General features: G+C 42.5%; 5 protein-coding genes, 2 long non-coding RNA genes, 1 other non-coding gene and 1 pseudogene across 13 annotated transcripts; 4 read left to right on the top strand and 5 right to left on the bottom strand.

Annotated features, from left to right (window-relative positions):
* Window positions 1–24,787: 24,787 nt before the first annotated feature.
* On the bottom strand, window positions 24,788–49,489 carry DERL1 (derlin 1). Of its 2 annotated transcripts, XM_010991000.3 has the most exons (8): window positions 49,105–49,489; window positions 39,742–39,853; window positions 35,353–35,417; window positions 34,263–34,289; window positions 33,617–33,712; window positions 32,065–32,117; window positions 30,501–30,611; window positions 24,788–27,031 (listed from the first exon to the last, which is right to left on the bottom strand). In XM_010991000.3, exons 1-8 carry the CDS (start codon window positions 49,255–49,257, stop codon window positions 26,893–26,895), a joined length of 756 nt encoding a protein of 251 aa, XP_010989302.1. In that variant the 5' UTR covers window positions 49,258–49,489; the 3' UTR covers window positions 24,788–26,892. The 2 variants fall into 2 exon arrangements, with proteins under 2 accessions (XP_010989302.1, XP_031295427.1); XM_031439567.2 differs by lacking the exons at window positions 39,742–39,853; window positions 49,105–49,489 and adding an exon at window positions 36,181–38,232.
* Window positions 49,490–49,708: 219 nt separating this feature from the next.
* Window positions 49,709–55,596, top strand: LOC135318718 (uncharacterized). Its single transcript, XR_010377029.1, has 3 exons — window positions 49,709–49,884; window positions 50,453–50,541; window positions 50,901–55,596. It is a non-coding gene; the product is annotated as an uncharacterized LOC135318718 (long non-coding RNA).
* Window positions 55,597–55,860: 264 nt separating this feature from the next.
* Window positions 55,861–115,290, top strand: TBC1D31 (TBC1 domain family member 31). 3 transcript variants are annotated; one of them, XM_031439568.2, is made up of 22 exons: window positions 55,862–56,080; window positions 59,959–60,105; window positions 63,801–63,916; window positions 68,003–68,181; window positions 73,180–73,331; window positions 75,725–75,884; window positions 78,016–78,216; window positions 82,422–82,598; window positions 86,845–86,924; window positions 87,002–87,148; window positions 87,487–87,620; window positions 90,257–90,390; window positions 90,708–90,887; window positions 92,036–92,268; window positions 92,516–92,668; window positions 93,702–93,837; window positions 97,509–97,601; window positions 103,022–103,162; window positions 104,241–104,435; window positions 106,459–106,597; window positions 113,119–113,214; window positions 114,937–115,290. In XM_031439568.2, exons 1-22 carry the CDS (start codon window positions 56,004–56,006, stop codon window positions 115,068–115,070), a joined length of 3,204 nt encoding a protein of 1,067 aa, XP_031295428.2. In that variant the 5' UTR covers window positions 55,862–56,003; the 3' UTR covers window positions 115,071–115,290. The 3 variants fall into 3 exon arrangements, with proteins under 3 accessions (XP_031295430.2, XP_031295428.2, XP_031295429.2); XM_031439570.2 differs by lacking the exon at window positions 92,036–92,268 and having other exon boundaries at window positions 55,861–56,080; window positions 92,520–92,668; XM_031439569.2 differs by lacking the exon at window positions 113,119–113,214.
* LOC135318717 (dnaJ homolog subfamily C member 2-like) lies at window positions 106,673–111,579 on the top strand (annotated as a pseudogene).
* A 5,667-nt stretch (window positions 115,291–120,957) lies between the features above and the next one.
* Window positions 120,958–121,030, bottom strand: TRNAM-CAU (transfer RNA methionine (anticodon CAU)). The gene has a single exon. It is a non-coding gene; the product is annotated as a tRNA-Met (tRNA).
* Window positions 121,031–126,235: 5,205 nt separating this feature from the next.
* LOC135318685 (uncharacterized) lies at window positions 126,236–133,162 on the bottom strand. 2 transcript variants are annotated; one of them, XR_010376958.1, is made up of 3 exons: window positions 133,035–133,162; window positions 129,293–129,539; window positions 126,236–128,008 (listed from the first exon to the last, which is right to left on the bottom strand). It is a non-coding gene; the product is annotated as an uncharacterized LOC135318685 (long non-coding RNA). The 2 variants fall into 2 exon arrangements; XR_010376959.1 differs by lacking the exon at window positions 133,035–133,162 and having other exon boundaries at window positions 126,236–127,720; window positions 127,890–128,008; window positions 129,293–129,602.
* A 2,970-nt stretch (window positions 133,163–136,132) lies between these two features.
* On the top strand, window positions 136,133–149,140 carry FAM83A (family with sequence similarity 83 member A). Its single transcript, XM_010988760.3, has 4 exons — window positions 136,133–136,612; window positions 142,450–142,617; window positions 143,992–144,116; window positions 148,606–149,140. Exons 1-4 carry the CDS (start codon window positions 136,133–136,135, stop codon window positions 149,138–149,140), a joined length of 1,308 nt encoding a protein of 435 aa, XP_010987062.2.
* A 9,139-nt stretch (window positions 149,141–158,279) lies between these two features.
* Window positions 158,280–175,918, bottom strand: C20H8orf76 (chromosome 20 C8orf76 homolog). The gene is made up of 6 exons (XM_031439576.2): window positions 175,367–175,918; window positions 172,674–172,769; window positions 171,464–171,607; window positions 167,412–167,869; window positions 163,699–163,831; window positions 158,280–158,604 (listed from the first exon to the last, which is right to left on the bottom strand). The coding sequence occupies exons 1-6, from the start codon at window positions 175,745–175,747 to the stop codon at window positions 158,407–158,409; spliced, it is 1,410 nt and encodes a 469-aa protein (XP_031295436.2). The 5' UTR covers window positions 175,748–175,918; the 3' UTR covers window positions 158,280–158,406.
* Window positions 175,919–183,628: 7,710 nt separating this feature from the next.
* Window positions 183,629–205,856, bottom strand: ZHX1 (zinc fingers and homeoboxes 1). 2 transcript variants are annotated; one of them, XM_031439579.2, is made up of 4 exons: window positions 205,660–205,856; window positions 199,003–199,116; window positions 188,048–190,894; window positions 183,629–185,528 (listed from the first exon to the last, which is right to left on the bottom strand). In XM_031439579.2, exon 3 carries the CDS (start codon window positions 190,667–190,669, stop codon window positions 188,051–188,053), a length of 2,619 nt encoding a protein of 872 aa, XP_031295439.1. In that variant the 5' UTR covers window positions 190,670–190,894; window positions 199,003–199,116; window positions 205,660–205,856; the 3' UTR covers window positions 183,629–185,528; window positions 188,048–188,050. The 2 variants fall into 2 exon arrangements, with proteins under 2 accessions (XP_031295439.1, XP_031295438.1); XM_031439578.2 differs by lacking the exon at window positions 205,660–205,856 and adding an exon at window positions 205,531–205,651.
* Between the last annotated feature and the right edge of the window lie 8,664 nt (window positions 205,857–214,520).

Here is a 214,520-nt window from a genome sequence, read left to right as displayed (position 1 = left end):
ATGGGTTGATAAGATTATGAGATAAAAACCAAAGGAAAGACAATAAATGCAACTAGCCCCATGTGGCTAGGGGCTACCACACAGGATGCTCATTTCTAAGTCCTCGCTACTCAAGTGTGTTCCCTAGATCAGTAACAGCAGCATCCCCAGGGTGCTCACTAGGAATGCAGAATCTCTAGCCCCTACCCCAGACCCCTTGAATCAGAATCTGCACTTTAACACCATCCTCAGGTGACTCACCTGTTCCATTCAAGTTTACTAAACGCTGCTCTGAATGCTTTGAAGGGCTCTTCCCCAGCCTCCTCTGGCACACTGGGGGGCGGGGGGTGGGGAGTGGGATCTGACCCACCCCGAGCCTGTTTTCAGAGTGTAGACTCCAAGCGCTTGAGGAGCACGAAGACAGAGGCAGCAACAGGATGGTGGTCACATGGTCCCTGAGTTGTGGTGCACTGGTCCTTCCAGACCACCTGGTGCACAGCCACTTCTAACCAACGTCGCGCAGAAATGACAGCCCTCACTGGCCTGCCACAGTGCAATCTGGAGAGAGCCAGGAGAGGCGTCAGTTCCCTCCTACTGATTCCTGAAAGCTCTCGCCTGGAGCAGCTCACAGCTGGATGTACTTACAGTGTAGCGGCACCATCATTACCCCTGGGGGCTGATCAATTAAAAAAATGAATTAAGAAAAAAGACATCCAAGCACATCCCATGCAAGCTGATGTCCTGTGGAGTGTAGGCAGCACACTGCCTTGGACTTTGAGAAAGGGAGACAACAAAGATCTCCATCAGTAACTCTCCCCAAAACAACCCCCCAAAGCATTACAGACTGCCTCAGTCTGGATCCTTGAAAAAAGAGACAGAACACTTTAACTAGGTAATTTAAGGGCAATGTGTTAAAAGGATGTTTACAAAGGTGTGGGCAGGGCTTGGGAAGCCAACAAGGGAGCATGTAGGGAGCTTGGCCTGATGGGGTAAGGAATGGGGCAGTTACTGGAGTCTGTAAAGGACAGAGGTACAGAGTGGGCTGCCTGAAAGGAGATGTGGCAATCCAGCAGGGAGAGAATCAAGGGAACAAATGTCCCGACATCATTCTCCTCCCGTCCTCTTCCTCCTCCCACTGCCTCCCAATGGCCAGACCCGAGCAGAAGTCACAGGGCAAGGGGATTTGTTTGTCCAGTCCATTGGGGTCTGCCTTCTGGCACACAGAGCAGGTGAGGTGAGGATAGAGGGGGAAAACAGATGATCCAGCATGCAGATCAATCTATGGGCTGTACCAGAGACGGCAAATACATGTTAAGGAAGCTGTATGCTCCATGCCACACTCATGACTGCCCTTAATAATCAGTCGAAGTGCCTTTGCTGAGCTTGGACAGCCTTCACAATACCAAACAGAGCCTCACCTTGAACCTATTAACCTTGGAATATAAGATGACATATGTGGTGGGTGCCACTGGTTGCCTAGCTAGTAGCCATCCCCTCATTCTTCCTCTTTAACAGAACCATGAAATTGCCCAGGCACTAACCTGCCCCAGTCCCAGGTAAGAAACTCAATGCCCCTTGCAGCCAGGAGTGGCTGATGAGATGTATGCGTCTCGTTCCTGCTTCCTTTGTACCTGGTGTGCACAGCTGATCTTAAGACTACGTCCTCAACAGCTTCTTTAAACCCCTGAACCAGTGCCACAGCTGAAAGTTTTCAGACTTCTTGATATGTGAGAAAAGTAAATGTCTATTTGTTTAACTCACCACTCATTGGATATCTGTCTGATACTTGCATTCAAATGCACTCATAATTGATACTAAACCTCCGTGCCATCCTTAGGCTGGATAGACGTGAATCCTCTCACACCTGCATGAGTTCACTTATCCCTGTGCCGACTTCCAGGTGCGAGAGAAGTTAGGCATAGTCTGCTCCCTCCTCAAGGAAACTTGATCTATATTTTGCAGGATGAGCAGGAGTTTGCCAAGTAGGTAAATCAGAGGAAGGCCCGAGAAGCAGAAGTGAAAGGGTGTTTACAATGCCTGGGTGTGGATTAGTAGAAATCCAATGACCAGTCGACAATATGCACCAAAAGAAGAAACCATCAGCTTTGAACAACAGATTTTGAAAAACAAGCAAGTCACCCCAATTCAAACCCAGCCCTGAAAAAAACAGAAGTGATTTATCCACTTGGAAAGAGCCTGAAAAACAGCCAAAGAATTGTGCTATTTGTTTGTATGATGGGAAATCAAAAAGTGATTTGGGATCTACCAAAACAAGTGAAATACAAAACAGATGTAAAGTGAAACAATTGCTATTTGAAGTCTTTTACCTCAGGCTTGCTTTCCCATAGCTGAATTTGGGTCGCAAACCTTGGGATCAGGTCCGTCTCTCCAAATTACCCCCCAACTCCTCACTCGGTCTCTTCCTCTGGCCACACTGATCGGTGAGCACTTCCTAGGTCCACGCAGTTTCCCCTTAGAATGCGCCCCCTGCCCACTTCTGCCAGTCGCTCTTGAAGTTCCACCAGACCACATAAAGGTAAACCTTGGGTGACAGAGAGGCTGGATTTAAGGGAGACACATATCCCAGCTGGCTCTCAGGAAGCCCTGCTGCTCCGAACTCCAGCTCTTACCATCAGCGGGAGGTATCTCGTTCTAACCACGCGTGAGTCAGTTATTCCGTCTTCACTTTGTGCGATGCTCCTCCTGGTCAGGACGTGTGCTGAACATCTACCCAGCACTCCTTCCACCGCTCCTTCAGCAACTCTCACATCCCTTCCCGGTGGGAAAGTCTTCTACAGACCTGCTCTTCCCCTGTGCCAACTATAAGAAGTTGCGGTGGCATCAGCACAGAACAGGACCCTCTGGCCATGGGTAGTCATGTGACTCAGGCCTAGCCAATCATAGCACTCATCTCTGACCTCAGTGAGTGGTCCAAGATATACACACATAACCCAAGCTGGGCCAGTCAGAGTCTATCCTGAGGTTTATGGAAATTGAAGCAGAGAAAGGAGAGGAAGGAGAAAAGACATACAAAAAGAGACAAGTAGGGGGGAGGGTATAGCTCAAGTGGCAGAGCTCATGCTTAGCATGCACAAGGTCCTAGGTTTAATCCCCAGCACCTCCTCTAAAAATAAAGAAATAAGTAAACCAAACTACCTCCCCTCCCCCCAAAAAATAAAAATAAAAGAGACAGAAGCAAAGAGAGAGAGAAATGACATCATCTGAGCATTCAGATCTAGTCAGGCTTTAAGTTAGGTCCACCCCATCTTTCCCAGTTATGTGAGCCAATAAATCCCTTTTGCTTAAAAATTAGGTTGAGTTGCATTATTGTCATTTGGAAATGAGAGAGTTATGACTAAAACTCATACTCTTATCCCACTGCTCAGCACATGTCTGAAGAAATGGTAACAATGAAAAATGCAAGGGCAGATTAACTTAGACTTTAAAAATATATTGGCTATGATTCCATTTTTATGAAATGTCCAAAATAGGCAAATCTACAGAGACAGAAAGTGGTTGGGGGCGGAGGTGGTTGGAGTAGAGAAAGGATTTGGGGTGAGGGCTAAGAGATGTGAGATTTCTTTCTGGGGTAATGAAAATGTTACAAGATTGATATTGTGGTGAATAAAGTATTCACAGAGTGAATACAACTCTCTGAATATACTAAAAGCCATTGAATTGTACACTTCAAATGGGTGAATTGTAAGGTATGTAAATTATATCTCAATTTTACATATATATTAAAATATATTTATATTTTTATATATAATATATAATTATTATGATTATATATATTTTACTTTTGATATAATTTTATATATACGTATAGATAGTGTGATAATAGAAACTAGAAACTGAATAAAGTTAATTATTCTTAGGTTACAGGGCAAGCTGATTTAAGGAATGCACACATATCCCCAAATTAATGTTATCTTTTCCCCGAGAAACTGCCCTCACATTTCCTGTCTTGGTGGACAGTGGCGGCAGCATCCAGTTGCCCAAGCCAGAAATTGAGGAGGAGGAAGGTGCAGGGGGGCACTTTTTACGTCCCTGGGTTTTAACCAAACACCAAGTTCTCTCACTTCTATGTCCCAAATTTCTCTCCAAACCACCCCCATAGCTACTGTCATCAGTCAGAGCACCCGCCCTCTGTTTCCCTGCCCAGCCTCCTAACTTGTCTCCCGGCCCCAGTCTCTCCCCACCATCCCATCTGTGTTCCAGACTGCAGCTAGAATAATCTTTCCTACAACGTAAGTTCAACCATGCCTCTCATTGGACTGTCAGTGGCTCCCACTGCCTGTGCCTCCCAACCCCCAGTCCACTATATCCCCTATCCCACCTCTCTCGCTCTCCCCCGCTTCTCTCTCCTTTCCGCCACCTCCACACGTACATGCACACTATTCAGGCCCGTCCTCAACCACTGTGTCCTCCAGCTGCTCCAGGTTCTCTCTTGCCTGGACCCGATGAAATTGCTCCTCCTAGAATCCTCTCCCGACCCCTTCCAGCCAAGTCAGGTGCTTCTTCCTCTGTGCTCCTAAAACCCCTTCTGTATATCTCCATTAAAATTCTAAACACACGTATTATAATTGTCTCTGTGTTTCTCTGCCATATAAACCTGTGATCTCTGTGCAGAAAAAAATCTGGGTCTTCTTTTTAAGTTTTTTTTTCTTCCAGTTTTCTTGAGATATAATTGACATGCAGCACTGTATACATTTAAAGTGTATAACAACATAATGATTTGACTTGGGTCCTCTTAATCTTTATATGCTAACGCAGGCTCAGGACAAGGTCTGTGTGCATTCAGTTGTGTGTTGTATGACTAAATCTGCTCCAGCAATATCAGAAATTTCATTAGCATAGGGATGATAGTGTGATTTGGGGGGTAGGGTAATTAGGTATTTATTTATCTATTTATTTATTTATTTTTAGAGGAGGTACTGGGGATTGAACCCAGGACCTCATACACGCTAAGCATGTGCTCTACCACTGAGCTATACCTTCCCCTCAGTAGTAGGATACTTTTAAAAAACTCATTTGTGGGAAAATACTCATGATGGGATAAAATAATATTCACCAACTTCTTCCCTTCACCCAACCTGCCCAAGAGAACCTCTAAGGACAGCCTCATTCTCCTTCCTTCCCCATCTCCCAAGAGATCAACTCCTAGACATTCCTGGTGCAGAGTCTGGAGTCAACAAAGAAGGACAGCAGCAGAGGGGTTGAAAGAGACGTGGAAGGACTTAAGGAAAGAGGCCAAATCAATCTGCACACTAAAGAATGCAGAGAGAAAAAAAAGTAAGTTCAGTAAGTAGAAGCCACCGGGGCAGGTGGAAAAGGGAAAAAAATCTTCGAAGTTCTGGTTAGGGAGCAGCTTCAGAGTGTGGGCTACAAGAAAACTGGGCAAGAGTCCAGAGAACTGTGAGACACACTGCCACGGGGTGTACATGGAAATCTGCTGCACGTGCTTTCAGAAAGATGAGGAAAAAATTAAACTCCCTTTTCACCGTGTTTTGGTTTCTTTGGACAATGCTTCTGTAACTAATTCTAGGACTGGACCGTGTGGGTCACAGCTTCAGTAGGGTTACAAGAGAAGTTGTTTCAATAACTGCAAAATGAAACTGGAAAACCAACTGAAAATATATCCTGCTATGAATAGGCTGAGTCTCATTACCCATTTCCATGGACCACACTCACCTTCACATCTGTTCATTATAGTTCTCTGTCTGGTAGGAATTCTTGTGAGACCGAGAATAGAAACACAGTTAAGCAGCAGAAGACAACACCACCCCAGAATTCAGGGGCCCTGAATTCCAGCCCCTGCTTTACCATGACCCTGGGCAAGTCACTTCCCCTCTGTAAGCCTCAGTTTCCTCATTTGAAAAATGAGGGGGTTTAAATCAGACGGCCATCAACTATTCATTCCAACTCTGAGATTCTCCGATTACAGGAGGCTGGGCCAACCCCCTCTTAAAAGTCTCCAGGCTCCAGCTCACTTGGATAGCAGTGAGCTAAAGAAAGCTTTAGGGCAACAGCTCTAAAGCTTTTGAGCAAGATTTGTCGGCACCTCCCTGGGGGCACTCTGAAGCATGTGTGCCCACCAACAGTGTTTAATCAAAGAGCAGCATGGAAAACCAAAAAGTAGGCTATTCAGGAATATTTCTCCAAACCCAGAACATATCCCTCTACATTTCTCCTCACCAAACTACACTGACAATGGCATTTGTTAGAGAAACAGAGAACTTTTGTTTGGGGCACTTAACCAGCTGCCCTGGAGAGACAGCTGCCCTTGCTCTATGCCTGGACACCGTCTCCCGGGCAGTCTCCACCCTGCAGAAGTGAGTAACCCATCCAGGCGCCAACATGGGAAGCAGGATGGGAATGGGCTGGTCTTACTTAGCAGGATGAATTTCTCTATCAGGGATTTTTAAATCCATGGGTGTCCCAGAAGTTTTACATGGTGCTTCTGACCCCCTGGTGTGTCAGGGCACCAGCATATTGTGTAAGAAAGGCTCCAAGGAGGAAGGACTTCCATGGCACATGAAAATGTTGATCCCCTGCATCGAAAAATTGCATACTTTTCCACATCAGAGGAGTAAAGGCTAGACTTCAGAAAGCTTTCTTCAAGGTCAGATTCGGGACTCTGCCCAAAGCCACAGAAACTAGCAAGCGTCAGAGCTAGGATTGGAACCCAGATCTCTGAGGTGGAAGCCCATGCTTTTGACCACAAGGCTCCAGTCCCCCATCAAGTGCTTGTCTTGGCTCAGGACCCATTTCAGCACTGGAAACAGCATGTGGGCACATGCACATTCAAAATGGGCTGGTACGTGGGATATACGCACCAAGGGTCACAGCCCCTGAGGACTCCTCCATCCTCTCCCAGGCCACGGGAGGGGACAGTCGTTCTTGTCGGGGGCCTGGCTTTCATGTTTGTAGTCATGAAAGGTCGGCTGGAATGGGAGGTGTGGGTTGGGGGTGTCTTTCAAGGAGCTTTGTAGAGAAACAAAAACAGACTTTGAACAACTTGGGTATCAACTCTTGTTTACTCATAAGAATGAAGGACCAGGACACTAAGGGAATTTGACATCCATGTCATGACCTGTAAAATTCTATTTAGTTGTTTTCCCTGAACCATGTTTTCTTTCTTTTTCGTCTTCCGTCATTTGACGGAAGTTGCAGTGGTGGGATACCCAGCGTCGACCTCTGACAGAGCTCTCAGGTACTGCTTTATAATTACCTACTCCTGTGACTGCTCCTTCTTCATTAGGCTGTGAGACCCCTGAGGCAAAGACCTTGTCTTATTCAGTATATCCCCAGTGCCTAACATAACATAAGGCTCTCCATCAATGTGGCAGGAAAGAAGGAAGGAAGGAGAGACTAGAAGAAGGTAAAGAAAGCAAGGATCTAGGACATCATGTGCAGGCTCTTCTTATGTAACAACCAAGACTGACACACGGTCTTGATCAGATCCTGGTTTGAACAGACGAACTGTAAGAGATACTGAGAGGCAAATGGGAAACTGTGAATGTGGATGGATAGCAGAGGATATTAGGAAAAAATCATTCATCATTTGTATGTTAATGGTATTGGGATTATGTCCTGACTTTTTCAAGATGCATCGTGAAGAGGTGAAATGTCATGAGATATATATAATTTACTTCTAAATATTTAAAATATTTCAGAAAACAAAGGATGGCCAACTCATGGTTAAAACGAAGTAATGAGTATATAGACATTTCTCTTATACATGAATATAAGACTATTCTCTCCACTTTTCTGTACATTCAAAATTTTTCATAATCCAAAATTCCTACAAAGCAGGTTTCTAGCATAACCACGGTGCCATCACCAAATTCAGGAAGTTATCACTACTACAACCTTACATAGAACCCAGTCTAATTTTGGCAATTGTCCAATACTGACTTTTTGTACTTTTGTTTCCAGAATTCAGTCCTGAATCACATTTACTTGTCATGCCTCTTTGCTCTCTTTCAGTTTGGAACAGTTTCTCAGCCTTTCTTTGATGTCTTCTGCATTTAAAGACATTGACATCCTTAAAGAGTAAGATTCCTCAATATCACTCATTATTAGAGAAACTCAAATCACAATCGCAAGGAGGTATCGCCTCACACTGGTGAGAACGGCCATCATCAAAAAGTCTACAATTAATAAATGCTGGAGAGGGTGTGGAGAAGAGGGAACCCTCCTACACTGTTGGTGGGAATGTAAATTGGTGCAGCTGCTGTGGAGGACAGTATGGAAGTTCCTTAAAAAACTAAAAATAGACTTACCATATGATCTAGCAATCCCACTCCTGGGCATATATCCAGAAAAAATGAAAATTCTAATTCAAAAAGGTACATTCACCCCAATGTTCATAGCAGCACTGTTTATAATAGCCAAGACATGGAAGCAATCTAAATGCCCACTGAAAGATGAATGAATAAAGATGTGAGATACACACACACACACACACACATATATACACACACACATACAATGGAATACTAGAGTCATAAGAAAGAATGAAGTAATGCTATTTGCAGCAACATATATGAATGGACCTAGAGATAGATTATCACACTAAGTGAAGTAAATCAGACAGAGAAAGACAAATATTACATGATATCAATTGTATGTGAAATCTGAAAAATATGATACAAATGAACTTACTTATAAATCGGAAGTACACTCACAGACATAGCAAATAAACTTATGGTTAGCCAAGGGGGAAAGGGAGTGGGGGAAATTAGGAATTTGGGATTAACAGATACACACTACTATATATAAAATAGACAAACAAAAGGACCTACTGTATAGCACCAGGAATTACATTCAATATCTTGTAATAATCTATAATGGAAAATAATCTGAAAAAAAATATATATATATATGAATCACTTTACTATACACCTGAAACATTGTAAATCAACTATAAATCAATATAAAAATTTTTTTAAAGTAAGGCTCACTGTTTTGTTGCATGTGTCTGATTATGTCCTCATGATCTGATTCTCAAGTTCTACAGGACTCTGGCAGGAATACCACATAAGATGTTGTGGCCTCCTCAGTGTGATACGGGAGGTACCAGACGTCAGTTTGTCCTCTTGTTGGCGATGTTGATCATTTGGTGAAGGTGGTGTCTGCCAGGTTTCTCCACCGTAATGTTACCATTTTTCCCCTTATAAATAATTGGTAATCTGTGGTAGATACTTTGAGACCAGATAAATACCCTGTTCTCAAACATTTTACCCAATGGTTTTGGCATCTGCTGATTCTCGCTTGAATCAATGAATACTTTGATGGCTGCAAAATAGTGATTTTTGTAGCTCCATCTTTCCCTCTGTTTATTAGCTGGCATTCTACTGAGAAGAAGAGATTCCCCTTCTCCCCATAGTATTTGTTTATTTGCTAATATTAGTATAGACTCAAAAACATGTTTTTTTAAATATAAACATTTCCATGGGAGGATAGAAAGATGTGTTCTACATTTTAGCATTTTTAAGTCTTGGTGCCAAATTCTTCTGCCTCTAACATTCTGTGTAGCATCAGCAGGACCCAGGCCAAAGCATAAATGTGAAAAAAAAAAAACTGAACTAAATCATTTTACCCTTTCCTCCAGCATCCCATCTTGGTTCATTCACTCATTCATTTATTCCACAAAGACGTGAAGTGTGCACTAGGGGCTGAGCTCTGGAGCCCCCAGATTGAATCCGTGTCCTCACTAGTGAGGACAATAGGTGGCTAGGAGAGAAATTCACCCCAACCCAATGGGCGCTGTCACAGCGGTGAGCAAAGTGCTCCAGGAAAGAGTTCGGGAAGAAGGGATGGAGAGTTCCCTTGGAACTGTCTTGAAGGAAGAATAGAAGTTGCCCAATAGGGATGGGGAAATGGGCCTTGCAGGTGTGTTTGGAATCAGTGAGAAGCCTACGGGCCTAATGTTTGGAGGCTGTAGGACTGCCAATTTGGACATGGAGATACAGCAAAACAGATCAAGATTATTCTTTATAAAAATGGCATCCTACCACGTGCACTGTTTTATAACCCAACTCCTTTCATTTCACAACTTGCGCTGGGCATAGTTTCCATGTCAACACAGTGGATTTTGAAATGAGTCATTTCCCATGTCAGACCATGATTTATTTACCCAACTTCTTGCTGATAGGCAGGCAGGCTGTTTTCCAACTTTTTTGCTACTGCAAACTGTGTTCATCCTTCTTTGCCCATGTCTCTGACTATTTCCTTAGGATAAATGAAGGAGAGGCTTTCGGTTCCCAAGATCAAAGCCAAACCTGAAGGGTTCAAGGCTTGCATTGGAGAGAGCAGTGTGAGGCTGCCCATTGTCTCCCCTCACCCAGGCCCTATCCCCGCAAAGGAGAAAGCTCCCTAGGAGGCTGCCTGCCTGCCTGCCTGAGCTGACTGTGGACCGAGAGCAAAAGCTGGGTTTCAACTAACAGCTCACACCAGTTATTGCCAACGCAGATGAGTTAAGACTCCAGGTGGGCACATTGACATTTTCTAGACATAAAAGTTAGCACCTAGATAGATTAATATCCCACCCCAAGATGCCAGAAAGGAAAAATATGAAGAATGGAAAGGTTGAGAAGCCACTCTGCCTGGAAACAGGGGAGAAGAGGATTTGCACAACGTGGGAGGAAGAAGACAGACCTTGCAGGCAGGCCATCCAAATCCTGTCTTTTGGGGCAGGTCACTGGACTTCTCTGAGCCTTGGTTTTCTTGGATGGAAGATGGGAAGATAGTGGCTGCACTGAGGAGGTTTGTGAGGACTGATTAGATAACAAATGTGAAGCCCTGGGCAGGGCTGGACGGTCAGAAGCCCAAGAGGGAACGTTACCCAGCACAGATGGTTCAACCAAACAGACCTCATTGCAGGGACTGTTCAGACAGGTGTGGGCTGGGCTAAGGGAACAAGCAAGGCACCCAGAGACTAGCAACAGCAGAAAAGCACTCCCACCTGTAGAGCTGAAAGAACCACTAAGAGAAGAGTGTTACCAGAAACCAGTGATCGCTAGTGCCACGGAGAGGGGGCCGCTTAGCGGGAGTCCTGGTTGTAGCTACCGCTGGTGACACAACACCAAAGAGAGAGGAAAAGAAAAATGAAGCAGAAATGCCAGGTTCCCTCTCTCCAACATGCCACTCTCCTAACATTGCCTCCCAGGGCCAAGCTCAACCAGAGCCAGTGACAAGGGACTCCGGGTAATGTAGACCCAGAGGAGGTTCAACCTGAGGGAGACAAAATCTCATAGACTCCACTGGATTCTGGCCAGGAATCCAGGTAAACATGCCATCCATTCAGAGACGCCAAGATGTAAGGTGGTGGGATTCACCTAACCCAGCCCTCCTTATTTAGAGATGGGAAAAGAGCGGTCCAACATAAAGATTTAAAAAAAGAAGAAGAAAAAGAAGAAAAAGAGCAGTAATCTGCCTAAGGTCATCTCCTAGTTAGTTGCACATCCAGGACTAGAACTGAAATATGATACTCCAGAACCAGCTTTTGTCTTCTTTACTATAAACATTATTATTGCAACCATGCACCAAAGTTGTCTCCAGTAGAGCCATCAATGCACTTATTCCTAAACTGTCTGAGTCATAAAAGGTTCATTGTCTCTTGTAAACCTGGCCCAACACAAGCTCTGAGAAACCAGAGTAACCTCTTTTATAGGCTCGAGCAAGTAGGAAGTACAAACAGTCTTCAGATCTCAAGGAATCACGAAGGACAAAGCTTCCTCCAAATTCAAATTCAAAACAGTCCACATTCAAAGTGATGCTTGGTGAGGGAGAAATGAAGTGGAGCATCCTTGGAGGTGGGAGTGAGTGGCTATTGATGTCATTACTGGTCCACACATTTCATTTCCCTCACTGCAGACTATAGCAAGGTTTCTTCATGTTTACTGAATACCTACTATATATTCAGTCCTGTACTATACGCTGGGAATATCAAGATAAATTAGACAATATTCTTGTCCTTAGAGTATTTATCTGCCTATTTCTTTACTCTCCCTCTCCCAACACATGTACACACACCCACCCACCCACACACACATACACTCACACACACATCTTTCTATGGATGACAAAGGCATTCCTCAGTCCCAGAATATGGCCTCTGGCATGAGTTTACATCACATCAAGTACCTGTAGAATTATCTCCTGCAGAGATAAACCTGCGTTTCTTTGTCCTGCCATGGCAAGGAGATGACTACCCCTTCCTCTGATTTCCCATGGCCCTTTATATAGACCTCTGTTGTAGCATTTAGCACCCTGTCTCCACCATCAGAGTTCCTCAAGGGCAAGAGTCCAATCCCCTGTAGCTCAGTTTTCTAGTGCACTATGTCCTCTATGTACTCCTAGTACATAGTAGGTGCTCAATACGTGTTTACTGATTAATGGAATGGTGGATGGATAAATTTATGGTTGAATGAATTATGAATATATAGGTTGATGCGTGAGTAAATGGGTGGGTAAGTGGATAGACAGATGTTTGGGTGGATGGATGGTTGGATACAGTGGATGGATGGATGAAGAGGTCAATGGATGGGTAGATGATGGATGGTTGGTTAGATGGGTAGATGGATGAGTAGTTGGTGGATGAATGGGTGGATAAATAATTTAAAAGATAATTATCTTCCTTGTAGCTTTAGGACAATAATGCCTACCCTGATTATCTCCTAAGATAATACCATACTGAAAAAGAGATTATAATAATAGTTGCATAGTGTAATGTGGAAAAAAAACTTGGAGTCAACAGGCCCAGGTTCTACTCCTAATTATGCCACTTAGTAGCTGTGTATGACTGGAATAAACCCCTAACTTCTCTGGGCCACCTTCTATTCAGTCTAAAGGGACAGTGATACCCGCCATACAAATCTAGTGGTTATTATACGACATAATGTATGAATATAAATGATAGTGCTTTGTCACAGTCAGCGATGCTGGTTATGATGACTGATAATATAAGTAGCTGTCATCTGGCAATTGTCCATAAGGTGGAAATATAATGTTTCTCCCGTTAAGCTTTGCAATCCTGGCCCCCAATCCTCTGGTCTCAGCCTTCTTAGGTTCCCAGACTAGTGGTGTTCCAGTGGCTGCAAGCCACTCGCTCATCTTCCTCCCAGCCAGGTGCAGTTCCACGCCACATCCTACAGCACCTGTGCATACGGGCCACGTGCAGGCGAATGCCCCGGGAGCCTGAGCCCACTGTTAGGAGGGAAAGCAGGGAGGTGACTGGGGAAGGGCACCTAGGAGAAAGGCTGTAGGTGAAAGCTTCACTGATGAGTTACTTTCCAAAGGCTCTTGTATTCCTTTTCTTAGAAATTTGATAAATACATCCACAGCGCCAAAACCATTCGTTCAATATTTACTTATTGAGAGTTTACTGTGTGTGTTAAGCACTGTAATTGCTGGGGAAACAAAGCTGAATAAATGCTGGCCCCTACACTAAATCAACCCCACTAGTCTGTGCCTTCACTGGATCACAGGCCACTCCAGGACCTTGTCCAGTCCTGGAGTTCAAGTTCATCCTTCACCACCCAGGACCTAGCAGAGTCCGACACAGGAGGTGTCAATAGCACTTCTGTTGCACTAGAGGACTCAGTCTAATGAGGGGGGAAGACCAGTCAATGCCAACTACAACTGGGCACATCCAGAGAGAACTGGAAAAACAGAGGAGAGGCATCAATTCAAAACAGAGGCATGGTCGGCTTCCTGGAGGAGGTGCCACCTAAGCTGAGTTCTGAGACAAAGAAGAATAAACCACAAAAAGAAGACAGGGCTTGGCAGAAACACGCTGGTAACAAGCTTTTCTCTCCTTGCTTTCTCTCCTCCTTAACTACTAGCTGCCTCCCCTTGCACAGCTGACGGGGTTTTCGCCCTCCAACAGGAAAACAACCTTCTGTTGTTCCATAGAAACACCAGTGTGAGCCCGCTCTGGTCTTCTCATGAGAATCACCTGTCTGGAGGGAGGGTGGGGCATCACAGTGGTCATTCCTGCCTGGCTTGATGACCCGAGAGGACAGAGGGTCCCAGATCCTGACAAAGAGCAGGGACAAGAGGTGAGAAGAGGGGAGAGAAGTTCCTGGCAGGAGACGCTTCCATTCCTGGAACTTTCCTCCTGCTCAGAGCCAGGGCCAGAGTCCACAGGGCCCCAGAGGCAGCCTCTCTCTCGGCTCAGGTTAACACTGGACAAAGGCACAGAGAGCCTTCAAACCGGAGCCTTACGTGACTCAGATTTCAGAACAGGTGATGTGCCCACTCTTGGCACTTGCAGCATATAAATCAGCCTAGAGCTGGGCCCAGAGCCAGCTGTGTCTCTCCTGAGGCAGACAATGTGCCCAGTAACTCCAAACCCCTTAGCAGGACACCGCTGGCCTCACTCACCCTCAGCCCTGCGGCTCTGCAGGCCTAACCCTTTGCCTGCACTGAACTCTAGCTCCCTAGCCCTCCATCCCTCTTGCCTTCAGACCTTTGCACACACTGTCCCCTCTGCCTGAGACCCTCTCCCTAGCCCTGGGGCTCCTGTAGCTGATTGACCCCCTTCTCCTCTTGCAGGTCTCAGCTGAGAAACCCCTGCTTCTAGAAGTTTCCTGTGATCGAACCCCCAGGTTCAGGGAAGCTGCCTCTGCTTCGATTTACCAGTGTATCCTCTACTCACCCCTTCAACACAGCTCTCACACCGGATTGTAACTGCTAGATTGCATGCCCCTGTCTCCTTCCCCCTAGGGCTCCTTCAGGGCAGAGACCAAGCCTTTTCCATTGCAGTGTCCCCAGCACAGCCTGGCACCCCGGCCCACCCCAGGCTGGATGAGCACGGGAACATTCGCCCTCCTTTGGGAGCCACAAGGGGCTGACTCCCATCAGGAGGACAAGCGGGTCTAGGTAGCTCCTCAGCCGAAGGGCCCTTCTGTGGGGCCTCAGACTGCTCCTATGCATGAAAAACAACTCCCTTCTTTCTATTGGCCAAGGGCTTGCACGTGCACTTGTCTGCACAACGTCTCCACTGCCCTCAGGGGTAGGTATTAGTTTACCCACCTTGCAGATGGGGAACCTGAGGCCAAGCGCAGCTGAGGCACCCTGGGCAGTGGCAGCGAGCGGACACGCCCCGGGTCCGTCTGACTCGGGCTTAGCGCTGTCCACCAGCTCCTTCGCTCTCCTGGGCTCTGACATCACCTGGTGGAGTCTGCCAGCCTGAGATCCGGCTGAGCAGCCACTGCTGGGGCCCCTCCAGTGACATGTTAACCCTCCACGAGGGACCCTTAGGGTGGAAGGAAAGACTGGATTTCCCCCGGGCCTCACACTCCTGTCTAAACTCCAACCTCACAGCTCTGAGGATGCCGGTGGGTACAGGTCCATGTCCACCAGGAACACAGGGCTGGAGGTGTGACTCCAGAAATCGTGGCAAGCGCTGGGAGGGCTGAAGACACAAACAGAGGAAAGTGGGATTACCCGGAGCCCAGGCACCGCGACACTGCTGCGAAAGCAAGAATGACTGCTGGCTTCTGATCTCAGACACGTGCCTTTCATTGCAAAAATTAACTGGAACCCAGCTGGCAAGGGAGTCTAGAAAATGCAGTTCTTCAGCCTTGTTAGTACGGGAAAAAGGTATCAAAGGGCAAGTATTGAGCTGAACACCAAGAGACAGTGTTTATACACCAGGAGGGCCGCTAGGGACTAAGGTGCTGACCCCAAGAAGCCCCAGTTCGGGCCATGAGCACAACGGACACTTGCTTGCTGTGTCCGCACAGCACGGGTTGGGAGTCTTCTTGCATCTGCCGAGTTCCTGCCTTCTACCTCAGCAAAGGAGCTACGATCTCACTGCGCCCGTCTCCCTGCAGCTGGGCATGGGCATCCTCTCCACAAGTCAGGGACAGCCAGAGGGAGCCACTGCTAGCATGGGGACTGTAACATCCTCAGAGGGTGACAGGTTTACAGGAGCTCACGGCTGGGGAGGGAAGGGGAACCACCATTTCTGAGGCAAGTTAGGGATTTACACACAAGACCTGATTTGATTCTTACCACAGCCTTCCAAGGTGGGAGCCGGATTGTTTCCTTCTAGCTCGGGCACCCCGGGGTGGGGGGTGTCGGACTGTGTGGACTCAGGAGTCCCAGAGGGAGGCCAGCCCCCAGCTGCCCTCACCATTCCTGGAAGTTCCGGTCGTTACCCAGAGAAGGTGCCCCATCAGAACTGAACCTGTGGGCTGGACAGGGTCTCATCTCCTGCCCCAAAGGCCTGGCCCACAACTCCTTTGTTCCTCAGGCCAAAGCGAGGACGGACACACACACACACACACACACACACACACACACACACACACACACACACACACCCTGCCCTTCCATCTCCCCTCCCAACCCCCCACCGCTATTAAGAAAGCCATTGTCAAAGGCACACACTTGAAATGCTAAAAGACGGCGTTTTTTCTTCTTCAAGGGCCCATTCCTAATCACAAGAGGCCACTTAGTCTGAGTGGGGCCCGTAATGTTGATTAATGATTATGCATTTCTCAAGAGAGGGGGCACCGCTCAGCTCGGCTCATGCCTCAGTGCCCGCCCGCCCGAGGCGCACATTAATCAGGGCCGAGGAGAAGCCAGGGCCGGGACCTTTCGGCAAGCGCTCCCGCACCCAGCACACGGCCACTCAGGTTCCAGTGGCCTTTGCTCCCTGGCGTCTTCAGCGGGCCCTGCTGGCCTGTGTCCCCGGGCTCACCCTGCCACCCGCTTCCCTCAGGGGCTGGGGGCGTGGAGGGGAGTTCTCCCCCACTTCAGTGCCCGACTCTGCGCTCCCATCACACGCCATGCGGATGTGAATAGTAATAAGAGCCCGCACTCCTCCAGATAGTTCAGCTGAATGATTTTTAAGGGTTTTCTTTAATCCTCTTTCTCTGTGTGACAGATATAAAAATTATTAATGAGTGCGTGTTCCCAGGCCCGCCTCCACCTCCTCCATCTCGAAAGGAAACGTAATCCTTGCATAGTCAGCTCCTCCCCAGACGCGCTCCCACCATCGCCCTCGCTTCCTTTCCGCCAGGCCTCTTCCCACGCTTGGGGACAGAAAACTGGGAGAGTAGGCTGAGAGGCACCAAACGAGAAGCGAGGAGGTGAAGGGAGGGAGAGGAGAAAAGCTGAACTCAGAAATTCCGGTTTGGGCAACACTTTTCTCAGAGGTGTGGAGTTAGGGGTTCTGGTACAGCCTCAGGTGTGATGAGGGTCAAAAGGGAGCAGAGCAGAGGGAGGATGTTAAGAAACTCTGGGGAAGGAAAGACAACCAAACGTTGGCCCCCTCGGACGCCACACCACGGGGGCGTGGAGGGACGGAAATGGGTACAGTCCTTTCTGGAAACTGGTTGTTCCTCCTGCAGCTGAGCATGTACACACTGTGGTCCAGCAACTCTCACTTCTAGAAATGAGACAGAGAAGGCGCCTACCCGGCAGTGATGTCTATATGTTCACCAGATACGTGCCCTGGAATGCTCACAGCAGCATAGCTCGTTTTATCTTGAAATTACCCAAATGCCCATCAAGAGGAGCGTGAATAAATAAATCATGGTGTATTTATACAGAATACCCTACAGCAACAAGAATGAAGGTGTGACAATTATCCACAACAACGTGGATGACTCCCACAAGTGTAATGGTAAATAAAAGACAGCAGACACAAAAGAATACATACAGTATGATTCCATTTATAGAATATTCAAAACCAGGCAAAAATTAATCTATGTGGTTACAAGTCAAGACAGTGGCTCACCTGGGGGTCTTGGTGATGAGCAGAGGGTTCAAGAGGGCTTCTGCGCGGGTGGGGGGGTGTCATATTCTGATCTGGGAGCTGGTTAGACAGGTATGTTCACTATGTAAAAACTCATCAAGCCCTGTACTTAGGACGTGTGTGGTTTTCTAAATGTACCATATACAGTAAAAAAGCAGCAGCATTGGAGTGGGTCTGTTCTTTGGACTTCACCGAGATTTGAAGTACTGTGAAATTGCTTTGGTGGCTGGGTTGTGTTTATGTGAGTGTGATACTGTGCTGAGCCAATGCTTTGTGTTCTCTCGACTTCTTGGATGTTCCTTCTGTGCCATCAGGAAGATGGATGTTTCTGAGCTTCCCTTGTGGTTAGTTGGGACCACGTGACTGAGTGCCAGCCAACAGAACGTGGGCAGAAATGGTGAATCCAACTTCCCTTCCTGGCCCCTAAGATCTCCTGCACACACAAAAAGTCTAAAATCTCTGTCCTAAACAGGAGACCGAGACCCTGAACTGCCTAGAACAGAGCCCCCTCCTCATTCCCACCATCCTACTTCCCTACCCGCATTGGACTGTGATCTGAACAAGAAATATATCTCTGTTGTGACATGCAAGGGAGATTCGGGGACTGTTTGTTACAGTTGTTAGCCTAAACAGATACACAATTTGTCTTCCTAAAAGATAACATTTGGGTCCTGGGTTACCAAGTGGAACCTTCTCTTGTCTTGGCAATGGGAATGGAAGTGAACATTCTTCGGGGGAAATACTTATTCCTCCTCCTGGCATTTCCCTAGAGGAGAATTTCCCAGAAGGGAAAAGTAAACAAGAAACTCTTTTCATTTTTCTCCCAAGACGACGACTTATATAATTGGTGAGCATATGAAGGAACTGAGCTCAGCCCTTGTAAAGCCAATCAGGCCTTGGGAGGCCACCTTCTCTGCTCGTCCCCTTGGTCAGCTTGCAGCCCTGGGCTGTCCTGTCCCTGCCTAGCTCTGCCAGGGACCAGGGGACTCTCAAATTCTAGAGTTCTGTTTTAGGACATCCCTAAAGCCGTATCTTCCAGTCCAGCTTTTCTCAATAATGAAACTAACATTTTCATCTCTAGTAACTGTGACTATCTCTGTCATTCCAAACTGAGAAAGAAAATGGGGAGAGTGGTTTATTGGTTCCTAAAAAAATAATAACGAAGACTAGGAAAGGAGCTGTTCTCTGTAGCCATGGTCCAAAAATCAGACCAACTTAGAAAAACAATTTTTAACAAAAGAAGTCAGCAAAATTTCAAGGGATTTTGTTTTTTAATAAGAGCAAAAAGGGACTGAAATAGGGGGCAAACTTGAGACAGCACTAGCTGTGAACCCTTCTCTTCCTTCCCAGTTTAGATCAGCTTCACTTTTGTCTTTTACATATCAAGATTTGAGATTTCATTAAAGCAGAGTCCATGCTTAGACATCATTGGAAAAAAGATTTCTGATTTAGATCATCTTTTAGGGACCCCCTAGCCTAAAGGATCTTTGAGCTTATGTAAAAAAATCCAAAAATTGCATTTTTGTAATGTCTTGCCAATGATTGTGGCCTACAACAAAAATAGACACTGGGATGCAGAGAGAAGCCTTGTAGTCAGCTTCTAGACAAGTTAAAGCTCTCTCAGGAAGTAAAGAGATGCATCCAGGTGACCTTAGCTGGTGGGACATTGGTGGTCAACCTTTCTGTCTTGGGCAGAGTTTGACTGGCTCACTTGCAGGGGTGAAATATAATTTCCAAAACCCCTTGATAGGTCAGAGACTGTCAAGAGTGTCCCGGGTATGAAAGGCAAAAAGAGGCAAACTGCACTTAAGGGATGGAGAGGAGAGCGGGCAGGTGACTACAGCACTTGAAGGGGGTGCATTAGTTTCCTAGAGCTGCTGTAGCAAAGCACCACAAACTTGATAGTGTCAAACAACAGAAATTTGCTTTCTCACAGTTCAGGAGGCCAGAAGTCCAAAATCAAGGTGTCAGCAGGACTACTCTTACTCCAAAAGCTCTAGGAGATTCTGTTCCTTGCCTCTTCCAGCTTCTGGTAGCTTCAGGTGCTCCTTGGCTTGTGGCCGCATTACGCCAATTTCTGCCTCTGTCCTCACATCACCACCTCCTCTGTGTGTTTCTGTCATCTTCTCTTCTGTATGTTAAATATCCCCTGTGTGTCTCTTACGGGCTGCTTGGCATGGGATTCAGGGCCCATCCAGATAATCCAGGATGATTGCCTCATCTCAAGATCCTTAACTTAATTACGTTTGCAAAGACCCTTTTTCCAAATAAGGTCACATTCATAGAGCCTGGGAATTAGTCCATGGACATATCTTTTTAGGACCACCATTCAATGCACTACAGGGATCACATCAGAATCTTGGGGAGAACATAGATAATGAAACGATCTTCAATTTTTAGCAGCAGAACTCCCCTGCTTCACTGACCACGAGTCTTTGTATCTGTTGAACAGCTTTAATAAGCCTCTCTAAGGTGAGTAGGTCTGATTAACTGCAAGGCTTTTATTTTTGCTGGGGAAAGGGTTTGGGAGCCAGAGCTAAATTGACCAAGACATTAGAAGGGACTGGAAAAGCCACATGGGGAAAGATGAAGAGACAGGCAGGGAGCCAGGGGACAGCTGCAGGGAATTTAGGTTATGAAATGGAGTCAGTCCTTCAACAAATATTTACCTCAAGAAGCCTACGCATGCCAAGCTTTGCACAAGGTACTGGGGGTGTGACGGTGAACAGAGACACACAGTCCTGCTTTCAAGAAGTGTGGGGAGTCAGTTTGCTTAGATGTTCAGTGCCAACCCTCTCCCCCCAAAAATCTTCAGCGAAATCTACACTGCTTGCTGACGCTCTGTAGATGAGCTTGAGGGAGGAGATGGCAGGAGATACTGTCTGGTCCCTGGTTGGAATGAGGCAAAGCCAGAGGCCCCTCCAGCAGGTCCCATATGCGGTGCACATGCTCCAGGGGGCCAGCCGGGCCTTCCCAGGCATCCACATCTCCTTCCCCCTTCTTAGGAAGTGACAGCACTTTGATTTGCTTTCGGAAAATTACCTCTTCCCTGTTACAGGGAGTCTTAATTGGGCTGCCAGTCAAATGTTTTTCCCTGAATTCCTGGCAACAGGAGAGGCACAAGGTCCAAGCTAGGCCAATGAGACTCAGAAGTTCAATCATGAAGGGAGAGATGCTAGCACAGAAGAAATAGTGGCGCTGATTCAGCTCCACAGACGTGTGAAGATCAGTTCCTGCCCCCTGGATCCCTGATACCCTCTCCACATCCGGTTTCTCAGCAGACCCTTGGCATCTGTGAGATAGTCTACACCCTTCCAATAAATTCTTTTGCTTAAGTTAACCAGAGTCCTTTTTGGGTACCTGAAATCAAAGAACCCTAACTGCTGGAAAGGATCATGAAAAGTCCCAGTCCCTCCTCCCCAGCAAGAGGGCACCTCCCGGGGACGCAGGCCTGGCTGTGGGGACAGATGCATCTGACCTCCTAAGTGCCAGGCTTACTACTTCTACATCAGGACAGTTTCAATCAAAATCCAAAGCCCCCTTAAGCTAACAGTGACTGCCCTTAATTAACAAGGACACTCAGGGAATCAGCGCCAGCTCTCAGGAAAAGGCCTATCCACTGACAGAGGAGAGAGAGAGGGATCGAGTTCATCTGGGTCAGGTTAAGGCTTCAAACAACAAATCGTGCTTTGTAAACATTTCCAAAGTGATCCTTAAGCTTTGCGCCTAAATGCAATTCCTCACTCCCCGTGGGTCTCTCTGGCCCCGATGCCACAGCAGGGGTTTCTCCTTTTCCCTAAACGCAGATGCATTTGCACAGGCCACAGGGGGATTCCTCAAGGGACAGAAAGCTAAATTTATACCTTCAATTAATCTTCCCAAGTCTTCTTGCTTGCCTTCAATCTATACTGAGCCTCCTTTTGCCCGAATCACCCCAAATGCACATACCCATTAGCAGACAATCAGACAATTATAAATAGAAGCTATCAGCTGCCTTTAAAAAAAAAAAGTATCTCAATTTTCAATCCTTTTTCCCCAATATCTCCAACCTCCTCTAATACTCTTCCAAAGGGCTGATTCCCCTATGTGAACCACCCCCCCCCCAAAAAGAATCTTTTAAGGCTCCTAAGAGACCAGGCCATTAGCTCTCTCCCTAAATAGGCAAAATCCCTCCCCAGTGTAGTATTCAGTCCAAATTTCAGTTCAGTGCCTCCAACACACGAGCACCTGTATGTGGCAGGCACTGTGCTATGTACTGGGAATAGGGCCTTGAACAAGAATGCAGTCACGGTCCCCAGGATGCTGAGAGACCACAGGAGACAGATGCTTAGCAAGCGATTATAGGTGGATGAGCCTCTTCAGAGATCAGGGTACCAGCAGACCATACAGGGAGACCTTCTACCTCACCTACAAATCAAGATAGGCCTCTCCTTGATGAAATGATGCTGACGCTGGGGGACCTGGAGCAAGGTGACAGAGCAGGCAACTGGAATCAAGAGAACTGTTTCTCTTTCACTGGGGCCTTCTGCAAAGCTGTCCCCAATTCAGGAATAGATGATGTTCTAAAAGTTTGTGTTCAAGTTCATAGGTTTAGAGCTCATAATTTATTTTTCCACAGAAATACACTTACAAATGTGGCTAGGTTTCCAGGCCGGTCCACCAGCATCCAGTTACCTTGTCATGTGCTGCACCACATACAGCATTTTAACCAGGCTTGTTTCTATGGGAAACTTATGTCGAGTCGTGATGTCCAGTGGAAACCGTACTCAGAAGCCCTCCTCTCCCTCACTAAACCCCAGCAGTTTCCTCAAGGAGGTCTCTCCAATCCAGCCCCCAGGTCCCAATCCCACTGCCTTGGGTCAGGCCAATCTCATATCTACCCATAACCTGGTATTAGCACCACAGCAACCAACTCAAAACTCAGTTATCTGCTAAATAAAGAAGTTGTGCTATATTTATACAATGGAATACTACTCAGCCATAAAAAGAGTAAAATAATGCCATTTGCAGCAACATGGATAGACCTGGAGATCGTCATTCTGAGTAAGCCAGAAAGAGAAATACCAGATGATATCACTCATACATGGAATCTAAAAAAAGACAAGACATGAATGAATTTATCCACAAAACAGAAATAGACTCACATGGTAAACAAACTTATGGTTACTGGGGGTAAAGGGAGTGGGAAGGGATAAATTGAGAGTTCAAGATTTGCAAATACTAACTACTATATATAAAATAGATAAACAAGTTTCTCCTGTATAGCATAGGGAACTACGTTCTGTATCTTGTAGTAACCTATAATGAAAGAGTATGAAAACAAAATGTGTATGTACGTGTATAACTGAAACATTACGTTGTACACTAGAAATTGACACATTTTAGACTGACTATACTTCAGTTGAAGAAGCAAAAAACCCAGTCATCTTATCTTCAATTGCTCCTCTCTCCAGCTCTCCCCAACTCCTGAAGCTTCAGCCAGTTCCTTTTTAAGGAACAAATATGAAAATCTTTTAACGGTTTCCATTGTCCATTTGTTCTCCATCTTAGTCTGGAATTTCCCATCAATCTTTTAAGACCTAACCCTCTGCCCAATACAATTTTTTACTTATTTCTATTCTAGTAGCTTTTCAAGTTGATTACAATTTGTGTCCATCTACTCAACAAATATGTGAGTACCCACCATGTGCCAGGCTGTCTGCCTCAGTGGAGAGAACACACTGTGAAGACAGAAATCTGCTCCTACTTGCATCCGCCCTGTCACTACTCAATAGACATTATATTTAACTCAGAGTTGAGTTCATATCTTATCTTTGGTAACTTCCACCTGCTTGAAGTGACCTCATTTTCCTGAAGTTTCCTTACTTGGGAAACGGATAATACTTCACAAGTGGGCTTCAACGCTGATTCCCAAACCCAGCTGAATAGCAGAATCACTGGGAACTTTAAAAAGATGCAGAATGAGGACAAAGCAAGAAACACATTTTTCAAAAGTTCCAAGTGATTCTCATGTATAGCCAGACTGGAAACCAGAGATTGGAGACGTAAATTATTCATGAAGCACATCAATGCTCAACACCCAGTTGTGCTGTAGAAAATGGGGTTCTACCCTAAGGAACGGAGGTTAGAAGACGAGGGGAGCGTATGGCAAAGCATTCTGGGCGTAAACCATCCACGGAAGGGCTTACATGACGTGATGCTCCCCGCCCCATCTGCATCACCAGAGCAGCTCTGGACCACACACAAAACTGCCAGGAGGCGCATGTTCTCTCAGCCCAGCTTTTCAAGACACTAACAGGAATAAATTTTTCCAAAGGTTAAGCTTCAAACCTAAATAGTTTGAACCTAAAGGTTTGAATCTAATAGGACCTCAGAAAGAGTTGGCCACAAATGAAGCAGCTGGCAGCTGCCACATCACTTCTTACATCAGTGTTACTCAAAAGGTAGCTTTAGAACACAAGGCTATTGGCAACGTGCTGTCCTCCCAAAGCAGCAGGGTTGGTCCTACTTTTTCGGGATTTCCCTCAGTACCAGAGGAGGAGTGCACAGCCCTGCTCCTTCACATCGCCCATCTTGTGGTGAAGGATGAGGACCTGCCTCAGGCCTGGGGTAGACTTGGATGGTGGAGGAATGTCATGGCATCTGCCTTCCATGGTCGGTGGGTTCTTTTACAGAAAGGGGATGATTTCCTCCTAATTCTGGAGGGCGCCAGGACTCAGAGCCATGGATGGAGGCCACGGAAATGCTATAAAGCATATTACAATCAGATATAACCCTTAACCCAATGTGCTGAAGCATCTTGCTTCACTGTAATGAAAACCCAGAAACCCCGCTTCCACAAATGAATCCTACAGATATTTTCCAACACGTGAACAGAAGTAGGTACAAAAACGTTCGCTGCTGTCTCACTCTAATAGTAACACACACTGGACACTCCCTCAGTGCCCAAGAGACAACTGGCTACAGAAATGACATCATAGCTAAAAAAGGCAGCGGAGTAGGGATACGGACACTTAAGACAGACAACCATCAAGTTGTACATTTTAATTTACAATTTTTACCAATAAAAAGGATTAATTACAAAAAGGGGATTTCTCTATACAAAATAAGGAATTTTTTTGCATTCATAGAGAGAACTTGCTGTCACATCTCGCCTTGCCAAATCAAATCTCAAATAGCTTGCTTAGCTAAAATTATTCCCAAAAGGTAGGTAATCCAGACAAAATTAATAAAATTATCAGCTTCCTAAATGTGTTTAAGAATTTAATGAACATCTCGCCTGGAACTGAAGCATTCTACAGAACACTTGTAACCTTTAGAACGATGACTGCTCTCAGGCAGTTGAGTTGCTAAGAGGGCGTCTAAGAACGCCGAGCTCACTTACCATGAGAATCTTCTTACAGACATGCGCCTCCTCTCCAGCACGGTGCCTGCAACTGCGACGTAACAGGAAGAAGGGCTTCTAAAATTTTACAAGTGAATTTTATTGGGGCCACAGGTCAACAGCAGAACATGTGACAGTGAGCGTTCAGATTCTCCACACCTCCTATTTTATCATATAAATTAAATATGAACAAGCACGCACACACACACACACTTCAGATGTGAGGAGCTCTTTTCAAATCCCTACTTCCTAGTATCACACACAACCCTGCTTCGGCGTGGGGCAGAGTCACACTGTTAGCGCACAGTGCTTCCTGCACAGAACTCCTGGTCAAAATGTTCAAAGCCTTTTCTAGTTGACTAACATGGTGGCCACTCAACACTGCTCCTAGCAGTCTGCTGTCAGAATATAAACATAGAATCAGAAACCGTGGGAAGCATTGCAGCCTTCAAAAAACTATTTGGTGACAAGCCTAGCTCTGATGGAAGAAGTCCACCTATAAAAAAAGAGTTGCGCGTACTGAGGCTGGTCTGATGTACCTTGATGACTCAAAATAAAAAAGACCCTCAAACACAAGATGCTTCTAAAGCCATTGCAACCTCAAATTCACTTAGATGTGCTTATAATAGCTCCTAAAATTAAATCTACATACAGAGGAGCTGCACCTTCCCCACAACTAACTCAAGCACATAGACACTGCTGGGGGCACTCAGTTTGCAATAAAATGACAACTTAAATAGGGTTTAAGGTTCTCCCCTCCACTCCACGTAGTAAACATATATCCAGAATGAGCATGAAGTAGAATCAACGCCCAGGTGCCTCTCAAAGAGAGCTTCTCCCTGGGGCCAATGTGATTTGGAACTTACTAGCACAATACAAATCTACTACTCTGGGTACACACAGAGCCAGTATGCCTGACACGAGACACTAAGGGATCAGACCCACCATGGTTTAAGCCCAGCCCCTGTGTAAGATGCAGCTCCACTACATTTTTGATCACTAAGACAAAAACATGCCCAGCAACAATCCTCAGGCTTCATAATATCAATCTGGTCCTCACTGCCTCAGCAGTGCTTTTTTTTCCCTTCCTATCTAAACAGCTGAAGAGGTGGCAAATGGTGGCAAGTGCTATCAGGTCACAGCAACTCCAAAAGCTGAGAAGGCTCTTCCTCTGCGCTCCGCCTTCTCCCCTATGGTTACCGTTCTGCCGCTGGAAGATGGTGTGAGCGGGTTCTTCGTGGCCAAGCCTTGGCAAAAGTCAATAAATAAAAAGAGCTTGTCAAAGGCAGAATTGTTTTATGGGCAATCCCTCTGGCTGAGAATGTGGGGGTGGGGAAAAGTAGGAGGGAGGTGTGTGCACAAGAAAGAGGTCAGAGTCCCTTTGACAAGGGTTTGGTGACCCAACCCCAGATGCCCAGCTTGGTGCCAGCAGAGCGGCACCTGCCGAAGCCCATTACTCAGCTGGAAAAGGAAGAGAAGACACCAGAGAAGACGGTCAGTTCTGCAGTTTACACAGTTGATATTTGTTCTTCTTAGCAGTAAGGACTTGAATGAGAATCATGAAACTTGAGGAACACTTATATTTTTTTTTCTTCAGGTTTTAAAAAAATTGTTGTCTTGTACTGAAAGACTACATTCAGTGTGGGTCAGGTCCAACAGCGTTAGCTGAACTCGGTGATAGGGTCACCCAGCACTGGGAGAAAACTTCATCTGAGTGGAGAGGCTGGTGGGCAGGCCAGAGGCCACTCCTTCACTGGTCCCCAAGTCGAAAGCCCTGTCCCCAGTTGTGTCTCCCGCCTCCACCGTTCTGATCGGCGGCTCGCCTCATGCTAGCAGGGGGCACGCCGAACCCTGACACCCCTCCTCTCCTGCTGGGCAGCCAGCGGTACCTGGAGCAGAGACGGGAAGGAACAAAGGGAGAGAAGACCACAGAGTCACTTCCACGCAGTTATCCATCCCTTCTCCCTTTCCTGGTGCTAACCCGGCATGTCACCTCCCAATTATATTAGTCCGTGGCCATGGAAAGGCTGAGGACGATGTCTTATTTAACTCTGCCTTTTTTTTTCCTTTCTAATAATTTTGCACTGCAATTTATTTATTTTTAAGGGCGGTACTGGGGATTGAGCCCAGGACCGCGTGTGTGCTCAGCATGCGCTCCACCACTGAGCTCTACCCCCCCCCCCAATTCTGCCTTTCCAGCACTTAGCTCAGTGCTTGACCACAGAGGGGACTCACTTTTTATGTTTTTTTCCATTTATTAAGCTTTCAAGCTAACTTCACACTCTTTTTTTTTATTATAAAAGCAATTCATGCAGAACAGTTTGGAAAGAGAAATATTACACCCACAAGCCCAACAACAACAACAAAAAGCATCTATATAGCATTTTTGTTTATGTAAATATGGACTGAATTGGCTTAAAGGATGCAAAATAAATTCAGTTCCAAAGGACAAATACACAGCCAGAGTGTTTGAGCACCGCCCTCCGCGATGCAACTGGGTTCTTCAGTGCCCATCAAGGGACACTAGAAATGGTGACTTTATGTCTTGGAGTTTGGGCATGTTTTAAAGCTTATTCATAGTCTGCCCTCCAACTGCATTCGTTCCATCTCATAGACGGTGGGAAAGCTGAGGCCCCAAAAGGTGAGCTGACTTCTCATCTTACAAATGAATAAATTAAGAGTCACAGAACAGAGGAGAGGGTATATAGGTCAGTGGTACAGTGTGAGCCTAGCATGCACAAGGTCCTTCCTGGGTTCATTCCCTAGTACTGCCACTACAAATAAATTTTAAAAAAAACTAATTACCTCCCCTCCCCGAAAAAAACAAAAAAAATGATTAAAAAAAAAAGTCACAGAACAGCTAAGAATACCTAAACCCAGATCTCTAAGTTCTCAAGAGTTTCTCCAACTATTTCCCTTCCCTGACTATCAGTAAATTGAGAATGTATTTTAACCTATTCTATTTATCAGATCCTGATGTTTAAGATTTTGCTTGAATGCAGAGATCACAATCTGATACCCCTGTTTAAACCCCTCATACTAAGAGCAAACCACGACAGGCGACTGGCCTGCAGCAAAAAGCCTGCAGAGCTCAACTGTATCACAAAGGGTTTCCCTTACACCAGGCGCTGCATGTTTACAAATGCGTCTCGTCTGCACAACAGCCCGATGAGGGAGGCACGACCATTACCCCATTTTATAAACAGGAAAACTGAGGCAAAATTGAGTCAAGCTCTTCTAAAGAGACGGGCAGGATTCAAACCCAAGCAGCCGGGCTCTGGGGCCTGTACCCTGCACCACTTCCTGCACCTCATACTTCCGCAGGGACACAAAGAGCAAGACTCAGGTGACAGCAGTCAGTGACTGGAGTCCTCGTGTGTCTACGTCACCCCTGTGAGCTGCACACTCCCTCCCCAAAAAGACAATAAACACCTTTTAAACAGAAAAATCGCTGAGCACAGAAGAGAAGAGGATTTGTCTACTCTTCTAAACAGAATGCAGAATAGTGATAGAGCTTACAATTCTGTAACTCACATCTTCCCTTTCAAACAAATACAGTTTTATCATTAAACCAACATGTATTTCCAAGCGCTGATTTCTCAACATTCATGACGTTCTGGCACAATAACGTTCCTCCGAAGTATATAATAAATCAGAAGACTTAAAAAAGGCAACTCCAGGGCTGTCACGCTTTGCTTCTGACTATGAGACAATATGGAAGCCATCTCCACGGCTTAAACAGATAGTGAAATTAAATGCAAGTAATTAGTATAAAAAGATACCCAATTATACATAATCAACAAAGATTTATGGTAATTTCAGAGCAGTTACTGTTTTTGCAAGGAGCTACACTTTGTCATCTGATCTTTATGCAAAATTTCACAGAAGGGCTTCTACCAACAGAGAAAGCTTAAGTGGAAGGCGGGCTCCAGTGTGCTGTGGACTTTGCACTAGAACCTCACGCACTTTGTTTCCCACAATTGAGCAATCTCTCCAAGCCATTAAAGTCAGAATATGGCCATTTAAGGTAAAATAACTGTTGGCTGCCCCCCGAAGCAACAAGTATTTTTTTTAATTGATGCATCTGCCATTCAACTTGATAAACCTAGATCAAAAATCCAAACCTGCTGTTACTGTATCCTCTGATAATTAGAAAGCAGATTGGTCATTTGTTTTTTTCTAGCCTGAAGGCAATTCAAGGCTCAGAAGAGAAACAAGTTTCTTTTTATGCTCTTAATGGGAAAAAAAAAATGCTGTACTTCTGTTTGTACATTTCATAATAAAAGTCTTTCCAAAACCTTCCTCTAACCTATAAAAGTGGGGTGTAGGGGGAGAGGGGTGCCTACTCAGGTTGTACTTCCCTCACCGACCCCTTGGAAGAGTGATAAACTGCAAACCATTAAAATCGAGCAAGATGTGAAAATTGTTTTTTTGCTTTTTTTTTTTTTCCAAGCTTTGAAACACAAGCCATTATTGCATATGCTCCACTGGAGATTAGGCGTGATTGTCAGCCCGGCTGTGACACCCAGATGGTGATTTCACTGGTCCTCCTTCAACAGCCTTTTGCTTCTCTGACAGAATGGTCACACACTTACATGCTTCAGTGTGTCAGCATCTCTTCAGGCTCGGCAACCCCCCCCCCCCCCACACACACACACACACTGCAGGAGCAAGGCCAAGAGCATGTCTCTGCTGAGAGCCCAACACTGTGGTGCCGGCCTAGCCCCGCAGGCCAGTGAGTGAGACAGGGCCTCCTCCACATCACAGACATGCAGACTGAAGCCTAGACGTTTTATCAGGTCACTTTCCCAATATCAAAACTGGTAAATGCAGAGAATGGGGTTCCAAGTCAAGTCAACCTCAAAACCAGCCTCAAAACCTAAGCTGTGCCCTTGGCCCCCTCACTGTAGTAAATCCACCAAGCACACCCTCCTGGGGCAGGACTGTACAAACCCCAGTCTCCCATGTTAACACTGAGAAGCCCTTTAACTATTCTAGCCTATGATACTGAATATAAAAAAGTTTAAATTGCTAACCAATGAGCCTGCCTACCCCCTTATCCCCTTCCTCTGCCAAAATCTTGGGAAAACTGCTAATTCTGTTACCCTGGCCCCAGCTGCACACACAGGGGCCACACACAGGTGCCCCGCCCACTGAATCCAGGCTCAGGGGCCCCCAACTATGAGGGCCGCAGGAGACCTGGCTTCCTGTGACTGCGACCAGGGCAAGCCACTTGTTGAGTCACATTTCTCCATCAGACAGAGAGGGAAATCCCACCCCTCCAGGAGTTTTCACCAGGATGCAGAGGGACACGGGCAGTAAAATGATTATCAAATGAGATGGGGAAGAAACACTTACAAAAACTGAGGTGTGGATAGAAAATTCCTTCCTCCCAAGTCCATCGGGTATCTGAACATGAGGAAGAAATAAAGATGTCCAACAAGATTTCCAATTAGCTCATTGATGACCCTGCAAAAACAGAGAGCCAAATGAGTCTAAAAACATTCAAGCAGCAAAGTGAGGCTCAGTGAGTTTTCACTACCAGCACAGGGAAGAAGCCGTGGTGGCAGCCTGTTTCTGGTCCCTGGGCGTCTGTGACAGCTCGACAATGAGCCCCTGTATCGTCTGAGTGGCAAATGCATTCTGAGTGAGAAGGGAAATCGGTCCTGCTGGACCAGCGGGTCTGTGCTCTTCAAGGTCAGCTGCTCCGCTGACATCTCTTTCAAGCCCCCGCCCATCCTCGAAATACTGTTTCTGCTACTTCCTGTCTCAAGAGTTAGGGGAAGTCGCCGAGCAAGCTTCTGAATGCTTTCAGTCATGAATACCATAAAACGTGGCAAACTGGAAAGCAAGCAAGACAAGCAAGGGAGCAAGGAAAGCAGGGACGCTACATGTCTGCCCCTGTTCCCGGAGCCCTGATCACTTCTCCTTCGCCTCGTGTGCCCGACTATAAGACAGCCCCGCGATCACTTCGGAAAGCTGACCTTCACCTTGCAGTCCTAAAGGAAGCCCCGCCCTTCTTCAGTTTTCCCACGGCTGACATACAGGCCACCTGGAGGTTTTACAGACCCACCCTTACTGCGACCTAAACTTCTCTGTCTTTGCCTGCAGCCTGATTCCTGTTAGGACAATCCAACATCTCCAGTGACTCCCGCACACTGCCCTTCTGGGCGGTGGGCAGTTGCACCAAGCCCAGAAGCTGCTCTGCTCTAAGCAGAGTCTGTCTGCTCGAGTAACGTCCTTCCTCTACAGACGTGCAGGAGAAGTCAGGGCCACACAGAGCAAAGACGTCACAGGCATAGCAAGAACTAGGACTATTAAAATCTATTTAAAAACATTAAAAGTATTTTGCAGTGTAAGAAACAAGGAGTTCTGAGAACAGTTGCATCTTGAAAATCCTCCTTCTTGAACAGAGGCACTCAAGGTTTTCCAGAGTCTCGAGTCTAATTCCAGACTCGATATTTGATCCCATTTGGCCAAAACTTCTGTACTATCGAACCACTGACAAAACTACTTCCCAGTTGAGAATGTGTGCATTTCTGTGACTGGTGAGCAGTTTCCAAGGCATTCTAAAAAAGCCTTTAAGAATAAAATCGTAATTTTATGCACAGAGCAGTCGACTCAGACACAAATTAGGTTTCCTTGCTCAATCTGGATGGTGAATCCAGAAATCAGTATTCAAAAACACTTATATGGAAGCATACTATAACAGTAAACTAACAACAACATTCAGTGCTAATGTGCTTAAAGCCTTGCAATTTTAATCAATTACATCAAAATGAAATTAATTCAAAAGTATAAGGCTGCAAACATCAACACTGAGATTCTTCCACATTTTATAAAGATTAGACGAAGGAAGATGAATAATAATAGATGTCTTCCAAGGATTAGTTTGCAATTAAATAAATCTAATATGACTTACGAGCCTCCGATGATATAGTTGAATCCAAGAATAACCCAAGGTAAATAACAGGCCTAGAAAAGAATATACACACACACGTGAAAAACTACGCCTAAAGAGGATACAGCTGCTGGGGGCTAGGATGGGTAAGGACATACTGACAAGGGCTTTTATAAACCCTTCGGAAAGTCACTGCAAAAATTCCTTAGATCAATCTAGCGTCATTCCTGTTGCACTTGAAACTTCCCACCTAAAATTGTACTTATCCCTATATTAGTAACTGGAGACAAGAGGACCTTGCCCATAGGTTTCAGATGCAATACATGCCCTGCTGAATTAATATTAACAGCTTTAGAAAGTCAATGAGCATCCTATGAACACTAATAAAAACAGTCCATAATAGATTTACTAAGACTCCAGCCAGCAAATTGCTACCAATAAACTACAAAATGCCCCTTTCTGTTAGGTTCTCCTTTTACATATCTCACAAAATTACTGTGAATTTTGATCACATTACACATCGATATCTTGAACTAATACTCCCCAAATAAGACAGCTCTCCAGATGAATTCAACATTTGATCCCCTGTGAAAAATTAATCAACAGGGACCTCAGTTAAGGAGCACTAGGAGACCAGAAGGGGGAGCTCGTACGCCCCATTCCAACCGCAGAGCCCGACAGGAAGACAAACTTCTTTCCTTGCAAGGACTGAGCCAATGAAAAGCTTTGTTTACCATCGCCCTCCTAACTTCCTTTTCCTTTCTCTAGAAAAGCGCTCTCCTTCCCTGGGCATGTGGGGACCCGCATGTGGCTCACCAGGGTTGCAGACCCCAAAATGTAATATTCCACAGATCCCAAATAAACCTGTCTTTGCTGGAGAAATATCTGGCAGCCTATTTAGTTCAGGTCAACCCCCCTTATCAGATTCAAGATACCATACTAAGAACTAAGGGAGTTGCAAAAACATCACAAACCAGTAAAGAAAGGGTTATACGTCAGAGACTTGAAGGCAGAACATGGTAAGTACTATAAAGAGGAACACAAAGTATTGCAGAAGCTGGACTCATTCCAGGCAGGAGAGGCAGGAACTATGTTCAGTTCCAACTCAAATTAAGAACGAGTAGAATTTACGTAAGGAAGAAAATCAAAAGATGCTACAGGTGGGAAACTGTGAGAGAAGGCACAAAGGGAAGTGTATGGGGGCGAAAAACAACCTGCTGTTCGCTAAAGTGTAAAATACACAACAGGGAGAGATAAGAACAGATTTGAAGAGAGGGTTCTACATGAGTATCCTTCCCTCCCTCCCTCTACCACACACACATACATGAGATCACTCAGGGACACAAGCCTGAGGGGCCTGAGGTCCAGAGGGGGTGAGAAGTAATGGTCAGCAAAGGATTCTGGGTTGACTAAAGAAAGACAGGGTGACAGAGGACAGACAAGGGGCTGGCCTATGGTATACTGCTCTGCAGTGACCTCTTCTGGACATGTCAGAAAGTACATCTCTGGGCTGAAGGGAGGGACTCGTGCAAAGACAAATGAAAAGGAAATTTTGCCAACTAGGTTAAAGTACCTTAAATCGTGTTCCAAACCAAAATGATACAATCATGTCTCTGTTCAGCTGGGCCCAGACATAAAGTACTGACATGATCAAAGGGATCATCAGCAACTGCAAAAGAAGTCAACACGTAAAGATGAGGCTCAAGAGGCATTTGAAACAGAGGCTTAGCGTGAATTTACTTTTTTTTTTAACCTCTCTCCTCCAAATAAATTCTCACATAGTTACTCAAAAAGCAGAAAAAAATTCAACTCATCAGAATTAAAAATTGGTCCTTTTACTTAATTAATTCTGCCATGCACACTTTAAAATCCTCTAATAAAAGACAACACAGTATTTTGAGTGGATTCAGAAATACCAGGGTATTCTCCATTACTTAAAAAAAAGCAGGCAATAAAACTCAGTGTATACTCTCGATTTTAAAAAATACATATCCACATACCTGCATAGAAAATACTGGATAACCATCATTCTCAACATTCAAACATAATAAAGAAGCCAGAAATGAGCAAGAAAAGTAATGATTCACATAACTCACGTAAGATCGTCAAAATGCCGTACGAACTAGCCACGTAGTTACTGCAATTTTAACATCTGTCAAAGGCCATTAATAGTCAATATGAAACATATAATAGGGCAAATGGTTTCAAGGGACACTTACCTGCATATCCATCGCTAAGCCAGTTATCTTGGTTTGTAAAGTTAAAGATCAGATACGAATAAAGCATTCTGCCCCTAGTAAAAGTTTGTTTCATTCCAGTTTTTTGAAGGAAAACATTTTTCTACAGTTCAGGTTGCTTAAAACATCCCAGAACACAAGGGTGTCTAATATTCTTCATTATGAAGATGCCAGGAGACTACTTGATGACAAGGAAACGGTAGGAATTAACTGCTTTGGCATATGACCCATCCGGTCACCCGTGCCCTCGGTACCTTGCCACTGCATCTGAGCATTTCTCTTTCAATGGCAAGATGGAGGAGGTGCCTGTGCCCTCTGAAACAAATAATGCTTCTCCTCACATTCAGGGGTCCACAGTATGGGTGAAGTCCAAAACAATTTATTTTCTTTCCTAAAGGAGGGGAAAGGGCATTCGAACTGTCACATTTTTCTGGCTCTCGGCCAAGTTTGAATGGAAGCTAAGTCCCAAACAATTTTGAGCTCACCCACTGTGCACAGGGCGTGAGCCACCAAGCCCCTTCTGCTGCTCTGCAGAGGTCCACGGCCGGAAGCCTGCTGGCAACTGCGGTCGATGCACAGCAAGCAGAGAGACATGCTCTGCCCTTCCCCCTGAGCCGGGTACTTCCAGAGGGACTGAATTACAGTTTAGGACCTTGAGACAAAGACAGCAATAAAGTCAGAAAAGGCTGCTGGCTTTAAATTAATTTTCTGATAAGGACCGAGGCTTTCAAAAGCTGTCTCATGGCACGGAATCTCTCTGTGCTGTGCTTAACAAGCTGTCACACACGAGAACACAGAGAACTGGGAACAAGATGAGGAACAGTAATAAAATTCAACCAAATGTGGAAAAATCCCACAAAGGCAATGGGAAGAGAATGCGTTACGCAGGGGCCCTGTGATTTATTACCACTTTTGAAAAGAAGTTTTAACAATTCTTAATTATTAACTACAGTAAACAAAGATGCAAACACTATCATATGAAAATGTTACAGATTACTGTCTATTTCCCCAAATCTGGGGAAAAAAAAACCAACTGGTTATTTCTGACCCAAAATAACAGACTGAAGGATACCACGATGCAGATCCAGTTAAAGAGGAGCATGAATAAATAGTCTGCCGGCCTCCCATCGAAAGCTCCTGGAAACAAAAATAAGCCAAATGTCACAGTTCAGAATTTCAGAACAAAGGAACTGCTGTGTTGAGAAATACTTCAAAAAATTAGAGAGAAAGCAAAAATAAGAATATCTTAAAACCACTCCTCTGAGGTAAGAGAAAAGGGAAAAATATCTAAAACCATGTCCGCAATAAAGCCCTGAACTAAAGTCACCTGAGTCTCATGGCTAATCTGAATTCCAGTATGTAAAATGCTTGACCACCACGAGCTCAGAGACCCCAAAGGGAGGACAGTCAGGTCCACAGCTACTGAGACCCCAACCCCTGGAGCCCCTCACAGCCCACTGGCCTCTCCTTCACGGTGCTCACCACGAGAGGAGCTGGTGGCTCATCTGGGATTACCTGGGCATCCCTACTCCCTGCACTGGACCATGAACCCTGTCAGGGGACCAGTCACGTGTGTTTTGTCTACCTTTGTGTCTGCTCCACATGGCTCTGCTGGGAGATGCTTACTATTGTTATTATTGGAGACACGCACACACGCGAGCGCACGCACACACACACACAACCATTTGTCTGCCGCTGGACTTATAGAGAAGATTCCATCTCCATCTTCCTGAAGCTCACATTCTCACAAAGGAAAACAGTGATGGAGGGAACAGCCAAATCTTTCCATAGCCTTGACTCTGACTCCTACTACACCTGTGAGGGACAATGGAAAGACCTACACCCCCTTTTGACAGATGAGGAAACAAAGCTATAGGACCAAAGTCACATGGCTGCTTACAAGCAGAGGGAAGTCTCATTACTAGTTCAGTGTTCTTGTCGCTACACCATATGCTGGACTCCGTCTTATTCGAGGGCAGATAATTATCAACCCAGCTCTTCCTTCTAAGGATGACCCTCAAGCCTCCAGCAGGAAGACTAGAAGAGGGGCAGAGAAAAGATACAAATGATGTATGGTCCCCCTGTCTCAGTTACTTTCCCTCCCCTCCAAACCCCATCACAAACACAGGGCGTATAGTTCATTTTTTAAAAATAATCCTAGTAAGTATCAGAAAGGCAGAAAAGAAAATCTATCTAAAAGAAAACAGGTTTCCAGCAAAAGTCTCTCCTCCTTTCCTTATTCCTCCTCCCCTCTCTCTGCCCCAAGACCCTCAAAGGCACACTTTAGCCATAGTACTAAGGATACTGAATGGAAGGGGATCACTATGATGTATCAGAGCTGAGAGTCTAACAAAATATCTGAATTTCAATAATACTTGTGCTTCTTTTGATGTGGCTTTGGCTTTGTGATTTCTAAGGACTCTTTAGATTGAGTCCTTAAAATACTGTAATTATGTAAACTACAGTACTATATTATTTGGCAAGCTTGCAACCGGGAATTTACAAATTAACTGGTCTCAAATTGCAGTCTTCCAGTTCACATCAGAATCCTTATAAATAAGCCAACACTGCTACAGACTTAAAATAGCCAAGTGGGAAAATATGCAGGTGGTGAGTATTTGGTTGAAATGTTATCCTGAGGCTCTATGGTGGAGAGCAGACTGGGGCGTCAGTAAACTGGGCTCCAGTCCTAGCTGGGTTTCTCAAATGGCTTTGTGACCTCTGGGGCATGTCGCCACCCCTCCAGACCACTGTTGTCTGTGAAATAAGAGGGTTACATGGAAAGATCTCAAAAGTCCCTCTCTACATGAATGTTCATAGTAGCACTATTCATTCAGCAAAAAAAAGAAAACAGGTCAAACGTCCAACTGATGATCAACAAAATGTGGTAAATCCATACAATGGAATCTTATTTGGCAATAAAAAGGAACGAAGTTGTACTACATACACACCACATGGAAGAACTTTGAAAACAATATGCTAAGTGAAAGAAGCCACACACAAAAGACCACATAGTGTATGATTCCGTGTATAAGAAATGTCCAGAATAGGTAAATCTAATCTAAAGAGGCAGAACACAGATGGGGGTGGCAGGAGGTTGGGATTGAACAGAACTGGGGAATGGCTACAGTGATGAAATGTTCCAAATTGATTATAGTCATGATTGCACAACTCTGTGAATATCCATTGAACTGTAAACTTTAAATGGGTGGAACTGTACAGAATATAAATTACGTATCAATAAAGCTGTTTTAAAAATGTCTCTCAGCTCCAGCATTTCAAAATATTCTGTGACTATAAAATAGTAAATAGGGGGCAACTCCTAAGAATTAAAGAAAATGAGAGACAGAACAATCCCACAGATTCACCTTCATTGTTACTCAGGTAGAATAATGTTACCCATTAGCTGTAGTGCCTGACTAGGTCGTAGAGATGGGTAAATGGGTTCAAGGAACTTCAGTAACCAGAAGAAAACAATTTTACAAGTAAAAAGTAGTCATGAAATTATTGTGCTTTAGGCAGTAATATGATTTTTTTTTGTCCTTATATTTCAGAGGTAAATAATGAAGTATTTATGGATGATGAAATGTATCCTATCTGTCATGTGGCTTCAAATAATCAGGAGTAAGGGAGACAGCCATAGACACAGATCAAATAAGACTGGCTATAGGGGGAGGGTAGAGCTCAAGTGGAAGAGCACATGCTTAGTATGTACGAGGTCCTGGGTTCAATCCCCGGTACCTCCTCTAAAAATAAATAAATAGATAAATAAACAAAACAAAGTAACTTCCCTCCCCCCCAGAAAAGACTGGCTGTCAAATAGATAACTGTTAAAGGTGAATGATGATTAAAAGGAGTGCAGACTGTCACATGCTACAACACCAATGAACCTTGAAAACATTATGCTAAGTAAAAGAGGCCAGTCACAAAAGGACATATAAAATGTCCCAAACAGGCGAATCCATACACACAGAAAGTAGACGAGTGGTTGCCAGGGACTGGGAGGAGGGGGAGGCGGGATGGAGGCTGTTGCTTTGGGTTTTTGTGGATGATGAAAATGTCTGGAATTAAAGACAGCGGTGATGGTTGTATAACACTGTGAATATACTGAAGACCACTGAATTATACAACTTACACTGAATTAACAAGGATTAAAATGATAAATTTTATGTTAGGTGAGTTTTATCTCAATTAAAAAGGAAAAGGAAAAAAGAGGTTCATTAATATTTCTCTCTACTTTTGTATTTGTTTGAAAATTTCCCATAATAAAATGTTTACCTGGTCATGATCTCCCACACGTAATCTAGAGTTTGCTACTAATACATATAAAAAAAGTTTCTCCAACAACTTAACCCTCAATTCAATCACATCAGAGGGGGAGAATGTTAAGCAAGTCAGCAAAGGAGAATGAAAATCATATACTCTGGTAGATTTGAAGATCCAGCCCCTGACACAGAGGTCAGAGTCCTGGCTATCAGTTTTACCTCAGCCAAGTCACTCGACTTCCTTGAATCTCCTGTTCTTCCTCTAGAAAACAAAGGGCATGGGCTAGGTCCCTTCCAGAAGTAATAGTCTATCAACCAACACTCTGTATTAACACAGTGATCTCTGTTTTTTGAGAAGTATCTTAATAGCAAATGCCAATTTAAGGAAAAATGGTATTCGGCACCAAATGCCCACCCTTCTATAGCCCTGTAGTTGTGAGATGATTCACAATTCTCAAACGTATGAGCACTGACTTAAGATTTAAGGGTAGTTCAGAATTTTCTATCCTGAGCTACGAGCCATCAAGTTTACAGTCCCTGGAGTCAGCCAACCTTTTCAAAATCATTCAGGCTTAACCAAATTATATTCACACTTTGATATAGCAGTATATCGATTTCTTGCTTCTCAGTATAAGTAATTCAGAAGAGCATATAAGGTACTATAGGAAATAAGTAGCAATTCAATAAGAAAGTTTTAAGGGAAGAATTTTATAGCTTATCCATGACATCATATAGGTATTCATAGCTGATACACTGCCGCATTCTTAAATCCCAGCTATAAAGTTGAGTGTTTCCATTACAGAGACTAAATCTAGGCTTCTAATTGCATAAAGGAGTGGTTCTCAACCCTAATTTAGGAGCTATATACACTTCAGACTAATTGTGCTTTAAAAAACAGTGACTGTTGTGTGTCTGAAATAGAGAGAGGGAAAATTGAGAGGCACACAGCCCAGCCACACAGGATATGGGCAAGAGTCTCACCAATAAAATGGTGACCCTGCTCCTTAACCTCACAATGATATTATGAGGATTAAAAGCCAGGGAAGTGCCTAGCAGAGTTTTGGCACAGTTTTTAATTCCTGAGCATTTACATCCTTATGCCATTTATTTATATACACTAAGTGCCCTCTAAATTCCTCCAGTAAGTAAATATACAGATTAGTAGATACACAGAAACAATACTTAAAACAACGTACCTGTTTCGAGTCGTGTAGAGTACTGATATAAGAAATATAAATTGACCAAATAAAGAAATCCAGTTCCTGGACCCACAGGGAAATAAAAGGTGGCAGTGATTGGCCTCCAGATCTGTCCAGATCAAAATAAACACAGCTGTTAGTTTCTTTAAGCTCGGTTTTTCTTTCTTCTTTTAACTAAATGAAATTAACCCTTGCAAAACATTCTTCTCAGTGATAAGAGCTACCAAAGGGACACCACCAATATAATTCAAAAAAACAATGGAAGAAAAGTTCCTATCGGTTACAATCACATCAGTCTGCAAGGCAAAGAAATAAGATGGCATCATAAAATAAGCAATAAATATTTCAAAACAAGTGGAAAAAAAATCAATACTAAAGAAGTATATGGTTAATCTTTACTGGGATCAGGTTTACAGTTACACTTATCAAAAATGAATTATAGTACAACTGAACCACTTTGCTGTACACCGGAAACACTGTAAATCAACTATACTTCAATAAAAACAAGAAAATGAATTACAAAGTCAATTTCCAACAGTACAGTAATCTATGTAGGAAAAGAATACAGTGGGATGACAAACCTTGTCAAAAACTGTCATATTCAAAAGGCAGAAGTAAAATAGGAACTTTTTATTCAACTCAAACCAATTTAGGCAATGTGGATCCACAACTTAAAAGTAAGTAATATTCCCTTCCCTGCCCAAAAATTACAGAAAGGTCTACAATGAGAAGGAGGCCTCCGTCCTGACCCTTAGTCTCCCAGCTCCCTTTCTAGCAAGAATGGATCCACTTCCTGTATTTTCTGAGAAATAATAGTATGTGTTACTATCAAGTCTTCCCTTTTCATCCTGCCTTACATTGCACTGTTCTATACCTTGTTTCATTCCCCTGACATTTCTCATCGGCTTCGTAATATTCCTTTCACGTGGATGTCCAAAGTTCATTTAAATGGTTACAAAAGATGAATGAATATTCTTGAGTATCCTCTTTATGTACTTACACATAGGATAAATTCCTGTGACTCAATGTGTTAGATCAAATATTTGCATTTAATTTTGGCAAATATTACCCAATGCCTACAAAAATGTTTAACTAACTTACACTTCCTCCTAAAATGGAGATGAATGCCTGTCTTCTTTCCACACCCTCACAATTTAGTATATTTCACATTCACCAATCATGTTTTTAAAATTTTAGCATTTTCCTTCATTTTTCCGCTAGGCTTGCATTTCTTTACAGAATATGGAAACTGCCCTTTCTCATTGCTGCAATTATTTTCTGCTCTGTTATTAGACTTATGCTTTTGTGGTATTTTGGCCATACTCTGGCATATAGAAATTTAATTTTATATAGGCAAATATATCCATCACGTATCACATTGACAAGTACTTCTCCACTCCAAGAATATCAAAGTGCTCACAGTTGTACCATAACAGGCTCAGGGTTCATCTGAAGAGTGAGAAAGAGATTCAACTTATTTTTCTAGATGGCCACTAGTTTTCCCAATCCTATTTACAAAGTGACTCCTCTTTTCTCCATTGATCTGAAAAGCTACGTTTATTATATACTTATTCCCTTTTATATTAAAGTCTACTTTTAGACTATTCTGTTTGGAATTGAATTCTGATACCAATACCAAGCTATTCTAATCTGTAGTTTTACAATGTGTTTTCTTATCTGGTAAAGTCAAATAATCCCCTTCCTGTTTTTCTTCCACATTCGTCACAATTTTCTTGGCTAGTCTCAGTATCGTATTTCTAAATGAATTAGAACCAACATCTTCATCGTTTCAATGTGATAATGACATAATTTCCAGCTAGACAGGTCTTTCATAGCTTTTATATATAGTTCTCTATAGAGCTTTTGCTTTCTATCTCTTTTTTTACACCCAACCACCAAAGCTGAATTATCTAGTCGTTTGTAATATTTAAAAACTGAGCCTCTTGCACTTTTCAAGTATATAACTCTATCTGTAAATAAAATAGTGTAACTTAGTCTTGTCTAATTCACTGGCTAACAGCACCAGCAGCATGTTAAGTAACAGTGGTTGAAGGAGACGGGCTCCCCAGACTTCTGGAAATGCCAATGTAACACTAGCTTGTGGCTTGAGAGCTGTGTGTCTTACTGCACGAGGATGAAAGATGTGGTCCCTACCTCAAGGAGTTCTCAATAATGGGGAGTCTGTTCAAAGAAGCAAGCGTGGGCACAAGGAAGGGGATGTTTGGTCTTGGGAAAATGAGTACAAAGTCCCCCAAAACTCTAAAGCACAATAAACGAATGGGTATTGCTAACAACTTGGGTGTGGCTGGAACTGAGGGCCTGGATTGTGGGGTTTGGCCAGACACAGCTGGCAAGTCACATTCTCCAAGTACAGGACTGGAACCCTCAGAGCTTAAGTCCCTGTGGAGGAAAATGCATCCTTTACATACCCAAAAAGTTACTTTCCAACAACCCTGTATTAAACCAGTAAGACAAAATAGGTTAAAATTCATTTTGGTTTATTCACAATTTTATCACAGAAATAGTATAAGTCTGATTAGATCACTGGAAATAATTTGAGAAAACATAGATTTTAAGTCGGAGCTCATAAGTTATCACTCCTGAGCCTCAGTTTCCATCTGAAAAAGAGGAGTGATAGACAGTACCTGCTCTATTCCAATTGATGTTTAAAAGAATTAAATAGGGTGCTATTATGCTCACTGACATGCCCTAACTCAGGAGGTAGATTTTATAGATGAGGAAACAGGTTGAGAAAGGTTAAGTAATAGCCAGTAAGTGGTAGAGCTAGAGTTCTGTCCCAGACAGCCTGACTCCAGGGTTTATAATATCAAGCCCCTATTTTTACAATGCCTCTCACAGGTGATGTCATCATTATGAAATATAAAATTAGTACAAGTTTTCAGTACTACTGTATTCGGTATAATCCTAAAATGAACTGAGAGTACGCCCACAAATTCACTCTCCCTGCTTATGAAAGGTACTGGGGGTAAAGACCAGAAGCATGCAAGCCCTTCTTGGCTCTTAAGAAGCTTAGGGCCTTTGAAAAGTCTGGATCTTTCAGCTTGTGTCTTCATTCACGCAGTAACTCTTTGTCCTTTGACTCCCCTTTTCCTTCGCTCACAGACTGTGTAAAAGGTTGGAGTTAAGAATGTAGATATTAAAAAGGTGCTTTGTTAAAAAAAAAACTGTATGGGTGTACCATTATTACACTCTTTTAGGAGTCATATGCTGACCTGATTTTTATAAATTCACATTTTAAACTACTCCTATATTCCTCTAAGTTACTCCAGGCCTGATTTTGGAAAAGAAACCTCGGCTTTTTTCTGACTACATTTTTCACTAACACTGATGACACGAAACTATTTTTAGCCACTGTGTGCACCTGTGCTTTGGAAATCAGTGTCTGTCAAAATACCTCACTTCTTTTCCCAGTTCATTAAGCTTACCCTTGAATTACACTTGCTTTCACTGATCTAAGGGACTTCATATTATTTTCGTATTACTTTAAAACTATAATGTGAAAACACCAGAAGATAGCTCATCTCTTCAGAAGAATTCAGGGTAAGATATTTCTGAAATCCCCATTGAAGGTACCCAACTGAATTTCCTCCTCTCTAGCTGATACAGGAAGTCACAATAAGGAAATGGCTTTATTTGCAGGCTGGGAGTGATGAAGAAACATTTTTGACCCTAGAAAGCCTGTACTGATCCCTAACAGGCATTCAGGGGCAGGGCAGAGAGCCTAGGACTTGCAGGCAAAGCATCTCATTCTAACCCCACGGCATACTAAGGCTGGAACCATAATCACCCCAGCTTTTTCACGAGGAAAGCTAAGCCCTCATTAGTTTAAGTAACCCGCCTGGAGTTCCTCACTTAACAAGGGCAAGAAGCCCATGAGCTCCCTGGCACGGAAGCCTTCAAACAAGCATCAGACAGGGTTCGTGAGCTGCTAGTCCAACAACTTCTGTTGAGTGTTTAGTTCAACCACACCTGCACTAGAATCTCCCAAACAATGTGCTATTGAAATCATTGCAAATGGCACCCAGAGCCTAGAGCAGGGTTTTTCTGACTATCAAAAACAAAGATTTTTCTGAAACCATAAGCATTGGTTGATGTGGAGTTAAAGGAAGTCTGCATGGGTCATCAAGCTGGTGAGAAGGAAGGGCACCATGTGCTAAATGCTGGTGTGAGCAAACTCTGGCTGTTCTCCTGGGGGTCGGGGAGGGGACACACTAGAGAGTCCTCAGTCTCATTTGAGGACTTTAAACGAGCTATTAGGAGCCATCAGTTCCACACCTAGGTATACACACAACAGAAATGCACACCTATGTTCACCAAGACACGTTTCAGAACGTTCACAGCAGCACTATTCATAGCAGTCAAAGCCAGAACTACCCACAAGGCTCGTTGCCAGTAGAACAGGTAAGTGGTGGTCTGCTCACACAAGGGAACAACATATACGATGAGCCGTCTCTAACCACATGCAACAATGTGGGTGACTCTCAAACGTACTGTTGAAAAGAGGCTCGACACAAAAGAATATATACCGTTTAACTTCAACTACAGAAAGTTAAAAAAATTGGCAAAAATCTATGGTATTAAAAGTCAAGATAGCAGATACCTTTGCAGGGGACAGTGACCAGAAGGGAGCAGTAGGAAGGTTTTGAGGGTGCTGGCAATGTTCTGTGTCTTGATCTGGGTGCTTGTTACATACTGGCATTCAGCTTTGGAAAATTCAACAAGCTATAAATATATAATATATATACTTTCCTGCTTGTATACTGTAACTCAACAGAAAGTTAAAAATAAAGCTCTGAGCTCATGGGCAACCTTATCTACAGACCACGGCAGAACTATCTAGTGTGGACAGGACTGCATGGGAAGGATTCTAAAGCTGTACACACCAAAACTTGGCAAAGTTCTAAATCCAAACCCTGAAGCTACTTCTATGCTCAGCCCACAGACCAAGTTCATCCCCCTGACTGTTATGTGTCTACATGTCTCTCCTCCCCAACACACTCAAATCAATCTGCTACGGTTGCTGTCACCAGGCTAAATGTGATACCACGAGCTGAGGCTTGGCAAATACAAGCCCTGGGCCCAATCACAGTCCTGGTCAGTGCCAATTCTTATTATTCTTGGAAACAAATCAGAGAAATTGAGAGTTCTTATCTCCCCATTTCAAATCCGGATGCCTTTAACAGGACAAAAAGTAGGATAAAGCCATTACCTTTCAACTTCAATTACAAATTAAAATTAGAATATTACCATCCAAGGAGAGAAGACAGCAATGGCAGGAATTATTATCAGCTAATAAATAAAAATCGGCACTATTTTTAATAGATTATTTACTGGGCACTTTACAAACATTTTTCTATGTGTTTTATAAGGTAGAGGTGTGAAGTAGATAACATTCTTTCTCCATTTGAAGATACTTGTTTTTGTATTTCTGAAATTAGGATGTGTCTCAACGTATTCATTTAACATAATATATAACTTTCTTCCTCTTCCAAAAAACTGTATTAAATTGATGGAGCACCTTATAATCAATGGAGTTGGAATAAAGTTAACTCTCAGAACAGAGTTAATATGTTATTATATTACCAGTATTTTTAGGTGAAGAAACTGAGGCTCAGAAAGGAAAAATAGCTTGTCTGGGGGCTGAGCCAGGCCTGGAGACCATGACTCAACTACTTGAAATCCCATGGTCTTCCTACTCGAACAGAAAAGGAAAATTCGCTATGGCTGGTTTGAAAGCAATCAAAAATGTTTTGTTCAACATTTTATTAAAAGAGAAACAGACTCACAGACATAGAAAACAAACTTACGGCTACCGGGGGAAAAGGGGGTGGGGAGGGATAAAATGGGAGTTTGAGATTTGCAGATACTAATTACTATATATAAAATAGATTAACAACAAGGTTCTATTGTATAGTCAGTATCTTGTAATAACCTATAACGAAAAAGTATATGAAAAGGAATATATATATAAATATATATATAAAACTGAATCACTATGCTATATACCAGAAACTAACACAAGATTGTAAATCTCTATACTTTCATTCTTTAAAAACAAATTTTAAGTAAAAAAAAGTTTTGTTAAACACTAAACTATGTGTTTTGGTAGATATTATGCAAAAAGAGTTAAACAAGAGAGCTCAGAACAGTCTTGAACTCACCAAAACAGAAACTGAAACAGCAGTTGTCTATCAACTGAGGTAACATTTAATCTCCATATGATTGTGGGAGCTGAATGAGTTAACAGACAGAAAAGCCAACACAGGTGCAGAGGGTGCTGTTATTTTGCCCAGTGAAATGTACCCAGGCAAGCAGCTGTGGAAGACAAAAGCAGCTTCTCCCCAGTGTCAGAATAACAAGTCCAAGAAACAATGCAAGGAAGATGGGAAAATTATAGAAGGTGTGACATGAATGATGACCTTTCTAATCAGTTCATCACTTTTACCATTATACACCTGGAGTCTATTAGAAAGACTATTTTATTAAGCTAACTACAGAAGTGAGCAAGATTTGCAAGGAGGGCCAAAGAGCCAGTTTTGACCATCATTTACAACCATTGCTCCTTATGCATGCGCAATACCTAACATGCCACCAGGCACAAAGTGCACAACATTCACTCCCTCAACAAGTATGTCACCAAAGCAAACAGAAAAGTATACAATTCTGGCTGCATACCCAGATCATATTCTAATATTCAACTGCCTACTTAACTTCTCCACTTAGATGCCTAAAAAGCATCTCGAGACTTAACATGGCCAAAATACAACTCTTGATGGATACCCTCCCCCATCCCCAAACCTAAGCCTCCCTAAACATTCCCAGTCTCAGAAAAAGCCTCCACCAGCCACTCAGTTTTGCTCCTGTGAAAAGAGTGACATCTTTGAGTCCTGCATCTTTCACCCATTCACCCTTCATACCCATTCAGCTGCAACCCTGTCCACTCCGATCCCCAAATCTATCCACTTCTTCCTTCACAGCCACCCTGGTCCAAAGCACCATCTCTCTGATTGCATCACCAAGCCTTCCCTTTCCTCCATTCACATACAAGTCCATTCCAGAGTAGTGAAGGCAATCTTTCAGTCCTCTGTTCAAAAGGTTCTGAAGCCTTTCTAAGGCCTTCGAAATAAAGTTCAAACCACAAAGCCCTATACGATCTAGCCCCAGCCTACCATTCCATCTTCACTTTACTGCACTCACCCCGGCTCGTTCTCTGTCCTCATCTACCAATCCTCGTCCCTACAGCTGACTCTGTCCTAACCATGTAGTCCACCTTCTGTTCCTGATTCCTGCCTGTAAGCCTTTCACTTACTATTCTTTTGTCCTGGAAGACTGTCCCCACAGCCCGATCCTCCCATAGCTGGCTCCTCATCATTCAGATTTCAGTCCAAATATCTTCTCTGAGGCCTTTCTGGAACATTCTGGCAAAGTCACTCTCCATCACATGCCTCACTCTTGTTTTCCTCGTGGGAGCTGGGATTTTTTCTGTCCTTATTCACTACTGTACCCTGAATGCTCACCACTGGCAAGTACCAAATTACTTCCATGTACTCAATCAATACATAAGCACCTGCTGTGTGCCAGGCACTGCTCTAGGTAACAGAAACAGCAGTACACAAGACGAGGGTCTCTCATGGAGTCTTATTCTCTAAAGGGAAACTGACTAACAAACATCAAGGGGTGATATGTAGCAAGAAAAGTTAAGGGTAAGGGAGACAGAGTGAAGAAGGGGAACTACTTTATGTAGGGAAGTCAGATAAGGTCTTGCCAGCAGGGTGGCATTTGGGCCGACTTGAAGGAGATAAGGAGGTAAACCATGGTTATCTTCCTCAAGCAGAGAAACAACATGTGCAAAGGCCCTGAGGAGGGATGAAGTTAGATGCTAAAGAAACAGCAAGGATGCCAATGTGCAGCCTAATATACTGGAGAGTGGAGAACAGTAATTGAGAGGAGGTCAGAGAGGCAGTAGAGGGCCTTGCAGACCACTGAAAGGACTTGGGCTTTATTCACCGAGTTGAGAAGACATTAAAAGGTTCTGGACAGAGGACTGACAACAACATGATTTATGTTTTAAAAGAATCACTCTAGCTGTCTAGAGAAAAGATTGAAAGGAACAAGGCCAGTAAGATCATGGCTTGCAATGGAGAATGAAAAGAAACTGTATTCTAGATATATATCTAAATAAAGCAGAATCTGGTAACAGCCTGTAGAATGTGAGAAGTCAAAGATGACTCCATGACTCTTAGCTTGAGCTCCTGTAATAATGGAGTTGCTATTTACTTCTAGGGAAAAGGGTATTGTTTTGGACACATTAAGTCTGAGATGTCTATTAGTCATCTAAGTGGTAATTTCAAGTAGACAGTTGGATGTACAAGTCTGGAAGTGAAACAGGTCTGGACTGAAAATTTGTGTATTTGTATTTGTGAATCTTCAGTTTATACAAAGTGTTTAAAGCCATGAAGCTACAGCTGGGGAGAATATGAAGAAGAGGTCCTAGGGCACATCACAATATTTAAAGGTCAGGAATATGAGGAACCAGCAAAGGAGGCGAAGATATAGTCAGTAAAGAGAGGGAAGACAAGAATGTTAACCACAGTTCAAATAATGTGTTGAAATTAGTGTCAGATCTTAGTATCTGACCTGCCACTAATTAATGATTTGAATCACAGAATCCAGTGAATAAAGATAACTTCCAGGAAATAAATGTTCTCTTGCAAGGAACGTTACTCTGAACTGCTTTCTTCATGTTTAAAAAAATAACAAGGCCTTCCATTTCTGGAGCAATTTACTCTCTACTCACTTCATAAATTCAGATACTAGATCATGGCCTGGGGGCCACACAAATAAACTCACTCATTGCACCCTTGATTTCAAATCACTCCTGCTGGGAAGAAACCTTATTAACATAAACAGAACTCAGCTGGATGTTGAGCAAGTCGACGTCCACATGTCATCCACGTGGGTGGCAGAGGGAGGTCAGAGGGCAACTGCTCCAGACGGCCACAGGTTGCTAAATCACTGGCGTCCAACAGACTGACAACTGTTAGACTTACTTTCCCACTGCCGCCTTCTCTGAGTAAAGAGGGCGGGGAGCACAATCTTAATAGAGGGGCGAAATCACTCCCTTCCCACCGGGCCAAACCCTAGTGTCCCCCTCCACGTCTCCTGCTACCGAAGCCGGTGCCCATCCCCGAGACCACCAGGACCCCGCCCCGAACCGCTGGAGCCGCCGCACTACAAATCCCACCAAGCACCGCGCGTCCGTAACCTGCGGGTCAGCGTTCCGCCGCTGCGGGGCTACCTGGGGCCTGTAGTCCCCATTCCCCCGTCGGCGACTAGTACCTGGAAGCGATAGAGGAAGGCTTCGGGCCAGAGGAAGAAATAGGCCGGGCTGATAAGGCTGAGTTTGCCGACCAAGGGCACCGCGACGGTGGCGGCGAACCAATAGCGCGTGATGGCCGGGATGCTCCTGAACCAGTCCCCGATGTCCGACATCTTCCTCTCTTCGGTCGCCGGGATCTGCAAAGCCTCTCGACGCCCCGTCCCGGCTCCCTCTCGACGCGGCCCGCTCGGCGAGGGGAAGGTGTCGGGTTGGAAGCCGCCCCAGTCGGGGTGCAAAAGGCGGAGACCGACGGACGTGGCGCCACCGAATTCGGACGAGCGAGGGAGCGTTCGAAGGCGAAACTTCCCCTTCCGGCGGCGGCAGACGACGTTCACCAGAAGTCCCGCCGCTTAAAGGGTGAGCACCGTTTTTACCACTGGGCGGAAGCTGGTTGGTTCGGGGGCGGGGTGGTGGGGGGCGGGGCCTGGCGGGGCGAAGACACGACTGGTGGGCAACAGTGGTTGCCAGGAGCAACGATGAATACTCCAGCCAATGGCGAGGCTAAACGCCCTATACCTAGGTCCAGCCGGATTTATAATCCAGGTGGGTGCGCTAGGAGGGGATTTAAAGAGAAGGGAGAGAAATAAAGTAGGTGGTATTTACTCTTTTGTTCGTTTACGGCATAGATGTTTATTGAGGGCTTATCAAGTGCAAATCGGGTGACACCGCCGGTGCTGAGGCTGTAAAAACTGTTGTGGTACCTTTTCTCCTGGAGTTTATATACTAACAAAGATGGACAGGTAATGAACAAGTAATTGAATAAGATAATTTCAGAGAGTGATAAGAAAAGTAATGAAGAAATTAAGATGATGGGGGTAGAGTTTCGTGGGAGTGCGGAAGAGTTGGGAGAGATGGCTACGCTAAATGAGAATGGTCAGGGAGAACTCAGAGGAGGTGAACTTTGAGCTGAGCTTCCCATCATACACACACACACCACTCCACCCAGGGCAAAGATCTAGGGAGTTTTCCATGCAGAGAAAACGGCCACTCCGTGCACAAAAGAATAGTGCCTTCCATTCCAGTAAACAATGAATTGCCAGCCATCAGCCACGGTAGCCACCTGGATGGTGTGCCCTGAGAATTCAGGATGGAAAAAAAAAAAAAACAAAAAAACTGGATATTAGCCCTAGGTAGTTAAGATGCACATCTAAGGAATAATTTCAACGTGCCACATTCTTGCATCTTCCCATGCAAAGAAAAGCAGTAGAATCACTAAGGAGATGTCTGGCATTTGTGATTAGCAGTAATCTTTTGACATACGACTACATGGAGGTTTTTGTTTGTTTGTTTGTTTGTTTGTTGTTCCAGTAAACACTCCTATATGTCCTGGCTCCTCCCTTACCTCTTCGGAACAATTCATCAGAGCTGAGAGGCTGTCTCCACGGCTATAGTCCTCAGTAAGTTCCCCAAATAAAACATAGCTGGAAAGTTTTAGGTTGTGCATTTTCCCTCAGTCAACAACTCCAACTGGCTTGGAATTTTGGAGGAACTGGAAGCAGAAATGATCTTGACTATTAATCTAATTTATCAGGTCAGACTTAAATTACAAGTAGATGAAAATCCATTTTGTTTTTAAAAGAATCTATTAAAGCACCCCTCAGCAGGGCCTTCCCTGAACCCCTTAATCCAAGTATCACCCCGCCCCATTGTTCTCATCCCTTTACCTGCTTAAATTTTTCTTTACCTTTCATCACCTAACATGTTGTCATTTGTCTATTGCCTTGGCTATTGTCTCTCTCCCCAAATGGAATGTAAGCTCCACACAAAGGCAATGTTGTCTCGCTATCTGCTCCCTGCTGCACCCCTGCACCCAGGACACCCCTGGCCAACAGTAGGAGCTCCATTGACATTTGCTGAACTAATGTCAGGATTCCACTGCAGAGAGAGGGCAAATGGAACCTCAGCATAATGAGGAATGGGACAGAATTGCTGACCTGGAGAAGAGGGCAAAGTAAGATATCAAGAGCTTCTGAGAGCTGGAAGGCTTGGAGGAAAAGTCATTTGAGGGATTTTACTGGAAGTCGGATGTGTGACCTCTTTTAGTCACAGAATGTTACTGCCGACATTGCAGATGTGATGTGCAAACATGCATATGCTTGCCTGGCAAGACACTGGAGCCAAAAAGGGTACATCTGTCACCTCTGTTTGAAGCCACTCCAAGTAGTCCAAATATGCATTTGGAGGCGCTGAGAGAATTTTATGTCTTGTTCGCGCTGTCAGAGGCAGTAGGGGAAAATGTGTTGGGAATAGAGAGCACATACTAAACAGCCAAATTCGTGCTGTTAGGTTACACGCAGGGTTTCTCTAGCTCGGAACTGCTGACATTATGGGTTAGACAGTTATTTGTCAGCAAGGGGCTCCCCTGTGCAAAGGATGGTTAGCTGGAAATGACAGCCTCACCAGTTATGACAACCAAAACTGTCTGCTGACACAGCCAAATGTCCTCTGGGGTTCTGGGGGCAAACTCATCCCTGGTTGACAGCCACTGAGTTATCTGTGGTGCTAGTCCACTACCCCTCCTCCATTTGCCACTCCCCATACATCTCCAAGACACACACACACACATACTCTCTCTCTCACACACACACAAACATACACAGTAGGATAACCCTCTTAACCCCCCTCAAAGGAAGAATCTTTTTTAATACTGTATTTTTTTTAACAGAGGTACTGGAGATTAAACCCAGAACCTCGTGCATGCTAAGCATGCATTCTACTGCTGAGCTATACACCACCCCCAAGGGAAGATTTATTCCTTTGTGTACTCCCTCCGAATGGGCCCTGGGATTTCCTGATGTCATCAGTGATCAACCATTACATTAGTAGCCTCTAACAAAGCACATCTTTCCGGATTGCTGCAAGAGTGTTGTTTCTGCCTACACTGAGTCTAGACTTGACCATGTGACCTCCTTTAGCCAATGGGACATTAGCAGGCACAGTGATACAAGCAGAGGCTTGTTAAACACTAACACATTCGGGTTTGTCCTATTGGAACAGTACTTTCTTAGCAGCCAGTGTCGTGTAAAGCCCAGGCTAGACTACTGAATGCCCAGAGGCCAAGTGGAGAGAGGCACTGGTAGTTGAGAAGCCATCTTGGATGTTCAGGTGATCTTCAGCTCAACGCAACCATGAGTGACCTTGGCTATACCAGGTGGAGCAGAAGAACTGTTCAGCTGAGCCCAGTCAACTTACAGGATTGTGAAAAACAGGAAATCTTTTTTTTTTAAGCCAGTAAGTTTTGAAGTAGTGTGTTATGCAGCAATAGACAACTGAAACATTAACAAATGTCTAAGTTGACAGTAAGAAATTTTGCAGAGTTGGGGTGGACTCATTAGCTCACAAGAGCAAACTTAAATTTTCAGAAATTTTCTGAGTCAATTATTAAATAGTAACTTATATTAGCTTAGGTTTAAATAAATTATATTTTTAAAAGGTAATAAATACTCAAAATCATTTCTTAATTATTATGCTATATTTTAGCATTATCTACACTCTTGAGGCTATTTGTGTCTATTGTATCTATGTGGTAAACATACTATGTAATGGTATACTATTGCTCACCTCTCTCCAACTCTGCATTTGATGACATCACATTGGTAGCTTGAAATTGGTGGTAGCAGGAGTATTTACACCACAGAAATTGCCAAATGCTACAAACCAGGACTTTTTTGTCCAGAGAGCCAGTTGTTAAATGTATCCATATGTCACTGGTACTCTCCATAGAAGGACTTAAATAAAGGCACTTATAATAGCCAGGATTCATTAAGGATGTTTACATGTCAACTGCTGTTCTAAACTCTTCACAACTCCATGGGGTTGGTACAGAGGTGGTTCTAGGCTGTCTTCACTTCTTGGGACAGTTCTGGCCGTGATAGAGGCCAAGAGTCCTACACTCTCCTCCTCTCCCGGCCATGTGGAAAGGCCGTAAAGATGGCAAAATTGCAGCCACTGCTCATTCTGCCATGGAATCAGAGCTTCACCCTCTGGTCCCCTCCTTCCTGTAGTCTGGAGGAGGCCTTTCCGAACCCCTAGTCTATGTGAGCAGTTTCTCACTGTATGTGGGAATGATCTTGCTGCCTGTCAAGATCAACACCGCATTTCTCCCTCTGCTTTGATACCGTGCCTTTTCAGCTGTAGGTGCCAAATCCTTTTGATTCCACATGAAATGCTGCCCTTGGTTGCTTTCATGTATGTTTTATGAGAACCCCAGGCATGAATATTTATTGAGGCAACTTGGAGCACATCCCTTTGATTTTCCTTTTCTGTTCTGACTCATGTTAAAAGGAGAGGGGGAGGTTCACTATGTCATAGCTCACCTGTAACAGCCTTTCCTTCCTAACCCCCTTCCTTACGAGGCCAAAGAGTCATCTAGGAAATGGAAAACATTGCCTGGGTGTGTGTCAGTTAGCAGCATGACACACATTTCTGTTTTACTGATGAAATGGAACTCTTTCCTGCACAGCGTCAGCTCTCCCACACGATATATCAACCCATCCTTGTCATCTAACTGTTATCTGCTTGGATTCCTTCCACGGTGACTGACTTGGTCGACCCTTCATCCACATTAATATTTTCTACTCATTCAAAGACACTGTGAAGAGAATGAAAAACAAGACACAGACTGGGAGAAAATATTTGCAAAACATAAATACAAAAAAAGGCCTGGGGGAGGGTAGAGATCAGTGGTAGAGTGTGTGCTTAGCACGCATGAGGCCCTGGGTTCAATCCCCAGTACCTCCATTAGAAAAATAAATAAATAAACCTAATTACCTCCCCCCTCAAATAAAAAAAGGACAAATGGGGTCAGAGTTTGACTATGATGCTGTCAACAGAAAACCAGTGCCCCCCCCCCAAAAAAGACCTATATCCAGAACATATAAGAACTCTCAAAACTCAATAATAATAAAACAAACAGCCCAATTAAAAATTGGGCAAAAGATTTGGGCAGACATATGCAGATGACAATCTCATGAAGAGATGCTGAACATCATTTGTCATTCTAGAAATGGAAATTAAAATCACCATGAGGTACCACAATACTCCTGGAATGACTACAATGACAGAGACTTATCACAGATGTGGAGCACCTGAAAGTATCCTACACTACCCAGTATTGGTGGGGAGGTAAAATGACAACCATTTGGAAAACATTTAACACTTTCTTAAAAAGCTAAACCTATACCTACCATATGGCCCAGCCATTCCACATCTAGGAATTTACCCACCAGAAATGAAAACATATGTTCATACAAAGACTTGTACAGGAATGTTCTTAACAGCTTTCTTTGCAATAGCCTCAAATTGGAAACAATCCCAATGTTCATCAACAGGTGAATTATACCAGTAACTGTGGTATAGCAATACCATGGGATATTACTCAGCAGTATAAACATATGAACCGCTGATACACCCAGTAACACGGTTGACTCTCAGAATAATTATGCTGAATGAAAGAAGCCAAACCAAAAAAGAGAGAGTATCTAAGACCCATTTATATGATTTTCTAGAAAATATTAACTAATCTAAGAGACAGAAAACAGATCAGTGGTTGCCTGTGAACAAGGTGGGGTGGGGATAAAAAGAAATTGCAAAGAGGTAGGAGGAAACTTTTGGGAGTAATGTTCATTATTTTGATTACGGTGATGGTTTCCCAGGAGTATATTTATGTCAAAACTTACAAAATTATATACTTCAAATGTGGAGAGTTTACTGAATGTCAGTTATACCTCAATAAAGCTGAAAAAATATATATGAATGGGATACATCATTATTGACTAGGCAATGATTCAAGAAGGAACCAGCAAATGGTCCACCAACTTGGGGTATTAACATTGGGAAATTATAATGTGTGGGAGGTTAGTAGTCATGGCACATGTTGCCAGCCTGACCTTCAGACTCGGTCCAACTAAATCCAAAGATAAACGCAGTGTACGTGTTCAAAGACCTGTAATATGGAAACCTCTTGATCACACATCCGAAACTGAATACGATGGTCATGTGGACTGTGACAACCTATACAAGCTGAGCTGATGAAGGCTGCTTGCTACCTAGTTAAGAAGCAGAAGTAAGAAGACTGCTTGATACCTAGTAAGGACTGTAGACGTTCTAGGTGAATTTTTATAAAAAAGAATTTATCTGGCATCAAAGCAACTGGCTGCTGACGACGTTCCTTTACTGGTGTATAACTGGTAGATTGGACACCATAATACTGGAGCCTCTTGAAGTTAGACTACGAAACTGAAACAATTTTCACGACGATGGTGAAAAGGTCAAGAAGAGAGGACTCTATAAAAGTTCTTTTTGCACCCAAATGTTTTTTATAAAAGGAACCCTTTAATTCTCAATGCATTTGCGTCCTTGCTTCTCTATTAAGTTGAATGCATAACCCCTTAATCCCTAAATGCAGTGTTGATCGGAAGCAGAGACTACAGGGGGAACTCACTTTTATAGCTGCGCAGGGAGCCTAAAGCGCGCAGGGAGCCTAAAGCCCGCCGAGGCCCGCTGGAAGCCGAATTCCCAAGCAGATCCCTTGCGCCCACGTTCCACTCGCAAAAACTACGACTCCCAGAAGGCTTTGGGTCTTGGAGGAGGACCGGACCTCGAAAAGGGGCGGGGTCTCAGAGAGAGAGGGTTGGTCGATTCCATTGTCCAGAGCGAGAGGGGTCGCCTGGGCGGAGTTTGGGAGGGACACCACCTTCCGATTAGCAGTCGGCGTCCTGCGCGCGGTTGGTACGGTCGGCGGGGACCCGGGCCGCCGCTGCGGGCTCTCAAGTTTCCCGGGCCCGGAGCGCGGGGCCTGCCGGGAGGACGCCGGGACCGTTGTCCGCCAAGCCGGTGGCGGCGGCCCACGGGCTGCGATATGCAGAGCACAGACCTGGGCAACAAGGAGAGCGGCAAGATATGGCACCGCAAGCCCTCCCCGGCCGCTCGGGACGGGTAAAGGCCGCGGCGGGAGGAGAAGGGGTGGACGCCGGCGAGGGGCGGGTCCGCGTCTTTGGAGACGCGTTTGGGGGGCTATCGGGGAGGGTCCCGGGAAGGGGTGCGGGGGATTGGATGGAGATTCAGGCTCTGGCTCTGATCCTACCCCGGCTCCCTGGGTTGGGTGACCTCCGGAAACTTAGGGAACCTGAGTCTCCGTATGCCCGATGGCAGGATCCTGAGACCCCCTTCCCAGTTCTAGGGGCAGATCCTTGTTAGGATCAGCATGGAGCGGGAGATCTTGATTTATGCCAGGGAATTTGCGCTTTTGCTGAGTGCCAGGACTGCCTGCCTTAATTATCACGGTATCCCTGTAGTATTCCTGGCACGCAGGAGAAGCTTGTTGTTTGTTAATTATTCCAGCTGGGAAAGAACTCTAGCGGAGGAACCGATGCGGAGCGGGAGGGGGAGAACAGTGCACTTCCCCCCTTCCAGAAGCCGTAGTTTATCCATCCTTGAATCACTGCTTGTATTCAGGCAAGCATTCATTGGCTATTTGATGAGCACCTACTGTGTGCCATGCTTCTAAGCGCTGGCGGACAACTGTGGAACAAAATAAGCTTCTGGTTCTGATTCTGGTTCTGGAGTTTACGTATTAATGTATGTGATGGTGATAGTGGTGGGGGAAAGGGTTACATTTTACAACGTAGGGCGGCCTCCTAGTAAGGCCGGCAATGCTGCTGCTTTTTTTTTTTTAATAGACTTTATTTACTTAGGACACTTTTAGGTTCACTGAAGAATTGATAGAATGGTACAGAGATTTCCCGTATACCCCCTACCCCCACCCCCATTGTTGCAATTGATGAACCTACATTGACACATACTTATCACCCGAAGTCCACAGTTCACTTTAGGATTCACTCTTGGTGTTCTACCTTCTGTAGGTTTGGACAAACATATACTGACATATATACACTTTTAAGTCCCATACAAAGTATTTTCACTGCCCTAAAAATTGTTTGTGCTCTGCCTCTTCACCTCTCCCTCCCCAGCTCTTCTTTTCCTTCTGTTCCCATCTGTGCTGTTTGAGGCTCCTGTGTGACTTTAGTGGATGCCTTTGTCCCCTAGTGGTACCATCTTGGTGCCAGTTGCTGCACACAGATTAATCTTATTGCCTCTAATTCCTTAGGATTTCATGGACTTTGCTGCATCACTTGAGTTCATATTGCAATGTGCTGCTTGTTCTAGTAATTTTTCTGTTGATCCTTTGGTTGCTTCTCAATAAATCAATAGACTTTGGGTGCCAACTGCACGTGCCCAAAGCACGGTGCTGCACAATGTACTATCACCTCTTTTGTTTCTGATTGCCAGCAGTCCCTTAACTATTCTCTCCCATCAGCTCCAGTGAATAACAGTTTTATCTAGGGTAGAGATGTTCATTTCCAAATTTGGAGTTTGTGTAAATACCACCCCTACTTCTGATGTTCTCTAAATATTCTAAAAGTTATGCCAACCCACAGTAATTCTTTCTTGCTGTTATAAAATATCTAGATACACATGCAAGGTTCAAAAAATGAAAGAAAAGAGTTTGTCTGCAAATATCTTTGTTTCTTCCACTAAAGCATAGCTTTCTTTTTGTTCACTGAAATCCACCGTTATGGTGTTGAGAAAGGCAAGGAGCATTGCTTGTGGAGTCAAGTGGACGTCAGTTGAAGTAAATGTTCATTTACTAGCTCAGTGACCTTGGGCATGTCAAATCTCTTAGGCTGTAAATGAAGGTAATGATATACCTAACAGACAAGGTTATCTTAGGGAATTATGAAGACTTTAAAAGTCTCATGCATCTTGGTGTTCAGTAAATATTTGATGTTTTTACTATGTTTAAGGACTAAGGAACTCAGGCAAACTGAGCAATTACAGGCAGTTCTAAAATAAGTAATTGTACATGTGATTTATATGAGAAATCAGAAAGACAGATTTTTTATATCCAGATGGTAGAGTTATAATCAGATTGATTTGTTAGTGTTTTTCTATATTTCCCATATTTTGAACAATGATCATGTAATTTTGTAAACCACATACAATTAATGTTATTCAAAAAAGACTGGAGGGAAAAGTCGTATGCTTGGTCTGAGTTTAATTGCCAGGGAACATTTTGATATTATTATCAGATTCAATACATTTATTTTCCCTCTTTCCCCTTTGGGGATGTGAAAGAAAAACTAGAGCTGGACAGTGGTTAAAGTTGTGAAAACAGACTATTTAAAACTATTGCAATAGAGGAAAAGAGACAGTGTGGAACTGGGCTCAATTCAGAACACAGCCTGGGCAAGTGGGAAGTTATAGACAAGGAGCAGGTGGAGTGGGGGTCAGTGGATGGAAAATTGGTAAGAGAAAATATCTGGGACAAGGAAGTTCTGGCTAAATCAGCCTCACAGGATTCTTGCTGAAGACAGGCCAGGGTGATCGGACATCACTTGGGAGATGGTGGAGGACGAGGAACCTAATTAGAGGTCAGGGATGATGGTACTGAGGGTAGGGGGTTCTGATTAAACTGACTGAGCAGCATTCTTGTTAAAATTAGATTTTACATTTTACAAGGAAGTGCACAGTTGGGCCTAGGAGAAGGTTTGGGAGCCTGACTAAAGTTTGATGAAGCCAAGAATCTTTGTCAAGGACTAGATAAAAATAATTTTGCTCTTTGACCCAATGAGTCTGAAAAGCCTTATTTTTAGATTAAACTGGAAAAAAAATGTTTGATATACTTAATTCAGTTCAGTATTTTTTAAATGAAGTGATAACGAGGAAGATGTTTCTAATGTTAAAATTCAACTTCATAAAGTCAATTAAGATAAAAAATTTCATGATTTGAAAATTTGCTGCAGTAGAGAATGGGATTATTCTGGCCTTCATGACCCAAATATACATACATACATTATTTTAAAGAGTTAGTTAATTTGTGCTGCAAGTTTTGTAAGTTTCCTCTTCAGCAAATATATAGTACATGATCTTCCTCTCAAAAAATAATACCTTTAGACAAATATACCTGAAAATAAAACTCATGTATACTTGGAATACTCTACAATCACAAAAGCAGAATCTCTTTAGGATATCTTAAAATTGGATATTGAATTGAAGTTTTTCTAATGTAGGGTAGTTTGTGATGTATGTGAAACTCACTACTTTTCACTAATTCTTTATTTTTATCACGTGTCTGTTACATAGTGTAACAATTCAACTAAATCAGAAATACATTTCCTTTTCATATCCGGTTGTTGTCTATACTTAATCACAGTTTATAAATCTGTTCATGTGTGTGTTTATTTTTTTTAGTGTCTGTCTTTACTATTAAACTGAAAGCTTCGTGAGGGCAGGGCCCCTGTCTGTCAGCTGCTCTTGGTTCCTGGCTTGTTCAGTGTCTGATGCGTAGTGAGTTGTCAGGTTTTTGATGAATAAATGAACAGTAGCTACTTTGATAATAACTTCCTGGACTGTTTTCAGAAATCATTGTAGGGGTAATGTAAACTATGGACTGTGGTTGATAATAATGTGCCCATGTTGGTTCATCGATTGTACCAAATATGCCACACTGATGAGGGATATTGAGGGTAGGGGAGTATATATGTGTGGGTGGTGAGGGCTACATGCGAACTCTGTATTTTCTGCTCAATTATGTTGTTAACCTGAAACTGCTCTAAAAGAATAAAGTCTATTTTAAAAAAATCATTACAGGATTGCTTCTAGGAGAGAAGGAGCAGCAGCAGTAGGAGAGGGAGAAATGGGTAGGGAAAAACTTCAAAATTAGTGAGATGTACTATAAAATATAAAAGCCCTATTTTTCATAATAACAAGTAATGCTTGACATACAGTTGAATGTTTTTTGTTTTTCTTGACAGAATTATAGTGAATATCGTTCACAACACTTCTGATTACCTTCCCAAAGTTTTGCGATTTTTGAATGTGGCTTTTGATAGCACGGGTGACTGTTTAATCGCCGGGGACCATCAAGGAAATATCTATGTTTTTGACTTGTCTGGAAACAGGTGAGCAGATGCTTTTGATATTTACCAAGTGATTAACTCCCTGGCTATTTTAGTACTTGCTATTCATTCAGAAAGACTTATTAAGTTCTTACTATTTGTCATAAGTGCTGATGGAAGAAAGTGGGAAAGGACAGAAAGATAGTATGGTTGGGTTTTTTTAAGAGAATTAAAGTTCTGGCTTTAACAGCATCTCTAGTAATTTGTTTTTTCTTAAATGTAAAAATTCATTATTGCTAATTTATCAGTTAATGTCTGGTACTTGTTTGGAAAGAACACAGCTTTCTTGGTACACTACTGTCAGAGCGTACCAGATCGAGGAGTTTTAAAGAATTGACCTTCTTCTCCCTCTTCCTTTGCTGAACACTTTAGCGCAAAAGCAGTTAGGTGCGTTGATCAAGGTGGGCATCTGTGCGGAGGGGGTAGGTGGGAGGGAAAACTGTCGGTCCTACCAGAGTGTCAGAAGGTGTCTGTGTGGGGGTGGGGCCATCATGGGAAAAACAGGGGGCTTTGATCAAATGAGTAAATATATTGAGGAAAATGGGGGTCAGGTTCTTAACTATTGGAAAGGGGAGTTATAAATATGGAAAGAAAGAAAACTAGACCGAATCCCATGGTAATGGATTGGAATTGGAATTGGTTATATCAGTGTGAACTCCTGGTTTTGAACATGGGTAGACAGACACAGAAGTAAGCTTCCCATGAGGGAGTGCAGGAATTTTATGTACATGTATTTCCTAACTTTGTTGACTCATAGGACCCAGGAGCAGTAATACCCCAGTAACAATGAATATCCCCAGGGCCCAGTTCTTGTCTAAATATTACTCTGCTAAGAGGAATCAGGGATCCTTGCAGAAACAGCCAGTTTCAGGAGGGATTCAGAGAAAGTACGAGATGAACTTGGAACATTCTGTGGCCAGAAAGAAGGAATTGTTCAAAGAACGGTGGGGCTGTGTTACGAGGACATAAATGTCAGCTTGAAGGGGCTCTCTCTGGGCAGATTGGAGACAATCTGAGTTTCAAAATAAATAATGATAGCGATGGATCATAACCCACTGAATAAAATAGAAATTCATGAACTCATGCTACAATCAACAAACAGTTCAATGAGAATGGATATTTGCATAGTCACAAAGTACCTCTCCACAAAAGACTCAATCATTAGAGAGGAATAAAAGAGTAATTTTACAGTGACAAAGCCTGGCAGACACTACCGTGTGGAATGATTAAAGTTAAATTTACTAGTTGTGGGACAAATAAAAATGTGTGTGCCACCTGATGGGGGTGTGATGTTAAGAACGCAGCATCACTGCTGTGATATTCCTGCCCAAGACGTCCCCGGAGTCTAATGGGCAGAGTGAGCAGGCAAAGCTCAATTAAAGGTGTTGTATAACGAGACTGGCCTGTAACCGTCACGAGGGTCAAGGTCATGAAAGTTGTGAAAAGGCTGAAGAACTATTGCAGACGGAGGGAGCCTAGACACAGGACAAGTCCAGGCTTGGATCTGGACTGATCCCTTTGCTGTAAAGGACATTATTAGGACACTGGGCAAAACCGGGGTCTGAGGATTAGATGGTGGTAATATATAAATGTAATTTTCTGATTTTGATGGTTGTATTCTGATTATATAGGAAAAGTGACCTCGGTAACTTATTCTCAAATAGTTTAGGAAAAATCGAGGTCATACACAATTCGTTTATTAGGTAAAAATCTGTTCATTATTGTTTCTACTCTTTACCAAAAAAATAATATGGTCATAATTCTCCCACCCTTTGCTCTTGCCTAACCTACCCAGGCAGTTCCTAATCTTACATCAGTACGTCTGTCTCTTCTTTGCTCCCACTGCTAAACAAAATTAAAATTATTGTTGATTGTCTCTGTTACAGAGCAGTGGGCTTCAGTGTCAGTGGTGCTAGGACTTCATTCGCTCATCTGCTGTCATTTACTTTTGCCCTTCTCTGAGTAATCCCAACCTTTACCAGTTTCCTTGACTCCTTATTCTGACTGCCTGGCCTCCTAATTCATGAGAAAACAGACACCCTCAAGCTTCTCTTCCTTTTCCCCCACCACAGCCTCAGATACACCTGTAACTTCACCCAGCCGTGACTCTTCGCCACTTTATTCAGAAAAATAGGTGAGCCTAATTTCTGCCAGTGCTAATCCCTGTCTTCTGGAGCCGCCCTTGGGACTTTCCACTGTGAGTGTCCCTCTCTTTTATTCTGTCCACTGTCCCTTTTCTGTCTACAAATAGTCACATCAGAGCAGGGGAGTGAGTGTCAGAGCTGTGACTTGAAACAGGCCTGTCAGATTCTAAAGCCCCTACAGAGCGTTCTCGCAAAATCTCCCTAATTGCCTAATCCCGTGGTTTCTTTTCAGTTCTCATTTTACTAAAATACTCATGTCTTCCCTCCTTTCTGAGTTTTGTTTGTTTGTTTGTTTGTTTTGCTTTTGCTTTGAAGTACAACTCTTTCCTGATTTTCCATCTCTCTGATCATTTTTTCCTTCTTTGCTGACTCTTCTTGCATGTCTCCCCTTCATTGATGTATTCTTCAGGCATCTGTCCCCGGCCTGCTCCTCCAATGTGCCAGGTGTTCTCATGAGTAATCTCATCACCACCAAGCCCAAGGCTCCAGCTGCTGCGTAACACTGTTCACTCAGATCTGTTCCTGCCACCCATGGGTAGCTTCGAGTGTGGCTGTCTGATGCGGTACCACCAACCAGCTGCATGCAGCTCTTAGGCCCTTGAGGAGCCGGCGGTTAGTCCAAATTGAGATGTGTGGTTAGGGTACAATACACACTGGGTTTTGAAGACTTACTCTGAAAAAAAAAAAGAATAAAGTACCTTTAATATATTGATTAAATGTTGAAATGATAATATTTTAGATACACAATGAATTAAGTTAAATATGTTAAGATTAATTTTATCTATTTTTTCCTTTTTTAATGTGGCTTATAGAAAATTGTAAATTACACATGTGCCGTGCATGACACATCTTTTAGACAGCATGGCTCCAAATGCTTTTCAGGTGCCTTAAACTCTGCATGTTTAAAACCGGAATTATCTCCTACCCCTACACTGGTTCCTCGTTTGATTAAGCTTGAAAACTTAATTTTTTGTAAATTAAACTCTAACTATGTGCCAAGTACTCTGCTAAGCACTAAACACACAATATTTTATTTAATCATCATGTATTATTTTGCTTAAGCATCATGACAGCCTTATGGGACATCTTTCTTACCTTCATTTCGCAGGTGAGGAATTCTTGATTCCTCCCTCATCGCCCCATGTTCGATGCATCACCGAGCCTTTCTCCACTTGACGTCTGACACTGCTCCTGTTTGTTCTGTCCACTCATATCCATAACGCAGGTTGAGATTTTCTGTAGTACCTTTCTTCCTCATCTCTTCCTCCTTGTCCCTCTATCCATTTGCTGTTGCTGCCAGAATCATCTTCCTAAAAGACATACCTGATCATGATTCTGCTGTGCTCAAAAAATTCTTGATGGGTTCCCGATCTGTGTAAGTAAAATCCAAACTCCTTTAATGGCATGTAGCACTCTTTGTAATCTGCTTTTGTCCTGCCAGAATGAAATCTCATTTTTGTGGGTCTCATATTCGTCACGTCTAAGGACTCCTCCAACATGAAATTTATGATTATTGGGAGAATTTCTGATACTAATGCAGTCATCTCTTCCTAGGTTTAACCTTGTTCAGCGAACAGCGCAAGCTTGCACAGCTCTGGCCTTTAATCTCCGTAGGAAGTCTGAATTCCTTGTGGCATTAGCTGATTATTCTATTAAATGTTTCGATACAGGTAAGAAGTCCTGTTTGTTTTCTGAAGCAGAGTGAAATGTAGACTGGTGCCCTGCAGGGAGTTGGCTAATCTGTACAATCTGAGGGAGCAGACCCGACGAGGCAATCCTCACTTCAGACACCAACCACAAGTTTGGGGGTTCCAGGGCCATCGTGACGTCAGATCAGCTGGCTACAAATTCAGGGTTCCCCACAACTACCTTCAGGCTTGATAATTCACTAGAATGACTCACAGGATACAGGGATGCACTGTGGTTATGATTATAGTTTTTGTTTGTTTATTTTTAATGGAGATACTGGGAATTGAACCCAGGACCTCATGCATGCTAAGCACGTGCTCTAACACTGAGCTATATCCACCTCCCCATGACTGTAGTTTTAATGTAGTGAAAGGATACGAATTAAAACTAACTAAAGGAAGAGACGCAGAGGAAGGCTCCCAAAAGAGAAGCTTCTATTGTCCTCTGGGAGACACGCTACCCTCCCAGCATCAGTGTGTGCCCGACTGCACTGAGTATTGCCAAATAAGGAAATTCACCTAAACTTGGACATCCAGAGTTCTTATTGAGGCTCCATGACATTGGCGTGATTGGATTATTGCCCACTTGGTTGAACTCAGTTTCCAACCCTCCTCCTTTCTGGAGGTTGGGCTGATACCATATGGCCCAAAGCCCCAGTCTTTTAATCACTCACATAGTTAGTCTTTCTGGTGGGGCCAGTTTCCACTCTGAGGTTTTCTCCTTAGCATAAACCATCTGCTGTTGTCCAGGGACCCACCATGAGTAACAGAGACACTCCTATGCTGGGGAGGTTCCAAGGGTTTAGAGGTTGCCTCCTTGGAGCCTGGGAAAAGGCCATACCTCTCTTTGAAGGCCAAATACCTTACTCCACGGGTACAAGAACAAACCCATTTTAAATGTAACCCATGAATTTTATAGCACATCATATTTTTTAAAAGAGAACTTAAGAGTTCTGTAAACTGAACTTCTTATTCAGGAAAAAAACTCAACTGCATTGTTTTTTCTTGTTATTTATGTAACTAATACGTTGTACTTAGAAAGATAAGACTAGTAATATAGTGATAGTTAACACTTACATATTGTTTACTCCTTACCAGGTACTGTTCTATGACTTTATACATATTAATTAATTTTAATCATAATAACTCTCAGAGATGGATACTGTTATTATGCCCCTTTGCAGATGAGGAAACTGAGGCACAGAAGTAACTTGACCAAGGCCCCCCAGCTTGGTAAGCAGTGGAGCCAGGACCCCTAACCTGGTGGTCTAGCTGCAGGGTCCCCACTCTTAAATACCTCTACCCTCTCATGCAGGAACAAAATGCAGTCATCCTCCAGTAATGTGCAGGGACATGGTGTTTTTATAACAGGGACCAATCTTCCCAGTCTATTCTCTATGTGTATAAATTTTTATATCCTAAAAAAAATCTATGATTGTCCTATCTATATTGTTTAGTGGAATCATTTTCTTACCTCATTAACATTCATATATTTAAAATCAGTACCTAATAATTCTACTCTATAGGTTTTTTAGTACCATTATTATTATTATTTTTATTGAAGCACAGTTTACAATGTATCAATTTCTGGTGTACAGCATAATGTTTCAGTCATACTTAGACATACAGATATTCCTTTTCATATGCTTTTTCATTGTAGGCAGTTACAAGATACTGAATATAGTTCCCTGTGGTATATAGCAGAAATTTGTTGCTTATGTATTTTATACATAGTAGTTAGTATCTGCAAATCTCCAACTCCCAATTTATCCTTTCCCACCCCTTTCCCCTTTGGTAACCATATGTTTGTTTTCTAGGTCTGTGAGTCTGTTTCTGTTTTGTAAATAAGTTCATTTGTGTCATTTTTTTTAGATTCCACATATAAGTGATATCATATGGTGTTTTTCTTTCTCTTTCTGGCTTACTTCATTTAGAATGACAATTTCCAGGTCCATCCATGTTGTTGCAAATGTCATTATTGTATTCTTTTTTATGGCTGAGTAGCATTCCATTGTATAAATATCCCACAGCTTCTTTATCCAGTCATCTGTTGATGGCCATTTAAGTTGTTTGCATGTCTTGACTATTGCAAATTGTGCTGCTAAGTACCAAAATTATTTAACCTATTACCTATTGATGGACTTTATTATTTCTTAAAATTTTATAATTTATTATATAAATACTGGCAGTACTGGGAATTGAACCTAGGACCTTGTACATGCGAAGCATGTGCTCTACCACTGAGCTATATGCCTCCCCTGTATTGATGGCCTTTAAACTGTTTCTAATTTTTGGTATTACAAACACTGCTATCACAGAAATTCTGAAAAGCAAAGCCTTTAAACCTACCTCTGATTGCTCTCCTTGGATTCCAGCCATTCTCTTCTCTTGTCTTACTTCCCTCTTTTTTATAGTCTCCTCTGTCTTATGGAAACCCCTGTTAGTGAAGCCCCTTCCTTAGGTGTTGTCTCCACCTCCCCAGAGACCTCCCTCTTTCTTCACTGCCAAATCCTGCTTCTTCACGGCACCCTTCGATGGATTCTGATTCTTGCTCCCCTGACTCCGTGCTCCCAAGACTTCCAGCTCCAAGGTCTTTAGTAACTTCTGATTGTGTAAATCCTCTTTACGCTTTTCATTTTCTTTCTCTGTAGCTTTTAACGCTTTGGATTATTTCAGAGTCTTAGTTTTCTACTGTTCTCTCTGGGTTCTGCTGTTGTGACTGCTTCTTAGTTGTCTCTTTTCTGGCTTCTTTTGGTGGTCCCTAGACTTTTGAATATTTGACCCAACTAAAAAGAAAAAGTAGAGGAACCTACCTAGGATGTCAACTTTTAATTTTGTTAATTGACATCAGAAAAAAACAATATAACTTAATTTCATAAAATAAGGAATTTTTTAAAAACATAAACCAAGAGGTCTATAATACGTTAAAAGATAGTACTTTAAATTTAGCTTTATGAAAAACTCATTACATTATCCTTATTCTTCTCGTTTCACTGAAGGACAATGAAAAATTGATGATTAAGTAATGCCAGACTTCAGACTAATGTTTGGAAACCACTCCTCCCTTCCTAAGGGTTTATCTGTTCCTCTGTCTTCAGTTTTGACCTACTTTGTATCTTAACGTTTCCAGGTTTACATCTTGCTTTCTGACTGTTCTCAGTTCCACCTTCTGGAGGAAAAAAAATCTGATCATAAAAGTAAAATATGCCTATCGTAGAAAACCTGAAAACACAGAAAAGTATAAAGAGAAAATAAAAACAAATATAATTTTACTAGCCATTAGTAATTATCATGAAGAGTTTTTGATATTTTCTTTACCAGACTGTTTTCTCCGTTTGTATCACACACACACACACACACACACACACACACACACACACACACACACACACACACACACACACACACTCTCTCTCTCTCTCTCTCTCTCTCTCTCTCTCTCTCTCTCTCTCAGAGTCCATTTTAATAATCAAACTTGTCATCTCTTCTTCTTACGCTGCGAAGTCTGTAGCAGAACCAGCTCCTGCTCGTGTCCGTGGACTGGGGCCGCTGGGGTCTCAGCTCCTCCTTTGTCTCAGCACACCTATTTGATCTCTGAGTCCTTTGATTTCTCCCTTGCAGCTCTCGAATGTGTTCCTTTCTCCATTGCTACATTCTGAGGATAGACCCTCCTTACCTCCTGCCTGGATTATTATGGCACCAGATAAACTAGTCGTCTTGTAATCTCCTCCTCCTTTCTGGTATATCCACCATATCTTCAAAGTGCTCTTTCTGAAACAGACCACATATGTTACTCTTCCACATCAATCTGTTACAAGGGAAAGCCCAAGTTCCACAGCGTCACATTTAAGGTTGTTCTTAAACCGTCTTTCAGCCTCATCTCATACCTCCATGATACACATTAGTAGCACGTCCTATGATGTGTTTTATCAACTAGCCCCAGGCTTCCTATTTTTCAGATGTTACTGGAGATGGGGGTCCTTAATATGATACCAGGCCATCAATTGAATCAGTTCTCAGCTGAAATGTGGTGTTTTAGCTTTGTTACTATTTCACGTCTTTCCACAGTCACCAAGGAGCTGGTTAGCTGGATGAGGGGGCACGAATCGTCGGTATTTTCAATCTCCGTGCATGCATCTGGGAAATATGCCATCACTACTTCTTCTGACACAGCACAGCTGTGGGACTTGGACACCTTCCAGAGAAAAAGAAAGCTGAATATCCTCCAGTCTGTGGGGATACAGAAGGTCAGTGAAGGGGGGACATCTGAGTCTGTTGTGCTTCTCAGGCTAGTTTCTTGATCAGGATGTAGATGATATGAGCGATGATTCACTCTGTCCCACTTAGCTATGTTCTCATAACTCAGCAACAAGCAAAGCTGTTTGTTTTTAATTATTCTTATAGTGTATAGTGTAAAACAATCACCTAACTTCAACTTTAGTTAGGTGATTTTTTTTCTTAACCCAACATTTTGTTATGAAAAATTTCAAACATATAGCAGATTTGTAAGAATTTCACAGTGAACACATGTACACCCACAATCTCGATACTACTGCACTTACCTGTTAACCTGTTACTGTACTGTGTTATGGATCTGTCTGTCTTTTTGTCCCTCTGTTCATTCGTCTTTTTATTTTTTGTTAAAATAAATTGCAGATATCAGTATACTTATCCAATTTATTTGTTAAAATAAATTGCAGATATCAGTATACTTATCCATAAATACTTATGCCTGCATTTAATTAACTGCATTTAATTGGACTCAGCATTTACTGATGTAAAATTTGTATATAATGTAGAGATCTTAAGTATTCATTTGTTAAGTTCTGACAAATACATACACTTTTATAACATGTGCAGACCTGTCATCACCATTATCCCAGAAAGCTCCATTATATCCCTTCCCAGATAAGCACTGCTCTGATGTTTTTCCACCATAGATTTATCTGTTCTAAAATTTCACTTAAGTAGAGTTAGTCAGTAATGATACGTGTAAAAAAGCTTTTTCATTCAGCTTAATAATGTTTTTGAGATTCATCCTTGCTGTTGTATGTATCAGTAGTTTGTTCCTTTGTTGGTGACCAGTATTCCACTGTGCACATGTATCAGTCTAAAAAAATCTGCTTCTTTTGCTTTTAAGGTTTTTTTTTTCTATTTGATTAGCTAAATGCTATTTTCAGAATTATCTGAATCTCTTGTGTAATTAATTACTTTGCTTCAGGTTATATTATACACGCAGTATTGCTTTTAATTTTTTGGTTGTTAACTTGAACAGCTAGCAGTGCATGTCAGCCAAAAATGTATTTTGTAGTCTCCACAGAAATCCCAGAGTTCTTAATAATTTTAAAAAGATAAAAGTGATACCAGCTTGTTCAGCAGGTATTTAGGCCAAATGTCTTAGTAGGTCTTTTCTTCTTTCTTCTAAAGTATTAATTACTTTAATACTTAAATTGAATTTTAAATTCTAGGAGCAATGAGAGTTGAATCCACAGTGGGAACAGAGCTATGAAACAATGACACAAAAACCATCTGTTCTTTTTACCATGAAATTAGAATGAGTATACAGTGAATAGTTGCCAATTTTAACCTTGCGTGGTAATTTAGACATATTCGTTTAAAAACTAGGACTCCAAATATTAGTGACAGGAGAATAAAATTAGATGTAGTAAGTGTATATACAGTGTGTAGTAGGTTTATAACTGCATTGTTCTAAAATAATCGAACATCATAGTCTGTAAGATACCAGTTGTTGAGTACTTTCTGTGTACTGAACACTTTGTTTAGTTATTTTTAAGTTTAAGTAATTCTAAAAAGTAGATACCATTATCCTCATTTTACAATTGGGGAAACAACCTGGGAAACATTAAGTGACTGCCCACCGTCACATAGCTTATAAAAGAGTCGCAGTTTTGAATCTAAGCTTGCTTTGCTCTGAAGTCACTCCGTTACACCATTCTGCCTTTCAGGTAAACCAGATGCATCTTTTCAGATAAGTAAATTTTGGTTCTCTTGTTGATACCTGGAGGTCGGATATTTAGCCATTTAGTTAGAAATTTTGGAACAAATTCTGAGATTTCTGATTACTGTGGTTCAGGATGTATTAGAAAAGGTTTTGTGCTGAGTATCAGAAAACAGTAGTGTTACCAAACTTGCTTCAGCCTCTGTATACAGTGGGCATTCACTACAGTTTTGCTAAATTGTATGTTTGACCTTAACTTGCTCTTATTACTATCCTGAACTCTTGAAACTTTGAAAAGAGCTTACATGCCACTCAAAGTGAATTGGAAAGCCTAGGATTTTCATATTTTATAAGGAAAAACTGCAGCCAACCCTCCAAAAAGTATTATTTTGTTAGTGCTTTTGAAGTTTTTTCTAAACATTTTATGTTTGTCAGGAGATGACACTATCTAAATAATGACATGATTCATTAGGAACAATTTTATAATCGTTAAAATCTGGCAATTAAAATCGCAAATCCAGTAATGAATAATCATGTAGGCAATGATCTATCACAACTCTTCCCCCAAAATAGCAGTTGATGCTCATTAACTTTTAAGCTTTTGCTTCTCCCAGTAGGAATAAACTTTATTACTTTTCTAGAAAAATATTGCCAATTATAATAAAAATTGCAAGTCCCTTTTTTGGCATAAGATTTGAAATAGTGTTTTTATGTATTCATTATAGATTATAATGCATTCATTGCAAATTCTTTCTGTAAGACCATCATATTACAAACCTTTCTAACATAATGAAACTGTTGGCAAAAGATCTACCAGATTGTCCTTGACAAAGTGAGCCAAGGACACAAGGGAGGAGGAGCTGGTGAATCAGGCAGGGGGCATCAGCATCTGATGTAGTTGAGTTAGCATCTTATTATTGTGTCTTTTTAGCTTTAATCCTTAGTAAATTGTTTTAATTAACCAGTATGTTCCATACTGTATTATGTATCTGTGTATGTATGTTTTTTAAGCACCATTATAAAAAAAAGAGATACTGTTATATATGTGTATGAGAGAAAGTTTAGGAAAACAGTCTGCAACTATTGTTAGAAAATTATGACTTACAATCCCCTGAAATTTTTATAGTAATATCATTAACTGTCAGAACCATTTTCTAACTATATGTATATAATAGGCTGGGTGACAATAACACAAATTAGTCACAAGGCTGCCCTGTTACTTGTGTAACACTGGGGAAGGCCGTGGTGGGTGTGGTGATGGTCCTCCTTTTCCCCTGAACAGCTCTCTCTCATGACCGTAGTGATGGCTATATCCAGATTCTGAATACTCAAGAGGCACTTCAATCCAGTGTTAAAGACACTGAGCATTTTATCCCCAAAGAATGTAGCACTCCTGACACCAGCAAAGTTGTGAAGGTGTGTGACACATCACAGAATGGGAGGTCACAAATCCTTAAGGTGTTCTGCCTCCTCTGTGAGTCCCTGCCCCCTCTCTTTGCAGCACAGATTAGTCACATAATTTTATTATAATAAAATTTGTAAAGACACACCAGTAGAAACAGCGACAAGATATGTTCAAATATAAAGTGTTACAATAAGCTATAATGCGGTTAAGAAAGCTGTTCTAGATGGGAATCATAGAGTGAATACCTAGAATTTAGCATTACCTGTTGAAGATGAACATACAGATACTATAAAAACGCAGTAAGAAAAAGGTTCGTTCATTCATTCAGCGAGTACCTATTGAGCACCTTTACTAAGTTCTAGTCATCGTGCTCGGCACTGATTGTACAAGAACAAAGAAGGTAGACAAGACCTCTGCCCTCAGAAACCAACCAAGGGTGTTCGTCCCAGGGCACCTGAAGGATGGCACATCTCTGGCTCAGTTTTGCCCACAATATTTGGGGGTCCCATGCATGGAGTCTTCAGGTAGATTTCCTGTGGGCAGATGTGTGTATAAAGGAGTTATAATTATTCTGTGGTTCATAAGAGGAGTAAAATAAAAGACCAAAGCTATGTTGAGGGAGAGAAAAAAAGAATAGAGATGTAACTAATGGTCAAACCATGTGAAATGTCTCAAGCTATTTGTGGGGATTAATTCTAAGAGGATGAATAGGAATATTTTGTCCTGAGGGCATTGGTGTTTTTCATTTTCTTTCCTTGACTTTGCTTCCTTCCCTATCTCCCTTTCTGTGCTTTACACAGATGACACACAAAATTGTACCTGAGGCCATTGGAACTCATATGAGAAAATATTGGTCAATTAAAATTTTATCAAAAGTAAGCATTGTTTAGTGCTTATGTAATAGAAAAATAGAAATTAGGAGAATAGAATTACACTTTCAACTTTGTTATCAATTTAGTCTCAATTGTCCATTAAATAAATTGAATCTCTAGTAAAATATGATTATGTATTTGTTTTCAACTTTTTACTTTTACAAATAACGCTTAACAAATATCTATATACATTTATTTTTAGCATTTTGCTAATTTTTTTTCCAAGGGGTCAACTCTTAGAAACAGATTGACTAGTTCAGAAGAGATGTATTTTTAAAGCTGTTGAGATATACAATATCTTTAGTTTTTACTACCAGCAACAGTATACAACAGTGCCCTTTTCCTATACTTTCACCAACATTTAGTATTTTTAACATTTATCAGTATCATTTAATATTTTATCATTCAGTGATTTATAATTTATCATTTAATATTTTAAACAATATCAGTAGTTAATATTTATAGCATTTATATTAGTATATAGCTTATAAATATAATACATATGTTAGTATGTGTATATGTGTATGCATTATTTTCAAAATAAATTTGATACACATAAAATGGTATCTTATTTTCATTTGAATCTTCTATAACATTAAATACTTTACAATTGTTATGTAGTATTTTATGAATTGCTTAGTCATTGATAGTCACCCAGTTTTTATTTAAAGGGGTTTACCTTTTCTTTTTAATTTATAATAGTCTATAACATACCAGTTTTATCCCCTGTCATATACTGTAAATGTGTTCTTCTCCAGTTTGAGAAAGAATAATTGGGGGGGGGGGCAGTGGAGGTAATTCGTTTTTTATGTGATTTATTTATTTTAATGGTACTGGCGATTGAACCCAGGACCTCATGCGTGCTAAGCACGCGCTTTACCACTGAGCTATACCCTCCCCGACCGAGAAAAAATAATTTTAAAAAAGAAAAATTAGCTTTGTAAATTTTAAACTTAAAGAGAGCTGTATGATTCTTATATGAATAATCACTTTTTTTGCCCTTCTTTAGGTTTTTTTCCTACCGTTAAGTAACACCATCCTCAGCTGTTTTAAAGATAACTCCATCTTCGCCTGGGAATGCGATACTCTTATTTGCAAATACCAACTGCCAGCTCCACCTGAAAGCTCTAATATACTCTACAAAGTGTTCGCTGTGACCAGGTAACGTCCATTTTAAAACACTGATGATTTTTAAGAAATTTAACTTCCAGTGAAATTTTACAAATTCTCATTCAGTATTTTATTGTCATGAGAAAAAATTTTCTTTAAATTTAAATGTGGTCTAAGATATGATACGTTTTTTTACTTGTTGTGGAAAATATATGCAGAAATAGAAAAGTATTTGAAACCCTATCATAAGCGTCAATAGCCCCTCTGTTTTATCTATAACTCTACTTAATACTTCTCTACTGTGTTACAAAGCAAAGCCCAGTGTATCATTTCGCACACAAATATCTCAATGTGTATCTCTAAAGGATCAGGACCCTTTTTGAAACAGAACCCTGGTACTATCATCATCCTTTTGAAAATGCATAATTTAATTTTATCATATCTAGTTATTATTTGGATTTCCCTGATTTGTCTAATAATTGCTTTTTATGATTGGTTTGTCCAAATCAGGAACAAAATAAGGTTCCTACATTGCCTTGGTTGATATATCTCTCTTTTTATATTTTCCTTGCAGTTTATTTGTTAAAAAATTGGTCATTTGTCCTGTAGTTTTCTATATTCTGGATTTTGCAATTTGCATCCCTGTGGTGCTGTTTAGTATGACCCTCTCTGATCAGTATTTAGTATAAACTGGTTACACCTATATTTCCCGGAAGTTAGGGGCTTGATCTGATCTGGTTGGATTTGGGGGCAAGAAGACGTTATAGGTGGTTTGTGTGCTTCCATCAGGAGGAACACAGACCTCTCTTATGATGTTAGTGGCTATTGATGATCATTACCTAGATCCTGTGTTGCACTGGAGTTTAGCAAAATGGTGCAATTCTAATTCTGTCTTTCCTTCTCCCTTATAAACTGAAACTTCCTGTAGAAAGAAATTTCCTCTCATCAACTCTTTGATTACTTTGTTGTATGGTTTGTAAAGGAAAGGCAGGACAAATGCTTGATTTCTTCCTCTATTAAAAATTTTTTTTTTCAAAATAATAGATTAGTTTATTGGCATCTTCAATGGTGGCCAGTGAGTTTTTTGTCTTTAATCTTTGTAAACATAGTTGACATGATTTACTCCATTATAGTTACTATCCTTAGTGATGCTCCAGTTCTCTCATCTCTGACCAGTGGCATCCTCTTCAGGTCGGCTTTGAACCTGTTTGATACAACCCCAGGCTTATGTGATAGCTCTCATTCTTTCTAGTTTGGTGAGATGTTCCAGTCTTGTGTATTTCCTGTCCCAAACCTGGAATCAGCCATTTCTCTAAGGAGCATGGGTTCATTTTAGTGGGAAATGATATATTGACACCTGACCTGGGTGCTCAGTTCTCACTGTGACTAGCTTGGTCATTGTTTCCAGCCGTCTTCAATGGAAAGAGCTAGGCAATGGACCTTATTTCCTCTCTTTCTCTCACCTTCTTAGTTATCAGTAAATCCCATCAACTCTATCAGACTGTATCTTGAATTAGTCTGCTTTCTTTTGTCCATTGCTCCAGCTTTACCCTAGTCCAAGGTTCCCTAGTCTTTTTCAGGCTACTGTAATAGCCTCCTTAATTGGTCTCCCTGCTTTCAATCTTATTTCCTAAAGTCAGTCTCTACAAAGCAGATAGGGTAGTCTTCTTAAATCATTGAGTCAGGCCATGTCATTTCCCTATTGAAGTCCCTGAAAGGCTTTCCCACTGCTCTCAGAATACAGTCCAGTTCATTTACCTTCCTCTAGACTGAAAATCCCGTAAGAACAGGGGTCTTAACTGTTGTCTTGTTCACCACTGGGTCCCTGCCACCTGGAGTGAAACCTGGCTTATAGTGGGCGCTTTACAGGCCATGGTGAATGAATGAGCAGCAGCCTTGCAGATCAGTGCAGCTTATTCTTTCTGTACCTTCTAAACATAAAGTAGCTTTCTTCAAGGAAAGAAAGTCTGGGCTTTTTGGTTTCTCATATCGCAATGTTGTTATCAATTCAGTATAGTTATGTGTGAAATACAGAAAGTTGGATAGTGGTAAGTGACTTTGAGATTGTGCTATAAAACATAAATGTTATTCAGAAACCCCCAGTCAAGTCATCAAACAAGCAATTGTTAAGCCAATATCTTAGCACAAGAGGTAAAAATACATATATATATATATATATTTATATATATATACACACACTATAAACCTGAGTTTTCCTATGTGGTAGCCACTGGGTGCCTGGGACTTTTCAAATCAATAAAAATTAAACAAAGAATTAATGTCCTCGGAAGCACAAGCCACATTTTAGTTCTAAATGATCACATGTGGCTAGTAGTGACTGTGTTGGACGACGTAGACGTGGAACATTGCCATCATACTGGATCATATTGGACAGTGCTGCTGTAGGTAACTCATCTAGTCTTTTTCATCTTCTTGTCACGTAGAGATGGTCGAATCCTGGCTGCTGGGGGCAAATCAAATCATCTTCATCTGTGGTGCCTGGAAGCTAAACACCTATTTAGAATTATACAGATGCCCACTAAAGTTCGAGCCATTCGCCATCTAGAATTTCTTCCTGATAGTTTTGATGCTGGTTCCAATCAGGTTAGTAACAATAATTAGTAACGCTGTACTTTTTTAGGAAGCTCATATCAATTTCTGACCTTTATTAGTTCTCTTATTTAACTTGTACCCTGCCTGTTACAAGGATTTGAAATTGCTCATATCTTTGTAAAGAGTCTGTAGATTGAAAACAAAAGTAAAAATCTGGTTCTGTATATTACTGATAATTTACTTTTTCTCTAAAATCAGTATACTTTATATTGTGTCATGCTTTGTGGTTTAAAGGGTGATTGAACATGTTATTTTTTATTTGATCCTTAAAGAATTATTTGAACATAGGCAGGGAGGGCATTCTCACCATTGTGCAAGTTGTGACACTGAAGCTTAGAAACATTAAGTGACTTGTCAGCACTCCTGTTCATTTTAAGGATTAAAGGTAGGACTAGAACTGAAATTCTCTCACTTTGCTGCACTGTGTTTTATCTGCCATACCTGGTTGCCTCAATCCTAAGAAACCTGTTTGCTTTCTGTCCTGCCTTAGTTTACACAGTGCTCCCCCCGCCACGCACCTTTTTTCTTTTTAATAGTTGAGTAATTGAACCTTAACTTTCTTATTTTAAATTGACTATCTTGGGTCTTGCACATGAACAAATTATATAAACATATATATACACACACATGTATATATAAATTATACATATGTGTTTTATGTATATATGTATAATGTGTGTATATTTATCATGTCTGTGTTAAGTTTTTTGAGTTGATGATGCTTAAACATGGTTAAAAACATTAAAAAAAAGGCATAAAGTGAAATCTTACTCCTCTCTCCTGCTTGCCCAGTTACTCACTCTCCGTAACCACCGTTATTATATAATCTTGTTTTTCCCAGTTTTTTACACAGCTTTGCACCTTGTTTTTCCTTCACTTAATTTACCTTGAAGATTGTTCTATATCAGCACAGAACTTCATTCTTTTTTTTTTCACAGCTGCATATGTTTTTTTAACGCATCCTTTATTATTAGGCATTTAACCTATTTTTAGTCCTTTTCTATTACAAATGATGCTGCACTGAATACCTTTTGCACATGTTATTTCGTACATCCTGTCTGTAGGATAAAATCCCAGAGTTAAAATAGTGGTACAAGAGTTATGTGCATCTGTAGTTTTGATAGATCCTGCCAAACTACCTTCCAGAGAGATTGCTTCTACTGTGAAGGAGGGGGTTTCCTACCATCTGACCAACAGAAGGACGCTCTGTTTAGATTGTCACCTTCAAATTGCCTCTAACTACCTCCAAACCGTAGTCTTTCATATAACAAGGGACATTAGCATTTCACAAAATTACGAGGTGGCACTGCTTACCAGCCACTGGCACTGGGAAAGGAACCTGCATGTGGACAGGGCAGTAGAGGAGCTTATTTTTTGTATATGTTTAAGCTTTTTCAGTACATTTAAAATTTTTCAAATTGTATGAGTTAAAACTAACTTTTCCCTCCTTAAAAGACTAGCTTCTCTCTTACCCCTACACTGTCTTTGCAGCTCACAGACATCCTCTCTCCACCCGCCAGGGGCTCATTTCAGTCCCAGATTTGTGTGGCAGCAGCAGGACAGATGTTAGCTCTGCTCAGGCTGGGGATGGGGAAGGGGAACAGACACTGCACCCTCCTTGCTCCTGATGGCCAGTGTGGAGTCAAAGTGAAGGACTGTGATCACCTGTGTTCCCTCTGGAGGGAGCGTGGAGATAAGCCTGCCTGTGGGAAGGGAGGATTCTTAGGTGACCTTTCTGTAGTCGCCCAGGACGGGCTCCTTACTGGCTCTGGTTAGAGCCAGGCTTCTCTGGACCTGACCAGTGCGAATCTACATGAGCCAAAATTAGGGATTTTAAAATATATGATGGCTCTCTGTGAGTATAATCTCTGACTGTCCTCCCCTCAAAAAAATACACACACACACACACACATAAAAAAACACACGTGCGTGCCTGTGTAGTTTGACTTTCAGACATTTGACCCTTTTTTTCGTTGAGGTGTAATTGACATATAACATTGTATTAGTTTCAGGGGTGCAACATGGTGATTCAGTACTTGTCTACATAGTGAAATGATCGAAGTAAGTCTAGGCAACATCTGAGACTTTGAAATGTGTTTATGTTGTTTCTCTCTACTCTTAGGTTCTTGGAGTGCTAAGTCAGGATGGTATTATGAGGTTTGTTAATACACAGACTTGTAAACTTCTCTTTGAAATTGGGAGCCTTGATGAAGGAATTAGTTCTTCAGTAATTAGCCCACATGGACGGTACATTGCATCTATTATGGAAAATGGAAGTCTGAACATATACTCAGTTCAGGCTTTAACAAAAGAAATAAATAAGGTATGTTATCAAGTAAGCAATGTCTTTTTTTAAGAGTTAAATGTTGTTTCATCAAAAATAAAAACTTAATGCTACAGTATTCTAACTTCCTTGCACCCTATCCATTTTTCTGAATTTTGTTGTTGTTGTTCTTACTCCCAGAGCCACAGCTCCAGCTTTTCCCACCTGTGCTCCATTCTTAAATTCACATCTTTGTAGAAGGTATCTGTTTGGTGTCCCTGTCCCGTTCAAGGTGCGCCTCTGATCTGCTTCTCACAAGGGGTCTTCAATCCAGTCTCTTCATTTCTGTCTTTCTTCCCCTCTTATAGGCTAGACACCTTGGGCCTCTATGACTGTTTCTGTTCCCAGATCTCTATGACTGTTATTTCCCAGATCTGGTCGACGCCAAGTCATGTAGTCCTTAAATGTGAAGTGTCTAAAATGTGCTGCCTGTTCTCCGTGTCCCTGTTGGCCATCCACGTACTGGTGCTCATTAATAGCTCTCAAATTATAGTCATTTAAACAAATATACCAAAACTCAGAGCCCTCAGTGTCTGCCCTGCCCGTCAGTCCATCTTTTTAAAACATTTCTCAAAAATAGTACTTTCATCACCAATTCTAAAATAATGCTACTTTAGTGCCTTCCCTTTCCTATTGCATTAAGTCCAAACTCTTCTGCCTGGCTCTCCAGGTCCTCGCTCATCTTTGTCTTCTCTACGTAACGTATTTCCCCATACTTTCAACTTCCCTCATTGTCCCCCATAGATACCATTGTCATTTCTACATCTGTTACTACATTATTCATTGTGTCTAAAATATACTTCCCTCCTGTCTTACGGTTATCTGAAATTTCCCCAGCTGGTGTCAAGTCCAGTGGTTCTTTGGGAGCCTTTCCAAGTCTGGGCTTGTATCATTTGCATCACGGGACTCTGGTGACCACCAGTCTAACCATTTCATTTTACAGGAGGGGCAGTTCACTCCCCAGCCTGATAACACAGCCAGTCATTAGCAGGCCCAGGAGTTCTGGTCTTGATATGACAATCTCTTTGTTATGTCCCTGCTCCTTTTTATTTATTTATTTTTTCAGTTAGACAGGTAGTAAGTTCTTACTATATACAAAATAAAAAGATACAGATAAGCAAGCAGATAAATAAGTCTCACCGTTCTCAGATAATTTTGAAACGTATACCTTTTTTTCCATGTGTATAATTATATACAGCCAATCCTTATTCTTCATGGATTCTGTATTTATGAATTTGCCTACTGGTGAAAATTTATCTGTGACTCTTTTTTTGTTGTTGAGGTGGGAAGTAATTAGGTTGATTGATTTAAATGGAGGTCCTGGGGATTGAACCCCAGACCTCATGCCTACTAAGCATGCGGTCTACCACTTGAGCTATCCCCTTCCCCCTTACCTGTGACTCTAAAATCAGCCCTCACTGCATATTCACAGGCATGCGTGTGCCGTGCAGAGCAGGAGAAAGTCTGAGCTGCCTATCATCCGGTTCCCAGCTTAGGTCAAACAAGGCAGCCTCTGCCTTCCCATTCCAGCACTCATACTGGGGACAAGTGTCCTTTTCTTTCTCTACTGAGTGCCACATTCTTCACATTTTTTCTGCTTTTTGTTGGTGATTTTGCTCTTTAAAATGGCCCCCAAGCGCAGTGCAGGGGTGCGGTCTAGTGTCCTAATCACACAAGGCCTGTGAGGTGTCCTAGGGAGAACATAACGATGTTAGAGAAGCTTCCAGGCCCAGCTTCCAGGGCTTTTGGTGTGAGTTCAATGTTAATGAGTCAATACTCTGTAGTAAATTAGTGTCTTTAAACAGAAACACACAAAACAAAATTACATGTTGAATAGTTGACAAGAACGTGGCTAGAGGCTCAGAGGGACCTAACTCCGTGTTTCTCCTGGAGCAGTGATTCCATATTCACTACCTTGGTGTTTGTGGTGACTCTGTGGAACACAGCTGCCACGAACAATGAGACTCTGCTGTGTGTGTGCACGCGCGTATTTTCTTTAAATGTATGGAATTATACTCTACTGTTCTCATAAACTTAAAAATTTTTAATAACATGTTATTTGCTCTTAATGAGTTTTTAGCCTAGTGAATGTCTCAAGAGCTAGGTGAATGTTATTCATAGAGAGCGATCTGAGAAAAAGCAAGGTAAGTGTGAGTCATTGGCTTCCTTTCTGGTATTTGTTAAGCAGATTGAGATCAGAAAAGCTAGCTTATTGCAGAAGTAGGATGATTTTTTTTGGACACCTGACAAGCACCACCAGTGTCTTTTTGGCTGTTCCAGGACTATAAAAATGCCCAGGTGTATACAAAACTTACTACCCATGCCGCATTCCTTCAAGTCCCACTTTCTTGCCATTGGAGAATTTCTGGTATTGAGCTCACAGTAAGTAAGCACATCCTTACTTACACGTTGAGGTTTTAACACTGCTAAAGTATGGCAGTTGGGGTCGTATCTCAGGATCCAGCTTTGGGGAGATTCCTTCATGGAAGAGCCATGAAAAATGGCACTAGAACAGATCTTTTAATAAAGATTTAGAAAAACGGATTGAGGTTAGAGAGAAGATAGTTCAAGGATATAAAGATGGGCAATATTCAGAAGTCAGACTACTATTAATTACATTTCATAAAGAATTAAATCATAGAGTAAGTGGTCATTGTACTTCTTTTGGTCAGAGCTATTGTTATATTTCACATTACCCTTGTAATCTTTCTAGATGTGAATAACAGTGTATCCTAGAAAAACACTATTAAAAAAACTTTGTAGATGCAGTTAAAACGTTAAATACTTTTCATAATAATTTTAAAACAAAAGTATAGTATCAGTGCCATGTGTATTTATATTACCTATTCTATATATAATTTTACAGTGTTGTGTATCATATGTGCTAAAAGTTGACAATAAGGAATACTTTCTTGGTCTCCTATAATAGGCTGCAGGTTTCAAAAGCAGAAATCCTCAACTTTTGACGGCAACATGAGAAAAATCTTTGTTGGAAACCTCAAAGTAGTCTTTTAATAGTCTGCTATTTAAAGAGTCAAAATGTTTGCTTTGTTCTATTTATTTCTTTTGGGGGCAAGTTGAGGGGAGGAGGTCAAAAAAGTTTGATTTCTGCTTCAAAGAGCTTGCTCAGAGGTGGCGATTCATGTTCATTGTTCGTCATTGTGGAAGCACACTGTTCTGAGTTTCATGACAGTTTGAATTCAAGGTGATGTGTGTAATGTGTGTGTTTCTGAAATCCGATATGTTCATTTGGACATTTGGGGTATTCCTTGTGTTCTTGTTCTCATATGAAAGAAATTGGCACTTTGGTTTCAAGAAAATCTTAAAAAATCACAGATCCGCCCTGTCTTTGATCTGGGTCTGGGCTAATTACTGAGGAAACATTCAGCAATAATGGTCTCAAGCATTTAAATACCTTGTGAAAGTCATTGTACTTTAACCATGTTTAGAACTCAGGAAGCCTGAGTTACCTTATCTGCTCATTTCCTTTGAACAAGGAAGATCTTTTTATTTCAAAAAGAGTGTTATTCATAGAGAAAATGTCTCAGTGAATCATTTTACCTTAAGTAAATTGAAGTTGTTGGGGCTTATTTTCCTGTTGGATAGGCCCCCTAAAAGTGAGGGTTTGGTATCTAAGTCTTGCTATCTGAACTGCCTATTAGGTGGTTGATGTAGTGAGGACTAACGTCCATCTCCATGTAGATTAAAAACTGTGACCAAGGACAGAGAGACTGAGTCCCATGCTTTCAGAGAAGAGTCATCTGACTGTTTCCCTCTAAGGGACTTCACTTGAACCCAAAGACTATTTAGGGTGCTTCTCTCAGCATTCTGGAGCGAGCCACGTGTGTAACTGCCTTCTCTGCAAGTTATCACCTTACCACTCACTTTATCATGCAAGTGTAAAAAATAGATTGATACAAATAATTTAAGGCCAGCTTTCAAGGAATAATTAAATTCTGTTTATCGTTGTTAATCATGAATCTTTATGACATTCTTCAAAGGAATTTGACAGAAAATTGCTTTGATTCTCAATTGCTTCGAGTCGACAAGGAACATTCTTGGATATTTTATTTACACTTTTTGTCCAAAGGATAATTATATATATTAAGGCACATTACTAGATTGACCAAAACGAATTTTGTAAGTCATATGTTAACAGGTCTATTTTGCAAGGATAGCCACTGGATTTTTTCGCCCTCTTTTAGCCACCTCCTCCTTTAGTGAAAGTGATTGAAGATTTGCCTAAGAAGAAAGTGAATTCTGGTGATCTTAAGGTGAAGGTGAAGTCAGGAAGAATACAGCGGCCGGCAAAATCAAGAGAAAGCAAAGCACAAACCAGGATATTGAAACAAGACCTGGCTGGCAATTTTGAAAATAAAGAGGTAAGAATATCTGAAACCTGTGTCATAACTTTGCTGTAGACGAGTCTCCTGACTTCTAGGCTGTCATCACTCTTCCCTCTCTTGGGAATTGAAGGAAAGTTATATGAAGACAGTTGTAACTGAAATATAATATGCTTATAAAACTTTTTAGTATAAAATTAATGCATGTTTATGGTTTTTTAAAAAAGTCAAACAGTATAGAATTGCACTGTCCAGTAGGCTGGCCACGAGTCACATGTGGCTCGGTCTGAATTAAGATGTGGTCTATGTGTGAAATGCACATCAGATATTGAAATTATATTATGAACAAAAGAATGTAAAATATTTTTCTAATTGAAGTATAGTTGATTTATAGTATTACAGTAGTATAACATAGTGATTCAATATTTTTATAGATTATACTCCATTTAAAGTTATTTAAAAATATTGGTTATATTCCAATATATCCTTGTAGCTTACTTATATGTTGTAGTTGGTACCTCTTAATCCCTTACCCCTAAAGAATGTAAAATATCTTATTAAGTAATAATTTTATGCTGATTATATGTTGAAATGGTAATATTTTTATTACACTAGATTAAATAAATGCATTAAAGTTGATTTTACCTGCTTTTTATTTTTTTAACATGGTTTCTAGAAAACTTAAAATTTCCTTAAGAAATTTTCTGAAGAAAATTTAAATGTAATTTAAAAAATTACAGTTGTCTCTTTCATTACCTGTTAGACATTGCTGGTTTAGAAGGTTGTAAAGGGGAAAAATAAAGACATACTTTTCTTCCTCCCCGTTCCCTAGCCCACTTTTCATTGCACTCCCCAGAGGTGACCATTGTTAATAGTTGTTGACATCCTTTCAGAAATTTTCTCTGTATAAGCATATGTATATCTGTGTCTGTTACTTTTTTATTTTTATATTTTTATATAAATGGAATCATACTATAGTGCTGTTTATAACTTGCTCTTGCCACTTACCAGGTTGAATATCTATTTATATTACTGCATGCAGTGCTACAATGTTTTAAAAACACTTGCATGGCATTGCATTTGTGGGTATACCTTAATTTATCTCACCGGGACTCTGCTGACTGGCATCGGGTTCTATCATCAGTCCTCTGATAACACAGCCTGTGTTGCAGTGGATATTCTTGTACAGTTATCTTTGAACATTTGCACAAATGTATCTTTAGAAGTAGAATTTTTAAGTCAGAGTGTGTGCATAAAAATTCTGATAGTAGTAGCCAAACTGATCTTCAGAAAGAATGTTCTGATTTCCCTTTTTGCCTTGTTTGAGATGATCTGTTACTGTGTGTGTGAGAGAGAGGGATTTATTCAAGAAAAACTTAGAAACAGCCAAAATGTCTAACAGTAAGTAACTAATCATATAAATTATTGTAGAGCCATACGCTAGGACTATTTAAGAGGAAAGGGAAATAATTATATTATGTTAAATATAAAAAATTAGCTACAACTATATGCTTGGGCATCAGTTAATTTAAAAAAGATACGAGTACTTATGTATTATTTCTAAAACTCCATAAAAAAGATCAAAATACTAATAGAATTGCCTGTCTGTTTCAGTCGGTTTTATTTTCCTCCTTAGACATATTTTTTGTAGTTTCCTACTATTCTGTGAAAGGCATATATTGCTTTGGAATTGAAAGACAATAACAACATTAATAGAGAAGCTGCTAACATTTTCAGGGACTTTTACAACTTTTTGTTGATATTAAATCAATAAATGCGCAGCTCAGTACATTTTTAGATTGACTACATCTGTATTACCAGCACTCAGATCAAAAACTGGGCTATTCCCAGCACCCCAGAAGCCCCTGACTGCTCCTTCCAGGCACTTTTGTCCATCCCCAAGGATAACTGCTCTCTGCATTTTAACGTCATGGATTAGTTCTGCCTTTTTTGTACTTATGTACATTCAGTTGGTAGTCTTGTGTGTCTGGCTTCTTTCAGTTAACAATATGTTTGAGAAATCTGTGTAGCTGTAAACCGTTCACTCACAGGTTTACTCCATCGTGTGAATAAACCAAACTCTGTCCATTCTGCTGTTGATAGGCATTTGGGTAGTTGCCTGCTTTTCTTGCCATTAGAAACAGTGCTGCTGTGAACATTCTAGTTCATCTCTGGTGAACATAAGGACATGTTCTGTTGGGTATAAACCTAGGAATGGAATTACTGGCTTATGGGCTGTGCATATGCTCAGCTTTAGTGAATACTGTCAGATAGTTTCCCAGGTGGTTGATTAAAACAATCTATATTCCCACCAAGAGGTGTTTCAGAGTTCTAGCTGCTCCATATTCTCACTGACTCTTGGTAATTTTCACATTAATTTCAACAGCCTCTTTTCTTCTATAAGCATTTTTAAAATGTGAAACTTGCGTCAAAAGAAGAATGTGTAAAGTGTTGTCTATCAGGGAAATTCATTAGGAATTCAATACCCAGGATTTTTCCTGGAGGCTGGTTGTATAGGCACCTTCCAGGTAGTGCATTTCGAAATTCCAGACTCCACGAGGAAAGCAGGCGTTCAGCGGGAACCGCAGCGTGCAGTTTAGGCGCAGTGAGCCACTCTCACTGGTTCTGGGAACTTCCTCGAAAGCCAGGTGTCTAGACACTAGACAAGAGCCAGCTTTCAAGCAGGCCTTTCTAAGGATGGCAGTCTCAGACCTGCTGTGTTAACTCTTTTCTGGGCCTGCTCAGATCCACATGACAAAATAGAGTGTTGCCAGTAGCTGTGCAGTCAGTCCCCTGAGTGCTTATCCCCAGTCACATTTCTCTTCCCCGTCCCATAGAGGTTGCCATTGTCCTCACTTCTGTGTTAATCGTGTCCTTGGTTTTCTGTGTAATTATATCACCAATACAATGTAACCCTAAACAAAATATTGTTTAGTTTTAAAAAAGTAAGAAACAGGCACAAACCTAGCTGTGTGAAGACTGGGTGGAATTGGCCCTGTTGGTTGAATGCTCTAATGAGGAAATGAGCTGAGTGGTATTTCTGAGACATGGTCTGGCTTCAGATTTCCTGAGAGTGTACTGGAGCCTTTTCTGGGACAGCGAGTGGATGTGGTCATGATTGATTTCTGGGAAATAAAGGGACACTGTGGTCAGGGCATCTGGCAGCAGTCCAGTGTGGATCAAAGCGGGCTATATCAGGGAGTCCCTGGACAAAAATAACCAGGAATGGCTTAAAAAACAAAAAAACAAAAAACCTATATCCAGCTCTAAGCAGTAGGTCAAAGGAGAACACTTCTATGAACAATGCATATCCTCAGCTAATCGTGAAGTAGGAACTTCATCAGCTCAGGGTCTAGACAAGAAAACAGGTAAAACTCCGGCCAATTCACCTGAGCTCTCTGTCCTTTGTTAAAGAGGCTTCAGTGGCAGCAGGTGTCTTGGTGATGACCTCAGTGAACGTGTCTCTCTCTCACGGACTGTATTGCTCTGGTCTGGACTAGTTGCCTTCAATGTCCAGTGTGTGGCTCTCAAATGGGGAATCTTCATTCACTGTCATTTTGGGCTTTCCCCTCACCTCCTTCCTACATTTTTGGGTTCACTGTTTCTTATAGTAAAAAAGAGCACTGAACTAAGAAAATCTGGCTTTGGATCTTCAGCCAAGACTTAACAGGTGCGTGCCCTTGAGCAAGTCACCGAACTTCTCTGACCTTCTCATTTTCTCAAAGAAACGATAGAACATCTCATCTGCTTCACTTAGTTGTTAGGCTTCCATGAGATAATCTAGGAATATGGCTTTATGATCTTAAAATTTATAAAATATTTTTCCATTAAGATAAAAATTGACTTAAAAGAAAAAGAGGGAGCAGGAGAGGGAAGGAAACATCAGGATGCATCACTCTTGCTACAGGGGTTACAGAGGACAGCCCCGGGCCCACTCTGTCTACTCAAGCTAAGGATGATTTTTACATTTTTAAATGGTTACATTTTAAATGGTTATATTAAGTATCTGCATAATGTCGTTGATTTTGCCTGTTGGCCCACAAAGCCTAAAGCATTTACTCTCTGACCCTTTCCAGAAGAAGTTTACCAAACCCTATTATAGGGTAAATAATTTGTCACAAACTTTATCTGCTGTGTATATGCAGACTCAGGAGAGAGCAAGGGACGTGTGTGTGTGTGTGTAGAAGAGTCTCATGATATAAAATATTTTTTACCAAGGTCTAGATGACCTTTTCAGTTTTAAGATTATGTCACTGATTGATACAGTTTTTTTTTCTTTTTATAGAATGAATTGTCAGATGGATTAAATAAAAAGCGTTTACAAATCTTACTAAAAAGCTATGGTGAATATCCAACGAAATACAGGTAAAATTTAATTTCTTGCACGTTAAGTCAGTCTTACTCCCGAATTGTTCTTGGTTAAAATTATGTTTTAATTTCAGAATGTTCATTTGGCGTTCTCTGCTACAACTGCCTGAAAATCACACTGCGTTCAGCAACCTTATAGATAAAGGTATTCATGTGGCATTTCTCAACCTTCAGAAGAACTATCCTATCAAAAGCAGGAAACTACTCAGAGTATTACAGAGGTATGTTCAGTATATTGCAGTATTGTGTATCTCCCCCAAGATATTAATTACAAATGGGAAAGTAGTGATTTTATAGTAGAGAAATTCAGCAGACACCACCTTAGCCAAGTAATCAGATTTAAAATCACCAGTAATAAAACATATCAGTACGTTGCATGTCACTTTTGTGGTATTCTTGCCAAAAATTTATGACCTCAGTCTAATCATGGAAAATAGACAAACCCAAATTTCACCAAATTTACCTTTTGTATTGAATTTTTTTGTCATGTGAATGTATTGTTTATTCAAATAAATTTAAACCAACTTCTCTGGTCTTCATTTCCTTATTTTATTCACAGAACCCTGTCTGCATTAGCTCACTGGTCCACCATCTTTAGTGACACACCGTATCTTCCACTCTTGGCATTTCCATTTGTAAAATTATTCCAGAACAACCAGCTCGTCTGTTTTGAAGTTGTTGCTACTCTTATAAGTAAGTAAATAAGTATAAATAATGACACCAAGAGTAGATTCTTGTACATTTTCCTGATGTCTTTGCACCTTTGCAACGTTTAACAATTCTAGTGTGAGACAGTCAGACATAGAGCATAAAATGGACAGTTTGGACATTTATACATAAATAAACCTTTTTACTTACAATAACATTTGGATGATTGCATTTCAGAAGATACTGTTGTTACAGGTTGAGTTTTGTTAGTAAGGAGGAAGCAGATGCTCCACTTATTGAAAGTCAGTTGTTATTCATAGGTTGCAGGAAGTACATAGAGCATTTAGCACCCAGAACCTAATGTGGCAGGTGTTGGCTGTTATCCTCAGTCTCATCATCCAGAGCTAACATTTATCCAGAACTTTCTGTGTGCCAGGTACCATTCTCAATGTTTTGCCTTTATCAACTCATTTAATCCTTACAGCTGACCATGAGGTAGGTGTTATTTATTGTTATCCCCTTTTTATAGATGAGGAAACTGAGGCACAGAACGCTTAAGTTACCATTGTTAGGTTCATGGCAGAATAAAGATTTGAACTCAGGCAGTCAGAATCTGTAGCTTGTACTCCCAACCATTGTGTTTACTGCTTGATCATTACCACCTACACTAAAAAGTGAGTCATTTTTTTCATATTAGTAAAATCAGCTCAGGTAAATAGTTAATAAACTGGATCCACATTAAACCAAGACTGATTTAACAAAAATAACCAATTTTATATGTATCTTTCTCGTACAAAGTAGAGAAGCACTTAACTAACAATAAAATTCTGAAAAGTGGAAATAAAAAGACCCAAGCATGCATATTGTGAATATTTAAATATGTTTTTCTTTACATATTTTCATTCATTTTATTACATTGCATTTGCTTTAATAAATTTTTACTCATAACTGGAGAAAATATAGGCAAGTATACAAAATAAAAGAAAATTCACTTATATTCCTCTTTCTCAAAGATAATCTTGATAATATATTAGTGAATTTCTCAAAAGAGCATTTCCTCCAAATCATTAAATATCGTCCAAAACATAATTTATTGCCCACAGGATATTTCATTTTATAGGTGCACCATAATTTATCCTCCAGCTATTAGACTTTTAGGATTTTGTTTTGTTTTTTTCTAATTTTTCCACACTTCAGGCAGTTTTTTATTTTTATAATTAAACTACTTTTGTTTAATATGTTGTGTACTTTTATTTGTATAAACTTTGTGAACATTTTGTTTATTATAATATTTGATAAATATTCATGCTCTGATTTCATCTTTTATTGTTGGACATTTAGGTTTCTAATTTTTATGTATTAAAAGTAACAATATCATGACTGTCTTCACATTCATAAATTTTGGGTAGATTCCCAGAATTGGTTTTATTAGGTCATAAAATATGAACATTCTAATTGATTCTGCAAAGAGTTGTACTAGTTTACCCTGCCAATAACACTAAGAGTTGTAAGAGGAAAAAAAAACAAAACAAACAATCCAGTTTAAAAATGGGCAAAGGACTTGAATGGACATTACTCTGTAGAAAATGTACAAATAGCTAATGGCCTATGAAAAGATGCGCAGTATCATCAGTCATTAGGGAAATGCAAATCAAAACTACAGTGAGAACTACTTCTTACCTACTAGGATGGCTATAATTTAAAAAAGAAAGTAACAAGTGCTGGCAAGGATGTGAAAAAATTGAAACTTTCATACATTGCTGATAGAAATGTAGAATGGTACAGTCACTGTCGAAAACAGTTTGGCAGTTCCTCAGAAACTTAAAACATAGAATTACTGTATAATCCCACAGTTGTGCTAAGGATGTCCCCAAAAGAATTGAAAACAGACTCATACACAGATGTTTGTAGCAGCATTATTCCCAGTAGCCAAAAGGTGGAAGCAACCCAAGTATCAGTTAACAGATAAATGGACAAACAATATGTGTATATATACAATGAAATTTTTTTTACATTTTTTTATTGAGTTATAATCATTTTACAATGTTGTGTCAAATTCCAGTGTAGAGCACAATTTTTCAGTTATACATGAATATACATATATTCATTGCCACATTCTTTTTCGCTGTGAGCTACCGCAAGATCTTGTATATATTTCCCTGAGCCATACAGTATAATTTTGTTTATCTATTCTGTATATGCCTGTCAGTACCTACAAATTTTGAACTCCCAGTCTTATACAATGAAATATTCAGCCGTAAAAAACAGTGATGGTCTGACACATGCTACAACATGGATGAACCTTGAAAACATGGTTAGTGAAGCAAGCTAGGCACAAAAGGACAGATTTTTATGAAATTTCACAAATTCACAGGCACAGGAAATGGATTAGAGGTTCAAGGGCCGGGCAAGTGGAAATGGAGTTAATGCTGAATAAGGACAAAGTTTCTGTTTGGGAAAGGATTTTAGAAATAGTGATGGTTGCACAACATTGTGAGTATAATTAATGTCACTGAATTGTACATTAAAAATGGTTAAAATGACAAATTGTATTTTAGAACAAGAAAGGGGATCTTTATTAATGGGCATATTGAAGACAAAAAGTGGATACATTTAAGAACTGCAAAGCCCTTTAATAATACAGAGAGGTAAAGATAAATTTTCAATTTTTTTCTTCATAGTCAATTGGTGTCAACACTGGTTTGAATATTTTCCTAATCCTCCTATCAATATTCTTGGTATGATAGAAAATGTTTTGGCATTTCATGACAAGGAACTCCTGCAACACTTCATAGATCATGATGTAACTTCCCAGGTAAGAAGTGTAAGGTTTTTAGAATAACAACTTATTTTGGAAGCTAACATGGGTTCTAATAGAAATAAAACAGTAATTTCTTGAAAGTATAATAATCAACATACTACTGATGTATTTTTAACAGTATTCCATCCTTTTTCTTCATTAAACTTCTTACCTGACAGTCTGAAGAAGGGCCCAAATTAGGGTAGTTCTTTTCATAATTATGTTTTTAATATAATGATTTTTGTAGCTAAACCAAACATGAGAGCGTTAGCAGTAACTCTAGTAGGACTTTTCCCTGGGGAACTAATACACTTTTTTCTTGTCTATTTTAGCTGTATGCATGGCCTCTTCTTGAAACTGTGTTCTCAGAAGTACTGACAAGAGAGGAGTGGCTCAAATTATTTGATAATGTCTTTTCCAACCATCCTTCATTCCTCCTGATGACCATCGTGGCCTACAACATATGTTCTAGAGCTCCTTTGCTCCATTGTAATCTGAAAGATGATTTTGAGGTACATGTCCTTGTTCTTAAGTAGCAGTTCTCAAATTTCATTTATTTCAGTTGAAAAATCCATGTACTTATTGAGTACCTATTGTATGTCAGGTACTGGTGCTCGGTGGCAAGAATCTAGTGAACAAGTTACCCCACCACATCCTTGCCTTTTCTTGGTTGTAGACAGTTCAGCAGATGGTAGCGGCTGCCTACTAGTCCTAAAATCATAGCTGCAGGAAAGAATCATGATAGCACTGGAGCTTTGTGCTTTTTACCTATTTAAAGTAACAACTGAATAGTTGCTTATTCTGTGCATGAACTTTTCTCTGGCCAGCTGCTCTGTGATAATCTGCATGCTTATTGCACGTGCAGAACAGTAACTATGAGAACTTTGAGGCGTGGCGGATGGTGACTGAAAGAAAGCATTAGAGAAGTGGGGGGGATATAGCTCAGTGCTAGAGTGCCTGCTGAGCATGCACGAGGTCCTGGGTTCAATCCCCAGTACCTCCATTAAAATAAATAAATAAATAAACCTAGCTACCCCCCCCCAAAAAAAAACCCCAAAAGAAAGAATTAGAGCTGGTTTTTAAAAGGGGTGGTTCTTTTGGTAGACAGGATGGATTCAGTTGGTTTTGTTTGTTATTTGTTACTTATTTTGTGGTTCCTGTCAAACTTTATTTTTACTTCATGATCGCAAGATACATACATGTATGTATGTATGTATGTATGTATGTGTATATATATTAGAACTTGGATCTGTCAGCAGAACAAGATAATGTGGAAACATATCAGATATTTTTTAAAAATCAAGCAATTTTCAAAGGCTAATTTATTTTGGAACTTATTTTGGATTTTGAAGAAAAAAAATCCAAGTGGAAGAATTTTTTTTGTTGAAGCATTCTTCTGTTACCAAGAAAGCCTACATTTTGAGTTAAAATTTTAAATGTGTTATTTCACAATTTCATAACATGATTGTAAAATTTTACTACAGTTTGAGAATATGAAACTGGATCTTTAAAACTTGGGTTAAGAAAAGCTTCAGTGAATTTGCAAAACAACAAATCATCTTAAAGATGAATTCACGTTTACATTTTAAAATCTGTTTTAGTTCTACCTATAACTCCTTTGTTAGGTGAATCTCAATTTAAACACAAAGTTTCCTTGCAGTATTTTTTCCACCATCGGAATAACCTGGATATAAGTGCTGTAATTAGAGAAGTTTATCATCTCATGGACACCACACCCACTGACATTCATCCAGACAACATGCTTAACGCTTTTGTGGCGCTGACAAAGGGGCAATACCCAGTATTCAATCAATACCCAAAGTTCATTGTGGACTATCAGACACAGGAACGAGAGAGAATAAGGAATGACGAATTGGATTACTTAAGAGAGAGGTAATCATGGAACAGTTGTTCTTTGATAAAAACAAAATCTGTTACAAATGTAAAGAAAGTTTTTATGAAAAATATATGTAAATTATTAAGTAGTAATGTAAAATCAGTGTTTGAAGGATAGAAATATCTTTAAAGGTATCCTTGCATAGTCAGTCAAGTATACATTTGTGTTTTGGTTTTCTTGGGCTTCAATTACTCAGTTTTCTTGTTTGCATTTAGTTATAATAATAAATATTCTCTACTCAAGGCAGACAGTTGAAGACATGCAAGCTGAGGTAGACCAGCAAAGAGTTGAAGATGAAGCTTGGTACCACAAACAGGAACTGCTTCGTAAAGCTGAAGAAACAAGGAGAGAAATGCTCTTACAAGAAGAGGAGAAGATAATACAACAAAGACAGAGGTATATTTAGCACTTTGAAAAACATCTGGGTATCTGAATGATTTTTATTTCCTTTCATTTTTCATTATAGGAACAGCACTATTTATAGCATTACCCAGCTGTGGTATTCCATTAAGCAAATATTTAAGTTAATTAAAAAATCTGTAAATACCACTTTTCCCCCCAAAATGACAGTGGTAAAATAGAATTTCTAAGCTATACTGAATATGATATAACTTGCACTGATTATTCAGAGGTAGTACAAGATCCAGGGTGCCTTGGAGGATATTATTAGAAACATTATTCTGCAGTGGGCAGAAATGCCTTGGTGTGTGATGCCATGCTGGACCAGTCACCTTCAGTGGAGCACTATTTTTTAAACTGTATTTTAAACATATCTGTGTGACCTGAAAATTGAAACATAAAATGATTGTCTCGTTGTGCATGTCGTATTTTGGAGGACAGGGGAAGAAGTATTAAATGCTTACTCAAAAGTGTGTTAATAAGGCAAAATGTTTGAATTAGTTAAGATAATGAGATGAGCGCTGAGACTAAGCCTAATTGTTGGGAAAATGACTTCTATAAATGTTTATTGATTCTTATTCTTGGATGGGACTTTATGAAACAAATTTCTAGTGTGGGTTAAAAAGAATTGCTGAACTGAGTTATTAGCCTTCTAAAATTCTAAGAGAATAGCATACATAATCTTCGGTAACACTGGAGCATTTTTTTGGCATTCTTTCCTCAGAGAAAGGATATCGATTGTATTGAGATGATCTGAGAAGTACACCTGTTAGAGATCTTTTGAATATGGAAAGAACAGCCAATTGCATATGGACTTGTCATTTTCATGAATGCAGACTTGTTTTGTAATTGGGCATCTTTCATTTATCTGTTGTAAAAACAGCCATGTTATGAAGGCACCAATTAAACTGGGAAAGTGGACCAAGATAGGCAGCAGGCCTTTCATTGTTGTGAAACGTAGTATTTTTCCATTGCAGTCTATGTTCTGAAATGTTTTTATTTGTTCCTCTTGATGTTTTTTGTATGTAAGACTAGCTGCTGTCAAGAGAGAGCTGAAAGTAAAGGAAATGCACCTCCAAGATGCTGCCAGAAGGCGTCTTCTGAAGCTTCAGCAAGATCAACAGGAAATGGAGCTGAGAAGACTGGATGATGAGATGGAGAGAAAGGTTTGTTATTCTTGCCTTTGTACTCATGCACGGTCCTACTGACCCTCATTTAAATGTAGCAGACACCTTCAAGTTTAATATTATTCCTAGAGTCCACAGTGCATGCTAAACAGCCCCTCTAGTTTTATGTAACGTTTCCCCAGCTGTTCTTGTCTGCTGAATTTTACCAACACGTTGATCACCCACTGTGGATTGGGTGCCCCTGAGGAAACACAACTGTCACCCAGATTTGGGTGATGTAGCTATCAAGTGTTAATTGTTAAGTAGTTCAGAAATGCCAGGGAAATTAGGTAGGTTAACTAGTGTCCTTGGTGACTATTTAATATAGAAATATCAATTAACCATGAAGCTAATTGTAAAAGTAGGGGAACTATTCTTTTTTTTTAATTTTTTATTTGTATTTTTGAGGGGGGAGGTAATCAGGTTTGTTTGTTTATTTAACAAAGGTACTGGGGATTGAACCCAGGACCTTATGCATGCTAAGTGTGCATTCCACCACTGAGCCATACCCTCCCCCAAGAAGTACTCTCTTTTAATATAAAAATTAGCACATAGGCAGCATAAAAAATTTCTATTACAAAATATATGGAGTTAAAAATGGACTTTGTCCACTCTTTTCTCATTTCATCCCCAAATATAAATTGTTAAAAAACTGTTACATATCTTTCTCTTTTTATGGTTGCATAGTATTCCATCATATGAATATGTCATAGTTTATTTAACTAATCCTTTGCTGTTGGACATTTATGTTGTTTGCAGAATTTTGCTACACAAAACAGTGCTAGATTGTGCATTCTCAGCACAAATCTTTGAGTATTTGTACATGTGCTTTTTGTTGAGTAAATGCTAAGATATGCCATATTATCCTCCAAAAATGAACCCACTTAAGCTGTTTGAAATGTAAAAGTACATATACCCTGGTCAATTTGGAGTGCATCAGTCTTAATATTTTCCAATCTGATAGGTGATAGGTGAAAAATGGTTTTGTTTTGTTTTGTTTTTCTTGCTAGTGATGTTAACTATCTCTTCATTCACTTATCTTCCATTGTAGAACTGTAAATTGCATATCTAAATCATTCATCCAGTATTCTACCAAGTTACTCTTTTCTTACCAATTTACTTGGGCTCTTTTGTCATTTCGTGTCCAGTAGAAATAGGATGTGAGCCACATGGGCAATTACAAGTTTTCTGATGGGCACATTTAAAAAGTAAGAAGAAACAGGTGAAATTAATTTTAATAGCATTTTATTTAACTCAGTATATTTGAAATTATCATTTGTTTGTGCTAAATCTGAGAAGTCTAGTAGTCAGTTTATACTCCCGGCATATCTCAGTTGGGACGAGTCACAATTTAAATGCTCAGCATCCTCATCGGGCTGGGGGCTGCCGCAGAGCACAGAGTTGGGCTTAATCCCTTTGTCTGTCTTGAGTGTTTTCTTCTGGTCTATGTTACTTGTCTCTAAGAATGTTTATAGTGTCTTTTTTTTTTAATCACGTAAAATATTTAACTTTTGGATAACCAACTTCATTAGTTTTTTATGACTTTTAGGATGTGTGTCATGTTTAGAAAGACCTTCCCATTATAGGTTTTATTACCACTTATGCATATTTTCTTTTAGTTCAACATTTTTCTGTTGTTTTAATCTTTGATTATCTCAAGGGCAACAAACTATCGTGCACCAGCAAATCTGACCCACCTCCTGCTTTGTAATGTTCATGGGTTAGAATAGTTTTAACATTTTCAATGGCTAAAAAAAAGAAAACTCAAAGAATAATATTTCATGATATGAAAACTATATTAAATTTTTTTAAACATGAAATTCAGTTTCGACGACCATAAATATAGTTTTATTGGAACACGGTCACACTTACTCGTTTACAAATTTCTTTGGCTGCTTTTGCACTACCAACAGCGGTGGTGAACAGCTGTGACACAGAGTATGTCCCACAAAGCCTGAAATATTTACCCTCTGGCCCTTTATAGAATAAGTTTGCCAACCCCTGATGTGTCTGAAAATTGAATGTAAGGAGTGAGTTAGGGACCAAGCTTGCTTCTTTCCAAAGGCCAGTCAGTTTTCCCAATGCCATTTGTTGAATGTTAGTAAATTCATTTGCCAGGTGATGGTTATTAAATGTTTACTCTCTTAGATACTTGATCTCGTCCGTTGCTGTCTATTCCTAAGCCAGTACCACACTGTTTGAATAACACCTTTGGAGCGTCTTACTGACTAGTAGGCCCAATTCCCACTATTGGTCTGCCTTTTCAGTTGTCTTCAGTATTCTCAAATGTTTACCATTTTAAATAGATATTGAAAATTTTTTCTGTCTCTCTGTATCCCTGCCTTCTCCCATCTTATTGGAATTTTTATTAGGATTGCATGGAATTTATAAACTAATTCTGACCTCTGCCTCCCCTTCCCGCCTCCTGTCCTACCATCTCCCTCTTCTCATAGTGACCTCTGACCCTGCTGAACTGCAGAAACTTCTCTACTCATGACTCAGGCACCAGCAGGAAAAGACTGCTTGGGTCCAAAGTGACACTTACAACTGACACACACATCTGTTATCAGCCAGCAACATTGATCTGTTTTGCTCTGGTACATAGTTCTTTGCACCTCTGAAAATTCATAAGCAAAAGAGCTCCTGTAATTGAAATTCCTAAAAAGCATTCTTTGCTATGCCAAACGTCTCCTCTGCTTCTTAGCATTATAACTATCCTTGCTTCATAAACTCAGGTATCCCCACCTTTGAGCTACCTGCTTTCTCAATAACCTCTTTAAGTTGAACTGGTTTTCAGTCCATGGTTTTTTCACCCCTTGGATGCATGTCCTTGCACATCCCACGATGTTCTCATTTTTACTGTTTGTGTCTTCAATTACATGTATTTGATAGCGAGTCTACAGTATATAACGCTTTGCCTTATGCATGCAAGTAGTGCGGGCATTAAATGTTGACTGGTTAGGTGAAATGATTACGTTAGATGCCTAATGGGTTAGTTTGTTTTGTTTTGTACTGAAACACATATCATGTTATTCTCACTCCTAAAAAATGAGGACTATTTAGGCAGCCAAGTATTTAAGACAGTTCCTAAGATTCTCTACCTAAACAGTGCCTTATCCAAGCCCTCTAGTGTATGGGACTGAGAAGCTTCCAAGTCATCAACTTTTGGAGAAAGGTGAACTCTAAATTAGCTAAATCCAAGCAGGGCACATACAAGTTGGAATAGTCTACAGTAAATTTTAATTTGGAATTACTAGTTGCCAAACCAAATTTATAAAATATTAGAAATGTAATCAAAAAGAATGTTAAATAAATGTTACATGGAATAAGATCAAACATTTTACATTTTTATCCACTGCAAACTTCAATTGCTCAAGTTTTTCTAACTCATAATGTGGCTAAGGTAATGTGGAAAGAACGGCCATCTGTTCTCCCAGTCTGGGTAGATGAGCGTGTGGTAATTGTGCTTTCTTTTTTAGAAACTTGAGCTTAACTTTAACTCAGACATTATTCCTAGATTCCACAGTGAATGTTAATATATTGTCAATTACTCTGGTTTCAAAAACCCAATACCTATCATTTTAAGTGCTTTTAGTGGGTTGTTCAGATTATGAGATTACAAACTCTGTTAAAAATTATTTTTGTGAATTCAGTTTGTTATTTGGCCATAGGTACATATGAGAGATCGAGAAATTGCTGCCACAGCCAAAGACCTAGAAATGAGACATCTGGAACTTGAATCACAGAAGAGACTTTACGAGAAGGTATAAATCAACTATTTCCAATATAAGAAGAGCAGAGCTTATACAGACTCTTTCTAGACTGTATTTATTCAAGGTTTTTAAATGTTCATTGTATTTGTTTTTCCAGGTAGAGTCTAGTGTCACCCAGGACTGTAAGGTAGCCAGGATGTCTGGATGCACAGTTTGCTGTGATACTCAAATTCATGTTTCTCTTAGCAACTTAGTCTTGTGTCTGAAGAACCAGATGTTAAGTCCCAGATTTTGCCTCAGGATCTTTTACTAACTTACCAAGTTTCCTTATGTCTGTGTAATAGTAACTACAGAATTAACCCAGGACTTCAGAAGGTAAATCAGACAAGCGCTGTGAAGCACTTTAAAGTTGAATCTGCTGGAATCAAGTCAGCAAGGACCGACCTTAGTACATATAATTCAATTTCCAAGACGCTGAAGAAGGGAACTTTGTTACTATAAATATTATTAGTAGGGAAAAGCATGTTATTCATTTATTTTGAAACCATAAGTTTTTACTTCCTTCAGCCCTCTTAAAGTCAGACCATGGGTTTGAAATTAGTGATAACAACTACATAACAGGTAACGTGTATATGATTGATTGTTGCTCACATTAAATATGATTTAGAACAGAGAGTCCATTCGTAACTACAACACTCTTTAAGTTTCTACACTGAACTTTTGCTAACTCGGAGCCCCGGAGGTTTACACTTCCACTAAGCCTCCTATGATTTTGAATTAGAATTAATTCATTTGGACTAAGCTTAAGTTATTTTTACTGGCTAGGAAGGGTGATGGCACCAGGAGGCATGATTTCAGAATTAAGAGAAAATTTGCAAGAAACATACTAAGAATTTCCAAATATTTTTCTCTCATATTCTCAAATATTAACATTTTGCTAAATTTTCATTATCCTTCTCTTTCAATCTATAAACACACACACATTTTTTCCTTAGCTGTTTAAGTTGCAGATACAATGCTTTTTCACCCCTTCATTGCATATTTTATAACAGCAGGGAATCTTTATTACATAATCATACTACAATGGTCAAAATCAGGAAGTTAACACATTATTATCTGTTGTATAAACCTTATTCACATTTTATCACTTGTCCTAAAAATGTCCTTTAGAGTGAAAGGAAATCTAAGATAATCCATTTTTTCAGTTGTCATATCTCTTTATTCTCCTGTAAATTGGAACCATTCCTGAGTCTTGTCTTTGTATTTTATGACATTTATATTTTTGAAGCACATAGGCCAGATATATTGTAGAATGTTCCTCAATTAGCATTTGTTGTTTCCTCATGATAAGATTCAACTCAGGTACTTTTGGCAGGAATCAGGAATGCCAAGTGATGCTTTCCATGTATCATATCATTATTTTTTTTTTGCACACTAAATTTGTTTATTTCTAGCCCGACTGTTTTATATGTACCTTCATGGACTGTCCAAAACAGTAATTTTAGCACTCCTAGAAATTTTAAATAATCTAAGCAGCTCCTGAAGATGAAGTTTTCAGATTCCTCCCCAAGGACATCCTTAGGTCGTCTCTGTGCTCCCGGGTAGTTAAGTATTCCGCTAGCAGCGGTCTGCTTCAAGCATCCATTTTTCACTTGCAGAGTTGGTGATACTCATTCAGTTGCTGCCAGGTTCTGCACCTTGAGATAGTCATCAAGGTCTACACTTTCCTGCGTTGACCAGATGTCACACTGACATGTGCCGTTACGGGGAGAGAGCTTTCTCTTTCACAAGCAAGAAATCCCCGCTTCTTTCAAAAATTCCCTGACATACAGTCGATGACCAATAAACTCAAATGCCCTCAACCCCACTGCCCCATCTCCTGGCGTGGGAACACAGACTGGGGGCCACCTGAGGTCCCACGGACAGTGTGGTACAGGCCAGACCAGGCCATTGCCCTCCACGCATTCCGGGCCCAGGACCCTCGGACCCAGCGTTGCCACGGCCAGCACCTCTAGACTCTGGGCAGCCGCACACCCCTGCCCATCGCCCCAGCCATCGGAGGCCAGGTGGCCATGCGGCCTGAGCCACCCGTCATCCCAGAACCCACAGCTCATTTGTAAAGGAAGCATTTATGTAAGCAAACTAATGGAGAAGACTTCACCTTCTAACAAAACTAATTTGTAAAAATCATGAACTTCATCTGGTCAGTTAAATATAAACATGCTACTGCTGCCTTTTTCAAATTGTCTTTAGTGATTAACGCTATCTGCCAAACTTGCCTCTTACACTAGGTTGATGAAGTGTGTCTAATTCCAAACAAATTATGTTCCAGAAATAGTATTGTGATTACCTCTGTTGGAAGTGTGAGCCCAACATTCCATCTAATTTGAATAAAATCTTTTTTTAACAAAGAGCAAAACTAAGCACAGACAAGTAGACACTGACCTAGGATCCAGAGCCCATCTCCTTCATGTTCTAGAACCTTGTTTCATCGAGTCTGTTTCTCACACTGTCTCGTTGCTTGTGCACGTGGGTGGCCTTCCTCTCGGCATAGTACCAGCCTTGCCGAGATTGCTGTGAGCATTAAGTTAGTTAACACATACATGTCTTTGTCTGGAGTTCCCAGGACTACCCTCAGGTTAAACTCAGCAAAGGTGAAAGGCACGGGGGGTGGAGTCCAGGAGCGACCAGACACAAGCATCTAGTTGTCTGCCCCCGGTGGAGTCATACAGAGAGTATGGCATTTTGCCAGCAAAGATGGGTGACAACACACACGGAGTGGCCAGCCAGGCAGGTTCACCTGAGCTTTGGTGTCCAGGTTTTACTCGGGGGTCAGTCATGTAGGCATGGAGTGTGCACGTGGCTGGCCTTGGTTACTTACTGGGCAGAGGTCAGACGGCGATAGTGTGGCCCAGGGCTCCCACCGCAAATCACGGTGTTAGCATAAACTCTCTGGCGTGGCCCAACGCCTCAGGTATACAGACACTCCTACCAGGCAAGGTACTCCAAGGGCTTAGAACTGGTCACGGGCTAACCTTTTCTTTGGGACGTGCAGGATTACTCCTGCTGCTGGTACGGAGTCAGCCCTTTACTCACAGCGTCTGGCATCTGGCACAGGCTTCCCCCTTGGTCGAAAACGCTCGATCATTTTACAGAATGAATTGACGACTTCCTTCCCCCGTCTGCTTCTTTGAACCACCCCCCCATCTTCATTCCGTCCTCACTGTTTTTGGATTTCCTCTGTTTTCCTCCTGATCCTTAATCTCTGTACAGACATCATTTTATCTCTTTATGAAGTAGCTAGAATTCTGTATTCTGCTTTTCTTATCCCTTTTTTCTTCTTTTTTCTAAATGGCAACATATCTCCATAGTTGTCATCTGTAGCAGCTATTAATGAACCATAACTTACATAAACTTTTCTTCTATTGTTGGAGGTTTAAGTGAATTGTTGCCAATGGGCAATACTCTTTCACACATGTATCTTCTGTGCGTATAATTCAAAAATGTATTTATTTTTAATGAATTATAGAAGCAATTATGCTGCCAATAGATAATTAGAAAAGTAGAAAAAAATTCCTCAATCTCAAATTAGTAGGAACTAGCTGCTAGCATCATCAATAAGGAAAAGCGAAATTATTTGGTACATAGAATTAGTATTTTGCTTTTTTAACTGAAACCTTCATGGGATACTCTTTGCTGTCCTCCCACCAACCGCTGTTCCCAGTAGCACTCACTCCCCGTTCCCCCGCCCCTGGCAAACACTCATTTACTTTCTGTCTGTGGATTTGCTTATTCTGGACATTTCAGGTAAATGAAATTGTACAATATGTAGCCTTTTATGACTGGCTTCTTTCACGTAGCATATTTTCCAGGCTTATCCATGTTGTAGCATGAGTCAGTATTTCATTCCTTTTTGTGGCTGAATTATATTCCATTTTAGGGACAGACCACATTTTGTTCATCCATTTTTCAGTTGGTGGACCGTTCCCGTTTTGGGGCCATGATGTGTAGTGCCGCCATGAGCGTTCACACCCAGCTTTTTGTTTGGACATACTTTTTCAGTTCTCTTAGATACGTAACTAGGAGGGCTGAGTTCCAGTTTCTGTACATTCTTGTGGACAACTGTTACTGTCTGTCCTTTAGATTACAGCCATATTAGTGCGGGTGACGTGGTTCCTTACGTGGTTTTGACTTGCATTTCCCTGATGACTAGTGATATCAGGCATCTTTCCACATGTTCATTGTCCATTTTTATATCTTCTTTGGAGATCATGTGGTTAATGTCTATCCAAAGCATGCAGGGCCATACTTTCTTGGGTTTTAATATGTGTTGTAATTTTTTGCTGAATATTAAATACTTTAAGTAATATAAGATGGCAGTTCTGGAAATCAGATTCTGTTCTCTCCTCAGGGTTTCCTGTTTCTTTGCTTAGTGACTTTTCTGAGTTAATCCTATAAAGTGTCTATTCTTTGTTATGAGTAGCCACTGACGTCTACCCTGGTAGCTCAGTGACTGGACAGAGATTTCCTTGGATCCCTGAACCTGTGAGCCTCTAGTCTTTGCCAGGGAGCTCTGTGCGCATCACGCTGGGGCTCACCTTCATTCAGCACTCAGCTGCCTGGTTACAGCCCTCTTAGATTTCACTTCCTGGTTACGCAGAACCTCAGTTCCCCAGAGTTGAGAGCGTCAGGCCGTCTCAGGTCTGAGCAGTCACACAGCCATTGGCACGTGCACATTTTTACACATGCGTGTGGCCTTCTGAAGTCCCAGAAATCTTCACTGGAGCATTTCAAAGCCCCCTTTAGACATCTAATTCCCCAGCTTTTCTTACAAAGCTCTTTGATTAGCCTGTCATTGGCTCTGTGATCCACTACCTTAGGGGGTCAAGGTGTTCAGCAGTTTCCCCTGATTGTTTTCAGCAGACGTCCCCGGGCTGTAGGTGAGTTCTGAGTCAGACCAAATAAAGACAGCCTTGGGAGTGGGGTCTTCCAAGTCAAATGATGACAGTTCTCTGGGAATGGGAGTTTGAAGGCATTCCAACTCTATCTTGCCCCCTCCATTAGCTGCCAGGCTACTGGTTTTCCAGGCTAATTGCAGAGCTTAGGAGTGGTATAGAGTAGGAATAATTGAAATCATTTAAAATATCATAAAGTTTGTCTTTCTTACTAAGATTCAGCCATTTTTATGAGTAAATGCTCCCTAGGTTGCTACAAGCCTTCAGTTAATTTCCAGGTTCTGAAAAGTTTGTTTTGCCAGGGATCTCAGTGCTTTTATAGGTGAGACAGTTTTCAGAAGTCCTTACTCTTATTTTCGCTGATGTCACCACTGTTTTGTTTTTACTTTGAAAATTAGGTGATTATAGTTTTTATTTGGGTGCATATTGGTGTTATGAAAAAGAAAAATCATTTTTATGTTCTAGCATTATATAGATGGGTGATTTTTTTTTTTACAAAAAAAATTTTTTTAACAGAATCTCGCTAGAAATCAAGAAGCTGTTGCAAAAGAAATGCGAGAAGATGCAGATGCCTATAGACGAAAAGTGGATCTTGAAGAAAACATGTTTCATAGACTGATAGGAACAGACCAAACTCAGAATGAGAAAACTCAGAAGGTAAAAATAGGGTAAATTTAGTGTATCTATAGAGGGAACATTTCCATCTGCCATTCTTTTAAAAGAAGGAATTCAATATTGAACTCTGTAATATTGAGTTAATTCATTTCTTTGCTTTGTTATCACTGTTCCTAGAAACTCACATTTTTTACAGATTACTTCACTGACAGCCTTATACATGTCTTTTGTACTCTTTTGAGAATTGTAAGACTTAGAAGAAAATACAAATGAAATAATAACTTTATAAATTATAGTGTCCTACACTGTTAAGCATCAGAAGTTATTGCTGAGTAGATTAGTTGCAAAACATCAGGTCTCTGCCTGGTGTATGAAAGCCAGCATTTCCAAAGTGTGTTCTGTAGAATATCAGTAACTAATATTCAGTAAGATGGGGGTGACAAGTATGGGAAATGCTATCATGAAGTTAGGTTTTTTTCATGTCAAATTTGAGGATATGGTACATTGTGAATCCTTAAGTAAATTTCTCAAACTTACTTTATAGAATTTTTTGTGGAGTATCCTTTCAGAAATGCTGGCTTAAATGAACTGAAATACAATTTGAGACCCTCAAAAAAGAACTCTGTCTATTATCCCTTTAACAAAATGTTAAATGGGTTCATGGCAGAGTCTGGCCCTGTTCCAAAAGCTGGGAATAGTGTAAGATTTCCCTATTTCTGTTCTATAACAGTCCTTTGGCTGTTCCCCTCAGAATATCCTTTTGTTTCCCTATAGGCTTTTGTCCCGTCTGTAAGAACAGGCTTTTCTGACTTCCCTTCAAAGGACTGAAACATGGAAATTATTTAATTCTACCCGTCCCTTGGCCAAGAAGTTCTCAATCTTGGTTATACATAGAATCACCTGAATGTGCTTCCTAGAAGTACCAATATCCAGCCACTCCCAGGATTGATTTAGTTGGTTTGTGGTGGAGCCTGAATATCGTTTTGTTTTAAACACTGAGGTGATTCTGATATGCAGCCAGGATTATGAACATCTGTCCTGGACATCTGGATACACTGAGTGGACAGACCGTATTTTACATAGTCTGATCTTGTTTCTGAAATTTACAATTTTTTCTTAGTTGATTGAAGAAAATTTGGCAGAAGCTGAGCAAGTGTGTCTAAATACTGACTGGCGAATTCAAGCTTTACATAAACAAAGATGCAACGACCTACACCGAAATGAATGTTACCAGGAAATGGCCAAACTCCTTCGGAAAAACAGAAGGAAAGAAATAGAAGTATTAGATGCAATGATGGAGGCGGAAACTAAAAAAGTAAGACTATAAGGTTATAATGTAAGAATATAAGAATAAAAGGTTATAAACCTTTTGTTATTAATCATTCAAATCTTGAAATAATACATAATCAGATGGCAAAAGCATCAAACCAAATAGTTTTTGTTTGTGAAAAGATCTTAAAGATGATCTAACTTTAACAGGTATTGCTCAGAGAAGTCGTCCAATGTGGATGCCCCCTAAGAATGACCAAGTGTCTTTCTCATATACGTTAGTGTCTCAACTTCCCAGCTCCCTGGATTTGTTCTGGCTGACTGTGTAATATTACTACTTTAATTTACTTAATTCTTTATACTTACAACATGAAAGATTTTGAACAGTTGGGAATTACATGTAGCTACTGATAACAAAAACCAAAATAACGGTGACTATAAGCAGGATAGAAAAGTGTTTTTCTTTCTCACATGACGGAAGTCTGAAGGCAGGCAGTCCAGGGTTGGTATCCTGGCTCCAAGGTCATCAATAAACTCCTCCCTCAACCTGTCTGCACCACTCCTGGTATATGTCTTTCATTCTCAAGGATACCTTTCCATCCAAGATGACCGGAGTTCCAGCCATTGAAGTTAATTCCATTCAGCAGGAGGAAGGGGGATGGATGTGCAGAAGGCTCCACCTCCCAGCTGACACATTTTCTTTGAACCCCTCTCCCGAAGTCCCCCCATCACATTTCTAGCAACATTTGGCTGCAAAAGGTGTTGGGAAGGGTGATATTTTTAGCAGGGAGCATTACCATCCCAAATAAAATTCTAATTCTATTCCTAAAGCAGCAGCAGAGCAGGCAACTGAAGAGTGTGTGCCACATCTCTTGGTGGCCCCTCCGATTGCGGGCACGGTGGACATCCCTCAGCGCCCTGCCGAGCTGGGAGAGAGCAGGCACTACGTAACTGGCTTTCGTTCACTCCTCTTTCTGCTGCTCTATCATAATGCATTTTCTGAAAGCTTCTCATAATATTTTTCCTGCAAGTCACTTTTCCAGATTCATGTCCCTCCTACCCAACTTGTAACCCTTTCGTTCAAGGACAAGGAGGGGTGGGAGTGATGCCCAGATCACTGAGGCTGCTCTCCTCAGGGAAACGATGGTGGAAGCCCACATCTCTGCGGTAAGGGTTGCCAGCACTAGAGCGACCCTGTCACTAGGTGCTGGGTGAAGTGGTGTATTTGAGAGTAGACCAAGAATCACTGTGAGGCTGTTCACGTCACACAGAAAGCCCTCTTTGTGTCCAGTGTCCTGGTTTCTAACTCTTGCTTGACTACTGTGGCCTTGGAAGGTCAGTCTCCTCATCAAATAACATGAAAGGAATAGAACTTTCCTGTGTGGTCCCTCCTGGTCCTAATGGCTCTTTAAAGTTTTTGTTACTTAATACACATTTAATGCATTGGCGTTTCTGTAACATAAAAATTATATGTGTGTGTTTGCATATAAAAGCTGTAGCATCTCTAGAACAATGGCAAAGTTTAGAAGCTATCTAGTAATTTAAATCTATTACTTTAGTTACCCTTTAAGCCAGTTTTAAAATTACTGTTTTCTCTCTTTAGGAAGAAGAAGGGGCTAATACACATTACTTGATTTCCCTGTAGTCATCCTTTGTACCAGAACTGGGCAAAGAGTTTATTCTCTGAATTTTGTAGACTTTATTATAAAAGCATAGCTTTCAAATTAAAGCAAACAATTGCCATGAATGTAAAAAACTCAATCCCTTATGATTTGAGATCAGAAATGTATTGAAATGAATTGTTATTTCAGTGGCTATTGGGACCTGTATGGGTGCACGTGGCGCTCAGGGTCACTGAGCGGTACCTCAGAGGGGCCTCTGCTCTCAAGGTTCTTCAACAGCCTTGAGCCAAGACAGGCACCCAAATTAGCTGAATACCACATACATCCTCCGTGCCCTGGGAAGATAAGGGAAGTGGAGTGGAAGAAGCAGAGGGGGCTTATTCTGCTCTAGGAGCCTGCATTACCACAGCTCTTATGTGATTTTTTTTTTCATTTATTTGTACTTAGTGGGAGGAAGCTGAAGAAAAAGACTTTCATTTGAAATCAGAAAAGAAAGCTGCTGCTCTTTCAGATGCATCCAGAAAGTGGTTTCTAGAGAAGGAGATAAATGATGCTGCAGAACACGCCCAACACCTGTGTGGCAGAGGTGAGCGTCGTGAGTGCTGCCCCTGCTCTCTCCCTTCCTGCTCTCCCACACTCATTCACTTCATGTGGTCTCAGATCATGGTACATCCTTGAGGTGTACTTCAGTACTGACAGTCGAATTATTGCTCAACTAAAAGGTGATCACTAGTTACCATTTTTTTGGTCAGGAAGAATGGGCTGAGGAGATGGGGCCTGTTTTAGGGGAAAAAAAAAAGCTCCAATCTAGAAAAATTTCTCAGCCATCCTATAGAATTCTGTTTTCTTCCACGGTTCCATGGTCCTTGGCATCCCTTTAATGCACTAGATATGATTTGTTCCCAACCTGCTATTTCTAGTTAATTTTAGTAAAAATGTGTGCTTTGCCAATAGCTGGTCCTCAGAACAATAGTATATTAAAGAAGCACAAGGAAAAATATCATAGGATCTAATCAAACATTAGGTTTTGGTGCAAGGCTTACAGTGGCATCAAATGAAAAATCAAAATTATAATCTAAAATTTTAAGAGTACAGATATGGAGAACTTTTACTATACTACATTGTTTCAGTCTTTTATAGAATGTATATGTATTATTTTTTAAAATGACAGCCTTACTGATACATAATTCACACGCCATACCATTCACCCATTAGAAGTACACAGTTCATCCCGGAAGTAGTTATTGGTCATCTCTATGTGCTGGTTCCTGGGCATCCTAGAGCCAAGGCGCGAGGCTCGGACGGGGAGTTAGAGCTGGAAGGGACTCTGAGTGCCCTGCATCTGGGACGAGAACCACTGCACCCGCAGGGCTGGCCCCAGCGCCATCATGCTGCTCCTGCCAAGCGCTGCGGATGGCCAGGGCACTGCCATCACCCACGCTCTGCCCTCTGGAACTGGAGGATAGGAAGGAGTTATCACAGGAATCAGATGATGAAGAATTGCAGCTAGAAGAGTTTCCCGTGCTATAAGCACGTGATCCCAAAGACTGGAAGAACCGAGATCATTATGCAGTACTTGGTCTCGGCCATGGAAGATACAAAGCTACACAGAGACAGAGTAAAGCAGGCCATAAAGCAATGGTTTTCAACATCACCCAGACAAACAGAAAGCAGCTGGTGAACCAATAAAAGAAGGCGATAATGACTACTCCACTCGCATAACCAAAGCTTATGAAGTGTTATCTTATCCAGTGAAAAGACAAGCACTTAACAGTGTAGCTCCTACTTTTGATAACTCAGTTCCTTTAAAAGTGAAGCAAAGGACAATTTCTTCGAAGTGTTTTCCACAGTGTTTGAAAGGAATTCCAGCTGGTCAAATAAAAAAAAAGTTCTGCAAGCTTGGTGATATGAATTCATCATTTGAAGATGTAGATGCATTTTATTCTTTCTGGTATAATTTTGACTGTTAGAATTTTCTTAGATGAAGAAAAAGAAAAAGCAGAATGTCGTGACGAAAGGAGGTAGATTGAAAAGCAAAACAGGCCAACGAGGGCACAAAAGAAAAGAAGGACTGAACAGAATAAAGACATGAGTTGATAATGCATATAGCTGTGATCCTAGGATAAAGTTTAAGGAAGAAAAAAAAGCTAAGAAAGAAGCAGAAAAGAAAGCAAAGGCAGACGCAAAACAGAAGGAGGAAGAAGCTAAAGAAAAACAAAGACAAGCTGAATTAGAAGCTGCTCAGTTAGCAAAAGAGAAAGAAGAGGAGGAAGTGAGACAACAAGCTTTACTGGCAAAGAAGGAGAAAGATATCCAGAAAAAAAGCCATTAAGAAGGAAAGGAAAAATTTCAACACTCATGCAAGACCTGGAATCACTTTTCTGACCATGAGGCAGAGGCCATCATTCAGCAGCCCACAAACGATGTGCTGGAGAGGGTGTGGGGAAAAGGGAGCCCTCCTACACGGTTGGTAGGAATGCAGTTTGGTGCAGCTGTTATAGAAGACAGTATGGAGATTCCTCAAAAGACTGAAAATAGACTTACCATGTGATCCAGCAATCCCACTCCTGGGTATATATCCGAGGCACCTCAAATTCCAAAAGATACATGCACCCCAGTGTTCACAGCAGCAGTGTGTACGGTGGTCCAGACATGGAAACAACCTAAATGTCCATCAACAGATGACTGGATAAAAAAGCTATAATATATTTATACAATGGACTAATACTCAAGCCATAAAATAGAATAAAATAATGCCATTTGCAGCAACGTGGATGGACCTGGAGATCATCATTCTAAGTGAAGTAAACTAGAAAGAGAAAGAAAAATACCGTGTGCTATCACTCATATGTGGAATCTAAAAAAAAAGAAAAAGACACTAACAAACTCATCTACAGAACAGAAACAGACTCACAGACAGAAAACAAGCTTATGGTTACCAGAGGGAAAGGGATGGGTAGAGGGATAAATCAGGGGTTTGAGATTTGCAGAAACAAATTACTATATATAAAATAGATAAACAGTAGGGTACTACTGTACAGCACAGGGAACTATATTCAGTACCTTGTAATAACCTATAATAAAAAAGAATAAGAAAAGGAATATATATATGTATAATTGAATCACTATGCTGTACACCAGAAACTAACACAACATTGTAAATCGACCAAACTTAATTTTTTTTTTAAAGTAAAAAAATAAAATCTGCTCACAGAAGACACTAACCACTGGAGCTGCCACTTGTCCCTAACCCTGTCACACTTACCCTACGTTAGAAAGAAAAAATGAGGCTTTTGGAGAACCTGTAGATTTAGAAGTAGAAAAAGGAAAGAAACTGCAAAAAGCCTCCCACATTAGTCCTCTTACGTGCTGGCCCCTCCACCTCCAAGTCTTCCTGCCAACATTTTTTCAACATTCCTAAATTTCACCAGTGAGAGATAATTTGGTTAATAATCATCCATTTTTCAAAGGCAGATGTGTTAAGGATTTGATCATTGCCTTAATCAGGGTGTATAAATTATCAGTGTCATTTAATCCTGAAACTGGGGGATAATCAGCTATAATTAGGGCAACAGCATTTTGACTGGAGGTACTCAGCGCTGGTTTGTCTTAAAGGGAGGTCCCAGGAAGCAGGAAACATGAATGAGAGTGCACCAGCGACAGAGCGCTTATTTCAGTTTTTGCCTAGTTTCAAATCTTTACTAGCAATGGCGAGGAAATTCTTGTTTTCCAGAAAACAGAACCTTCTGGACAATGTGAATGGCCCCTGCTGCCCCTAAAATCCCAGGCCCATAAACTTAAATTGAAACAAAATAGCTATGTCTTATAAAATAATATTGGTCCAGATTTTTAATGGACAAAGGGATTTGAACAAACAGTTCTCCAAAGAAGATATATAAGTGGCTAATACACATACAAAAAGATCTTCAACCTAATTATTTATTAGGGAAATAGAAACCAAACTACATGGGAAAAAATTAAAATTAAAGAAAAATATATACAAGGAGATACAACTTTACATTCAGTCGCATGTATAATCCACTAACACGTGCGGGCCAGGATCAGAGGAACTGGAACGCTGCTGAGGGGAATGTAACATGGTGCAGCCACTTCGGGAAACAGCCTGGCAGTCCCTCAAAAGGCTAGATGTGGAGTGACTGTATGAGCCAGCAGCTCCACTCCTAGGCATATAGCCAAGAGAATCGAAAGCATATCCCTGCAAACACTTGTACACTCACTGTTCACAGCATCATTATTCATAACAGCCAAAAAGGAGAAACTGCCCAGGTACCCATCAAGTGAGGAATGGATAAACAAAATGTCGTATATCCATGCGGTGGAATCTTACTTAGCGATGAAAAGGAATTAACTACTGATTCACGCTACAAAGTGGCCGAAGCTTGAAAACCATATGCTGAGGTAAAGCAGCCAGACAAAAAGGCCGTGTATTGTATGACTCTATTCATGAAATGCCCACACAGGCAAATCTAGAGGCAGAAGGAGGCTAGTGGTTTGGGGAGAGGGTGGGAGGGTGGTTACTAGTGGGTATGGGGTTTTTTGGGGGGATGATGAAAATGTTCTAGAGGTGATGGTTACACAGCACTCAGTATCCTAAAATCACAGAATTGTACCCTTTAAAAGGGTGAATTTTATGGTGTGTGAATTATCTCAATGATATATTTTTCTTTTTTTTAATAATTTTTTTAATGTCATTAGTGAATGCGGGTTGCCAGGTAGGGCCATTGGACCAGATTTTAAAATTACCAAGCCATGAAGAAAGGGTAGGGCTTAGAGCACTGGGAGGACATTGCAGAGGGAGGATTATGGGGGGGGCACAGGAGCCCAGGGTGCGTGATGGGAGCACAGCCCTCGTCCCAGCTTCACAGTAAACAAGCAGACTGAACAAACTTAGCTGGAGCCACTCAGCCGTGCACCCCTGCTTAGTTTGACTACTCGCTTGCATTCATTCGTTTGCATTCAGAAGTGTTCACTGGTCTTCAGTTTCCTCAGTTGTAAAAGGAGATTATAGACTAGGTTATCCTTAATTTTGTAACCATTCTAACATTATATTATACCATTTTCTAACCACTTACGGTTTGTGAGCCTCTCTGAGAATCTCCCCCAGAAATAGGCGTGTACATGTACACACACACACACACACACACACACACACAGTTCTCCCTTATTGCTTTTGTGGATTCACCAACTAAAAGCCTCCATGAATTCCACTTGTACGTGATAGAACTTGTTAGTAATTAATCAGTGGCAGAGGATTACCTGTCCTGGTGATACAGGTTAGGCCAACTGGAGCAGAGAGATTGTGCACAGATGCTTAAAGGTATCACTGACGAAGGCGGGTGAGGGGACCTTCAGTGCCATGCTGGCCGCACAGCAGAGTGACCTGTAGAAAACACAAGAGCAGGACTTGGGTCAGGAGCATGGCTAGGGAAAGGAAGGAGATTTAGTTTGTAAAGTAGTACACCTACCAATTCAGCAAAGAAATATTAATTTTAAAACAACTTAGATTAGTAAAATTTGGTCTCATATGCTGATTAGAAAGAAGTTTAAAAATAAAAAAAAATACTAATTTTAAATAAGAATCACCTTTGGGGCTTTAAAATTTATACATTAAATGTTTTTAGAAAGCAAGTTGCAGCATAAAAAGTATAGAAAAAAAGAACTTTTCCCTTTTTACTTCATTATTTATATATTCAGACTTGTTACAATTTAGCCAGTGACTGGCTACTATTTGGGGTTTTTTTTTTTTTCCTTACAGATTGTTTTTAAAAATACACACATTCAGGACCAAGGGTTATTTAGCTGTGTAGATCTAGGATAGAAGCTAGAAAGCTAGATTTTTGTTTTAAAGCTTTACAGGTGAATTTGCTCAGCAGTGTTTGAAATGTTGCTGTAAGCAAAGTGGGGAACCATCAGTTGCTTGAACAGAGGTAATGTTTACAACACGGCCCTTTGGGAGGATGAATATAAAGCCGTGGGCAGGATGGATTTAGGAGACAACAGATGAGAGACAAGAACTGTGAGACTGCAGGGTTGGAAGGACCTGACCATGGGGTCAGCCCTGCATGCTCTGACAGGGGTTCTCCAGCCTGTTTCGGGACACTGAGCTGACAAGCTCACTCCCTTCTTCCACCTTCTGCCAGTATTTTATTTAGAAGTTGTTCCTTCCTTACACTTTTCTTTTCTCTTTGTAAATCCTCATTAAAAACTGTTCTCCAGAGCAATGCAGATGACATTTACTCCCTCTGCCACAGGATAGCCCTTCAGATATTTGCAGATGATTCTTAAATTCCATTCCCCCACGCCAGTTCAAATTAATCATTTGGCAATTAATTAGATTGTCTTAGTGACTCACTGAGCTATAACTATGAGTGAAAACCATCAGCTGATGCTCTGGAGCCCAGGTGAGAGGCAGGCGTGGTCTCCACGAGTCAGTGTGACCCGGGCATGCTGGGCCGACGCACCAAGGCTTGGACCCTAGTGATGGAGTAGAAAGGAAGGGACAGTTAGGTGTGACGTCAGGATGGAAAATCAAAAGACATTGGTGTCTTATTGGATATAAAGCTGTAGGACTTAGGAAACAGTCAAAACACAGCTGAAGAGTGAGGAGAGGAAAGTGATGATTAAAAAAAATAGGAGGAGGCACCAGCGAGGTGTGGAACCACCGCTGTGCTTTCAACGCTGAGAGCTTCAGGTACGACTCGTCCACCGCTGCTCCTGGTGAGCCGTGTGTTGTGATTGGCTCACCGAAGTTCTCAAGGAGGGACCTAATTCACATTTCATTGTTCCTCCCAGCAAATGTTGGGGATCTCTGTCCTAACATATGTATTTTTCAGTTGTTGGTTGCTATTTTGTTTTAGCTAAAGGTGTTTTTTTTTTTAAGTGCTTTACCAGAATTTCAGCTAGGCTCTTAATTCTCACTGACTGCACTTTCCATGACTTTTGAATGGTGACAGCATTCTTCCCAGAATAGAAAAGTAAGGGGCTTTTTATCCTTGGCAATGTTAATTTACGAGGGACCATGTGGAATTAAGAGCGGCTTTCTATCCACTCCCAAACATCCTCTTATTTTTTTCACTTTTGTAACAGTAATGCCCAAGGGCCAGAATGAACAGGTCACCTCAAGCTGTTTGCCTAGAACCTCACAATCAAATGACATTTCTTCAGTGGAGTCCCTGACACAGAGTAAGTTGATGAACAAGAAAGGTTTCTTCTTTCATGTTAGATTTAGCAGTATGCAAGCAAGACTGTGGCTGAAATTATGTTTACAGCACTTTGAGACCATTTTCCCAAGGCATTGATAATGGAAATCCAAAGTGGAGGCTGCAAGATCCTCAGGTTTCCAGCTGGGGAAAAACTGGGTCAGACGGAAACCCAAGTAAGGAACGTCTGCCAGATCTCGTCAGTGCAACTGTTTCTTCAGTGCCGGCACCACTGCTCAAAAACATAGTTGGAGGCTCCATCAGAAGTCTGGCACTGACTAAACTCATGATATTCATAACGAATCTCTACATCCTTGTGAGAAGAAAGTCTCAGCTTTAGTTTTCAGCACTGTGACATATTAGAATTTTCTTGACCCCTCCTCTGGGCTGGGCTCCGTCCGGCAACCACTGGAAGCGTGTCTGCTCTGGGCACGGAGGTGGGACCACTGCCGGGGACCCTCTCACAACCACGAAGGGCACAGAGGCTCCGTGCTGATTAGGTGACTTTTGATCCCTTGACTTGATTCACTGGAGGTTTTTGTTTTGGGAAGGGATGAGGTGGAAACATCTTACCAAAATGCCATCACAGCATCAGCCCATAAAGGAACTAACAGTTTCCCCAGTTACTAGTTTTTAAAAGGAGGGGAGAGGACAGGAAACTCTGTCAGGCTTTCTTTCAACTGACTTTTTCAATAAAACCGTCACATAAATGAAACAGAATTTAACAAGGTCTTTTGAATTTTTTTAGAAGAACAGATTTTGATATAATGTCCCCTAAAGACCAACTTGGTAAGAATTAGACCTAATAACAAGTCACAAGATTCCGGTGTGGATCAAGTGTCCTCGCCAACTCACACACATGCGCATCTCCTAAAGTCTGAGTCAGGATGTGAATTCAACCAGAAGTCACGTGAGTCGAATGAAAGTACAGGAGATTCTCAACTGTTCTCTGTTCCGACAAGTCAGAACTTTCTAACTAGATAATATTCTAAATTTGAAAATCAAGTTAAGGACATTTGGCAAGTTTGTTATTTGGCAGCAAAGCAAGAAAGCATAAAAGTTTTGTTCATTGGGGGAAAAATAGTTCTCAGAAATGGAAGCTGTTTGAATATGTGACTAAGTTTCAGAGAAGTGTATTTTTAAGATGCTTCTTTTTTGAGTTCCAGTGTTCAGTAGCCCCTCGGAATCAATGGGAAATGGCTGTTATACTTGGACATATTGTAATGTTTTAATCTTGATTCTGGACTCCCTCTGTTGGCTACTAAAAAGCATTTTGTTTGTTAATTTTTATTTAATCATTAGGAAGTAGTTATGGGGTACATTTCACTATATTAATTTTGGCAACTTGGAATTTTCTCATTATAATAAGCATCATAGTGAAGAAACTATTATAAAGAACTCAAATTCCCTCTTATACAGGCTTTCTTCCTAAGTTAAAATTCACCTGTATCCCCAAATCAAAAACATGCTAAATAACCAAAAAGCAGGTAAGTTCTCTGATAGCATTCATTCATTTCAAGAAATAAATATTTGGCTTGTAAATAGAACCACGTGGGGCCAGGTAATATATTAGACTTTTTGCTTAAGAAATTTGGTTTTTAAAATATTCATTTCATTATTGATTTTTGAAACATACTTGCCTTTAAAATAAGTGCTGTACCACTGCTAAAATTAACTGTTGTTAATTTAAAATTTTGTTTTCAAGTTTCATTAAACCAAAGAAGAACACATTGGGACACCATGGAACGGGATCTAATGGAGAGAGTGAGAAATCTTCGCCAGAGACTCACTGCCCAGGCTCGTAACAGATGCCAGACGCCTCCTGTTTTGGCCACATAGGACGCTGGTCACCTTGAGATAGTCAGAGAGCGAGATACCTATTTTGCAATCAGTGACACTGATTTTCAGATTATTTATTTTTAAATTCTTATAAAGATTAACCTTTTGTATGAAAAATGCGTGTATAAAAATGATGTGTTCTATTTAATTCTGTGCTTTGGGGCTTGTTAATGGCTTATTGTACTTTTCACAATAAAAACAAAAATTGAAGCTTTTTAAAGCTTTGCATTAGGCCCTTTCAGGTTGCAAGGACCAGCACTATCTTCAGGAACTTCAGTTGATGAGGTTTTATTTTAAAGCATCTCAACCAAGTACCATCAGGACTGAGGGAGAAGTCAGCGGCAGCTCCAGAGGCCACCTGCGCACCCCGCTGCCCCTACCCCCCGCAGCAGGACGCCCCTTTGCCCACGACCAGACCCCTCCGCACTCGCCACACCCAGGCCACTGTCTCTGCTCCTCCACTTCCTGCCCTCTGCCTGCTTCTCCTGACAGCACCGGCCCTTAGCTCCACAGCAGAGCAGCTCCTGGCTGCATCCTCTTGGGCAGATTACTCCCCCTGAACCCATTTCTAAAAGGAGAGCAGAAGTACCACATGCACTTGACATGAAGACTAAACATGATAGTGTATATAAAGTTCCTGGTACGGTGCTTAACATCTAGCTAGTGCACAGTGCAGAAAAGGTTTGTTTTGTTTTTCCCGGAGTCACAAAGCATAACCTTACGGTAAATCCGGTGCTTTCAGTCAGCAGAGTGCTTGCTTTTGTCCAAATTCCCAAAATACGACCCTGGTACTCCACCTGGCATCAGTTTCTCAAGGGCACTTTCATCAGCCTCATTTTCTTTCTGCCTGTTTTCAGGTAGTTACAAACACCTTCATGGACCAGGCTGGTGGGTGTTGGGCCACAGAAAGTCACAGGATATAAAATACTCGGGGTGTGATGGGAACTTTGGTGAGCTAGAAATTGCTCACCTGAAAGCATCCGAATTCTAAAATACGGTGATTCTGCCAGCCAGAGTCAGCTGTATGTTGCCAGCTTTTGACCTCTACTTCACGTCCTCCTTGACTAGAATTTACACCTATTCAGGTTGGTTTTGCAAACTACACACATTTATAGCATTACAGTATTTCATTTTTTTGAAGTTTCTATTCATCCAGTGAAAGTGAATTATGCACACTTTCAACCAAATGAAGTTCTTTTTACCACATTCTCCCTCCCAGTTTTCTCCAAACCCATGGTGCTCCCGATGATGATCTTGACAAAGTCACTGCCTTAGCAGATTCCAGGTACTTGGCTGGATCTCTTCAGTCACGTGGGCCTGGCTGGCATTTCAAGGGTTAGGAGGACATGTAATGAAATATAGGAAATAACATGTGTGATTAGCTCTTCATGCTTCTTGGTAGTATAGCCTCAACCTGACCCCGATTTCTTGGTCATGTAAATGTAAGTTCTCTGGGAACTGAGTGAAGATTGAGCTTGGCTAAAATTCTTCCCACACTGGCTACAGTCACAAAGCTTTTCTCCAGGACTCCCTTGAGTCAGCTGAAGAGCAGTTCCTGAAGGCTTTTTCATATTTATTACCTTCATAAGGTTTCTTTCTGGAGTGAATTATACAACATTGGATAAATTTGGGGCTTCGGCTAAATCCCTCTCCACATCGACTCCCACTTAAAAGAGTCTTCAGTATGAATTCAATGGTGCTGAGTAAGTTACTAACTCAGGTAGAGGCCTTTTCACATTTATACACTCATGTGGTTTCTCTCTGGTACAAAATCTCTATTGTTGAGTGAAATTTGATCATTTGCTAAAGGCCCTTCCACAGTGACTCCACGCTGGCCATTTCAGCAGTAAGCCCTGCCAGAGGCCTAATTTATTAACGTGGGTACATGGGAACACAGATCCTCAATGTTTAACCTCATGTCAGTCTATGTCCAGTCAGGAGATAAACCACATAATTTGAACAGGATAAGTTTAATATAAAGAATTATTTAACTATGACAGGGGAGTAACTATAAAGAGAATGCTAAAGGGTGCCTAGGAGGACTGAGAGTACCCAAGGGAGGACAAACTCAGAAGGAATTCCCTCCCTCCCCACGGCTCAGGCTCAGACCGCACTGGAGGTGTGGCTGTGGACCCCTGGACAGTGCAGGGGTTCCTGGGCTGCCCAGGCAGCAGGAAGGAAGTCTCTGGGGTGCAGCTAGTCCAGGGCTGCTGACTGCAAGGTCATAGGAAGTCAGGACCCCAAGTGTGTCACGGTGGTGTGTACACTGGCCATGCTGGGAGGGGGAAGTTCTCAAGGAACCACCCTCTGGGGCACAGGCAAACCAAGGCTGGAAGACAGGTGCTCAGAGCACATCAGGGCGCTGCGGCTGGCACCAGACCTGGAACAAACCTCAGCTGTGTTGGGAGGATGGCAGCAAAGTGGTCACCAGGCTGGGCTGTGACATCACTAAGAGACTGTGCACTCTGGGCACACAGCTGGGACAGAACACTGGGTGTCCCCACACACTAGCCACTGATGGACCATGAAGCAGGAACAAGAATAAAGAAAACACATCTGAGCTAGAAAGAGAAGCCCCATCCCTCCTGCAATCTCTCCCAGCGCCCTCTACTGACAGCCTCGCACCGCGCACGCGGTGAGGAGAAAGCACTTGAAGAGTCCCAGCCATTCTTGCAGAGCGGGCCCTGAAGAGAGAATTTGGAGCTCAGGGCAGTAAATTGATCATGGGCACTCTCATGCAACAGGAAGTTTACTTTGCTGGCTGACAGAAATGTAGAGTCAGTACTGGCCTCTTTTTAATCACACTGAGATGCCAGAATTTCCCTGGCATGATATAGACGAAGGTAACCGAAGGCTAAGGAAAGTAGGACTGTAGGAGTGGATTCATCACGTACGGACTTCTCACTCTCGTCCCAGCTACATGCTCAGCCCCAAAGATGCTCCCTTCTTAAGGCATTAAGTGCACACTTGAAAAACTCTGTGGTGAGAGATGCCCATTGATGTCCTTCCTGATTTCAGTGGGATGGTGGGATTTCACATAGCAGAGGCCAAGTGGTAGCGGTTTAACTACCAAAGACAGCCATTTACAGCTGCAGGCAGCAGAGAAGTATTATTAAGGGTTATTTGGCTATCGGTAATTGATTATGTTGTCCTTAACAATGAAATAGATAGGCAGCCTACTAAAATATTGCTTGACGTATGTAACAGAAAATCTTAAGATCTGTGGGCCCAAAACATGACTTGAGTTACTGTTACTGAACCAAACTTGGGTCCACTCACCTGTGCACAGTGAAGCCGATCTACTGCCCCCGGGTTGTGGTGAAGGGAAGTGCAGCGTTTACTGCAGGACACCAAGCAAGCAGTCCAGGCAGCTAGTGCTCTAAAGGTCTGAACTTCCCAATGGCTTTCAGGGAAAGGGTTTTTAAAGACAGCATGGGAGAGAGGGTTGCAGGACCATGCTCAGCTCGTGGACTTTCTTCTGATTGGTTGATGATGATGTAATCAGGAGTCAACATGCTCAACCTTCTAGTTCCCACACATCTGAGGTCTACGTGCTTGTGGGCAGCATACACTTAACTTCTTCCACCTGATAGGGGTTTCAGTATCTGAAAACAGCTCAAAGGACATGGTTCGGAATAGTTTCTAGAGCCCCTGAGGAGGAGCTAAAGGTCCTTGACTTTGTTTAATGGCTAAACTATTATTATTTGTCTTGCTTGACTGTTTTCCTTTGCTTCTGCATTTTCTCACTTCTCTGATTAAACATCCTCTGGAACTCAGGGAAGGCCTAGGAGGCTAAAATTTTTCGATAAACAAGAGGCAGGTGGAGGACACGGGAGGGAGGTGTCTGTCCCAGGAAGGCCCGGCGGTAGGGTCCTGCTCAGTTACATCACCACAATGGAGAGCCATGCCTGTCACCCATTTTCCAGACCTAAACTCATTCCCAGAGTCAAAGCCTCTTGATTGAAGGGAAGACAAGTTCCCCTTGGTGAAGTATCCTGCAGCTGTGAGTGCCACATATAAATGCTATAAATAATCCCCCAAGCCTTTCCAAAGGGGCCTGTTGGTACTTACTTGAAAGACTGGGGAGTAGGGGAAAAAAACACCCAGCCCTTTCAGTGGTTACTAGACATGTAATAGAACAAATCTGACTCCATATTAGATCAGTTCCTTTGGCTTTAACCCAGTGCTCTGTTTCCTAGGCTTAGTCTTGCTGGTTCTGCACCTTCTGTAAAAGAATGTTGCCTAGGGCCTGAAATAGACAGGAGAGCCTATTCTCAAGGCTCTAACCTTTAAGGAGATTAACACTTTACCATTCATATAAAGATAAGCTGCAGAATAGAAAACACCCGTTTGTTTTGTTGGAGGTTTACAGGAACACGGTGATCTGACCCACGTGGATGGCTACTACAACAAAGGATCCCAACAACAAAGAATTCCTGCACCAAGAAGTTTGCAACAGCCAAGCACACCCGTCCCCTTTTCAGTGTAACAGGAGCCTGAATTCTGACCCAGGTAAGATGGTTCTCCAGGACATTAGTCTGTCAGGCTTTCTGAATAAAGTCGTTATTCCTTGCCCCAACACCTCCTCTCTCAATTTATTGGCCTGTCATGCAGTGAGCAGAACGAGTTTGGACTTGGAAATAGATACTGGCTGTAAAATGACAGTAATTACTGTGGCTACCAAAGCCAGGGCTAACGAAGGTCAAGTGATAAAGGAGCCTGAACCAGTCTGAATTACAGAGGTAGCAGTAATGCCATGAAACCAACTGTGCTGATTCTCTGAGTACCTGAATGAATAATTGGAATAAACAAATTTGACAAAGGCAGAATATCTACACTGGCACGATGACCCACTGAGTAGGTGTCCTTATGTAGAAAGAGCCAAGCGAAAGCCTCAGAAACTCCCGCCTACCAGTACAGTAACCCAGAAGTATTATCACAGCACCAATGGGAGAACTGCAGAGGTTAGCGCGTCATCAAAAACTTGAAAAGTGAAGAGGTGGTTACAGCTATCACGTGTCAATTCAATTTGCTACTTGACATGTGCAGAATGACTGAATTACCAGAATTTTAATCGACGATGACTGCGACTGCAGCAACTGTTTCAGATGGAGCGTCACAAAGCCTCTGTCACGTAAAGCCCCGGCAGCTGCCTCCATGGCCTTCCTGATCGTGTCCAGCCAGCTTCCAAGCTCTGCAGCCCAAACTCGTCGCCACGGGGCTCAGAGCCCTGCACTGTCTGGCCTCTCATCACAGCGCCGCCCAGAGCCAGCCTACCCTGGGGTGGGGTGTCAATAATTGGGACTCTCCAGGAGGGGGGGGGTGCCTTGAGTCCCAGTCACTCCTCTGAGGCCTCCATTAGAGAGAGGGCTTTGCACCCAGCGGCGCTCCCAGTGCCCTCCTGGACCACAAGCGCCCGGCGGCTCCCTTCACCCAGCGCTGTGCACGTCCCCACCAGGAGCAGGGCTCAAGGGTTAGGGCAGTTCCCCTGGTGGAGGGTGGAATGGTAGGGTGAGTGCTCCTTCGGGACACCCCCGCCGCGGCGCTGCCGGTGAGAGGGGGGTTCTGCCCGAGGGGCTCATGCAGGTCCCAGCCCACCACGCACTAGTCTTCTGCACGGGCCCCCCTCTTATCATCACGCTCCGGCCTCCCTTCCACTCCTCCAACCTCGGCCCAGAATTCCGGGAGCCGGCAGGGAGGCGGGGCTGAGAAAGATTTTCAACCAGCGAAGTGCCCCACGTCGGTACTTCAGGTACTTCAGGTAGCCGCGGCTTATATGCTGATGACTCAAGGGCGGAAAAGCGCCATCACCCTCCCAATCAACAGACAAGCAAATAAAATCCATTTTTCTAGTTGGATTAAACGCTTAGATCGAACAAAAGTATTGTGCCCCGTGTGAGGATCGAACTCACGACCTTCAGATTATGAGACTGACGCGCTACCTACTGCGCTAACGAGGCACCTACACACAGCCTACGCGCATAGAATAATGAGGCTAGCTCAGCGGCCGAGTGCGCATGGCCACAAAGCTGTGGTTTCATTTCTTTCTCTGATAGGCCCCTAACCCGGAACACTGACGTTCCCAGCCCCAGCACCCACCGGGGCCGAACTGCCCACGAGGCTCCTGTAGTTCTCCGCCTGCCGGACTGTATATTAACCAACAAACACTGAGACTTGCTTCAACACACTGCGCTGAATAGGGGGGACTCGTGGCCTTGGGATTCTTCCTGCTGTTATAAACTCTTTTATTTTTGTAGAGTGCTTACAAAGCGTTTGCACACTGCTGATCTCGTGAAACACTTCTTGGGCACCTACCGTGGCCCCGGCCGTGTGTTGGCTGGGTGCTCATTTACAGAGACACTCCCAGCCTCCAAGAGTTGGAGGGGGGGCACACATGCATAATAATTTGAAAAAACACACGCACGCACCCATGCACACTATTCGGGCCCCACCTCAGACCCCGATCCAGCCCGGTGCCCAGCCCCTTCTGACGCCCCAAGTTTCCACCGCTCCCCGGAGCTCCCCTGCTGAGACTACTCTTCTTAGAAGTGTCCGCAGCTCTGGAAAGGACACCTACAGCAGCAGCACCCTCCGCATTTTAGAAGCCCTCTCCCCTCCCTTAACCCCAGCCCTTCACACCAGTTAATTTAAATACATTCGTTGTTAAAGGAAACTTGGTCACTATCACAAATGGATAATGGGTGTTTTTTTCCTCCGAACACACGTTAAAATAAATATTAAAATAAAAACCATTCTTCCACGTACCATCTAAAATCAACCAGAGTAAGGCACACTTACAATTAAAAGGCACACTTAATATTTGTATCTTTTGCTTATGTAAATTTTACCTTTAAAAACCCATAAACTAACAGACGTATGGATCAATGGAACAGAACAGAGAGCCCAGAAATAAATCCACAAACCTATGGGCAATTAATCCTCAACAAAGGAGGCAAGAATACACAATGGAAAAAAAAAAAAAGTCTCTGACGAAGTGGTACTGACGAAGCTGGATAGGTGTATGTAAATCAATGTAATTAGAACACTCCTTCACACCATACACAAAAATAAACTCAAAATGGCTTATAAAATAAGACACCATAAACCTCCTAGAAGAGAACATAGGCAAAACATTCTCTGATATATATATATCATAGCAATGTTCTCCTAGGTCAGTCTACCAAGGCAACAGAATAAAAGAAAAATAAACAAATGGGACCTAATTAAACTTAAAAGCTTTTGCATAGTAAAGCAAACTATAAACAAAAAGACAACCTATAGAATGGGAGAAATATTTTTAATTGACACAACTGACAAAGGCTTAATTTCCAGAATATACAAACAGCGTATACAACTCAATAACAAACAAAAACAAGCAACCCAATTAAAAAAATTGGCAAAAGACCGAAACAAACATTTCTCCAATTAAGACATACAGATGGCAAATAGGCACATGAAAAAATTCTCAAAATCACTAATAATCAGAGACATGCAAATCAAAACTACAGTGAGGTATCACTTCACACCATTCAGAGTGGCCATCATTAAAAAGTCCACAAATGATAAATGCTGTAGAGAGTGTGGATAAATGGAACCCTCCTACATTGCTGGTGGGAATGTAGCTTGGTACAGCCACTATGGAAAACAATATGGAGATTCCTCAAAAAAAACTAAAAATAGACTTACCATAGGATCCAGCAATCCCCCTCCTGGGAATATATCCGGAGGAAACTCTAATTCAAAAAGATACATGCACCCCAATGTTCATAGCAGCACTATTTATAACAACCAAGACATGGAAGCAACCTAAATGTCCACCAACAGGTGACTGATAAGGAAGCTGTGATATATAAACACAATGGAATACTACTCAGCCATAAATAAAAATGAAATAAGGCCATTTGCAGCAACATGGATGGATCTAGAGACTATATACTGCTAAGTAAACCAGAAAGAGAAAGAAAAATACCATACGGTATCACTTACATGTGGAATCTTTATTAAATGACACAAATGAACTTATTCACAAAACAGAAGCAGACTCACAGACAGAAAACAAACTTACGGTTACCAGTTGGGAAAGAGGGTGGGAAGGGATGAACTGGGAGTTTGAGATTTGCAGATACTAACTAATATATATAAAACAAGTAAACAACAAGGTCCTACTGTATATCACAGGGAACTATATTCAATATCTTATAATAACCTATAATGAAAAAGAACATGAAAAGGAATATATATGTATATAACTGAATCACTATGCTGTTCATCAGAAACTAACACTGTAAATCGATTATAACTCCAATTAAAAAAATTTTTAATTAAAAAAAAACAACCCATAAACCCATTAACTCCAGCCACCAACAAGCAAGTGGAAGGGCTTTGGAGGAGTGTACTGACGATTGCAAGCTTGAAGCGTTTCAAAAGATAAGCGGGTTTGATGGACCAACGAACAAACTAAGGACGAGAAGTGGAGAGTTTCTGGGAGACTGCGAGTACACTATGGCGTTAATGTGGATCTAGGTGATGGGGACACCAATATTCACTGTACAATTCTTTCAACGTTTCTAGTTTATCTGAAATGTTCTCATTATAAAGTGTTGGAGGAGAATTTTTTAAATCACCCAGAATTGGGGGATGTTAAGGGGGAAAGTGGCAACATGAGTGTAAGGAAGTGGGAAAAATACTATCTTAAGAGCAGGCACCAGAATTCCTGGGAGGAGGGGGAGAGAACCCTGGGGAGGGGGGACCCCGGGGGAAGGGGGCGCGGGGAGGAGGACAGCTTCGCCCAGCCGGGGAAGGACTGAGAGCTCCCGGGCAGGTGAGGCTACCTCCCGAGACGAGGGGTGGGCTCCCTAGAGACCCCTGTCTCCTTAGGAGGAGCTGCGGATTGGGAAGTTTCCCTGGACCCCAGACCTCGAAGGTTGCGTGGAACTTACCTACTTCAGGCCTTAGCACGCGCTGTTTCCTCCGCCTGAAGTGGCTTTCCCACCGCCAGACCCCTTCTCTGTGCCGGGATCTCCTCCGCGCCCTTCTTCAGCCAGGTCAAAGGTCACTTAATCGAAGAAACCTGATGCCCATTGCCTTCCAAGGATTGCTTCTCGCTTCCACACCTGCCCCACTCACTTCGGTAAATGGAGGCTCCTTCCTCCCGGCTACACGCTATCCCAGGGGCGGCTCATTTACTCCCAGAACAACCTGAAGGGGTCATTATTCCTATTGCCCTGCACGTACAGAAGCTCAAACTCGAATCCGAAGAGCTAAGGCCACCTGCCCAAGTTCCAACCGCTTGCAGCCCAGGGAGGCAGGATTCCATCCCGAGTGGAGCAACATCGCGGGGCCTCTCACCAGCACTTGCCCCGCCCCCAGAAGCAGTTTCCAGAACTGTTTCCTCACGTGCAACTCCTAAAGTAATTTTGAACCTCTTTGATTAACATTAAATGGATGTCTCAGCTTTCTCATTGTCAATTCAGTTACAAAGGGTGTAATTTCCAGTAAATTGTATATGCTGATTTTCTAAAAATAAAATTGCGTGTATGATTTTTTAAACAGGCATCCAATGAAATCGAAATATCTTACGGATTTCATACAAACCATAATCTACTTTAAATAGACATGAATAAACTCTTAGCATTTAAGTTTACATTTATTTTCGCCCCTGAAGTCATATTTCCACTCTACTCGCCACCCCCCACAGAGAATTGTATCTTCATATACTACAGAGTTTATGTTTTATGTCTGCTGTTGATCACCCTAGCATGCCTCTCAGCAGCAAGAATATGTGCACAAATTGAAAATATTTTGTTTCCTGTGACCATAAGGCTCTGTCATATTTTTCTTCTAAATTGACATATTATTTTTGTTAGTACACAGTGAATCAAAAATCATAAATATATTTATGGATTTGAAGAATAATTATTAAATGGAAAAGTGGAAAATCTGAAACAAATATGTATGAGATGGATACGACTTTTTAATCCCACTTAATTTATGTCTGCATAGGCTGGCTGTTCCCTTTTTGCTAGAATGAAGTGGGATTCAGCATTAATTCTGTTTCTGTTTTTCATATTTACAGATGTTAAGTGTTGAGAAACTGCTCACACGAAGAAGTAAAAAAGGGTGGAAAGAGTTTTGTTTCAGCACTAAAACTCAATTCCTTAAACAATTTCATGTTATATCCTCAACAGTCACCTCCCATCCATCCATCAGCTTGGTTTGGTCCTCTTTCAGTTTTGAATTTGAAGCCACAGTAATTAGTCATTAGAGTTTCTCATGCTCTCAACTTCTAAACCAATGTTTTGAATCAAACATTCCCTTTATTTGCAGCACTGGAGGTTTTCTCACCAAAAGGGGGAGAAAGAGCAGAGATAAAGGGGAGATGGGAAGGGGGCAGTGACTTGACTGCCCAGAGCAGCTCTTCCTCCAGCTGATCAATTTTAGGACATCATCACATTGTACCTCTGGGGTTCATGTCCAGATGACATTTGACGGGGCTTAGATTTGGTCTGACAGTCAGTAGCGGCCGTTGTAAGCCTATTTTACAGATGAAAAGTGTGTGTGTGTGTGTGTGTGTGTGAGAGAGAGAGAGGCGGGCTCAGGGCTGGATGAGCAGAGTAATTTACTGGAAGCATGTTGCAAATTATTCTTCCTCCATGGCTTGGAGAGACCCAGGCAGGGAGACCACCTGGGAAGCCAGGAAAGAATCCAGGCCCAGGGAGATGAAAACATGTTCCCAAAGATGCTGCAGAGACTACAGAGAAGGAGCCGAATGGAGCACTTTCTACAGGAACAGCCAGAACTTGAGCCTGATTTACTTCTAAGGATAAAGAGAGAAGTGAAGTATCACTCCAAATTCAGATGAGCAATGTCCAGAAATGTCCTGCTGCTGTGGGACCAGGCAGGAAAACAAGAAAAAGGGCCTGTTTAAGGGAAACCAAATAAATTCTGTTTTTGCACATTTTTATTACCCAAATAATATGTGCTCATTATAAAATACATGTATACATACTGTATCAGTCAGTCATTGCTGCTTAACAAATTACCCAAAACTTAATGGCTTAAACAACATGTGTTTTTTTTTTAATAGATTTATTGAAATGTACTTAACCCACCACACAATTTACCTGTTTAAAATGTACAATTCAATGGTTTTTGGTATATTACATTATTGTTTTTAAAAATTGTGGTAAGATATATATACATATGGCACAAAATTTATCATTTTAAGTGTCCAATTTAGTGATATTAAGTACATTCACTGATGTTGTGCATCTATCATAACTATCTGTTTTCAAAACCTTTTCATCCCCTTCAAGCAGAAATTCTATATTCATTAAGTAATAACCACTCATTCCCCTCTCTCCTTTCATTCTGCTCCCCTGGTAGCTCCTAATCTACTTTCTCTCCATGAATTTGCCTGTTCTAGGTATTTCATATATGTGGAATCATATAACATTTGTCCTTTTGGGTCTGGCTTACTTCACTCAACATAATGTTTTCCAGGTAAGCATATATTTTTCTTGCTCACAGGTATGAGGGTGAGCTGGGCTAGCTCCAGGCTATGGCTGGGTTCAGGTCTGCTTGTCACATCGTCATGGTCTCCTGGACCAGCCATTTTCCAGGGTGCCTTCTTCTCATTGAGGGTCACAGAAGCCTGAGAGACCAAGCTATGCCAAGCAAGCACATTTAAGTCCTCTGCTCTGGGTACATGCATCCAAATTCCATTGGCCAGACCAAGTCACCTGGCCAAAATCAATATCCATGGGCCAGGGATATATCCTCAGCCCACAGGGGAGAAGCTACAAAACCAGGGCAGGGGAGGGAATGAAGAAATGAGAACAATAGATGGGGAGGGTATAGTTCAGCGGTAGAGTGCATAGCTCAGTGGTAGAGTGCATATCTAGTATGCATGAGGTCCTGGGTTCAATCCCTAGTACCTCCATTAAAAAACAAATAAGTAACCCTAAATACCTGCCCCCACAAAATAGAAAAATATAAGTTAAAGAAAAGAATAATTAGAAGAATTGAGAATAATCTAATCTGCTGCACATAGAGACTTACATATGTAAGTCCTCTTCATCTTACCTTTGCCCCAATCCTATGATATCACAATACAACTAATATCAGTATCATACTGTCCTGTGACTTTCTTTTTTCCACTTAACAATAAACCAGGAACTCTTTCCCTGCCAGTACTTAGAGATCTTCCTTGTTCTCTGTAACTGCAGTGGACTATCTCTGAGAACAGCAGATTATTTTAAGGTGCAGGCATGCCCAGAGGGAAGACCATGTAAAGATGTGGAAGGAAGACAGCCAACTGCAAGCCAAGGAGAGGGGCACTGGAAGAAACCAACCCTTCCAACGCCTTAATCTCAGACTTCCCATCTCCAGAACCCTGAACAAATTTCTGTGGTTTAAGCCCCTCACTTGTGGTACTTTGTTCTGGCAGCCTGAGCTGAGACGAGGACTTCGAATTCTATAACATCTAATTCTTTTCAATTAGTAACAAATACTGTAGCGAACATTCTTGTACAGGCTTAACAACGGAAGTCTGAGGAGCTTATGGGCAGCCAAAAATCACGTTCTGTCCTGGATTCAGGTGGGTTTGCTGTTTCACCTCTTTGGAAGCACATGAGGAATTTTCCATGTACCTGAGGGTGAAGACCAGAAACTCCGGGGTTTGCCAGTGCTGGGGCAGTTCCAGCTGTTAATAGCTTTTCTTTTTACACCTGACCGCTCCCTGCCCTTCCATCCCACCCATAGGTCATGGTCTCCAACTGTCTGGCAGGGATCACAACCAGACTGAGGGCAGCATCTGACCTGACCACGGTCTTTGTACATTCCTCTGCCGTCACTGGTCCAGTGGAAGGGAAGTCGGGGTGAGTGGGTTCCAGAATCCATGCTCACTGTGACTCTCACCTCCTTTCCAGTTCTCTCTGCTTAAAAAAGTAAATAAATAAAAATGAAGAATATAGAGGGAATCATGAGGCTGGGTGAGGGTAAGTTTACTGGGGAAGGAAGGAGGCTGCAGAGAAGGGTTGCATTTGGGGTGCGGATTCTCCCATGATGCTTTGAGAGGAGGTGGAGGTTTCCCAGACCTGGACCTTTCCCAACCAGGACTTGGTAACACGGTAGGACTTGGCTGTGGCCCCATGTGTCTCATCTCATTATTCTGGCTGTGACAAGCCAGAAGCCAGGGCACAGCAGCTGGGCAAGTCCAGGGAGGCCAAGGGAGGCCAAGCGTAAGGTGGGAGGAGGAGGTTTTCCTCGGATGTGCCCTGTGGAGACCAGCCAGCACATCTGTGTCACGTGTCTGGGGCAGCGCAAGGCCATGGTCCTCCCAGCTCCACCTTTGACTGGACGAGCGGACAGCACTGTGTGAGTCAGCATGTTGCTGGAAGCGCCCAAGAGTCATAGCTCTGAGCCGTGCTGACAGAGCACCCAGGAGGGAGGCCTCGCCCCTGCCAGCCCGGATGTGCCTGGAGGGCTGTGCTCTTCTCCACACTGGGCCAGAGGCAGCCCTTACAAACACTTGTCTGGCCTCATCTGTGTCCTGCTCAACAGCTTCTGTAGCTCCCACCGTCCATGAGACAAAGGCCAAAGTGCTCCTGCGCCCTCCCACCCCCACCCTAACTCTCCCCACTCCTCACCACCACCCCTAGCACATAACTCAACCTCTACACTCCTGGGGACCCCCTTCCTCCTGCCGCCTGCCCCGGCTAATTCCTCCCACCTGTTGTGACCACAGAGCGGCCTGATGCCCGGGCCAGGTCAGCCTCCACGCTCTGTATTCCCATGGCTCTTGCTCCCCTGACCCGAACACTCATCCCAGTTCAACATCATGGCTCCTCATGTGCCATCTTTCCCACTGGACTCTGGGCCCCACCACAGCAGGGGTCATGCCACAGGCTGTGCAGAGCCCACGGTGGACCCATGAGCATTTAATGATGACAGAAGAGGCTTCTCACCTTCTCCTGTACATGCTAGTCTTTCCTTGAGGGCAGGCACTGCATTTGGTTCATTTCTAGATCCCCAAATCGCAGTCTGATTGGAGACCTAGTTCCTAGTTCCAAAGATGTGCAGGCTCTGATCTCAGTAACCAAGTGAGCCTTTCCACGAACTGGCCAGAAACACATTCAGGCTCCTGGCACTTGCTCCACTTATGGGGTGGGAGGACAGTGAGGTCCCCTCACCAGAGGAGAGGAAAGGGTTACCACACTCACCTCTCAAGACCCTCCCACTCCACCCCCTCCTGACAGGTGAGACAGGAGATGGTAGGTGTGGTCCTGGCAGCCCTGGGGCAGCCTGCCCAGGTTCAGACCTGGAACACGGCAGTGATTTTTGCCCGCAGTTCCAACAGGTGTAATGGCAATGGCAGAGGTCACAGTGTGTGTCCTGGTGTCCCGGGCAGTGCTGGGGCGTGGAGCCATGAGGTCCCCTTCATCACAGAGCTGATGGGCGTCATGGTTCCTACGAGAAGCAGCCAAGCATTCAGGGGCTAGGCGGCTTACACAGGAATCCTTTCAAATCATATCACTAAAATCTCTTCCCGCACCTGTATTTCAAACATAGTGTTTGTGTCTGAAATTGCACAACTACATTGTGGCAAAGTTGCATTATCTGGCCCATAATTTAAAGCTTAGAGATTTCAGCTAATTTAGTTGATGACAGTCTGATGGCCAAAGGGAGAAAGTCTGATTCCAAAGAGGCATTTACTGGTAGGTCCAGGCCACCTTCAGCACGTTGCACATGCTATAATATTTGCTCTCCTGAGTCTTTGGGTCTTATTCTATTCAGAAATCTGTCCCCAACTATCACACACAGACACACACCCCACAAAGCAAGTCTTTGCTCATTGAAGGGAAGCAGGGAGTTGGCCAGTGAGCTGATTAATCCTTACAATCTTTTTAAGTCACTAGAGCCAAAGAGGTGTGCAAGGGGGAATCTTCGAGAACAATGCGTTTCTCTGCAAAAAGAGGCAATCAGCCAGTGGGGGTGGGGGTGGAGGGTGCAGGTGTCCAGGTAGAGGCAATACAACCCGCCTGGGCCACAGAAGCAGCTGAGGCTGGTGTCTCTGCTCTCCCCTGGGGTAGGGGGTGCTGGAGGTGACCATTTATTTCACACAACAGGTATCTACCAAGTGCTACCGTGGGATAGCCACTGGGATCAAGGTAGTGAACAAGGCAGAATTGGTTCCTCCTCATTAAGAGACTCTAAGTAGGGAAACAGACACATGAACAAGGCAATTCCACACTGAGCTCAGTACTATGAAGGAGGCAATGAGAGTTAAGCTGAGACCCAGAGGTCGAGTTGTTCATTGCAGACGGCAGAATCCACTCTAGCTGTTTATGTGGAAAGGGATTTGATGCAGAGTATTCAGTTCAACTTGTTGCAGAGTATTCAATTACTACAATTTCCAGGAGGTTCAGGGAACCACACTTGGATGCCACAGAGGCACGAACAACCAGCCAGGAAGATGCCCGTGTGTTCCAGCGGAAGCCTTCCTGCTGCCGCGGCTCTCCACCACCGATTCCGTGGTTCAGCGTTCATGTTGGCCCGCACTGCTGCTGCAGAAGAACCAGCTCCCTGAGGGGGGCCTGCCCAGGGTGCTCACAGTGCCTTCCAAGTCTTGTGGGGATGCTCCTGCCTGTCAGAGCCTGGGTCCCATGCAGAGGCCTGGGAAAAGGAGTTCTGAGCTTCCCAGATGCCATGGGAAAGCATGCAAGAGGGAGGTTACAGAGGGTTCTGAGGGATCTAATCTGCGCAGCTGCCAATTAAAATTAAATGTTCTGCTGTCTAGTGGTGTGGCTGTGGAAGATGTTTGATTTTTTTTCTTTCATTTTAACTCCGTTTTTAAATTTTTGTTTGTTTTCCCCAAATTTTTATAATGAATGTTTAATATTACAAAACAAAGGGCAAACCCCAAAGAGTTATTTTCAAAAGAAAAAAGACAGAAGAGTTTCCCAGCCCAGCCTGGAGGGAGGGTCCTTCTGATTCCCCCCGCCAGCACAACGGCCCCCTTGGCCAGGTTTTGACCACTTGGCAACCTGAAGCTCTTCCACTTTCTGGTAAGAACAAAACACACACATGTGTACAAATGAAATAGAGACTGTGTAATTTCAATTATTTTGCACACAAATTAAATCTCTCCTATTTGCATTTAAAATGGCATTGTACAATAATAAAGATGAATGATAAAGGTCATGTTAATAATATTACATTTTGATTTTTTTAACTTAAAAACATTAAATAGCAAATTAAAAAAACACCATGAGAAGATGAGAGAAAGACTACAGAAGAAAGGAAAAAGTTTTCTGTTTTTGTACCATTCATCACACTTTTTCCTTTTGTTTTAAACAAGGGGCCTCAGTTTTTCATTTTGCATTGGGCCCCACAAATTCTGTGGCTGGCCCCGCTGCCACCAGCAGTGGATCTGTCATTTTGTGAAGTCTATGCACTGACTAAGATGCAGAGCTACCGGAAGTCGCCTACATGTCTGATGGGCACACAAGATGGTACCGGACTTTAGGAAATTGTTTGGCAGTTTCTTATAAAAGGACATGGCTCAGAATATTATCTGTAGCCCTTGAGGAGGAGCTAAAGGTCCTTGACTTTTTTTAATGGCTAAACAGTTACTCTTTTGTCTTGCTTGGTTGTTTTCCTTTGCTTCTGTGTTTTCTCACTTCCCTGATTAAATTTATTCTTTGGAACTCGAGGAAGGCCTAGGAAGCTTAGATTTTTTTACAAGTAAGAGGCAGGCAGAAGACATGGGGTGGGGGTCTGTCGTAGGAAGGCCCCATAGGGCCCTGCTTGGTTGCAGTTACACAATTTCATACATTCCTCAAAACTCATACAGCTGTACAGTAACAAGGGTAAATTACTACATCTAAGTTATACCTTAATTTTTTTAAACACTTCCACAAATTTACCAGCCAGAAAAAGGGAACTGCCATGTTTTTTATGCATATCCCAAATCTTGAGCAGAGGACTGGGAACTCAAAAGTAGGAAACTGGAGAGAGCAAAGGGACTTTGCAGCCTTGAGCCCCAGAGAATTCAGCTGTGGCTTTGCTGGGTGCTGAGGGTGGACTGACTGAGAACGGGCCCAGCGGGTCTTTTCCCCTGAAAAGCAGTTGTGGAAGGACCTGGGGTGGGTGGGTGGGGTTCAGGGTGCCTGGCTGGACACCTGGCCCATTTCTGCTCCCACCCTCCGCCCTCACTGACCAGCAGAGGCAGCAGCGGTGCCAGCCCCTTGCCTGCCTGCGCTGAGCTGATTACATGCAGAATGGATTGATTGGTGTTGACAGGGAGCTATTTACCCGTCTAATTAATTATGCCAACTAGTTTTCAACTTAATTGCACTTCTTGGGTCACTGGGTAATGAGACTGTACAATTTTCATGCTGCTGCAGGCCTTGATGGGGATGTGGCAGGGACGGGGTGACAGCTGCTCCTTGAGGTCAAACAGGTACCCCGTTTCTCCAGGGCCCACAGCCCAGGCTCTCAGCCCCTGGTCACCCCACAGACGAGCTCTGGAATCCTACCTGGGGACCTTCTGCCGGCACAAGCTGGCCTCTGCCCCAGGAGCTCTGAGCCATTTCTTCACCTAACAAACATCGACTGAATGGCTGCTATGTGGCAGCCCCAAGGTGGGATAGGTGCTGGGGGGGCCAGGAAGCTAGTCGGCCTTGCCTGTCCCCTAGCCCCCACCCCAAATTGCTCACAGTCTGAAGGAGGAGATTTTTCACTTAAACCAGCAAGTACAGAACATGGGTGCAGATAGGAGTAAGGTCTTTGGAGACAAACTCAATCCAGGCTCAGCCACTGGGCCCTTGAAGGATTTACGTAACCTCTCTGTGCCTTTACAGAAACGTGGCAGGGCTGTGACCTGCTGCAGGGCATTTATAATGGGATTGCCCCCTCCCTCCCGGGCCCCCTGGGGACATCCTCTCCCTCCGTCTCCCTTACCTGTCTCATGGAATGTCTCATAGTCTGGATTTGCCTGATGGCTTCCTCTGTGTGGGATCACCTAAAAAACAATTTTTAAAAAACAGTCAAAATTCAGGTTATATGTCTTTGATTAATTAGGTTTGTTAATTTATTTTATTTTTAGAGGAGGTACTGGGGATTGAACCTAGGATCTCGTGCATCACACATACCACCCTATTCTTCTGAGTTGTGACAATCAAAAATATCTCCAGAGTGGAGAACCATTGCCCTAGATAAATGGGATTCTCAGGAAACTCCGTCACCACTCATCTGCTAACAGGAGATGTGACGACACACATAGAGTGTATTTGCAGGCTGTTCTAAAGGATTGATAGAATCTCTGGGGTCTGTGTGAGGGCAGGGAGCTGGGGACAGGAGAAGAAGGGCTCTTTTTCCTACAGCACCTTTAGAGGGGAAAATTCCACTCAAAGATTTTTTGTTTAATTTTTGTCTTTTGGGGGGAGGTAATTTGGTATTTTAATTAATTATTTTTTTTTTAATGGAGGTACTGGGAATTGAACCCAGAACCTTGTGCATGCTAGGTACATACTCTGTCACTGATCTATAGCTAAAAAATGAGAGCTGCCTGTGCAATGGACAGGTGAACACGGTCCCCACAGGCCATGGAGGCCTGCCTCTGTCTCAGGGGGACCCACCATCATTTATTCACCTAACAAAGAGAATTAGGCCCAGGTGAAGGGAGAGCCCCAGAACACCCACCCACTTTCCTTCTCCCTTACACACATTCTGGAACCATCCCACCTGCTTGGATTGTTCAGAGAGTGGAAAGGCACAGGGGCAGGGGAGGGAGAGTGAAGCTCGGCTCAGTGGAAAGCTCATGGGCTTTGGGCTTTGGTGTGACCGTGCCGGGCTCTGCCACTTACTAGCTGTGTCATCTCGGGCAGGTTACTCAGCTTCTCTGAAGCTTGCTTTCCTCATCTGTGACACAAGGTCTAGTCATCCTTGTGTCCCTTAGCACAGCTAGCCAGCATGCAGGGAGCACGCAGTGCTGGCCAAGTGTAGGAGGGTCAGGCTGCAACGTTCACACCCATCACAAACGGGCAGGGGCTCAGGACTTGGTACTTAACGTGACAGGCAACTGAGAGCCACCGACAGCTTTTGAGCCCTGGAGTGAACCAGAACAAATCGCCTGGATTATTACCTCCTCCTCAGACAGGAGACTGTATTCGGCGACACAGATTGGAGAAGGCGTTGAGGAGGACACAGAGGAGATGGCGAGGAGGGAAGGTTGGAGAGTGTGGGAAAGAGGTTAAGTCAATCTGCATAAGAAGCAGCTGGCAGAAGGGAGAGGGCATGGAGCCAGGGGCACCAGGGAAGGAGAGTGTATTAGGTTTTTCCTCAACAAGGTTCCTGGGACTGTGAGGAGGTGATGAAATGGAATAAGGCGACAGCAGCGCAAGGTCATGAATCAGATTCCTTCAATATCCTACAAAAGAGAAGAAATTCCTTTTAAATCCCTTTTCTCTTCCTTGGACTGTGCTTTTAAAAACACAGCTCCACTCCTGGACAGAGCCTCCTGAGCCACATTTCAGTGCGGTTACTGATGCTTATAGTATTTTCCTCCAAAGAGTAGAAAGATATGGCCCAGAGAGACACTTGGCTCTTACCACGTGCCAGCTGTTCAAAGACCAAACAATCCTGGTGTCCTGGCATCGCTCTCATCGCAGATTGTCGGGGCCCTTCTTTTACCTTATGCACACCCACTGCTCCAACAGTCTCCTCCTGGGCGTGCCTGTGATGTTCAGCCGGAGGGCTTTCTGAGGTTTCAGGGCAGTGCTTGGTGAGCCCACAGGGCAGGCCGGCAGGGCTGGGGATTTAACGGGGCAGCCCTGCACCAAAGATCAATGAGGCTGGTAGATAAATTCCGCAGCTCTCTCATTCTTTGGGTAGGAAAACTGAGATGTATTCTGTACCAGCTCCTAGAGGTCCAGTAGGACTGGACCCCAGATGTCCCCACTGATGTCCATAAGCCCTGGATGTCCACAAAGGTGACCTGCTCCTTAACACACCCTACGAGGCTCCCTCCCTTCCTGTCTCACTCCTCTGCTCCCCTTCCAGTGCTTCTTGGGGTCACCTCCCAATTAGCCACGTGTACTCAAATCCTAGTCTCACAGTCTGTTTCTGGAAGAGCCCAAATAAAGACAGTCTGGACTCTAGATTGCATTTCATTGACATGGAACGGCCCCCTGCTCTGTTCTGGCAGTTTGCATACTTCAAACATGCCTGCGGCCACCTGCCCCTCCAACACCGAGACAGACTGATCCCATCCATCTATCCACGGGCCCTGACATATCGCAGATTCTTCTCAAGACAGTATTCCAAAGCAGCTGCTTCCAACAGATCAGTGCTGGCCCCTGCACTGGAACCTCCGTGGGGGCTCTGTTCAAGCATGACCGTGACAAGCACAAGACAGGAGAGAGGTGGGACAGAAGGCTTTTCCAGAGGACAGGGAAGGCTGGGAACTGGAGGTGTTACCAAGAGAAGAGGGAACACCTGATCAACAGTTCTGCCTGGCAGAAATCCAGCTCTCTCTCCTCACACAGGGACAGGATGGATGGCCTATCTCAGGGGCCCGACAGGGAAATGCTTGTCTTTGAACCAATCAGCCTCTGAACTGAGGAGCACACAGGGGATGGTGCTGGGAGAGCCCACCTGCCTTGTAAATAAGGCTGAGGGTCTCGGGAGAATTGCACCTCAGGCTGGAAAGCCAGCTCACCTGGGCTTCCCCGGCTGCTGGGAGGAGAGGAAATCTCTCAGGGCTGAGTGTGCCCAGGCGTGATTGAGCCAGCCCTCCTGGCCTGCGGGCAGGGCGGGTGTCGCTCAGAGATAAGCCAACCCCTGGCTGCGGATCCCTGTGAAGCATTGCTCGGGACAGTGGTAAGTCACTTCCTCTGAGCAGGCACTCCTGGCCGCTGGCTGCACACTGGTTCTAAGAGCGAGTGCTTTCCAGAAGTGCCAGGAGCCCTGCTCCTCCTGTGCGGTGTGGCCTGCTTGCCCCTGACATCGGGAAGAGCTCAGGTACCCGCCACTCCCCCACGACTCAGGGACGGCGCAGCATGAGCCAGGCAAGGCACCTGGGCAAGATCCGGAAACGCCTGGAAGATGTCAAGAGCCAGTGGGTCCAGCCGGCCAGGGCTGACTTCAACGACAATGAGAGTGCCCGGCTGGCCACAGATGCCCTCTTGGATGGGGGTCCCGAGGCCTACTGGCAGGCGCTCAGCCAGGAAGGGGAGGTGGACTTCTTGTCCTCGGTGGAGGCCCAGTACATCCAGGCCCAGACTAAGGAGCCCCCCTGTGCCCCGGAGCCCCTGGGAGGGGCCGAGGCAGGCTCCAAGGGACTAGACTCCTGCTCCCTGCAGTCAGGTACCTATTTCCCCGTGGCCTCGGAGGGCAGCGAGCAGACCCTGCTGCACACCTGGGCCTCAGCTGAGAAGCCCTACCTGAAGGAAAAGTCCAGCGCCACCGTGTACTTCCAGACAGACAAGCACAACAACATCAGAGACCTCATCCGCCGCTGCATCACCCGGACCAGCCAGGTAGCGAGGGTGGAGCCTGGGTCTCCCGGCCACAGGCAGGTGGGCAGGAACGGGGCTGGTGGAGGAGAGGAGAGAGGGCTGCGTCCTGCTCTAAGGGACGGAGTCCAGGGGACTGAGATTAGGATGGAACCAGGGGTGTTACCCTCTGTCTTGCCCTAGATCACTGACTTCCTGATCCCACTTGTCACAATCTGGGTCCAGGTCACCGCCACCCACCACTGGAACTCCTGCAATAGCTTCCCGTCTGACCCTCCTCTTCCATCTGGATCCCCAACCCCCTAGTCTCCAAGCTGCTATAGACGCCTTTTCTATACTTCAAATCTAACTTGGTTCCTTCCCTGCTTAGAGCCTTCTGTGGCTCCCACTTGCCTCCAGTGGGAAGAGAAGATTCTGTAGCAGGGCTCACAACCTCTCCAGCTCCTCTCCCACCTCCTGCCACTCAATCCTGGGGGACCTACATATTCTTAAACCCACCAGGCTCTGTCTTGAGGCCTTTGCACATGCTGTACCCTTTGCCTGGGACCCCATCACCCCCATTGCTTTTCCCCTATTACCTACTCCTTGTCAGAACCCAGCACCGATGTCCCATTCTCAGGAAGCCTTTCTTGGGTTCCCGAGGCTAGGCGAAGCACCTCACTTTGATGCTTCTAAATGTAGGGGCTACTCCTCCTGGACCTAAACTTGTCCCTTTTCCTCCCAGACTGGGCTTAGACCTATTGGCCTACAAATGACTGTTCTGCACCAGAATCCAGCCATGATCAGGCAGAAGCAGAGGAGCCCTCCCCAGAGTGTTTACATTGTAATAAGTGACTTTAGAAGAAGAACAATCCTTCAGGTCCAGAGCAGAGTTTCCAGCACAAGACTAGTACTTGGTCAGAAGTTTCCAGCACAAGACTGGTACTTGGTCAGGAGTTTCCAGCACAAGACTGGTACTTGGTCAGGAGTCCTCCAGATGCTCCTGGAATTGCAAGGTCGTAAGTGCTGCCTGCCATCACCTGGGGAGTGGAGCAGGGACCCCAGATCGCTCCACCCCAGATGCACAAAATGACTATTCGGCTCAGGGATATGGGTGTCCCAAAGCTGCAGCAGGGCGGGGGTTAGGAAAGAAATTTGCCATCTAAAGAGTCTCTCTCATCACTAAAATTATCTATTTTGTTACATTTAAAAGAGCTCAAAAAAGAACAAACCAATATTTAAGCTTATTTTCTGCTAAGATCCCACTCTCATGACGGAATCCCCTCTCAAGTCCAGTACTGTGTGAAATCTTATGGCTCCTGAAGAAGCCGCCACAGGTGGGGAGGCTGTGCTCGGAGCAGGTGGGAGGGAGCAGAGTTCTGGAAAATAAAATAGAAGGTAACAAGGGGTGGAGCATGGGCTTTTCATGTCGCTGGGCTGCTTCAGAGCAGTGTTTCACGTTTCCCTGACAGGGAGGGGTTAGGAGTTGACAGACGGGCCCAGGCAGGTGGCCAGGAGTTCCCACCCTACCTGGGGCACCTGGGGTGGGCTGCATGACCCAGGGCAAGTCCCTTGACCTCCCCGGGCCCCAGATTCCACGCAGGACTAAGGACCCTTCCAGTTCCAAGGGTCTGTTCCTAAACACGCTACCTCTGGTCTCTCTCTGCTGAGGTCCGTGCCCTCCTGCGGGGCGGGCACCAGTGGTGATGGGGAAATTCTCAACTGCAGCTGCAGCCCGAAGGGTGAGTGGGACTCCCTGGAGGGAAGCCAGGTTAGGGCTTGTGAACCACCGTCCCCTGGCTGAGTCCCTCTCCTGCCCCACTGCCACCAGCAAGGCTTGCTTCCCTCTCTTCCCCTCGGTGGCCCTGAGGCCTGCTCCTGTCTCTCTCTTATCAACACAATATGATTTTAGGATGACACTTGAAAATCAGAAGATTTTACCTACAAGTAAGAATTTCCAGCTCCTCTTAGCAGGTAGGAAGAGCTGGCTCTGTCGGCACTGAGCTGTTTCCACTTCTTTGGGTGGGTCCCTTTGCCGCAGTCCTCTTGTCCCAGGCCCAGATGAGTTTCACCCATTTTGTTACCCGTCAGTCCCCTGCAAGCAGTTTGTGATATCACGCCATACGAAACACACACACATACACACACACACAACACACACAACACACACAACACACACACAGAAGTGATCAGTGACCTGTTCTCATGGAGATGCCAGGGGGCTGGACCCCCAGCCACAGACTGTCCATGGAAGTAGGCTGTGTCCACAGAGAGGTGTTGAGAAGGGGAAAAGGGTTTGTGTCTCCCTCTCCAATGGCTTCAATGCCCGCCGCCCCTACCCGGAGAGAAGAGAGGGGAACAGACAGAGCCAGCCTGCTAAGTGTTTCCCAGAGCCGTTTCCACTCCCTAAGGAGCAGGAGTGCTCCCTCTTTCCCTTCCTGCTCATTCCTTTACTCCACAAAGCCTAATTCACTGGCCAGGCCCTGCACCCAGGATGGTGGAGCAAACAAGAGCCGTCCCTCCCTCCCTCGGGCTGCCTGCCCTGAGGGGAGAGGCGGGGAGAGGAGAGGACACTGGTGGGTGGCGGCCCTGGGCTTGAGCAACCCCTGGTGCCTGGAAGGTGACTAAAGCAGGCTTCACAGAAGAGGTGGCTTCTGAGTCTCAAAGGCTGAGTAAGAGTTTGCCGGGCAGAGAGGGGAGGGAAAGGAATTCCAGGCCTAGGGAGTATCAAATGCAAAGGTCAAGAGGTGTGAGAGGGCTGGATGCCCCAGAGGCAGGGAGACTAGGGAGACGTGCAGACAGATGTGGAGGTGACTTGTCTTGAAGGAAGGGGTTTTACTCCCAGTGCCCTAGAAGCAGGAGGCACTGCACACCATACAGGGCCACACAGGGAGCACCAGGGGCCATCAGGAGGCAGGAGGAGTCGGGGATACATGAGCAAAAGGCTTTATTGTGGTTTTGCAGGAAAAGTAAGGCAGGGCCAGGTTAACAGTTTAGGATGGGCTGGTTTGAACAATTCCAGCAGGCTCTGGGCCACAGGTGGTACCTGGCACTGGAGTGATTTAGGGCATGCAGGGGGAGTACTGTCTTGAGGCAGGAGCCTTAGATAAAGGAGGCAGTTAGGACACAGGCTCTGGGTTGCCTGCTTTGCGTTTGAGAGCTGCTCCTAGACCAGGAGTTAGTTACCTGTAGGAATCACCTGGCCCTGGGATGTCAGGGCATCATAAAATACAGAAAACGAAACGGGATTCATCTACCCTCCAAGTATGGTCGAGGGCCCCTGAGGGTCCCGAGACCTTCCAGTGGGGCTGTGATGTCCTGCCCTTTCTGATCACTTATCTGTGTGAAGCTAGATTACCTTCCTAGACTTCCTCCCAAACAGCGCATCACAACAGATTGCTGCGGGAGCAGGTGCGAGAACCAGCTGTCTCCTGTTAAGCCAGACACCACAGGGATTTGCAAAACTGTAAAACAATGGCATGCTGCTCACTACATTTTGTTGTTGTTTTGGAAAGTATCTTTTTTTTTTTGCTTTAAAATTGTTATTTATGTTAACATGTGATGGATTTAATATTTTTAAGTAACAAAAACTAGTTATACTTAAATAACTAATAGACATTTAAAATTTTTCTCAGTTTAAGTTTCTAATACGACGAGTACTAGTAGTTCTAATCCACACAAACCAAAGCCCTCTGGAAGCCTCAGTAACTTTTTAAGAGTGTAAAGGGGTCCTGAGACCAAGAAGTCGGAAAATTTTAGCAGGCAAGGCCCTTGTCCCTGCTCGGTCCCCGCACCGTCTCCCTTTCTTTCAACAAACAGCACACTGCAGATTCACTGCAGAGAAGAAAACTCTAATCCACTCCCTGGGAGGCTGGTGGGGAAGATGGGGGGGGGGGGGCATGCTGAGGAGGTGGTGGGGAGCTGTGAGAAGGGTCCAAAGAAGCTCCATACCCCCACCCCTAGGTGTCAGGGACAACCTTTTCAGGCTGAGCCCCTGCCCTGGCAGCAGCTGAACAAAGGACAAGCTCCATGCCCCCCACTATCCTCCTGGGATCTGTGACAGGCCTGCTTCCCCTCCCGAGGAGCTCCTTAGAGTAGGTCCCTCTCTGCCTCTGGATACCCAGGGCTCGGGTCTGGCAAATGTCACCACTCCAGATCGGGCCATTGGGAAGGGGAGCATCAGGTGAGGACAGAGGCGACACAAACAGGTGTGGGCATGTGGCTGGGAGGGGAGTGGTCCTCCCACAGCTGCCTCTTCAAGGGCGGTTGGCCCCATTGCCCTGTGGTCAGCAGACAGGTGATGGTGGAGGGTCCACCTGGGCCCCATTCTCTTTCTCTGTCCACATTCTCTTTGAGCTCTGCTCTGGGGTCTCCCAACCCCCCAGGGCTTGACTGTCCTTCCCTGGCCCATCCCTAACCCACCAGCAGAGGAGGGACAGGCTGTGTCCACTGTATACAGACAGCAGAGTCCCTCTCTTGGGCCTGCTGTAGACTGAGTGGGAGCGTGGCTCCAGGCTCGGGTCTGGAGCATCTCCCCTGCATTCTAGCCATGTAGTGTTAGGAAAGTTACTTAAGACCTCTGTCCCCTTTGCTCCTCACCTGGGAAGCCAGGGTAACAGTGTTGTGAAGGTTACAGGAGACAAAACATGGCTGAGATTAAACGTTCAGGAAATAGTTGCCACTGTTATTACTCATCCACCAAATGCAAGTTCAAGAAAAGGAGCAACAGCACAGAGGAGAGGAAGAGGGAGTAGCAGTGAAGCACAAAGTGGGGCAGGGGGTGCTAAGTGCCCCCCAAACTGGCCCAACAGGGTTGGCGGCCTCACCAGGGCCCGAGTCCCTTCTCCCCTCCCACCCACTGCCCTTCCTAAGGCAGGAGGATGTCCAGCCCATGAGGAGCTTACATCTGCCTGGCAGGTCATGAGGGAGTCTCAGCCGGGATCTGAGGTCCCCATAGGATGACCCCTGCCTGTGGGTTGGCGCCACAGGCCAGGAGCCCCTCGCTGGGCCCCTCTCTCACACTGAAGCCCCAGGTTCCCAGGGCCAGGCTGCCAGGCGGTGCCTCCAAGCCAACTTCCTTCTTCAGCTAAGTGTCACGGCAAGTGCCTCCTTCTTCTCAGCCAACCTCATTCTGCTGTGCTGGTCCGTCTGACTGGCCCTAACAAGGACCCTGCTGTTTCTTCTTTATGCCTAGAGTGGTGTGGGCACTAATTTTAATCCTCATCCATAACCTGGGTTAAAACAACATTTCTGCACAGTGTTGTTCTAACATTATTCACACTTGCTCATGGACATGCATATGGTCATAGTCGTATTTTAACTATGTACTTTACTTTCACACGTGTTTCATTTATATTGTCTGGGCTCACAGACCCACCTTGCATGACACCTAATGCCCTTTAATTGCGCAGTGTTATAGGGAAAGAAACTGAGACCAGAGAGCATAAGTGACGTGTCCGAAGGCACTCAGCTAGTCTCAGCAGCACCACAGCTGGAGCCAAACTTCACTATTCCCAGAAAACCACCTCTTCTCTGGATAATGTGCCACCAGAATCTGCCCGGCCACCTCCCCTTGGTCTCCTCTGCTCTTCTCTGCCTCCTCTTTCTGCTTTTCTCTCCTTTCTCCTCCGCACTCTCCACTCCAACAGTGGGCGGAGAGGCCAGAGGGTGTGTCGTGGGCTGGAGATGTGGGTTCAGGATGGAGGCAGGGGCCCTAGCAGCTCTTGGCCCTTTCCTGAGTCATGCCCTGCGAGACCGTCCCCCTCCCCAGCACGGCCACATGGGAACAGCCCTCCCAGGCCCACTGGGACTTAGGATCTTTGGCTGAAACCAGCTAACACCTGGCCCTGACTCTTCTGGTGTCTGACTCTGCTCTGGCCCAGGTCCTGGCCATCCTGATGGATGTGTTCACAGATGTGGAGATCTTCTGTGACATTCTAGAGGCAGCTAACAAGCGCGGGGTGTTCGTCTGTGTGCTCCTGGACCAGGGAGGTGTGACGCTCTTCCAGGAGATGTGTGACAAAGCCCAGATCTCTGACAGTCACCTCAAGGTAGGGGCCCTACGATAGTCCAAGAAGTCCTCTATGTTGGGAGAGAACAGGTTCTGCTGTGGTAACAGGTGCCCCATCCCAATGGCTTCACATCACAAATGATGATTTCTTGCTCAAACAATGTCCAGTGCAGGTCAGACGGCCCTCCCTCAACCTGTAGCTGCACCATTAGGAAGACACAGCCTCCAAGATGCAGTGACAGGGAGAGAGGGTGCGAGGATTCTGCAGGATGTTTTAGGATCGGACTTTCATGGCCCCCACTCCCAGCCCTCTGATCTCACATAGATTGATTGGGGGCTGGGAAGCATAAAGGGGCCCAACCTCTGCCTTTTCTCCTCTCAGCTGAGGAGACCCAGAGGACGCACTTCCAGGGCAGAGCAACACCCAGGACCTGTGTGGTACGTGTTTAGGGCCCCACGACCCCAACAGGAGGCTGATCCTCTCACTTCACCAAACTCCTCACTGCCTTCTGGCAAGGAGAAGAGATACCCAGAGATGAGGGTTCATTTAGTCACGGCAAATTTGGGGCAGCTAATTCAAGGGCAGCTTCCTGGAGCAGACACAGCTGCACAGCTGATGGGTGGTTCCCTGGTGACCCACCTCTAGCTCAGGCAGGTCAGCCCCTGGGAGACCCTGCTCTCCTCTCCCCTCCTTCCCTTCCGCTCTGAGCAGACAAGATGCAGCTGGCCCTAGGCACCTCCTGGTGCCAGAGGACTCAGGTCCTCTGACCCTGGGGCCTGCTTGATGTTACCTGGACCACAAGTCCTCAGCAGGAGGCCATCAAAACAGGTCCACAGTGCAGGCCTTGCCTTCGTGGCCCACACCCGTCACACCCAGGGACAGGGGGATGTGGCCCTCCTCCCACCATCTGATGGAGCTTATGGAGAGGCTGGGAGGAGCTGCTGGAGGCCTGGATATCCCCTCCCCAGAGCCTGCCCAGCCGCCAGCGGGCATCCACAGGACCCCAGCTGTGTTCCACCTGCCCTTTCTGTTCTCCAGCCTTCTGAGTGTTTCGGCTTGAGGGCTGGGCAGCGGGTGCTTCTGGGGAGGAAAAGGACAAACAGGCCATGATTTGGGTTGTGGTCACACCTTTTCTTAGGACAGTCTAGGGTCCACTGAGGTATCCACAAAGTCTCCCCTTCTGGCTGCCCTGGACCTTCCCTCTGACGGGCTTGGAGTCAGGGACTCATGTCACTAAAGCCACTTACAGGGCAAGGCTGTGCTTGCCAGACCTCTGTGGCCCAGGCAAGCCCAGACCAAGGGCTCTGTAAGCACCAGGCCCTTGCCTTTCTTTTGTGTTCTGCTTTGTTTAAAGTCTACCATGTATCTATAAATACAGAATTAGTGAGGGATACCTTCCCTCCCTTCCAACAGAACATTTCCATCCGGAGCGTAGAAGGAGAGGTGTACTGTGCCAAGTCAGGCAGGAAGTTCGCCGGCCAAATCCAGGAGAAGTTCATCATCTCGGACTGGAGATACGTCCTGTGTGGATCGTACAGGTAAGCGCTGGGCCTCCCCTTCTGTCCAGGCTCTGTGGAGGCCAAGGCTGAGCGGGGTGCCGACCAGCCCCAGCTGCTCAGGCCCACGTGCCCACCAGCAGCTCCCCAGGGGCTCCTGCTGTTCCCAGAGCTGGGGCTTCATCACATGCAGGAGGCTGGAGGCAGGACCATTCTGGGCAATAGGGGGAAATGTGGGCCCTTCCTGGACAGAGAGAGAGTTCCAGGTGCCTCAGTTTCCCTTCAGATTGTGATAGGACAGAAAAGCCCGTTTCCCTCGTCAGACCTCTCAGTGTGATTATAAACCCAGGCAATTGGTTTTGTTGTGTGTGTGCTCCATTTTATTTTCAAAATATTTAGTTATTCTAATATAACAAATGTACTGAGATATAATTCACATGCCAAGTAGTCCACCCATTTAAACTGTGCAATTCAATTCTTGTTAGCATCAGTTTTCTCATCCGTAAAATGGGGATAACAGTCCCTTCCCTTGCAGGTCACTGTATGGTTCAATGAGATTAAATTTGCAACAAAACATGTGGCGCAGCTCCTAGCACACAGTAGGTGTTCAGTAAGGGTTGCTATTAGCCCTGGCAAAGCCCCGAGGGAAGGGCCACGGGAGAGGCCAGATTTGGAAGGGTTGGTCCTGAGGGGCTGCTGAGCAGAGCAGGCCTGGGCGCCGCCACATTGGTGTTGGGGTGGGGCAGGGGTGCAAAATCAGGCAGCTGGAACAGCATGAGGAACAGCATGAGATCAACCTAGCCTTCTAACTAGACCCTGACTCCACTCCTGCCCTGGCCCCCACTGCCACCCCTCGGCTTTCTGTACCATTCTGGCATCCAGTATGGCTAGAGGAACAAAATTTTTCAAACTGTGCATTGCTGTCCATGAAATTGATTTAGTGGGTGATGCCCAGAATTCTTAAAAATGAAGTAGTATAGAATATAAACAATCAGAGCACACTGAGGTAAGGGGTGTCCTGGAATTTGTTGTGGGGTTCTGTATTTATTTGTGAATGTGAGTAGGTCACGATGTAAAATGTATTTCTCCAAGAACAGCCAAGATAAGTCTGAAGAACAACAGGCAGGGAGGACTGACCCCTCCAGAGATCAGGACTTGCTGTGGAACTGCAGTATCCAGACAATGTGGCACTGGGGGAGGGACAGACAAACCGGCATACGGAACAGAACAGAAAGCTCAAAACCAAAGCCACACTTGACAGGGCATGTCAGAGCAGTGGGAGAAAGAGGAAACTGGAAAAAAAATTCTCCATATGAAAAATTGGATTCTAATTCATACACATACACACACACACACACACACACACAAAATCACCTCTCAATAGATTAAAAGAACTTAAACGTCAAAAACAAGCTTTAAGGGGTGTTGGGGTGCTTTAATACAGACACCCCTCTGTGTTAAACAGAACACAAAAAAGCACTGACTAAAAGATTGCTAAATCGGACTATATTACAATTAAGAACTTCGGTTCATTGAAAGACAGCTTAAAGAAGTGAAAAGTCAAATTATAAACTGGCGGAACAGGTTTTCATATGCCCTGACAAGATTAGTGTCAAAAATCACAATGAACTCCCACCATTCACAGCAGCAAAACAGCATAGCGGAAGCGTGGGGGAGAAGCGAGAGCAGGCGCTTCACCCAGGAGGAAACACATGAAAAGACGTTCAGCATCCTCAGTGATCAGGAAAACGCGAATCAGGGCTAGCATGAGTTACCATTTTATACCTTTTCAGAAAAGAAGAATAAAGGAGACTGACGATACAAATAGTGGATTTAAAAATTTCTACGTAGCTGATGGGATTGCAAATCGGTACAGTGACTCTGGAAAGTTTGGCATTTTCTCTGAGGGTGAATATTCACCTAGCTATGCCCAGCAATTCCACGCCTAGGTATATTTCCAAGAGAAACTGGTCCGCAGTACAGAAGAAGGCAGGTATAAGACTGTTCATAGAAGCACTGGTCACCCCAGAAAAACCACAGAAGCAATCCCAGGGCCCACCAATGAGAGAACGGATAAGTGAGCCATGAGATAGCCCCCAGGGGAACATCATACAGCAGTCAAAAACGAATGAAGTACAGCAACACGAGATAACATGGATAAACTTAGCAATATGTCAGTGAAAAAAAATCCCCAAAGATTATATATATGTTATAAGCAACTAAAATAGAAATATTTACAATTGTTCCTCAGCATCTGTGGGAGATTGGTTCCAGGATCCCCCACAAATACCCAAATCCAAGGATGCTCAAGTGCCTTATATAAAATGGTGTAATATTTGCATATAACCTATGCACATCCTCCAGTAAACTTTAAATCATCTCTAGATCACTTATCATACCTAATATAAATGCTATGTAAATAGTTGCCAGCATGCAGCAAATTCTAGTTTGGTTTTTTGGAACTTTCTGGGAAAATTTTTTTCTGAAAGTTTTCCACCCATGTTTGGTTGAATCCTCGGATGCAGAACATGAGTACATGGAGGGCTGACAGTACTTTCCAGAACTTTCTATTATTATTACAGAAAAAGGAAAGAATGAGAACCATGGCACAGGATTTCGGGTGGTGATCTCCTCTTTTGGGGGGAAACTGGAAAATGAGTTCCTAGGAGGAACTATGTGGTTAGATGCTGGTTATTGTCAAGATGCTAGTTTTTCGCCCTAGGTGGTGGGTTCATAGGTGCTTATCAGAAGATAAATAATGAAGTAGACAGCTACATAGGCGTAAATGGCCGTGAATACACAGATCAATGATGAGAGTGGGTCTTGAGCCAAAGATTTTGACTAAGTCAATTCTACGTACTTAGGGGCCAAAATAGAATTAAAATAAAATGCATTTCTTACCATAGGAGGTGATAAAAGTGTGAAAGCTACAGCACAGGGTGAATAAACACGTAGGGCGTGAGGGCAAGGCACCCCGACCCACCCCCGACCCGGTGAGCTGCAGAGACGCACCAGGGACTCATCGGCGCTGAAGGTGGGGGTGCGGGGAGCGCAGGGGCACTCGGGGTGCCTGGGGGCCTGAGAAGTTGCCAGGCACTTTTGGCCCTGCTTCGTTGAGGAAGCACGCATTTGCTTAGTCTAATATACCCCGATTCCAAACAACAGAGGGTGAATGACTGCTTACTGTTGCCAAGAGTCCCGCTGTCCCTGTTCTTGCCTTCCCTGTCAGCTGGCTGGCCAGACGCTCAGCATCAGCTGCTGACATCTCTGGAGTGTGTGGGTGGCCCCTGGGCTGCGGACATCTCTGGAGTGCGCGGGTGGCCCCTGGGCGGGGAGGGAGGTTTAAACAAAGCTTCGTTGTTCTTCCCAGCATTGCCCCAGCCTTGTGTGCGCCCCGCCCTGCCTCACAGAACAGGGACTCCGGAGGCTGGGCCCGCCTTTTGGTGGCAAGGCAGGAGGCTGAAGGCTGAGACCCCTGATACAGTCGTTTCTGTACCCCACTGTCACCCTGCCCCCTCTCTGGCCATCCTGTCCCCATCGCTCCCCACACCTGTGTTCTCATTATTAGGGACCCAGGAATCTCTAACCTGATGCTTTTGGTGGGTCTTCTGTGCCGTCACCAGGCTTTTTCAAGGGCCTTTTGGGGAGAGTGGGGTGATGAGGGGAGTTTTTCATCAGAGATAAAAGGAATTTGTTTGGGGGGAAGGTAATAGCTCAGTGGTAGAGCACTTGCTTAGCAAGCCCAAGGTCCTGTACCTCCATTAAAAAAATTTTTTTAAAGAAAGGAATTTGTTTAAATCAGGGAATCATAAAAGATAATATGCAAATACCTCGAGCACGTTGTTTCCACTTACGATGTGTACATGGAGGGCGACCTCCCTTGGATGTCCGGGCAAACCCACTGATGCAGCATCCTTCCGGTTCTGTGGGCTCGCCCTGTGTTCTCCTTTCCATCCCCAAAGAGCAGAGGATTCTCCCTCCCTCTCCTGCCCCTTCGGGGTCCAAGTGCCTGAAGACTGGGCTACACCCTTTAGATTTTCATGAGAATACAGCTCCTGCCTCACAAGAGGCAGCCCCACGCTCTATTTGGTTAGAAGAAGCAGGTGTCCCGCAGGTCACAGGTGAAGCTGCCAAGGCCCCAGTGGCTGGCTGACTCATGTCAGCAGAGTCGAGGACACTGGCATTCAGATGGCACCGAGCCCCTTTGTGCCTCTGCACGGATCTTCTCCGGGGCCAAAATCTGAGCTCCAGGAGGGAATCCTGACCTGAGGCCCAGATTCACTCTGCATCTTAATTATTCACCTGCAAACATTTGCTGGTCTCTGAGATTCAGTTTTGCCGTCTGGGAGAGGCGGAGAACCATGTCTCCCTCCCAGGGGTTCGGCCAGGATTGAAGGAGCTGGATGGAGGAGCGGTGGGCAGTGTGTTAATCCCCTTCCTACTAGGCTTGCCAGGAGCCCCCACCACCCCCAGAAAAGGCTGGCTGAGGCCTCACATCCCCACCCCTCGCTCTCTCCCCTCTTGCCTCCAGCTTTACCTGGCTCTGCGGACACGTGCACCGGAACATCCTCTCCAAGTTCACAGGCCAGGCGGTGGAGCTGTTTGACGAGGAGTTCCGCCACCTCTACGCCTCCTCCAAACCCGTGATGGGCCTCAAGTCGCCCAGGCTGTCTGCACCCCTCCAGCCCAGCGCTGGCCCCAGCCCCCTGCCCGGCCGCCTCAGTGGCAGTAGCTGCTCCGCCAGTGACCGCACGACCTCTGACCCCTTCAGCAGCCTGTCCGCTGGCAGCAACCCCCAGAACCAGAGCCTGTCCACATCCTCAGGGCCCGGCAGCCCCCTGACCCCCAACCCACCTCCTGCCCCCAGGTTTCAGCCCCATCACGGCCCTTGGGGGCCCCTGATCCCACAGGCCCACTTCTCCCCAAGGCCCCACGACGGCCTGCCCGCTCTCTACAGCAACCTCAACGCCTACAGGCCCACGCGGCTGCAGCTCGAGCAGCTTGGCCTGGTGCCCAGGGTGGCCCACACCTGGAGGCCCTTTCTACAGGCATCCCCTCATTTCTGAGGGGTCCCTCCCTCCAGTGGGCCTGTATTCTCAGATTTTCTGGCCTAAGGACCCCACTTCAACAACTAGCATCTGTGAACCTGCTGCCCTTGAAACTAAAGACTCTTGAATGAAATCATTGCCTCTGTTTCAACAATCCCAGGCCTGAGACCATTCACTTGCCGATCCCTACCCTTCCCTGGCCTCCCCTCTCTGGTATGGCCTATGCAGCATATTCCAGAAGGTTCCAGGGAGATGGGGGGGCAGGAAGCTAGAGGACAAAATCTTGAAAATAGAGCCCCTTTCTCCCAAAGAGCAGCCAGTGCTTTGGTAGTGACATTTCCCAAAGCTCTGTAACGTGAGAATGGGTTGATGCAGCCCACGTTTTACATGTGGAGAAACTGAGGCTCCGAGAGGCAGAGGGTGGGTATGATCAAGGTACTCCTTCCCAGCGCCCAGAAATGGTCCACTCTGCAGAGACTCAGGAGAGAGCGTGGGGACATTCTGGATGTTGCTGGGAGTGGGGAAAACGCCTCCTCCCCACATACTACTAGGGTATCCCTGGAGCCGATGAATCAGGGATGAGGCCCCAGAACCTGCCACTGTAAGTTGTGCGGGGCTGGTTGGAATTGTGGCCACCAGGGGTGGGGCAAGCCGAGGCATCTGGGCGATGGAGTTGGACAAGGCAGTTTAACAGCTCAGGTGTTTGCTTCAAAGAGCCTTGGGCTGGCCTGGAGGTCCCTGGAGTCTGGGCTGAGTCCCAGGGGCTTGAGTTGTCAGATCTGGGAATGACCCTACAGCAGGACCTTGGGCAGCCTTGAAGAACCAGGGAGGGTCCCGCATTGACCTTGTAGCCTCCAGCAGCAGTCAGCCGTCTCCAGATCTAGGCTCCTCTATCTGGCTTGTTGACATCCTGAAGCACGTCCACTGCGCCCTCAGAAGCCCCGTCATCCTTTCATTCTCAGGGTCAGCACATCCGGTTTGTTCCTGGGGTGAAACTAGTCTAGCTTGGGTATAAGAAAAACAGTGGATGCTCAGGGAGCACAGAGGAGGATCAGCCAGCCTGGCTTGGGGAGGTCGGTTGCCCTTTTCCGGCTCAGAAGCTTTGCCTATGATGCGGAGGCTGGGAGGACAGTCCCTCCTCCTGGTGGCCTCTGAATTCTGACGCACATGGCTTCCCAAGTCATGCTCTGCAGATGGCATCTCCCTGCAGCCCCGCCCTGTTTGTATTTGTCCAACACTTTGGACAGAGGAAGAGGTGTCTTTGCTTCCATTTTCTTCCAAATTGTGTTTCTGCCCTCACTTCACCCTTTTCCTCCTTAATCCCGAAAGTCCAACAACAGCAACAAAAGCCCTTTGGTTACTGAGGTTTTTTAAACCCAGTCCTGATGCTGCTGGCTTCCTGCTGCCCGCCGCGCTGAGGTTAGGACGACCAGAGCTGTGGATTTCGCAGCCTGATTAGAAAGCTTCGGGAAGGTGAAGCTTGCTGGGGTGCCAAGAACTCCAGAGGCAAGCTCTACCCCTACATCTGGCTCTGTCTGGGTAGAGAGGGGACCCTGCAGCCAGAATAAACCCTCCTCCTCCCACATCCTCTCCACCAGTCAGTTTCCCCTCCGCAGTCGTCTTACAATTCACGAGTATTGTTTTTCCTACTCTGGGCACTTTGTCATGTAGTCATGATCCCCGCCTGCTGGGAAGTTAGGTGTCGTTTGCTTTGGCCAGTGGGATGTGAGCAGAAGTGTTGAGGGTTACTTTCAGGTTTTTTTTTAAACTTTTTTTTTTTTTGAAGTATAGTCAGTTTACAATATGTCAACTTCTAGTGCAAGCACCTGGGTGCAGATCACTTTCCCTCAAGATGGAGCCCCCTCCGCCCGCCCAGTTTCCTAAGTGACTGTGATGAGCAGGACATGCCTACCTCGCTGACCTACAATGGATAAGCAGTAAGAGAAAGAAATAAACCTTTGTTGTTTAAGCCACTGAGATTTGGGGCTGTTTCTTACTGTACCATGATCCAGCCTAGCCTGACTGATACATCTCAGGACCCACTAATGTGAGGCTGGGCCATTCCTTTGTAGGACCAGACTTCCCAGGTCCCCGAGCCTCAGGTTCTCGTTTCAAGACATCATTTCCACCAGGTGACAAGGCGGGTTTTACACCTGGCAAGGGAGTGGCTGAAAGCCAAGGCAAGTCCTTAACCAAGTTTTCAATCCTCATAAACCTAGTCTTGCCCCAGCTTTAATTCTGCTCTGGGCGGGAATAACACCTGCAACTGCCCTGGCAGCCCTGCTTGCTGGGGGCCATCCTGAGACCTGTGGAGTCTCTCCTGCAGTGTGAAGCTCGACCACAGCAGTGGAAAGCCACCATGTGCCACAGACCTTCCAGCGGCAGGCAGAGACCCAGACTCACATCTGTCCTGCAGAACACCAGTCAGCTGGCGGCGGCAACCACGTGAACCACCACCATGAAGAATGCGAGAGAACGAAGGAAATCGTATGATAGTCGTGTTCGGGTGGGGGGCACGGTGGAAACGCATTCCCCAAACCAGGGATCAGGGATCATGTGACCCACTGCAGGGTCATCAGCCAGGACTGACTGGAGTTTGGATTGCAATGATCGACCCTGCCCTCCAGAGAAGCCCCCCAGGCCTCCCTCTCCTGGAAATGATCTGTGGCATTCACTTGGTCCTCACCAGATACTGACCTTTCCTGACCCCGTCTGCACTGTAAGAGGCCAAGGGCACCTTTGCAGGCCCGCTGGGACCCTACCACCACCACCCTGGATGTCCGTGGACACAACGAGTGCTAACTGATGGGTCAAGGAGCTTTACGCCCACGGGGGGCCGACATCCAGACACCCCAGGATGACCTTTACCCCATCACCTTGACCCGGGCTCCCTGCCGCCACTGTGCTGGCAATGCTGGCCTGGCCTAGGAGTGCCAGAGCCGCATCTTCAAATGCTTCATTTTCTGGACTTGGTCCAGGAAGCTGTTGGACACAGAGAAACCATCATTCACTCTCTCAGCTTCTCCTGAAGAGGCTCTGCACTTCAGGAAAACTGATCCCAGAGAATGTAAACACTGCAGACACGCACGCACACGTACAAACACGACCCCCTTTTTCGGGTCGCTCACTGTGGCTCCACTGAGATGGACGCGCCAGATGCGCTACCCCTCTCCTCCGCAGTGACCACACAGTGACACGCCAGGCTGGGTGGACAGGCGGCGGCCAGGCCTCCAGAAATGACGTTTCTCTGCACAAACCGGGTTCTCCACCAGCAGATTCAGTGCTTGCTTCTGCTGGCTGCTCTTCAAGAACTGCGGCCCTAAAGTGGAAGGGCCCCGAGGCCGGCTTCCTGACTTCTCCCAAACGGCCACACGTGTGCTCCCCTCCCAGGGCAGCCTGCTGTGAGAGGCGCACGGGGCTCTGCTGCCCTGGGAGCCCTCCCCGCCTTCCCACCCTCCCCGCCTTCCCTGTGAGCACGTATGAAGCAGCACTCAGTGCACGTTTTCTTGCTGAGTTACTCTACCCCCAATCCTGGGAGGCCAGCCGTGGCTTCCACTCCCAAAGGGCCTGAGTTCATGTACTTAATCACAAACTTGCCCACCACTTGCCGCCTGGGTCCCCCAGTGTGCCAGGGGCTGGACAGCCCATGAAGGTGGAAACAGCTACGTCTCAGCTCTTAGAGAGCTAATATGACCAACGCAAAGAGCCTCCCTGCATCCGGTGTTTGCGTTTCCCTGATCAGTGGTTTGTTAGGTCCAGGAAAGAATGATGGAGAAGGCCTGGTGAGGAGAGATGGAGCTGAGACCAGAAAGTGAAGAGGAGTCCACTGTACCGAAGGATGAGCAGCCCTGGACATCGGGCAACATCTTGCTACAGTCTAGACTTTTCTGGGTGTAATGGGAAGCCCTTTATGATAACAAACACAACAGTGTGAATTCTCTAAGTGCCTGGAACACCTCAGTGTCTTGAGTCCCCCTCCACCTTTGTTAGCGCTCATATCTCGTAGACCCAGAAAACACAAATTGCATGAAGCTCAAAGATTGTTTAACATGTGGAAAGTAAAACCAGATTTATCAGTTTAAAGCACAGCCCTAAGCCAGCCATTCACCTGCTCAGAGACTTTCCACAGCTTGCTATTTGCCCCGAGTCAAGTCAAACTCCCTACTAAGCACCAAAGACTCTATAATTTCATGCCTGTTTACCAGCCTAGCCTCATGACTCACCATGTCCCTCCACGCTCACTAACCTGGATGACCAGCCTTCATATCCTCCAGAACTTGACTCCTCTCATCCTGCAACTGAGAAACCCTGCAGGCCTGCCCTTCCTTCTTGGCCGAGTCTGCTACAATCCCCCTTTGCTCCACCACCACCTCCCAAGGTCCAGTTCAAATGTTACCGCCTTCATGAAACTTCAAAACCCCCCATCCTCTGCACTGCGGCACTGCCCAGTCCTCCCTCCTGCCCCTTATTTGCTACTGATGTGAATGTCCTATTATCTCTACTAGAAAGTAGGTGTTGCATCTTATCTTTGATATCTCCTACAATGATGTTCTATCAAGGTTTTATAAAGGAATGTCATTTATAAAAGAAATAGCCTTGGAGATACAAAGTCTGACTCTAAAACCAAGACTGAAAGGACTCAAGTGGTCCATACCAGGATTCTTTCGTTCCAAGTAACAGAAACTGAAACTAAGTCAAGCAACCTCAGCTTATGGGTAGGTTACTTTGTGTATTTGTTTCCTACTGTTGCTATAACAAGTGACCACAAACATCATGACATAAAACAACACAAATTTATTACCTTACAGTTCCCTAATTCAGAACTCCCACACGGGTTTCACTGGGCTAAAATCAAGGTGTCAGCAAGGCTGTGTTCCACCCTGGACACCCGAGAAGAGAACCTGTTTCCTTGCCTTTTATAACTTCTACAGGCTGCCTGCATTCCTTGGCTCATGGCCCCTTCATCCATCTTTACAGCACATCTCTCTGGCCCTGACCCACTCCTTCTCCCTCCGTGTGATGGTTAATTTTATGTGTCAACTTGACGGGCTAAGGGATGCCCAGATAGCTGGTAAAACATTATTTTAGGTGTGGCTTCTGGAAGAGATTAACGTTTGAACTGGTGGACTAAGTAAAGAAAGTTGCTCTCCCCAGTGTAAGTGAGCATCGTTCATTTGTCCAGGGCCAGAAAGGAACAAAAAGGCAGAAGGATGAATTTGCTCTCTCTGCTTGAGCTGGGACATCTTTCTTCTGCCCTTGGACACCAGCACTCCTGATTCTCCAGCTTTTGGACTCAGATCAGGACTTACACCGTCAGCTCCCCAGTTTTCAGGCCTTCAGACTTGGACTGAATGACATCACTGGCTTACCTGGTGCTCCAGCCTGCAGAAGACAGCTGGTGGGACTTATTATAATAAATCTCCTCATATATATCATATCTATCCTATTGGTTCTGATTCTCAGGAGAGCCCTCACATACTCCATCTTCCATCTGTAAAGGTCTCAGTGGCTACACTGGGCTCACCTGGATAATACTTTCCCTATGTTAAGGTCAGCGGTTGAGAAACCTTAATTGCCCTTCGCACTGTAGCCTAACAGATTCACAGGTTAAAACATCTTTGGGGAACAGGACATCTTCCCCTACTCCATGTGTTTCGCAGAGGCCTCAGCCAAGCCTGAAGCTGGGCCTAGAGAACAGGGAGGGTCTGGGATCAGGAGGAAGCACAGCAGAGACTGTCCCTCTGCCCCTTTCCAGGCAACTCCTTCACTTTTTTTCTCTCTCTGCAGACCTGCTCTGTTTGGTCTCCAGTCCACTTGGTGGAACATAAACGCCCCTGGGTTTCAGCCTGGTTAGTTTCAGATACATGAGAAGCCTCATTTCTAAATCTCTAGGGGAGATTCTGATTGGTCCAGTTTAGGTTAGGTAAACCCTCCTTCCTCTCTCCCATCATGAGGGTCATGGAGACAAGTGTGGCTGCCAGGTCCCTACCTGAGTAATAAGAGAGCAGTTCCCAGAGACGGGATCAGGGTGGTCCTCAGCTCAAGGGCTGAGCAGACACATTGAAGCTTTAGGTGACCAGCTTTATGTGGAGGAGGAGGAAAAGGATAAGGAACAGTGAGCGCCAAGTAGACAAACGCCTGTCCTATTTCTCCTGATCTCTTTAGCAAAGTCGCCTGGGAGACACACTTCACTCGGGAGACAGGGCTGGAGTCAGCGCTGCCTGGGCTGCCCCTCATCAGGACTATTGTTTCCAGAGCAAAGCTTCGGGTTCTTCTGTATAATCCTCTCTGGTTTTTGCTTGCTTGTTTGTTTTCATGATTAAGACCTTGGAAAGCAGTGTATAAACTACTTTTTATAGATGAAATTTCAAAATCACTACAAAGCTGCTATTTAAAATAATCTTTTTTGTAAATAGTGGCCTTGGATTTGTTTCACAGAGATTTCTATCCAAGGTTTTCTAAAAGGAAGCATGCCTTTGTTGAAGTGCAGTACATCACAGGCAGGCAGGGGCACCTGTGATGTGGGCAGTGCAGCTCCGTAGGGATGGGCTGCTGGCTGCAGGATGTCTCCACGAGAGGCTCCAGGAAGGCAGCCCTGGGCTGAAGTCACAGCGTGTCCAGGAAGCTGAGCTCCGCCATGAAGGGGCAAACCAGAGACGTGATCCTGGAGCTTATGATCTAGCAAGGATTCATACAATGAATAGTCAATTCCAATTCCATTAAGCACCTTGGAGGTGGGGGGAGAAAAAGTAGGCATTCTGACATTTAAAGGAGTTGCTAAGCAAGTCTGGGATCAGAAAAATCTTATCTGAGAGCGACTTCTGAGCTGGGATCTGTAGGAACCGCAAGTTTATGGCAGGGTTGGGGAACTGCAAAGAGGACTGTTCCAAGTAGAGGTAACTGGATGGGCATAGTGCTGGGGTGGGAGGACGCCTGCAGAGTTCAAAGACATGAGAAAAAAAACCAGAGTGGGCTGGAGTGAAGTGGGCCAGAGCCAGACCACACAGGGCCTCCCAGGCCTCATGAAGGATTTGGGAAATCACTGAAGGACTCTGAGAACAAGCTTTATTTTTATAAGATCCCTTTGGCTACAGTGTAAGATTGCAGGGGTATTAAAAGTATAAAAGACAAAGGACGGTCACCAGCTCAACTTCTGGACATAGATCCCCGCTTAGGAGAAAACAGTGAGATAGGCTTTTTGAGAGTCACAAGAGGCAAGAACTGCCCTAGGTCCCACCCCACCCACCAGAGTGCAGACAGACACTTCTGTGCTTCACCAGTGCTCATCTTCTGAGTGATTCACTCGTTGACAAGAAGGCAGGGCTAGTAGGCAGGCCTGAGATTTCTCTCTTGAGTATAATCATTGCTCAATTACCTTCACCATCTGTGCTGGAAATGATCAGGATGACGTTTGTGTGATGAAACCCAGAGATGCCCAGTCTTCCTGGGTGCCCTTCCTGACCTGCATTCCAGCCGGAGCATCAGGGTACAGGAGGCTGGGTTCTCACATGTATGGACATGCTGCTGCCAGGAAAGTGAGGTGGGGCGGGAGTGGACCCATGAAGACCACTCAGCAGTTCAGGACAGTGCAGACAGTGGGTCTGGGAGGAAAGCCAGAGGGCTGAAAGCTAAAAGCCTGAGCAAAGTTAGAAGGGGACTATGATGAGAGAGGAAGCCTAGAGGAGCCTGGGGAGGAAAGGGCACTTGCTTGTAGGAGACCTAGATGAACAGGAGGAAAGAGTTTTATCTACAGAAAGAGTAATGAGTGATTGCCTCAGCACTGTCAGACTTTGGGGGCATTAACCCCTTGTGCTAACAAAGTCAGGTGATGGCCAATTAATTCAGTGACTCTTCAACAAACGTTTAGCAAGATACCAGGTGTTCTGTCCTGGAAATACAAATATGAACAAGACAGTCCTAGTCCCCGATTTTAACAATGTTTAAAGTGTCTCGTGGAAAACAGGGATCACAAGACAGCATAATAAGGGCCAATATGGGGGTGAATGAGCAGTGAGGGGCACAGCATGAAAGGTACCACCACCTGGGGCTCAAGACTTCTGGAAGCTGAAAGCAGGTTGAGACCTGAGAGCCAAATATGAATTAGCCACGTGAAGGGGGTGGGTGGGGAGAGGTTCCAGGCTGAGTCGCCTGCATGAAAGCCTGACGGTGACGTATGTGGCACATTCAAAGATGGGGTCTGGAGAAAGATGAGAAGCCCTTGAGAGCCAAAGGCTGCGTCATGAAGGGCTTGGACACCATGTTCCCTTTGGGCTCTACCCTGTGGACCACCCACACGCAAGACCGCAAACTCCAAGGTGACCGCACAAGGCTTGTCCCATAACCAGACCTCAGTAAGTGATTGTTAATGTCTCAATGAACCGACAGGGACAATGGGGAGAAGAGGGGTTTCCATGCTTTTTATGGTGCCTAAAAATTGAAATGTCTGTCAAATATACAAAGTCTCTTTTTTCACATTAGAGATAAATGACTAAACCTGCAATTGCTAGTCATGCTCTCACTCACTCACAATAAAAGAGTCTCCAACTATAAACAAAACCAGATTTTTGTCTGTTTTGGGAAGGGGCCTGGAAGAGGGAGAAGTGAGCCGGGGAAGTGGATGGGAAATCCTGATGACTCCACCTTTTTGCCCAGAGCTGGATTCCTCTTCCCTCTGCTGAGAAAAATAAAATTAAAGCTGTGTGGCCCATGTGTGTCACCCGCCTTGGGACTTGGAGGCAAGAGGAACTGATACAAATAGGCTGAAGCTTATCCTGCTTCCTGGGCCATGAGTAATCAAGTCTCCTGCAGCATCTGTGAAACTGGTAGGCTCATGCTCAGGCTGACAAGTGTGGGAAAACCTCAGAGTCTTCACTGCCCTTGACATACCCTTCCTACAAATGGTTACTATCACACTTCAACATTCTTGGTCATTCCTGATGAATCTACCTTAACAGCATGGGTACTCACGCTGCTGATTACAATACAGTGACTGTTTTTAAAAGACTATGAAACCTAAAAGCCTCTTTTACACACTTTGCCAACAAATATCTTCCAATATGGCAGTAGGCCTCAGATTAAGTGAACGGCCAAAATCTAAAAAGGAAACAAAAAATACCAAGAAACTGAACACGGTAGAAATAATCTTGGAGAGAAGCCATTTTTATAAAACATAAATAATTGTTTTTTAATTTCATTTATTCCTTGATTAGCAGTGGATTCTGCCCGAAGTAAACCAGGATAATTAATATAGTACAAGACGTTTTGCTTTGTTTTTAAAGGGACCACTAAACCAAAATCTGTATCTCTGTATGGAACTGATTTTCAAAGGGACATAAATGGCCTTTGATCTTTCTGAACCACTTGTCTTCAAATTCTTTCGAAGATGCGATCACCAAGGCCGTTAGGGCTGCAGGGCCAACACACTTCACTTCTGCGTGAACCTCGTCTCTTATTTTTTCTGGAACAATATCTTCGCCCATAACCTGCAGTAGGAGGGGAAAAAAAAAAAACCCTGTCCCAATACGGGCAGCAGACATGGAAGGGAAGACGATGCGATACATCAAGTGTGAAGGATTTCGTACAGAAGCAGAAATTCTTTGGCAGCCAGGGCACAGGTCTGACAATTCAACATATTGAAGAGACGTCTGTTCTGAAGCAGTGATCACATATGTAAAATATCCCCTACTTCGACTCTCGTCTCGTCTTTCCCTGAGTGAACAGATCACTGGGCAGCAGTACCACTCAGGCCACAGGGAATACTGAGTCAACCTTCTTATATCAAGGAACATCTTCAGTTGGACAGAATGCAACTGTGGGTGATTCTCCCTCCTTGTAAAATGACGGAAAAGCAGAGCTTAGGCAGAATAGAACTGCTGCTATGTAGCGAGCACAGATTCTTTCTCTGAGAAGTTCTCCAGAGAAGTCAAAGGCACCAGCTGAGTAGCAAGTATCTGAGGCCACCCTCTCCTGATCCAGAGAAACTCCATCCTTCCAGAAGCATTAACACGGCAACCTCAGGGACTTAAGGAGCACGCCTGCTCTCTGAAGGCACAACACTGCCCCCTCCTGGTCAGAACCAGCCCCAGCTTCTCTTTGATAAGACGCCCACAGTCAACTTCGTAGGAAGCTTACACCTGAACCCACTAAGTGATCAGCTCACTTTTAGTAAGGACAGTGAACTAAAATTATGTCCTAAAACATTTCCGACTGTCTGGTATTAAAAGTTAGGGAGTCATTTGGCAGGGATGTTGTAAAGGGAATTTAAGTCACTTGGATTTGATCTCTAAGTTTCCTAAAAACCCTGAGGTCCAACGTGTTCATGCATACTCAAATTATAATGGATCAGAGACCCACTCAAACAACAGGTTCCACTGGCTTTATATCTTCAAAGACTATTTACTGTTTGAGGCAAGAGTCAATGGGATAAATAAACTTAACCAGGCAACTGTCAGGATTTACCGAAGCATAATATTTTCATCAATTCAAAGACAACTTTTGTTTCTGTATTTTAACACTTCTGAAATCAAGATGTGACTTACAACCGCTGATGTGTCACAGTGTGAAGAGCATCTTATTTTTCTCTCAGTGGCACATCAACCAATGACGGTGTCTTACAGCTGGCGACTGCCGGGACTCAGTGAAATGCAGTACTTTAAAATCTGGGCTATAATACCAAAAGCGACTTTCTTTTTTTTACCTTAAGAAAAGAGAACTGAATAACAGTAATACTCAAACAATGCAAAATTCCAAAAAGAGGGCTCAGCGAGTATATCATTCACAGATGTCAAAAAGTCTGCAGAAGAATTTGGCCAAATAAAAATTTTAAGCCTCTATATACCAAAAAGATACCATAAACTTCAGAAAATACTGCAACAAATAAAAGGTTAGTAAGCCTGGTATAGAGAGAGCACTCTTTGAATTAGTAAAAAAACAAAAAAACCCAAAAAAACCCAGAAACATACAAACAATGAAGAAAAAGCATGACTATGTTTTCACAGAATATAAATGGCCAACAAATGTGTGAAAAAATTGTCCATCTTATTAGTAATCAAATAAGCAGTAACATTAAAGTGTTATTTTTACCAACGAAATTACAGATTTCAAAAAGAAATATTAAGTTGATCAATATAAAATTGTTTTTATAGGTCAAAATGATTGACTACCGACAATCTCACATGGCTCAACCTAACACCTAGGACTGAAGAAGGAAAATCAATATTGTCATGTGCTGCTGGAGGATATGTAAACGGAACCACTCTCCCTGAATGACAATTTGGAAACGTGTCTCAAGTCTTTGAAATGTTCATATACTTTAACCCAGTAATTGTATTTCTAGTAATCGATTCTAAAACAAACACATATATTGATTTTTTTTTTTGCAAAGACTTTTTAAAATAGGTACTGAGTATTTGTGAAATGTTCAATATAGGACTTAAGTAAATAAGTGACAGCTCATCAAAATCTGTAAGTGGACTGCTCTCCAGCCATTAAAAATATGTATTCAAATAATATTTAAGGATACCAGATCGCGATCATGTTACAATGGTAGGTAAAAATATCAGAGCATAAAATAAAAGGCAGTTTGGAAGTTCCTCAAAAAGATAAACACAGAATTACCAGCTACTCAGCAATTCCATTTCTAGGTAGTAGATACCCACAAGAACTGAAATCAGGGACTCAGACAGACACTTGCATGCCAATGTCCACAGCAGCATTACTCACGACAGCCAAAAGGTGGAAACAATGCAAGTGTCCACCAACAGACGAATGGACAAACAGAACGCAGTGTGAATACATGTATACCCAATGGAATATGATTCAGCCATAAAAACGAATGAAGTTCTGACGCATATGGATGAACCTTGAAAACATTATGCTAAGTGAAATGAGCCAGACATAAAAGGACAAATATTGTATGATTCCACAATTTGAGATATCTAGAATAGGTAAATTCATAGACACAAAAAGCAAATTCGAGGTTACCAGGGGTTGAGGGAAGGAGGGCAGGGGAATTATTGCCTAATGGTTACAGAGTTTGTTTGCAGTGATGAAAAGATTTTAGAAATAGTGATGGTTGTGCAACACTTTGAATGTAATTAATGCCACTGAATTGTATACTACACAATGATTAAGATGGCAAATTTTATGTTATATATATTTTTTATCACAAACAAAAAAAAGAGGGGGAAGGGGAACTGTTATAGAATTAAAGAGATGTAAGAGAAAAAGATCAAACACAGTATGTGGACCTTATATGGATCCTAATTCAAAGAAAACAAATATAAAAAGGAAAGAATTATGTAATCAAGAAATATTTAAGGATACAGGGTCATGTTCATGTCACAGTGTTAAGTAAAATTAACAGCACAAAATGAAATGCACATTACCACCCCAATGAGGGCCCAGACACTTGAGCTTTTTAAAAAAGCCCCACAAGTATTTCCCACGCACTGTCCAGGTGGAGAACTACTATTCCAATCAGTCCACAGATGTACTGAGCATGGTGAAGGACATGAAGATGTTTAAGACACCTTATAAGGATGTCTTACTTACAATGAACTTAAATCTAGCTGAAAAGACATTCCTGTATATTTTTTAGGGTCCAGCAATCACTCTGAGCTCAGAGAGGGAGAAACTGCCCAGAGCAGAACGCTCAGGAAAGGTCCCTGGAGGATGTGGGACTTGGACTGGGTCTCTGAGGGAGGGAACAGTAAGCAGAGATCAGAAAACCCATGAGTCTGTCAGACGCAGGCAGGTGAGTCCAGTAGAAGGAAACGATCTGCGTGAGGAAGGTCCTAAGTCTGGGGTTACTCCCTGGAAGGCCCTGGACATCATATCAAGGTATCTAAACTAGACCTGACCTCCAAGGTAATGGTGACATATTTTATTTTATTTTTTAAGCAACCAGGTAACACAGTCAAAGCAATGTTTTAAGTTCAAGACAGATCTGTGGGGAGAAAGCAAGGAGACAAGGAGACAAGGCAGGAGGTCATGGTGAGAGTCAAATGTGAGGGGCAGGACAAGGATGCTGGTGGTGGACCCTGCGGGAGGGCAGCGTGGCGCCTGGTGGAGGTGGGACTGGGGAGGAAGAGGCCCACGGCTGGGAGGTTCCAGGTCTGGGTAACAGGAGAATGACAGGAAGGAGTGATGAAAAATAATCAAGTCTAGAACAAAGACACGGTTGTTCCCAACTCGCCTCTGCTTCTCTCAACAAGTACTTACTGGTGGCCAAGTCCACACTGGGCACTGACCAGGCTGACTGAAGACAGTTTTGGTGGGGAGTCCCAGTTTACATTCGTACTTGAAATGACAGCAGAATAATCAATAATCACCTCAGATTAATCACTCCAGAGGCTGGAGACAAGTGTTCCAAAGATGGGAACCAGAGATACAGACCGGAGGGTCATCAACCCAGAGGTGACGACAGAAACTGAGCATGGTTACGATTTCCATGGGAGAAAGTCAGAGGACCTAAGCGAAAGCTCGGGGAATGTCATTACTTAAGACACAACAGAAACCAGTGGGGTCCCAAGAGGCAGAGGAATATCAAGAAATATAGGGGAAAAAACCAGACTAGCGTAGCCGCTCAGAAGCACAGGGAAGAGGGAACAAAAAGCAAGTGGTCAATAGCTCCAAATGCTATAGAAAGATGAAGGAAGACAAAAAGGAAAGGTTATGGTAAACTCGGGAAAGACAGGTATCTGTGCTGTCTGAGGGCTGGAGGGAAAGAGCTCATAGAAGGGGAAGGTTGAAAAAAGCTCAAAGAGAACAGACAGGAGAGCATGACCCCAGAACAGGGAAAAGGAGTCCAAATGAAAGCTTAGCCTGGGGACGGAAGATAGGAGAGACGTGCGATCGGCATTTCTTGAAAGAAAGACATTAGGATGTATATGAATAGAGATATTCTCATGGGAAAAGAACCTGAGCTGTCAAGTTTCAACTATATACTAAAAGGAACTGTATGAATGATGTAAAAATCTACATATCTCCAAATGCCATCTTAAGAAATTTCAACAGCATATTTTTAAAAAGCTAATAAAAGCTTTTTTAAAAAGTTGACATTTGAATTTCTCCACAACTATCAAAGCAGTAACAGGGTGGAGCAGAAAGAAAAAGGACTTTGAGCTGGATGGGTTCCAGTCTAGTTCTGCCTCTTACAATCCAACTTTAGGCAAGTCACAGTCTCTCTGAGCCTCACACCCAGCTCTCCCCACTGCACAGGCTGTTACGAGGACAAATGGAGTGAAAAACAAAGACCTGCCCAAATGTCAACATCCATTCACTCATTTATTCAGCACTCAGAACACAATTACTGAACATTTCTGATGTTCAAGTAGGCAGGTACCAACAAGCACCGACAAGTGAACGCAACACAGCCGCTGCCTTCCAGCACGCTGCAGGATGGAGACAATGAAGAGGCCACTTTCAGGGGTTAAGTGATCAAAAGGCACGTAAAGGAGGGAGACAGAAGCCCTTTAGTAGGTAAGATTTGGCCCTGTTTTTTAAAAAATGGTCTTGGAGCCAGGAAGAAATACCTATGATGCTTCATTTCACATAAACCCTAGGGGACCACTCACCTCTGCTATCAACAGCAAAGTGTCTTCCTTGAAGCTGAACCCTTTCATTTTATCTTCAATTTCCTGCTGAGTCCTTAAGTTCCTCTCCAAAGCAAACGATGTTTGCTGAGTCTGGGCGAACTGAAGCAAAAGCCTGAAAAACGGAGAAGTCCCAATTGTGTAGCAGCAGTGAGGACATTTTCACGTACAGCACAGGAACTGGGCTGGATGTGAGTCCTACTTGGCTAAAAAGGAGGTGCTCACCCTCATTCGAATCCCTAAAGCTCCTTACTCTCAATAAATTGCCCAACTTTACACCGGGGAGTCATCTTTTCTAAAATTCGTAGACCAAAGCTTCTCAAAGAAATCTTTAGAGAGCAAAATCTCAAAAGGGCTCCCTGTAGAAGTCAAGTGACTGAAAGCACAAAAAATTTGGAGTGAAAAGATAAGCCCCCTAATCAAAGGTTTCTCCCCAGAAGAGTTGGGATGCGTCCCTTTGAAGCCAGTGCTCTATGACCCTTCCGTCTCACTGAACCCACAGCAACTTGACCTCAAGGACTAATGAGACTCCCAGGCACGCTTCAATTACCCAAAGCAGGTCCAAACCTTCGATGACCCTCTAATGACCACTCCGCAAGTGGCTCACCATTCCCTTCCCCACCAGAATCACAGCCTGCTCTCCTTTCTTCTCCTCCCACCGCCCCTTCTCTTCATTGTTTTCTAAAATGCTGAATGTGTAGATTCTCCCAGTTTCCCTCAGGCCTCACTGGTCCCTACTACTACTCCCAGAAGCACTCAGCACTTCTGCTCAGTCATTTCCTGACTTGAGGAATGCACCACACACTACTCTGGGTCTTAGGAGACATCGGTGAGCAAAACAGCCAGGTTCCTGCCTCGAGGAATGGAAAGAGAGTGGTCACAAGTAAACCAGATACCTAAGGCAGTGGCGAATGCTCTGAAACAAAAATTCAGGACAGGCTGGACGAAGTGTGTGCAGAGGGGGCAGTGACGGAAGGCTTTTCTGAGACACCACTCAAGTGAAGATTCAAACTGTGAGGAGACACCAAGGAATAGCTGGGGGAAGAGGGCTTGCCAAGGGGAAGGGAGCCATGACATAAGAACTAGCTTGACGGCTCTGAAAACCAGGAAGATCTCTGTGACCAGAGAAACAAACTGCAGTAAGAGAGGAGAAAAAGACAGGCAGGGAGAATTCACCTAAGACCGCACAGGCCACGGAAGGAAACGTGGTGCTCACGTGTGTGCAGTGGGAAACCACTGGGGAGTTTTGCAGAAGAGCACGACCTGACTGGTTTCACTCTGTTTCCCTCTAACCTGTTCACACACCTGCCTGGCCTCTGGAAGCTTTTACACGTGTGACCCCTTTACATCCGTGCTCCCCCTCTTGCTCCTGAAATTACTTGAAAATACAGCTTGTCCTCGCTCCCTCTGGTTCATGTTCTTTCACGCCTCAGTCCTGTGCAGTCTGCCATGTCACCCCACCCCTACCAAAACTGCCTCCTCTAAGGTCACAAGTGACCTCTGAGCGTTCAAAGCCTCTTCTCACTGATGGCTGATCTCCTTCCTGGAGCTCCCTAATCTCTGACTCCCTTCTTCTGAGCTCAGCTCCCACTTCCTAATGGAAAGCTCCAGCTGAATCTCCCCCCTAAATCCACTCTGCTCCTCCCCCAGCATCCTGTCTCAATGGAGGCACCACCATCCACCCCCAAGGTGGACTCCTCAGAGCTGTCTCTGACTCCTCTGCTTTCCCCCTCAACCCGTCCTACCCACACACCTTGTTCCATCCTGTCTGTTCCATCCTGTGTGCCGTCCATTCCCTCTTTTTATTTTCACCACGCTATCCCTGGTCAGGTCCTCAGCACCAGCCACGATTCCACAGCTCCTTTGCTGGTGTCCCTAGATCCAAACTCCCTCTTCTAATACATCCTCCCAGCCACGCACTCTCTCTCTCTCTCAGTCACAGCTCTTGTCACACCACTTCAACACTCAACACCTTCAAGCTCTCTTCAGGCCTCAGCATAAGGACCAAACTCCTTAAGACGACATTTAACGCCTTATGCTAATGAAGACAAAACAACACAAATACAACATTCACCAAATGCTCACCGGATGCGGTGCACTACAATCAGTGCTGCAGGTACTTTATCCTCACAACCCTACAAAGTAGGCATTTCCCCCATTTCTCCACCTGTCAAGGTGGGGAAACTGAAGATGGAGTTTCTGTAATTTGCACAAGGTCAGAGGGCAAGCAAGCGAAGAAGTCCAGGCTCATTCTCTCAGTAACAACAATTTATTAGATTCTTTAAAATGAGATCTGACTCCGAGGTCCTGCCTCCTTCATACAATGCCATCCTGGCTTCGTGGTCCAGGGCGCACCTCTCGGGCCCCTGCCACCAAGGCTGCTCTCACCACACCAGACTGTGTGACAGCACCGTGCCACACCGGCCCTTCCACCCCTTGTGCTTTCCTTCCCGTTGCTGCACGTGCCTCTTCTCATCTGGGGACACTCCACAGAGGCAGTAAAATATCCCGGCTCAAACGAGTCAGAGACCAGGGTCCAATCCTGACAGAATTTCACAGCTGCGCCACCTTGGGTGTGATTCCAAATCAGCTTCCCAGTCTGTATAGTGGGATCCCAACACCTACCCCAGCAAGTAGCAGGGGTTAAAACGGAAGAGTGGATACACAGCATCTGTGACACACTTATCCACGCAGCTGACCATGCCCCCAGGAACGTGCAGCGGGAGCACCGCTCCCTCCGCGAAGGCCTCCTTCCTCCTGCCACTCTGCACTGCCCCTTGCACCAGCCCCCGCAGAGCTCTGCTGCCACAGCCCAGGGAGTCGTGTAAGGAAAGGGACCCCAGCGATCTTTATGATCCCAGCACACGCCTGGCTCACAGCTGTCCATCAGTGCACTTCAGAACTAAAGTGAGCAGGTGATGCTGATAAACACCTTCTGAATAAAGTCTGAAATGCACCAAACAGACACCGCTTTTCAGCAAGCCTCACTGTTAACCAGTATTTCTTGAACTCTCCAAAGTTTAAAAACAAACCCAGCTCTGTGTTTTCTGGCATCATTTGAGACCCAAGAGAGTCTTTTTTTCTCAAAAATTACCAAATTGGTTGAGTATATTCTCACTTTTTCTTTAAACTCGTATATACTATGGATTCAAAGTATCTGGAGTCCCTAAACCATGGGAATTCCCTGTAGAATAAATTTAACATTGTTTATTTGCATTATTAATAGTGATCTGAACACAAGAGCAGATTTTCTTCTTTAGTAGCTTTCTGTGGTATGTTGAGTGAAAAATTCCTTGTTTCAAATACCTCTTCCCCCTTTGTCAATTTTTTTTTTTAATGGTGATAGTGGGGATTGAACCCAAGACCTTGAGCATGCTAAGCATGCACTCTGACCTATATACTCCCCACCCCTGGGTTAATGATTTATATTTTATACATTTAATTTTTCCTCTAATTTTAATGTCTGCCAATTTTAATATTTTATCTTGAGTGATAATACAAGCTGTATTCTTGAACAGTTTTGTTTTTAACTCCTACAAGCTAAAAGAACACATTCAATGGATTTCATCCAGACCATGGGAAAAATCTCAAAAACATGTACCAAGTATCTAGCCTGGAATTTTTAGAAGCTTAAAATTAGAAAAACCTTTACTCTGAGCTTAGCCCCGCGTGTGTTTAACCCACTCTCAGTTTACCTGGTTCGTACATAAGAGGCACAGGCCTTCATCTGAGTCTCCAGCAACACGGCTGCTCTCTCTTCTGCCATACAGCTCTGAATATTTTTAAGAGCTTTCTCATTCTTCTGGTTATTACTGCTGCTTGCTTCCATAGAAAACACAGATCTCTTGGGCGACGTTTCAGAGAAACACAAAAGACAGTCTTTTCCTGAGTGGGGAAAGGAGGATTTGATTGTCTTGTCACTCAAGGTGAAATTGTTCTGTTTCTGAGATGACGCAAACGATGCTGAAAGCACTGGCTCCAGATTCAGGTAAGCCTCTGCCAATTTGCCCCAGTTCCAAGGATTAAAGGGATGCAAAGAAATCAGTTTCTGTAGGCAGAAAATTGTTTTCTCCAAGTTCTGCAAACTTGAACAAATAGCAAACTGGAGGTAGAGCACAGTGGTTAAATGGTCTGTGTTAGTTGCCTTATTTTCCTAAGGGGAAAAAAAAAGGTTAAAAAGTTTAAACTACAGAATGTTTCCCATATAAAAATGAAGATGCCTAAAAATCCAAGTTGTGCATGTTGTAAATTAGAAGTATCTTTTAGCAGCCACACAAGTAGAGTGAACTAAATATTTTTCAACAGAACATTAGTTTGTAACCATAAACCTAGGGAAATGTAGACTACCTAACAAAATAATCACTAGTCATTCCCAAACACCCTAATGTCACGACAGCAACATAATTCAGGTGACAGTGGTCTGGCAAAGTTCAGCACCAAAAACCTCTATGTCCGTTTATGTTCAGTTCGTATTACAATCTTTATTGTCTTCAGCCACATATCTGAAAGAGCCAAGCCAACTTTTTTATACTTTGGGCTAATGGTTCCATTTTAATATTCTAGGCTTTCTAAAAGTCCAAACGGTAATTTCCTTGAGGATTCAAATGGACTCTATTTCCAAATTTTACTTGGCTTAGACATCTTAAAACAGGATGGCCCTGAAGCGCTCAGTGTTTCATGATGCATCATAATTGAATCCAAATGCCTTCTCTGGTGACTATTACCAAGGCCAATTATTTTTGGCCAGAGGGGGTTGCTTGGTTTCCTTCTGATCAGAAAATCCTTTTCAAGTTGCCTTAACCAGAGCCACCATCTCATGCCTAAATTGCCATATGGCAAAAGCCCTGTGGGTTAGGGAAGACAAGCGGCTTTTTTCTAAGTTACAGTCTGCAGAGATTTGGTTGATTTTAAGTCTAAGGAAAACCTGGCCAACTAGTATCCAGATCAAGCCCCTGCACGGAACTAAGCAAGAAATACGTGTAAAACTACCCAGTTAGGCAGCCCAAAAACACTGGCAGACCAGTGAGTGAGAGGTTGAGGAGGATTCTGTACACAGTGAAAAGACAGGAAATAAAGCCCAATGTAACCTATTTGTCACACTGCACCTTCCCAGGGACAGAACTTACCTAGTTTTATTACCACTATTGTTCAATATTCTGTCCTTCCCCACACAACATTCAATTCCAAAAGGGTTTTTGTTCAATGCTAAATTCCATTTTATTGAGTTTGTGTGATTTTTCCAGAGTATCACACGCAACTCCTTCTGCAACGTGAGGACGATGGAGACCGTTAACGCTGATAAGAGCGCTTACCACATGCCAGGCACTATTCTAGTGCTTTACTCATTTAATCCTCATGACAATCCTTTAAAATAGATTCTATCACTATCCCATTTTATAGATGAGGCAACTGAGTCACAAGAGAGAAGTCAGATGATTTGCCTGGCGTCACACAGCTACCAAGCGGCAGAGCTACAGTCAGTTGCACCAGAAGTCACAGATTAAAAGTACTTGAGAAGAGCCGACGCCCGTTAGCTGGCTTAGGATTCTCCCACTAGACACAAGATGAGCAATGCGTGTGTGAAAATACGGTTTATCCATCTCATTAGCCCTGAATCCAGAACCAGGCACATGGTAGCTCTGAAATAAATGTTTGCTGCCTGCATAAATGAAAAAAAAAATCATTTACTGTCTATTTATTAATTTTTTTTTTTAAATGGAGGTACTGGGGATTGAACTCAGGACCTCACACATGCTAAGCATGCGCTCTACCACTGAGCCATACCCTCCCCCTATTTTTTTTTTTTTAAAGGAGGTAATTAGGTTTACTTATTTACTTGACGGAGGTACTGGGAATTGAACCCAGGACCTCAATGCATGCTAAGCATGCACCCTGCCTATTAAGCTATACCCTTCCTCATTTACTGTCAAAAAGCAATTTCCTTGCCAGTTTATCATAGGATCGTATTAAGCAAGATGTTTAAATTATTTGTTTAAGAAATAAGTTCTATTACAAATTTTATATAAAAATCATTCAGAAGAGAGGTGAATAAACTTCAGTAGAAGTTGTGAGCATAAAATGTTCACATCCTGACAGGCACTCCAGGGCTAGCTGTCTTTTTTTTCAGTGCTGTGTATGGATCTGTCCCCCTACAGAACGTCAGGGGACAATAACCACTTGGACAGACATGAGCCGGAGCTAACAATGACAGAAGAGGGCCTACAAGTAGGGAAGAAAATTTTAAAACAAAACAAAACACAGGGTACCAGGAAATGAGAAAAACTTGCAAATAGGCAGGGTCCACTGAGATCACGTGAAGAGACCCAAAGAAAGGGGTGAGACCCACCAGCCTATACTGCCACCTCCTTCCCCAACAGTCCTCCCCCACAGGCTGCCTGGAAGCCCGATGGACACTTCCATGTCCTGACAGAGGAGCTGAAGGTCGTCTGACTGTCCATCCTCCTGCGTGGTAACTATCTCCAGCTCTGGAGACCTGGCGTCCTCGGACTGGCAACGCATCTTTCTCTGAGCCACAGAAACAGACTCACTAAGCTAGAAGGAACCAGAGAGACAATCCAGCCCCTGACACTAATCCAGCTGCCACTGCCTTCAGTGGTCTAGGCAGGGAAGAGAAAGCACAAGAGTGACGTGCAGGAGAGGCGGGGAGAGAGGGAACGAGAGGACGGAACAGCAGTGAAGGACAGGGACCGACGTCTAGAAGAAGCAATGGAAGGAACAAAAGCTGCTGTTAATTTGCACACCAAGGAGACTGAGAATGAACACTGTTAAATCCCACCAAGGTCACAGCTCATGCCATGTGCTTCCTTCACAGAGTAATCATCCTCCAGCTTAAGAATTCACCCACAATTAGTAGAGGGAAGGGGGAGAAAGAGCAAAACACAGCTATTTTCCATGTTCTGAAGACAATTACTGCCAAGCTTTCCTCTCACTGCAAGAGGCTAAGGGCCCATGCAAGCAACCCCTTGGCAAGCAACTTTCGGGATTTCTCTTAGTTAGTGAGACAGTGGAGGACGGCTCAGCTGGATGCATACTTCAGGCTGACCTCCAGTCGAGGAGATCCACAGGGCTCAAGACCAGTGCCTTGGTGCCTCATTAAGTCTCTCTGAAGAAGAAAACTGGTCATCTATTAACTAGGACTGGGCAACTTAGACCAATCTGCATATAAAATTTACACAAAAAAACACAGGTGCTTTAATCTGAAAACAAAAACAAGCAGAATCTAGAATCACAAAGAACTGCTTTTCTCATTTCTTAAAAAAATTCTGCAGATTCCATTTAAGAATAAAAAAGATTAAGCTAGCCTTAGTATGATATTTAAGCCATTTTGGAGAAAACTTTTTTTCCTGTTTACAAAAGTAGTATATATGTTCACTGTAGAAATTTTGGAAAATAAACTCTAAAAAGAAACAAAAACTTAAAGAAGAAAATAGATCACTGATAATTCTCCCACTCTGAGTACTTGCTCCTAACAAGAGTGAAACACTTTGCAAGTGAGATTTTCAGACAATGAATTCTGAGCATAACATAGGAAAAAATATTACAAGGAAATGATGTCTAGAGCTCCAAACTGTACATCATAATAAAATTCTTCCACCACTGACAATTTTCTTCCTGCTTTTCCAAACCCACAGATTTTGCTGCAAGTTGTTGTTTTGTTTTTTTTTAGAAAATAAACTATTCAGTTATCCTAGGAAAGCAAATGAAAATAAGCACTGAAACCACTCACCAAGTTTGTAGCGATCTCTAGTGCTTCCTGGTGCCTTCCCAGGTGGACAAGACACCGAGCCTGGCCTTCCTGGACATCCCTTTTCATGGCAAAATTTGTAGATGGCAGTTTTTCTGAGATACTGGAATACTCCTGCAGTGCTTTCTGGCAGAGATTTGTTAAATAAAGGAAAATGAAGAGAAGGGATTAAAAAAAGAAGGTGGGAAACACAGTAGAAAAAGAATTCAGTTATGGGGTGATTTTTTTCCTAGGCAGAAGGTAATGTTATAATTGACACTACAGTGAACTAAAGAAGACTTGAGTATGTCAGTCGGTATTATTTTTCTAAAAGGCTGGAGAATACAACTACAGCATTTTTGGAGCCAAACAGACCAGGAACCTGATCCTGGTTTTGCCACTAACTTGCTGTATAACCTTTTCATCTGCAAAGTAACAACAGGACCCTTGTGAAGATGACCTGCGGTCTGTACGCTCAGGCCTCTCAAAATAGCCATTCTCTTGCTCTCTGTACATCCCCTGTTCACCCAGGCCCTACTTCACTCACAGGACCATCCAATCCTCTTAATTACAGGGCCTATCGGTCCCTGGTAACCGATGAGCCCACATGACGTCAACTCCCCCGTATAAATGGTAGTTTCCTTCTCCCCCGAGTAGCCAAGATTGCTGCCAAGTCTGTCTGCTGTACATGGTGGGGTGTGGCTCCAGGAGCCTTTGTGCAAGATCCGCTGTCCAATAAGCCACCCCTGCCTCTGTTGCTGTCTCCGGGCTCTTTCTTCAGTCTCGAGGCTGGACAATTACAAGGCTCGTAGGCCTGTGGGGTGCAGCCCAACAGGTCTCTATAAAAAACAAGCCGGTATCGAGTTGCTCCCTCTTCCCATTTCTTACACACTCTGGGATGCTTTGCTCCTGTGGCCCCATGAGGTGTCTGTGCTAGAGGCTCCCACATAACAAGGAGATGTAGAACCTGGGGAAACAGAGCTACAAGGATCCCGACAAGATCCCTATATTGGAATTACAGGAGACAAATTACATAAAGCCATGCAGATAAGGCCAGAAGCCTGGGCTTCTAAGATTACAAGCACATATCACAAAAGATTAAACTCATTTTCATAAACACACTCATAACTTAGTGCACTATTTAAATATCTTGTAACACGTTAGAACAAGAGCCCATTTCAAGTGGTCCACTCTTCTGTATGTTGAATTCTACCTGATACTCTCGCCGTCTGTAGGCCAGGTCCCCTTTGAATTTCTGGACAGTTAGAGCTTCAACATCGTCACTGCTCCCGGTTTCTTCATAAAACCACTAGAAATTATGAAAATAGCATATTACAGAGAATGAAGCTATGCTTTTCAACTATGAAATTTCAGAAGCAATTTCCCATACATAATTGATTAAAGCTCAAAAAAGACATACTTCTTCAGGATAAGACTCAGGAAAATATCTGACAAAGAAGAATGACAATTTTAATGGTGGTCCAGTTTTTATCAAAAATATCACAATTATACACCTCTTAACTAAAAAATGAAAAAAGTATATGGTTTTATCCACAGCATTTTCAATTGGGGTTGTGGTGCCTAGAAACCTACCCTTCACTAGCACAGTTCACAATGGTTCTCTAGACTGAGATATGTTTTCTTGCACAGAAATTTTTAGGGTGGATGGAATAGGGATTGACAACTCTTTATGGAAAGGACATAGGAAGGAACTGTCATAGTGCTATTATGAAAGTGTCAAAGCTCAGAGTAGAATCTAAGCTAAGAGGAAACGGAAATTAAGGCTGAAAGGAGGCTTCCATGCAATCAAAAGCCAAAGTGCTGTAGGAGAAGAGTGTAAAGAAAGGCGTATCTGGAATATTTTATTCGCTTTTCATATGGGTAGAAGGAAAAGTGAAACTGAGGGGGTTTTTAATTACTGCGTAAAGAGCATTAAGATGAGAAAATGGTGATGACGAAAAGCACTCCGTGTGTTATTTTTCTAGCCCATCTCATCCTCCCTTTCACTCAGCAAAACACACTGAGGCTGAGTGAAGTCTACTCCCAGCTGGTGCTACTGCTAATTCAAAGGTAACTGCATTTGTGACGGTTCCACCAACACGTCAAAATTTCTTGGTTCTAATTTTTAAGGAATTGCCTGGGTATCACTCCCTCCTCATTATCTTAGTACTGTAATAGTTTCCCTCCTTAGCCTGACCCACAGTGGAGACAGCTAGCAACCACTGTTCTGTTCTCCCTGAAGTGCTGTGTAACTCAACAACAGTCTACATACCGAACCCACAATTTCCCTTTGTACTTTATGCCCTCCAGTCACACAGTATATATTAGGTTATCAGCCAATCCCAACTTCTTGAACAGTAACTGCATAACTGCAAACCTCCATCCAATTTTCATTATCCCACCGGGAAATGATCAAGCAAAACTGGCATGTGTTCAGATGAAGATGGCTTCAAATACCTTCTGAGAAGAAGCAGGGAAAAGCTGTGAACAAGGGTGAGTCTAAGGTAAAGTGCTGATAAGGCAAACACCTGGTCCCACTGGGAGCAGACAGGGAGAATAAACCTTCTGACCCAAACTCCTGGTTTTACACTGGGGGAAACCAAGAGGACTTGAATGAGACCTGAGTTTATGAGCAAATATCATTTACCAAACAAATTCTAAGGACAGGTGACTATTTTGGATTTTACTTTATAAGTATACAGTACATATCACCTGGCAAAGTATTTTCTCATCCAGTCTCACAATAACCCTGTCAGCCAGCAAATATTAGTTTTCCCAAATGACAAATAAGGAACTGACACCTTGAAAGGCAACTGGTAAAGTCAGTGCTGGAATTCAAGGGTCCTGTCTCACAACGGCGGCTTTTTACCGCGGTACCACATGACTTCCAAAGCCCATTCCCTGCTTTAAGTCTATATGATCACTAAAGCACTAAAGGTCACTTTAAGAGACTGCATGTGGCAAGGAGAAAACGTTAAGTGAAATAAAATAAAAATATAACTGAGTAATTACTGAGCGCCTGACACCTTTAAGTACAAGGGTTTTAAGGAAAAATGAGACAATAACATGTAAAGGAACCCGCTCAGGGTCTGGAACACTATCTGATAAACAGGAATTATTACTGGTGACATGAGAGTTACACACACGAAATAATGCAAGGTAATACTCATACTAATTCGAAGTATTCATGGAGTTCCTATTATAAACAAAAACTGCTAGGCACTGCGGAGGATAAAGTTAAGCACCCACTCTCCTGTGATCACTTAGCACTCCGGGTCTGAGAGCTTTACCAGATACTAACAAGTGCTTTAATACGTAAAAAAAGGGGAAAGGAGTCAAGATAAAAATATGTGGTTAGAAGGGGGAATCAGAAAAGACTTCTTGGAGGAGGTGGCATTTAAGATGTGCCTTGAGAAATGGATATAATAGAATGATTTTGACCATCTGAGCGGGGTTAACGTGAGCAGGGGGAATTCACAGAACAAGAGCGGGTCCCGGAGTGGGACGTCGCGGTCTGGGGAGCACGCAACACTAAGGTTTGAAAAGTGGGCGGGGGCTGGATTTCTGTGGGCCCTGACTGCCCGGCTGCAGAATCAGGGTAGGCCCACGGGAGTTACTGCAGATTTCAGAGGAGGAGCGTGAGACCAGGAGGTCCACCGAACGCCAGGTGCCCCTAGGGGCAGAGAGGGCCAGGCCCAGCCGGGTAGGGCTCGGGAGACGCCGTTCCGTTCCTCGTGCGGGGAAGGGATGGCAGGGAGGCTCGGGTGGGTGTAGGAGAGCCCGGCTCGTGCCGGGAGAGTCTGGGGTCGGGGGAGAATACGCGAGCGTGGGGCGTCTGAAGCGCTGTCGGGCCAGGAGTGCGAGGCCCCGGGGCTGGGGTGAGGCCGAGAAGCCCCGCGCTCTCACCTGCGGCTCGCAGCGCTTGGCGCAGTAGGACACGGGCGGTTCTAGTCGCCGCTCCCGCCTCTCCTCGAACACCGAGTCCTCGAACTCGCCACCCAGCAACCAGCAGCCAGACTCCATTGCGCGCCCAGGACAGACGCATCGAGAGGGCGCGCCTAGAGCGGCGCCTACGTACGGGCCGACGCAGAAGGGGCGGGGCCGCCAAGGCCCAGAGCGCGGCATGCTGGGACTTGTAGTCCGTAGGCAGGGCCAGCCCGGGACTTGGCCCACGGCATATTTGGGAGTCGTTGAACTGAGATTTTTTTTATCAGATTCACCACGCCAAGACAGAGCTTGACTTCTCCGTTTCAGGAGATAGATAGAGCGATCCTTACATGCACTCATCAGAAAGCACTGGCCTCAGGGTAGCTGTTTAAAACTGGTAGGTACCAGTTTTTCACTGTTGACATTCGTGGCACTACATTAAGCACTTTGTGTGTGTGTGTATTCTTTATCCTTTTCTAACAACTTATGAAAGGCACAATGATTCCCATTTTGCAAATGAGAAATTGGGGCTGAGAGAGGTTAAGTAACTTGCTCAGGATCAATTATTTCTTGACTAAGAGCTGGGAAGTAAAGAATTGAGTCAGTATTCCCCCTTGTCTTCTATAAGAGACTCACCGATAATAAAGACCAGGGTACAGTAATTCATGCGTTTGTAAAACAGAGGACTTGGAGATTTACTCTGGGGGTTCAATCGGGGAGCGTTAATTCTGTCTGGAAAAACACTGAATCCCAGAATTCCAACACCAACATTTACTAGAATTCTTATACTTTCAAGATGTTCCTTGAGACTAGAAAGTAGAGATTGTTGACAAACTACTGGCCAGTGTGCCACAGCACCGTATGACTGTGCCATATTACACAGCAGGTAATAGACAGGAGCATTTCTCAGTTCTAAGTCACATGTTCATGCCCTACCTATGAGTGGGGGAAGGGAGAACCACCATTTATTGAGCATCAGTTATGTACTTGATTGTGCTTTGGACACCCTATTAATTTTATTTTAGTTAATTCTCACAATCTCTCTCTCTAAACTAAACATTCTTATTCCCATTCAAAGAGCTGAAGGCTCTGGTGCTCTGCCAGTTGGTCAGGAGGGGCTGTGGGACTGGGAGGTGACAGGGAAGCCAAGTAGACATGTATGTGTAGTCTACAGGATTTGCATCCACTGGGATATTTGCCTTGATCTTGGCTGGGAGCCCCTGAGCACTTCACTCTTGGGGATACATCCTGGATACAGGACTGTTCTTGCTACATTCAGAAATTGCAGTCCTCCACACCCCTCCCAGTCTTGGGTCCCTCTCAATTTCCACCTCTACCTCTTAAAGGCATTCCCTCCCAGAACACCAATATATCTTCTTTGACCATAGGCTTTAATCAAAAGTGGGAAGAAAGTTTCTCTTCAAAGAGTTTCTGAAATTGCTTAGAAATACAGACCTTCTGTGAGCAAGAGGAAGCCACAGGACCTTCTTATCCAGCCCTCAAGGATGGGTGTCTGGAGGTTACCAATTTCCTTCCTGGTCCAAGGGAGATGTTGAGGGGCTTTGAAAAAGCTTGACACTTTTCTAACTACCCACTCCTTAGCTAGGCATCAAAGTCATCTACAACCTGTTGCCAACCTAACACATACTGTTTTATTATTACTTTTTTAGTGTTTGTTTTACAACTTGATTGGGGTATAATTGATGAACAATTAACTTCACACATTGAAAGTGGTGAGTTTTTACATAAGTGCACACCTATGAAACCTTCCCCCCTCCCTGTCAAGATGATGAACAGGTGCATCACCCCTGGAAGTTTTATCCCCACCCCCTACTTCCCCATCCCCTTAACTAAATCCATGCTCTCCAGCCAGGCTGGCCCTTTCCGGAATCAGCTTCCCACATTCTCCCCCTGGTCTTTCTCTCGTCCTGCAACCTTCCCTGCTTACCAGGTCCCAGCTCGCCATTTCCTTTGTAAGGAAAGCCCCTCCCAGTGCCCTCCGTCTGGCTGACTCCCCGAAAGCCTTTCCTGATCCCAGTCTGGGCTTCTGGCCCTTGTCTGGGTTTATGTAGCACCACGTGCTTCTCTCTAACAGGGCCCTTCTCATCCCGTATAGCTCTTGTACACGCACAGTTTTTGCCCATGCTCACTTGCCCATCATCCCCAGGAGACTGTGAGCTCATTCTCTGCAGGGACTGGGTCATTCCTGTGTAGCACTGGGCAGGGTCTGGCACCCAGCAGGCCCTCAGTCCATGCTTGTTGAACGGATTCATCATTAGGCTGCACGTTGTACCCTCCTCCAGGGCAACACTTGGTCCACAGTATTCACTTCCTCATTCTGTGCATGACTCAGTGTACCACTCTGTGCCAGGGGCTGAGGATATATCACTTGTGGTCCCTACTCTCAAGGAGCCTAAATTAAAGTGAGTGACAGGTGATAAACATGTACGCAAGCAGATTAATTACAGACTGTGGCAAAATGCTGCGATAGGGAGTAACAAGTCTCAGCAGGTGTAAAACATCTTCTATGATGAAATCAGTTTCCTCTCCTTTTCTTACCCTGTTTACTTCTGAGCTCCCTTTCTCAGCTTCCATGGATGTTTGTAAACATTGCTTTTTCTCCTTTTTCATATTTTTTGGTTTCATTTGAGCAAAGCATACCTTTCCATTACTGTCATGAGTTCCAACCCACTAATTCTCAATTATTTATTAATTTATAATAACACACTAAGCTCACTCATTTATTTCCCATATTTTGTAAATTTTTAGAGTTGGTATATTCATTGATTCAACTAAAATGTATTGAGTACGTGCTATAAGCCAAGGACTGTTTTAAGAGTGGGAGATACAATGACAAATAAGACACACAAGATCCTTGCTCTCATGGAACTTAAGTTCCAGTGGATAAATAATAAACAAGGAAATAAATGAACAAGGTAGTTTTAGACCGAGGTTGTGCTACAGAGAAAATCTGAGGGGTTAGGTATGAGAAAGAGACTCTTTCAGGGAGGGTGGTTCTGAAGAGGTGACCTTTGAACTGAGCCTGGAGTGAAGAGAGGAGCTGGCCAGGAGGACACCTGGAGGTAGCACTGCAGGCAGAACCAGGAGCATCTGAAAAGCTGCAAGGAAAGAATGAGGAGCGGGAAGCAGGCGTGGTGCTGAGGCCAAGAGAGCGAGGGAGAGCTAGCTGTGTGGCCTGAGACCGCAGGGCGGGGAGCCAGGCAGGGAGCACATCACGTGCTCAACACATCAAGTGAATGAACGAATGATCTAATGATCCAGACTTCAAGTTTCTAGCTTCTTGGCTGTATTTTCTTGTGTTTACTGCACCCAGTGCCCACGATGTCGCGTGATTTTCCCGTCACTCCCTTGGTTGTCATATGATCTGACTGTGTAGCTGAGTTTTGGCCTTTCTCCTCTTTCCTGACACAAAACTCAATTTAATGCCCTCTTATTCAGGTCAGCAAGTCTTGAGCCAAACGAAATTTTCTCAGGGCTCGTGGAGTGCACTGCTTCTTGCTGAGATCACTTCATTCCAGTGTCACAGGCTGCTGTCCCAAAGACAAACACTGCCTGCCAACACCAGCTATGTGCACAACCAGCCAGCATTACTTTTTTCTCTCCTGGCTCCCAAACTCACAATATGGTTAACGTTTATTGAGTAAAGATATTTTTGAAGACACTGGCTAGGCACTAGAGGCAATGGTTAACAGTGAGAGCTCTGGAGGCTCGCCAGGTTTGGCACCACCAACACTTATCAGGCGTGTGACTTTGAACCTCTGTGACGCTCACTTTCCTTATCCATCAACGGGGGTGATAATAGCATCCACCTCATGGCGTTTGAGATAAATCACGTAACTCTCTGAATCCAGTGCTTGACACATAGTACTCAACAAATGTTAGCTTAAAAAAATTTTTTTTTAATTTGGTTTCTACCTTTCTACCTTTAATTTGGTTTCTACTTCAAAGTGCTGTAAGCTAGTGAAATAGATGTACGTACAGAGCCAATCAAGACCTGTTGGGTAGACACGGAGGAACAGTTAGTTCTGACAACACCAGAAAGGGAATGAGGGAGGCCTCAAGGGGAGGCAACAATGGTGGTGGTGATGTCAGAAGAAGGACAAGCCAGACAGAAGGAGTAACATTCATGTATTATTTCAGTCAAAGCAACTGTGTACCTACTGTGAACCTACTTTGTAAAATATACAGTTAATGAACAAAGAACTGAATATAATGCAAGATAGAAAGCAATAAACTGCTTTAGAGAAAGAGAAAGTGCAAAGGAAGTTTAGAGAAAGAGAGCTTAATTCCACTAAGTTACTTTGTATTTAAAGATAGTCTTAAAAAAAAAAGGTAGTATTTTCAGCAAATGGTGCTGGAACAACTGGATAGCCACATGCAAAGAAAAAAAAATGAACCTAGATACAGACTTTACACCCTTCACAAAAATAAACTCAAAATGGATCATAGACATAAATGTAAAGTGCAAAACGACAAAACTCCTAGAAAATAACATGCGGAAAGCCGAGATGGTATTTCGTATGGCAGTGACTTTTTATGTACAACACCAAAGGCACAATTCATGAAAGAAATAATTGATAAGCTGAACTTCTTTAAAATTAAAAACTTCTGCTCTGCAAAAGACAATTTCAAAAGGATGAGAAGACAGGCCATAGCCTGGGTGAAAATATTTGCAAAAGGCAAATACGATAAAGGACTGTTATCCAAAACTCTTAAAGCTCAGTGAGAAAACAACCTGATTTAAAAAATAGGCCAAAGACCTTAACAGAAATTCCACTAAAGAAGATGTACAGATGGCAAATAAGCAATGAAAAAATGCTCAACACCATATGTCATCAAGGAAATGTACATTAAAACAAACTACACATCTATTAGAATGGCCCAAATCAAGAATATAGACAACACCAAATGCTAGTTAGACTGTGGAGCAACAGGAACTCTCATTTGTTGCTTGTGGGAATAAAAAATGGTACAGCCACTTTGGAAAATAGTTTAATAGTCTCTTACAAAATTAAACATACCTTTACCATATGACATAAAGATACCATGAGAGATACATATAGACCAATATCCTTTATGAATATAGGTGCAAAAATCCTCAACAAAATAATAGCAAACTGAATACAACAGCATATTAAATTATGACACACCTAACCACGTGGGATTTATTCTAGGAATATAAGAGTGGTTCAACATAAGTGGTTCAAAATTAATCAATATACATCTTGTTAATAGAATGAAGGGAACATTATCATCTCAACTGATGCAGAAAAGATATTTGACAAATGCCAAAACCCTTTCATGATAATATTTCTTATAAACTAGGATAGAACTTCCTCAACATGATAAAAGGCATTTAGTAAAAATCCACAGATAACATCATATTTGATGGTGAGACTGGAAGCTTTCTCTTATGATCAAGAACAAGACAAGGATGCCCTCTTTCACCATTGCTATTGAACACAGTGCTAGAAGTTCTAGCCAGAGCAGTCAGACAAGAAAAAGAATAATAGGCATCCAAACTGGAAAGGAGTAAAACTACATCTACTTATGGATGACATGATCCTATATAGAGAGAATCCTAAAGAATCCACAAGAAAGCTACTAGAGCTAATAAATAAATGCAGCAGAGTTGCAGGTTACAAGATCAACAAAAATTTGTTGTGTTTCTATACACCAGCAGTGAACAATCTGAAAAGGAAATTAAGAAAGCAATCCCAATAATAATAATAAAGCATCTGAAACCTATGAATAAATGAAACCAAGGAGGTGAAACACTTGTCTACTGAAAAATACAAAACATTGCTAAAAGAAATTAAATAAGACCTAAATAAATAGAAAGACATTTTGTGTTCATATATAGGAATACTTAATATTGTTATGATGTCAATACTATCTAAAGCAATAAAGAAAGATTGAATATAATTCCTTCCGTAATTCATAATTCAAACTCCCAATAACTTTTTTTGAATAAATGAAAAAGGCAATTCTTATATTCATATGGAAAAAAAATTCTTATGGAATTGCTAGGGATTCCAAACAGACAAAGTAATCTTGAAAAACAAGAAAGTTGAAGGACTTGTACTCCTGATTTGAAAACATACTACAAGCCTGTAATAGTTAAAACTGTGTGGTACTGGCATAAGGATAGACATGTAGACCAATGGAATAGAATTGAGAGCCCAGAAATAAACTTTCACATATATGGCCAACTGGTTTTTGACAAAGGTGCCAGGTCCACTCAATGGGGGAAGGATAATTGCTTCAACAGATGGTGCTGGGGTAACTGGATTGCCACATGTAAAAGAATGAAGTTGGACCCCTACCTTACAACATATACAAAAATTTACTCAAAATGGATTAACAATCTAAATATAAGAACTACAACCATAAACTTGTAGAAGATGTAGTGATTAATCTTCATGACCTTGGATTTAGCTATGATCGTTAGCTATGGCATCAAAAGCATGAGCAACAAAAGGAAAAATAGATAAACTGGACTTGATCAAAATTAAAATTTTTTGTGCGTCAAATTTTTTGTGTGTATTATCAAGAAAGTGAAAAGACAACCCACAAAAGGAGATAAAATCAGTTCTCATTACTCATAGTAGTTAGGTGCTATAAAGTCACCATGAATACTGAGTGAATACTGAACAAATGCTCCTAGGATTAAGATCCTGGGCGCTTCTGGTCCTAACGGTTTCATTAATCAATCAATACTTAACCTTGTTTTATGTGTTTTTCTGCTAAAAGACACCTTATTTAATATATACTGTTTACTCATTAACATTGAACTCACAGCCAATAGCACTATACCTCATGCCTGAATGAAGCTCATCTAACACACATTTTCTCCATTGGGCACCCCACAGCCTTCTTGCATTTAGGAATGCTAGACAACATTTTGAGAGTACACTTGGGGGTAAATCAGCAGCAAAAGACACAACAAAATTTTTAAAGTGGCACTAAACAGACTACAAAAAGGATGCTCCTTTACAGTCTGAGAGCAGAAGCAAGAGGCAAAGCATCACCTTTTTTGACCTCAGCTGGGAATGTGCACTTTGGGCAACTCAAAATTTTTTTGCCACTATGCGCATGTGCATGAATGAGCACAAAAGTACCATGAATATCGATTGGGCTTACAAATAAATTTTAATGAGTAGTCAAACTTGCACCTACAGATCTGTGACTGAAAATTGACTGTATTTACAAATCATCTATCTAATAAGAGTGTAACATGCAGAGTATATGAAGAACTAAAACTCATCAACAAAACAGCAACTCAATTAAAAACTTAGCAAAGGACTCAAATAGACATTTCTCCAAAGAAGATATACAAATGGTCAATAATCACATAAAAGATGCTCAACATCATTAGTCATTAAAATTGCAAATTAAAATTACAGTGAGGTATCACTTCACACCTACTAGGATGGTGATAACAATAATTTAAAAAAACTGAAAATAAAAGATGTTGGTGAGGATGCAGGGAAATTAGAACCCTTGTACCTTGCTGGAGGAATGTAAAATGATTACAGACAACTATGGAAAACAGTTTGATGGTTCCTCAAAAAGTAAAACATAGAATTACCATAAGACTCAGCAATTCTACTCCTAGATATATATCCCAAACAAAGAACTGGAAACGGGGACTCACACTGTGAGTTGTATGTTGATGTTCACTGTAGTATTTTTCTAGCCAAAAGCTAGAAACAACCCAACCGTCCATCCATCAACAAATGAATAGATAAACAAAATGTGTTATACTTACACACACACACACAGGAATATTATTCAGGCATGAATTATACATTCTGAATGAATTAATGAAATTCTGATACATGCTGTAACATGAATGAACTTTGAAAACATTATGCTACATGAAATAAACCAGACACAAAAGGACAAGGATTATATGATTCTGCTTATTTGAAATAGCAGTAATAGGCAAATTCATAGAAACAGAAAGTAGATTAAAAGTTACAGGGGATGGGGGAGGGGGACAATGGAGAATTATTGCTTAATGGTTTACAGAGTTCTGTTTGGGATGATGAAAAGTTTTGGAAATAGTGGTAATGGTTGCTCAACATTCTGAATATAATTAATGCCATTGAACTGTACACTTAAAAACAGATATAATGGCAAATTATGTTATTACATTTTACCACAATTTTTCAAAAAACTCAGTTAGTAAAATGGAAAAAAAAATTCACTGAAAACTACTAATCACTGCTAACTTTTATTTTGTATTCAAGGACACAGTCAACCAGGAGAGGAGGGTTCTTTGCTCTATCAAATAAATATATTTAAAAGCCAGCAAACATCAGAGTAGAAGTAAGTGCCAAGTCTATAAAAGAGATAGGGGGAAAATTACTAATAGTTATTTACAGCTATACAAAGTTAACATATTGTAAGAGAAACATAATATAAATACATTCAAAGGCTTCACTTCCAATACTTGACATTTCAATTTTTGAAAACACTAAAATTGTTGTCAAACAAAAGTCAGACCACATTAGCGATGGTTTTAAAAAAGGGAGCAATTTAATCATTATAATACAGAGTGCTTTAAGAAGTTTTTAAACGTGTAAAAGAAAGAACAGTTTAGTGCATTAAATTGTTACAGTCTTTACATTGCTTCTCTTAAAAAAAGTTAACAGTAGTATGAAAAAGCCACCCACAAAGCCAGCTGTCTGAGTGAAGAAATCAGCTAAATTGCAGCATTTTGGAATTACTAATAAAGCTATAGTTAAAAAATAAAAAGTTTATAAAAATGAAAGCAGCATGCATAGTCAAGGCTTTATCATAACATCTTCATTAGCCAACAAACATATAGGTAAAAAAACAAGAGCTTAATATTTATTATTCATTAAATTAGATAAAATAAACTGGCCAAGCCCACTATATCTGGTCATTCAGAAAAAATTTTAAAATCCAAAGCTAATGAAACTGAACATTTCTTCTATGAAATTTTGAAAATGGTCCTATAGTCACAAAAGAAAGGGTCCTTCTCAACATGAATGAACAGCACCGGTCTTTACAAAGTGTATGAGTTAGTAGGAACTTTCAGTTTCCTGATATGGCAAGAGTTAACAGTTAACATCCCCATGATTCATAAGTGAAAAGCTAAGTTTCAATTCATTATGATCAGTTCAGAATTTTTTTCTCTATTCATTGAAATTGTTACACAAAGTAGAATTTCACTGAAAGATAATTCTTGAAAATTCTTATCTGACACCTGTACAAACATTTCTGATTTCCATATGACTGTAAGAAAAGACAAAGTATATATTTACTACGTCATTCTTTTTCACATTTTTGGTGCAATATTTATTTCAGAGTTTCACCCTATCCAAATTCTTATGCCATTTTCTTTTCCTTCTTCAGTACTGATTATGTTCAGTTTAATAAAATGCTAATTCAGTTTCTAGTGAAAAAAAGTAACAGTATTACAAGTCGTAATAGTGGTATCCATGAATGTGCTCAATGAAAGATCCAATCATTAAGCACCAACGATACCACAAAATCTTCCTGTTCCAACATGAGTCAATGGGCTGTTTTTTCATTTACACTGAAATTATATAAACCCATGCACAACTTTTAATCTTAGTGCAGGGCCTGACAAATGAGACATAGAAATAAATCAGATTTTTCTTTTTCCTGTTTCTAACAATTTTTACTCTGTAAAATGTTTGGTCACTCAAAGCTATAAGCTTAATCACATATCAAAGAATCCAGGCAATAAGGCCCATCTTACGAGATATACAGTATTAAGCTGAACAAAATATGAAGACAAGCTCTAGTGGTCATTAAACCCCCTCAGAAAGTCTAAGAATCAGAATGTCTCCATTATATCAGAATAAAAATGTACTGTATTAAAATTTGAATTTTTACAGGTTGTTTTTTAATTAGTGTTCTATGTACATTGCAGGACTTCTGCCATCTGCAGTAGTTTAACTTTGGCACAACATTGAGTTCCATTTCTTTTGGGTACTGGGTCCTACTTTTTGAGACTGTGTATGCCCCAAAACGCTTTCAGTGTCATCAAAGACTGGGCCCATTCACAGTAAATCAGACATCTGGAGCTGAAGAATTGACTCTCCTCCAATATTTTAGGCAGCTATAAAAAGAAAAAACATAATAAAAAACTAAAATTTTAAAGATAACCATATTTTAACATTTATCACTTTTAGAAACAAAACTGATATAAGTTAGCCATGAAAATACATCCTCTGTATTTGCCTATTAATCCTGAGGTCACCTGCCACATATGTTTTATAGAATGCACTAGATTTCGTGTGCAACTCCAACGTATATGTTCTGTATATACCAGATTTGCTTATAGACATTTTTCATCTACATGTAAAAATTTATTTAAAAAATTATTAGTAGGAAGTATATATTTTCATTGTCAGTATTTGTAGTAAACAGATTATGAAATCTAAAGACTCCTGTATTTCTTCCTATTTATATACAGGGCTAGCTTTATGCAAAAGATATATATATGTATATGACTTTTTGCAATAACTATTTTGGAAAGGTTTTGGTTACTTTTTTTTTGTAAATTAAACTATGTTTAAATGAAGACGTAACTATTTTGAGGAAATTAATGGTGAATCCTTTTTATCAGATGAAAAATTATTTTGTTAAGCCAAAGATAATTTGCCAATTAATAGGTTTTATAATTTTAGACTTCTGCATATTTTAAAAGCAGGGCATGCCTGTATATGTACCACAAAAATATGTAACATATATGATACAATTTTTTGAAAAGCATGGCTTTGTGTAAATTTTCTGACCATAATGTCCATTAGCGTATTAATATATAGCTTAAGAATTATCCACACAAACTTAAAGTAAGGTCAAACTAACCTGTGCAGAAAAGTTCACATTATTTTTAGAATAAGGTTGCAGCTCCCTCCAAAATCACTGCAGAGGTTACTACAACAATAGCAATTCACTGCAGCAACAAATTTGTTGATTTAATCTTGGCTGAGCGCACATTCTTGTGTTTAGCAAAAAAAAAAAAAAAAGCGCCTGTTAAAAATATTTTCTGCATGTGGGTCAGAAGAAAGCCTATTCTGAAGATTTCTGACATAATGAAATGGAGGGCTGCGTTTCAGGATGAAGTTGTACAAGACTGTTTAACTTCTTGTGACTCCCAAGGATACATTATGCTCTGTAACCTGGAGTGAGATTCAGTCTAAAATAGGTGCATTTTTAGTTTCACCTGTTTTTCTGGCTGAAAAAAACTGTTAATGAAAAAAAAAATCTGGAAAAAGACTGCTAAGCAATAAGAATAATGCCTGGAACATATTAAGCTCTCTATCAATAATTTGTTAAAACAAAAGAAATAAAATGAGGGAGAAAGGTATAGGGGGAAATTAAGGAAATTCTGAGCAGAATAAGAGAGCATAAAAGTAGAGGACTGGGTAGGGGTGCAAAAAACTATGGAAATAAGTAAATATGCTCATATGATGAAGGCCTAGGCCTCTTTTCCTCCCCTGTTGTTCGAGAACACTGTGGTGATTTCTGACAATAAGACGCTGTTGGACTGCTGACAGATATAAACATTTCATGACAACTGCACTGGTTTTTAAAAAGTGTAGTCTTATCTGGGAACACACCAAAACAGAGAGTAGAAAAGAAGAGAACTATGCTATTGAATTCCTAAAGTATTAAGAATTAAAGTTCTAACTCCAAATTGGTATCTGATTTACAACTACAGTAAAATTTTAATTAATCTAATTTATAAAAGAATTAAGATTTAAGGAACAAGCCAAACCTTTCAAATTTAAAGCATATTTGCTTGTACTTTTATGCCTACAGAGAGATATTTTTAACTTAATACTGTGTTTCTGCTGGTGGCAGGTTTGTTTTATATCAAATAATGAGAAGATATTTTAGGAAACTGAGTTAATTTAATATCAAATCTGTTATTTACCATTGATCTCTAAAACAGAAAATAATTTATATCACAGTTTTCAAAAACAGATGCCACCTAAGCAAACAAGAATTTACATATAACTTAAAAACAGACCTTTGGCTTTTATTTTACAATGCTGAATAATTTGAATACATAAAGCATTTTAAACTCTAGTTAAAAATCTAATAGTATGGGGGGAATATAATGAATAAAAAAAGATACCCATTTTCACCTAGTATCCTAAAACTGAGCAACTCTCACTCTGGTGTTAAGTCTTTCTCCCTTCTTTTTAGTTTTTGTTTTTGAATAATTCTTTCCTTAAATAGGCAAAAAGATGAAGCTTTAGTGAAGGAGGGTTGCAAGAAATACATCTTAGTTATCTTTAGTATTTGAAAATCCCCAACCCGCCCACCAGTCTTTTTTCTTAGAGAATGGGTAACTTTCCCTTAAAACAAAGTAAAAAGCATTTCACATAAAAAATAAATTAAGGTCCCATTAAACTCTACACAGTAAATATAATAATCATAAAAATCAGACTACACATGATAATCATATTTCTCTTGGCTACACTCATGGCACCTAGTCCTCTTCTTATTAGGTATAAGAGAAACTATTTATAAGGAAAAAAACTGTCAAAAGTGAAGATGACAGATACAAGGTGACTGCTGTGAATGTACACGGTTGGTGAACATATACTCAGGTTAAAAACTTACATTTCAGTCATCTGATTTAGAAAGCTTCCGCTTCACATGTCGTGGGGGTTCCCAAGTGTCACTGTCATCTGTTTCTTCTTCATCCTCTTCTTGATCATCAATAACTTCATCTTCCTCCTCATTTTCCTCAAATAATTCTATACCTAACTCTGATCTTCTCTGTCGTTCGGCAAACCATTCTCTGACCTGCTCGTAGCCCATATGTGATTTGTTAACAAGTTCATCAAGGTCTTGCTCATTAAGAAATTTGTGCTTCAGGTAATAATCCTTAAGTATTGCAGTTCCAGTTTTGAATTTGATGAGTGACGGCCCCCTGTCCCAGTTGTTCATTCTCTTGCTTCCTCTGGGCCGCCCACGGGGTCTTCCTCGTCCCCTTCCTTTGGGTCTCCCTCTCCCCCTTTTCCTAAGGGAAGACAGACCATTCATACTACTCGAATTGGCGCTTTGATAGTAGTAGTACCATTTTAAGTTTCCATTTTTCCAAGCGTAACGGGTGTCCCCAAACCAGCTAACTATGTCTGTTCTAGCAAGCCCACTTTCTTCGGCCAACTTGTCGTACTCTTCTGGCGACGGCCACTGTGTTCGGACAAACGCACTTTTAAGCATGTGCAGCTGCTCAGGTGTTTTTTTACATATCTTGCCGGTACTCCCTGACTTGGGTGCACTAGACTCATCTCCAGGAGAAGTTTCTCCGGCTTCTTCTTTGGAATTACCTGCATTACTTTCCTCTATTTCCACTTTCTCTTCCTTTAAAGCTTTTGATTTCTTTTTCTCTGTAAACCAAGCATCAATTTCCCTTCTGGTAAGTTTGGTTTGCGCTCTTAGTCTATTTAATTCTTCATCTGTAAGTACAGAGCTGTTGAGAAAACTTGCCTGAAGGGCACGAAGCTGCTCTGCAGTCTTCTCTTTAAACTTTTGGGGAGTGAAGTCAGGAAAAGGATTCCAGGATTGTTTATGCTGTGAAGTGACAACAGTTGGGGATTCCGTGGTTTCATCACTTGAGTCTATAATGATAGTGGCGGACGAATCATTGTTGAGATGTAAGCACTGATTACTCTTTGAATTTCTCTGGTTGTACCTTGTGTCACTAAACCACTTTTTAATCTCTCCTTTTGTCAGGCCTGTGATTTTCATAAGTCTGATAATTTCGGAATCATGGGGAAACTGATTTTTCAGGTAGCTAACTTTTAATTCTGCCAGTTGCTCTTTAGTCTTTTTTGCCCGAATGCCGAATGAATCAGGGTTTGCCAATGTGGTTTCGTGTTTGACAAGCTGAGATGGAACTGCTGCTGTTGCTGGCTTGGTTTCTGCAACAGGCTGAGCAGCGGGTACCTGACTTTTCTGTACAGTTGTTTGATTTGGAACCCCTGCCACTGTCAAGGCTATAGGTGCTGTTACTGGCAAGGTATTTGTTCCAGCTACTTGTGTAAGGACCAGACCTGGCTGACCAACTATTTGGCATGTCTGTAAAATGGATGGTAAACCATTACTCCCTGTGGAAATGTGTGTAGGAATAACAGTTATGGTCTGAGGTACAGTGTGGACTGTTCCATTGAATTGTTTTCTTCGTGCCTCCTCTACTTCCTCGGGAGTCCAGCTAACACCATGTTTTAGACGTTGGGCTGAAAACCATATCTTGATCTGTTCCTCTGTATATTTTGCTTGAGCAGAAAGAACAGTAATTTCTGACATTGTTGGATAGGGGAATTTGTTGTAGGTGTTAAGCAAAAGGGGGTTGTTATCCAATGCAGCATTGTAGGTAGGAATGCTATTAACAGGGATTAAGACTTTGGAAATCAAACTGGAATTCTGCTGAGCTGATACAGCGGTTATCACCTGTGCTAACCCAGGAAGAACGGCTGCTGGGGTCACCACCGTGCTGGCAGTATTTGCATGTATTCCGTTTACAATGGAAGTACTTGTATTCGATTCAGAAGCTGAAGAGCTTGGATTTTCCACAGTTTCTTCACGGTCTGGTTTGATTTCATTCTCTTTCTCTTCCGGAATGCCCTCAACTGAGTTATGATGAACTGTAATTCGTTTGTTCTCCACTTTATTTTTCATCATTTTCATGATAGGAGTTTTACTGATAGGTATTCCTGAAGAAGAAACTTCTGTAGATTCGGCTTGCTCTGAATTCTCCTCTTTAACAAAACTGCCATCAAAAGTCAGATCATTTATTGTTTGCTCAAAGATTGTCTGGTTATTACGTTTCACCATAGTCAACTTAAAATTCTCCTCTCCTGGGTGATATTTCAGATTATGCTCAGAAAGTGCATCATACCTTTTGGTGAGAAAATTGCATTCAACACAAACATAGGATGAATTTAGCACTACATTGGGATGTTCTGAATCCACATGAAAAGTAAACATATTTAGATCTGGAGTTTGGAAAGTACAATATTTACATTCATAGCCACCTTCAACTTTTTTATTTTGCTGATTGTCAGAATCCACGGATTCAAGAACTTCTTCATCACTTGAGATGCTCTCTGCTCTGGTGTTTTCTACAGGTGTAAGTACAGGAGGACCTTCATCCAAATCCGATATCAACTCGAGGTCTGGATCCTGTTCACTGGCAAGGACCATGCAGGGTGTTGTGGATTTTCGCCTGCTTGCCATTCTGGTGTTACGGGGAAAATCTCAGTGGTGATTAAAAAGCATCGAGGCTTAAAACTGTTCAGTATTCTTCATTTGAAAACAATGGCTTTTGGTTCTTCAAGTCCATTTTTGTGCTCAACAAGTCTCATTAGCAGCTTTTTCATGGTGCAATCAAGTAAAGAGCTTATGGTTGGCAAATAAAATACTGTTGAACTGCTGAAATTTTTGAAGCACAACTCCAATCACCTACATTAAGATAAATTAAAAAATATTTTTAAATGAGTGATTATGATCTTTTCAATGAATTACAGTTATATTTCACTTATGTGAACTTGTTGGAGAGTTCAGTTATAAAGATCTACAGTAAGACCAGAACCAGGAAAAAAGTCCTCTAAGGATCAAAACAGATGTCTCCAAGCCAACTCACTGAATCATGTACTGTACTCATGGGTCAGCCCTCAGGCTTGTTTATTTGGATTTTTCAGCCAGCCAGCTATATACTGAAAGGGAAGGGGCAGAAAGAGTCTGCCCTGGCAAGTACACTATGATCAATGTGAATTGCTCACCTGTTAACAGGGGAGGAACTTTAAAACTATAAAAAGCAGTCACAGATACTCAAGACTATGACCATTAAATATATAAGAAGTTTAATCCATCAGTTAAACCCTCTTCTTCCTCTTGGTCTGTCTTATCATCCCAAAAGCATGCCCAAGTATGGCAAAAGCAGCAAAGGTAGAATATGAATGATCCAAGTTTCAGAAACATTATTCTTAAGCATTTTCCACAACGCTACCAAAATTTGTACAACATATCTAATCATATGAGTCTCCTGACTTAAAGCTTATGATGGGTCCCCAGTGCTGAGAGAATAAAGTTCAAACTCCTTAAGCCATGTGTTCCCTTCACAATCTGGCCCGTGACGTTAATTTCCTACCATCTCTCTCCTGACTCCTGTTTCCTTATGTTTTAGGCACAGAACAGAAATGATTGCTGTTCCAGGGAGGCTCAGTGTAAGCCCTTCCTTGTGCCAGGACACTTGTTTGTGCACTGGGTGTGATGGTCTCTCTATAGATCTGTCCTATAGATCACCTCCTCCCTTAAGCTTGGCCGGACCTCCTCCCTAGTTTATTTTCTAGTCTAGCACTTACTGTATTGTAGCAGAGGAATGTTACATTTCTATCCCTCAACCCCCAATCTCATTCTTTTTATTCTTCTTTTTTAAAGTAATAGCTTTACTGAGATACAACAAAGCTCTTGAAACTATGGATGAAGCCAAGTTCCTTTATATCTTCAATCTATCTAAGCTCTCCCAGCTGAGCTATCTTGGCTGATTTCTCATTCATTTCTGTATCCCCTTTTGCATACAAGTAACCTGGCAGTAGGGACCCACTAAATGTTTATTAACCTAAACTAGAATGAATAGGAAATCAGTCCTATAAAACTCAAAATGCCCAAAGGGCATCACCATAGAGAATAGTAGCTGAAATTCACAAGAATGACCTTGAATCATCAAGAAAAAGTGAATTATTTCATACAAATACATTTTAATAATTTGACCCAAAGTAAAATTTTGATGCTGAATCAGTTAAAGTTGATGTGCTTCTGAATTCTAAATCAAATGAAAATGAATAAAACAAGTGAAACTACAAATTGAAACTCTTTTCATTTGCTAGCATAATCCTTGTCTTAGCTGAACTGAAAAGTTTATTTCAAAGATTATAAAGCAAAACCAGATCTCCATGACTCAGTAAAGGGAGGAACATTTTTAGGAAATAGAGCTGAGCTGCCCGAAGAGAAAATGTCCTGCCTTTGAAGGTGGTTAAGATCCTCCTCACTGGGATTATTCAAATACATACTACATATCCATTTAATGGATCCAAGCAGCAGATGGATAGTTGGACTAAATGTCCCTTGTTCTCTAATTTCCCATATTATAAACTAAAGAGCATCAGCTTAGTAGTAATAGTAGTATCAACAGTCCAAATCCCTACTCTCAAAAGTGTCATTCTTTTCTTTCAATAAAAATCCTTTGATTTCTAAGGGAATATAAAGAAATCACTGAAATTTAAAATGATTTCTTAACTAAGTTTTATATACCAAGATAATGTCATGTCTCCTATTCAGTTCAATAGGGAACACACATAATAGCCTATAATGAAAAAGAATATAAAAAGGAATATATATATATATATATGTATAACTGAACCACTATGCTTACACACCAGAAATTAACACAAAATTGAAAACCGACAATACTACAATTAACAAAATAGTGAACATCATTATTTTTCATCATTTTTTTTGTCATTAGAAACAGGGAATTCCTCAAATAGCTTTAAGTAAGTGGAAGGGTAACAAATGAGCAGCCTCCACATTTTTGACAGTGAAAAGAATTGTTGAAAGGTAGGGGAATAAGCTATTTTGCGACCGTTATTGTCATAGAATCTTAGATTATATTTAGTTGGGGTATATTAATAGCTAAAAGTCAAAGATAGAGGGGTTTTCCTTGAAACTATGTTTCCTTAAAATGGTGGTTTTCTGAAACTTTTAATCGTAAGCAGGAGAGCCCTTTCTTCAAACAATATTCTATGAGAAGCCCTGGCACAAAACTGATTAAAGAACACAGCTATCTGGATGGAGGAGTACAGAAGCTAAACTACTTCCAGACCCCACCCCACAGATCCCACAACCACTACTCCCACCTCTGATGGGTTCCGAGATGTTATCTGAAGCTTTTGCCTTAAAAACGTAAATACTTTCAAGACAATATATCATTTTCATCAAAAATCCTCAGCCTGCCACTGCTGAGCCATGTAATTTGAAAGCTAGAGTGAATTTAGTGTGTCCTTTCAGGTTGTTTCACTATAGAAGGCAGGCCTGGGGCACCAAGGGCAGAGTAGGCAGGACTAATAAAAGGTACAGAAGAGAAATTTGAGGAGATAGGATCCCTTTATTACTCTGGTTCTCTAGCTCTTGGGTTAAACTTCTCACTTTTTCTCTTATCTAGTATAAAAATAGGAATATGCTACCAAATTATTACTCTTATTTCTCTTTCTTATAGCTCACTAGCTCAGAGTGGTCAGATACGAAATGACCAGAAATGGTCAGACTGACTGAAACAGATACAAACCAAATTTTAAAAGCTTAAATATTTTTTGCTAGAGTCATGAAAATTACAAAATATTCATATTACAGTCTAATGATGTATACACATGATTGTGCTTTTTTCCTTTGAAAAGCACTGGTCTTTGAAGCACTGGTCTTTGAAAGGAATTGAGATTTTAAAATTATAAATTACATTTATTTAAATTAAAAAATTTAAATTAAATTTATAATTTAAAAATTATAATTAACTTTAAATAAGCTATTTAAAAGAGAGGCTTTTAAAAAGAAAATAATTCAAAAGACTAAAAATCTGATTATCTTGGGTATCACAGACTGCCTCAACCTTGGGTTACTTCTATACCCAACTACATAGACCTGAGAAATATTCTTTCCTTTTTACTCCTAAAACTTTTTGCTCACATGTTTGCTAACAAAATCAGAGTCAGTATATTATTTGACATATTTCCAGAGGGAGACTGAGAACTCCTAAAAGAGCCTCAAGATTTGGTCCAATGATTCAATTCGACAATTACGTATATAATCAAAAAGTAAATCAAAGCACAAAGAAAGACATCCTCATGGTCCTTATTATAAAGTCATAATTTATGGGGGGGGGGGTAGCAGGGACCTCAGTACAATTGCCCCAATTTTTATGGAAGAAGAAACCCAGGCCCAGAGGAGTAAATTCACAGAAGCATCATGGTACAGGGTAGAGCCACAGCTTTTGGAGTCTCCTCTGCACTTAGTAATTAGGTGACTGAAAAAGTTACTCAATGTCAACCTCAGTTTTCTCACCTATAAAACCAAGATTCTTCAGTTCAACAAATTCATTGAACAACTATTTGCTGAATGTCAACCATGTGCCAGGCACTGTGTTGGGCAGTAGGATTACAGCAGTGACCAAGACAGACTGTCTTTGGTCTGCCAGGTGCTAGCAAGGAAAACAGGCTGTAAACAATTACTTAGAATAACTATGATCAGTGCAATGAAAGAGGAAGTATAGGGAATTATATAAGCACACTACAGGAGGCTTTGAGAAAAGAAGCAGAGAAGGCTGCCTTGGAGAAAGCAGGAAGAGTGATATCTACCTCAGAGGCTGATCAAATGAAAATGCTTCACACACTCTGATACACAGTAGGTGCCTAATTAATGCTATCTTCAGGCTCCTGAAAAATTCTTTTGGGAATGAAGAAATGTCATTTATTTACTATTATTCTTTTTCTATCTTTCAAACAACTTAATCAGATAACAAAGCATACAAGTTGAATGAAAAAGCAGAAGGGATAAAAAATACAGAGTAAGAATTTCTAGGCTGTGGTTTCCATTCATCTCTTTTTATCATTGCAGTGCAATGCGCTGGGGCAGGAAAACTGCCGTACAGGAATCACTCTAAACTGACAGGCATCTCATCCTCTTTTTGAAGGTCAGCTCAAAACAGCTCAAAATCAATTTGGGGAACCTTGCACTATTTACCTGTAAAAGAGGGTTAGAGTTCAGTTGCACAACTGAGTAGCTAGGTGGCTTTGCAGTTAAAACACAATAAAAGTGAAGTCTGCCAAGAAAAGAAAAAGTTATGCTCCAAATGCATCCAGCACTGTATTAGGTTTGAAAAGAGAGAAATATGATAAAATAAATAACTGATCAAGTCAATTGTTACACTGCTATTAAAAATGATACTCAAAAAGTAATTATGAAATAAGGAAAACTATTCATTTGCTGTTAAATTTTTTAAAATCAGAACAAAATTTGCATATTGATTACAAAATAACTATGGGGAAATATGTATGCATGTGGACAAAACTAGATGAGAATATAAAAAAATAAAATTTTCATGTGTGAAATTGGGGGGAGTGAAATTTTTATGTATGGTATATATAAGTTTTCTTTAATATTGTTATAACATTGCTTTATTATAAAATGCAACAAATAATAGTTTCAAGGCCTTAAAGCTGCATGTAGACTAAACTCTTCTATGGCCATTTGTCTCAAGCTGGAAATAGTTTATATTTTTAAGGCAAAAATACCCATGTGCTACATAAAAGTTTTTTCAGGGGGAGCAGTAGTCCCTGAGTATATGTAGTATTCAGGTGTATTCCAGACAGTTTTTGGAGCTGCCCCACAGTTTGAGAAGTTAGACCGGTTCTAAGAGCCCTCAAGAGCACCCATAATCTCCAGGGTGTAGATCTAGGCCAAACCAGTTTCCACGGTTCTATCCGCACATTGGCTCTCCTCCTGAGGGTAGAATGCTCCTTAATCAATTCATGATTCTTAACTTGTCAAAATAATTACATTAGAGTTTCTCTGCAGAAAAGTATTTAATGAAAGCAAAATTTATTTCATCACAGTATAAAAATTGGGGGCAGTTTTAATAGTTCTTCTTACATGGTCAGAAAGAATGTCTGTTTAGCTCTCCACTATAAACTCAGGGCTCAACACAGTGCCTATTAAGGCCACAAAATTATTTGCTGGGGAAAAATGCTTTAAAATGTATTTGTATTGTGTGTTATAACATACATTTTACTTCATTAAACACTCATTTATAGAGGAGCTATAAAGAACAACTGTGCTCACTTTATAGCACTTTCAATGGTAAAATACTGATAAAATTACCTTAGTCAATAGAATATCAAAACATGCTAAACATAAAACATTCTATTTATTAAAATATGCAAAGAATATTCAACAAATATTTACCAACATCTATAGTTTTGTTGTAACAAATCAGTCCTACATATGAATAGTGTATATCTGAGTTTGTAGACTACACAAAAATGAAACAAGAGTGATAAATTCAAAGAACTAGTCCTGCAGTGGAATTCAGGAGAAAAGGGCACAGTTCTTGTAAAGATAGCAAGTGCAAATTTGAACTTAGAATCATTTTTTTCTCTATAACAGAAAACTATATTTTAATGGTGTTCTATATTTTTAAAGAGATTTAAAAACAGGTTCTCAATGTAATACACTATAGAAAGTGGATTGTTTCAAATCCTATGCTTAGTAGTTAAAAAAAAAAGTGTAAAATATTTTATAATTAAGCAGGGCCATAGCTACACTGAATTCCCAAGCCTCTATTTTTTTGGCTGTCTTCTACTTCAAATTAAATGATTAACAGTTTATTGGTCTAGTTAGCCACAAAAGCATGTTATTTTGGTAAGATTTTATGTGACTAAAAACGAACTTTGTTTTTTAACACCAATTCTGGGTCAGTAAGAACATTGAGAAGATAATGTAATTTTTAAGTATCGTGTTAGTTTTGACCTAGTACCAACTAAACAAAACTGTTCTTAGCCAGCTAAAATATACAAACTGAGAAACTTTTGAAATCTGTATTCATACATATACTGAGAACTCTTAGGACTCTGTATTCTCCTTAGTTTCACTTCTCCCTCTGGGTCAGAGTTCTGTTTAGCCAGCTGAAAATACTTATTTTTACATGTTTGTATTCAAACTGAAAGTTACGAATCCACCAAAAATCACAGAATGCCTGAAATAACAGTAGGAATAAAGAATAATGGGGTCAAATGAAAACAAAGGTTATCTACCATGGTTTTTTTTTTTAAAGGTGTCCAAGAGGATACTTTTTTTAATTACAAAAATTTTTTTTTGGTCTTTACACACTTGAGGCATTTTTCAAAGCTAAAATATAAAAATATTTAGAAACAACAGTCAAGTTCTTTAAAAAAATTAAATGAGGAATTTTACAATGCAAATTTGTACCCACAACAAACATTTTTAAAAATTACTATAACCTAGAATCATTACCTAAGAGAGAAATCTCAAGAAAAGTGCCAAAATGTTCTCAAGATAATCAAAATTCAGGTATCAAGATGTATACAGACAGAAGTGAATATGATCAAAGTAAAAGCATCTAAGAAACTGTGACCAAAGATAATCTAATTTCAGAAGATCCCTTTGCTAATGCTAATTAAGGCCTAATGGTTTAGAAACTCAGTCCTCTCTACCTGTTTTTTTCTACCTGAGAAAGCTGACCTTAACACTGATAAAGACTTAAAGAAGAAATCTAAGCTGGACAGATTTCTCCTGACAAGCTTTGACCCCAGATTTGAGGAGTGAAATGCCTTTTTGAAAGGTGTCTAGGACACCAACATCCTGGCGTCCTACCTTCTGCTGGCACGTAGGTAGATACATAACACGTTGAGAGTGACACGTAAACTGTAAGCTAGCCTGCTAATGAAATCGCCTATCCTTATTATTAAAGGTTGTGAATATGACCCAAAAGTAATTTTCTGCTGGAAACATTTTTCCTCTACTTTTCTCAAGGAAGTGTGTTAAGTCTTTCACAGTCTAGCACAAGAATGCTAGTCTTGATTCCAAGTGAGATTATCATTGAAAGATTGAAGATCATTCATCTGTCCATTATCTTCCCCATTTATAAAATAAAGTTCCTATTGTATAGCCCAGGGAACTATATTCAATGCCTTCTAATAGCCTATAATGAAAAAGAAATTAACACAACATTATAAACCGACAATACTTCAATAAAAAAATAAATAAAGTAACTGTTATCTATTTCACACAGGATATAATCATTCAATTTTTAAAAATACTTTGAAGGATAACAGTATTTAGTATTGATAATGTCAACTTGTAAGAATATTATCAGTTTTTAAAAAAATGATAGTGAACCACCATATAATGGTAATGGAATCTTTCCTAGTACTTTCTAGAATCATCTACAATAACGATTGGACTAAAAGATAAATATTTCAAACAGTATAGTAAGTAATCTAATGCTTCTTATAAAAGCCAATTACATCAGGTAAATAAAATATAAAAGTCATTATGCACAAACATATTCAAATATTTAAATATTGGTATGCTTAACTTAAATCAAAATATTTAATTATTAATATCTTATATTTTATAACTGTAATTACTATTAGAGGACCATATATTGAAAATATATTTTCAGGAGTTGTTCTTGTAAGTCTTGAAGCTTATTTCTGGATATAAGTGAAAGTACAGTAAAATTTCTAGATCAGTTTCCGCACACAAAAGTTCTCTACCCTCATGACCTTCATTTGCCTTGTCTACCACAGTTGCTACAGCACCTGGTACAGTGCCTGATATACAGTGGATTTCAACAAATGTTATTGAAAAATCAATTCTAAATATACCACGTAGATTTCTTATGAAGTGTGATGCTGTTTCCTTTGAAATTAAAGCAGCCAATACTCCTATGTTTTTTAAGTTTGAAAGTACATTTCTTAAAAAAGAGAAACACATACTTGCCACAGCTTCCTCAGCATTCTGTTCTTTGACACGGAAGGGTGTCCCTTCAAATTAGGTGTTTAGCTCAGGCCATCATTACCAAGAGGTCCAATGTACCTATCTGCCATCTCCTACAAAAAAAGTAATATCGCTTTATCACTCTGGATATAACTCAGTCTTATTAGGAAATTTTACGTTTATACCTTGGCTTTTTAAAAGTAAATGTAATTAAAAAATTAATTTCCTCATAGAAATTTTAAAAGAATCATCTAAACGCCAAACTCAATATTAGTAAGAAATGCAAAATTGAAAACTACACTTAATATATATATATTTTATAAAATAACCAAGTCACTATTATACTATTTTAAATAAAAATTTCCAAAATGTAAATATATGCAGGCTATAATATGAAAGCTGAGATGAAGACATTGGGAATTGTAAAAAAATTAGTATACAAAAGCTATGAAAGACAACTTATTAAACTAAGAGTTGGGAGGAAGTGTATGTTCATTTATTTGTCTATTAATTTTTATTTTTTTGTCAATAGAGGTACTGGGAATTGAACCCAGGACCTCAAGCATGCTCAGCATGTACTCTACCGCTGAGCTATTACCCTCCCCTCCAGGAGGTGTATGTTTATTTGCTTATGTATAAACCTACTGATATTTGTATCCTAATTTACTATGTATTAATTGGAATAGAGTAAATCATTAATGCTGGGGACAAGCCAATACTACTTAAATAGTTATACTCTACCCCTAAACATATGGTATATCTAATGGAATGATTGATGTTTATTTCATTTATGCAAGAAAGCTACTATCAAATGGTTTTCCAATCAGTGCATTGTTAAGCATTAGATTGTACAATCAAGCAAAATTGAAAATCATTCTCTTGAGACTCAGATTTGTGCCTAAAAATGTGGAATATTACTCATAGTAGTTAAATCAATCAGGAAATTTTAATAAAAACTATAATTATTTCTCTTATTAAATAACAGCAATGCTTTGGAAGGGTTGAAGCATTTTTGTTATTATTCTTTAAGCACTGAAACTCTGTAAACCACAGTGAATGAATAAAGAAAGATGATTTCCCTCAATACCTTATCCTTTGATTCCTGCTATTATTACATACAAGTTTGTGTAGAACCCTCTAAAATCAAGAAATAATGTAAATACACCAGTCTTCTAGTAAAATACTTCGAGGGTAATTAAATCTTAGGCTGAAAGCTTTATTGCACTATTTTCATGAAAAACAAAAGAGCATTTTCCTAGTGGGCCCAGTGGAGCACCCTGTTCTCTCTGAAGCCTGGGATGCTACAACTTCATTTCCTGGTAGCTCCTTGTTCAGACACTCCTTAGCCATCCATCTACAGGATGTGGACTGGAAGAGAAGATAGGAAACAGCTGCCAGAGTGAGGAGGTTTTTTCCAAAATGAATTATTAATACTATAGGAAATTGGTAACCTACTTGAATCCATTTTTAAATCACACAGTAATTGCAAGATGTTTTACGGAACGAGAGACTCTTGAGAAGAGCTGCCAGGACGTACAAAGGCACAAGGCAACTAGAGGAGCAACAGATGAGCTCTAGTATTTCTGGACGGGAAGCATACGTTCCTGATGGTATTTTAGCTCCTGACACTGGGATTACTTAGAACACTTGTAATTCAAAGTATCTATCTAAAATATAGGACTAGAGTGAACTTCAAAAATTAAAGAAGTCATCTGAACCATATACATTACATAATAAAATAGATGAGTTATTTTGGCAGTAGAGGATGGATTGTAAATAAAGCTGAAGAATTTGGGCTTTGGAACCAGAGTGCATGGATTCAAATCCCAGCTCTGTTACTCACTAGCTGTGAGATCTTGGACAAGCCACTTAGCCTGTCTGTGCCAGGACCCCCTCATCCATAAAATGGGGCTAATGAAAGTACCTACTTAGTAGGGTTGCTGTGAGTATTGAAAGAAATAACACATGTAACATACTTAGAATATTGCCTGGCACATGGTAAGTCCACAATTAGATTTTTCTGACCCTTATTTAAGGTATTGACTTGAAGTTATACAACAAACATAGTCTTTAAAATTTGCTAAATGTTGAGAACTAGCTTGGTGTTGTGGGTCAGTTATACTTCAAAAAACAAACAAATAAACTCAGAAAAAGAGATCAGATTGTGGTTACTGAGGCAGGGTAGACAGCCAGGGGGAGGAGGAATTGGATGAAGGTAATTAAAAGGTACAAACTTGCAGTTTTAAGATAAATAAGGTCTGGGGATGTAATGTACAACATGATAAATATAATTAACACTGATCTCTGTTATATATGAAATTTGTTAAGAGACTAAGTCCTAAGAGTTCTCAGCACAGACACACATAAAATTTGCTAAGTGTTGAAGCATTATAAAATATTTTAAAAGTCTGTAAAACAATAAATTTTATTTTCCATTTCATACCTTTGAGCATCTTAAGCAATGCCAGAACAAGCTGGCTTTAACAGGTAGACATTAATCAGTCATAATTTATGCCACCCACCCCAACCATACACATACTTTCTCTGACCTTAGCTTCAAGATGAATCGTTAACATATGACACATTTCAATAGGTGTTTCATAGAACTAACAAACTTCTGATATAAATAATCTTACTATAGTAAAGAAGAGAAATTGTTCTCTTTTCACCATTCCCCAACTCCCAAGTACAGTCTAAGCCCAGTCAAATTTTAACAAACTTCTTTTTTACGAAACTGGAAGGTAAAAGGGGATAAACTTAGTAAAGAAAAAGAACATAATTATGAGTGAAGTGCTTAGAAATAACAGAATTTTCCTATCTCCATTCATTCCTCACAACAACCAAAAAAAGCAAAAGGCCTTTAGGAAGAGGAAAAAGAGAGCCAGAAATCTTAAGGGAAATAGGAAATCACTAAAATTTAATGACAAAGTTGTCATTTTATTTTAAGTGATAAATATGTATATGATATATCTACCACTTTAACGTTTTAATTTTTAAAATAAGCTTGATAATATTTTTTAAAAACCTAAATCTTAAAAACTGAAAAAAAATCCTGCATAAAAATGATTTGTTCAATTTGACTCCCTTGAATAAATGTAATTCTTTTTTTAAAATAATTTAAGATTTATTTAGTCTTTTTTTTTTTTTTAATGGAGATACTGGTGATTGAACCCAGGACCCTGTGCATGCTAGGCATGCGCTCTACCACTGAGCTACTCCCCGACCTAAATGTAATTTTTAAACTGTCATATATACTTCTTTTTCAAAGTATATCATATCTGTTTAGACTAAAAGTATGTAAGACCATCTTTATACCTTGTAAATACATTATGGGATATTGATCATATAAACTGCAAAGATTAAGTATTCTTTAAGTCCCAAACCTGGCAATCACATAAAAATTTACATAAACATTTACTTAAAAAATTAACTATATAAAATACAGATCTCCAAAATATAAACTCAAATGTAATCTAAATCAGCAGCTTCAGTCATGCAAATCTGGTTACTCATGACTACAAATACATCAAAGCAATAAGGATACAATAATATTATGAAAACATTGGCTATTATTCAAAGGCTAGTATCATAGTTTTTTTCCCTTCAAAGAAATGTAATTTAAATTACTTTTGAAATTACACAGGGTGTTTAAAAGAATTTTAAGTTAGAAAAAATTTAGATGTAAAAGTGAATGTGCTATACTGGCTATTACCACAAAAAGTGCAACAGATGTTTCTGGACACCTCCCTGAATTGATTGAATGTGATATTAAATTAAAAACCAGCTTAGGCACTGAACTTTCAACACTGTTAATATTCAAATAAATAGAGTCTTTTGAGCCCAAATCCACAATGTGGCAATGTACATAAAAGATTATTTCCTCAACTACACTTGTAATCATTTTAATAATTTTAAGAATACTTCCATGTAAATAGAAAGCCACAATTTAAAGCAAATTAAGTCCCAAATACCACATTTTTCTGCCCATTTAACATTACAAGAAAGGGAATGTATAGTACATAACATCACCTTTCAGTCTCAATGTGAAATATAAGAAAAGGGAGAAAATCTCCAAAATAAGCCACCTCATCTATGCTATCAAGTTCATTAATAAAATAATTGTAAAACTTTATTCACATTTATTGAAGAAAAGAACTCTTATAATACAAGTATCATTAAAGGTGAAGTAATTGCTACATCATTCATAAACTGTCCTCCAATCTAGTGAAATAATCAGTTCACTATAAAGACATCTACTAATGAGCGTTCACTGGCACAGGCACATTTATGTTTTCAGCCTTAGTGTATTTTCAAACCATCTGGCATCAATGCCATTCTGGTTCACTCAGCCTAATCTGTTCAGAACTGAATATAAAACTAGACCTACGTGCACTTCGGGGAACCAAAGAACAGCACATATGAATAATAATGTTCCAAACGTGCAGCTGTAAACTAGTTTATACTTGAAATGTGTTTTTTTTAAAGCATTTCTATTGAAGACATTAAAGTGCTTTTAAAAAAAGAATAGAATGGTTCAAGAAATCTGTATGAATCATAGCTGTCATCAGGTACCCAAGTGTTATTTTAATTCTTTTTTTCTCATTTTAATCCTGATCACTAAATAAAGCATCTGAAGAGATTCTACAAAAAGTCATTGATAAATGAAATGCTATCATTTCTATATTGAAAGGACCTGAGGTTTTACATCTTATTTTGCACAAAATTAGTCTGCTTAGCCCCAAAATGCTTAGAGCAAAGAGGGAAAAATTCAGGGGAGAAAATATTCATAAAAGCCCTTTTCTATTTTACATCCTGTTACAGCATTATTGTTTTTGGCAGCACTCCTATTTCTTTTGCTTAAAATCAAGAGTCAGAATTGCTACTTAAGAAATTTTAAAAAAAAATCTATGGATAGACTAGGGCCAATATCCCTGTTAGAACCAAATCCCGTTCATCCTCACTATTGGCATAAAAACAAAGGACTTTTTCAGGATAATTTTTCAGAAGGATAATTCCCGCAGCACCATATAACACAAGTTAAAGCTTTCAGACAAAGACTGAGAAACAACGACCAATACCAACAAATCTTAAGGTGCACTCATGTAGGTTATGTACACACATACACTCCAACTCAGCAGATATTCGCTATTCCTGGGGTAAAGTTGTTTCTCCTCCCTGTGAACCACTCTATTTCCCAATCCGGTGATTTTCCCTTTTCTGCTAGCCTTTTACTCTCTCCAAATGAGTTGCTTCTTCCTTTCAAGTTACATGGAATCCCAACCTAATCACATTACAAATTCTCCGTCAGTTAGCTTTCCTGACATCCCGCCCCCGCAAAGATTATCCTCTTCTCATGTCTTTCTTCAGAGCTGGGGTGATAGGACAGAAAAGTACAGTGGAATTCCCACTCTGCCCAATCTCATCCTCCTCTGTCCATCTGCTTTCCCACTTCCTAATTCTCCTACCCCGAGTCTCTCATTGAAGCCTTCACTAACCTAAGGCTAGCAAACGGAACCTTTTTCTTCTCCAGAGTTTGGCTTTTTCCTTCTCTGTTACTGGGGGGTGGGGGAGAGGGACCATACTGAAACAAAGAATTTCAAGTCCTTTTACCTAGAACTTTGGTGGAAATACACAGGGAAAGGGCATCCTTCAGAGCTCTCTTTCTTGCCATGAGACCCCCTTCCTCTCACAGCTCCTTCCTAACCCTTCATTCCACGAGATCAGGAGATTGTTCCCTTTAGGCCCTAAGGTTTGGAGCAGTCCCTGGTCAACCTCCCTGTCTCCCTCCTGAAAGGGATGGATCACATTTCCGTTCTCTCTGATCAACTTCTACCTAAGTCCCAGGGCTTCCCCAAAGCATAATACAGTTCTTAAGGACTCAACTCTTGAGTCTTGCCCGGAAAGGAGTGCCCAGCCTTTCCCCGAAGGGTTTCCCGGGGTCCCAACCCCAATGCCAGGGCCCTCAGCTCCGGCAAGAGAACCTCTCCTGACTCTCAGGGAGACGGAGTCCCCACGAGGCCACACGCCCCCGCAGGGCACGGCTCCCGACCTCTCCTAGGACCCTCGACAGTGCTGGGGTGCTCCATCCCTGTAGCGTCCGCCACCTCCTTCCAAAGAGACCCGGTTCTCGCTCCCCTCAACAACCCCAAGTTGCTCAGTCCTCTCGTAGGCAGGGGGTGCTGAGATTTCCCCTGACAGAGCCCACCTCCCGTTTCCTTCCACGGTCGCAGAGACACCTAGAGCGTAAAGGAGGCACAGGGGCTGTCCCCTGGCGGCGATCCAAGCTCAGGCAGGCCCGGTCCCTCCCCTTCGGACGCCCCGCGCCGGTCCGCCCGACCACCAGCCGCGGCCAGCGAGCTCAGCTCCCCGTGGTCTCTGCCCCGGGGCCTCCCGCCCTCCTCCATGCGGCCCGCGCGCTACTCGCCTTCCCGGCCGGCTGCGCCGGCCGCGGGCTCTGCGCTGCCGGTTCCCACCCGCAGCTCCGAACGCCCCGGGCCGCTCGTCACGGAGCCCGCTCGCGCCGCTACCTGCAGGGGCCGCCGCGCCTCTCAGCGCCCCGCCGCCGCCATCTTGCATTTCAAACCGGCTGCACTTTTCAGGGAGTCAACTCTGACCTGTGAACCCTACACCCGGAACCGCTCGGCGAACCGGCTCACCGCTTCTGCAGCTCCGCGGACCCGACGGAGCGTGGAGAGTCAGGGGTGGGGGTGCGAGGCGAGGCGCGCGCCCCGGCGGCCGACTGGGGGCGGGGGGGGAGGGGAAGAGCCGGCCGAGGCGGGGCCCTCCCGTCCGCGCGCCCTCCGCGCGCCCCCACCCCGTTCCGCGCCCGGCTCTGCACTCCCGGACCCTGCTGCTCCTCTGGGGTTCGACCCGGGCTTCTACCCGCCGGATTGGCGCAAGACTCGAGATAGGGAGCCGCCCCGCCCCTCTGTCAACAGAAGCCCCGCCCCATCTCCCTAAGCCCCGCCCACTGTCAATAGAAGCCCCGCCTTCCCCAGGTCTTGGAGTGGCCCCGCCCCTTGCCGACGATAGCTCCGCCTGCTATCGGCAGAAGCCTGGTCTTCACTCGTGTCAATCCAGAAAGTAGTCCCGCCTTCTGTCAGCTGTGGTCACGCCCTCTGGGCGCTCCGTTTTCCTAAAGGCCCCGCCGGATCGTGAGAAACGCCCCTTGTCATCATAAGCCCCATTTGGTGGGAGTACTATCCAAGCCCCGCCCCTTTCGTCGGTATCCCCGCCCACTGTCAATAGAAGCCCCGCCTTCCTGAGACCCTTCTCGATTCTAGCCCGAAATACCACCTCCTGTCAACTGCTGTCCCTCCACCCGCTGACACCAAAAGTTCAGAACCGCCGTGCGAGACGGAGCCACTCTCTGCTCCCTGAAAGCGCCCTTTTCCCCTTCACGAGTCACTCTTCTGGAGACCTTTCTTTTCGAGCTGTGTTGGTCAAATCCGGACTGCTTCAAAGTGAACCGGCTTCGCAGCGGCGGCCAGCTAAGGACCTAGACTTTGGGGAAAACCGGACGGTGTCACCGCCCCTCCCCACCTCTCTCCTTCCCTTCCTCCCTTTCCCCCGCCCCATTTTTAAAATGGAGAAAAATACAAATCAAAGCGAAGAGAAACGGCTCATCCTGTAAGCTGCTCTGCACGAATTCGCGGGCCAGGACGTGTGGGACCTCTCCGGTGCCTTGATGTTCATTCCCCACCCTCAGTCGGATACTCTGTGCAGTTGCTTAAAGTGAAAGCCTGGTTGAAAGTGTACACCAGCTTCTTTTTGGGGGGTATGTTTCGTCTTAGAAACCTAGAACTTGTGGAAGCAGAAGCAAGCAAAGCTTTATGATCTTGTAAACGTAGGTACTCAATCCTGCCATACTCAACACCCTGAATATACAAAAAAAAGTAACACCAGTTTACTCTCCTGGAATTACATTTATTGATAATGTAAACTATGTACAAGAAACCACTGTAATATTCTAATAATATAAAGATGAAACAAGCAAAAGTAATTTGTTCTAAATACTTTACAAATATCAATAAAAATAAGAAAAAGTTTTTCATTATGGAAAAACTGGCACTAAAATGAGAACTACTGAACAGAAACTGCCCCCACAAAATTTCAATATGCCCCCTAGGGGGCAGTACTGTGCCCACTGAGAACTGCTTAGGATTTATCGCTAAGGAAAGGAAATACTTCAGAAACGGAAATTCATTCTTTTGTTCATGCACTTAACAGCTAGGTTTTTGAGCACTAGTATATGCCAGGCACTGTGGGAGATGCAAAGCTGAGTCAGGCAGTATTTCTGTCTTCAAGAAGATTACAGTCTAGTAACCAGGCAAAAGCATGAGCATAAAGACATCAAGCAAGAGGAGCTGTTAGATCAAGGAGAGGTACATACAGAGACCCCTCTAAGGGACTGATGAATATGAACCTAACTTCTCTCTCTCTCTCTCTTCCTTTCTCCCTCCCTCCCTTCCTTTTTTCCTTCCTTTTTTTCCTCCCACCCATCCTCCTCTTTCTCCTCCCCTTCTTTAGCATCAGCTTATAGTCACCTCCTTTTCTCTATAAGCTGTCTGCCCAATGCCAGCAGCCCAAAATTCTCCCAATTTAGGGCCAGGCCCAGAGGGCAATTCTGTCCAGGAAAACAATTTTAATAGCAGTGCTGAGAACAGTGTCCTTAGCTGAATAGCTGCCAATTATTTAGTATCCTTGTACAAAGCAAGACTGTTATCATCACCACTCAAATAAAAAAAAAAAACTGGTTGCAGACCTAAGCAATATGAATATATGTTTAGCATAGCAGATTGTGCCAGCCCACATAAATCTGTTTGGAGATCATACTTACAAAGTAACTTGTTTTTATTAAAATATACTCATTTGTAAAAATTGTAAATATGACTGATTTCAACAGCTGTGCGGCTCCAGAAGTAAGTTTTCACCCATGGATTGGCACAATTAGAAGAGTTGATTTTTTTATGCATATGTTTTGTGATTTGTCATACACAGTCTGGCATGGCAAAACTTCAGTACTGTTAGAGATGAGAAATTGTCCAGTAGATTTTAAAAAGCACAGAACTTTTGCTATTCAGAGCCTCTTCCACCTTTGGAACAGTGAAAAAAATATATATTTGTGGGAAATGAAGAGCTTTGAATCAGAAGTTCTAAGCCCTCGTGTCATCTGAAGAGGCACAGACTTTCAACACCACTTTTTGAAGTAGTTTCCTTCTGTTATTATTTTTCCTTTTTCTACTTTTGGTGAAAGAATCTTCTGAAAAACACTATACCATGAAACAGATTGGCCAAAAAGACATCAAACTAAGATGCTTTAACGTTTTAACTGGAGCCAGGTGAACTTGCGAATTTAGCCCTAGTGAAATACTCCTACAATTCTCTCTAATGGCTACTTCAGAAGGTGAACAAAAAACGTTCCTACTTAAAGCTAGTTCAGACTGAGCAAATTTTCAAAGTCAATTTAGGGTCATTTCCTATCCCTCTTAGTGCTTGCTTTGTGAAAACAATAATGTTATTGATAACAACAGTAAAAACAGTTTAGTATTTTGATAAGTGCCCTCCGCACTCTACTCCTCCCCAATTTCTGTGTCTAGCATAAGTCCATATATAAAGGACTATAGGATTATAGATGCAAAACAAGAAAAGGGGGAAAACTGATTTCGCAGTATTTATTCAAAGAGTAGTTGTTGATGCACTTTAAAAAACTCATGGTGTCACCTAGGTTGGTTCACTCATTGGTGTGTACTTTTCCACCAAAAAGTTAGTGGCTATGTTGACACTACTTCTGAAAAAAATGTACCAGTGTATGTTTTTTGACCTAAAATCTTAGGACACAAATAACCCTAGGAGAACAGCCAACTAGAAAGCAGTATTAGAGTGAGAAAACGTAAGGCTTTCCTTTGTTTAAAGTCTTAGCAGAGGAACTTTAATGTGCATGAAAATTATCTGGGAACTTTGTTTAAAGTGTGAATTCTCAGACTCTGCTCCCGGGAGAGTCTCCATTCAGTAAATCTGGGGGGTGAGGTCATGAATCTACATTTGACAGGCAGCTTGTGACCCTTATGTGAATGACCTGTAGACTTCACTTCGAGAAATACTGATCTAGAAAAATGCTTATAATTGAGGAAAAACTTACAACATTCTTGTAGTACCAAGGGCTACAAGCTATATAAAAAGTCAATATCTTGGAAGGAGGGATAAATTAGGAGTTTGGGATTAATATATACATACTACTATATATAAAACAAATGAGGACCAACCTTATAGCACAGGGAACTATATTCAATATCTTATAATAACCTGTGGTGGAAAAGAATCTGAAAAAGAATATATATATGTGTAACTGACTCACTTTGCTGTATGCCTGAAACTAACACAACATTGTAAAGCAAACTATACTTCAATAAAAAAATTTTTCAAGTATCTCTAAGAAGAGATATCCATTCCTAAAACTGTCAGATGGTTGAACATCAAAACTGCAAGGGAAATTCTACTTCAGTCATCAAGAACTTTCCGACCCATTGCAAACTTCCCTCTTTCAGGAAACCTCACAGCTCACTAATCTCCAGATACTTTAGATGTGTTATCTCATTTTACCCTCCTGGTGTCTCTGTGAGGTAGTTGATGCTGTTTGCAGTTAACACCATGAGGAAGCCAAGGTTTGGAGAGGTTAACCTGCCCAGTCAGTTTCCCAGTAACCTTATAAACAGGCAGCCTTCTCTAATATTTTAAATTACCTTTTTATCAAACAGCTGAAATACTCAGTTCAAGGACCTCATAAAACTCCATCTCTCTGAACATCTCTTAATAAAACGGAGGCAGGGTAGCTATTTCTCCCACTCACCAAAAACCTAGCACATGCTTTAGCTGCAGCATGGATAGCTATATTCGTTTGCTGGGGCTGCTGTAATAAAGCATGACAGACTGGGTCGCTTAAACAACAGAAATTTATTTTTCTAAAAGTTCCAGAGGCTCTAAGTGTGAGGTCAAGGTGTCAGCAGGGCTGGCTCCTTCTGAGGCCCCTCAGGGAAGGATTTGCCCTGAGTCTCTCTCCTTGACGTGTAGATCGATGGCTGTCTTCTCCCAGTGTCTTCACATCGTCTTCCATTTGTACATGTTTGTGTTCAAACTCCTCTCTTATAAGGACACAAATCATATAGGATTAGGGTCCACCCTAATGATCTCACTTTAATTTAATTCCCTGTGCAAAGACTTTATCTCCAGGTACAAATTCTGAGGTACTGGGGTTAGGACTTCAACATCTGAATTCAGAGAGACACAGTTCAGCCCATAACAACACAAAACAGTCATCACTATAAACAACGTCAACGGTACCTGAGCCTGTTCTTTTCATTGCAACATCGCGGGGCTTATCGGTATGCCCTTCAGTCACTGAGAGCATCCAGTAACTGCTTATTGACTCTTTGTGCCTGTCATTTATAAATAAGCCTTTTTTTAAAGCTCCAAGTCTGTGAAAAAGTGGTCACCCTATGTCTTTTTTTCTTTTTTAGTTATGAAGGCTTTATTTGAAATAAACGTGTAATCAAATATTTTATTTACACATTGCCTAGGGCAATGGTTCTCAACCCTGGCTGGACAACAGAATCACCTGATGCTTTTAAAAAACATCTATGCCCCAGCCTTATCTCCAGATTCTGATTATTTGGTTTAGGATGGGATACGGGCATTGATTCTTTTTTTTTAAGCTTCCCAAATGATTCTAAAATGCAGTCGGTGTTGAGAACCTCTGGCCTCAGATAAAAGATAGGGAAGGAAACAATTCTTGTGAAGCACTTCTACCTGCCAGGCCCTGAGCTAAGTGCTTTGCTATGTAATTTACTTTCAGGACAATCCTGAGTGCTAGGACTACATGCCCAATTTTACAGACAAGGAAAACTGAGGCCCAAGAAGATGGCTTTGCAAAAGTCCCACAAGTTGTGGCAACAAAGGTTTATTCAGGTTTAAAGAGTGCATAGCAAGGGCTTGGGTAGGGCTGGATGTTGGTCAGGTCTTTTCCATTGTTTGTGAAGTGAATAGCACAGAAAGACATCAATTTTTGGCTACTTTTATAAAGCAGATCTCATAGTCTTGCCTTCATACTGATTCTTCCATCACGGGCTCAACAACCATCAGGTGGTTATTATATTAGTTCTATTTGTCAGAACAGACCAGGCTGTGCTGCTATAACAAATAATGATTTACTTCTCATTCATCAAGGTTTCTTGTTGCTCTCAGTGACTCCCAGGGGCAACTCCTACTAATTGGAGACTCGGGGATCCAGGCTGCTTCCTCTTTCTGGCTGTATCATTTGGAATACACGTCTTCTAGGTTGCCGAGGCAGAGGGAAGAGAGCTTTCCACCAGCAATTAAAGGCTTCGGTTTAGAAGTGACACATGGCACTTCGGCTTAGAGCTGTTTGATCGGCCCTAGTCACAGGACAAGTGGAGGAGCACAAGGACATTTTGCTGAGCGGTAAACGTCTCTGCAATTTTGCCTTAACAAAAGGCATCTTTTTGGGAGAACATGATCAAGAAGATTGAAGCCCATGTTTGATGCCACAGGCCCTGCTTCTCCACAGCACCATGATGTCTGTCCTTCTGTGCCATGGATGATAAGAAAGTAAAAGCAAACCCGAATTCTTTACTGAGATATGAGGCAATTTAGGTGCATTAACATGTAATTTTACTGTATTACACCTTCCTTAGGGGGCAGGGACCATATCTCATTCTTCTTTCTCTCCTAATGCTTTATAGGCATTGGGATATACACCTAAATATATAAATTCAGCAGCTATTAATTGGACAAAACAGACATGGTCCCTGACCTCATGGATACAATCAAAATACCCTAAATAATATCTTCGTGTTGTCTTGTCTTTTTAATTATGAATATTATATATTGAAAATGTAAACCAATTAGCTTGGACCTCTTGTGAATTGGTCAACTATTTTGTAGTTCAGGTATTTTTGTAATTTACTTCCTTCTTACACATTTCTTTCTCTCCTGTTTCATAGCTAGCTGAGAGGTATGCAGTTTGCAGCCCGCAAAGTGATATAATGCTATGCTTATATTATGCATGTAGCCAAAGGTTAAATACCTCCTTTCTGATCATCAGGTAAGATCTACAGCCTTTGAACAACTTGTTTTGAGAAACAGTTGCCCAAAGACAGTGGCAGGAGAGTATAAAAATATAAAAAATACATGATGTTTCAGTTTAGATAAACAAGTTTTTTGTGATCTTTTTTTGCCTCCTATTAGATATTTCAGATTTCACAATTAAAATACAAATTACAGCTTAAAAAGCAACTTTCACATTTTTATAAAATATTTTGTTGCCAAAGGAATATAATCACTTTACAGAAACTTAAAAAAAAAATAGAGATAAGAATTCATTCATGGTTCTCCCTTCCTTACCACTCACTATTAGCCTCTTGGTGTATTTCCAGATTAGCTATTTTTAGATGGAAAAAAAATGTGTTTAATTATCTCTGTTTCTTCTCCTACAAAGTTATTTGGTGTAAGGATATTAGAAAACCGTCATTTTGGATAGACATTTTCATTTAGCTAGTACTTTAGTGATTATATTTCATGCAACAGCTGTGAGGTGAAGGTTCAGAAGAAACCAGGGAATTCATTTGAGTGATGGTGGTAATTTACATTTTCTCCCTGGTGGGTGGGAAAGGAGTCTTAAGAAAATTTTTAGGAAGAAACAGAAAAGAGACATATGCTGTGGTCCTAAATATAAAACATGTAAACTGAATGTAAAAAATAATTACAGAACATAAGATTGGGGTAACTTATTTTTCTTCCTAAATAATTAAAGCAGACGCTAGTGCCTTTTTTTAAGACCCTGATTTTCCTAAATATTCACCACAGTAAATAGCTATAATTAGGATTCATCACACGTAATCAGTTTCCAAATTATTTCATGAATACATTATCTATTGCAATGAGCGCCTCCCCACTCTTTTCTCTCCAAGTCAATCTTTAAGCCAGTTGAAGTTTCACAATGGTCCTTTAAACCAATACTTGTAGCTCACAATGTCTGCATGTCCAGGATACCCATGTTTGGCACTTTTTCATTTGTTAACTGTTTTGTCTCAAATCTTTTGGACGTTTAAATGATTTTGATTTGGCATGTGCTCTGAAGGTAGTAGTATTCCAAGAGCCCTCTCACTGCATGTTAAGTGCTATTCTCTGACTCCCAGCCAGAGCTCGGATGTTGGCAGGGTTGATTGCTCAAATGTAGTGATTTCAATTCCAACCTTTGCATACTAAAATTACATAGCCTAAACATGAAGCTTCCAGATTTTTCCTCTTAAAAGTAGAATAAAAAACATAATTTAACATTGCTACAAAATAATTAAGACAATCTTTAAAATGGGGATAAATTTGAAAATAAAATTGTTAGGCTATCACAATAAATACTGAGGAAAAGAATGTTGATTTGTGAGGTTCAACAGTAGTTGAGAAAACAAAAAAATTCAGTTATTGTTGGGGCATTTCATATTTTTCTACTTTTACTGTATAAAGGGAGTGAGGGTCTTGGGTTCTCTGTAAAGCAGATCCAGAGAAAAAGATGTGAGAGTGAGTCGTTTGGGAGGTAGTGCCAAGAAATACCGTCAGGGGAGTGGGGAGTGAGAAAGGGAAGGGAAGGAAGCTAATGGAGTCTGTTTCAAGCAGGTTATTGCTCTGAGACCTAGGGCTCAGCTCCAATGGTGAACCAAGACAAAGTACAGAACACTCCTCAGAGTTGTCCCACCCAAGGGACAAGGGAACTGAGGTATTCTTCACTGGCTCCTACCTTTGTCTGGTTGGCAGCTATTCCCAGGGATGTTAACTTCCTGTCACTTCCAGCACGGAGCACAAGAACAGTCTCAGGTGGAGTTACAGATGTTTGCAGATTGCCAACAGTGTCACACATCAGGACACTGAATGCCAAGAGCCTACAAGTAGGCTATCTACAGTGCCTGTTCAGGGGCGGTGATGAAGAACATGGATTTCTATCACACAGACCTAGTGGAGTCCTGCTTCTGCCACTTATGTGTGAAATTGGTAAATTACCTAACGTAAGCCTCAATTTCTTTATTTGTAAAATGAAAATAGCATGAGAATTCACCTCCTAGGGTCTTCGTAAGTATTAAATAAAATATGGTGTTTAAAGCACACACAAAGTTTGAGAGATCACCAGTTCTATAGCTCAAAGAACTGGTTTAAGTGCACATTAGAAATTATGTCAGTAAATTGTGTCTTTGTTAACCTTTATGACAGACAGCTCTTGGGGCGGCTTCTGGTTCATATTTCCTTACCATGGGGGTTTTCTACAGGGATGTCTAAATTATGTGACCCTGGCCTCTGGCCAAAGCTAGGCAGGACATCAAGACCAATCCAGTTTTTGTTAGGGGGAATTTTGTAATGTCGAATGGAGAAGCACTGAGCCTGAGTGTCTTCGCGGACATTTGTCACATTAATAGCAACTATTTTAAGAATTCCTCTAAGGGCTTGCAGCAGC

Source organism: Camelus dromedarius, chromosome 20 (assembly GCF_036321535.1).
Source record: "Camelus dromedarius isolate mCamDro1 chromosome 20, mCamDro1.pat, whole genome shotgun sequence".
Taxonomy (NCBI): domain Eukaryota; kingdom Metazoa; phylum Chordata; class Mammalia; order Artiodactyla; family Camelidae; genus Camelus; species Camelus dromedarius.
This window is presented reverse-complemented; position numbering and strand designations above follow the sequence as displayed.

Coding starts and splice junctions, on each gene's coding strand:
- TBC1D31 (XM_031439568.2), top strand. CDS start 56,004: ATGCAGAGCACAGACCTGGGCAACAAGGAGAGCGGCAAGATATGGCAC. Junction 68,182..73,179: donor AGTCTGTGGGGATACAGAAG/GTCAGTGAAGGG, acceptor GCCCTTCTTTAG/GTTTTTTTCCTACCGTTAAG. Junction 113,215..114,936: donor AGTGGAGTCCCTGACACAGA/GTAAGTTGATGA, acceptor TTTGTTTTCAAG/TTTCATTAAACCAAAGAAGA.
- FAM83A (XM_010988760.3), top strand. CDS start 136,133: ATGAGCCAGGCAAGGCACCTGGGCAAGATCCGGAAACGCCTGGAAGAT. Junction 142,618..143,991: donor TCTCTGACAGTCACCTCAAG/GTAGGGGCCCTA, acceptor CCCTTCCAACAG/AACATTTCCATCCGGAGCGT. Junction 144,117..148,605: donor GTCCTGTGTGGATCGTACAG/GTAAGCGCTGGG, acceptor TCTTGCCTCCAG/CTTTACCTGGCTCTGCGGAC.
- C20H8orf76 (XM_031439576.2), bottom strand. CDS start 175,747: ATGAGTGCATGTAAGGATCGCTCTATCTATCTCCTGAAACGGAGAAGT. Junction 167,870..171,463: donor TAGAGATCGCTACAAACTTG/GTGAGTGGTTTC, acceptor TTTTCCCCTTAG/GAAAATAAGGCAACTAACAC. Junction 163,832..167,411: donor GCCTCTTATGTACGAACCAG/GTAAACTGAGAG, acceptor TCCGTTTTTCAG/GCTTTTGCTTCAGTTCGCCC.
- DERL1 (XM_010991000.3), bottom strand. CDS start 49,257: ATGTCGGACATCGGGGACTGGTTCAGGAGCATCCCGGCCATCACGCGC. Junction 33,713..34,262: donor GCTTAGCGATGGATATGCAG/GTAAGTGTCCCT, acceptor CTTCTTTTGCAG/TTGCTGATGATCCCTTTGAT. Junction 30,612..32,064: donor AACTATATCATCGGAGGCTC/GTAAGTCATATT, acceptor CTGTTTTTGCAG/GGTCATCAATGAGCTAATTG.
- ZHX1 (XM_031439579.2), bottom strand. CDS start 190,669: ATGGCAAGCAGGCGAAAATCCACAACACCCTGCATGGTCCTTGCCAGT.